Source organism: Tympanuchus pallidicinctus, unplaced genomic scaffold, assembly GCF_026119805.1.
Source record: "Tympanuchus pallidicinctus isolate F22 unplaced genomic scaffold, pur_lepc_1.0 scaffold8, whole genome shotgun sequence".
In the NCBI taxonomy this organism is placed as follows: Eukaryota; Metazoa; Chordata; class Aves; order Galliformes; family Phasianidae; genus Tympanuchus; species Tympanuchus pallidicinctus.
Genome location: NW_026294802.1, coordinates 28,110,619 through 28,362,998, shown reverse-complemented (window position 1 = coordinate 28,362,998; position 252,380 = coordinate 28,110,619). Strand labels below are relative to the sequence as shown.

At 40.5% G+C, this 252,380-nt stretch overlaps 3 protein-coding genes across 4 annotated transcripts; 1 reads left to right on the top strand and 2 right to left on the bottom strand.

The window, feature by feature from the left end:
* The first annotated feature begins 6,112 nt into the window (after nucleotides 1–6,112).
* KCNMB4 (potassium calcium-activated channel subfamily M regulatory beta subunit 4) lies at nucleotides 6,113–17,672 on the top strand. The gene is made up of 3 exons (XM_052668929.1): nucleotides 6,113–6,523; nucleotides 11,909–12,036; nucleotides 17,099–17,672. The coding sequence occupies exons 1-3, from the start codon at nucleotides 6,185–6,187 to the stop codon at nucleotides 17,265–17,267; spliced, it is 636 nt and encodes a 211-aa protein (XP_052524889.1). The 5' UTR covers nucleotides 6,113–6,184; the 3' UTR covers nucleotides 17,268–17,672.
* A 9,794-nt stretch (nucleotides 17,673–27,466) lies between these two features.
* PTPRB (protein tyrosine phosphatase receptor type B) lies at nucleotides 27,467–93,513 on the bottom strand. Of its 2 annotated transcripts, XM_052668993.1 has the most exons (34): nucleotides 93,396–93,513; nucleotides 91,783–92,175; nucleotides 83,898–84,136; nucleotides 78,832–79,108; nucleotides 68,464–68,742; nucleotides 67,656–67,913; nucleotides 66,292–66,555; nucleotides 63,642–63,911; nucleotides 61,880–62,140; nucleotides 59,596–59,862; nucleotides 58,074–58,337; nucleotides 56,874–57,137; nucleotides 55,650–55,913; nucleotides 54,722–54,985; nucleotides 53,701–53,970; nucleotides 52,815–53,078; nucleotides 51,670–51,933; nucleotides 51,133–51,414; nucleotides 49,672–49,950; nucleotides 48,599–48,748; nucleotides 47,325–47,568; nucleotides 46,077–46,183; nucleotides 45,435–45,534; nucleotides 44,270–44,353; nucleotides 44,140–44,157; nucleotides 43,943–44,024; nucleotides 43,415–43,505; nucleotides 42,027–42,103; nucleotides 41,085–41,219; nucleotides 38,637–38,759; nucleotides 38,253–38,416; nucleotides 37,446–37,581; nucleotides 34,767–34,887; nucleotides 27,467–32,059 (listed from the first exon to the last, which is right to left on the bottom strand). In XM_052668993.1, the coding sequence occupies exons 1-34, from the start codon at nucleotides 93,448–93,450 to the stop codon at nucleotides 32,037–32,039; spliced, it is 6,633 nt and encodes a 2,210-aa protein (XP_052524953.1). In that variant the 5' UTR covers nucleotides 93,451–93,513; the 3' UTR covers nucleotides 27,467–32,036. The 2 variants fall into 2 exon arrangements, with proteins under 2 accessions (XP_052524953.1, XP_052524954.1); XM_052668994.1 differs by lacking the exons at nucleotides 83,898–84,136; nucleotides 91,783–92,175; nucleotides 93,396–93,513 and adding an exon at nucleotides 79,220–79,377.
* Nucleotides 93,514–94,179: 666 nt separating this feature from the next.
* Nucleotides 94,180–239,435, bottom strand: PTPRR (protein tyrosine phosphatase receptor type R). Its single transcript, XM_052668998.1, is given in 15 exon segments — nucleotides 94,180–95,400; nucleotides 101,906–102,019; nucleotides 105,140–105,297; nucleotides 106,271–106,381; nucleotides 114,405–114,542; nucleotides 116,625–116,704; nucleotides 123,176–123,260; nucleotides 129,732–129,918; nucleotides 150,752–151,014; nucleotides 155,621–155,731; nucleotides 162,421–162,576; nucleotides 164,974–165,087; nucleotides 226,640–226,944; nucleotides 239,274–239,357; nucleotides 239,360–239,435. Coding segments are annotated over 15 exon segments (2,061 nt in total). The 5' UTR covers nucleotides 239,421–239,435; the 3' UTR covers nucleotides 94,180–95,306.
* Nucleotides 239,436–252,380: the final 12,945 nt, after the last annotated feature.

Sequence of the window (252,380 nt, the reverse complement as noted above, 5' to 3'; positions counted from 1 at the left end):
ACGTGATAAAAAGGTGCTTCATGAACTCATCTCAGAAGGAAACCTTGTGATAAGCGTGGCTTAGAGTCGGTCGTAGCTTAGTCCCACACTTGCCCACTTTAGGTAGGTATGCATTTCATTTGATGATCACTACTGCTTGAACATGCAGACTTGAACAAACATGGGTACGAACTGTTTAAAATACAACTGCTCTGTAGAGTGGAGGAAGAAAAACCTGAGCCGTTGGAATAGTTTCCTTCCTCTCGATGCAACCAGAACTTCACACTGAGTTGCCTCTGGTAATAAAAAAGCATTTCAAAATACCTGAAATTATCAAAGCAGAAAAACAGTGTCCATTAATCCTTCTTATTTATGGTTTATTTTTATTTTTTTAGGTTTTAACCTATTTTTCTATATAGTGCAAAATAACTCCTTGGCATTTATTGAACTAAACTTGGAAATTGACCATTCATGATACTGTCGTTTTTTCTGTATCAGATGTATAGAGGTTTTAGATTCTACACTTTTATGTGTAATTTAAGATGATAGACATAAAAAATATAAGCCTACTAATTAACATCTTTTTATTATTGCAGCATATTTAAATGAGGGATGTTTATAATGTGAATGATGACTAACACAGCTGAAAAAATATGGTGGCTTTTTCTTAGAGTGGACACAAATTGAAATGTTAAAAAGGAGAATTTTCCAAAAGGTTGCTGCTGTGATAAATGTTAGTTTTTTCTTTCTTTTTTAACTACCGGTCTGTCGTGACCATCACGTTTTTGCAGGCTTCCCATCAGATCCTATGAGTTTATTTCTTATGCTGGTGGTTGGTTTTTGTTTTTCTCTACATTGCCAGTCTTGTGGAAATGAATGCCAGGCACGGTAAGGGGAGCAAGATGAACTACACTAGAAGTAATATCTCACTATCTAAATACCTGTGGTAGTTCAAACACAACTGAAAATGTAGGTTTTCCAACAGGTTACCGTGATGATGCTGTCGCATTCAGCTGTGCCATCTCTCAGACATGCAAGGCACGTGAGTCCAGCAAATTTCTCAGCTGCTGGTGAGGAACGGATGATTTGTTCTTCCCAGGGGGAATAACAAGCATCTTCTCCTTCATATTCCATGCAATTAAATATGTATACACGGAAACTTAAAGTCTTTAATTTCACGTTGTGCCCTGGGTGGAAGCAGGAGAGACGGTTTTATATATAAAACAAGGAAGTGCATTGTAGCCCAAAACCACTTTGATTGATCAGAATGCTGCTTTTTTTTCTGAAAGGAAGAAAACCTGAAACCTCATTTATACTTGTAGCAAACTGGTTACTGAATTGGAGATCTTTAAAACCGATAGCGAAGCTCTGAGGCTTTTCTTGCATCTCTTTCATTATTGCTATAAATAAATGAGAAAGTATAGAATACTGCTTAATAAAAAAAAATTTACTTGTGGTGCTTTTCTCCCATAATTACAATGTTGTACAACATGCAAGGTAAGTTCTGAGAAATAAACCAGCATTCTTGGAAACAACCAGAACTGCGCCGATTTTTGGCCTGTGAAACCAGTTGCTCATCTCTCCTCAGTGTATGTTGTTTATAATTATTTATTGAATCATAAAATAGCTCCATTTTATTTGGAAATCCACTCCCCTGGATTTCCAGGGCTGTGAAAGTGGCTTTCACCAACTGGAACCGCTGTAGTATTGCAGTGATCGCCGACCGCTGCTTTATTTTGCAGTTGTCACTCAGCCTGCCCTGCCTTATGGGGCCATCTGAGGTGCAGGGCATCCCAGAGGAAGGAGGTAAGCACGGGCCACCTGCGTGTTTGAAAGTAACCAAAAAAGCACTCAAGGCTTAATCTCTGCTTTAGTATCTTGTGCCACATGTGCTTAAGTACCTTCAGGTGCTAGATTAGTCTAATTGAATCCACAAATAATCCAGGGAATCCTGTAGATGCTCACATGTCTTAAACTATTTTGCACGTGACTGTGGCTCCATTAATTAGTGTTAGCTGGAAGCGTGCTGGCATTCACTGCTGACCACACCATTTCTTGTGTGTGTAGAAGAACACAGGTTTGTATCGTTCTGCTGTGAGCGATGTTTGAAATCCCCTCTGTCCCAAAACAGTATTGTTTGTACCTTCCATTTTACGTTCCATGAAAAAAAGAATCTACTCAAAGTAAGATACAGCACTTGTATATTGTAGTCAGACATGAAATTGTCTTGGGGAATGCTTGCAGTGTGATGGCAGGCTCTTTCCACAACCCGCAGGAGACCAGAACCCATCTTTGGTCTGCCCTGAGCGGTGCTGGAAGGCAGGGCGGTCTGTGTGATGCTCTGCTCAATCCTGTGTGCTGTAGAGGTGGCAGTAGCTCTTGGAGAAGGTATTTGGCTTCTGAATGGCAGTGCTTTAAAGATGTTTGTCGCCTAAAAGGAACACTGAAAAAAAAACACATATTTAAAGTGAATTTCCCATAATTTGATTGAAGGGCTGGATGTTGAGTGGAGCAAAGGAAGAGAACTTGGTTTCTCTGCCACACTCCTAAGAGCTTCCAAGAGCACAGTTGGGATCTGAAGTGTGAGGCAGTCGCACAGTGCTGTAAGTTACGGACTGTAACAGCTGCTTCTGTTAACACAAGATTTCTGAGTATGCTTACTTTTCATGTTGCATGTTTCTCTAAGCTTACTGCTGCCTAGAAGTTACACCAGTAGAATCTCAATTTTGGTGAAGGATGCAGATCAGGCCGAGCAGCTAAGCTGGATTGACAGCTGATGTTTTTGTTTTCATGTAGCTCCAAAATTGAAGTACTGTAGCTGTTTTCATTTCTCCCCATCTCTTTTAGTAAGCGTGTGCTCTCATTTCTGCAAATCTGAGATCTTCTAGTATATTCAAAGGCCAGAGGAAACGCAGCTAGGCAAGTAATTTTGAAACTGTGGTTTGAATTACCTCAGTAATTTACCACTTAAAACCAGTTCACTATTTCAGTTGAAAGTAATGTTAAAACACACTGAATGATGGTTTTGGACAATACTGATTCAAGACAGCACAGAATTAGCAGCATTAATCAGTATTCTTGCATCTTGCTTTCTGAGATGCTTTCTTTTGCAGTTCATGCTGCCATGTTAGTATTAACACAGCAGTACTGTATGTAGGTGTGTGTCACAGCTTCCTGCAGAAAGACTTCTCTCAGCAACCTCTGGTTTAACCAACGTGGCCCTGCACCGCAGTGCAGCACGGCACCAAACGGGCTGATTTTCACTGTTGTCTGCACCATCCTACATTGCCTGTCAGACATTCCTGATCAGGAGCAAGGGGAAGTGTCCTGGAGCTGCTCTTTCTCATGCAGACCTTGGAGAATTTTTTGGAACCCCCTCAGTTTTTCTCTAAAACTGTTTTTGGGCAGAGGATTTCTTTTGTTTTGCTGGTGTATTTTCACTGCCCCAGTTTGTGTTTCTAGCAGCCAGCTGTCACCTTCCGCCCTTTGAAGCCCGGTTTACTTCCTGCTGGGCGTTACAGCACTGGTTTCAAAAAGGCTTTTTTTTATTGTATATGTGCATATATGTGTATATATATGGGTTATTCGAAAAGGCTGTTTGTTATTGCTGAGACACTGCAAGAGCTCCCTCGTGGCCATCACAGGCTTTTGAAGGAAATGCATGAGGCCTCACAAGGCTCCAGTCCGTCCCTTCTCAATACATCATGGCTGTGGAGAGCCAGCCTGTCCTGTCACTTGTGCCATTCAGGCGGGCCGTCTGCTGCAAGGGAGGCCTGCAGAGCTCTTCCCAGTCCCAAACAGCGCCCAGATGGCAGCATCCCTTCTGTACCACAGAACAGGTATGTGATCAGCGAGCGGGCACCACACAGCTGGCGGCTCTCATGTAGGCTGCAGGGCAAGGAAGGGACCCCAGGGGCTGAGTAGGACAGTTGGGTTCCATTGCACAGGTGCTAGCCTCCCAGGCCCAGGCTTTTCTGCCCCAGGCTGTGTTTGCAGTGGCAGCGTGCCTGGCTGTGGCCTCCTGCAGTGACAGCCAGGCCTTGGTAGCCAGCTTCATTTTCCTGCAATCTGGACATCAGCAATCATTTCTCATCCGATTGACCAGAGCAGGTGTGTGGTACGGGCTTAGTGCTAACAAGAATAATTGTGCAGAACTTCAAAAACAACACGTGGTGATCTGGTAAACATTAGCCTCCAATTCCAGGCAAAATACAGCCCCACCATCTGCTTGGATTCCAGCACAGGGTTTGGTGAATGAAGGAAAGCCAGCTCTCAAAGTTGTGGTGTTGCCCACAGAGCTGTTTGCCTGTTTTTGGCTGATAGCACTTTATGTGCAGAGCCTGGGCGAGAACAAACCAACTCACAAAGCCACAGAGCCTGCATGTTATGGGGTGAGCCAGGTTGCCCAGCAAAAGGTGGGGGTAGTGGGGAACCATAGCTGGAGCCCTCCTTCAGGAGCACGGATTCTATAGCAGGTAATGTGTCTACCTGCTAAAAACGTCCCTCCTGTAATAGGAAGGCTGTATGCTGAAAGCTTGGAGTCGGCGCTCTGTTCCAGAGAAACCTGGAGCGCTGGGAGCGGCTGCGGTGGGGCTGCCATCCCGAGGCCCAGCGGCAGCACGCAGTGCAGCTGGGGACAGCGCTGGCATCCATTTGCATTCATGTCACAGCGCCGTGCCTAATGGCCCTCCTGCCAGCCGCAGCTCAATATTCCATTTGGAGAACTTACGGAACAACTTTATTCTTTAAAAGTTTGGCGTCGCCGCTCTGCAGTGGGAAAGTGAAAAACGTGGCCAGAAGAAAGCGTTATTTCCCACATTTATTTTTCCATTTTTCTGTACCTTCTTGTCTGCTGTATCATCAGCAGCAGTTGTCACGCTTTGTTCTGTGATAAAGACTGCGGAATAAAAATGTGAGAGCAGCTTATAGTGCTTTGGCACTGCGGTAGCTGCCACAGCGAGTAATGCTGGGTAACGACCAAATTTATTTGCAAGAGGTGCATTTCCTTGCATCTGAACAGGACACGTCTGAGGGCTACCTTTTAAAGACTGACACCTTCCTGCTCAAAGCAATTCCTGCCTCCAGGCCACCGTCTGGCCGGCCTGTGGTCTGCAGATAACAACCAGTCAGGCTGTTCTGGTGCTGCACTGGGGTCTCAGACACGGCCTTAGAGGAAAAGAAGGGCCTGCCCTGGTCCAGGCATCACACCTTGCGCATTGCATGGCACTAAGCTGCGGCAGCCTCCCTGCAGCAAATCTCCCCGAGGCAGATAATCCCAAGGCAAGCTGTCCCTTCCGTCCCCGGACAGACCTGAATTAGGTCAGCTGGGTTGATATCTTCTCATTTTGTTTAATACATTTTTTTTCCCCCAATTGATACTAATGGGATTTTTTTTTGGTTGGTTGGTTTATTTTATTTTTATATACATATATCTTTATATTTAATTTTTAATTTTTATTTTGCCATTCATTTAAAACCAATTTAATTTATTTTTTATTTTTCCTTTTTCTTTGTTGCCTCTCTTTCGTCTTTCCCCCGTTTCTTTTCTTTTCCTTTCTCTCTTTTTTCTTTTCTTACTTCTCCTTTCTTTTTCTTTCCCTCTTTTCCCTTCTATCCCTCTTTTCTTTTTCTTCTTTCCTTTTTTTCCTCCTCTTTTCTTTCCATTTTTTCCTTTTTTCCCTCTCTTTATTTTTTCCTCTCTTTTTCTTTTATTTATTCCTTCCTTTTCCCCTATTTCTTTATTCCTTCTTTTCTTTTTTTTTCTTCCCTTTTCTCCTCTTTTTTCCCTTTCTTTTCCTTTTTCCTCGTTTCCCCTTTTTTCACTTTCCTCTTTTTTTTTTTTTTTTTTTTTACCCTTTTCTTCTCTTTCTGCTGTTCTTCTTTCTTCCCTCTTTTCCTTCCCCTTGTTTTCTCTTTTATCATATCTTCTTTTCCTCTTCTTCTTTTCTTGCCCTATTCACATACTATTCGATTCCTGCTCTTATTGCTTGTATTCCATTTTTTATTCACGTCTTCCTTTGCCGCCCCCTCACTCTCGACTGCACTTCTATTTCTTACCCGCTACCCGCTTATTTATTTATTTACCCGCCCGCCCCCCGGCCCCGAAGGAGGCGGGGAAGGGGGAGCGGCCGAGAGCGGAGCGGGCGAGGCGCGCCGAGCCGCGGCCGATGGCAGCGGCTGCCCGTCGGCGAAGGGCAGGCGGGCGATGGCGCGGGGCCGGGCGGCTTACGAGTACACGGAGGCGGAGGACAAGAGCATGCGGCTGGGCTTCCTGCTCATCGCCGCCGGGCTGCTCTCGCTGCTGGGGTTGGGCTGCTGCTGGCTGCGCCCGGCGCTGCAGGAGCGGGGCGGCGGCGGCGCCGCCAACTGCACGGTGCTGGCGGTGCGGCAGCTGGGCGAGCGCTTCGCCTGCACCTTCTCGTGCGGGGCCGCCTGCCGGGGCACCGCCCGCTACCCCTGCCTGCAGGTGCTGGTGCGCACCTCCCGCTCCTCCGCGCCCGCGCTGCTGCACGAGGACGAGCGGCAGCTCCGCACCAACCCCAAGGTGAGCGCGGGGCGGCCCCGCTCGGAGCCGCTTGGCGGGTGGGGACGGGGAGACTGCGGGCGCCGAAGTGGAAGTTTCCTCGGTGCCGCTCAACTTCTGCACCAGCCCTGGTGGAAAAGTTGCAGCCTCCGGCCAGCCGGGACAGCGTTGTTCCTTCTTTCGGGGCGGACGCTCGTTTTGCCTTTTAGTGCCGGGCGAGGAGGAGGTGCGGTTAAATGGTTTCCAGAAGACCCCGCGTTTCCCACTCCGCGTCCCAGATGAGCTCGCGATCGGGTCCGCGGAGCCCCGCCGGGCTGGGCTCAGCGCTGGCAGCCGGCGCGCGTCCCGAGGCTGCCGCAGCGGTGCGGCTCCGTCCGTCGGGCTGCGCGGCCGGGCTCCGGGCGTCGCTTTTTGGCCCTCGGTGGCTTTGCGGGCACGTAGCAGGCGTGGGTGAAAAGTCAGCGGAGCGGGAGGCGGGAGGGTAAACCTGACGGGGTTTGGGTTGAGTGGTTGGCACCGCTGGGCCGCGGTGAGGCTGCAGGGCTGGGGCGGTGTGGGAGCTCTGCAAACTTCTCCCTTCCCGAGGTGCTGTTGCCCGTTGACTCCACGATCCCGCCTTCTCCCGCCCTTCTGGAAGCCTGACTGGAACTCGGAACCCTGTTTGGCCTCTCCGGTTTGGGCTGAACCCGGCTGACCAGCCGAGACCGAGCAGGAAGGATGTAGTTTTGATGTGATTGCGTTCATTGGTTGAAACTGAGTTTAACTGAGTGGAAAAGAACGTAGAAAGAAACATTGTCCAACTGTTTTTCCTTACCTATGCAATGCCAATACAAAATGAGAATGAAAGTGCTTTAGGTCCCATTAGGAAAATGTATCCTCTTAAAGGAGATGGAGGATGTGTTCCGTGCTTTGGTTTCATTCTCCTGGATTCAAGCCTGTCTGGCAGAGTGCTTACAGGCTTCTTCTTATTTGTGTCCTAAACTATTGCCCTCTTTGAGAGCTTTCAGAATTTGGTGCTAAAACAGATTGGGCGTAACAACAGGCTGGGAATCTGCTACGTTTCCTGATTAGGGCCCAGTATGGATTTATGAGCAAGCACCTGTGGAGCCCTGTAGCCCTTCCTGCCTGCCCTCCTCCTGTAGCACACCCATACATGTTAATGGAATGAAGCACACAGCATGCTGATCAGCTCCCAGGTAGGAGGGGAAAAAAAGCACCAACAGTTCTCTTTTGGAGGGTCTCGGTGTTCTCCATTCCATTTGGCTGCTTCTCCTCATGGGGTGGCTCTGTTGTTGTTGTTAAAGCAGTAGTGTGACAAATGCATGTTTTTTGTTGTAACACACAACTGTACCAAGCTGGCCACTAGCTGCACCCCCCACAGAAACATCCCCCATCCTTCAGATGAAAAATACTTTCTGTAGTAGAGTGGGCTGGTGTGTAAATGCATCTGTCTGTCTTTGTGAGCCTCAGCTGCAAGAAAAGACTTTTTTTTTTTTTTCCTCCTGCTTCCTGGGATGATCGCATTGCTCTATGGCCCAGGATTCATTTTGGCTCTTAAAAGATTATGTAGCTGGGTCAGAGTTAATCCAGAAATGTATATATGAAGCACTGCACGCGATTACATTTTGCTTTGAGAGATTTGTGGATTTCCTTTTTTTTTTTTTTTTTTTTTGTCTCAGAGGAAGAAATCTCAGCAGAGAGGCGGTAGCCTTTCTTCAGCTGCTTAATAGCAATAATCATCTCTGAGATAAGGCTTTAGGGGGATTAATTGAGAAGTCAGTTTGTCGCTGACATCCTGGCCGTGGAGCGAGACGTCTTCCACGGAGCTCGTGGCAGCACACACAGCAGCGATGGGCTGGGCTGTGGGTTCAGCTAGGCAGTATGATGTAGGATCTGCTGTCCTGCTTTCGGACTTCTCCTTACAGTCAAGCACTGTTCTGGAAGATCATGCTGCTCGGTGCTGCTGAGAGGACGTGGGACAGGTCTAGAGCCCGGGGATGTGATTTTCAGCACTTATGCACCTCTGCTCCTTGCCAGCAAAGACGATCAGAGCAGCCCTTCCTTACTCTCAGGCTGTGAAGACAACCCAGAAATGTGAGGGATTGCTTGCACAAGTTTGGAGAAACTCATCAGGAATCAGAAACTGTTAGTGTAAGAGGTGTGTTGTACTTTTCCAGTGATACTTACCAAGAGCATATTTATACAAGCAAAGCTAAACGGGGACTAGTTATCATCTAACTTTTAAGACAGACAGGTGGAACTGGGAGGACATGATGTCTGCTTCATGCCAGCACAGCAGTTTGGTGATGGGGTTGGAATTCCTCTGGGGATGCTCCAATGAGCTTGAGTCATTGGCCCCCCAGCTGGCTCAAAGAGCTGGGGTAGATGAGTGGTCTGGTGCTGGCACAGCTCCCACTGGGGACACTGGGTGGGAGTAGGGACTTTGCCTGGCACGTGATCTCATCCACTTGCTGTTGTCCTCAACCTGAATCCATTTCACCACAAGCTTCCCAAACTGAGATGCCAGGCTGTCTGCCATCCTCAGCAAACAGGACATGCTGCAATTTGCCGTTTGCCAGGAAGACAGTCCTTGATGAGGCTCTTGGAGTCTGAGGCCAGAGGTTTGCTCCTTCTTTTGCTGTCAGTTTGTCTTTAACTTGCTTCTGCTTTGGGCCCTAGCATCTGTTTTGCTTGAGATTTTCTCAGCCTCTTCATGCAGGCAATGTCTTCTAGGATTGAGACAACTCTCCTCAGGGCTTACCAGGTCTGACTTCTTTTTATAAAAATGTTACTGATTTAGGCAAGAACTGATCTTTGAAAGTATGAAATGCAAGCTGGAAGCTAATCCAGGACTCATGCCTCTGCCTCTCTTCCATTAGGTGCTCCAGCAAAGCATTCAAAACAGCCAGGAGTCTTTTCAGGCATCTGCAGAGACGCTGGTGGGGGAGCATCACACTAGACACAAAGCTTACTAAAACAGTGGTGTGAAGTTGTATTAGCTGCTCTCTGACACTTTTACTGAATTGAATCCTGAGTCATCTATCCAAACAGCAGCTTTGACTGAAGAGTGAATATTATTAGCTTAGTACTGATTTTGAGCTGCGTAATTGAGACTGCATTTAAATTGCATAATAATGTTATTGTTGCTGTGATATAGTGTAGGAGGTGCACCATGTACTGATGGATCCTGTGAAAAGCTCTCCGCATCATTAGGTTTATTCTGAATGTCTAATCTTAAGTGCTGTTCTCCAACTTCTTTGTGACTGGCTTAAGAAAAAACATCAAAGTATTACAGGGTGGGACCCTTCCACTGAAAATGGATGTCACTTCTTGGGCTGCAATTAAGTGCAAGGCATCCTAGCCTGCTTTCAGACACTTGCCATTTAGTTATATTTTGATGGTAGGATTTCACAGTGTGTATTGTGGGGGAGGACTGCGGAATTAACCTTTCAGAAACTGCCTGTTGCCAAAGCTGGAGGTCATCCCAGGTTCACCTACCAGCTCATGGCAGTGGAAGTTGCCAGATTATTCTCCCCTTCTATCCTCATGCTGACAGTGCTTTGGAGGGCGATGCAGCTGATCAAGTAAAGTGCCCAACAAGTGTGCTTGGGAGGCTGAAAAAAGAAAGCTTCACCACCTACGTGGGTTGGAAGGAGCCAAAATGAACACTAGGTTAGTGAGAACTATTGATGGCGCACCGAGGAAGAAAACAAGCTCCAGTGTCTGTGCAGCAGGTGATAAATACAGTTTGGGGTTGGACCTAAGCTGTTGCCCACTGCTCAGGGCCTTTACTGGGTTGAGAAGATGTTTCAGGAGGACCCATAGGATTCACATGATGACAATTCTTCCTCAGGTAGGGGCCGGTCCTTTCTTTGAGATTGTTGTTTCTCAAGAGATTCAACCAATGAAGTCCCAGTGATTTATGACAAGTTTCCATCTGTTTCCTTTGTGTTTTTTTCCCCATGAAGATACAGAGAGAAGAGACGGAAACAGATCTGGTGTGTTTTCAGATCAAGATAAAAAAATGGGAACTACTGTAAAAAAAAACAAAACAAAATAAAACAAACAAACAAACAAACCAAAACAAACAAAAACACAAGCAACAGAAAAGTCCTCTGTGATGAGTCTGCCCTCGGAGACTGCAACAGTTAGCTGCTTGTCCATTCTGATAGACTTCTCTTGGAGATCTCTGCAGTTGTTCTTAAGTATGAAATTCAGGATGGGGATAAAGAATATTTCACCAGGTTGTGGAGCTTGTGACAGATTCACAAGTTATCGGGGGGACGTGGAAGGCCTTTGCAGGATCCAGAGAAAATTTTACCAGCAAAGGTGATCTTACTGCCCATGCCTTATGTTGCCTGGGGATAAGTTCAGCTGTGTTACTCTGGTTGTTTCAACATCTCCTGTAATGATCTCTTGTTTGGTAATGACAGGAGGAATTCTGCCTGGACACTGATATTTCAATACTGCCACTGTTGGATTCAGTTTGTATTTTCTTGTTGAATTCCCTGTGGCTGGAAGGGAAGAGTGGTGTGCCAAAGGCAAACAGTCCTGGGCAGTCTGCTCTAGGCAACCCTGCTTGAGCAGGGAGGTTGGATCAGATGGCCTCCAGAGGGCCCTGCCAACCTCAGCCATCCATCCTGTGATTTGGAAACAATGTATGAGTGTTGGGACTGACCCAGGGCTGAATCTCTGAAAGCCCAGTCTCAAGAGAGCTGTGACTGGGGAGAGACTGCCCTTGATCTCCTGGGGCTTTGAAGCAGATATCCAAAGCCGGGAGCCAGGATCTCGATGGCTGACTTCTCTGTGGTAGAAGCAGACACTAAACTGCCCTGCTTAGGTGAGCCTTTGAACTTTCAGTGCTGCTTTTTGCTCATGTTGTAGTAAGTAGCACTGAAAGTCTTTTGTGCCAAAGAATATCAGCTAGATACCAGATATCTCATCATCTGGAATTTGCTGGAATATTTGATTGTTTCCATGTTCATCACGACAACAAAACAAGCCAAATACCCGTAGGTGTTACATGGCAGGTTGGTTTGGTAACAGAACAAAACATGATACATTCAAGGAACATTTGGATTTTGTGTTGAGGGACATGGTTTAGTGAGTACACAGGTGGATGGTTGGACCGGATGATCTTGGAGGTCTTTTCTGACCTTGGTGATTCTGTGAGAAATCTTTGATATTGTTTCTGAATGTTTCTGAATTCTTTTTCAATACCTGCAGGGTGCAACTAGCAAGTCAAGTGAACTTCAGCTTACTTACTGGTTTTCTTTCTTGGGAGCTTGTACTATTTTTTTCTCTGCCCATTTCAATAGTGTTGGCATTAAGAGAAAAATGTGGAGAAAGTGATGCCTGGTGTTCTCAAGCACAGAAGTAACTCTGTTTTGCTGCGTGTGTTGACAGTGTTCCTACATCCCTCCCTGTGCCAGAGATGATCAGGAGAACTCTGAGAATGTCACGTACAAGCAGAAATACTGGAAAGAGAAAGTGGGTTCACAGCCATTTACATGCTATTTTAACCAGCACTTGAGGTAAGTAATGTACGTTTGCATAGGAGGAAGTGCTTATATATCTGTTTAGCAACTGTTCCCTTCGTTCTTTCTGCACAATATGTATGTACATACAAGTAGTGATGAGGCTTAATGCAAGGAGTTTTGTGCAAGACAGCTCTATTGGTGAAAAGCTACATGGAAATGGAAAAGCATTTTTACCACTTAAGATAAAAATACAAAGCTCTAAGGAAAGTTCCCTTTAAATCATGCAGTACTGTGGCAAAAAGCATCCTTTTTAGTGCCTTGACGGCAAATTGCTGGGTATTTAGTTCTTTACCTCAAGGAGAGAGAAACCCTCTTGTGTTCATGAGGGGCTGGAAGAAAAAGAGAGACCAGTGTTTGTAGTGGATTAATAGGTCAGATACATTCAACAAATATTCACGGAACTTTCAGTTTTCACACATGCTTGGAAAGTAGACAGCTGTAACTCAAAGTATCACCGCTTCTGTTTTATTCTTCCTTTTACTCCTGATGCTGGTGTTGTGCATGAACACAGGGTCACACATCTGGTCTCCTTCCTTCAGTTATCAGGAAAAGGGGGGAAGCACTCTTGCTCGCTTTGTTCTGGTGGTGATGTGAGGGCTGTGATGTGACAGTGCTGTGGGGGCTGGAACTGACTGTACCCACAGTGTGCAGCATACTTGGAGGAATCTGAGAGAACGTCAGTGAAGGGGATGACAGGTTCATATAGATGAGGAAGTGGAAAGAAAATACTTCAGGTCTCCAGGTCAGCCAAGGTTTTGTGGATTAGTTTCCAGTTGCAGAAGGATCTGGCATGGAGAACTGAAGCAAGCTGGCAGACGCTGAGGGGCCTGACTCCTCTGGGCAGTCTGCTGGACACCTCAGGCCTTCAGGTTCCTCCTGCTCTGGCTATGGCTGTTGTCCCCTCCATGCTGAGACTGCAGGCCTAGTTGGCGTGCCCAGGAGAACAGTCTGTTGTCTCCAGACAGCTTTTTGCTTGGGGGAACCATCTGTGCCTCGTAGCAAAATCTGGTTGTTTCTTATGGTAGGGGCTAAACGCTGTCCAGAGCTTGCAGGTTGGGGTGTGTGCTAAGGACTAGTGACTCAGGACCCCCTGTGCAGTGGTATCACACCTGGTCTGGCCCTTGCTTGGGGCAGCTTTGGTCCACAGGATGTGCCAAAAAGCTGCTCGGCCCTGCTGACCAGGAGCTGAGCAGTGGCTTTGGCTTCACCAGGCAGGGGATGCTCAGATCCTCTGCAGGCGACATCGTGAATGGCATTCATCTGAGACAGCGGGTGAGATGCTTTGAAAGTTAGCTGTTAGTGACAGAGGAGAGAAATAGGATCTTTAAGTCTCACTCAAAATAAATGCCTGACATATGCTGGGTGTTTGTCTCTCTGCTGTAGGGAGCTCAGGGCGATATGCCCAGCTGCAGACACCCAGGTGGTGTCCTGGGCTGGGTGAGCTGATTCTTATGTCACATCTGCAGGCGAGGCTGAGGCAAAGTTATCAGAGGCTGTGTGCTGCTTAAGCTCTGCCATTTGTTCTGTGCAGCACTTGGGCAAGGTTTTTTTCCTTATATTTGCTGAGTCCTGTATCGTTAAATGTTATTGCCAAATGTTATGGCAGCCTTGAAGTGCCACTTTTTTTTTGATTGTACAGCAATTTATATGCAGCAGAAGAAAGGCTCGCAGCCAGAGATACTTGAAGATAGTCTAGGCTGAAATGTATACACCATCTATTTTCTTCTGGAGATAGGAATGAGCTTTGAAAATTGCATTTTGCTGACTCTAAGGGCGCTTGCCTAGGTATACTTTTGGAGCTATGATAATTAAAGAGCTTGCCAAGCAGGAAAAATCATACAAACAGAGGTAAAAATATGTTCACTTCAGGAAAGAAATGTGCAGATCTTTTGTCAGCATTTTTTGAACTGTGTGCTGCAGCAAACTGCTCCTTGTCATCTGCCTAAGACGTGTAGAATATAGTGGTAGGACCCTTAGATAGAGTAGTATTTGTAATATCAGTGGCTTTTTGAAAGGGTAGAATAAAATTCTAGAGAAATGAATTGGCATCATCTCCTCTTCATAAAATTTAATTTGGTAATGCTGTCAGAATTGTTACTGCTTGTGGAGTTCACTGTTGGGCATCTCCTGTAGGCTGGCGGGGCACGCTTCAATCAGTTTGAGAAGAAAGACGTGTGGACACGGTGCTAAGGGACGTGGTGTGGTGGTGGGACTTGATAGGTTATATCCATGGTGGGACTCTATGATCTTGATGGTCTTTTCCAACCTAGACGATTCTGTGACTAATTTCTCCAAGTTATAGATCTTATCGATACCAATCACAATGACAAAAAGTAATAAACAAAGATCTCCATCAGCTCAGAGCCCTCGATCTCATGCCATGCAGAGATAGACAAAGGAACATATGTCAGTTTAAATGATATTATTGATCTTCAGCTCTAGGCTCATCCATTATAGCAAGAACATACTGTGATTGCTTTTCTGCAGAGTAGTTTATAGCTCTCAGTGTTGCTTGGTGCTGCACACAAATTCACATCAAATTTGAAGAGCAAATGGTAGTGACTGGTGAGTAGTGACCATCTGTATGGTGGTGAGCGTACACCGTAGGCTGTTTACCTGGGAATAATTCTCTGCAGAAGCCACGGGTGCTGTAACCACAGGGCTGCTCATCCATATAGGGTGGAATACAAATCTTGTTCTGCTTTGGTACAAACATAGTTCTCTTAATTAATTCCCTGCAGTTAGAAGACAGTGTTGCTATTTCCTATCCTTTCTTCTACTGTGTCATTCGTGGAGCTGTGCTCAGGCCAGGAGGCCAGGAAGGCTCTGCCCCTGCCTGTGGCATGCCAAGGCCTTGCAGCAATGTAAAAAGCACTAACGAGTGCTTGTTGTAATGAAGCTGAAGGCATTGAACCTTTGTGGTGCAATGTGAGTGCGTGCAGATTGCATATATTTAAAGATGTAGGCAGACATCTTTGAATACAAAAAATGTACGTAAAGTTTCCTTATCCCACACCCCCACTTCTGTGGCTTCTGCTGTGTCACAGAGATTCCACAGTGTAGTAAATAAATGATAACGGAGGCATTTACATGCCTGTAGATTTTTGGTCCTGCATGACTTTCTGGTAACCTCTGCAAGCAGTTCTCTGCATGATGTGTGGTAATTGCTCCATGGGGTGTGGTGGAGATCTGCTTCACTCAGTGCCCGTTCATCCAGGCAGCCCTGCTCAGGGGCAGAGAGGCTATGACCCTGAGCAAGACGTCCTCCTAAAAATTAATGCTGTTTTGCCTTTTTACAACGAATACAGATTTCTGCCTTCCTTGTCTGGGCAGTAAAAGGGGAAGTAATGCTTTCAGAGTTAAAGTTGAGATGTTTGTAGGTTTTCTTGGTTGTGTTGGTGGTGCTGTGCAGTGTTAGCCACTGTAGGAGCAGTACCACATCTTTGCAGTGTGCATTGTCTGCAGAGATGCTGTGAGCAGTTAACAGGGAATTGTTTCTTACTTTCTATAAAGTATGACCCAAGGACTGCTGCTGCAACTACTGATGATAGTAATATACAAGTAAAACCAGCAATAATACTGAAACTCCACTAATTTCACACCTATTTTCCAAAAGGAAAGAGCTGCATCCTCACCTGCAAATGAGGGTTGGAATCCATCACTGCAGTCACATCAGATATTTTCCTGAATCTCCTCAGATATAATTAAAAGGATATCTTGCTCTCCCCAGCCACATTTTCTTTCTTTAATTTAATCCAATTTTCTAGTTTATTGGTGTGCCTTTTGTTTTTGAACTCTTTGTTTAGTATACACTTTTTTAAAAAAGCACAAACTTAAAATTCAGTGACTCTTGCAAGTTTAGAGCGGAGACAACTCAGTGCTGTTTATTTATGGTCAATTAACACTCTGTTAATCACAGGTGATGAATACACGCATACAATGAACAGAAGGTAAGCAGTACTGTGCCTCCCAGGAAACAATTTTTGTTTGGGTACTGCCATTAGGGTGGCATAGATGGTGAGTCTGTGCACGCTGTGTTATTTTATTCAAATTGCAGTCTCCACATGTGCCTGATGATGTGTTTGGAGGATTTCAGCTGAGCAGACTTCACATCTCTGCTGTTGAATGCACCTGGATTTCTTTTGATCAATTTTTATGTAGCTGAGCGCCAGCTTTTATGTAGCCAAGCTGCTCATGATCACTGTTGGTAGCACAGAGATGCTGGTGTCTGCCAATGTGCAGGCATCTTTAGTTTCTTGGTGCAGCAGGAGGGGGTTCTCTCTGTTTCCCCTGGAAGGAGGTGGTTCCTCAGGGTTGCATTCTGGGTGGGATGGAGTTATTGTGGGAGAGGTGCTGCAGCCACTGCACCAGTGGCTGTTCCTGCCCGTGGCCGTGCTTAGTTCTTGGGGGCAGGAGAGAGAGCTCACTGCTGGTCTGACAAAGCTAGGACCAACGGTGTGTATTTTCCTAACTGGAAAAAGTTTGCTTGCTTCCTTTGCAGATGGTGTTCCAGCAGTCTGCCTGTATCTGGCTGGAGCTGGGAAAGCAGCCAGAAAGCGCAAATGCTATGAGACTGACTTAATGACTCTGTTAAGCTGCAGGGAAAGCAGGCAGAGCTAGGGCTGAGAACCTGCCTGCACGGGCCCACACCGTCTACCAGGCTCGTGGGAAGCAGGTGGGCACTGAGCTGTCAGACACTTGGCCTGGCTCAATTCCCACTGAATTCTCTGGAACACCTCCTCCTTGCTCCCCTCCTCTCTGCTCCCTCTGGGGACAGATATGTCAACCACGCGGCTGTCCTAGCTACCACTGCACAGCTTTGTGGGACAGGTCTTGGCTGGTCCCCATAGGACCTCTTGGGATGTGCTCAGGCCTTTCGCCGCTTCACCTGGAGCACAGCCAGGGCTCACAGCTGGGAGAGGAGCTGTAATCGCACCTGGAATTCCTCATGCAGTGTCCGAGGCCGTTTCAGTTAGAAATATGCACATAAGATGACTTTATTGCTTCCGCACCATTCCATTGGCGCCGGGTGGGTTCACGCTCCTTCCCTTTGCAGGCCAGACGACGTCATGCTGAAGCGCACCCACGACGAGACCGTCCTCTTGCACTGCTTCCTCTGGCCGCTGGTCACCTTCCTGGTGGGCGTCCTCATCGTGGCGCTGACCGCCTGCGCCCGCAGCCTGGCTGCCAGGGCAGAGGCCATCCAGAGGAAGAAGCACTTGTAGCGGGGCTGCGGGGATGGAGGCCGCCAGGGAACCTCGTTCACGTGGGAAGGCTCAGAGCACTGTGAAGCTTGGCACCGCGCGTCCCGGCTGGTGGCAGAGCTGCTCCTGCCAGAGTGTTAATCTTGGGAGCCCGGTACCAGCTAGCTGCTTCCTCTGCTGTGGCAGTAAATAATTACCTGCTACCAAATCTCCACACTGCACCAACACACTGTGCTCTGTCTGCCCTCACCGGCAGCTGCCCGGCTCATAGCGGTGTTGAGAGACAGTTTCTGAAAACACTGACACGGCTCATTTATTCTCTGCAAAGTGATCTTTGCTATTGTTTAATATGGAATATTTAAAATAATTTCCTTTATGATATAGACTGTATTTCCAAAGTAATAAAGTTTGGCTGTTTTGTTTTTACATCTTTGTTTTCTCTTTAAAAACAAACAAAAATGGTTATGACAAAGATACCGCTCTGCTTACTGTTTGTCACTGAGTAGAAAACCTTCGCTTTAAAACTCATACTTTCCCTTCTATCCAGATGAAATCCATCATCACCACCTGCTCAGAGCAAGGAAATGTAAAAACCTCCCAGAAATATTTATCTGAAAAACAATTACTGGAAGAGGCAATGAATCAGGCTGGAAAAGGTACTGGATCTGACCTAATTGCTTCAGCTGTATTCAGTCCCTACAGCTTTTCTTGTCCCCTCTCTGTCATGCCAGGATGCTCCCAGGCTCTTAGGAACTGCAGTGGTGTTTGGTGTGGTTGTACCTAACTGTTCTAAGAGCTTCTCCAACCAGCATGCTGCAAGGGACTGCTGGAGCATCACCTGGGCCCTGCCTGCTGTGGGATGCCTGCTGCTTGGAAAGGACTGTCCCACCTTGCAGAAAGGAGCATGAAATGCACTGCCAGGATGAGCAGAGCTGCTGAGCTCCCTCAGCGCGCTCTCACATTCTCTGTGATCGTGAAACATCACCCACATGCATGTGGTTTCAGGTTTGGTTGCCTATTTTTTTTCCCAAATTCAATAGTTGGTAACTTCTCACAGGTACAGGGAAAGGCTGTGGTTTTCTACCTGACTATATTTCCCTGTTTTCCCAAAGGAGGAGGTGTGTGGTGACACAGATTGTCTCAGACTGCCAAGCCAGTAGCAGGGAGCTCACAAATCCAGATTAACAAAATCCTCTCTGTCTGTGCTCCAGAAGCTTTTGTGCCTGGTTTGCGTGGCCAGTTCTCTGTGTAGAGAGCAAGAAATGAATTGAGCTCATGAATCTCACTCCATCAGATGTCATGTCCCCAAATGGGATGGAAGTGTGGCGGGGCTTCTGGAAGTAAGTAATGTTTACAGGGATGACACTGCAGAGAGTTTAACAATCTCCACAAGTTAAACATCACAACTGACACACCTCTGCTGTGCCGGGATGTGATGTTGAGGAAGAACTGCTGAAATTCACTCTTCTGCTGCAGCAGACTGTGCTTTGTTGGTTCAGACAAGTCCTCCTAATCCCTGTGCTTGGTGGAAGCCGGGGATTTCCTTCCAGAGGATTATTCGCTGATTCCCCTTTGTGTGTTTTCAGCTTTTATGGTGTATTCTCTGAAGTGTCTGCTCAGCCACACATCTGCTCTCCTCAGAGCCATCCACAGAGCTGATTTCTGCATGTATTCAATATTTATGCGTTCTTGCTTTGAGGAGTTTAGTTCCATCATGCTCTCTGTCTCTCAGCATTAGCAAGCCTTGCTTTCCCTTCCACTCAGAGCAATTAAACCGGTTTGTTGGCACAGCATCTTTCTCTGATCACTTCTTAGGAGCCAGAGTCCCTGCAGTGCTGTCGGTCTGTCTGTCTGCTGAGTGCTTTGTCCCATTGGGACTGCACAGCTCTGTCGGCACCCCGGGCCCTGGCACCAGCGCAGCCAGCCCTCGTGGGTTGTCTCTCTGAGTGCTGGTGCGAGAGGTGAAGGGGAAAATTGGCCAGTCCTTAAAACCTTTTACAGGTAAGATGCTATCCAAGGAGGGAGGAATACTGAGGATATGTGTAATGCCTGTTGCTTGGAGTCTTACTGGAAGCTGCTCAGCAGTGCAAATGCAGGAGCTGGCCAGTGACCCAGTGTACCTGCTGACTGTAGACAAAATGGCCAGAACTACTTTTAAGACTGAAGTGACCACATGGAAGAGGATAGTGGCAGAACAAGGGGAAATAGCTTTATACAAAGAGAGGAGAGATTTAGGTTAGATGTTAAGAGGAAATTCTTCACTCAGAGAGTGATGAGGCACTGGCACAGGCTGCCCGGAGAAGCTGTGGTGCCCCATCCCTGGTGGCATTCAAGGCCAGGTTAAGTGAGATCCTGGGCAGCCTGAGCTGGTGTGTGGCAACCAACCCACAGCAGGGGGATTGGAACTGGGTGATCTTTAAAGTCCCCTCCAACCTAAGCCGTTTGATGATTTTGTGATTCCACAAATGTGAAATTTTGCTGCAATATACGTTGGCAAAGCAGTAAATTGCACACAACTCTCACATCTACAGTGCACAATTTCCAAACAGTATGTAGTGCATACAGCAATCCATTTGCAATAACTTTCCCAGAAATGCTATGAGAGTTGCTTGAATCACCTTTATATTGCTTAAAAAAAAAAAAAAAAGTAATCTGCCTGTAATTTAATTTAATGAGCTCATGCCACGTCAAGCATAAATTCACACAGCAGACTTTTTGGCTATATTTGCATGCCAACCACCATTCACCAGAAGTAGTAGGAAAAAACAAATATTAAGCTTTTTGTACAACTGCTTGTTCAGCTGACAGCAGCAGCTGGATTCCGGGCTAAACACACCCAGCACCCCAGGAGCCTAGCATCCAGGTGGCTTGAAAGGAGCCTCATCAGAGATAGCTCAAGAAAAGATGCAAGCAGGCAGCATATTGTTCCAAACCCCTCTGGAGTGCCATTTTTAGACAATTCCCACTCCTTCAGCTCATGATTAAGGGAAATCCAGAGCTGAGATGAGGAGCAGCTTCCAGCCATGCCCTACAGAGCATAGGCAGACGGTGAGGCTGGGTGTCCTTGATACACACCCACCTTCGGGAGGCAGCCTCGGCTCCACACTGCCTCTGGGATGCAGCACTTGATATCTGCTGGGGACCAAATATCAGGCCCATGCCCAGGGTAGTGGCTGCAGCATGAAAGAGAGGCTTGAGGCCATCGAGGAGACTGCTTTCATTTGGGGGTGAAAATGAAATTTTGGAGGGATGTAGGTTTGGCAGCCTTCTACACAATTATGAAAGCTGAACTGTCTTATTTGGCACTATTCCTCTGAAGAGCAGTGATGGAGGCAATTAAAAGCTACTGCAAGGCTGTTTTGAGGCTGGGGGAAAGTTTGGAAGGACTCGATATCCACTGGTCACTGTGTCCAAATGTCAGGTAGCCTAGATCCCAGCAACCTTTTTTTTCTGATACAAATAATCCAACTTCAGGAAATAAATGGCTAGCTTTTGTTGATGGATTTTTGATGCATTCATTTTCAATCGTTATTGAAGACATCGAGTCTTCGAACCTAAAAGCATCCAGATGAATGCATCCCAGGCAGTAAGTGGTTTTGCTTAAAAGCAAATAGCGTTCTGAGAACTTTGCTACTTTTTTACAGTCAAACTGGAGACTAATGGAGACGTACGGGAAGTAATACAGCACAGTGAGCATTTTTAAATAATGCATCCAGATTTCATTTAAGAAATTAATTTGTATCAGAGTGGCAACGAGCTCAGGGAGATTGAATATGGGCTGAGGAGCTGTCAGTACACAACATTACATGGGTTGGTAGGCTGGATGGGTTAGGTTAAACCTGGTGTAGTGGAGGTGTCCCTGCCCATAGCAGGAGGTTGGAACTAGATGATCTTCAAGGTCCCTTCCAACCCAAACCATTCCATGATTCATATTCATATATTCAACTATTTGAAAGGGGAGGCAGCAGCAGGACAAGGGGAAATGGTTTTAAGATGAAGGAGGGAAGATTTAGGTTGGATGTCAGGGGGAAGTTCTCTACTGTGAGAGTGGTGAGGTGCTGGCACAGGCTGCCCAGTGAGGTTGTGGATGCCCCGTCCCTGGAGGTGTTCAAGGCCAGGTTGGATGGGGCCCTGGGCAGCCTGGTCTGGTATTAAATGGGGATTTTGTTGGCCCTGTCTGTGGTGGGGGGGTTGGAGATTCATGATCCTTGAGGTCCCTTCCAACCAGGCCATTCTGTGTGTGAATCTGTGTGTGATTCTACAGGTTGGGCACTGCTCCTTCCTGCCCTTCTGCTGCTGGGGTGCTACATGTGCCCCAGCTTTGCTGTTCTGCTTCCTTCCCAAGCAGCAGCCTTTTTCCAGGCATGCACACACTCACACATACTGTGCAGTAGAGGTTTACTGAACTCATCATTATTTTGTATTCACACACACTGAGCTGTGTCCCTTAGTAATTAGCTTTATAATGATCTACAACCATTTGTACCAACTTGCACCCCTCCTTGTTGTGTTGTTCTCTGTCACTCCTGCCTAACGCTCCTTAATCTGCACTTTCAAGGTTGCTTTTATTGATAGCCAAGATGAAAATGCAAAACACAAAGCAAAATGCCAAGTTGATTAGTATCATATTTATTTTGCAAAGACAGATTGCAGATCACTTTATTTGGTATACATTCTGTGCTCCACTACGTAACCTTGAAGACTGTGTTGCCAAGTCAAGCATTGCTATTAGGATTGCTCATTATGTAGCTCAGTGTTCTGACAATTTGGCCCTCTGATTTAAGTAGTACCTATTGCACCCTATGAAATGTGCAAAAAAAGACCCACACAAGAAGTGCTGCAGCCTTCCTGGCAAGGAATGGTTTGCTTCCCCTTTCAGGAGAGTGCATTTCTGGCAAATGTGCGGTATTAAAACCTGCTCTGTCCTTGGGTGAGAAAGAAGAAGGCTGGCAGCATGGTTATTATTAGTAGCTTCTCTCAAGTAGAGATTTTAATTGGCCTGTAGAAGTCTCCACACATCCCAGGAGGTGAGCAGTTCTTTTACAGGCAGCTGAACCTCTGTGTTCAGGGGTTAGGTGCTGTGTGCATGGCTGTGCCATGAAATAGCAGCCAAGATGGACACAAATCAGCGATCCCAGTTTCCCAACCCCTATCCCAACAGGTGGAAAGATCTGCAGAAATAGGCATGCAGTGCAGTGGGATGCAGTATTTCTTCTGCTCCGCCGCCCCGTGAGGTGCTCCAGCAGAGCTGTGCCCACAGGCACGTGACGGCAGCTGCCTCCCTGCCACCTCCAGCATTGCCCCACGCTGTTCAACTGAACAGTGCCTTCACATGCTGAACTAATTTTCTTTCAACTCCAGGCACTGAGAGACTTGTGTTTCTTCCTGCTCTTCCTTCCCTAAACATCTGTCATTATTTAACTGGATGGCTTAAACTCTTTATGCCCAGTTTATTAGTCTCTCTGAAAATGACCTCCAGCTTGGTGTGGAAATACGCTCAGTGGTGGAAGCACCTGCTCCTCTTGTGATGGTTTTCATTACTAGGATAGAGAGGATAAGAAACTTTCCAGCAGCATTTGGGGACTGGGAGCTGATGACTGTGCCTTTCTCCTAAAAGGAGGAGCAGCCCCATCTAGCACACTCCAGCATTGTCTCTGTTTCATCTAATCTCTGAGCAAAGACATATTCAATGCAGATGCAGCAGCAGATGCCATGGGCACTGCTCCTTCCTTGGCCACGTCAGTGGAAGTTCTGTCCATCTATCTCCTCCCTGTCAGAGGTTGGGAGGCAGTGGTGGGCTCCCATTGCATGGTGCTGTGCCAGCATGGCTGGGCTCCTCACCTCATCAAGTTGTGCAGTGCTTATAGATGTGAAGGCAAGGAGGACAGCAAGAGAATGGGCTTGGAGCAGGGAGCCTGTCTGGGATGTGCTGTCGCAGTAAGGAGGAAAACATCACAGTGAGGAGATGTCTCACAACTGCTTAATGTCACATCTTCACAGATTAATTAATAACTGCTCTTTTTTTTTTTTTTTTAATTATAATTCTCCCTTGCTTTGTGGACTACTGCTAGGTTTGGCTAAACTAGTTGTTTTAAGATCCCATCTTGCCCAAATCTCAGATTTCATTCCATGGATGCTGCCATTGACACTTACCAGGAACATTGGATATGTCACAACAACTGGTGTGGCAAATGATGCTGGCCACAATGCTCATGGAAAAGCTTGGTCTTGACCTTTGCTGTGAGTTTCTTGTTGGATGCTAAAGGGGTCCTCATTTCTTCTGGTTTCAGGTGGTAGCACAAGCAGACTTTGAACTGCAGCTGCTTTAAGGCCCATATACCACTCAAATCTGCCTGCAGATCTGCTGTGAATGTTTAAAACGCACCACTGTTTCCTACAGCATCTTGCATGCCATCTGTTTTCCAAATCACTCTCCTCAGCTGCACAATTTAATTACTTGGGAAAAGTACAAGAGGGGGGTGTGCGGAGATGTATGTAAAGGGAAGCTGTTTGTGAAGGCTCTGCATCAGATTCTCCCATTCACTGTGGGGGTACTTGAAGGTGCAGTGGCACTTCAGAAGCAAGCGGGATCTGATCACACAAACAAAACCCTCTGATTCCCCATTTCCACCGTGGAAATTTGCAGAGAGCAGAGTTCCACCACACTGAGGTCTCATACACAGGGCATAACACAGCTTGAGCCCAAAGCCAGCTGTCCAGATCTGTTCCCTCCTCTCTCCATTCTCTCTTCCTTGAGGGTAGTTCCACCCATCCGCCATACTTGAACCTGTGAGAAAGTCAGTGCTAGATTGCTCATTTTCCAAACCCATCACCCCTGTTCCTCACAGATGCAGTGGATGAGCCAGGGCTGAGCAGCCAGGCACTACCATGTGGGCTGTGGGAACTGGGGAAGGTCTGAAGAGCCAGAAGGACGATGTGTGACAGCCCAAACAGGCCATGGGCCCTGGCTGATCAACCACAGCACACTTGACAGCAGCTCTTCTTTTTTTGCTTTTCTTCCCCTCTATTTTTGCCACTGACATTCTGGGCAATTTAACACAAGATGCCTGCCTGGGAACTCCGGGGGGAGGGGGGGTGCTGTGGGAGCTGCATGTTCACCAGGACGTTGACAGAAAATTTGTCACAATCCAACCGCATCTAATTGGCATGATGTGTAAGAAACAGGCTCCTCAGATATTTTTAGTGCTCCTCAACCTTTCTGGCGCGGATCTGTAGGGCATTAATTAATTCCAGTTGTCTGCCAGTTCAGTTTCTCCAAGCTGGACTGGCAAATAATTTGGCTCCAGGTGTCTTTTAGATCCAGTGATAAGATAACAAGATGCTGGCATTTATTATGCTTGGTGTCTCGAGCACATCTTCACTGATCTGTTGGATACTTTGGACATTATCTGAGTCTTTATTACCTTTTCAAGTACCCATCTTTTCTCCTAGTGGTTTCATTACTGCAGCTTCAGTCAGTGACAAGCAAGAGAAGTGCCCCCAATTAACACACACACCTCTCTGTATCTCTTTGTTATTTGCATCACATTTTTCTCCCTAGCCATGCTGTGTGCAGCATTCAGATCTTCACTTTACTGTCCACGTCTGATTATTTTTATTTTTTTTACAGTGTAGCTCAGTTCATACTACATCTATTCTGATGGCTTTACTATCTGTCATCTGGTCTGTGACTTCCCAGGAAGTGTGGCCTTTCTTAGCCATAATGCCGAGGGTCTCCCCTTTAATTTCAGGTTTCTTTATACTCTGTAGGACAGAAAACAGAACGGAAGGGCCTTCCTTCAGTGTGGGCTGCACTGGAGCCTCACATCTGCTCTAGGCTAAAACCAGACCTTTGTCCCATGTGCCCAACAGGAGCAGGAGCGTGGGATTATAGTGTCAACATTCCCAGCACTCTGCTTCTCTGACAATCAGTGGAGCTGTAAATCTCTTTCTCACCAGCTGTGAATTCAGAGCTTCTTTCTGAAATGCTGAGTGGCTTCTGCAAAGCAGTGAGGGGCTGAAGGCTCTGAGACAGCCCCAGGCCACCTCCATTCAGCAGGGCAATGTAGCTCAACTCCTCCTCCATCCCCAAGCGCAGACAGGATGCAGGGATTGCAGTCGGTTCATTTAAGCTCATGGATGCATACACAGGCACTGCAGACACCTGCTAAGATATGTTCAGTCAATCTAACCACTTTTTTTGTCTTTCATGACTCCTGCCCACTTTTGGATATTTGGGATGGGCAATCCTGGGGAAGCCTGGGATGATCACTCTGGACAGACATCTCTGCTCTAGATATGCCTGTGTGTGATCAGATGTGACACTCCTGCTGTTCGTTGTCTCCACAGCCAGTGAGATCCTACGGGAAGTTCTGCAGCCCTCAGGTGCTGATGGTGACTGCCCTCGTGGGTTGGAGAAGATGGAGGGGACAAGGTTAGGCCACAGCACAGGCAAAGCCCCTCAAGTGTGTGAGCAGCTCCACGCTATCTGGGTGCCTGGCTCCAACTCCCAAGGGACAAAGCTGACAGAAATGCTACAGCTCTACTGGAAGCAGAGACAAGGACTCAATGTAAGCATTGTTGCTCTCCATGCGAAAGAGGGACCTCATGTAAGCCAAATTTGTGCTCTTGATAGCCCTGCAAAGACTTTTTATGGAGGCATTCTATTAGTGACTTCATTGGCTTTTTGTCCTCGCCAGGTTTGCATCCGTGCGGGAAATCACACTCGGTGGGCATTGCTCAGCAAAGCATGCCTTGTTCTGAGGCCTGGTGCAAACCAGAGGAGACAGGCACATGGAAATAAGCAGCTGTGAGAGCTGGGCCATGCTTCAGTGCTGCTGGCAGACACATCCCTCCCGGAAGGCTCACCCTGCTCACTCTGTCTGAGTGCACCCCATTTTTTGAGAGAGCACTGCCTCTCCTTGAGCCATGGGTCAGCATGTGGGCTCCTTGTCCTAGAGGTCTCAAACTGCAGGTCTCGGGACATGACTTAGAGGTTGTGGCCTTGGTGCTGTGGGAAGAGGAGCAAAACGCAACAAAGGGAAGCTGCTGCAGGGCTCCGCTCAAACACCAAAGACAAGCAAGGACACAGCATGGAACTTGGCAGGGATTTTGGCACAAGCATGGAGAAGGCCATGTACAGAAAGGCCTGTCCTCGCCAGCACAGCACTGGTCAACGAGGTGCCCAGCTTTTGGCTGCTGCTCGGGGCTGTGGCTGTCACCCCTTGGCAGCACTCCCCCTGCCCTCAGCTGCTGTGTGTGTGCCCAAACACCCCCAGCTGGGTCCCGGCCTGCCCCACTCGCTCCTGACCCTGATGTGGATAAAAAGCTGATTGCGGCAGTATTATTTCAACAGGATCCATCTATGGTCTTCTAGGTAAACCAGAGGTGCTGGAGACCCTCTGTATTGCAGTTCCCTGCTGCACTTTGTAAAACAACCTGTATTTATTCTTGTCTGCAATGCTGGCCATGTTTCTCCTGTGTGGGGATACAAACTGTACATGATTCCGCTCTCCTGCACCCACACTGGCTTCAGGACCCAAAATGCCTAAGAAGTGAGCTTCTATGTCACAAAGAGAACATCTAACTCCCTCTTGCTTTCAGTGCACAGCTCACAGTACAAAATAAAGCCTAATACATCATTCCTCCTTTTAAATAAACAGATTTATCTTGTCCTGAACACTTCTTATGACAAATAAGGACTAACTGAGACACACAGTGCAGGCAATAAGTATGCTGCTGCCCAGCACCCTGAACCCACAGGAATGCTAATGGGTTTCAAGCACTGTGGCAAGGGAGAAAGAAAGAAATGCATTTGTTATAAAGCGTGGTTCAGATCCTCAGGTGGTAGATGGTGATGTAGCTCCAGTGCAGCCTTAATTGGTACAACGGCTTTGTGAGGTGATGTCTCTCAAATAACAGGCACTCAAGTTTCTGAGATGCACTGTTGGTTCAAATGCACACTGTATAATCCAGACCATATTTGTTTGGGGGTAAGGGCAAAGAACTGAGGATGCAAAGAACTGTATCTTTCTGCATGGGCACTCATCCAGCCAGAGGGCAACAGCAGAACCCCTTTTTCCCAATAGGCTGAGGATCCTGATGAAGTTAATGTTCTCTGAAGACCATCTCACTTGAAATCAAGCTCACTTATGACCTTTTCTGAGCAGCAGGACAAGAAGATCCATAATGCAGAGGCAGTCACACAGAAGACGAGGATGTGATTTTTTAAATGAATGTTTTATTCATGAACTACTTATAAAAATGTGTAAAATACACTCAAATATATTTGATTTGTTGTCTGAAGCTAAAAATATAAAAATATACTTAACAAACGCATAAATTAAATTGACAAGAGTAGCACAATTCTGTGTTCACCCAGTGTTTGTTAGGAACACAAACAGAAGCAATTATATAGCATATGAGAATGGAATATGTGCTGAAGACATTTTTCAGTCACTTTACTCCAGGCACTGGCAAACAATTTATGGCTAACCATATTCAAAACCATGTTCTTTTTTTCTCTGTGAGCCCTGCTAGAGGGCAATATATATTTAGCTACTTGATGTTACTCACAGTATTTCTTTAGCTTTCAAATAAAACAAAACCCAACAAAGTCATGCATTTCAATCTACCAGCATCATGTGCCCGAATTCCACAGCATTTGCTAAATGTAGGCAGCTCCAAGTCCCCAGTATTTCCTACCGGTCTTAAAAAACACCTCATTCTGAACCAGCTGTTGATCTGTGAGGTCATTGCCAGCGGACCCCTTAGCATTGGCCATCCCAACAGGTGGGGAGTTTGACTGTCAGCTTGGGAGTTAGTCAAGGGCACGGGGTGTAACGGGAGCTGCCCATGTGCTGCAGTGAGCTCTCACCTTTCATTCAAAGGCACAACCTCTCGGGGCTGTGGGTCCCACAGCTCACAGAGCCCAAACATGTGTGACAGGGCCATGAGGGGAGTGACTGCTGTTTTAGGCTGTATCTCTGAATGTCAGATGCGTTTCTCCGCTCTGTGACCCTGGGAAGAGATGCTAATGCAGTGATTAGGTGGTTGCTGGTCTCATTCCTTTAGTCCACATATGAACTCCCAGGCTGAGGAGCACGGCTGTGTGCTGATGTACTCCTATCTGCTCAGTATTTAACTTTCTGCTTTCTAAGTCAAAGCACAGATAGCCGTATACAATACACAAAATAAACGTAAAGCTCACACATTCTTTTTTCCGTTCTACAACTGAAATGAAATTCATAGCATATCACGGCATAAAATAATATTTCTGTCAATTTCAGGCACGTATATAAGCTGTATAAATAACTATAGCAGCAGAGAAAAACGTATAAAGTTGCACTTTTATGACATCTTCACAGTATGCCTTTCTCTCACTCACTTTTGTGTTCCATTAGTAACTAAAAATATCATTTATCAACTCCAGCTATGCAAAATCTACTTCTTTACTATGATCGGTAGTGGATCTTGTAATTTTATTGCACAGATTAAAAATATTTATTATATTTTTTTTCATTATTAAATAACTTTCAATACAAAAAATTCGAATCAAACTGAAAGCCCAACCCTACAAGTGCTTCAGAAGTTGCATGTTATTTTTCAGACTCGCATTCCAGTTGACTTTCATCAAAGAAGTACTCAGGTAGCTTTGTGGACAATGAGGAGATTCACAGGACTGGGCTCCGAGTGTGCAAACCTTAGCTTATGGATCAGCAATAACACTAGCCTTGCTTTATAACATTATTATCGGGAAACATCAATAAAGGAGTTCTGAACATCATTCAGATGTTCAAAACAGAAGCATCCTCTTCATCAGAGGATGTCTTTTTCCTTAAGAGCTGTCTTTGTGCAGTACAAAGGCTCCTTCAAGTCCGCTCTTGTTACATTAACAATTTCCCTTTGGTTCTGCTATTTAGCTTACAGGCACAGTAAATATCATTACTTACACGGATAAGTAGGTGTCTCATATTAAAAAATGCTACATATATACTTTTAACTTATTCTCAGTTGTTTAACACTGGTTTCATATGACCAGAATTGGCCAGAAAGCAGAACCAGAGCCATAAGGTGTATGTACATCTCTTGCATGAGATGTAAAGCTGTTCAAGAGCATTGTGCCAGAGTATGTAAGGTAATCTGCCCTCTTACTAAGGGATAAGGAGGAAGAGGCTTGTGAACTGTGTCAATTATTTGCTGAGAGAAAAGACAAAAAGGTTTGCTGTGACATCATCGTTTTGGGTGCAGAATTGCAAACTGTAGGTGTTGCTAACTGAGCAGAGAAACACTAAAATGAAGAGCAGAACAATGCACGCCCTTCTGAAAACAATTAACAGTATACAAACGCAGTAGCATGCAATCAGACTTCTGCCATCCAATCATGTATTATTGAGCCACTTCCATTTCCCTCAGCATAAAAAAATGACACAGTAATATACAGTGAGATAATTTACAGAGTGTATTTGGTATGTCCTCCTAGTGTAATTGCACTGCTGGTGAGTAACACGATCGCCTTTCCTCAGCTACTGCTGCAAAAAGAGAGTACTGATGCAGTGCACGTCACACAAAAGCAATTTTCATGATGCCCTAAGTTCAGCTGTTATTAGTGGAGCCAGCGATCAGTCTAAAGCTGCCATGTTTTTGACCTTGCTTGCTAACATGAAGTGTACATAGCAAAAGAAACAGAGAAGGAGTAGGCCTGCAGTAAATCTGCCCCATTCTTTGTGCTTTTGCCTACACTTCTCTCTATGAAAGGGGCTTCCACTGTGATGTCGTTTCCTTCTTCAGATCCCACTGTGGGCGGTGAACCCTGAGGTTCGTGCGAGGGCCGAGAGGGATGCACAAGAGGAATGAGCCATGTTCTCGGACAGAGCTACCTAGGAGGTTGAATGAGCCCGCAGGTTCTGAGCTTCTGCAGCACCTGAGGGCGTTTGGTCAAGAAAGGATGAGACTCCAGCTGCAGTAAGAAGGAAGAGGCACTGTCAGGCTGGGTCCTTCTCTGCAGGAAGACCAGAGTGACATGGAAATGCACAATCTTGCTGGTTCTGTTTTGGAATGATTTAAGAAAACTCTGTCAGAGAAACCTTGCAGATTCCTTCACCCACTGTCACACAGGTGCTCCTACTGCTGGGAGAGTATGGCTCCAATAAGTCATGGCAAAGTCACAGCAGTCTTGTCAAAAAGCCACTGCAGTTTCTAACTCAGGCACTTAGCTTAGATGTATTGGTGGCTCTCTGGAGGCCCTCAGGAATACTGATTTCTCTGCAAAACAGAAGTGGAATCTAAGCACTTGTCTCCAGCAGCAGGCTACGTTTTTTTTCCAGGTAATGAATGGGTAGATAGATGAAAGGAGAACTAACAAGCACTTCCTTCTTGCGAAGAACCACTGTGTGTTGCCTCTTTTCTATTTAACTGAAGAGGTTTTATAAAGACAAAGAACAGCTGAACAGTGTTCAGATCAGTTCCTTGAAGAAGAAGCCTCTTTCACAGAGGAAAGAAGATGTTCCTAAACTGCCTGGCTGGGCAGGACACCTGGTGGGTGCTCCTGGATTACACTCCTAGCTAATCACAGGATGCTCTGAGTGCATCTGATGATTAGCACAGCGAGCTAATTATCCTGTGAGACTGCATTCCCTGGGTTACAAATGAGCCTTTTTCTATTCCACCTGCCCTTGTAGTAGTGACATGAGCTAACATTAAAGCAGAGGAGTCCTGTGTGGTCATGCTTTCCGTCTGTGAAAGCAAACAGCCCTTGAAGGAGACCTGCACTCAGGCTCAGGCAGCTATGCTGCAAGCACCTTTAGGCTGAAGCCAATTGTGTAAACTGTGGTATATATATCTTTGTAGGTCTTTATCTCAGTAAGTTTGCAATCTCTCTCATTTTTAAGCAGTCACACTGTTTTAATGAATTTGAGAGCCTTCACATCCTTACATATCTCTTAAGATAAGTGTAAAAAGAATTTTCTTGAACAGCTTTCTTGTTATAACTGTACACAAGTACAAATGCACAGACACATGCTGTGCTCTGATTCTGCTCTCTGAAACCAGGGTGAAGAAACCAGAGAGTGACCTGCTCCCCTCCAAGGATGTGTGTGGGGCAAGTCAGCGAGACTTCACGGCAGCACGTGTTGTTTGATATTTTTTTACTATGTCACATTAGACTGAAACAGTTGCTTCTAGTGAGGTGGACCCCATGTTAGGTGGCTGTTATCAAGTTCTGTAAAAGATATGTCATAGTGGTATGAGTGGTGTGGATTTCACCCATTTCACAAGCAGTGAGATTAAAGTGTAGAGTAGCTTTGTAATTCTTATACAGGACTACTGTTCTCTTTCTTAATAGTAGCTTATTTCACCTTACAAATACTGAACTAATTAAAAGAAATTAATGAGGCTCTTCTTGTAGGATTTGTCTGTGTGTTAAATGTCAGTACATAACCTGCCCCAAACGCAGCAGCCCTGTTAACAAATGCAATTTAAAATAGTTTATGTAGAACAGTTTACAAAAACTGTGATAAGAAAAAATAGTATTATCTGAAGCTTAATATTAATATAAACATTATAGAAAAAAATACATATTTACATAATGCCAAAATACAATTATATACATTAATATCTATTACACTTAAATTATATAATATCTTTAAAAAAAAACACCAGACCAATAAATAATACAGTCTCAATAGAAAGGTCTGGTACCTTTCTAGTGCACGAAATACAAATATAAAACAAACAAACAAACAAACCCCTACTTAACACATGTGGTCAAAAAAGCAGGTGTCTGTAACATTCTTAGTGCCTTGAATAAACAGCATCTGAAAGCAAGAAATACTGTGATTAGAAAAAAAAAAGAACACAGGTTGCTTCATGTTCATCTCTGCCTGTTCACTACAGTTCTCTGTAAGGTGGCTGTGGAGCAGGCTGGTGGCTGATGTAACCACTCAAGAACTGATCTCACCTTTACTTCTGCTAGCATTTCCCAGCTTGTTGAAAACTCCCGTTACTTCAGTCTTTAGCTTCTGCCAAGCCTGGTCTGCCTGCTGATAACTGATTTCTATTAATGATCTTGACAAGGGATTGAGTGCAACCTCAGTAAGTTTGCAGATGACACCAAGTTGGGAGGGAGTGTTGATCTGCCTGAGGGGAAAAGGGCACTACAGAGGGACCTGGACAGACTGGATCAATGGGCCAAGGCAAACTGGATGAGTTTCAATATGGCCAAGTGTCGGGTCCTGCACTTTAGTCACAACAACCCCAGGCAACCCTACAGGCTTGGAGGGAAGTGTCTGGAAAGCTGCCTGATGGAAAGGGACCTTGGTGTACTGATGGACAGTTGGCTGAACATGAGCCAGCAGTGTGCCCAAGTGGCCAAGAAGGCCAATGGCATCCTGGCTTGTATCAGGAACGAGTGGTGAGCAGGACTAGGGAAGTCATCCTGCCCCGTTCTCAGCACTGGTGAGACCTCACCTCAAGTACTGTGTTCAGCTTTGGGCACCTCAGTACAGAAAGGACATTGAGGTGCTGGAGCAGGTCCAAAGAAGGGCAACAAGACTTATGAAGGGCTTGGAGAATATGGCCTATGAGGAGAGACTGAAGGAACTGGGGCTGTTCAGCCTGTGGAAAAGGAGGCTGAGGAGAGACTTTATTCCCTCTTCCAGTATCTGAAAGGTGCTTACAGCAAGAGTGGGGTTGGTCTCTTTTCACTGGTGACAGGACAAGGGGAAATGGCCTCAAGGTGTGCCAGGGTAAGTTTAGGTTGGATATCAGGAAACACTTCTTTACAAAAAGAGTGGTTAAGCACTGGAATTGGCTCCCCAGGGAGGTGGTTGAGTCGCCATTCCTGGATGTGTTTAAAAACTGTTTGGATGTGGTGCTCAGGGACAAGATTTAGCAGAGGGTTGTTAGTTAGGGTAGTATGGATAGGTCGTGGTTGGACTTGATGATCTTTAAGGTCTTTTCCAACCTGAGTGATTCTTTGATTCTACAGACTAGATTAAAAAAAACCTGTTTTGATTCCTCATCCTATAACCTTAATTTTTACTGTCCAGCTTCAAAGAGCTACTGTGATCCTGCAGTCTCACCCTGAAAGCTTCTAAAAAGCTGCTAGGGATGAGCTCTACATAGAGACAAAGGCCACCTCTGTTCACATCTCCTGACTGGTCCTCCATCCATGAGAACAGGAGGTGAAGGACTGTGCTAATGCCAGGTCTGCTACTGCTGCCCCAGAAGGCCAAGGCAGGGATAGGAGGCACTGATGCGATGACTCCAGGAAGATGACTTCCTAATAGTAGCTCTGCTCTGTCCCCAGCCTCTCCTTAGCAATAACAATCACTTGAACTTTTCAGCACACCTCAGTTTAGGTCAGCAGGACTGTAATGTCCTGAAAGATCCACCTCTTACTAGGAATATCCAACAACCTGATGTTTAGGATACTCTTCTGGAACACAATAGACTCCTGTTCACTATTAGCTATAATGGGAATCATGGTTGCATCTGTATGACTGGAACATTTCAGGAACATTTATCAACATGGGAACAGGATATGTGATCTGCTGTCTTCAGTACATGCCAGGGTCTGTAGTAATAATCGTTTCCCTAAGGCCACGAAACAAATCTAATCTTGCAGTGTTACTCAGAGCTGTTGTGCACTCCAACTGGTTGTTGAGGACCATGGTGCCTCAAGATGTAGCTAAGATGTGACCACAGCTGCTTCCTCTGTTTTCCACTGGGAAGTAAGACTGAGTTTCTCGACACTATTTTCTCAAACTTAGCAGGGAGCTCAGACACCCAAATGGCTTAAGGGTTTTCAGGCACTGAGCTATATGTGGGTTATACAACATTCAAGTGCTTTTGTGGGTGTAGCTCTAAATTCTTATTTCCAAGGAACTGGATATAGGCTAGGAAAAAGGAGCTGAAAGAAAGGATGGAGAGTTGTGGGAGCAGAAAAAAGCACAGCCTTGGATACCTACATAATTCATTAAGACAAGTAGAAGTTTCTTCAGAACACCTATATAGTCAACAGAAAATGGGGAAAATACAGAACAGAAGCTGAACGCCAAGGATGACAGAGGAGACCAGGAATTCCAAGCAGTCTCAGTATGCTGAAAAACAAGGTAAAACAGGAAGCCAGCATCAGGACAGGGAAAGGATTCAGTTCATCCAACAGCATAGGAATCATAAAGTGCAAAACTCTCTCTGTCTCTCCCCTATGCATGAGGGCAAGTAAGAGCAGCAAGAGAAGTTACAAATACTTCACAGAATCATTTAAGTAGGAAAAGACCTTCCAGATCACCACATCCAACCATCACTACTAATGAAGGAGTTAGAGTTGCAGAAACATGGTTGTTAAGCCCCTTATGAGGCTGATGGTTGAGAGTAACAAGAAAATACAAGTGAAGAAATGAACGTCCAAGAAGAGAACAAATATCAGTGATGAGGGATTGAGAAATCTGCCCCCTGGATTACACTGGCAATGATCTATTAAATTTGAAATATCCCATAATTTGATAATTTTCCACTTACCTCTGTGATACTCAGGATTCACATTTTCATATATTGGAAACAAAGGATTTTCTTGTTCACTGCGAAGTTTTCTGGCTCTTAACACATCTCTCACACATTGATGCAGATACACATATTGACACTGCAAAATATACACATATATTTTTAAGTCACCCTGGGAAAAGTAATTACAGGCTGACTCCCTCAGGCAGAATCAAGAGCAGTGTTATAAATGAAAATATACTTCTAAAATTCACCTCTTTTTTATTGTGGTAATACAGTAGACTTTTGTAATAATCTGTTTTTAAAAACAGTATCATTAAAACATAATTAAACATAAACACGTTTTGATTGATTATATCATGACTGAAAGCTTCATCAACTGCAAGGCATAGTTTGACATAATGCTGTGTTGGATAGCTGCTACTCTGAATGCTTTGTATAATTTATGTGCAACTACTAATACGTAAAGGGAAGCATGTGGAAGAAACAAACAGATTCCTGGATTTTTTTTTTCTCTGAAAAGAAATATTTTCTACAGATGTTATTAAAGTATAAAAATATTTCATAGAACTTTGATGAATGCCTTTTATTTTATTTTATTTATCTCATATAGGTTATAAAGTTGCTTCTGAACACACAATGAATGACGATCATCTTTCTGCAGAATGCCGTTCACTAGAAGGGAGCTGAGATGACATTCACAACCAATGCAGAGATGGTCACCATGATGTTACTGACCATCAAACTACCATTATGAAACAGATTGTTAAACCCCCATGTGTTGTCACTATTTCTCATTTATAAAATGAGTCATTATCGTTTTCTGATTAGTGTAGAATGGTACCCAAAAATTAGCGAAGTATCTTTATATATCACAGAATCACAGAATGGTTTAAGTTGGAAGGGACCTTCAAGATCATCTGGCTCCAACCCCCAGCTATAGGCAGGAGTCATAGTTTTATGCTTTTTTTTTTGTTTTCAGTATTCTGCATCAAAACATCATGCAGTGCACTGGGTATTAAAGTGTTAATGCCCCAGTTCCAGGTACCTATCCCTGTACATTACAGAAGTCACAGGATCTGGTCCTTCAGGGTGGGGCGCTCTCTTACTGCCTGGCAGTGGGTGCTGGAGGCTGCTTTCCTAGCAGTTCCAAGCTCTTCAGGTTTGACTTGGTCTCAGGAACTCTCTCTCTCCTAACTTATTTGATTTATTAGTCTCAATTTCAATCAGACTGTATTATATTATGTTATCTTGCATTCCGATATCATAGTAAAATAAGTTTCCTCCATAGATTGTTGCTGCTGTTTTTTCTCCCTCCCTTCCCATTTTTGTGGGGCCGGGGTGGGGAGGGCAGGGGCGTACTGCCCCCCTTGTCATGGGCAGAGATTGATCTGGTCAACTCCGTGACAGCAGGAACATCTCCCTTTAGAACAGGTTGCTCACAGCCCCATCCAGCCTGGCCTTGAATACTTCCAGGAAGGGGCATCCACAGCCTCACTGGGCAACCTGTCCCAGCGTCTCACCACTCTCACTGTGAAGAATTTCTTCCCAATATCTAGCCTAAATCTAGTCTCTTTCAGCTTTTTTATTTCCTCTCGTCCTGTTGCTATCTGCCCTTCTTGCTCCACCTCAAAGACATGATTTCTCAATAAGCATGCATTTCCTCTCCCCGGATCTTCAATCTATTTTCCATAAGAAATTTAGCTATCTTTCTGCGCATTTTTCTCAGTGCTTTGGCTCTTGGAAAGTGAGCATCCCTCCAATCTGCTCTGCTGACTATGGGGAAATGGATTCACCTCTGAGGATGCCAAGCTTAGACTGAGAAGCTGTCTCCCTTCAAAGTGTTCTGTCATTAAGACAGTTCCAGGAAATTTCTCCTTTACATTCCCAGTGGTGCCTATATGCTTTTGTGACTTCTGTATCTATCAAGAAGCTCAGCCACTGATATTCTTGTTTCCAAATTGCAAGAAAGAGCTCCATTAGTACCAAGCTACAGGCAGACCCATCAAACACATTCCGATTGCTCTATTAACAGTTCAGAAAAAATCTAAAGACTGCTTTCACAGCTCTCCTTCATTAAATCAGCTTCTAAGTGGTTAGCTGCTATTAATGTAAAGTGATTTTCTTGCATTTTTAAAAGCACAGAAAGAAATCCCAAATACTCCTTCTGCACTTGTAGGATATATGTACTTCCAGCACAGTATGTTAGAGTCTGATCAATTTTTCCAACACCATTAATGAAAATGGACAGAGCAGCTCAATAAAAAACACACTTTAAAGCCACAAGGTCACAGCGCCAGGAGTTTTAAAATATATACACCTAATTTTTCCATTCTCCATTCCTTTTCCCCATTACATCTACCTATGTTCACCTTCTCACTCCACACCTAAAGGAGTTCTCTCTGTTCAGAGCTCATTTGCTGGACACTGTAATAACAGAACAGCATGCTGTGAGGTGTCTGCTGCATCACGCTGATGGGGTGATACTGGTACAGTGCCAAGGAACTGTAGGAAGCATTGCCATCACTTGTTGGGGCTTGCACCTGCTGTATGAGCCAATGGAAATAAACCTGAACTAGAGATTCTAAATGTATCTAACAAGTATTTCATAATGGAATAACTGTGAGGTGCTTTAAGATGAGAGATTATTAAATAATGCAGCTGGTGTTGGTGTACTGTAGGCTATCCAAAACTTACCTCTGTTTGAACCATGTGAACCCGGTGAAGCCTTAGATCGTGCACTGCTGCATAAATGTCAACAGTGTCCTTTGAATCCAGTTGCTGCAGAATTCGGTCCAGTGCAATGAACGTGCCAGTCCTGCCAACACCAGCACTGAAAAAGAAAGCAACCCAAAAGGTTTAAATGGAGATGGATCGACACATGCAATACTTCTGTACAGTTAGATTTCCAAAATGAGAACTTCCTGGTCAACTGGCATCTCTGGGACTTTAAAGATCATCTAGTTCTACCTTCCCTGCTTTGGGCAGTGACACCTTCCACAAGACTGGGCTGCCCTAAGCTCCACCCAACCTGGTCTTGAATACTTCCGGGGATGGAGCATTCACAACTTCTCTGGATAACCAGTTTTAGTGTGTCACCACTCTCATAGTGAAGAAATAAGAGGATGAGAGGAAGACAGGAAAGGATGTAGCCAGACTCATCCTTGGGTATACTTCCTGTTCGGAACATGTTCTTGTGATCCAGATGTGTTGGGTCACAACCAGCAGCACACAGACAATTTAAGAATGCATAAAGCATAAGGGCAATTGCAGCTGCTGAAACTTCCAAGTACACTCCAGTGGATCCCAAAAGACACAGTAGTTTCTGGGGCTTCTCCAGGGTAAGATTGTGAATGATTTTATATGCCTTGGGAACGCTGCTCAGAGGTATGTGGGAATGTACACCCATTGATCATCTCTCAGGTTGTGTGACTGAATACTTGGGATCTTCCCAATGGTATGCAGAAAAGCTCTGTGCTGCTGACTTTTTGCTGCTGCACATACCTGCAGTGCACAACAGTTGGTCCCGTGTCTGGGGTCCTGTTGATATAATCCCTTACAGTTCTGACAAACTGGATCAGAGACTGGGTGGTCTCTGGCACTCCGTGATCTGGCCACACAGTGTAATGGAAATGACGAATGAGCTTTGTTGAGTCAAGCTGCTCCTCCTGTTGACGTACAAAGGTGTGGGTCATCAGAACAGCCAAGAGATGAGGACACACATATACACAGCCTCCATGCAATTTCAGAATGCTACAGCTACTACCAGAGATGAACTGGACATTATGCACCTGTGCTACAGCCGAAGAAACCTTCCTCATTTAGCCTTGCAGGTTTTTTTAAGTCAAATAATAATACAAAAAGAAAAAATAAAGAATGGAAACATACACTGCAGATTTTAAACTCTCGTATTGTCCATTCTGGAAGCACCGATTCAGACAGCATTTCAACTATCAGGTCTCCATAGTACAAGGAATCCTGGTCAAGGGGCCAGTAGTGATCACACTTCACCTGCAGGGACATGGAAAAAGATTGATTCATTGTCAATAACAGCTGGAAACAAAGCTTTAATACAGCACTGGCAGGAGCAGATTTCAGACCTTCTGTGCCTAAAGGATGAAGGAAGAACTACGGAATCAAAGAATCATCTAGGTTGGAAAAACCTTGAAAATCTTCAAGTCCAACCATCAACCTGACCTACTAAGTCCCTTAATGCCGTGTCCACGTCTCTTAATTACCTCCAGGGATGGAGACTCCATCACTTCCCTGGCAGCCCATTCCAGTACTTGACCACCGTCTCTATGAAGAAACTTTTAATAATGCTCAATCTAAACCTTCTCTGACACAATTTGAGACCATTTTTCATATCCAATCGCTTGTCACCTAGAAAGGAGACTGGCAGCATCCTCACTGCAGCCACGCTTCAGGTGGCTGTAGACAGCAGTGAGGTCTCCCTTCAGCCTCCAGACTCCAATTCCCTCAGCAGCTCCTCATTAGACTTGTTTTTCAGCCTCTTCACCAGCTTCATTGCTCTTCTCTGCACATGCTCAAGCAATTCAATGTTGCTCTTGTACTGAGGAGCCCAAACCCGAACACAGTACTTGAAATGAGGTCTCACTAGTGTTGTGTATAAGGAAACAATCTCTTCCCAGTCCTGCTGGCCACACAATTTCTGATGCAGACCAGGATGTCATTGGCCACCTTGGCCATTTGGGCACACTGCTGGCTCATGTTCACCAGGCTGTTGAGCAGCATCCCCAGCACTCTTTCTGAGCAACTTTCTAGCTGTTCTCTCCCAAGCCTATACTGCAGCGCAGGGTTGTTATGTCACAAGCTCAAGACCCAGCACTTAGCTATTATGGCTGTTGAATGCCATACAATTGGATTTGGTCCTTTGATCCAGCCTATCTATATCCCTCTGCAAAGCTTTCCTACCCCTAAGCAGATCAACAGTGCTGCATAACCTGGACTTGTCCATAAACTTACTAAGGATGCACTTGATTCCCTCAATCCAGATCACAGATAAAAAATGTTAAACAAAAAACGGCCCCAGTTCTGAGCCCTGGGAATGAACATGAATGAGGCTAAAAGAGAGAGTTCTCATCACCAAATAGGTCAAAGTCTGCCATCTGGAAATCCGAAGCAGTACTTCTTCTAACTGTATTCCTTACTTCACAAAAAATCAAAAACTCTATCACTTCACAATCCCTGTGCCCAAGGCATCCTCCAACAACCACATCATCCACAAGCCCTTTCCTGTATGCGAACAGCAGGTCCAGTGGGGTACTTTCTCCAGCTAGCTCCCTCACCACCTGTGTGATAACCTCCACACACTCCAGGAATCTCATAGACCGCTTCATCTTTGCTGTACTGTATACATATGGGAAATGGAAGATCTCCATGAGTATAAGAAAGAAAGGCAGTACTAACAGCAATTGAAATAAGAGACCAATGTCCCCTCCTGCACGGCCAGATCAACAGACAGGCACTGGGATGGGAAAGAATATGGATGACGCTAAAAGAGAGAGTTCTCATCACCAATGTTTGTGATGGGGGAACAGGAAGTGCTTCACTGATGTCTTTTTCTGAATGCCACAACCTTTTCTGTGACATCTCTTCCCAGAGCTCTGCACAGATGAGAACCAGCACATGCTTCCCTGCCTCCTTCTGAGATGTGACAGTGGGATCCCACTGTGAGCCAGTACGGTGCAGTAAGAGACGGCTTGCTGCCTGGCCTGCATCTGTTTTCTCCATTAAGGAAAAACAACAAGCAAAAAGAAAATATTGCTACATATCCACTGGAAGAACACCACTTCGAGCTGATTTAACCTTTTAACAGATCTAGTCTGTGTCTTACCGAGAAGGTGCAGGACATGGTCACACTTGCAGAGCTGGATTGCTCAGACAGCTAAATATTGTCTACCTATGCTTGCACTCAATCAAGCCTTTAGGTGTGTGAGTGGTCTCTTTGCTTACAACATCAGGGCTTATCAAAGGGATGCCACATATTTTTTTGCAGGTGGTTGTCCTTAAGGGAATCATATTAGTACTAGTAAACAAAGTGCTGGATTAGAGACCAGAAGCACTGATGCTGCATGACCTTGGGATGGTCACTGCATCCTAACTTTACAGACTTGAAATTCGCCTCCTGTCTTTAGATTACAGCTTCCATCTCTTACTGTATATACTTTGAGTGGGGCTTTTGGCATCAGCGTGATGCAAATAATAAGCATAAACATTGAATAAACATTAAAACATTGATAATGACATTATAAAATAAAATTAAAAAGAAAACAATAATTAAGTTGTTATTGATAAAGAAAAGTCACTGCTCACCCGGCCCTTCTCAACACACTGGGTTACCATGACAATATTGTGCACATTTTGTTCCCATGCCATCTTCCAGAATTCATCTTTAGTGCCAGGCAAAGGACCCTGAGTTGCTATGTATTCCCTGCGGAAATTATTGCCCTGCAAGAAAAGAAAACTTCATTAGTTTCCATAAAGGCAGAAAAAAAGATCTTCTAGCAACTGAACAAGCCACAGAGTTACAGTCTGCAGCAATGATGCCCTTGCTGGGACAACAGCTTTGAGAGCTGAGTTACTGCCTTAGACCTCAAAGCAGAAGGCTGGTGGGTGCAGAGAGAAGGAAGAGACTGCAGAAGTGTATATAAATACTATTCCTTTTGTAACAGTCAAAGTTTTGCATTGCTATATTGTGTCCAGCCCAGTATCAAGCAATTTTGGAACGAGTAGGAGTTTTTGTTTCAGTTCTGATGCTTTTAATATATTAGCTGACTTCTAGCTTGAAATTTATATTGTTACAACTACTGCTATCATCAATCAACTCTCTAGTAAATGACATTATTGTAATCTTGGCCAGTTTCACCATCAGACAAGGTGCCAGCACTGTCAGGATGAGCTGCAGCTTCACACTGAGGATGCCACCTGCAGCGATAGCTACAGTTGTTGTGGACAGTGTATAAAATCAGTGACCTTTGAAAATGTGTCCTTGGCCAATTAGACCTGCTATCTTACATAACTATAGGAATCTAAGAAAGTGTCCTTGAGTGCTAGCTGAACCACTCAAAGCTAACTTAATGGCAGCCAGACAGAGCCTTTTAGCACACCTACAAAATAAGTTCTCAGACTTCCAGCTAAGATGAATAAATGAAGGGGGAAGGGAGGCCTTAAGCCTCCAGCTGCATATTCAGTTTTAGATAAAGGGCAAATAACCACTAAGGAAGGACTGTAAAATAACATCTCTGAGTCACTTACTGGTATATAGCTTGCATTAATGTAGTCTGAGCAAGGGTCATCATCCACATTGGAGAGCTTCACTCTTGATGTATCATCTAGGAAGAAAGCGATTACAAGATGCTTACAGCTGGGTCTTGATTTTCAGTCCCTCTCCCATTTAAAGAAGTGCATTTGTGAAAGGACTGGTGAGATTATTACTGGGATTTTATATGGATGGCTAATTTAGAGGAATAACTGTTTATATTTGTACTGCCTCTTTCATCTAGGAGGGCTCTGAATTATTTCAGAGAGTATGAGGAGGACAAGTGAAAAGCAGGCAATGAATATTCAAAAATTCCTCTGCTAACTAGCACAGGATTTGTTAGGGCAATGAAAAAGCCACAAAAGCATCCTTCTTTTACCTGACTGCAGTGTGCTGCTTTGGAGAAAAGCGCCCAGGGAGAAAAGTGCCCAAGGGCACTGTCCTTGAAAGAGCAGTAGTGCTAGAGCAGCCTGCATGGCTTCTAGAATAACCCCATCCAGAATAACCCCATGTTAGCAGGCCAAGTGTCTCCCCTGGAAGCAGTGGCATCTCAACAAGTACAGAGTGCTTAACCCACTGGCTGCCAATTTGTGAGATGATGCCATGCTGTATCTCAGCCAGGTATTGCTTCTTGTACAACCCAGGCCATGTGCAGAAGTAAGAATACGGGTGAATGGCCATGTGATAAGGAAGCTACAGTCAGTAGGAATATGGCATGGCTTTGAGCAGGGGGTCTGGATCAGAGGCGCAGCCCTCAGCCCAGTAGGGCAGTCAGAACACATGAGAAGCTGTGAGGCTGTGCACTAAGGGCACAACATGCCCAGCAGCCAAGCACTATGCTCCTCCTCCTTGCACAGAATCTGTTACCTCCAAAACTGCTGGACAGGAGATTAAAGGGGGCAATTTTCAGTAACAGGTCCTGCCCCAAAAGAACACAACTAACCTCACGTATGTATCCAACAATCCAGAACCACACTAGCTCTAGACTGTGCAGCAGGTTTGCTGATCTCTGAAGAAGAAACAGAGTCAACGTGGCTGTTAGCACTGAAGGGATGATACCCTCTATGTATACAATTTCAGTGTTATTTCTTCTATCCTTGTTATTAGCAGAGACTGAATGCTTGTAAAAGCTTGAGCTTTTTCTCTCTAGACTGAACACTAGTCACTACACCTCTAGTGCAAAACAGAATTACTGGTGTGTGAAGCCATTTGGGGCCAAACATCATATGCCTCCAAGCACCCAGACCTAAGGTGGCAGAGGTATTGCAACTCTGACAGAAATGAGAGAAAGAATTGGCTGCGCTCTCTTTTTTACTAGGCTCACTGGAAAAAGTGACAAGTAGTTGGTGTGATGTAATATTACACAACCAAAACTAAAACTCACAAGGCAATATATTATTATATCGATTTTTTCCTCTGTTCTCTGGCAGCAGTGCTATGTCACATGTCTGGTTTCGACCCACGTCTTTTAAGTCCTGCAAAAAATTAGAAATAAAATGTCAGCTGAAAATAATTAAAGGATGTGATAACACAGGGGGGCAAGGTACTTATCAGCTCCTGGAGGCCATGGATAGGGAAAGACTGGTGGTTTTTTTTTTTGTTTAAAAAAAAAAAAAAAACAAAATTAAATAGCTAATCATAATGGCATAAGGCAAGCACATGGCTGACAGGTGTTTTCCATGATTTGTCACATAGATGTGGCACACAGATGAATGCTCCTGACCTCAGGCATGTAGGTATCAGGTAGAACTGCCAACCAGAAGATGCTGTGCCAAATGAAGAGCTGGTATTACAAGTGGAGTTCAGGTGAAACACTCAAAATTATTTTGGTTTGCGTGAGACAAACAAAAATATGATTCAACCAGCTCATGCCTTCATAAAGTAAGGTCCTTTGTCTAGATTTGGTTCCCACCTCATATTCCTTGGACAGGAGGTAGTTGGAGTCTGCTTGGAGTTTGGCGAAGTGTGCTTCAAAATGACTGATTTTGATCGGACTGAAATATTCAACAGGAGGAAGAAAATCAGACGATGAATCACAGCCATAATTTATTCAGTTATCTTTTTTAAGCTTTTTTAACTGTTTTTTTTTTTTTTTTTTTTTTTCTTTACCTGGAAGTTTTCCGGTTCCTAGAAATAATATTAAAAGAAAAAGAAACATTGTATTAGTGACACAATTGAGCCGCTCATCCAGGAAGCCATGTTAAAGTACTGCTCTCAGAAACAAAACTGATGATGTTACCCTTTTTGCCCCAAGTTCAGATGGACTGCCAGTGGTTTGTCCCTGCGAATGCTCAGCCTTGCCGTAGGTCTCTCATGGCCATTGCTGGAACAAGAAATAAAATATTTTCATTTCTGTTTTACCATTACAGTGCGTTACTGCTAAGAACTGCCGACAGTAGTGAGTGAACAGGCTATGGGGTAAGCCTAGGTTGGATATCAGGAAAAACTTATTTACTGAAAGGGTTGTTAAGCACTGGAATAAGCTGCCCAGGGAGGTGGTTGAGTCGCCATCCCTGGGTGTGTCTAAAATCCGTTTGGATGTGGTGCTCAGGGACAAGATTTAGCAGAGGGCTGTTAGTTAGGGTAGCATGGTTGGGTTGTGATTGGACTCAATGATCTTTAAGGTCTTTTCCAATCTGAGTGATTCTATGTTTGTAAGACTTGGTTCCTCATCTGAAATGGTCGCAGTACAGCGTATCATTAAGGAGGGCATCCTATTTCCTATCAGCAATGTTGTTGCAGTCATGCAAAATAGTTTCAACAGATAAAGCATTTTTCAAAGTTGAGGCAGTATTTTGCTTTTTAAAAATGTATTCAAAATTCACTATTTAAAATTAATCTCTGATGTGAAACATACAACTATAATCAACAGAAAACTGAGAAGTTTGAATTAATGGCATGGACACTGAGGTAGTGTCACACTAAGATTTTTGAACTGAAATAACAAAGTCTAAACAAACAGTTCCAAGAACTTCCCATATACAATGGTTATGAAAATAATTTGAAACATTTCATTTTTTACAAAAGATACTGAGTTTGTATGATAAGCCATTTTTCTCAGAAAAATTCAGACTCCTAACGAAAAGAGATTGCAGAGATCCTTTATGAGACGATTCTTACAAATATCAGTAGATACTTGAAACTCCTATCAAGAAGATATTCACCGCTTGATATTTAAGTCATTCATTCTATAGTTACAGAATGGCCAGGGTTGGAAGGGACCTCAAGGATCATGAATCTCCAACTCCCCTGCCACAAGCAGGGCCACCAACCTTCCCATTTAATACTAGATGGGAAATACTGGTGTGTATAGATACTATTTCTTTAACACTCCAGTGCATTTCTTATATTAAAATAGCTTGACCTGATCTCATAACAGAGGCTGATAAAAGGACTCTACTTACCTAACTTTCTGTCTGCAGACAAATAAAGCAGTAACAGCCACCAACATTACAATTAGAAATAAACCAGCGCTCACACCTTCAATAACTCCAAAGAGGGGCTCTAAAAACAAAACAGTGCATTTATACATATACATTTTGAAGAAAATACATTAAGAATCACCAAAGCCCAGAGAATATGTTACCATTAGCTAGAGGAAATGGTTAAATTAAAGGAATCAAAAGTGTCTAAACAACTGAATTAAGCCTCGGTTTTCTGTCCTAATTTTTTCTAAATGTTATGCAAAACTTTTCATTCCCAACCACAGTAAAAGAAAGCACAGCATCATCATATAGGAATTTGGTTATCTTGTACTTTGAAGCTTTCTTGGCGACAACATCACTGAGAATTCACCCTTTCCTCTGCTGTCAGCAGCTCCACCAAGCAGACCTTTTAATTTTCAAATTCATGGCTTATCCATGGCAAATAATGGCCATGAATAAGCCACAGCTTCTACCTTATTTCAAAGTAGACTTTAGGACACTGCATGACAAAAACAAGTGGCTTTGTTCCACTCCTTCCAAACAGATCTGGATACCAGAGTCTTTTGAGTTGCAATATGTAATCACTTGCTACAATGACTGAAAAGCAAGCCTGAAACTAACCTGCCTCTGTAGTGATTGGTAATGAGAAGAAGGTGTCTGCAAAGAGTGGTTGAGGAAGTTCCTTTGGGTCTTCACTGAAGAGCTGGGTAAAAGCCCGTATGCTGATCCTAAAAAAAACCCAGTACAGTTTACAGTTACTAGTTAAATTTATCAGATGTTCAGAGCCCACTATGGAAAAATAAAAGATGAAGGTAAGAAATGACTTGTCTTTTAGAAATAACTACAAACTTTCCATTGATCACAGGCTGCTCTTAAAACAGGTGCCTTAGATAAGTACCACAGCTGGGTGATGTAAATCCCAACCCAGCTATCACAGATGGAAGAACCCAAAGTCAAGAACGGGGCTCCTGCTGCTGGCACACACAGCCTGACAGCATCTGGAGACAGGGTCACAGGAGCTGCAGTGGTAAGAGGATTCAGAAACACTTCTGAGAGAGGAGAGATGCTTTCCCTTCACATAGGTAGGCTGTGTTATTGGAAAAATGGTAAAATGAAAAAGAACAATCCTCTTTGTTCTCCTGGTAATGTTAGTATTTCCCAAACTGAATTTTAGGGAAATGTGCCTTAATGAGAACAGAGAGGTAGGGGATCCCAGCAATATGTTAATGACAGCACATATCATGCCTCTCAGCTTCTTCACAATCTGGCATGTGCCTTCTGTTCATGTCAGTGTCTGGTAAGCATCTTGCAGATCTCTTGGCAGGGTGTTTGCCTGCAAGAAGGGTGTGACTGAGCTGCACTGGAGCTCACATTTGGTTTCACAGCCTGTTCAACTCCTAAGCCTGGTCTTGGCAGTAGTGCTCTTCTATATCCTTCAGCAAACCCAGCCAGCTCTGAACTGCGCCATGGATTAGAACAACCTGCACAATTTTCTACCTTGTCCCGATGGACTTGTGTGAGTACATAGTGCCAAATCAACTCAGTGCAGCTTCTTGCCTTCTCTTGTTATGTAATCTTCTGACTTAGATGACTTTGTGTTTCTAAAGAGATATTTACTAACTGTAGGAAAGGTCTCAACCAAAAAAAAATAAACAAACATACTCTGCGTTAATTAATGGTATCCCATGCTAATGAAAGTACGGTTTATATCTATGGAATGGGGCATGGATACAGCTTTTATAAATTATGATGTGAAACACAAGGAACATTATACAACCCAGTTATTAATCTTCAGAAGCTCAAGTGTATCAGGCACTCAGCACTATGCCTAATAATGTGACAGAGCATGATTACCAATATAAATCTCACCTATAAGCAGTCCGAGGCTTCAGGGGTCCATCACAGAATTTTTGCTGATCCGGATCACACTTTCCTCCCAGATTTTCCATTTCTCCTCCAAGCTTAATGTCAAAGCTTTTATAATCACTGTCAGGGTTTTCAGCACATCTACTGGCAAAATAATTTGTCTGGTAGATGCGTATGGAGTCATTGTGTTTGTACTCCTGGTAGGAAGGTAATGGGTGCTGCTCATCAGGCTTTGGTCCTTCACTACCTACATCACATGCAGAGAAAGAGAGAAAGTTTACATATCACAGCCATTAACACAATGCAATACTAGAGACTCAGCGCTGATGGACCAAATCCTTATTATCCAGCTTTTGAGCCAAGCAAGTGAAAAAAAATCCCACAAATTGACAACAGTGGTCTACTGTATGCAGAGAAAAAACACACAGGAAATGACAGGAGTTTGCTGAAAGAAAACTTGCAATAGCATGTAGAAGACTTGAGTAGGCAAAAGCCTAGCAATGAGTAGTCCCTTTCTACAAGAGCTTTACAAACTGCTCAGGCATGACAAAGTAGATAGTAGAAATATTTCCTCTGTTGTTCTTTTTTTTTTTTTTTTTTTTTTTTTTTTTTTTTTACCTAAGAGCTGATGGACAGACATCTTAAGAAAGTTTATTAAGAATCATAAAATACCAGTGTACTGATATATGAAGCTGCTTCAAAAACCAGTATTAACTGTCAAGACATCCATTTGCATTGTCACATATAGGTCAATGACAGAAAAGGAGGCTTACATACATACTGCAAGGATGATTTCTGCTCTGTTCTGTGTGTAAAGTCCTGTTCTTCAATAAGCAAACTCCACCTGGATCATGCTACTTTTTCCTTCTCTGTGTGGCTTACTGGAGTTCTCCAAGGGGTTGTCTTAGTTGTTCCCCCTTACAACTAAGCTACTTTTTGAGATCTGGGCACAGCAAGGCAGTTTATTCTATGTTCACTCTCAACAGCATCCATCATCCAACATAAGTCTTCTGCTGTGGAAACTTTCTGATCTTATATGAGAGTATCTCCTAGAGTACAGAACCTAACTACCACTTCTGGCTAGGCTCTGCAGTCACTACTAACCCTCAGAGAGGAAGACTGCTTAAAATCCCAGGCTGGGGAGCCCTTCAGTGAAACTCAGCAACTATATAAGAAATTATTTTGCTGTGTAGTGATGAGGGTGTACATCTGCATGTAAATCATATATGATTTATAGCCTATAGGCTATGGAGAGAATGGTATTAAATGATACTTACCATCAGCCTCTCTGACAACCACGGTAAAGTACTTCACAGCTCCATTAGTATCACTAAACCAGCTGCAGTTAAAAGTAAAGTTGATGGAGGATTTGGTAATCAGCACCTCTTTTTTGTTTACTCGTATGTCTGGAGGTGGCTGAGGGGGACCTGAGAAATGAAACAAAAGAAAAAAAAAAAAAAAAGAAAAGCATTACCTTTGTATTCATTGTGAGCCATACCTAGAAAAGGAAATGCAATTTTGAATAAAGTTCAGATGACTGGACCCAAGTTTCTGATGATATTCTTTTGCAGTTAAGAAAATGTCTTCACCTCCCACAGGGAAACTGCCAAAGGATGAAACCAGCCAATGGTGAGTCGACCATAATAACAGTGGCAGCTCCTCAGTAGGAATTCCTGCAGAAACCCACTTGGAAATGCATTAAAGTCTTGCTAAATCTATGAAATCAGAATTTGCAGCTGCTAAAGATGACACAAGTTTAAACCAGGTATATGGAAGCCAGTTAGCCCACTCACTAAAAGACGTTACCTATTTTAAGCATCTAAATTTCTGTTTCCCTTTCCAAATGAACAGCAATGAGTCAGACACAGCATTGAACTACAAAATACCATTTTGCAAACTGATTCCAGAATTTCTTCAGGAAGCATTCTTTGTATGATAGAAAACTATATCTTAAACAGTGGCATAGCAGAATTAAACTGCAAAGCAAAGTAGCAGGGATTTTAAAGATCTACATTGTGGAACGATTTAAAAATCTGTTCCACTGCAATTTGATTGTGTGCACAGAAAAAAAACCACTTCAAACATACAAGCAGGTGGCTGTACTTCAAAAGGTTTCAGACAGGAAAATGAACCAAAAATTCACATTTTTATGGTACTTAGTTAAGCCTCTTAAATCTATAAAGCCAGGCTGTAATTTTTAGGAAAAGCTGTGTTTCCTTGGGGTAGAGCTAAGAGTTGTAACTAAAAGTTCCATGCACTGGCCATTGTGGAGTTCAATTTCTAACCAACACACGCAGTGGCTTATTGCTGTTCACTGTCCCCTTTCACAGCAATTCTGCATTCCACTTACGGTCAATCATTGTGATGGTGCTGTCTTCAACTACTTCACTTGTCATATCTGCAGAATGCACCTTGATGGACACCAGGTAGCGCTTGTGGGGAACAAGGGTCATTATATTGAGCAGAGTTTTGTCTTTTTCTATCCTTTTAGAAAATTCCACTTCCCGAGTGTCCAGTTTTTTGCACTCAACACTATATCCATCAAAGTCAGAATCAGGAGGAGTCCAGGAACATGCAATGGCAGTAGAAGTCTGGGGCCGACAATGAAGACTTTGAATCTTGTCTGGTTCTATAAAAATGTGGAGAAATTTAAAACCAGTGAGAAAAGGGACAGGCATCAAACACTCACCCTGTGGCCCGAGTAGCATCCCTAGATTCAATATCAACCACATAATCAGAGCAGGAGGCCAGGAGCCAGAATTCCTCTTTCCCACAGATGCGCACTTCCTGATTACTGGGCAAGGCAGGCTAATTCATTTCAGCCATCTGAAATTGGAGCTAGTGACATTGGTTTCAGCAGATTAATGAAGTAATTAAAACTTCAGCAAGTAATTTTGTTTGTTTTCACTATTAAGAGAAACACTGCAAAGCAATGGATTTCTAACACTGTGCTGCAATTTATTTGGAGGTTACACCTGATTATCAGTGTCAGTCAGTTCCGATACCATTATTTTACGACTGATCTGGTTTGCTGGATAGGACGTGGTGTGTCCTTATTGCTAAAGCATACCACAGAAGTATGCTTTGTCCATGTAATACTGGAATATCACAGAACATGACATGTAGCAAAAATGGGATTTCTCCTTCAGATGGTGGGCACCTACCTACATTTAAGCAGTCAAATACAGGTCAAAACTATGTTGTCATTTTTAATTACAATAATGAATGAAGTCTAAAGGGCTATTAGCTTAGTAAACATAGGTGTGACATTTGACCCCATGTGACATGAAAGTTTCCATGGCTGTTATTTTTACAATTCTAGATCACTTCTACAAATGAGTCGACTGCTGAGGCTTCTAAAGACAGCTAGAGTTGATGAAGATCCACAAGCACTGACTGCCAGAAATGCAGAACAACGAAATACTCTGCTTCCAGTTTTAAATCTCGTACAGCAGGGTTCCACTCATCCTCTCCAATTGTTCAGACACTGATGAGTTCAATGTTCTACTGTCCATAGACAGAGAAGTTTGGTTATTCAGCCTTCTTGTATCCCTGAAACTGACTGATTCAGACTCTGTAACCAAACAGCTCTGCTCTGGATGTGACGTTTGCAAATGTATGCCTGTTTTCAATCTTTAAACACTTGACCTTACACACAGCAAGGGATTATTTTAGAGTTCAGCAGAATTCATCGCCAGTCACTCATGAATTTATTAATGGAAATTACTGACTGTGAAAGGAACTAGTAAGATTTAACAGCTTTGCAACTTCTCCAGCTGAGTGTTAAGGTGCAATGGATATAATTACTTACTGGTTCTCACACTTTCAGACTGTGACTGACTGTATGTCTTCCAGCTGTCACCACTGACCGTTCTGACACTGAACTTATAGAGCCTTCCAGGTCGCAGGCCATAGATGATGCGTACTTTTGATTTGCTGCTGCTGTAGGGATTGAATACTGTGAGGGGATCCTTTGGGAGCCACTGCAACTCAAAATCATCATAGTCTGTCCAGTCTGGAGGACCCAGCCATGTGACTGATAGAGAAGTGTTTGCAACATCAGCGAACGACACAGCGTTAGGAGGGCTGGGTGCTACACAAAAATAAAATAAAATAAGAGACTGACTCTTACTAAACTTTTACACAAAACAAAGAAGATGAAACACAGTGAATAACAGTGCTGAACAAAATCACAGGTTTAATACCCTCTCAGATGTTCTTTATCTTTTAGATCTTCAGTGACTCCTGTAACAAATTGTTCCTCAGAAAATGGCTGTTGCATAGTTGTGAAATGATATGAATCCTGTAGAAATGACTAATCAAAAATTTCAGAGCTCTTGGGTCGTACCTGTTCTTCCTTCAGCATTTGCTGTATTGATCAGGTCACCGCTGTGAGTCACCACAACCAGAGTGTACTTTCTGCCAGGAACAAGCCCCTGGAAATGCCACTCTTTCAGGTCTTTCCCCTGCAATGACTCTTTCTGCGTCCCATTTGGGTTGTAAAGATTGAACTCATAAAAGTCAACATCTCCGGCTGCTGGACTCCAGGTGAACCACAGACTGTCTGTCATGTTTCTGTTGGACGCCTTGAGACCAACAACTGGAGCTGGTGCTGAAAAAAGGGGGTGGATATTAATTTACAGAGAACATCCTTGCAGAGGAGAAGCAACAACACAAAACAGACCTTATCCTTAGATACAGATATAATGGTTTCATGTAATGACAGTCACGTAGCAATCTAGACAGGCAGAACAGTTGGCCAAAATCCTAGGAAGCTTCAGAAGTACATCTCAACAGTTTGCTTTCTTATTTAGATCTTCCACTGTCCCCAGAAGGGGTAAAAATGTTCATAACAGATGGTTTTGCAAATGTTGAGCAGCTTTCTCCTAGTCAGTATCTGGAAACATCCAATTCTGAGGCAGCTGAAGAAAGTCTGCTGCTGTTCAGCAGTGGTGCACAGATGTTACCATACAGTGGCTTAGAGGATAAAGAAAGGCTTCAGAGATGTCAGATCTGCTAGAGCTGCTTAGGAAACTGCTTCCCATGCGTGACTGAGAAAATGTGGAGCTGCAGCCAGAACTCACCATGGGAAAGAAGTTTTATTTCACTGATAGACTACTGATAGTCTACTCTATTAATCCTACTTTCTTTGCCTTTTCGCCTTTTCCACTTACAGACCAGCATTTCTTTTTGAGTAGAAGATAGGTGTTCTCCTTTAAAGCTCACACATCACACACTGCGATACCCATCTCCTGACCTCAGTACCTGGTGACTATAGTACAGTGCAGATAACAAACTTCTCTGCCACATTCTTCCTTTTGTAAACACACCACTCAGAATTTTTCTGCTTATCTGTCTAATGCTCTTCATATGTAAGAAAATATTGATACTTCTAACAGTTGCCCTAATCTACATGAGCACCACACTCAGACTACCTCAATGGATGCTCTCGTGAGCACTGCACTGGAGGCAGATTTTCTCACATGTCCTTACCTGTTCTCCCAAAGACAGATGATTCATTAGTGAGGTCTCCGCTGTGGGTAACAATCACCATTCGATACATCCTGCCTTGCCGCAAGTTCTGGAATGAACACTGCTGAAGGTGCTGCTCTCCTGAAATCCTGTCGTGAAGGGACTTGTCTGGGTTGTACAGGAAGATGTCATACGAATCAAGCTCCCCTTGTGAGGTGGTCCAGCTGAAGGACAATTGGTCAGTGGTATTCTCTGTGACCTTCAGATTTGTGACAGCTGCTGGAACTGAAAAGAAGGATAAATGCAAGGATAAGAATCAAGGCGTCTATCCACTAAGCTGAACCTTTAATACTGCTCATGGTTGTAATACATTTTAGTTAAGCCACAAGTAGCCAGTTAATGTCAACAGCAACTTTCAGAAACAAGGGAAGAGCATTTATGAGGTGCCACTCCAATACAATGCAATATTTGGATTCCCCACTCTGTTCTCTGGCCTGTGCTCACACAGAACTGTCCTTTCATTTCTACAAAAAGCTTTTCTAGAATAAAGACTGCAAGGCTTGGCTCAAAGTTTAAAGATGCATATTCACGTCAAAACCTGTGCTAAGAGCCTAGAGACTGTGAATGAGAAATTTTATAACAATCAAGAATTCAGGTCATTCCATAACAGACAGACTGAGGGAGGTACTTCACTGTTTGGTATAGCATTCTTACTGTGAAACTGTGTCCACCTTTTATGCAAACAAATTTCAGACACACATATGAAGCACGTAACAGGAAAAACGGTACATAAGCAGCTGGAGTTGCTCTTACCAAAAGATTTTCAGTATCAAGATACACAGACAATTCATGTATTTAATGTTATCATACCGAGGAAACTATAAATAAACTGAGATATTATAATTACCTGTACGCCCAACAGTTTCTGCTTGTTTACTGAAGAGTCCACCACTGACTGTCAAAACATGTATTTTGTACTTTTTGCCAGGTAACAAATCTTCAAATTTGTGCTGTTTGGCAGTAGCTGGCTCTGATTTGTTGCTCAGGAGGACTCCTTGCTCATTCAAGAGCAGAATGTCATATCTTTCAGCTACACCAGGAGCTTTCTGCCAGGTTACTAACAAGGAATGACTGCTGTAAGCATGATCAGCTAATAACTCCTGGACAGAGGCGGGAACTAGAAGCAACAATTAAATGTGAACATTACCAGATGAAATATGGACCATGCAGTACACAATTCTGACTGATTAATAGAGATTATTTTTAAAAATTTGTATGTTCATTCATGAGAAAAGAGATGGGTGTCTGTGCACGTATTTGCATAAGTAAATAATTCCTAGACATCAGAGTATCATGGATATCTGAGGTGGCACAAAGAGCAAATTATACACTTAAATTATCATGAAAAGAGTGAGATGGAGCATGACCAAAAACTGACTAGCCGAAATGGACAAGAAAGATATTATGGAAAAGAATTGAAAAACAAAGAAGTGGTAAATTGGTTCAAAATAGTGGCACAAAATAGGAAATATGAACTAGCCACTGACGCACAAAAGTTAAGGCCACTGTAAACATTTTGGTATGTAACAGAGAAGGTGGATTTAAAACAAATTGTTCCTCTGCTTTTGTGCCATGACAAGCAGAATTTCGAGGCATCATACTGTCTTAACAATCTTGACCACTGCTGGCACACAGTATTTGCATCTTGCAGATGCATATGCTGAATAGATACAAGCACAAGACTGGGAAGAGATGAAATTTTGTTCTTCCTAACAAGACACATTTTGGGCTGTGAATCTGAATCCCACACACGTTTACCCAGTTAAAGCTACTCATGTAAGAGTTCTCAATGGCATTAATGGAATTACACCCAAGTAGCTTCTGGAAAGATATAAAGTTATTTGCTCCTCGTCTCAAAAGAAACTTACTCGTTCTCCCAGAAGCTGCTAAGCTGTTGTGTAAGGCACCACTGTTCGACTGCACCACCACCCGGTACTGCTCCCCAGCTTCCAAATAATGAAATGTATGCTCAGAGACATCTTTGGAGACACTCCTGGAATCAAGCTGATGGTTTTGCTGAAATATAGTCACTGTGTAGGAATCAACATCTCCACTTCCAGGTGTCCAGCTCACTTTCAGGCTGTCTGTCATACCATTAGGTGAAACGTGTATGTTTCTCACTGCACTTGGAACTGAAAATAAATAAAATAGAACACAAAGACACCTGCTCACAAAGTTCCTGGTTCACTCAAGTTTTTGAGTCCTGTTTTGTTTTTTATGACTACAATAAACACTTCAGAGTACAAAGAGCGTTCATGAGTACAAGTAATTGCACTCACAGGTAAACACAAGTAAAGCTGAAAATATTTGTGTAGGACTGTGATGTCACAGAAAAGCAACTCCATGTGTTTATAGCAATAGTAAAAAAAAATTAAGTAGGTCAAAAAGAAAAGAAAGTGTTTTAACATTCCTTTAAATGGATAAGCTCCCTGTTTTTACAATGATACTTCACAGACCTTCAGGAAAATCAAAGCCCCTTGTGTACATTTAATTAGTTAGCCATTTTGCAGTTAAAATCTCACCTACGCATTGTAGGTAGGTAAACAGAGGTGTAAAACAGCTTAATTGATTTAGCTAGAGATACTAAGCAAACAACTGGCATGCATGAGAATAAAAGAAACCCTAACACTGACATTTCAATACTGATGTACTGGTGTGGTTTTCAGTGAGATCTCCCGTGTTCATGATGTGTTACAGGAGCTCAAATAAGATCATGGTTCAGCCTTGATTCTCTGTGCATCATTTTTCTGCTAGAAAAGTCCCAACACAAGTTCTAAATACCACATTCCTTCTTACTTGTCAGGCCTTCTATGAAAGTAGCACGTTGTGCATCTCCACTGATTGTCAAGACAAGAATTTTGTACAGACGTCCTGGAGTCAGAGCTGTGAACCAACACTCCTCGATGGTGTTCCCAAGGAAAATGGGTGGGAAGATCTTCATATCATTGTAGAGGAGCTGAATCTCATATTTATCAACATCACCCTCAGCCTTCGACCAGGTTACCTGCAGATCTTCTGTGCTTCTGTTACTAAGAGTCAGTTCCTTCACCGACTCCGGCACTGAATAGGTGAAAAGAAAGGAAAACTTCTCAGTACTTCTTAAAACATCATAACAAAAAATAGATAACAGCTCAGAGGCCATATTCCTGAGCTAAAACTTTTCATTCAGTTCCTCAGGAAAAGCAATAGATTGCACTTAATTTAAAGGCTTGTTGTTTGTGGTCTGCACTATCTACAACACTGAAAGGTCCCCTTTCAGAAAAGGGAGCCCACAATCTATCCTCTTTAAAACAAACTCACAAACAAATAATGGAGCTGGCACAGAGTTTGCACTGCCAAAAGAACTTGAGAAGCATCCTTATGTACAGCAAACACGGTGCAAAGAGTTCTCAGCTAGTGGAGATCTAAGGAAAGCTTTGATGCAGCACCACGCTGTGCAGTTCCTGACTCCTGCCAGATGCAGGTCAGTTATTCTTGCCCAGCAGTGCATCTATGTTAATAAACTTGTGTGTCTTAGCATGGCTCATTAGCTTACTTGTATCACTAGGTTAAGACAGTCAGGCTGCACCTAGATACCTACTGGCTCACAACCAGCCACCTTACCACTCATGCCCCACACTATCCAACAATTCCAGATCATGGGGGAACTTGGGAAAAGTAAGGTGTACCTTTTTCCTCTTACATTACCATGACAAGAAAAAATCCATCTTGTACATTCTGACTTAGCTCATGAATACGTCCTAAGCTGATGTGGAAATCTGTACAACTCTGTTTCTCAGTTTTCCACGTTTCAAGATTTAGCTTTCCAAGCTCACAGCACAGATCTTTTTATTTTTTTTCCACTTTTCACATCTCTAACATTGGTTTTCATCTTTAGAATGACACAAATTCAAAGAGTCACATTCAAGATTCTTCCTACGTTAAAACAATGCAAAAATTTTAAGAACAAAAAAAAAATTTTTTATGGTAAATAAAAGAAAATTCTTAAGATCTCAGGATGCTTCTGGGATATTTACTTACTTGTTCTGCCAAAAACCCTCTCACTGGTTTCGTATTTTCCACTTCTTGTGCTGACTGTGACACTGTACTGCCTCCCTGGGACCAGATTGGTGAATACACATTCATTTTCATCCTTTGGGACACTTTTTGTTTGGATGAAATCATTGTTGTTCTTGATGATCACTTCATAACTATCAAAAGATCCAGAGGCATGTAGCCAAGACACCTTCAAATAGTCACTTCTGGCTGAATTGCTGACAGTAAGTCCTTGAACACCCGAAGGAACTGAAAGGAAAAAGAAACAAAATTAAAGATTCAGAAAGCAGTCACTTCTGTAAGTAAAAGGAGTCTCTGTAGTGGATTATATTCGTGGTAATTACCAGACATTTCCAAGGAAGTTGCACAATGCCCACAACACGGATTTAAGCAATACTCTAACCTTCTAAAATCATAACTGGACAGTTTCCAGTCTGGTTCACATCGTATGTCAATGGTCTCCTTTTCCAATTTTCAGTCTTAGCGAACAGCTGTGTCAGTTTTGCTTACAGCAGAGTTCCACACATTGACACTGAATTTGCTTCTCCTCATTTATATGGTTGTCGCTTGGATTTTCACTTATGTTGTGAGAAAGCTAAAATAGCACTTACTGCACTAACTTAGTAGTCTTTGTGATTTTAACACTCCTTACCATGCTTCCTTTATTCTACTGGTTTACAAAGTATAAAGTCCCAGTCTTCATCTTTGAGGAAGTTTTGAAAAGTTTTCCATCATTATGGTCACCCTTCTCTGAAATTTCTCTGAGCATTGCACAGTCAAAAACAACATGGAAATAACATGGATGTTACTCATTTATGTGACACCATACTAACATTTCAGTAGTTAGTTCCTATTCCTTGCTTTCAGCATCTGCATAACTTATCTGGGAGATGTTCTGCAGAACGCATTTCAAGAGTCAGGTAGAAGACTTAAGAGCAAGAAAATGCACTTGAGACATAACATACATGATTTCTGATCTGACACTCAACTTCTATTCACACTAAGATCATTCTGTATGACAAAAAGCAGCAATAGGGACAATAAGATTAAGACAGTCAGTAAAGTTGTAATTTTGTGGTTTGATTCCCCAGCCCCTAATCATACACTGACAGATATTTGTGTATTACTAATAATGGCTACCCAAAGTTGTTGTGGTGACTGGATTTACTTAAAGGCTCTATTTACCTGTTCGTTCCTGGCCGAAGGAATAATTTTCATACTTCCCACTCTTCGTGGTTATCATCACGTTATAAAGTGTCCCGGGAGTAAGGCTGCTGAAAGAGCACTCACTGAGAGACTTGGAAATGGTGAGAGTCTGAATAATATGGTCATCATGAGAGAGTGTTACCAAGTAACTGTCTACATCTCCAGAAGCTGGCAGCCAAGAAACACTGAGGTAGTCACTGCGACCTGAATTATTTACTGTTACTCCAGTCACACTGGAAGGAACTGTGCAACACAAAGGAAAGAAAACAAAACAGAAGAGCTTTAATTAGTCAATTCTTATTGGTGAGGATGCCTGGAACACAACCCTGCAAAATAAGCCACCTGGGAATCTGAGGACTAGCTATGCACTGATTCCCACTCACAAGCAGTCATCTGCTGTTTTGAACACTGAGGGAAGTCTTTGGTGGCACCATCCCAACACTTCCAAAATTCCACAAGATGACATAACTTATGAAAGTGCCATTCATCACTAGCAGCAATAACTACTGATACTTGTTTAGAGTATGAATGTGTTTCATTTACAATGAGTTCTCTGACGCCTAGTGGCCAAAATATGAATGCAATTTGTTTTTCAAGCAAACAAGGTGAGTTGAAAGTCTCCATGCAGCCGGAACTTCCATCAGTTTCAGGTACAGAACTATCAAGAGTTATTACAGAGACAGGCTTACACCATAAGTAACTGCTTTATCTTCAGTGGACTCTGATATACTGAACTGACCCCAGTAGAGAAGCTGGTTGTCAGCTATGGTAGTCAAAATTATTAGATTTCACAGAGTATATATATATATTTTAAAGTCTTTCAATGTTATTCTTCTCCAATGGTTTTTATTTTTCTTTCTACTTGAAGATAGTTATCTTCAAGGAGAACACTGGAACAAACTACAGATGCCTTGACTTTACTACATAAAGGGTGAAATTGCACCCTCCATTCAGTATCCAAAGAACTACTACTACATTTCACAGATTATTAAACATACAGAATCTGATGCAATAATAAAATCCATCCCATGCTGCGTAGCAGGGCCTCATAAACAGTAAGTATCACTGGTGGACATTCTTTAATGTTAGAGGAAAAGAACAGGTCATAAGACTCAGATCCAAATTCATCCCACCACCTTCAGGCAGCTAATTTGCATGCCACAAATCGTCCTGTACTGCTACATAGTCAGTACAACAAGAAAGGCCCTTCCAAGGAGCAATCCACCCACCACAGCTGTACATCGCAAGCATGGCATATTTTTTCTGGGATACAGAATGGTCCTGCTGTAGAGAGTTCCTACTGTAGGCAGAGCAGATAGCTCCACAAAGTAATATAACCTGAATCTGGATCCACAACGTCTGAGTGTACACACAGGCAGCATGTATTGAAACCCATGTATTTCTGAAGCTGCAGTCCAGTGGCTTAGCTGGAAGACCATTCTCTTCAATAAATTTGCTTTCGAAAAATTTAAGAAGACTTGCTGGTGTATTTCTTTTTTACCTGTTCTCCCCTCTGCAATTGTTTGTCTTGAAGATATCCCCCCGCTGACAGTGGTGACAACAACTGAGTAGAGTCCTCCAGGTTTCAGGGGATAGAAGTGGTATTCATTGGTTTCACTGGGAACAGTTTCATTCTTAATGACAACATTCTCATGAATCAGTAGTACTTGATATGAATCTACATCTCCCAGTGCTTTTGTCCAGTTGGTGAACAAGCTGTTGGTTGATCCCTGATTTGCCACAGTCAGACCGGTCACTTGGGCTGGCACTGCAGAGCAAAATGTCATTATGTTACTGAAGAGAAACAAAATAAAACACTCACCTCCAAATAACCCAAATTTAGTCAGAATGAGGAAGTACATTAAAAGAACTTTCCAATTCGTAGCCAGACTCAACAGGACTAAAAATAACCTGTAGACTGCTTCCTGTCTGATGGGATGTCGTCTGAGGGAAACTATGGCACAGAAATGTCTCTCAGGCTTCAGGACAGCTTTTCTTAGTCAGACCTAAATGTCTCAAGATCAGAGATCTGGAAGAGGCAGCATGTTATAAAGGCCATTAAACAAAAGCCATCGATTTAGGAAATCATTTGTTTTTGTGAAGATAATTTCAAATACAGCCTTTCATTCTCCTCTTGCCCTCCTAGTCTTCATCTCTTACTCCTATTAAATGGCAAACCAATTTGATGAATGCCTCAGACAGTCATCTGTACTTCAAAGAACTCTGTGTCAAGATTCTTTCATTTCATGGGGTAATGAGATAGAGGGTTTTGTTTTACTCTTTATGCCAGAAATTTACAAGATTATAGCTTTAAACAAACAAGACTTTTATTTAATATATAACTCAGATCATAAAGGAAAAAAGAAGTACAGAAAGAAATATTTAGCAGAAATTCTCCTCAAAATACTGTTACTTCTGCTTATATGACCAATTATAACTGAAATAAAAAGTCCTTTTGCTTCGGAAAATATGATTGTAAGCTTCTTGTTTCATATCAGCCTTTTTGCATATGAAGTATACTGGATTAGCTATCATCAATAAAAACTAGAAAATCAGGCGCACAGCTGAAAAACAGGCCAATAAACTGGAAACAGAAGCCCCACTTTTTTTCTAACACTGTCACAACAACATAATGAGATCCAACAAAATACAGAAGTGACAGATTTCTCTGCTAAAGATACTTTTATCATTATCTCAGGCTTCACCAAAAGCTGACCAACCTATGTAAGACCTATTATGACACATTTAGAGCATTACTTTGAAAGTCAAGCAGTTTGTCCCACTGAGAAGAAGATTCAGAGGCCTGGAATGCTTGTTGAGAACTGTATTTAAATTCACTGATGTTCCTCCTTTATTGCTTTGAATGTAATCCTGACACATCACCCCTGTGCGATGTGTTTTCAGGCACTGATTTGCATTAGTGAAGTGGTACACTGTAACCTCTATGCTTAAACAGGCTGTTTAAAGGGGCGTTAGGCAGAATGAAGTATAGCCCCAGCTATTCAATCACATACCAGAGAAATTAAACTTTAAGTCAAACTCTTAAGGAATTGGAAGGAGTTGCAACACTTCAGTAAGGACCATATCAAGTTGTAGGCATGATTAGATTCATATACCAGCAGCTTGCTTTCTCTTGGGCTTTGCCAGACCAAAACAATATTTTAAGACTTTGTTATCACTGGAGAATGCATAAGTCAAGCAGAGCAAAGGAACACATATGGTTTAAAACTTCCACACGTGCACAAAATTAGCACCCTGGAGGGGGTGGGAATGGGACTTCACTTGTGTCACAGTCATCATTCTAAGTAACAGATACGGAGTTTGGAATTAGATGAGCGGAGAGAATCAAAATATCTTTCCAAGGTCACATATGCTTTTTGTCTGTCAACCTTGGAATGTTCCCCCTAAATCAACATTTTCCTTCAGGGTATTTTTCCAGATGATGCATGCTTTCAATCAAGGAAGTGACCTTCCTTAAGATATGCAGTGAACATTGTTCTTCTTATATGGAATCTTTTGTTAATGTAGATTGATCTGATATGACATAATATTTCAGAGAACAGTTTTGCCAGAAATTACATATCTATTTTCCCAAAACTTTAAATAAATACTGCAAGATATCCAGGAGTCAGAATGAGAGACTAGAGACGTAGCTCTTCTGCTGAAAAAGCAAACATGAAGAGTTTTGATATTTAGACACTGAATTCATCCAGTTCACTACAAGGCAATCAAAGCAGATGAAAGTTAACAGAAGTAAAGACCAAAATAGATCGGCAGGACAGTACCTGTTCTTCCTTCCACTGAAGTCCAATTACTTAAGATCCCACTGATGGTAGTGATTGTTGCTGTGTATCTTCTTCCAGGTACCAACTCGTTGAAAGTAAATTCTTTAGCTTCTTTTCCAAGCCCTTTTTTTATGACAGTAAGATCTCTGTCTCCCAGTGAAACCACATAGCTGTCCCATTCTGCAACAGGGGTCACCCACATGACACTAAGCGAAGATTCATTAGCATGCTTTACACGCAGCTGGAGAACAGGCTCTGGAGCTGCAGAAGTACATAAATATCAAAAGAACATGCCTTGTAGTAAACATATGTACATATCTGAAGCTGCTGTAAAGAATCAATCTAGAAATGTAACAGTAATAGAATTAATGAAGAGGAGATTCTTTACCTTTCTTAGGAAACCTGTCTTTACAAATACAGTATATGTGCTGTTCTTTCAGCAACGGGCTGTGGCAGCAGATTTCAGCAATGCATTATGGATGCAATTCTAAGGCTTAAAGGTTTAAACTTATGCTAGGATATATATTATAGTGTGAATTCAGTGAAGTCAGTAAGTCTGCTCTGGAACCACGGATGTTAGACCAGGCTATAAAACTTTCGTACCATAAAACACATCTAGGTCAATTTAGCCGTGACAAACAAGGATGTAAATTACAGGGTCAGAGTGACATTGATTCTATGCTAGTTTGTATCTCAGTGAAGTTGGGAGTGACTTCAAACTTACAGTTGTATAGAAGAAGAAATTGACCTTTCTGCAGTGAATTTGTTAAGTGTGCATACGTGCATGCACTCACAAACACAGAATGCTTGTCACCAGTAACACCACAAACTAAAATTTTGTGTAATTCATATCCAAGTAAGCAAGATGGTTGATCAAATTGGTGAGAAGTTAGAGGAAAATTTCAGTTCTGCAGCTTCTACTAGTTTTGCCATTACGCAAAATCACCAAAATGAAATCCTCATGGAGTGATAAGTAAGGGCACAGCAGGAAAGAGGCCATCAGAAAGGATGAGGATGAAGTTCGGTGGTCCCATCTTATCACACATTCTCCTGTGAGGTAAGACTCAGCCTAGACTCCTGCTTGACACTCCTTCTTCTCCAAGTTTTCCTGTTCTCCAAGCTGCACTTTTTTGTGTTCACAGAGCAGAACAATTAACAATTAATTTCTTAAGTTGGAAGCAACCAGATGTGGCTTTGACCAACATGCTCCAAAAAAATCCATTAATGTCACTGCAGTGCATACGGATTTCTTTTGGAAAAGCTGACTTAAACTAACACCATTTTCTTTATGGAGCACAAGAACAAGAATTAGGATATTACAGAATAGCCAGTCTAATGTACACTTTAGCCAGCATTGGTTAACACTGTTGATACTAATTAGTCATCCAGATTTGCAAGGAAACCAGTTTCCCACTGACTGTACTGGTGAACAATTCAAGAAGTTCTGTACTGCTGTATCTGAAGAACTACAGAGGGTGCCTGTAACATACAAAACGTAACTGCAATGTTGTGCATCTAGAATTATGCCTCAGTCTTGACAGAATGGTGATTTTCCAAAAGTTTCATTAATGTATTTATCATGAAAATAACTCCTGAAAGTTTTCACAGAAGTGCTAACATAACTATTTTTGTTGCTTACAATGGAGCTTTTAAAAGTTTATTAATTGTAACATTTATTTTTAGACTCCCAAGCACTACATCTTTCTGATTGTCCACAGTCAGAAGTTTTGTATTTTCATGCCTCCCAGATAAGCACACTGACCTGTTCTCCCCGTGCAGCTAGCCTTGCTCTGCAAATCACCACTCTCCACAATGACCTCAACTTCGTACTGCCTGCCTGGGATGAGGCCCACATCATGGACGAGGTGCTCGGTCACGTTCTTTCCCAAGGTGGTGTTGAGCACCAGGGCAGAGCGGTTCCAGAGGAGCAGATGGTACCGCTCCAAGTCTCCCGCAGGGGGCAGCCAATTCACTCGCAGAGTCCTCAGCCAGCCACCTCCACCGGCTTTCAGGTCAGAAACCTTCTGAGGAACTGAAACACAGAGATGGAGAAAGTCATTTCCAAGTGCGGGATTTCAGGCAAGACATAACTGGACACTGACACGACATGCCTCAGAGCACAGCTACTGTGTACAGCTACTGTGCACAGATCAGTTTAAGCAGCCTGAGGAGTCTTGTAGCAAAAGAAGGTGCTCCTTTTGAAGACATTTATATTCTTCCCCCTGCACAAATCACTCCCATTTTCACTCTTGGTTTCTGACAAAAGAAATTCTCTTCTTAGCATAGGGAAAATCTCCCCTGTGCACCTCTAAGATGCTTCCTGCAGGTTTCAGTTAGCTTCCCAGCAGTTCCCTGGAGTTAATTAAGTTTACTTAGAAATTGTATATCAATTTTTTAAGTTAAGGCCAAATTTCCATCACTACAGACCAAACTGTGGTCTCAACAACAGAAATGCAAAGCCTAACAGTTTCTTCCACAAATGCTTTGTGTGTCCTGGACCAAGGCAAAAAGGTCCTAACCTCAGTTCATTACAGCATTCACTCAGTCTGTTCCTCCACTTGAAGGATCCCGAACTTGCTCAGTCTTCCTGCCCTTCTGCTGTTGATCTCACTGGAATAGGGCTCTGGCAGCCCTGACTACTGAAACTTTTCTAATTTTCATGGAATAATTAAATAGTAACTACACCAACCAGATACTGTTAGACGCAGATCTTTAGCTCAGGATACCTATAACTTACTGTTAAGACACTCCAAGATGACCATTAGAGCCCTGAGACCTCACTAAATATTAATTGTAAACTGCAAGACCAGAATTGTGCTCTCATTTATGCAATGGCTTAGTTAATACTTAATTACTCAGTACCTAGACATGATTGAACGATTTCTAACAACAGCACAAACTACTTACCAGTTTCATTTCCCACAGGCATTGCTGGATATCAAACCTAGATCTCTCACATCCCAGAGAACATGGGACATATGTTTCAATTGCTGAGTGAACGGATAAAAGCAGGCCTGTTACACTGGCCTGTAAGGGCATCATTACACCCTTATGATACAAAGCTTCAGCTCCTGAGACATCCATTTTCCTTGCCCCAACATTCCTCAATAGGTTCCATTGGCAGAGGCACTCTCTCAATACAGCATGACCTATATTATATTCTCTCGTACCCATCTCTCCTTATGAGTTACAGAGGGATCCTAAGAGTCTACACCCCTTCAGTGTCTGTAGACCTAAAAGCCAAGATTTATAAATCTTCAGGCCACAAAATGTCTGCTGAGGTGACTGTTTTCAAAGCCCTTGGTGTCTATGGAAAAGACAGTTCAAGGGAAGGAGCTACACGTGATCAGCACCTTTTGAAAAGGGACCTCTATGTTCCCAGCTTGAAAGTACTGGGTCTAGGTCACAAATTAGGGGATCGCTGGTTTTAGTGATAACCTGAAGCTCTCCCTTCAAAGGGAAGTAAAAGTTAATCCTAATGGTCACTAACGGTAAGCTAGACAAGCAACATCAACATACATAAAACTGGTCCTGCTTTGCACTTTCTGAACTCTAAAAGGGCTTTTCAAGTACCATCCCACCGCATGCGACTGCACTGAGAATGAGGTACAAGCTAGATATGTCAAGGATGATCCTGCCTTTCACAGGGGCTGTTTACTTGCAAATTATAAATATTCTCTAAAACAAATTCTCTCACACACACTGTTCATTGGTTCTGAATTTATTAATAATTTATGTATGTTTTCCTCATCTACTTATATATTTCTTCCATCTAAATTCTACTTGGGTTGCACTGGTGTGGAAATCTTAAGTCTCTGTGGCCAGTAGGGCTGCAGGAGAAGTATGCCAGGGTTTGTCTAATTGAGAACTCATACAAGAGATGCCTGAGAGAAAATTACACTTCTGAAAGAAGACAAATAAAATACAATCCAACTCTACTCGGACTGCCACATGCCTTCCTTAGTCCACACTGCTGTCAGCAAAGAAGGCTAAGACCTAATGTTTTCCCATTTGAGCAAGAGATAGTATTAGAACAAGTAAAATTACCTAAAAATCCAATAACAATTTGACTGTGTGCAGACTTCCCTGTATGTAACTCATTTTACATACTATGCTGAGTTGAACACAAGGCAGGTAATGCTGCAGAACAGTTTTGTAACTGATTGACCCCATTGTAAGATTCCAAAATGCACCATTGTTTCCTGGTCCCAAGGTATGCTGTAGCTGCTTTTGGCTGCCACATTAACTGTTGCCAAGGAGTAAGTAAGGAGTACTCTAGGAACAATACCGAGCTCTTTATCTTATTTCACCTGGAATCCAAATCATTTTTACTCCTGAAATGATTTTCTTCAAGGACAGCACAGGCAAAAATAGCACTGGTTGAAATGTTCTTACTGAAGCAGAAGACTTACATGTCCTGCCAGTTGCCATCCTATCAGTAAACAGTTCACCACTGATTGTGCGGGCAGTAATCTGATAAAGACGTCCTGGAGTTAGTTTGTCAAAGTGAGTCTCTGTGACTGCTGGCTGTAAAGTTTTGACTTCTTTAACTGCTCTAAGATGAGACAGAGTGATGTTATAGAAATCGACGTTTCCTGAAGGTCTTCTCCACTTAACTTTTAAAGTATCGAAGCTGTCATCATTAGTCACTGTCAAATCTAAGACTTCAGCTGGGGCTAAAAAAAAGACAATAAGAAAGAATGAGAATAAAACATTTCAACCAAAGTACTTCTCTGTGGAATTAAAAAAAAAAAAAAAACAACTCTAAATTTTCTTGATTTTGAAGTTCTTAACCTGCTTTGCTTTTTTTTTTCCACTAGCTTTTCAGAAGTGCAGCTATTTCATAGAGCTTTTGAGAAGTGCAGCTATTTCATAGTCCAGAGTAAAAAAGGCCATGGATAATATTTTTAGCCCAAATTACAAACTCTAAGTATCAGAGAATCATAGAATCACAAAGATTGGAAGTCTTTCCAAGATCATCTAGACCAAACACCAATATTTCTCCACTAAACCATGTCCCTTAGAACAATACTCCAGGACCCAGTACTTGGTCTCATTGAACTTCATCCCATTGGCCTCAGCCCAGTGATCCAGCTTATCTAGATCCCTCTGAAAGGCCATCCTACCCCCAGGCAGATTGACACTTCCTCCCAACTTGGTGTCATCTGCAAACTTACTGAGGGTGCATTCAATCCCCTCGTACAGGTCATCAATAAAGGTATTAAACAAGACCGGCCCCAGTACCAACCCCTGGTGAATACCACTCGTGACTGGTCGCCAACTGGATTTAACTCCATTCACTACTATTCCGTGGGCCCAGTCCTCCAGCCAGTTCTTCACCCAGCAAAGAGTGTACCTCTCCTAGCCATGGAGAATCAGGGAGTTAAATCTTTTTCAATGATGTGGAATAACCATGTACTGTCTCGATTCACTAAGAAAGTTGATATAAAAGTTAGATGGACCTTGTAACTTGTAACAGCACTACAGTTAGGCTCAAATTGTTGATAACTTCAAATGCTTGATGGAGCTGACTATGCTAAGCAGAGCAGTTAAGTCAGCTGTAGACACTTTAAAAGCTAATTTAGCAACTAACTTTGCTGTAATGACAACTTAGGAAGCTAAATTAGCTCATGGAGTCTGTAAATTCCTCTACAGCCTTTGAAGAGAAACACCTGTCAAGGGTAACTCAGTCATTTCTTATTCTTAAGTACGTTCTAATATTGCTAGATTAGAATCTTAACTTCTCATTCTGCTGTGAAAAATTCTGAAATCATACCTGTCCTAACTATTTGAAAAGCAGTGCTCTCCAATTCTGCAGCTTGGGTTATCACAGAAAGGTTATACAGATGTCCTGCTGTAAGCCCAGAAAAAGTGTAAAAAGTCAGAGAATTTTCTTGATGACTCTCACGAACAGTGCCATGATTATCAAGTAACACCAGCCTGTACAGATCCACATGCCCAGAGCCAGGAGACCAAGAAGCATGGATACTGTCTGTCTTGACAATAACCTGGATGTTCTTCACAGGGGATGGCACTGTTGGAATAAAAAAAAAACAACACATGCTTAAGGCCTAGTGGCCATCTCCACAATTTCAGCAACTTTGAACAGATTTACTTTTGAAATATGTTGAGCTTCTTTAGGATTAGTGAAAATCTAATCCCAGACTTACGGCCAAACAGGTAACAAAGGCAAATGCTTTGTTACGTTAGTCAGTCATGTTTTCTTCACAGAATTGCAGGGGTTGGAAGGGATCTCAAGAGATCAACAAGTCCAAAATGCCTGCCAAAGCAGGTACTTTACAATAGGTCACACAGGTAGGTGTCCAGACCGGTGTTCTATATCTCCATGGGAGACTCCACAACCTCTCTGGAAAACCTGTTCCAGTGCTCTGTCACCCTTACAGTAAAGTTCTTCTGCATATTGATATGGAACTTCTTATGTTCATGTCCATTTTTAATCTATATCTATGTATATATACATTGCCTGGTAGAAGAATTATATGAATTTGCTAATTTTTAAACATAGAACTGCAAAATACTGTAAGTGGTTTTACTCAGATGAACTAAGAAAAAGGAAGTCATACCAGTAGATCCATTTATGTGCAATTCTGCAGTACTTTTATTTCCAGCAACTGCAGTGAGGACAATATTGTATTTATTCCCAGGAACTAGGCCAGTAAAAGTTTCTTCAGTTTTTGAAAATCTTCCTGGTATGGAGGATTCTTGTAGCTTCTTATTACTGTGATCAAATACTACTATATTATACAAGTCCACCTTTCCTGGAGAAGGATCCCATTGAACCTGTAAACTTGTGAATGTAGTTTTCTCCTTATTAATTTCAAAACGAGGTGGTGGTAAAGGATCTGTAGTTAAAACAAACAAATAAACAAACATAAACCAATAGCAACAAAAAAAAAAAAAAAAAAAAGAAAGGAAAGGAAACATAAACCAGTATTTCTTGCATTCGGATTGTGAGAAGCTTTATGTGGTACTAAAAAAAACGTTCTACAACTCTCCCTTTTCATCATCACCCTGTCAGTGCTCTTCAAAAAGCCTTCCCCATTTCTGAGCATGTTACTGAAATCTGCTTTAAAGAGACTCCTATAGAATTCAGAAATGTTACTCGTGCATATGTGTACATACTCACATACACACACCGCTTACAGAAAAGTGCTTGCAGTTGTGGATGTAAATCACGAGCTTGAAAATCTGATGATTAGCAAAACAGTAACAACTGTAACAAGAAACATCAAAATTAAAAAAAAAAAAACCACAGATAACATTAAATGCCTCAGTATAATACAGCTTTATGGGTACAACGATATCATTGGCTTTCACATCCAAGCTTTCTAGCACTCACACATAAACACTTCATCACTAAATCAGCAAAAACACCACAATTCTTTGTTTTTCATATTACCCTCAACCACTTACAATGGAATAAATATGTTTTTCTGGTGTACTATCATTTATAGAAATGTAAGTAACCCAAACAGTACACTGGACAAACATTTAAGAAAAATGTGATGATAATAGTTTAATAACTTAATAACTATTTCTCAGAAAAACAGTCTGTGTTCATACTGTTTATTAAACAGGTCTGAAGCAAAGCCACCTGGAAAATACACTCTAGAGGGACGGCAAACATTCACCAAAAGACTGGTTGTTTATATTCTCCTGGTATATTTGATCTCCCGCAAATCCAAAGAAATGTACTATATGTAGATGTATTAAGACTTTGACATCTCTATCTCCCAATAAGGTTAAACAATCGCATAATAAAAAAGATTCATTAATACAACTCAATGCAGAAAATAAAGTATTCACAAGCCAGGAAGTAAAAGAATAAAGGCTTCCCAACAACTGAACAATTAAATTTGGCTTACATGGGAGTATGCTCTTTGCTATTCTTGTCTAGCAAACAAGGAGTGCAAAGGACATGCATTTTTTGCTGTGGAAATGATATCAGTGACAGGATTTCAACTATCAGCATCTCCCTCATAAGGAGAGCTTTAAAATTAGGAAGGAGAGAAAGGAGGAAGGCTAACAAGCAGTCCTGTGCAGGTTGCTAAATAAAGGGGATGAGGTGATGTGATGGGGTGGGATCAGAATATCAACAAAATGGTGATTGAGCAGGGCCACCTGCAGCACTTGCAGACTAGCAAGGATATGTCTACTATACACCATTATAGAGACACTTTCCAGGAACGCAACATACTGGGTTAAGCATCCTAAGTGGCTGTACACTAATGTATGCAGAATAGGGAACAGACAAGATGAATAAGAGACACTGGGATCATGGAGTTGTGGCAGGATGGCTCTCATGACTGTAGAGTTGTACTGGAAGGATGCAGGCTCTTTAGGAAGGATGGGCAGAGGAGACAAGGAAGGGATATCAATCTCTACGCCAGCAAACAGCTGGAAAGCATAGAGCTTTTGTTGAGTGATGGATGGGGAGCCAACTGAGAGCTTATGGGTTAGGATTAGGGGGAGGACAGGGACAAACCACATTATAGTGGGGAGATGCTACAGGCCACCAGACCAAGAAGACCAAGTGAATGAGGCTCCCTCTAAATAGATAGAAGCAATCTTATGTTTACAAGTCCTCACGGAGGACCACCCAGGCATCTAATGGCAGGAAAACACTGCAGGGCATAAACAATCCAGGAGGTTCTTGAAATGCATTAATGGTAACTTTCTTCTCCACATGATAGAGGGATCAACAAGGAGAGTTGCTGTGCTAGTCCTCATTCACACTAACAAGGAGGAGCAGGCTGGTGGAGAATGTGAAGGTCAAGAGCAGCCTTGGCTACAGTGACTGTGATACAGCAGAGTTCAAGGTCGTCATAACAACAAGCTCAGAACCCTGGACTTCAAGAGAGAAGACTTTGTCCACTTTGGGGATCCGTTTGGTAGAGCCTCATGGAATACAGCCCTAGAAGAAAGAGAGGCTCAAGAAAGCTGGTTAATATTCAAGGATCAGCTCTTCCAAATTCAAGAATGCATCCCAACAGAGAGAAAGTCAGGCAAAAATGTCAGAAGGTCTGTATGGATGAACAAGGAGCTCACGGACAAACTCAAACACAAAAATGAAGCAAGGCTGGAAGAAACAACAACCTGGGAGGAACACAGAAATACTGTGGGATTTAATGCACCCTCAGCAAATTTGCAGATGACACCAAGCTGAGTGGTGCAGTTGACAAACTAGAAAGGGATGCTATCCAGAGGGACCTGGATAGGCTTGAAAGGTGGGCCCAAGTCCAACAAGGCCAAATGCAAAGGTTCTGCATCTGGGCAACCTCAATCACAGATACAGGCTGGATGGAAAATGGCTTGAGAGCAGCCCTGAGGAGAAGGATCTGGGTGTGCCAATTAATGAAAGATTCAACGTGAGCTGTCAATGTGTGCCTGGAGCCCAGAAGGCCAACTGTATCCTGGGCTGCATCAAGAGAAGCGTGACCAGCAGATTGAAGGAGGTGATTCTACCTCTCTACTCTGCTCTTGTGAGATCCCACCTGGAGTACTGCATCCAGTTTTGGACCTCTCAACAGAAGAAGAACATGAAGTCCACAGAACATGTCCAGAGGAGGGCCACAAAGATGATCAGAGGGCTGGAGCCCTATGAGGACAGGCTGAGAAAGATGCGGCTCTTTAGCCTGGATAAGGTTCTGAGATCTCTTAGTGGCCTTTCCAGTACCTGATGGGACCTACATGAAATCTGGGAAGGGACTTTATATAAGGGCATGTAGCGACAGGACAAGACGGAATGGTTTTAAACTGGAAAAGGGTAGATTTAGACTAGATATCAGGAATAAACTGTTTGTGAGCATGGTGAGACACTGAACAGGCTGCCCAGAGAGCCTGTGGATGGCACCTTCCTGGAAGCACTGACAGCCAGACTGGATGGGGCTGTGAGCAACCTGGTCTAGAAGGAGGTGTCCCTGCCCATAGCAGGGGGGTTGGAATTAGATGATCTTAAACAACCCTTCCAACCCAAACCATTCTATGATTCTATGACTCTCAGATCACCCAGAGAAGGCATTAGGAAAGCTAAAGCCCTAAGAGGATTTAATTTGGCCTGGGATGTTGAAGGCAACAAGGGTTTCTAATGTACATCAGTTACAAAAGGAAGACTAGGGAAAATGTGAGCCCACTATGAAATGAAACCAGAAAGCAGGTTACACAGGACAGCGAGAAGACCAAGGAACTGAATGTGACCTTTGACAATATCCTCCATAAGATCCTTATAAAATAGAAATATGGGCTGGATGAGCAGGTAAGAGAGTCAGATAAATTGGCTCAGCCAAAAAATTGGCTGAGTGTGTAGGCCCAGAGTACACAGTGGCAAAAAGATTAGTTAAAGTCCAGTAATGATCAGAGTATTCCAGGCATCAGTACTGGATAAAACAGCCCTGTTTTACTTCTCTGTTAATGATCTGTATGATGGCACAGAGTGGACTGTTGGTAAACTTGCAGATGATGTAAAACTGGATGGAGTGACTGATTCACTGGAATTTTATGCTGCCAACCTGAGGAGCCTCAACAGGTGGAGGAGGTGGACTCACAAGAATCTCATGAAGTTTAACAAAGAAGTGCAAAGCCTTGCGACTGGGGAGGAACAAACCCAGGCACTGGTACACACTGGGGGCTATCCAGATGGATAGCCTTTGCAGGAAAGGATCCCAGAGTCCTGGTGGACATCAAGTCAAATATGAATCAGCAATGTTCCCCTGCCACTAAGAAGGCTAATGTTATTCTTGGCTACATTAGGAAAAATATGGTAAAAAGAAGTGATCCTTCCACTCTACTCAGCATTTGTGTCCATGCCTTGAGTATGGTGTCCAGTTCTGGGCAATGGAGTAAAAGAGGGACATGGACATAACAGAGAGTCCAAAGCAGGACTACCAAGATGATTAAGGGACTCAAGCATCTTCAGAAGCTACACAGACATAGTTCTGGGTGATCTGCTCTTGGTGGCCCTGTCTGAACATGGTGGTTGGATCTGATGACCTCCAGAGGTGCCTACCAACCTCAACTGTTCTCAGCTATCAGCCTTGATCACAGAATCACAGATCTCTATACCAGCAGATGAAGACCATTTTTTTCCAGTGCAGCTATTCCTGGCCTTTTCCCTAGTCAAGGCAGATGAAAGAGACTACCTCCCATTCTAGGAATACAGTGATAGGAATATCATGGGGATAGGAGCCTTTAAGCTGTTCTTCTCCAGAAGTTTTATTGCTTCTTACAAAACTGTGATGAGAATGTATGATGCAAGGTTTGGATGGTATGCTCTGTCAAACAAAGCGAAAATACAACGCCCCAATTACAATGTCCCCTGGAACCTAGTTCTCTGCTTAAATCCATATTCCTGCTTTGGACTACAAAGACACTGTTGACCTTCAAAAAAAATGAATAAATAAAAAAAACAAATAATCAAATGAATAAAGTAAGTAAAAATAACAATTATCTTCTTTTCTTGAACCCTTTCTTTAAGGCAAAACTACTTTTGCTTAGATCTGGAAAAAAAAAATAAAAATGTAAAAATAATTAAACTCAAGTCAAAATCTGAGCACATAAAAATTCAGGCCAAATAAAACTTCACACAGTCACAGCAATTGAAACTGGAGGTTTTAATAAAAAGTGACAGGAAATCCTAACAATAGGCTAAGAGTACCAGCTCCACCTATAAAATATACTAAGTGACTAAAGACCATTATGTTGGCAAAAGCGAATAGCAGGGACTTGTTGCTTGAAAGCAATTGCTCTAATTGGAAAAGGTCAAATTTGGGGAATCTGAAATAAATTCCAGTGCTATGTATGATCAGATACACAGACGTCTGAAAAAGTTTTAATTTGACCAATAACCAGAAAACAGTCATGATAGTCATGAACAGTCTCTCGTGTCATTAGTGATAGGACCAGGGGGAATGGCTTCAAGCTACGGCAGGGGAGATTCAGGCTGGACATGAGGAAGTATTACTTTTCAGAAAGGGTGGTCAGGCCCTGGAATGGACTGCCCAGGGAGGTGGTGGAGTCACCGACCCTGGGGGTGTTCAAGGAAAGGCTGGATGCTGTGTTGAGGGACATGGTTTAGTGGGAGCTGTTGGGAATAGGTGAACGGTTGGACTGGGTGATCTTTTAGGTCTTTTCCAACCTTGGTGATTCTATGATTCTATGATTCTATATAATTGCCAAGAAGTTCAACTCTCTCTCTGACAAAGTTAGGATAAGGTAGACTGGTCACTAGTCCTGCAGAAGTAATCAACATTGTAAACCACGCTGTTTGTCAAATACTACAAGACACCTCCTACATTTTTAGAAGTACTTATACTATCCTAATCAATCTGTCTTCCAAGGTGCATTGAGAAAAAAAAAAAAAAAAGAAGAGTTGCGTGCCTAGAAGGTGAAGTTCAGAAATTCAGACTTTATCTAATCTATCTGGTCCAGAAAACAAAACACTCAGTGCTCTGTACATCCGCTAGAACAAAGGAACAATGAGATTGGGAAGTGCCTGGGCTGAAAGAGACCTGGATGGAAACAAACACTTAAAAAGCCATTTACATTGTTATACAATTCTCTGCTGGCAACAGTACAACACTGATATATCACAGAAATAAAAAAATTTCTAAGATATTTATGTACCATTTAATACTATACGAATTAATGTCTCTTGGTCTACAAAGACCAGAAGACTTGATGTTGCTTGGATTACATTGCACCTTCATTTTAACTTCCGAGAGGGAGAATCTGCTTTGTGGACACTGCTGCTATAAACATATTTTATAGAAGCAATTGATATAGTTTCATCCTGTCACCATGACGTGACTCCAAATCCATTCTGAAAGCACAAACTCACCCCTGCATTATGCAGGAGAAAAAAACCCCAAAAAACTGAGATAAGTGAGTGCTCAGGACTGAGGATGGGGAATTCTTGACTTCCAGTCTCAGCTCTTCCTACCAAATCACTTGCTTTTTTCTAGGTATCCCTTTTCAGAAAACAGTTAACGTTACCTACTTTACAAGGTTTTTCTGAAGATTAAGCAAAAAGGCTTCATTTCAATGTCTTTAAGTCCAAATGCCCATTTCTTTTGGCTGACATGTAACATCTAATCTTCAGAACAATCTACATTGCTTTTTTTTTTCTTTTTTTTTTTTTTTTGAACTCTACCTTTTGAGACAATGATCACCACCATTATGGTTGATTACAGATTACATGATTACACAGCCTATAGTTGGAGCCATGTCACAGGAGTTGTTCTTACACATGGCTAATAAATCAGATTTATCCCAAATAATTTGAAATTTACAAACACATGGCCAAGCTATGCTTCTGGCTTTTACAGTCGTGTGTCGCAATGGAAATACTCTGCCACTCTGTTTCTTAGATGGTAAAAACTTGTAACCTCTTTTCATTCAAATATTTAGCAATTTGTTTGGACAAAATTCTATTTACCTGTTAGTTCTTTCAGTACAGCTAAGTTGGATTAAGCAGAAGCAAAATATATTATTGTAATAATTTTGTCAAAAAAAAAAAGTTGAAAATCTGATCTCTAAGCCTATTTTAGAAAATGTATTGAAAGCAAGGAAATTCTCCAGTTGTTTTTCATGGCCCTCAAGACCAGCATTTTACTTCTGAATTTCAATTCAGAATCAAAATTCATAAATATAACTGTAAATTAGAATCTCTTCATACACCACTGCTTTCAATTGCAAATTTGCTTAAAAAACCTAGAGCCATTTCCTGAAGATATACCACCAAAATACAAAGTTATGCAGATGCACAGACATTTGCAGAATTGAGGATGTAACATGCATTTTTGTTGAAATCAACAAAGGCACAATACCACCTTTCATCATGCAGTAGCTCTTAGTAACGGAGTTATACAGAGATCAATAAAGAAGGCAAGAATGCACCAACAGGTGAATACATTGTTCCAACATCAGAATGTCAAACATGCCAACTAGTTTCATGGTTTGATAGGTTGTTTTATATAAATATATGTACACTAAACCACATAACAAATGATAAATATTAATCTTACGTAAACTAAACATCTAGACTCATGTCTACTAGCATCTGTAAACTCAGGTTCTCAGTGGAAAATGTAACTGCAGTGCCCTTTCTTCATTTCCTATTCTGTCAAAATAGTGCAATGGCCAACACTGCATGAGTTTGCATGTCTGTATACACCAGGCTTAGACAGCATGTAAGCTATTGGATTTGTCACCATTTTTTGAAAGATCTACTTTAGCTCTCCTTTAGAGGATTATGTACTTGCCACTTTAATTAATCTGTAGATAAAATTTTCATTGAGTAATAGATGCAAAGGACTGCGCCTCAGTGGACTAGTGAGTTTTACTGCATCACTACTCCTAGTTGTTGGATTTCAGATGTATGCACTCAGAATGGAAGCTGCTGCTCTGCTCATAGATTCACTAAGATATTACATGAGAGCTTATATAGTTTTGCTGAGCTACATGCTTATTCTCTCAGAATATCAGACTTGTACATAGCACAGACAAAATACATCTCAACAACCATCTAATTGTAAAATTAATGACGCAAAAGGCTAAGTTTAGTTAAGGAGCTGACCCTCTCCAATCATTTACATAACTGCAACTATGGTATGCATTATTAATCACTTTCACTATAAGCTTGTATCAGAACACATCACAATCAAAATTTGATGAAGTATTTTGGATGTTGTAGATTTAGCTGCTCCAGTAATTTGTATAACAAATGTGATGAAGAAGTGAACTCCCAACAGGAATGAGTACATAAAAACTGTAATAGGATTGGATGTAAGGATGAAGTTAAAGTTTCTGAATTATGTATATACATGAACCTATGAATTTCTCTGTCTTCATTTATTGTATTAAGGTAACACAGGCATTCAAAAGCTAATTTTGCTGAAGTAAACATATGAGATATGATTCCTCTTACTCTGACCATCTAAACTTCAGGTTCCCAATTTAATTTAAGCTCTTTCTGTGATCAGTGAAGAAAGCTGTGCACCTCCAAAGGACAGCTTTCTTAGAAGAACTGCTCAGGAAGGGAACCTCACTGAGTAGCAAGGTCAGACATCGTATTTTTAGATGGCTCATGATAGCTCGGTTCCGCTACCATTCAAGTCAGTGGGAATTTTGTTTACAACATGGTTGAAAATATTGCTTATACTTCCATATCCATCAGACAGTCTCCAGGAACATATACCATAAACCAAAAGTACTGACACCAACTTGGAATGGTACAGGTGAAGAGATGTTCCAGAAAACTGGCTTTAAATGCTGCCCCTAGTGGAAACACACAGAGGAATATAGAACTGGACTTCATTCTGCACTGAAATGCATAGTGTAGACAATACAACATACGGTTGATGAGGGGTGTAACAAACCCTACATATTCTTTAGATCAAGTTCTGGAGCTACATGCATATTTTAAACACTATCAAGCAATGCAAGAGAAGCAACTGAATTGAAAGATGTGAGAAACCATAATTTGACCAGCTGAACTGGAAGGAAACCACAGCTCCTCTATTCTTATTTCATGCTTTTGACAAATCTCTGCTATGCAACCCAAACAGAAACCACGCTTCAACTACTGTCAGCTAATTTGTAGTATTTCAGCTCGAACTGTAATCATTCTTATGACTCTGGCATCAGCTACATGTACTGCTGATACAGTATAGCTACAATCAGCAGTTCCATCAGTTACTTCTTTCATTTCACAGTCTCACAAAATGCATTTACTGATAAGTCGTAAGTGACATATACAAACTACTGCCTAAATGATTATGCATTAACCAAAATGTGATTTAAAGTGCTATCTTCTTCTCTACCTCAAGTATCCCTTCTTAGAGCACTAGTACCTGGCACTAGTGGTGTTTCATACCTGTCACTCTGATAATGGTTGATTTATTCTTTCAATTTTCAAATTACAAGTTACCAATATTTGAAGGATTTGGGATTGCATACAATATGGACCTAAACCACTGTTTGCATAGAAAGTATTTCTTGTTTCTACCAAGAGACACTACTTGTGTTTAGTGTATACCTACCACATCAGCAGACTTGCCACTAGACCTTTTTAAACTTCAGCTGCCAAGGCAAATGAATGGAGGGCATTTACTGTGTTTGTAGAGTTACCGCAGTGAAAATGTCTGACAGTAAATGAGGTGTCTGAACAAGCAACTGTAAAGTGCTTAAGCAACTGCTAAGTGCTTAGCTGCCATAACCTTCAGTGCAAATACTAAACCATCTCTCTGATGCTAAGATTTTAGGAGTAAGTCAGGGAGGCATTTAATGACAGACCTTATTTAAGACATCTCATTTTTGAAGCTTGTGTTAGCACCTGTAAGAGGCTGAACTGGACATCATCATCCTTAAAAAAACACTGATATGCACAGAAAGAGTCCCATTATTCTACCATTGCAGTCGGTTGCTCAGCGTGGCTCTTCGCTTCACACTGGTGCGTTGTTCACATGCACACACAGACACACACACAAAGGGAAATGCTGCTGGAGCATTTTCACAGTCAGTCGTGGATCCAGCACAGCCATGCTCCTCACTCATCAGCCCATCATAACATCTTAGTGGTATTCAGCACAAAGGGACATGCAAGAAAATGCAAGAAGGCCTTACTTTCTGACTTCTACACTCTGATGAGATGGGACAAAAAAGTATGACACGGTATTAGACAGAAAGAAACCGTGAGTTATCCTTGAACTGCATCCAGCAGTCATGACACGGACTGCATTTTAAACACAACTATGCTATCACCGAGGAACTACGAAGCCAACAGGTCTGGATGAGCGCAAAGGATGCCACCAGTCACTGCTTCTGGAAGCACCGCACCGGCAGGCAGCTCGAGGGGCTGAGGAGCGGCAGAACGCGCTCATCGCCGGCCAAGCCTCCCTTCCAGCCCGCCAGGCTAGCTTCTGGCAGCGCCTTACCTGTCCGCAGGGTGACGTTGGCGGCCTCCCCGTCGGCGAGCGGCTCGATGTGAAGGTGATACCAAGTCCCAGCTTCCAAGTCTCGCACTGTGCAGCCGTAGGAACCGTTGCCGGCGCTGGCGGGCCGGCAGCCGGCGGGCCGTCCGTCCTCGGAGCGTCCCGTCAGGTTGAAGCTGCAGGCGCGGGCCGCGGCGCTCCAGCGCAGCCAGGCGCTCTGCGCGGCCACGCGGCGCTCCGTCAGGTTGGCGCTGCAGCCCGCAGCCTCCCCGCGCGCGGCCTGCGGAGAGAGAGCGGGCAGAACGCTGCGACGCCCGCCGGCATCCGCGCCGCCCCAAGGCCGGTCCCGCTGCCGCTCTCGGGGCAAACCCACCTGCGCAGCCCTCCTCACCTCGCTGAGCGCCAGCACCGTGCACAGAGCGATTCCCGCTCCATAGCTGAGCATCGCCGCGCGCTTTTATCCGCGGAACCCCTCGCGGGGAGGGGGGAGGATGAAGAAGGCGAGCGGCCCGCGGACCTTGGGGGCGCCCCCGGCCCCGCTCCCCGCAGGGCTGGCTCCCCGCGGCGGCCGCCCAGCCAGCCCTCCGCCGGGCCGCCCGTTTGCTGCATGCGCTCGGGGCTGCCCCGGGCGCCTCGCCGCCTCCCTGCGGCCGGGGGGGGGGGGGAAGGGGGACGGCGGCGGGGGGTGCGCGGGGGCTGCCCGGCGGCCGAGGAGGAGCGGGGGGCGGAGGAGGCGTGGGAGGTGGCCGCCGCTTCCCACGCTGCCATTCTGACCCGGGCTGACTCCGCTAGAGCCCTTTCCGCGGACTTCCGCAATCAAAAGGCGATTTCCTCGCTGCTCGATGCGGGGGCGGCTTCCCGGGGTCCAAAACAGGCGGCCCGAGGGGTGCGGGTCGTCCTCGGCGGTGGGGCCTGGGACGCCGCCCCCGAATCCTTCCCTTCCCCTGCTCCCCAGCTCTTCTTTCCTCACTTTCCTCTTGGCCCCTTCTGCCACCCTCCCTTCCTTCCTCGCTGTATCCTCCCTCGTCCCCTTCCCCACTCGTACGGGCCCCTCATGCGGCCGGCCGCCATTTCCATTTCACGCCTCCTGCCCTCTTCACCTCACCTGTCCCTCATCTCACGCCCACCTTTCTGCTTGCCTGCCTTGTCTCCTTTAGATCTCAGCCATCCCAAAATGTCTCTTCCAGCTCTCCTATTTATTTATTGATTTACTTATTTATTTCTGTGAGAAAACATCCCTTTTGTGTCTTCTGCACAGGATCTGCATGGCTAATCTCCACTACCTCTGCCTTGGGGACAGCCTCAGGGGCACGCAAGGTGCACCATGTACCTCCACCCTCTCCCTCAATCCGCAGCACTATGGCGAGAATCACAAGGCCAGCAGGGCTCCTGCAGAGCCAACCTGCCACTTTCAGTCCCATATTCAGAGGAGCAGCCCGTGTATCAAGGGCCAAGCTTTTTGTTTTGCTTTGCATCAACGCCTGTCCCTGAAATATTCCCCAGAATAACTCCCAAGCTAAAATTACACACCAGAGAAAGCAAAAAGACTCTGTGTTTAAAGAAAGCACAAAACAAGCTGTGAGAAACTCTGAATTCAGCTATAGCTTCAGCACAGCTCTCCACTTCTGTCATACACACCCATTTCCTTTTATTTAAGTTTTCAGCCTCTTAACATTCATGTCTGTGCAGATGCGGAGGTGAGGTGAGGGAGAAGAATCACTGTTAAAATTGTTTTGGACCATCAGATGCTCAGGTAAATTTGTGGTTGCATAAAGGGGGAAGAATTCAACATTTATGTTTTTCAGATGGAAGTAGCACTTCTCTGCATCTTTCTGTACATGCATACATAGTTTTAACTTGTAAAAGCAGCACCTCGAGCAAGTTCATCACTGTTTCACTTTTGCCCCGAGTTGATATTTAGGGAGAAAAAGCTGCTACCGTTTGAAAATGTCAGTCTGCCTTTCACAACAAGTGCTGCTGTAGCATTTTGGGGGGCATTCACCTGTCAAACACAATGCAGATATCTAAAAAACCTTAGCTTGCACTGGGAAACCAAAGGTCTTAGCACTGGTGGGTGGTTACCTGTGCTTGTGGAAACCTTCATCTGTCCCCATGCAGCACCACGCATGGTCCTAAGGACCTGGCACAGACAGTGTTGAGCTTTATGCTGCAGACCCAAGATGTCCAATAACTTTAGGATCAATAATCTTACTTGATGTTATAAATATATATTGATTATTATGGAATTGATGAGCTCATTGAAGAGCTAAATCTCCCTTGGAATAAGAGTACTTAAGATAAAAGAGAGGACTGTGCTTCTAAGAGCTGTTTCAGTGATAATCTGTTGATGGTGTGTGTATTAGATGGGACTGGGACTAAACTGATATAAGTGTCTTGCAGTCAGTTCCAGGTCAGAGATTTTTGCATTTTTAGATAATTATGGTTCGGTGAGTGAGTGTCATAAACTATTTCAACATTTTTCTGGCACTGAAGAAGAGCAAATTTGAATGTTTATTGAGATGTTTGGAGCACTTCAGACTCCTCTCTGAAAATGAGAATATTCAGAACAACCTGCGTTTTCTTGGAAAATGGAGCTTGCATTGCAGGGTCTTTTTAAAGTATATTCATGACTTGAACTTGCAGGGGAACTCTTAATTCAGATGTACAGATGTAGATGTAAATTAGATAGATGTAATGTAGGAAAAAAAGTTACTGCAAACTTACAAGACCCAGGAAATAAATGTAACTTATCAAAAGTGAAATTTAAAGATTCTTGGAAATGTCTGTCTTTTCCAGCTAACATAAGATAATACATGGAGAAAAGTCACGTTGCTGCTTCTCACCATTGCCCAAAAATTAGAAATTCTTACTTTATTACTCTGATTCTTGCCATAAAATCCTTAATCTGTTCTAGTTACATTAGCAAGAAAGTACAGGTTTATGGGCTTTGGGACTTCTTTCTGTACGTCATACAAAACTGCTTTAGAAGTAATGTCTACCACAGATGTCTATGCCAACACTGAAATAAAGCAGGGGGGATCATTCATTCACTGGTGGTAATATATGTGTATAGAAGAGTCGACATAATTATTTCCAGAGTGCTATTGAATAAATGGGCTTTTAGCAAATCAGTAGTCATGCAGTCTTTAACACTTACTGATCTGTGTGGCAAGCCAAGAAACTAATTAAAAAGAAAAAAAAAAAAAAAAAGAACTGGAAGTGACTTTTGGGAGTGGCCGGATGTGTCTCTAATAGCAGGCTCCAAAATCTCTTTCAGACACTTTCCCAAGGTTTCCTGACTTTTTTTTTTACACCAACCTCTCTCTGTCTCTCTAATCAAGAGGAAATGGGCTTTGCATAGCTTTTGTCGTGGCTTGAAAGTGCAAGCTGCAGTTTTACTTGAAATTCAAGGCTGCTCTAAACTAAAAAAATTGTTTTAGCATTGTCGTCCACCTCCCCTCCCCCCCCAAAATATGTCTGTCCGAAATGGAGTATCTAGGTTCGAGTGGCTAGACATGGCTGGACATTTCAAGGGACACATACTCATGAATTTTTTCCGTGGTTATCTTCAGGAATTGGGTTTGAAGGCTTTGACCTAAGCATCTTGCTCAATGCAAGTCAAGCGAATGAGGAGATAAGCTGGGGTAGGAACCCAGGAGGTGATAGCTTCAATTCAAACAGTGCCTTCCCTATAGCACTGATGGGGCTATTCAGTAGGGGTGCTGGAGGCTAGTCAGGTAATACCTGGTTCCACAGGGCATTTCCATTTGGAAGAGACAAATATTCTGTTCAGGAGGCTTACATATGAGCAGAGAACATGGGGTAATTAGCTCAGCCTGCCTGCACCAACCCCAAATAATGATATTTTGAAAGAACCATCCATCATCCATCTGGACCAGGGTGCGGTACATCCATCATCAGCTCAGTCCCTTGTGGCCAGCACCAGAATAGTATTGACAGGGTCCATAAACCCTGAAGTCAGTAATTTGCATCAACATTGTCCTGGGTGACAATTCTACTTTCTCCCTGTCTGAAGCAGTCTGTAGTGATGTTGTTCAAACCAGACTGTACAGGATTTCCTTAAAATAATCAGGATATGTAGAAGCTCCTGTTGTTCTTACTCTCATCTACAGTAACACTAATGCCGAAAGTAATAGCTGAAACACATTCACTGACCCTAATAAATAGAGTGCAGTGCACTCTCCTGAACAAAAAGCCAGGGGATTTAGGGATTTTCAGCTCTAATCCCTATGTATTGATAGCAAAATGGTGACCAATCATCTCCTGAGTGCTTTAGGTGTGGATGTTTTGCCAGTGATGATGCCAGATTTGCTCTCAATTTGCTCTTGTTTGTGGCTTGCCCAGACAAAAACAGAAGATAGGACATACTGAATGCTCATTTTTAGCTTCTTCTGTGTATGGGGCTGGCACCTGCATTCCCCTCCTCTGCCAGAGTTGTTTGTGTTTGGACTCTGGAACAGCACACAGATGAAGGAGCAGCTGTGTCTTCCCTCTATCAGTCAGCAGATAAGCTGACCAGGGTCAAGGGAAGGGTTTCTCATAATGCAAGTTAGAATACTGAGTTTTTACTTGCTTTAGACTACAAACCATGTATGCAATTTTAGAACTCACATATCCTAAAAGAGCTCATAAAACACACTGTTTCTTAGAACAGAGTTAGAGCAAGACCCCTCACATCATGCAACAAACCCATGGCAGAGGCTAAGTTGCTGGGAACGGATACCCCAGCTCCTGTGTCTCCTGCCACATCCATGAGCATTCCATTGCTACTCACGTATCCTGAACATTTTTCCTGTAGCTTAGACATTTTCCCAAAGCACTGTGTGCACCACGATTGTGCTGTACGGAAGAGGCAGATTTTTTCTGCAGATGTACTTATAGCAAAGGGAACTATCAGCATGAACAAAGAATCCCATCAAAATAAAGAACAAAGCGCAGTCCTGCAGTTAGCTTTTTTTAGTCTGTGAAACATCCACCTGTAATAGCTCTCAGGCTCCACAGAGTGGAGCAGGCTTAATAAAAATCAATCAATAATTTATCCGCCTTACCTCCTCCGTAGTGCTGGAGTATTGCGGAGTAGTTGGGACTGTGGGTTTCTCTGTTACTGCAGATTTCAAGTCAAAGTAGAGGTTTTCAATGAAGCTTTTTGTGAAGTGTTCAGTCACATTTCTGATGGACATCTGTGTGCTGCTACTTGCTGGCAGCTTGTCAGGCCTAGAGGTAGTAGTATTTAAAGGGGAGGGTGTAGTTGTAGTACTCCATACAAAAGTGTCTACATCTTGGAGATCTAAGGTAAATAAAGGAAAGTAATTAAAAGGAGCTCTACATTTTTATAACCACTTCCTTAGATGCCAATAAATATGTCTGTTATAACTTCTAATAGCTTAAATGCACCTGTCAGTTCTGGAGTTTTTGCTTTCAGTGCAAACATTTTGCATCAACATCAAAGTTTGCACAAAATATCCATGAACTTTCATACCATTCATTTTAAATGCAGTTCCTCACTGGTTCCAAAGTGTAGAGAAAGGTTATAATTTGTCATTAACAACACGATGTTTTCACTCATAGCTTTTTCACTTATGTGTTTTGGCAAACTGCATGATTTCAGCTTTATACAGTCAATAAAAAGGCCAATGTGTAAGTACATGGCACAGATTCTCATCTGCCTCTTGGTGTAAATACAAATTATGACTTTGTGCATGGTAATGAAGTTCCTTGTGACCACATGGGACATTCCTCTTGTGATTTTAAATATGTCCCATGTAGACACCATGCTAACCCCTGACTGCTGCCTTTCCAAGGTTCAGTTAACAATGGTATCATTTAACTAAAGCGTCTGCAAATATAACTCTTGGTTTGCTTTTTTAGTCACGTATCCTTCAGAGAATGCCAAAGTTGCAATTAGAGTGCAGGAAAGATTTTACTACACATTTTTCCTCCACATTTTCATGGCTCTTCCTCCCAATTGGTATGTATTTAATATCCTTTCTTTGTGGCTGTGAGGGCAGGGTTCAATCTGTGGTGGCCTCTACATCTGGTAGCATCACGTTTCAGCTAAGTGATTGAAATTACTCACTGGCTCCTTCTCCTCACAAAAAGCTGCCCTGCCATTGCTGGAGTACAGCTAGTGTGTGTTGGCCCAGTGCCCAAGACACTTTGTCTGTCCTTGAACTGGGGTCTACAACATGACAGAACCTTGTTTTGCTGCTGAGCCACTGGGCTGTTTGCCATTCATAATAATTTTAGCTTACAAGCCCTCTTAGGAAAAAAAAAAAAAGACTGAGTTAAATTGCAGCAGAAGCTTCCAAATGTAATTGCTTGGTGTGCAATTATGATGTCTTCACAGGCCAACTTGTGATTACCTCTTTACTTGAAGGATCAATGGGTGAACTTCCATTAAGTCAAATATTATGTTTTCTTGGGGTTCTATTATTTTTTGTATATGTGTAAACATGCATGTTAACACGTTCATTTAGTAAAACTCATGGTACTTTCCTTTGCATCCAGAAATAAAAGTGAGATTATAAACCCTTGCAAGTGACACTTTCATACAAATGTTTCTTGTGCTTGACAGCATTTATCAGGTATGTAGTTCAGGATCCTTTTGTAAAGGTCTGGCTTGCTAGGATGGGAAGATACCTACTTGAAACATTTCCCCTCCTTTTTTTCTGTGTTTCCCTGGAAATAAAAATGATCAACTATCCATTTCATTACAAAAATTGTTGATCAAATATTTTTCAAAATCATGGAAAATAAGACTGCTGATTGCATTTTGCTTTCTTTTACAAAGAAACCCTCAGGTTTGCTTCAAGACTAAATGCCAACCCTCATGCTGCTGGTGCTGCATTTGCAGAATCCCCTGCAGACTGCCTATGGTGCAAAGTCTGCTGTGGTCCTGCATCATGTACCTCCGTGGTCCCCATCCAAAGGTCAGGTAAGAGTCTGGCAAGGGCAGCCCTGTGCTCAAGCTGTTGTCAGCTACTGAAGCAAACCCTTCAGCTGACACAAGTCCCAACTTAGCCTCAAGTCCATGTCACTCTGTTCCGGGGGATCTCCTGTTAGGGGTCTCTGTAAGCCTGCAGTAGGCATCTGGAAATGCCAACACTGATGACTTGGATAGGATTAAGCCTGCTGGCTCTGTGCCTCTCAAATATCTCCAACTTGAGCAGGGAGTAGGCTACTGATAGGAAGATAGCTTTAAAAAAATGACGTCTGGGTGGTCAGCAGCCACTTAGATAAAAAGGCCACTCAATCGGGTTCCTAAATATAGATTTACACACCCAACTTAAAAGCCAACATTAAAAAAAATCTTGGCTTTGTTTACAGACAAATTGCAGCTATTCCAACAGGAAGACATTGACATTCCAGTGCCAGTTGTGTTTTAGGAGAGCTGCTACTCCATAAAAGGTCTACGGTTCTGCCAAGAGCATCTGTGGGACCCAGCACCCTGGGTAAGAAATACTCCTGGTGCAGGAGCTGAGGGGAGAGGCCAACACCACTGCCAGAAAAATGCGTGGTCCTCAGACCTGTGCCACCAGCCTGGGGAAGTACTAGGAAGGGGCACTGGGTCACAGCCCCACCTGGCTCTTTTCTTCAGCTTCAGCCTTCAACCAGAGGCTAACAACCTATGGCAGTAGGCCATACTGACACTTGGGGCATGTATACCAGCACTTTCCATGTATGCAGTGTCCAGCTCTCCCTGCCCTTCAAACATGTCATGGTCCAGTTTAAATTATCTAAGGAAAGCCACTGGAGTCCTAGTATAAGGGCCCTCACGTATCTTCTTCAGTAGCAGACACTTGCAAAAGAGAACTCTTTACTACAAGACTCCAACAAACAGGTTTCTACAAACTTGAATTTCAAATTTGTATCCCTTATAAACCAGAAAAAACCTCACCTCCTATCTGGATATCACCTAAGTACACAGGAATCGCGCCAGTGGGATTTCTCAGAAGTGTTTAATGTTGTTCTAGCAGTTCTCTTTGGAAAACAGTCATAAAACTGTTCATGGGAACAGAACTGCAGAACTGACAGTGACATTGATCAATAGTGGCTGAATGATGTACAGTGTGTGAACATAGCATTGTAATCATCGGTAGCACACCCTGGAGAAATTATGACATTATGACTAAGTGCGTATTTCATCCATGGGGTGTACTGCAAACTGCAGCCATCTGCACAGCAGCAGGCCACTTACAAGCAAAAGAAATCCATCAGTTCTGCATGTATGCTGAGCAAAGCGCTGTGTGAATATTGCTGGTTCCTTGTCAAGTACCAGGAACCCTATAGCAGTGCTTTCAGGCTTGGGCAAGCCAGTGTGGGGCAGCTTGCTGCAGCTGCTTGCATTGGATCAATCTGCCTGCCTCCATAAAGCACAGCTTCGGACCACAGAGGCTACATTGCTAGTGAAACACAAATGATTCAGTTATCTGTTGTATAAGAAAAAATGCTGTGTAAGGCTGCATCTAACTTGCTGACAGCAAGATTTTACACTCAGAGGGGTGGTTTTATAATCTCTGTACATGCAGGAAAATTAATTCTCTTTCTGGTTGCCTACTGAGTACTTGTAAATAAACTTCAAGAAGAAGAACTTAAAAAAAAAAAATGCTTGCAGGAATATGACAGAGTAACAAAATTGCTAAGTTGTCTTTTTTCCCCCATGCTTTTGAAAACTGCAAAATGTTTGCCACTTCAGAAAAAATGTCTTATTTATCTGAAATGCTGTAGAGGTTACAGAGGCTTGCTTTTCATGCCAGAGAGGATGGATATCTCCTGGACTTGCTGGGTTTTGAAATGCTGAAGTAGCTATTTGGAAGCTCTTGCAGCACCAGTGCCAGCGGAAGATCCCAGATAACATTGGTGATAATGCCGTAGCTCTATCCGCCCTGCTTCTGGCCCAGCCCCAGCTCGCCCAGAAGTGTTTTTGTAGGATCCAGGCCCCATTAACTCCATGGAGTTAATGAAGAGAGCTTAGAAGGTTAGCTGCTTAGAAGGTTAGCTGCTGTGTAGACACTTAGGGCCCTGTTCAGTTGCCTAAATGTCGATACTTTGTGTGATCTGAAATGCCCTAGGGCACCTGAGACCGCTGCTTACGGCTCTCATAGGGCCAAAGGAAGACCTAAGTCTTTCTGGGTAGGCAGAAGCAGGTCTGGAGCACTGCAGATGGCATGAAAGCACTTAAAGTGGGGCAGTGGTATTAAGCCCTTTCTGATGTTTGGATATCTAGAAGCTGAAATTCAGTCTGCTCTCTACAAAGAGATCAATAGATAATAAAGAGAGAACTTAATTACGAGAATTACCAATCTAGTTGCTGGAATTGATATTTTTGTTAGCACTTGCAGCTCGGATGAAATAGTAAAGCAGGCCAACCCATCCTCTTGATTGCTCTGGGGAGCTGCTTTTGTCACTACATTTCCTATGAAAGTAGCTTATCTGTTTTTATTCTATATTCATTGAACTAGACATCACTGAGACTTTGAAAAATTACCTAAACAAAAGACTTGGACTGTAGTGTAATTTTTTCTGTTATGTTCAGAAAATGTAAAATACATTTATCTTTGAGCTTCTCTCAGTGTGGTATTAGATTGTGTGCAGGGACTTGTAGTTATGCCCAGGGGTCTGACACTGATAGTTTCCTTTTTCCAGGAGGAGCTGAGCAGAAGTGGTTAGCCAGGTATTGCTTAGAGCAAAGAAGAAGATTCAAGTAATTTTCAGTGTTTCACTTTAGTATTTTCTAATCAAACTCTTTTGCTTAATAAACCCTATAATAGTTCAGGGAGATCAAAACAGGCTTGGCTAAATGTATTTTTAGGAAAAAAGTTTGAGTCCACTCAAAAGTAAAGTGAAAATACTGACTCTTCCTGGTCTATTTTATTGTGGAGAAAAATGTAAAGGGCACACAGAAAAACCCAACCCGTTATCAACCTGTGGATGCATTGCTGCAGTTATTACCAACACTATGGTGGAAAAGTGAAGGCCCAGAGATATTAATATGATTACAAAATTGAGGGAGAGTGGAAACTTTTCCTGCACTTCTGCCACTTTTCTTTGGCGTTCTTCCCCTTTCCCAAGAAGACCAGCAGGATGATGCACTTATCTTTCCTTACCATACTGCTCACCTGGTTCAGAGTATACCCTGAGCATTCACTGCCCTGCTCTCCGACCCATCTCACCACTGATGATGATAGGAGTTTTGGTAGTGGAGGCAGTGCTCATGTATGGACTAGCCAAACTGAAAATGGGATAATGGGAAGGGAGAAGCCAGTGTGACAAGGTGATAAGGAAGCAAAGATACAGAACCAGAAGCTGGGATGGGATCAGAGGCAGGAGGCAACAGTCAGTGACAGAGGGCATGTCAGCATTTTGCTTATGTATAATATTTGATATTTTGTCAATGTCAGATTGTAATCAAAACAGATAAAAAGGTACGGTTTGTCTTTCTTGTCTGTTTTATATCGTTGCAGATCCCACTATGCTTCTTAAATACCTGACATGCAACAGTAAGTAATCAAGCCACGCTCCTCTTCTGAACGAAGTTTAATCCTGGTAACCACAGTTCTAGGGTTTTGCAGCTACATTTACTTCAGGAGATGTCCCTATTGTATATGTTGCAGCAGAAGGGAAATGCAGCACAGAGTACTGCATTACAAAACAGTTCATGTCAACTTCTGTGACTAGACTGCCCTCCAGGCCACACATCAGTCTCTACAGCACTGTGAGTAATGTCAACATGCAGCTTGGACTTTTATCTCCCTGTTTGAAATCATTCTTCAGTTAGTGAATAATTTTCAGTCTAAAGTTTTTTGCAGTTGTTGGGTTTGGAGCATGTTCTTTATCTGAGCTGATATATGGCATTTAATTCAGTAAATTACTCCATTGTGAAAATATCAATGTTTTTCTATGAATACTATGAAAAAAAATTATAATAAAATGTGATATTAGTCAGGAGTAGAAAAATACACAACCATTTCAGCTCCAAAGATTGCTTAGTTTTTACCATCTTATCTAAATATAGATTGAATATATAATTTTAGGCTTATCCCCTGCAGGGTTTGCTGAATTTAGACAGATGTGCTTAGAAGAGTAATTTTAAGAATTCAGCATTGAAATTTTTGACGTTTATATGACCATCAAGATCAGCACTGTGGGAATTAGATTTTTTTTATTGCGGTACTTATTAATATTTTCATTTGAAAAAATGCATCTCTTTGCATTACTTCTACTCTTGAATACTTGGAATTCTTAGTTAGGTATTGTGGATCACAAGGTGTAATTCACTCAGCTTCCATGAACTGTCAAAAAGGAGATAACTAATTCAGTGAATCAGCAGGCCTCTTCACCAGGACAATTGTCTTGCTCAGTACTCATTGGTCTTAAATTGCTCCTCCTCTGATGATGAGTAAGAAAAGGATTCAAGTTTACCTTAAATCTATTAGGCAACACTTTATCCAGCTATCAGCAGAAGTAACACTACCTGGATACCTCATCTTAACTTCTCACAATGTCTTTGAATAAGCTACTCTCACTCTACTCACAGGTACACAGAACTTCATATTATTTTGCCTTCTAAATCTTTAAAATATATGGGAAGGCTGGGACTGCATCTCAGTCAATGTTCCTTTCCTTGATCATGCAAGTTTTCCTTTCAGACTTACACTGAAGTGAGTGGCCCTGCTGCTGTGCCAATGTTGCTGCAAATGCTGATTGGCTGAAAAAAAATTAATGCCTTAGAAGGAATGGGAGGATCAGCTGTCAATCATACCCCAACATTCTCGGGTTAGAAAGAACAAGGAATTTGTTTTAAATGTTCTGAAAACTTGGCCAGATGCAAAAGTATTGAATCATGAAACATTTTAAAAATCATGTAAATACAAGAATAAATGGTGTGTTTCCCACTAAAAGACTTAACTGTGCAGGTTGTCTTCACTTACCACAAAGAGCAACTTCAAAATGTGCAAGTAGAATACCAAAAGGATTGTTATGAATGATTGACAACAGGATATTGAGGAAAACATTACTAAGTAAATTAAAACCTTTCTTTTTTCTTTTTGCTACAGATATGTAATATATGTAATGCAGGTGTATTAACACATCCAGAAGCACATGCACAGGCCCATGCATATCTAAATGCCATGGCAGGAATTTCTAAGATTGTATTCAGGATTTTGAATGCTCTCATAGATGTTCCATCCAAGGGTAGAGTGAATCTGTATAAACATATTAATGTGTAACTATATGGCTCAACTGATCATGCCTTTGGGGTAATCAGAGTAATAAATGTATTTTGATTTTCTGATACTTTCTTGTTCTTGACATATTGAATCTGGATTGTGTGATAAAATGAATGAGGAGAAGGACTTGCACACATCCATATTTTAAAAACTACAAGGAATTATAATCTATGTTTCTGTTTACAAATAAAGAAGGAAATGACACAGGAATAGTGAGCTGAGCTTGTACGTAAGTATTTTGATCCATGGACTGTGAGTAGAGAAGAGGGGGGGACATCCTGATTGGAAAAAAAATCTGATTTTCAGAAAGACAGCACTAATGTCAACTTTCCTTTTATGGTTTTTTAACTCTTTTTTTTTACTATGAAAAAATGTTTTTATGTTTGAATCAACCAGCATAATTCTTAACGTTTGAGTAAGATAGAAGAGACATTTTTGTTACTTAAACTTACCATAGAACTATAGATTCACAGAATGGCTTAAGTTGGAGGAGACCTTAAAGATCATCCTTTCCAGCTCCCCTTCTGTGAGGAGTTATCACCCCACCCACCAGATCATGCTGCCCAGGGCCCCATCCAACCTGGTTTTGAACACCTCCAGGAATAGGGCATCCACAACCCTTCTGGGCAGCCTGTGCCAGTGCTTTACTGAACTCCACCAAACTCACCAACTTCCAAGGTATGTTTTCAAAGGAATAGCTCACCTTGCTTTGAACACAGATTTACATAGACAGGTTTGCCCATCTCGTTGGCTTCAAGCTGCATCCATGTATGAAGATATTTCTTACTCTGCTTGGCCATTACCTTCTGACCTTGCTTGGTAAGAAAGAGTGAGCTGTTGGCTACCTTCAGGAGCCCATCTTCCTCGTGGCAAGTCCACCTAACTGCCTGAGAGCAATTGATGATGATGCTGCGAGAGGACAGTGCGGAGCGTGTGGAGATGCTCAGGCACTGTCCAGATTTCACGTGGAGGAGCCTGTCGTCAGCCATCCATTGCCACTGCTGGTTGGGGCTGCTCATATTGCACCTTTCCATAATGACTCCTCTCCTTTCTGAAAGACACTGCTGTCTCTGGACATGGATGATCAGAAACGCTTCTGGAAGTGGAGAATTCCAGAAAATACAATTGATTATACATGGTCATTTAACAAAAAGTAAATTCTTGATGATTTAAAATACATTAGCAAATAAATCTCCCCGCTTTCTACACATTCAACTTTCCATGTGTTGAACCTATATGAAAGAACCCAAAATGCAAGCACTATTTCACAGTAATGTCAAGATACAAAAGCAAACTGTTGTGGCAAATGTCACCTTGACCTTCATTAGAAATAAAAATGAAGAAAAATCTAAACTGGATATAAAAGAAATACAAGAATTTCTAGCTTAAGATACCCGTTCTAAACACCCCACTTTCCCCTCTTGAAAACATGCACTCATCTACAAGATCTCTGTCTTTTTTTCAGTTTTATGGTCCAATATTTTTGAGATATAATTTTCTGCCTGCAAATTGGCTTAGTAAAACTCGTAGTGTCAGTGAAGAAAACACTAAGAAAAATGCCTCTCAGTACCCATGCCTTTATAGGAATGGAGGCTCCTTATGGATAGGAAGTACGTCTCTTACAGGATTTACTCCAGTATCTCTAGCTGCTAGTTCTGTGACCACCTTAATTTGTATCTGCTCAGCTCTTTGTTCTGCCATACATAAATACCGAAAGCAAACATTTAAATGAAAACAACTGCAACACATTTATCAAAAAGCTCTAAAGTTACCAGGGCAAAAAAAAAGTACACATCATGGAGCACAGATCTGGATATTTCAAGTGCAGCCTCTCTGCCCCATCTTATTTATGTTTTTTTCTGCTCTCAGTTACTCAAACATTTTATTAGTTACGTTTTTAGTTATAACATTTTAATAATCACAGCTAAAACCAATGCGTATTTCGCTACATTGAGGTTTTTCATTCCTCTGTTTTCACACTTCTGGGTAGTTTCCAACTAAGCATCACAGAAAACTCCTGTTTCTGGAAGTTACACAAAGCAGAAAGAAAAATAGGAATTTTCCCCTTCGAAGAGATTGCTCCAAAGCTCATCTCCTGCACTGTCAAGCAAGAGATCTTAAAAACAAGAAGAGGTATATCCAGCACTGAAAGAGAAACCTAAACAGAACTTTCTGCGTTGGCCCTGCCCCCCATTCCCCTTGTATGAGCTCAAGCAAAGAAGTGACACTGTTCCGTAAGTCCCTGGCTGCCTTGGAGGTTTCTGCTCAGTGGTGGAAAGACCGAACGGTGGAGGAGAGATGGGGAGAGACACTTACCTGAAAACATCAAGGCAAGACAGGTAAAAACCAGGACGTGAATTAAAGACTCCATTTTCCCTCTAGCAACTGCCCATGCTTCTCTTAAAAAAAAACCACCTCAGATAAGCGAAGCGAAGGCTAGGAAGGAAACGTGCCTTCACAGGGGGAAAAAGTCAGTGACGAGCACTTCCTTCTATTCAATTGTTTTGGGGAGTTTTACACCACTTTGTCGTTTCATGTGATTCTTCACAATTTACTAGCTGCTTTATTTTGGAAAAATGCAAACACACAAGGCGCTAAAAGAGATGGTTGAACCTCTTTAGGCTAAAAGTCCAAAGAAAAGGGATAGTACTTTTGTGTAATTAATTGCCTGTGAAATGTTATCAGTTCTCAAGTGATCTGGATGGTGCTGAATAAGTATTATCCAGAGAACATGTACACATTTTTGTAATTATTTGTGATCAAGCAAAACCCTGACATTGATATTTCTAGCTCTACAAGTCCTAAAAAGCCAAGCAGAGATGGGGAGGAGAAGGAGGAGTAGAGGAGGCAGGTTTCTCAGGTATGGGCTTTATATGTACATATGTATATATAAATATAAACTCCCTTTTTAGAGATCAGGTGCTGCTGATTATGCCTTCACCAGGTGTTCCACTTTGGTGAATGTCAGTAGGATTTACTCTCCAGTGGTCTGAAGCCATGATGTATATAACCAAACTGTACCATGCTCTGCCTGTTCTGGGAGTACAAGAGTATGTGTCAAATTACTCTAAGCAAAAAAAAAACAACACAGAGACTTCAGTAAATGTTTTATATCAAGTGTAATTTATTAGCAGTATGAAGCAAAATCAACATCACTGCATTAAAAACTCATGATACCCTGTGAACAGACTTCCCAGTGTTGTAAGTCATAATGCCAACGTTGCTTTTCTCTGAAAAACAAATTCTTACTGAGCAGTAAGGAAACAGTCATAGCAGCATTTTCGTTCTTGTATAACCTGCCATGAAACAGTCCATATCACTAAAGGCATCTATCTCTTACTGAAAGAGATAGAGCAGATAAACAACGTAAGCAAAAAATTCCATATTAATAAAAGACAGACAAATATTTAAAATCCTCACCATTTAATATATGCTACAAAGTTTCTTTTAAAACTTTAAAGTAAAATGACTTACACAATTTACAAATACACTGGATTCAGGTCTGTAGCAGAAGCATGTTCTAGGACAGTCAACAGTACAGGGTAAACACATACACACTGAATAACAGACATTGTGCTCTGCAGCTGCTCCGTAAGACCTACAGTAAATACACATTTAATAGTTAATAGTATGAAGAACATATATTTCCATATAAAATATTAACTGCTTTTGAATATTTTCAAAAACAAGACTTAAATCTCATCTTTTTCTTTTTTTAAATCCATTATTGAACACTTGCAATTTTAGCAGCAAGAATATTATGTGGCCAAGAAACAAGCTCACCACATAATCAGTAATAGCACTTTACAGTACAGTTGACAGTCCATTCACAAGACATTTTGCAAACATTAAAGCATTTATACACTTGATAAACATTTCTTCAGGAGAAGTTTCTATGTCCAGTCGACTCCGGCAGTAGCACATACATACATTCCATACGGCAGATACCAGATTACAGAATTAACCCACCTTTAGATATATATGTGAAATCCATGTGTAGTTTCAGTACAGTACCTTCTTTATAAATCATTTTTGGGAAGCTCACAATACATTCATATACAGTAAAGGTCCAGCAATCTTTATACTCTTGCCAAACTGTCCACAATCCTTTCAGAAGTTGGCTTCAAAGCCACTCTTCTCACTGCAGTAATCTCCTTGAAGGAGCTGCTGGTAGGTAATGAAATAAATTACCTCAAGAGACAGACATTTGGTTTTACCTCCTTGCCTTCACTGGACAGCTTCTGCAGAAAGTCGGCTTTCATACAGACTTAGTGCATGGTGCACAAATTCATACTGTTCACTGGTCTGAACCATTCCACCTCTGAAAAGAAAAGGCAGAGGAATTAAATCTTATTTGTTACAAATGCAACAACTTCCAGCCCCTGCCAGCTCCATGGCTAGGTAAGGACTTTTCTCAATTTTTAACCTAGAGTTTGATTCAGCAAGAGGGAGATTTCCTACCCAGAAGTACTTCCTTTATGACGTATGTCATCCAGCACACGTATAGCATGAACTGCTGGTGCTGATAATATAAGAGTAAGAACTAGAGAAGGAATCCGATGTTTTCATTGTTAAAACCTGTTTTGAAATTCAACATTCACATTCACATTCAACATTCACATTCATAGAGAATTTTACTCAGTCACTTGGGCATGGAGGGCCAGATACATAGAATCTGTGCTGCCACTGATGGAGCAAGGGAGTAATCTGAATCTGGCCTTTCATTTTCATCCTTTAGTATAAATGTAACCTTTGCTGACCCTCAGATAGCCTGTACAGAGAACAGCTCTTCCTGTCTTCTTTCTAACGCCTACAATGCATCCTGTCTGAACAGCAGCAACCTAGGAAATTTTACAGCAGTGAGTCATTTCAACACCAGCAATACAAAAGAGTTTAACCTGACCACAAAAAGGACTAATTACAGTCAGACTGTAGTAGATGCCTACACTTAATACATTCAACTGCTAACAATTCCTTTTTTGGGTGGAACCATGAGGATCTAGTCTTGCACATCCAGTGCCAACTGCAGTAGGAAGAGGATGATGTCCTATAGGAGGCAGATGCAATACTCAGCTATACTCAGTTCTGAAATGAAATTGAGCTTCATTCAGAAAGTACCAGGATCGTTCAGATCTCACTTTTCATCAAGCAAAGGCTGTCAGGATATTCAAAGCAATGTGATCATCCTTATTTTACCACAGAAGGGCTGCCTACTTCTGTGACATGAATTAGTAAATGGCCTTAGGGGGAAGGATGACATTAAGACGTGTATTGTATTTGGCATAAGCTAAACCTTCACAAAAGCAACAAAATGCAGAGAGGGATTTAGCTCCAGAATGATGTAGAAGCCAGGCACCTTACAGCAGAAGCTCAGACAATCTCCCATGGGATCACAAGCAGCAGCAACAAAGGGGCTTACTGATATAGATATATACTATACTGATATAGAACCAGGTGAAAAATGGTAACAATGCCTTGGTAAATATTGTCCATTAGTATCAGATAAGTTCGTCTGCTACCATAAGGTAGCAGGTCCTCAGTGCTACTGGATGGTTAAATGATTGTAGCAGCAAAAATGATTAAGTTAATACCTACTTCTGTAGGAAAGTGACCAGCTGTCTCTACTCCTCCAGTGTGCTCAGACAACTGTAAAACCCTTTTTAGTGAGCTGCATGTCTATTATGATATGTTGCTTTTAGGAATTAAATCACAAGTCTCCAAATGGTCCCATCCAGTGCAAAAAAGCAGCAGCTTCTTCACTTTGCCAACAAAGACATCCACAAATCCATAACTCTTGGCTGCCTGCTGCCTGCAGCCACTCTTTCCTCTGTGCTCATCTTCAGCCTGGAGATCCAGCAAGAGTCTAAAGGTGACGGAAGGGCTTTGCTCTGGTCCTCTGTGCTGCTTGGCCTCCTTCCTTCCTCCTCAGCCTATGTCCCCTTCCCAGCCTGCTCTGTCCCTCTGCCAGCGCTTTCAGGAGCGTTTCCCAGCTCCAATCCACTGTGATAAGGGGTGAAGGAAGGGAAAGCGTCCAGGGACCAGCATGTGGCAGGAAGAGAAGGTTAAAACTGCCTTGGCTGCACTAAGCCATTTGTGGAGATGACCCCTGCATCTACCTCTGTTGAAATGAAGTAACACACAAAATCCCCAGGGCATACATAAGCCTATGTGGGGCTGAGCATTTGCTCCATGCTTATAAGCAAAACTGAGCTGCTGTGGTGCTTCCAAATCCTGTGTGGGCATGGCAATGCACATCCTTGCTGGCCAAGTCTTAGAGGTTCAGACAACTTGGTTTTGCCTGTCACCTGTGGAACCATTCCCTTTGTTTCTGTGAAGGGCTCATACTTAACATCAAGAAATGATCACCCTAGAACATCATTTTGTGCAAAATGCTGCATGAAGGAGTGTTATTTTTTCAGGCGGAAATCTGCTCTAAGAGAGACCTTTCCTCTGTCATATTCCCTGTGCCCAGGAGGGAAAGACTCACAGCCACAGCACCTCTGGGTCTGCAGCCCTTGTCCTCAGCAAACCCACACTGCCAGCTCCTCCAAAAGCTGCCTCTGCTTCTCTGGGACTCACTGGGCTGGTGCTTGGAAGAAACAAACCCTGGTGTGCTGAGGACTTGGGCACTGCCATCATGTCTGCCTGGGCAGCCATGACAGAGGGGAGGCTCTTGTTCACTACCCTTGGCCTTGCTGTAAGTGCAGCTGCATGCAGTCTGCTCCAGAATGAATGTGATGCAGAGTTTGGAATTTCTTTTTTTTTAAACCTGAGGTGATTAGTCAAAACACTTAAACAATGAATTGACGCACGCTGGAAACTCTTTTCATCCTGTCTGAGGAGCCAAAGCAAAATTACTGGACGTTATTCCAAGAATGTGCCTTTAAGGTTAAAGAATGTGCAAAGTTTCTCGATATCACAGCACGCCTTGAAGATGCTTCACATCATACATTTCCTGTTTCTGCTGCAAAACATAAAAAAAATGAACTGGGAAAAAGAAAAAAAAAAAAAAAAAGCTGAGCAGAGCGGAGGGTCTGTCTTTCTATGAAGCCACTCAGATCATAGCTGTATCTTTACCCTGGGTCAAGTTTTTGAGTGGATGGCGCACTTCCTCATGTTAGCTCAACACAGGCAGTTGCTGAGAGCTCCTTTCACCCCTCAACAACCTCCTTTGTTATACTGAGCAGCTAAGAACACAAAATCGGGACATTCTGGGAACAGCTGTCACCTCATTCTCTATTGGAACTCTATTTCAAACTACTAAATAACTACCAGCATCATCTGCTCTATACTGAGAGCCCGTCCAGCACAGCTCTATATTCTGCTCTCCTATTGGTAGAAATTGGGCCATGGGCCCACATGTCAGAAAAGTCACACAAGTGGATACCACGAAATGTATTCATTCCATCAGCAGGTCTGTATTTGAGTGGTGTAGCCCCAGACATGAACGAACTTGGTTGAGAACCTAGTGGAGATGAGGTATCAGAGATGAAAAGATTCAATGCGCACATCAGGCAAGTTTCTAGCAGTCACATAGGCAGTTTTCTGTTTAAACACTGTATTCTCTTTTGTGAGGGCAATCTGTACAAAGAATAAATTGCAGCCTGCTGATGCCCAGCATCACAAGGATGAGGGCCTCATCTCTGTTTCTGCTCTGCTGCTTTGCTCATGTGGGCCATGCCAGTAACTGAAGTGTAACACAGTGATGGCCACAGACAGCTCTGGTAGCTGAGTTTAGTGGGAGGTTGAGCTCATTTTGTCAGCTTCAAGCCACTTGCAGTGACCTTATCTTACATCCCACCTGCAGTAATCTCATATCAGGACTCTCAGGAGAAGCTGGTCTCATGGAGCTTTGTGTGTTACAGTGATACTTGGCCACTTGATGAACCTGTGGGCTGGTTGGGCTGGCAGCAGCTACTGTGGTCTGAGGGGCTGCTAAGCTCTGCCTTAGCAAATCTTGCCATAAGCTAACTGCCAGTCCTGCAATATGACCAGCTGGAAAAGGGAAAGGAAAAAGAGCTTTTGGTGTAATAGAGTTTTGCCTGGGAAAATGCCATCACAAATTAAAACACAAAAAACATACTTTTTGTCTCAGGCAGTGCCTGGGAATATGAAAAACTGAGAAATCTTCACCAAGATCTCTGCAGTCAATTTGTATTTTCTGAAACTTGAAGAAATATGGAAATGCACAAATCACTTATAACAAGCTTTGGGTCATTGATACTGCTATGCTGAATGTTGTTTATATTTATATTTGGGTCAGGTTTCTATTCTCTTTCCAAGTTTATCATGGCTAATAATACATATAAGAAAGTTCATTGGCAAGATATACTTAACCAAACTGTGTTGTCAGTAATAACACTGAAAATATGGAATATTATTTCTGTGGTTGAAATAATGACAGAAAAACTGATGTAACAGAGAACAATTTGCTTCCACTTCTCTACACTGTAGTGGAAGAGCAATGAGAGAAAGGCTATCTTATAGTAAAAATACTAAAACAAGGAAGAACACTATAAGCTATAAGAACTCTTATATATATATATATCTAAATATATATATATATATATATATCCATAAGAACACTTAAAATAAGATGAGTAGATAACCAGGATGGAGTTAGAAGTTTGGAGCTGATAATTTAAAACAGAGTAAGCTTTTTTTTTTTCCCCACTCATCTCTTCCATCTTCTCGGTTGCTGTGATTTTTAGGTCAGGAACTCCCCTTGGAGAATTTTACACTCCAAGTGGTTCGTGTTGCCCTGTAAGGATCACATTACAACCTCCACTGTGATGAAGGCGTGTGGGAGGGGAAGGGCAGAGGAGGTGATGCATAAACACAGTCAGCTATACGGATTCTGGTCCTTCTGCAGATTGTGGCTCCAGTTCAGCATTTCAGAATGCTTCAGAACACAAAAATCCTTAACTGTCCCTTTGACCTGAGCTCTTTTTCAGCATTTGCACTCCTTCTGGGTTGTTTCCATTTAAAGAAGAAAAGTATGTCAGAAGCAGGTACAGACTTGGAGACTTAATCAAGGAGACTATATGACCTGGTACCTATGGCAGTCGTGAGACTTTTCTGTTCTTGGTGCAACCCTGTTTATTTACTTTATACAAAATCCTGTTTCCCTAAGCAGAATAAGAAAGAAAAGTACAACCAAGCGAGCTGCTTGCACGGTACACAATACCCACATCCTCCTCTCCAACACAAACCTCTTTGGCCATGGTTTCACAAAACAAAGCTTTCTGCAACAATGCTGGCTTGCAGTGCTCCTTCTCCCAAGCCCCACTCCCATGCTGCGAATTCAATCAGGGACTTGATCTGTCTTCAGAAAATTCTGCAACATATGCCTTGCTGTTTTCTCAAACTGAATAACTTTGCCAGCCTAATTCAAAAGGAGTGCCAGCACAACGAAGGGAGTAGCAGCATCAGATTTGGCATACTCTGCTGTATGAAGAAGCTACACACACTGCGTTAGCCTTGATGTCCCTATCTGTTCGTGCTCAAAGACAATCTCTAGCCTCCAGACTGCCCTGTGTCTCCTGTGACCTAGTGGGGTGCTGCAGACAGCAGAAAGCTTCAGGAAGGAAAGCGAGGAGGGCCAAGAGTCCAGCAACTGCAGTTGCTATCTCAGGAGAATTTTATTCAATAGAGCCTCAACCAGTTTTACCCAGAAACAATATTCCTTAATCAGGATCTAAATATGAAAGTTTGAATGTTCAGCTAATGCTGTCATACCAGTCAGCAAAAGTGATGGCAGCCACTCCAGTCATGTAAAGTAGCATTCATCTGTGAAGTGGTTTTCACAGCCATTACTGAAGAGTAAACGAGGCTCAGCCTGGCTCCTGCTGAGTTTAGGACACAAGCTGATGGGTTATAGTTCCCATGTGAAGAACAGATGGGTTATAGTTCCTTCCCCCATTCTCTGGTATTTAGATGGCATATACCCTTCAATAAGCTCTTTGTCCTTCAGAGAATGCCCTGCACTGGTGGTAACCACTGTTCAGTGTTAGAACAGCTATAGGCTGGCTTTCAGTCAACAACTGCAATGTATAGTAGTCAGTTCACTGGTCACTGAATGCTCATTTCATCACTGAAAGTACTACTGGGATGCACACATCATCATGAAATAGATCAAAAACATATCTGAAAAAAAAGGAAAAATTACCCCTTCCCTCCCCCTCCCCCCTCTCCTTTTCTGACTGGATAGAAAGGCAAGATGCTGTGGATCTCCTGTTAAAAATGACTGGAGCACAAACATCTGTACTAGCTGTGCCCACCCCTTGTCATGGCAGAAGGTAGGTCCACTCTCTAGGTGTCAGTGGTATAACCTCCTCGTACAAGAGAAAACAGCAGCAGGAACTCAAGTCCTGAAAGAGTTTGAATATAAAAGCAAAGAAGTCTATATGCCTAGAAGGAGTAGAAGAGCCTTCACAAAAGCTCGATGTGTTGGACTAGTTCAGCTCATGGTGGGATGCAGAAGAAAATTTCCTTGCAATCAGCAGAAGGAGAAGCAGGTCAGCTGGGTCCGCATATATAGCAGCTATCGGCAATTATTAAATCCTCCTCTGCACGTTAGACATTCAGTAATGTGAACATTTAATTTTGGTGCCCATCAGACTTTCTAAAGACCTTTACTCTTGTTTATCTTTTATCCTTTTGTAACAGGTTTCAGCTACAGCATTGGCCATAAGACACTTTCTGCAAAGATGCAGAAGACATCTGCTGTTTGGGGTTAACCTACAAACGCAGGAGAATTGAACTCATTCAGTGTAATTTTAAATAAATTCATGTCATTTGACTGATGCATGGTTCTATGAACTCACCTGTCCACTCGTAGCTGGCAGACAATGCTCAATGCATCTACAACTCCTTCTTCCTTCAACTGCTGACAACCAATGGCAGTGGCGATAAAACACCCAGTTCTTCCTATACCAGCACTGAAAAGAGAGCAAAATTTAATGAGTGGAGCAAACTGACTGAAAGAATTAATTGGAAAACATTACACAGACAGGGAAAACACTAAAAATATGACGTGTTCAATTACTGTAACCAACAAATTCCTACCAAGGAACCTCATTTTCATAGATAGAAATGAAAGGGTGAGTTCTTCCAGCTGTCAAACTACTGTGGGCAATTCATGAAGTTTACACACTTCCCATTTGCACACAAGTGTATGGTTAGAAAAGCAATCTCCATTATCATCACAAAGTCCAAATATTCTCTAGCATAGTGTAGGCACTGAGAAGGGCAAAAAAACCTAACACTTTAAAGGCGTAAGTTAAAGGGACTGTACACTTGAAGTCCTCAAGGACAGAGGAGTTCTGCTCTTCCTCTGACCACAAGGGTAAAAGGACCAAGAACTATGCTGATGAAGTTAACATTCTCTCCTATGATTCTGCGGGAGAGAAAAGGATTTGATACTACAACTCCAGGTTTTACTGATGCCTGCTTGGAAACAGCCATTACAGCCATTATTTTTACCTCCTTGAGCCCTCAGCACTTCTGAAAATCTCTTCCTTGACTATTGGTTTAAGGAATGTGGAATTCGGTGCAGCTCTTCCCTGCCATTCTGCATGGCAGGGAAATATGAGGAAAAAAATTAAAACATGGATTTGGGTCCAGGTGTCCACGCCTGGCTTTAGAGGAAACAGCCAGTTGGTACCTTGCTTTCTTCATCTCTGCAATAGGTATGAATGCCGCCTGACCCATAAGAGCATTGCAAGTGTTATTTAAATTAAAGCCAGGAAGAATACACTGTCTTAGATGAAAGCTTGATATATATGAGTGCAAAGTGTTAGCAGACCCACACCCATTTGCTACACCTGAAACAAATCACAACCTACTCACCACAGAATGAAAGACAGGAGTGCTTTAGGGACTCAAGAGAGAACACATCCCTCTGGAACTGAGTATTTCCAAGAGGACTCAGCAGTGTTAAATATGTGACGAAAGCTAAGCCTACCATGCAGGGTTAATGAGAGATAAATTTGGCAGTGTAAGAAAAGATCAAGTGAGCTGAAGTTCCTGAGTTGACAGCCAGTCTTCTTGGGCATTGGTATCTATGAGATGTACCAAAAAAGAGAAGGACAGAGTTTATAAAGAGTTTATAAAAAATAAATTTGTAGACATCTGTCTGATGCACAGAGCTACCAAGTTTAAACAATTCAGATGTAAGTGAAATTGAATTGTGGGACAGATTGTTGGTGAATTTGGCTTCACTGACTAAATAGGGTTAAATCAGTTTCTAATTCTATTTCTTCTAATAATTTTAAGAAAAAATCTTCTTTATCTAAAATAATCAAAATATATTTGCTCTCAAAGCCCCTTGTTGCGATTAAACTCAGATTATTTTGATATACTAGATACATATGCAAAGGACAGATTTTAAGGAGCTATTTGCATTGCTTATCACATGCTTTAAATGAACGACATGAATGAGGAAGCTTATATATCTTTCCAGTTAATGCCACTATAGAGACTGTCAAGACTGACTTAAAACTTTTTCCCTTTGGAAATTCTTTTATTTTTGGAGAATCAGAGCTGCTGATTTCAAGGAACAAAACAAATGTTTACTCCTTTTTCATGTGTTTGCGGACTTTGCTAAGATGATTAAAGCCCTCCTCATATCCCAAGTCCTGAATGGACTCATCAGCGAAGTCTGTAAGACAGCACCCTATGCTGAAAGGCTACAAGAAGACACAGAGAAAAAATGATTTTTTTTTCCACTCATGTCATAATTCCAAGTTTTCAGAGATTATTAAAGCTCTTCTGTTTCAGATTAAGGATAATGCTTGAGCATGTCCTGTAATGATCCATTAGAAATAACTGAGAATTGTGCGTTTCTATCTCAGGTCTGAGAAAGTGTGCACAGGCTCTGTAAGGACTGGATGACCTCACTGGCAACTCAGAATAAAATGGAAGAAATGATGTGACGAGAGAATGTGGTATGAGAGGGTTTATCCATTTTATTGCCCATTGCGTAGTGAGTGTAGAGATAGTTGTGTTGTTACTGAACTATTGATTTTAATCAAGGCATAGATCTTCAATCATGAATAAATTCCTGTTCATAATTATAGGCTTTGCTGTCACATGTCTCACACTGGAAAGACACATTGTTCCTCTAAAGACATGACACCCTTAGTAGAAAAATGGGAACCTCATTGTCCATCCACAGATTTGTGCATTGTTCAGGAAAACTACAATTCCTGATGAAAACAGCTGGATACAATTTAGGAAAGTTCCTATTCATCACATTCTGGATTTGCAAAATAATGTTTAAATCTGGCTTCCATTTCTCAACTTCAAAATATAGAGTTGAAAAGAAGTGGCTCAAGATGAAAAGCTCAGGTTTTGATGGACTTGTAGGAATAAATGGTACTATCCCAACTGTAAGAGATGTATGGTGTCTATGAGACAAAGGAAGTAAGGAAACACTGAATTCATTTTATTTTCTGTTTTGCTTCACCTATATTTTCCCACCAATATCTAAGTTTAGCCCTACTTCCTACTACTTATATTAGAACATAGGGCAATGAATCGACACAGAACAATAAAATGGAACGTCCTCAGAATGATTACAAGGACACTGATTGCGAGCTCGTTATAATTTGTGTTAGTAACACTCTTCTCTTGAGAACCATCTGCCTTTGTGAAAATGTTCACAAGTTTTACTACTGGTGTGTTTTGGACTGCAAATTCGTTCCCGATGTCTGTATCTTACATTTCATCCAACCAGTCACATGGCATTGCGTCTGACTTAGCTACATAGTAATGTAACAAGATAAAAAAGAAAGCAAATCATGAACTTGAAACAGAAGCAAAATCATCTTTCCAGCTGGTCTTTCAAACACAGAATTAATTAGCAGAAATGAAGAATGGTTCAGAAAGGATTTGCAAGCAACAAGGGAATTCTATCCAAAACGCACAAAGGACCCGAAAAAGTCAATTAGCATGAGGAAGATCTGGTGAATTTTACTCTTCCCTCAATATGCTCTTTGTTTAGGACTGTTTGATGTCATTTTCCATGTCAGTTCTCGAAGAAAAAGCCTGCAAATTACCTGCAGTGCACGACGATGGGCCCTCGGGCAGGTGCTTCCAGCCTGTCCTCCTCTACATCCAGCATCAGCTGCAGCAGTGGCTGGGCACTGTCAGGTGTTTTGTGGTCAGGCCAGGATGTGTACCAGTAGTGTTTCACACTCCGAGACTGACTCCCTTGCTGGAAATAGCATCAAGGTTTTTTATGCATGCTTGTGGTGAGCAGTTCTTTTTATTTTTTCTCAATGTTATGGTAAGAATGTCAAGAGAGATTTAACAATTTGCTTTTATTAGACTGAGGGGATACAACTGAGGGGAACAGACATGCTTCCAGGGACACAATTGTAAGCAAGGTTTGTGCACATGAAATTTTGGCTGTTTTTCCAGGTATGTAAACCGTGCTGAGCCCATTCTGTATTGTCACCCAGTTTAGACTCTCCAGCAGAGACTGTTGCTACTTCAACAAGCAAAGAAGGTAAATACAAGCTATAGTAACTTGTATGCTTCCAGCCTGGCAATATGGCTTTGATCCACACCTGGCAGTCAGAGCTGAACCAAATCTCCCCAGATCTCCCACGTCAAGCAAATCTCCCGAGGTCATCACTTATTTATTGCAAAGCTCTATCGGGAGGAGCTCGTGATGGAGTCCTATAGCACATAAGCATTATATGGGCAGTAACTTAGCATCATGGGAGCATCTGCCTTATTTTGCACAGTTAATGTTTAGTCAGAGCCATGAAACTATGAAGTTTTCCTTATGCGCTCCTTACATTTTTAGTTTCTTAAATGGGCTATAGAGGCACCCTGCATATAACATGGACAGCTTATCATTTTTTGGCTGATGTTGTGGTTCTTTCATTAACTAAGATCCCTTTACTTCATCTTGGCAACACTAAAAGAGATTCAAAGCAAATTTAATTCAAGAGAGTGAAATCTGGATGTTTTTGAAGCCTTTTTTTTTTTATTGTCAGAATGATACAAAGCAGCAATATGATGTGTTCCACAGCTTTGGTCTCAATTATACCTTGCAGCTGCTTCACAGCTCAGTTACTTCTCTTGTAAAAATGTATGCTCTTTGAAAAAACAGTTTAATTTTATTTAAAATTGAAAACATAAAGCATTAGTAACAAAGCTTCTCAGATGCAGATTTTTACCTTTATTGTGAGCTGACGGACAGTATAGTTCTCACATTCTTGCACACTGTTAACAAGGACTTCAACCTTCCCATAGATTCCTCTTTTTTCTGGCCAATAGAGCACACACTTCTGGAAAGCAAACATTGGTCTCGTCAAGAAACTAGATTCTGGAGCCACGTTAATTTTTACACAGAATTTCTCTGCCTCAAAAGCGCAGATGAATTCAACCAAAGCGTTACTGACAGTGGAAGCATTCCTAAATAAGACATCCTGGGCTTTTTAATTAAGGACTTAGGCCTGATTTTCAGGATCTGAGTTCTCAAATATGAATCTCTATCACTGAATGCTTACAACAGCTGTTTTTATTTTTAAAATCTCACTGAGGTTCAATTGAAGGAACTATTTTATATATTCAAAAATTGAGGATGATTTTTTTTCCCGAAACCTGAAGATTTATTAAGTTTACTCTTTCTAAAAGGGATTTTCTCCTGAGTAAGATGTTTAGAATTTGTCCTGCCCTCACAAGGCTTTTTATCCTGTTTACTCTCCTGAGCCACGATAAAACAAAGCGTGCAGATGTGCCCTAAGTGCTTACTGAATTCAGCCATAAGTGTTTTGCCTAAGATGTCATCACATCACTATTATACACGGAACAGTCTTGCTACAGTTACACAAAATTAGATTGAGAATTCTTAATGACTCGGTAGTGTTGTATTATTTCAGCAGTGTATCTGACAAGAGTCTCCTGAAAAAATGATGAAATAGTATCTTAAGAGTGAACATTATTTTTCCCCTGCAATAGTTTATTTTCAGATCAACTGTAACTTCATATTCATTTCCACTGAAGTATCTCTATGCTTGAAAGCAAGCATCCCTGTCATTTAAATACTTCCCTAAAAATAGATGCTCATTAAGTCACAAGTATAAAGTGTGTGAGAACCACATTTTTTGAAACAATGCTCATTTATTAAATTAAAACATAATGTCTAAAGAAAACATTCTCTTTAATATTCGACACAGATTAAAAACAAAACAAACAAACAAACAAAAAACCCAAAAAAATCCAACAGTGAGAGAACAGACAGTCCTATAAGAACAGGAATCCCCCAAATTGTTTGCATTTCCTCAAAAACACTTGCTGAAGGAACAGTAGCTTACACTGCACAGCAAGATGATACAATCTCTAATGCAATTAATTGTCATAAAACACAGATCCCAGCAAATTCTGCTAAAAATGAGCCAGAAACACATCCGACTGTGTTCAAAGTAAATGCCAGGCTTTACCTCCAGGTGTGATCTTTCAGCTGCTGCTGATCCCACCAGCTGATAGAACTGAATGCAAACATCCCTGCTGTATAAATACTTCTCTAAAAATAGACGCCCATTACCTTTAGAGTGCAAGGTGTGTGACGGCCACGTTTTCTGAGATAAAGCTGGCCAATCTGGCTGGTTTCGTTCAAATCAGAGAGTTTCATTCAAATGGAGAGTTACTCGAACATCTTAAATTCGGTGTCTCCCCAAGGACACCAAGAATGGCAATAAAATACTCAGAAAACTGTATGAAAAAAAAGCATTCACCAGTTCCACAATCACCCCATGTGACACACAGCTATTATCATCCGCGAGATCTGCAATTCATGCCCCTCCCTGGGAGTGTAGTTTTCAGTGCTAATATGGGAAAAAGTCTAAATACACAATTGTACCCTGACAATCAACAATAGTTTGGTCAACCCCTGAGACTTCTTGATAAATGAAAGTATGCAATGCGGGCTACAAAGCCTTCAGGGTGTCCTGAAGTTTTTCTTGACTCTTTCCCAGAACTGTAACTGGCAGCTTGTGCTGGGTGGACAATGAAACGGGACCGTCCATTACAATAACTTTCATTTAACAGCCCATCTGCATTTAATGAGATACAATGGATTATTTTTAACACAGTCTCCATGAAGCTTTTTTTAAAGTTCTTCTTGTTACTGCTTTAACAAACAGCTTGAAAATAGAGTTGGGACCAGATATGTAAGAAGCTATGTGGGGAAATTAACATTTTTGAAGGTTTATTTTAATAAAGGGATAAAGGCGAAGGTGGGAGGGATAAATAGATCAGATAGACAGAAAATAATATAGAAAATCCCGGGAGCATAAGAAAAAAAAATTGCCTCAAGCTATTACTTGAACCTAAAAGGAAATTCCACTGGTCCCAGGTCAGTGTATTTTAGACCTGGCCAAAAGCCAGATGCAGTGGTTAAGAAGGCTGTTCTGTAACCTCATGTCTGTAGTCAGTAAAGGCTCATCGCCCACTGTATACACCTGAAAAATGGAACAATTCACTTGCTGTTATCATGATAGTCCCCACTTTTTTTTTTTTTTGCTGATCCTGTTCCTTCTGTTCTTACAGGCATCTTAGCATTCCTTTAAGCACATTCATCCTTCACAGCACTTTCTAAATAGGTCACAGATTTGTGAGGTTGGGGTTGAATTCTCTACACAGTCAGCAAACACGTAAGAGCTATGAGCAAGATACTTTAGAAGTTGCTTAAGCTAGAAAAAAATATCCTCAACCAACTTGCAAGCCAGCAAGAAGCTGGGACTCTTCTTTCTTCTTGTAGAAAATCTCGTCTTCCAACCATCTCTCAAATTCCCCCTCAGGTCGCAATTGCACTGAGTAGCAATCTGCTGGTACTCTCAGCTAATGATTATTTATTTCTGACCTGGTGCCTGACCCTGGCCCATTCCCTGGCCAGAACAGGAAGTTCATACAATAAACAGCATCTCACATGACTTTTAATTTATTTTGGTCTTTTTTCCTGCCCTCTCTGAAGGGCCGTAGGCTTAGGTTCTCTTCATCCCCTGTTCTGCTTCCTTGCATCCCAGCCCTCCCAGCTGGGCTTTACATATCAGCTCTGGAGGTGGATCTCTGCAACTGAATGGGACCTGGCTCCACCTCGGATCAGGACTGGCACCTGCTGTTTGCCACTGTCAGCCTGTGATCAGGAGCATGGGATTTTGAACTTGTCAGAACGTTCTTCTGTTACAGTCTGGTTCTCCCAGACAGCTCTGCTGAATGGAGAAAAGATTGCTCAGCTGATGGATTATTTACTTGCTTTACTTTCTCTGAATTTGAACTCCATGAACAAAATTGGTTTAACAATTCTCAGACATTTGTGATGGTGCTTTCTTTCAGCTTCAGTTCTTACCTTGCTTATTTTTCCTTATGGCTGTGACAAGAAATTTATACATTAACAGCTTCTATCACCAGACAAACACACAACTAATGAATAATTAGGAGAAAGCTTCAGTTCCACAATCCCTTTTTACTCCTGCCCTCTATTTACTGCCAGTAACTCAAGCACGAGAGATATACTTTAGGATGGATTGCACGATTTGCATTTATATACAAAAATCCTCAATGTTAGGACCTAATCTTCTTAAGTTTTTCCAAAACCTGAGACATCTCAGTGGTGCCGATACTCAAATTATGACTACTCTTTAAAGATGCTTATGTGAACTCTGCAAAAAGTACGGTTTCTGAATTCCAAAATCTATTTTGTTATGCATAGATAAGAATGCCTAGAGGCCAAGGGAAAAATGTTGCAGAAAGAGTGATATGAACTTTAAATAGTGAGTTAACAAGATTGTCCTAGATAATTTCTGACAACAAGATTTCCGTAATCTGAGTAGAATAAACATGCATTGTTTGAAGCATCTCTCAGTACTAGTCCTTTATTTTTGCAGAATGCTGCAAATACCTTTTATTTATGCTTCCCAAAATATGTTTCCTGATTTACAAGTATTGTTGCTAGTATATTTTAAAGTAAACAAGATGCATATTATCTGTGGGATACATAGCATGACTATGGTTATATTGCTCTGTTGTCTTGAATAAACAATCAGTAATATATGAAATTCACATGTCTTGTTGATAAAACTTTGTAAGAACATGTCTTATTAGAAGATTAGAGATGGCAACCTTTTGTGGGTCATTTAGCCCATTCATTAAGAGGTTGAATTGTCCTCTGCAGGTTACTATGCTTTTTCCAGTTCTGGTGCCCCTAGCACAAGAAGGACATGGAGCTGTTGGAGCAGGTCCAGAGGAGGGCCACAAAAATGATCAGAGAGCTGGACCAACTCCCCCATAAGAAGCTGAGAGCATTAGGGCTCTTCAGCCTGGAGAAGAGAAGGCTCTGGGGAGGGCATATAGTGGCCTTCCTGTACCTGAAGGGGGCCTACAGGAAAGCTGCAGAGGAAATTTCTATTAGGGCACATAGTGACAGGATGAGGGGAAATGGCTTTAAGCTGGAAGAGGAGATTTAGACTAGATATCAGGAATAAATTGTTCACTGTGAGGTGGTGAGACACTGGAACATGTTGCCCAGTGAGGCTGTGAATGCTCCCTCCATGGAAACATTTAAGACTAGGCTGGATGGGGCTTTGACCAACCTGGTCTGGACAGAGATGTCTCTGCCTATAGCTGAGGGGTTGGAACTAGAGGATCTTAAAGGTCCCTTCCAACACAAACCATTCTATGATTCAGTGAGGTCACCTAGATTAGTTGAGATACATTTTAATTCATATTAATCCTAAAAATTAGAGCCTAGAATTCCAAGTTTTTAAAATTATTTGTTCAAGTAGAAGTTCTCCTTTACAAGGGCAGGCTTAAAGAGCTGAGGCCTTTTAGCCTGGAGGAAGCTTTGGGAAGACCAGATAGTGATCTTTCAATGTCTGAAGAGATGCTATAAGAAAGAAGGGGACACATCTTTGCAGCATCTGTTGTGATACGACAAGGGGAAATGGTTTCAAACTAAAAGAAGGGAATTTTACAGAATCACAGAATCACAGAATCACAAGGTTGGAAACGACCTGCAAGATCATCTAGTCCAACCACCCTCCCATTCCTCTTAGTACCACAAGCACTAAACCATCTCTCGTAGCTCCTCATCCAGGCGCCTCTTGAACACTACCAGGGACGGCGACTCCACCACCTCCCTGGGCAGCCATTCCAGTGCCTGACCACCCTTTGAGAGAAAAAGTTTCTCCTAATGTCCAACCTACACCTCCTCTGGTATAACTTCTGGCCATTTCCTCGGGCTCCTATTTGCCTGGGAGAAGAGGCCAGACCCTTTTGCACCACAGTCTCCCTTCAGGAAGTTGTAGAATGCAATGAGCCTCCTGAGCCTCCTCTTCTCCAGACTGAACAATCCCAGCTCCCTCAGCCGCTCCTCATAAGACTTGTGCTCCAGACCCCTCACCAGTTTCGTTGCCCTTCTCTGGACATGCTCCAGGGCCTCAAGGTCTTTCTTGTAGTGAGGGGCCCAAAACTGAACACAGTACTCGAGGTGTGGCCTCACCAGTGCTGAGTAGACTGGATATGAGGAAGAAGTTTTTTACAATAAGTGTGGAGAGGCACTGGAACAGGTTGCCCAGAGAGGTGGTGGATGCCCCATCCTTGGAAACATTCAGTGTCAAGCTGGACTGGGCTCTGAGTAACTCAGTCTAGTTGTAGGTGCCCCTGTTCATTGCAGGGGAGTTTGATTAGATGGCTTTTAAGAGTCCCTTTTAATGCAAGCAATTCTATGATTCCTTTGCTATGCACTCTCCTTGGACAGGCAGATTTCCAACCTGTTCAGACACTGCGTTCACTTGAGTAAAAGTTTCACAGATTCTGTTTAAAATGCTACAGACATCGTTTATTATTATTATTCTTGCTTACAAATCAATTTTCATTTTTCGTAAGAGTTCAAAATGAAAAAGAACCCAAACAATAATTTTTTGTTCCATGTTTCCTCACACAGCTAAAATATGTATTATATTTTGCTTAGCACTCTACTTTCAAATTATGTTTTCATCCATTTTACAAAAAATCTTATCACAGTGAGTCCTAACCATTTTTAATCTTAAGAAGGAACTAACTCCATTGGAATCTGTGTTTACAACCATTTTACACGTTTCCCCTTCCTATGGCAAATTCATAACCTTGGTATATTCAACTAGGGCATTAATGTCCCAAATAATTATATTTATGCTAAGGACATAACTTTATCGATGAGCTTACTGTTTTCCATATGTGTTTTGTTTCATTTTAGAGCTCCCTCTCTGTATGTTAGTTAGTACATTTTAGTACATTACAGCTGAAGTGTTGAGTGATACATCAACTGAGGAATGGGTCCTATACCTATGAATCTGATCTGGGGGTTTGTTTGTACAGGGCTATATGTGGAAAAGCACATGGACATACTTTCAAGTATGAAGGCATTTGTATGCGTGAATATTACAAATGCACCTCCCCGAAAATGAGAGGAATGCAGCAGACAGCAGAAAAAAATAATCAAGTGCTATTACATTAATTTTGTTCTTACCCTCTCCATAGGCAGCTAATGCTTTAACAGTTAAATTAATGTGGTTGAGCTTAGCAGTTAGCCAAAATGTTTTCTTTTCAATAGCAGATCAAGGCCTAAGAATGAACGCACTAATGGTGGGAGAGTTCCTAAGGTTTCTAGACAGGGCAGGACAGCTTGTGCAAACACAGCCTCTCTCTATAGCCTGGGAACTACTTGAGATTCCACCCCCCTTTCTATTAGGAGGAAATGACCACTGGCAGGCCACAACAATGCGGATAAACACCAGAGCTGAGGGACTGCGTAACTCAGGTAAACACAGGGCTTCCTGACACGTTGGAAATCACTGAGCATTTCTTTCAAGTCATTCTTCTTACACAGTGTCAGATGTGAGTGTTTAAACAGTCAGCATTTCCTCAGTGAAATACTTATTCTTTTGAGCAGTTACATCGGGGTGAGTTTCCTATATTTTCAGAAGTAATGCTTTTAATGTAGGCTTCTGGGGACTAACATGAAAAGTCTAGTTCAAAACTGCACCTGTTTTGGAAAGAAATCTCTGGATGTTTTCCAGCACCAATCTGTATTTTATATGCACCTTTCTTAAAATCACCTGGATTTAAAGCCACTTCACAGGGAAACATGAAGAAGTGCTTCATGTTTCCCTGTGACAAAGAGTCAAACGGTGGTCAAATGCAGAAGGAAGGAATCGAACAAATCCACCTTTAAACTGAGCAGTGAGTTTGTGTGCCTTGGAAATGCACACACAGTCTTAGTCCCCTGATCTCTGAGACTGGGAACTGTGTCCGAAAAAAATCAATCTCTCTGCCATCACATTCAACTGAATTTAAAGTGCAGGGTGGTGAGTAAGGCAGAGGCAACATGGCCCTTGTGCTTACCTGAAAACATGCTGAAACATGGTAGAAACACCTGCCTGGAGTAGGGAAGCGCTACTTCATCTAGAGCTACTTCATCTATCAGTTTGGACACAAGAAAGAAGGCGAACTCTTTTACACCTGTCTCTCTTCTGCCACAAGCCCTATAAACCACTTCTGTAACTTTCAAACCCTCAAAATAGAGCTTTCTTTTGGTTGCAACTCTCCAAATCACAGGAGAGTGGTATTTATTTCTCGTGTGTGGCAGTAAAATCTGGCACTACCAAGGAAAGTCTGGCAAAAATGTACACAAATACTAGATCAAGCTATTAAAGATATAGTTGAGAATCACTGAAAGTCACTGCTTGTATAACAGGCAGCTAGATAGCCATTAGCCATTCAAATGCAATTGTCACCTGCAATTGGTGTTAAGGTAAAGAGCCATATATTTCCATTCCAGTTAAGTCTCTCCATGGGTACTGGCATTTGGGAGACCAAACCACATTTCTGGGATGATCTAAATATTCTGTAGTATGTGGAATTATTAGAAAACTGTTGTTATAGCAAAGACTAAACTTCAACCATGCCAAGAAACCTCTAATTGTGATACTACCCATTTGTACATCTATTCTTTACATAACAGAAAGTAATCAGCAAGACGCCCAGAGGCAACCAACAAGTTAGCAAGGTGTTTCTTAATAAACTATGAACCCAACAGCACAGATTTCAAAAATGTAATTTCTGCCTTTTTTTTTTTTTTTTTTAATATGACTCTTCTGATGGCTATGCAATTGCAACTGGTGGGTATGAGAACACTGACGTTTTTTACATTGCCCATTAACACGTATTTGAGGGCTGGTTATCTGCTGGTTTTCTTTCAAATCTGCTAAAGTTCATTCTATAGCATGCAGCACTATTGGAAAAATTTCTTGGTTTGGCTAATTGTCATACCTCATTTTTTTCTTTCAGCTTTGTGATCATAACAATGACAGGGCTGTCCTCTTGCCAAACCATCTGCCAGAAGTCATTCACAGTATTAATCATGGGTCCCTGTGTTGCAATGAATGCCTTCTCTTTACCTCCATATCCCTGGTTTAGAAACAGGCACAAAAACATTTACTTAAAATTCATGTTGTCAGTCAAAGTCACAGGTGAAGATTCTAAGCAGAAAGAGGAATCTGGAATTAAAAAAAAAGTAAGTTATTTGAGCTGAAAGCAGTCAGAGCAACAGTAGAGCAGATCAGAAAATTTTCAGTAGAACAGTTTTTCCTCTGGGAACTACTGATTCGATGAACTGAAATGATCCTAAGCATACATCAGACCCTCTCAAATTTCCCTGCTTACTTGGCTTCTTCTAGCTTATTCTGTTCTGTGAGGTATTGGAGGTTTCTATCATCCAATGGTACTTCAGTTCATGATTTATACTGCTGCAGTGTTTGCAAGATAGTTTACAGTCAAGATGCCATATTAAAAAAATGAGAAAAATAAAACTTTCCTCTGAATCTTCATGACAGGAAACAAGATTTTAAATGCAGGACTGTTTGCAGAGGCAAAGACTGTTCACTGCATCTTTGCTAAGGGAAAAGTACCTTTATGAGACCTTACAGGAGGGACAGCATCAGTGCAGGGAGTGCTGAGACACAAAGACAGGCTGGGTAAACAGTGGAGAACCAGAAGGGAGGGAAAGGCAGGAAGAAATAGGAAAAAAAGAGACTGCCTTTTTATTCTTCAGATGAAAAGGAGAACTTGTGAGTTTAGGCAGTGGCAGAATGCCCAACAGCAGTGCAGATTAAGAGCAGCCTGAAGAGAGAGAATGGAGATCTGCTTGAGGTGGTACGGGGCCCTCTAACCACAGCTATTCCTTTTGGGTAGCTTCCTCCCTGCTCACACCCTTCTGCACTGTTATCCACTGTATGGAACAACAGGATAGATCCTCAACTGGTATAAACAGTTCTCCCTCTACTGACCAATTTGACTGAATGTAGTTTGTCAAAGACAGGTGTGTCAGGACCCCAGCCAGACTCGTGATTTCATTTCTTGAGTTGGATTTTTTCTGCAATTGCTCACACTTCTACAAGTGACAGCAGAAGAAATCATGGTATTTTGGCTTTCAGGGTGATGGCACGAAGGACAGGGATATTTCACAGGACTCAAAGCACAGTCTGGCTGATGGATGAGTTGTGCTGTTACCCTTCAGAGACAACTGCACTGCTTATTTACAAGGTGATGTCCTTCATACAAAACACTGAAAGGACAGGATGTAAAATGAAGCAGAGTAAGAGGTGTAGTGGATGTGAAAATGCATATTCATATCCTGCTATTTAATTAAGCAGCATTATTGTTGAGCTCAGAGGCCATAATTTCAGTTGCAGTAATATGTTCAACCCAGCTGAGGATCTCTAATCAAAATATTTGATTTTCCATGTAAGGGACTATAGTCCTAAAACATTACTGAAGTATTTTCTTAGTATTGTCTGCCACATCCACTGTGTCACAAGAAAGCTCTGTGTGTGTGTCACTGAGGTATAGCTATCATTTAGAAATAATAATTTCCAACAGTGTGCTGGTAAAGTGTACACATCATGCAACCATTCAATACAAGGTATAAACAGGTGAATAATGTGCATCTTGGTGCACACATGGATATTTAATACATCTGCTTACAATTATTTTCACAAACTTTTACAATATTTGTTTAATTAACTTGTGATTTCAGGAACGTGAATTGCTAGAGTATGAAAAAGCCATGATCACTGAACTTGTTTGTAGATAACATGACTGCAATGAGCAATCATGGAGCTTATATTGCTGTTGACTCCGATCTTTTCTTTATCGAAATATTGATACGTCCTTCCTGTAAGGCAGTAAGACAACATAAAACAGTAAATACTGAAGTAAACAGGAACAGTAATGCATGTATTTCTTAATATTTTTAAATGTATTTGATAACCTTTTTCTTATTGCAACTATTTTAGCACATTGATGGCTGTGTGGTCTTTGGTACAAACAGCTCGGGAAATTATTTCTGTCACAGCAATGTAGACAAAAAGATTAGGATTTATCAATGAAGGTGGATAGGAATAAAGTGAGAGACACCTTGGCAAAAATGGCTATTCAGGTGGAAAATCAAATATTGTCACAAAAGCACAAGAATAGTGTACATTTACTTACCCTAATGTAGTTAGCATTTATGTAGGTACTCAAGGAGTCAGATGGATTTTTTGGTTTCAAATACACTCTGCTTAGAGGATCTAAGAGCATAAGGAAGATGGAAATTGAAAAGAAAACCCATAATTAGAAGATTTCTATAAAGAATCAGAGACTCGTTGAAGAAAATAACCTATGGTTATTTGGGGTTGTCAAAAGCACTAAAGCATTATGTATACATTTTTTTCCACTACAAAAACTAATCACGGGAAACTAAGGACCAGTGCACGTTGCTGAGCTGTGTAGAAATGTCTCACCTAACTGCAGACATCAAAGCAATGCTATCAGGTCCAGACAATGCTCAAGCATGGTCTAATCCGCCTGTGCTGAGTATCCAGCTGATCTGCCTACACTGTCTTTGAAAATTGCCATTCATCTTTACAGGACCAAATATACCAAGTCCTTCAGATTCAGCACAGATACCTCTGCAGGAAGCTGTACTGTTTCAGTGACTACTTGGATTTAATTTAAGAAGAGACTCCTCTGTGTGGAGTGAAATCAGCCATGTTTTTACATCAATGTAATGTTCACTAAAAAAGCCTGGACTATGCAATCTCTATCCTTCCCTTTGTTCCTGTGTTCTCTTTTGACAGTTTGGGAACATTTGTGTGTAACAGAGTGGAGAAAAAAAATATAGGAACATTTTCCTTTATCATCTTCCTTTCATTGTCTTGGATGACCTAGAATGGAATGAGGTGCAATTCTGGTATCTACAGAGCTAAGAGGTACTAAATTCCACCTGCAAACACATTTTTTGATTGCTCATTTGTGATGAAGTGATTCTCCTTTCAGAATTAAGGGCAGTAAATTCACAATCAGAAAGAGAAAAGGAGGGGAGCGAGATGCCTACATTGCAGTATAGAGGCACACTTTGGCTATCTGGCTTTATTCACATCTTTCCTGAAAGAATACTCTGTTTTTTAAAAAAATGATACGGAAATATTTCTCTACTGAAAAATATTCTTCCAGCTGTTTCTTTAATTATTTAAGTAGAATCATCAGCTTTCTTTTGTTTTGGAAACAGTCTCTGGAAAGCTCATTTGCAATGCAATTTAGACAAATATTCAAAGATTCTTAGATGGATGCTGAACTGGAGGGTGGTGAGAAAACTTCCTGTGCTACAGCAAAACCTGATATTTTCTTGTGTGACTTTTCACCATTTTTATGAAAAGACAAAAGTTTTGCAAATCAAAGGAAGAGAAGGGTGATCCCAAACATACTCATGCCATTTTATCCCTAGAGCTGAAAGGGACTTCTGGGGAAAGGAGTCGAGCCATTTCAGGACCCAGGCCTGAGTTCTGAATGTATATTTCATAAAATGGGCAAATGAATGAATGCCTTTTAATTCAGTCTGTGCATGGAAATCTTGTCCTTTGTGTTAAAAGCACAACATGAAGACTGCTTAGTTTTTTTTTCTCCCTTAACAATATGAAGGCAGGAAATCTCTCATTCCTTTTCAGCACAGAATGATTATTAGCCACTTCCACAAGTGCCTCAGGCTACGTGGCCTTGAAAAAACATTCATTTCCTCTAGTTCACACACTGCCTCCAATTCTGATACGGCTTGACCCCTACCTTAAAAAACCTCTTCCAAGCAGACTCAACATCCAGCTTAACCATACCTTGGGATAGATTCCTCTAGTATTGAGGATCAGCTAAATCAGTTGCAGAATTTATGAAACTCTCCCAATTCCAATCAGATAAGAAAAAGCTGTTTTAGAATAGTGATTTTTTATAAATTAAGTCTTGATCACTTCTGAAATAGAAAATTGCTGTACACTTAGCTCAGAAATGAGGAACACCTGAGCACTGCTCAAGATCCAGAGCCACTGCACAGTCATTGCACACAAATGGAAGCAATTAGCTTACTCCTGAATGACAACTATCTTGGAGGTAATCATCTTTTCCTCAAGGACGGCAAAGCCTGAGAGTCTGAAGCTACAGGAGAAAGACAGACGGTGGGTGCAAGGCTGAATTCATCAACATGTGTAAAACATCTTGAAACGCAGCAAGGCTGTTAAATACTTGGAATTGCCAATAAAAAATGCCACCTACAATAATGACTGTGCCAAAGTTACTGCTGTTTTCTTCCATACGTCCAGGAAGTCTGGGACAGTTTTCTCATTAAGGCACTGGTTAATGCAGAAGAGGCTTCCTTTAACTCCATCTTTAACAAATTAATACTGGTATGAATTTACCAGGCTCGAGGGAGTTAATGATCTGTAGCTTGCCCCCATAAGACTAGCCCATATAGGGATCACATCATAGCATGGCTGGCACTGCCAGACAGCTTCCCCTATGCTGCAAACACTGGAGTTTCATCCACAGCAAGAACATTGCTTCGTCATGAAGACCCCCAGCTTCATGCCATTGCACAAGCTCTATCCTACTTGAGTTCATTTTTTTCGTCTTTCATTTAGACTGCTACTATGTGCTAAATTCTTTAGAGCATGGGTATGTTTGTTTTTGTAGTATTTGCAAGATAAGTCACTTGTTTGCCTTAGATCAGTTCTAGTTACCTCACTGACAGTAGGACTGAAAAAGTGTAAGAAGGGCTGTCCCTATGGCATTTCTCTTTTTTGGGTAGGAAAAGAAGCTGAATATGTTTTGGGGCAGACTGCTGTCCCACTCGCAGCCCAAAACAGTCAGATAGCTTTTAGATATCAAAACATTTTGAAATTCACTTCTGTTTTGCTTGGTTTTGTTTGCAGTCTCTAAATCAAATACGAGTAGCGATATTCTTTGATAAAGATTGCACCACAGGACAGAGAAGAATCCAGACTGTATCCCCAGTCTATGCCAGCTGGGGAGTAAGCTATTAAACTTGCAAGTATCGTAACTACCTCAAACACTTCATATACACAGTACCTGTAAACTACACTGAATTTTTTAATTTTGACTGAATCATGTTCCAGCACTTCCATTACAGTCCAGGATTTCCCAAATCTAACTGATTTATGGTGGTGAGTGCTTCTGCATTTTAAAACTTGCTTCAGCATTAGAAAATAATTTCACTGATGCAAAGGGAATTTTTCTTAATTTCTAAAAATAAGGTATGCCAAATACCCACTTATGCTATTAACTAACATTAATTATTCTATTAATTATTCTATTTTATTCAATTACAACGCTATTGACAAATATAGTAGTTATAATAGTAGTGACTACAACTAGAACACATTCTGTCAAATCACGTGAAAATACAGAAACCCTTTGATGAAAACACGTTAAATTTGCCTAAGAGCAAACTTTTTTTTTAATATTCTGTTATGCAAATATGATTTTTATCTTTTGTCTCTGAGAGCCTGTTGGGAATCCTATGGCCTTCACAAGGGAGCAGGACTGGAGCAAATAAGACACCAGGGAGCTCAAAAATTCTCAACATCAAGAGAATGGTTTCCCAGCATCTGCCTATAAGCTTGTGTAAGAGATTGCCTTGTTCACGTGATTTAGATTTAAGTTTCCCCTTGTCTTTAAATGGAGTGTCACAGCCAGTTTTAACACAAGCAATTCAGGAACAGCATATGTATTTGTGGACCTGCTTTGCATCTTCATGTTACTGTCAATCTGCCCTTCTGCAGTGACTGCTTTCATGCATGCTCTTGCCTTGAGTGTTCTTTTTAAGAAAAAATAAGGAGTGATGCCCAGGTATGTTGGATGTATGTCACACACAGATACCCACTCAAACACTGTTAAGCCACTTGTCCCTCTGTGAGCAAAATCCCACACCTGCTCTGAAGCACCACAGCAATCCTCCTTCTAGTTTGAGGTGGAAAAGTGGAGTAGAAAGGGGAAGAAACACATGTGTTTGAAGCTGACTGCATGCTGTGAGGACATGTGTTAGGGGCTGCAGGAAACAGCTGGTGAAGGTGTGAAATAAGATGGTAAAGAGGGAGCATCAGGGCTGGTTTTCCACTACAGGAACGTAACTGTGATAGAGCCTGGGGTAGGACTAGCAACAAAGGAGGCCAGAATGCTGAGGGGATGGCAGGGGAATGCAGTCAAAGATATGGAGAGGGCTTTCACAGGACTAATGAGTGGCATCTCAGTCAGAGGGATGGATAAAGAAACAGTGACCCCAAGGAGCAGTCCAGCGACTTGTCTTTTCCTCACTGGATGTATTAGCATATTAATATATAGCAAATAACACTCAAAACTTACCGAGAAATCCTAGTGTTTGTATATGAATGTTGGCTATACTACACTGCAAACAAAACATCTTTCATAGAAATGCAATGTTTCCTGCACTTTGGAGTTTTCCACGTATAACTGATTTCAGCAGGCAGTAATTGTACACATGCTGGTGCCTGCCTGGGTAGTATCTACTAACACTAGCCTGCCCCCATGCTCCCTGTGACAGAATTATCTGTGCTGAAGTTATCTCTTAGAAAATGAGAACATCCCAGTGCAGAGGGTGGAGCAGGCAGGATGGGGCATTTTTAGAGATAATCCATCAATTCCAACATCACTTGTTACCACAAGTGACACACCACTGCTGGGAATGGAAAAGCTGACATGGGTGCACTGAGCAGTAGGTTGATATCATCTGAGCAGGAAACCAGAAAGACCACTCTATTTAATGGTGCTGATTGTTTCCAAGCCCTTTTGGACTGGATGTGGGTGTGTGAGTATTTATTATGAGCATGTGCCTCGATCCTCAAAATATCTCCTTTGAACATGCTTGGTGCTAACACACACCAGACCTTTTGATTTCTGTCAACAAGGGTTACGAAGTGCCTGTCAAAGAGTAGCTGGGATGCACATCAGCAGTGAGCTTTAACTGAAAATGTGCCTTCGAGTCAGCTGTGCACCCTGACTGGCTGGAAGTGAGAACATGAAGGCATTCTAACTCTCAAAACTCATAAGCATCAACAAAGGCCCAGCTGTCATAACCCAATTCAGAACACATGCAGCAGTGAAGCAGGTCTTCTCGCACTCATGAGGTGCTCCTGAAGGTGAACCTGATGCTATAGGCACTGTAGAAAGGGAGATATCTTTCTAGAAATGTTGCTCATCAGGCAAAGGCAGGCTTGAGTGATAACCTGGCTCTATTGCAGTCAACAGCAAGCTCCTGTTTTTGTCAAAGGGGTCAGGATTTCAGCCTCTGTGCATACCCTGTTGATGCTGATCCAAACTGTTGGGGCTACTTAGTTTTCTAATTCCTTGGTAATTGATAACTTTCATTCAATTGCTTTCACCTATTTAATTCCCTTAAACATTCCTCTGTTTTACTCAGCTGCATACAGCTATCTGTTGATACAGATGAACTGACCTTGAAGACAGTGGGAATTTTGCTGGTGGCTGAAAGGAAACAAGGACTCAACACAATGCATCTTTTTCCCCAACTGTGTATCAAATCACATTTCTGAGGCTAATCAAGCAGTTGAAGGCCATCATTTCTCATTCGACTGCAAGGTCTTAGGATGGTGTAAGCAAATTACAGTGCATACAGGCTCACTGGGAGAAATCTGGTCATTCAAAGTGTGTGAATTTGCATGACTGACATGTAACATAGTCCAACAAGGACATTATAGAAATTACTAGAAAGCAGTTTCCTAGTGAATAGAACATGCTGTAATTTAAAAAAGTATTCTTCATTCCAAATGCAAAACTGTGTTTATATTTCGTTGCGGGACAGTTCCTAAAAATTCAGGATCACTGAACTTTTCCACTTCAACACTATTAAATGATTAATAAAAGAATTGGAATATCTTGGCATCCCTCCCCAGAATGGTATAAAAATAGTTCAATTTCAGAGAAACCTGTATTTTGAAGGAAAACTATTCCACTGAAAAGTTTTCAATCACCTCTAATTATAACAAACCAATTGTTACTATGACAGAAATAAATAATTTGGGCTGATGAGAATACAGACGCAGTATAGCAAAGCAGTAGCAAGTTTACAGCAACAGTGAAGAAGCACTATGTTCTTATAATGTAAATGTGTTTCCACAAAGCCATGCAGTGCATGGAGAAGAAAAATACTTAAAACAAAACAAAGTGGACTCAGAAAGATGGAAGTCCATTATGAGAAAGGATAGGATGCAATTTCTCTTTTAGTCTGGGCAACTTAATGTAAGACACAATGTCTGCTAGTTTGATCCAGCTAGAGAGAATTCAGTGAGGGGCTGCACTCTGCCCAATGGTGCAGGCTTTGATAGAGGCAACAGCCTCGGTCCTCTCACTCTCCAGATCAGGGGAGCTGCTATGAGGCATGGCATATCCATCTCAACCTGTTTGCCTGAGCTGTCCTCTAGATTAAAATCAGCATACACCTAGGCTGCATTTCAGCATGTGGTTGGGATGCAGCCAAAGTGTGCATCTAATGACTAAGGCATCCAGGCAGAATCCTGCACCGGTCAGTCCCCCAGAACTGGATTTTTGCTTGCTTTCTGCATAGACTAAAAAGACACTTATGAATAGGTGCACAGCAATCGAAGATAAGGACAACTAACTGTTCATGGCAGTATGTTCTCAAAGCAGACTGAATTTCATAGTAGGGCTAACTCACTTACTTGGCAAAATTGTTTTATAGCGGTTTTTAGTTCCATGACTCGGGATGTCAATTTCTTTGGGATCCACAAAATTCATTGGTATTTCCTATAAAAAATAAATTAAATCAGATTGGTGTTTCCAAAGGAACTGTACAGGAAATTATCCCCAGAAGGCCATCTGCTGTTACACAACTGTCTTTTGACATCAAAGTTATTAAGAAAAAAGTGGTTCCCACCTCAAGTCTGTCAACACCCTTCCTTTAATAAACACAGGAGTTGCATACTGAAAGGGTGACTTCCAAGGAACACTTCTGATGAATTATTAAAGTCAAGGTTTTTTAGAAGATTAGGAGATATGCTAGAAAACACAATAGTACTAGAAAAGTGGAGTTGAAAAGTGCAGTATCATAGCAGGAAAGAACAGCATTTTGTATGAATGGACTGAGAGCTTTCAAGATAATTAAATAATATTTTACTATATATATTTAAATTTTGTGCAAAGCCCTTAACAACATCAGTTAAAGATCTTACTTGCTTTTTACAGCAATGATTAGGCCTCTGCATGCAGTAACTCAAAAGCATATAAAAATAAAAATAAAAATCTATTTGCCTTGATTCTCATTTTGAATTTTGAGCCTCTGAACCACATTACCTCCCTTACATCTGAAGTTGTGAAAATAACTGATGTGACAATTTGACTTACAGTTCATACTGAAAAACAATTTGGAAAAAAAAGTAAAATAAAAATACTCCTAATTTACATTGAAGAAAATGCTTCACTTGGTCTAAGGGGGAGGAAGAGTCATTTGATTTTGAGGTCTCAAAATACTGTTAGTGTTCTTATGGTTGAATGAAAAACAAGCAAACAAACTTTGGAAATGACAAAATGAAACAGTTTTTCTTCTCTTCCCTTCCCTCCTCCCATGATTGACATTTACCAGCTAAAACATGAAAGATGTTTCAGTTGATTCAAATCTTCATTTTTTCCCCAATTTATTTTGTTTTTGGCCAGTGCTGTTTAAATTATCTTAGCGTATGAACATGATCTTTGTTAAATTAATACGTAACAGTAATTTCTGGAGATTTCAGAATTCTGTTATTAGCCTGGGAAATTTATCCAAAGAGATAGTGGCATATTACATAATTGCCTCTTGCAGACACATAGGAACTTGAGGAGGCACGAAAGGTACATTCTTACTCTGTACAGTGTGGACTTCTTTTGACTTGCACCACTGGAAAATTTACTCAAATATTTTCCTCCAAAATCAGCCAGTTTCTAAATCCAGAGACCAAGACCTGACCAGGACTTCAGCAAAGATCAAATGCACGGCCACCATTCTTCAGACACATGGCTCCTGTGTGCTTTTGTGAGACAAACAGGGACATGGCTCTGTTTCTTTCTAGATCTCTTCCTTGCTCTTCTACTGAGTTCTCAACAGAATGAGTCTCTGCCTCTTTTTTCAGGCTAGTAAAAACCATGCTGCTAAAATCCTTTTTTTCTTGCAGATTCAGTTCCATTTCCCTGCACTGCCATCCATGCGATGCCTGTGCTAAGGGTAGGATCTTAGTTGTAAAGCTCCACTCCTGCATAAATCTCATCTAACTCCTCCAGGTCAAACCATCTCTTCCCTGTCCTACTTCTGATGCCCCTTCCTTCATACTCACTTCCTTTCCCCTTTTGTACCCATATCTATCCTCTTCCCAGTGGTCACCTCTATGAGGATCTTCTCCTTGGCCCATGGGCTCTGAAGGCTGCCAACTAATATGGGTTGTGAGCACCTTGCACTCACCTAGTGGCTGAGACTCACTGGTCCAGTAAACTCAGTGTTAACATCACTGGTTCTGAAAGATGTTATTGCTGAACTGAACAACAGGAGAGGGCAATACGTTAAGCTTCTGTGTAACAGAATCTATGCTGGTTATCTGAAGAGTCTAGAAAAAAGATGTGAGGAAGGGCCTGCACAAGTGATTATTGTCAGTGGGGCTTTTCCAGTCACCTAGCTGTCTCCTTGTTGATGCCTTTTGAAATTTTAAAATAGTTCATTAGTTGGCTAGTTACTGACAGATGGAGAAATGCTAGCAAGCTCAAAACAGGAATGTATTTCTTTGGCCAACAATGTCAATTAATAATATTAATTACTTACATCCTGTAAACACTCTGTAGCCAGTGGGCTCCTCCCAGTATTAAGTACTTATGAGTCCAAGGGCACAGACAGAAATCTGCCAGTGCACTATGGATCTCAGCCACAGACAGGTCACTTATTGTGAGACTGGCTACGAAATGCAACAGAGGATTCCAGAATAAAATTCAGGAGTCGATGAGGAAACCATCCTGCTAGTGGGGGGATAGATAAACCCGGCTGATGGCAAAACGCATGAATTTTGTGTGAATAAGCACACAAAATCTGTAGGTAACTAGACAATGCACATCAAGCTGTTTTACATAAATGTATGATATTTTAAAATAGAAATTTATAAGCTGAAGGCAGTTGCACTCATGTAACTATAAATTCATATGCACGTAGGCTTTTGTTCTTGGGCTCCTCCACCTATCTAGGTGATAATGTTCTAATAACAGGAATTTTGGTTCATGTTTGCGTTCTCAAATGCTACATCCATTCATGCACATAAACAGATATGACTTGGGTCTCTGAGAGCATTCCAGAAAAATTGGCAAAATTTAGGAAAATGGAGGCAATCCAGTTAAGGATTTGCTATATTCATGCCTCCTTTTTGATGAGAACCAAGTTTTGCAGATTCAACTATCTCACTCTTTCCCATACAAAACTGCCCTTTCTGAAATTCCAGTGTTTCAAGAACTGAAATTTCTCCGTTCCATCACCAAGTTCTGAAGTTCTTGTAAGTAGTAGTAAGCTACTAAGCAGATACTTGCTGGATAATTTATGTTTCTTCTTCATTGCAGATCAGGTATTTGAGTAAAAATATCCAAACTTTCTGCTAACCAAAAAGAAAACAAACGAACAAAAAAACCAACAACCAAAAAAAAAAAAACCAGAACAAGAAAATAGCATTTTTGTCTTAATAAATATTGTGCAAAAGTATTTTGAACATTTGATACTGACAGTTAAAAAGTAGAACTAATACCCCTCTATAATGGTAATTAAAATAATTCTTTAAACCAAGTGTAACTCAAAAGATATCATCTTTCAGTTTTCCATTGAAAACTTCGAACATCATTTCTCAATTTTCAGCATAGTTGGCACTGTTTTCATGGGAAATAGTAATTTTAGTCTCAAAAAGACTTTCTTGTTGTATTTTCTTAGCTACTTAAAACAAGCTGACTGAGCAGAATGAGTGACGGTTATATATTGTGTTCCTTATATGCTTAACATTTCTACTAAAGCTATTATCCGTAGCCAGGAAGACATTAGACAGAAAGTGTACAGCAGCCTCATCTTAAAAGACGTTAAAAAAAAAAATCTAAAACTGGAACAGAAAAATCGTGATCTTCAATACAATTCTCTGGAGATATGGAATGGCCAAAGTTGCATTGTGTCCTACTGAAAGAAGAATAAAATACGAGCATCAGTTGATCCAAAACCAAGCAGGGATGTTGTGTGAGAGGATCTGGGTACATGAGATTCTATGAATAGGCCAGCTTGTTAGGATACAGTTCATAGAGACACGGGAACTTAAAACATGAAAAAATTGTTTCTCCAAACCTTCCAGCCTAAGCCACAGAATGACAGAAAATGGTCAATATAAATGGTGGTAAAAGAATGTTGGATGCTTAGAATTTTTTCCATGTGCAGGCTAACCAGTTGCTAGTAAAACAACTTAGCAATTTATTTTTCCAAAGCAAATGACTTTCACACTAAAGCTCGTCTCTTTAAAAGAGAAAAAAAAAAAAAAAAAAAAAGCTAGACTGTTTCATAGGGATGCAATCATTCATATTGATAACTAGTCTTAGATGAAACTCATCATTTATTTCACCGACTCACATCCTCAGACTTTTAATAAGAATTGAAAGCCTTCTATGTCTTTGTTAGACCTGTGTCAGTTTTGCCTGTTTGTTTGCTAATGAATTATAAAAACTAAAAACTTTAGGCTAAGGTTGAGTTCAGTAGTTGGGTGCGTTAGGTGTAATGGCGATGGAAAGTGCAGCAGTAGTAGCAAAGTCCTAGGCTGCAGCAAGTAAAGGTCTGCTCAATTGCAACAGCCATGGGCAGAGAAATAAAGCAAAGAAGCCACTCACCTTTGGAAGGCCTCAGGTACACAGAGATCTCCAGCAACATACTCTTGCCTCCACTGCCAACCCTTAAATGAGGTCTGGGAAGGGGCAGATCCCGGCTCCACCCACTCCAGTCACTCAGGTGCACTGTCCCTGGTTTAGCCCTGCCTTCCTACCAGGTACTCAGTCACTGCTTCAAGCCATGACTTAGCATTTCCACTACAGTTTGGTTTGGCAGATCTTGCACCCTCTGATAGCAAGCTTTCTGAGAGAACTGTAACAATGGTATGAGCCTTTCTTTGTTTTGAACTGGCCACCCCAGAGTGTTCTTTTAGCAAAAACCACAATGAATATTCATCCTTGTTTGCTTTCTCAATACTGATGGTTTTATAGGCTTCCATTAGAACTGCTTTCCTAGTCAGGAGTCCTTGACTGAGTCTATTTAATATCTCGATACAGAAGCTGCTCTAGCCTGTGATGATATTTGCCATACTTGTTCATGTGCTTTGGGATGGAGTAATCAGAACAGCTTGCATTTGTGACCGTTATAATTTTTCCACCATTGTAAAGATGTTTTCTATTTTATTCTTTACTTCCTTTATCACGAGTCAGCCTTGTATTTCAGAACCCACTGAAGTATGGAGAACGATTTCCCCCTGAATGCATAATGTTTTATTTATCAACCCTGAATTTCATTTACCTTGCCACACTCATTTAATCCTTCTGGAACTTCTTTGAAGTCAGTTTCTGATTTTACTACCATTCATAACAGAATATCATCATCAAACTTTATCACCTTACTATTTAACCCCTTTTCCAGATGGCTTTTGAGCATCTTGGTCAGTTTCAGCTCCAAAGTAGATGTCTCTGAGATTCCGGTGATGACCTTTTACTCTAAGAAGCATCTACATCTCCTACAAATCCTTCCTATGTTGCAAACACTGCATTGTTTCTTCCCCACTGTACTGCATTTGCTCATATATCCATTGGCATCTTTCTCTATCATAATTCTTTGCTGTTTCTCTGACACATACATCAGATTTACAGATCTATAGCTATTTGGATCTCTTCTGGAGCCCTTCTGAAGAAGGACTTGTAACTTTTGTTTTTTTGTCTCCTCGGATACTGGGACCCAAATGCTAAGCTATATCTGCCCTGTTAATACATCAGTAATTGCATACATGAAATCCTCCAGGGCTCCTGGGTGAATACCAGCTTATTCCAGTGATTACCTTTTATTCACTTTATTGATCTGTTCTGTTCCATTAACACTTCAATATCAGACAGACCCTTTTGTGATCTATTTTAATCTACTTCTGCCACACAAGTATGAAATTCCACACATTCTTCTATGGTTGACCACAGATGTAAACGACATAAACACTCTTCTCCTATTGCCTCATCTTCTCCAAGTCTTTTTTTTATTCCTTTGATCTATTGATCCTTGTACTCTCCATTTAATTTTGTGCTTTTGATCTATTTAAAAATAAAGCTATAAGGTTTTCTGTAAATTCAAAACTTTTTTTTTGACCTGCCTTATTCAGCTTTCACATTCAGCCGGCTTCTGTTTACATTCAGTTCTATGTTTACAATGTTTTGTAAACATTATCTCCTTATATCTGATAAACTTTTTAATCTGTCTCTTTTGCAGTACTGGTCTTTTTTCAAGTATTCTTCAAGTAATTCTTCAAGTTAATAACGTGTTTTCCATGAGTCAGTTTTCCTGCTGTGATTTGTTTCATCCTGGTCACTGTCTTTGTTGTACATTCCTTCCTACCTTTTAAAATATACTAAATACACTTATAAGAGTCTTTTCTGGTTGTTTTTTGGTTTTTTTTTTTTTTTTTTTTGGTCTTGAGTATATTAGGCCCATACTATGGAGTATTTGCTAAGGACATGTTAGTCTGACTCAGGAGCTGCTTCTCTTTTTATGGTGTCTGTGTTTGCTCCAAAAATGTCATTTGCAGTAACTAAAAGTTTAGTCTTTGAATTATAAACATTACTAACAGGTGATTACATAGGGATGAACAAATTCTCCAATTATTACTGTGTTTTCTGTCACCACATCCTTATGATCTCTCTGAAACTGTCACAGTGTTACTGCTGGATGTTAGTACCACAGGACTAATGCAACTTTCATCCCACCCATGAACAGAACAGGAATCTGTGTTATCTATGGCTATAGATAACAGTTATCTACGAGTTATTTATTTATTACAGTTGAGTTCAGATTTCTAAACGTAAAACACCACCTTGGAACAACCTAATCCTCCCTTCAGAAATAATTTGCACCTTGATATTAAAATGTTGCCCAATTACTCTTTTTCTACAGTTTCTGTTGTGCCAGTCATCACAAAATCCTCATGTAAAGCTTGTTAAACTCACCATGAATTCTGTTTGAAGTAAGTGAGAACATGCAACTGCATCTCGAAGCTGCTGCCTTGTGAGGACGCGGCCAGCTGACTGCAGGTATTCCATGGCCACTTTTTCTCGTGGAGTTGGCACAGCAACAAAAGGCTCAATACTTCCCAAACTACTCATATCCAAAGTTAGAGAGACATTGGATCCTCGCCTGCATTAGAAAATAATTAAAAGTTATTTTAAAAGTAGAATGTACTGTAAATCCCATGCTCATGCAGCTGTCTCGGACTGAGACAGTCACTGAGATATTTGGATGTATGAAAAGATTGGTTTCACTGGGACACTGGGTGGCCAGAAAATCAAGATTTTACAGCTCATCCTACATCTTGAATCCAACAACTGACTCTTCAAAAACAGTCTGCTATGGAGGAACTTCAGACTGTTCTTAAAAGAGGAAAATGTTTCTGGTATGCTACTTAATCTTTCTGTGTGCCAAATATGCAAGTGGTATGTTAGTAAGAAAGAAATGTTTCACAGAAAGAAAAGGGAATGTATTTGTAGCATGTATGTATAACAAGCTGGAAATAAATTCATGGATGTCAGCTGCATCTTTAAGTGTCTACTCAAATTAAATATAAAACGTGGAGGGGGAAAATGATAAAATCAGAAGAATAAGTGGAAAGGAGGTGCCAACATCATGGACTCTAAGACAGTGTCATGGGTGAGGTAAGTGACAAGTGAGAGGCAAAAACAGCACTGAACCACAGAAGAAGGAATGGTCACAGACTTAGAGCGCTTATTCAGAAAAAATAGGGGAAAATATCTTTGAGCTGTGGAAATACAAATAAAGCATATGACTGCTAACCTTTTTGTGCTTTCTCTAAATCACATGTAAAGAAACGTTTTTCCTAGTTTCAACTCATTAATCAAAAGTTACCTACTCAGTCCTTAACTTGAGGCATACTGATGGTGATAAATCCATGCTCTTTTAACTGTGATGACTAAATGCACATCTTTAGGACTTTATCAGAATTACTGTATTTACTAGTCAGAAATTGGTACTGTGAAGGCTATGAGTTAGCCAGCTATCTCTGAACTGGGCTACAGATACCCTGCTCAGTGCAAACATGTCTCTAACATCAAGCAGCAATGTGAACACAGAGATGTCACAACACAAGTTTTATCCCCTTGACTGTAATGCATATTGGCATATATTATTATAGATACCACACAGGCAGAATCATAATCAGTGAGGCAACTGTTATCACTACTGGGGGAATGCTTTCCCTTAGTGTGCAGCAAAAGTTGTGTTCGCAGTTGCCTGTTACTCTCCTCTTGTTAACCATGGGTGACCTAAAGATACTTGAATGTACACATATTTACATAAATTATTTGTTCTTTTCTGATGTTGTGACTGAACATCATGATGTGTTGCAGTTCTATTTTCAAATCTTTTTTATGTCACCAGAATAAGTATACTCTGAGGGTTTATTGCTTTCTTCTCTGGTTGTAATCATACTAATAGAACACTTTGTTTTGTTCTGACACAGCTTTGATGCCTTCCCTCTTTGTCACACATGTCAACAGATCCCTTAGTAACTTTGTTTTAAATTAAACCATTTCTATCATGTCATTCTGCATGAATAGTAATGATTTCAGCCACCCACCTGACACTTAGCAAAACACAAAACTACAGTTGCCAGGAAAATAGACCACCTGATGGAACTAGTGAATCTCAGATAGTGCCATAGTGTCCATGAGCCTATTTCAGCATAAACGATGAGTGGGTGACAGCAAGAAATGTGCTGTCCAAGCACGCAGATGGTTACAGTGAGTCAGCAACAGAAGCTGTGGTGAGAGAGAGGCAAGACGGAGCAGAAGTGGTTGCAGACAGCTGGCCGCCTCGTGGGTTAGACAGGGACAACTTTTATTGGCAGAGGGAAGATGGAGGGGTAGGATTCTACTAATTCACCTAGGTGGAATGCAGGGCTGAAGGAGCATACTGAGCAGAAATTATGAGCAGCTGTTATATGATGTGTGATTTTACTCTATCACACAGAGGTCCCGTATGGTGGCTGCTCTCTGCAGGCTAGTCCTGGCTCATGTACCTGAGCCACATCCTGAGGGACCATTCCTGTCTGTAGGATAGCCAGTCCTTCAGACATTCGTCAAGGAAAACATCCTGTTAGACTACATTCTCATAAAAACCATCTTGCTTAAGCATCTCTTCTGACCATGACTAGCAATTTATTCCACAGGAAAGGGCTGTCCCTCAAACAGGTGGTTCTGAGGGTTTCTATCACAGAACAGATCTTTTGAAAATGAGCCAGAAAACTACAGAAAAGGTGTGAAATGAATCCAAAATGTTCAGACTATCTTTGGTTGAGAAGCGGGTAGCAATTGAGATCCAGCCATACTTCTGGAAGAGTCTACTGAGATTTCCCAGTATAGAGGAAAAGTATTTTCATTGTTTAACAACAAAGTGCAGTGAAAATGTTAATATTTTCTTTGGCTTTTACATTGTTATAACTGACAGTCTTGGCAAAAAGGCTATTTCCTTTCTAACAACAACAGAAAATATACCTGGTCTAATTATAACTTTGAGTTTATAGCTTTTACCATTTATGGGGATTATTGATGAATACCAGTCTTGAGAGTCAAATAACTTAGTCTGAAAAGAAAATGTAGTTTTAGCTACATATTTAACACATTGAAATCTATATACAGAATAAATACTGAGCAGAGGACAGAAAATAACTACCTAAAGGACTGCAACCTTGTTAGAAATACTATTTGAAGGCATGGGATGGACAATAGCTGTGAAGGTAGTTCTTCCACAAAAATGGGCAACTCAACACTTTCAACAAGAATGCCTAAGTTAATAAAAAGCTTTTAAGAATGTTTACACTAGGTAACTATTGCCAAGACTAATATTAATCATATTGACTATTGAGTTCTAGACCATACTGATGGACAGAGCTGAAAACAGGACATGATGCTGAAAGACCTGGGAGGGCATGAACTCAACATATTCTTTATGTTCTAGAGTAAGATGCTTGTAGTCTCAGATTCTGCTCTGGCCTCTTGGATTCTCTGTGTTCTTCTCATAGTTACACTGGTCACTTTCTGGAAAGAAGAGTAGAAAGCATGTTAAGCAGTGTGCCTTCCTTTTCTTGTGCTATTGGAGAGAACGCACAATAGATCAATGGGATCACTGACACTGCTAGTCAGACAACTAATTTTTCTTGGGTCCCTCTAAACACCGTAACTACATCCTTCCATTGCAAACTACAGTGAAGAAGAAGGCACATGCTTATTTTTTCCCCTTATTTCCTAATATTTTCAATTCTATGTCACAATCCTCTAAAAATAGCTTTATTTTCTGTGCCCTGTGTTAATAGCCCAGGCCAATTAGAGAAAATTGATTTGTTCCTTTGTAAGTAGAGTCCCTTGCTCTAGAACACCTCAAGTTCTGTCTTGGCGGCGATGTGCATCATGTAAGCAATCTGTAAACATTCGTGACAACATCTCATTAGAGTCGGCTTGAGACTAAATCTTCCGACACTTCGTCAGCTGGGACAGCCACATCATTACTGGGTATGTGAATAAGTGCAATCAGGAAACCACTTGTGTCTGTGTATTGTCTAGTACCTCAGAGGGGGGCCTACTACATACCCATGGCCCTCTTTTCAATAGGGCAATAGGAGCAAGCCCACTGATGAGAATCCACTGGAGGATTTTTAATGGTACATTTACTGATGCAGACTTTATTAGGAGTAAGGTAAAAAAAAATAAATGCAATGTTTTGTTTGTTTCAGAACTCTCCAAAGGAAGCTCCACCTGTCCACCGCACGGGGCTGCCAGGTTACTAAAGCCTATTAATCATTAGCAAGGTCATTTCCAGGTTTTCCATGACCCTAAAATTAAGCCATGGTTGGTGATTATGACAATCCAATTACCCGACGCAGTTTTTCCCAGTTGATTATTTAAGCTGGACAACTTCTTTAAATACACCTTTTCATGTTTATTCAGCACTCTCGAAAAACACAACACCCAGATTCCCAGTCCCTAGCGGGCCTGGTGCCTCCCGGTGCTGGGATGAGTGGCAGGGCTGCAGCCCATCAGCAGCCATTGCCCTTCGACCCCGCCATTGCAGGCACAGGAGGTGCTTCCGCCTCGCATGCCCTCCTCGCCCCACCGCTGCGCCCCTGAGGCCGAAGGCAGGCCTATGTCAGCCCGGGGTGGAAGGAAGCCATTAACGAGTAGGAAGAGTAGCGCTGGCTGTGGCTGCTAGGGAGGGAGCTGCTTCATGCCCAGAGATGCTGTGCGCAGGGATGCTCAGCAGAGCTTCTCTCTCTGTTTTATGGCAGGGAAACCGCCACCGTTCCCCCATGAGTTTGATTTCTGTGGTATTCCTCTGGTCTATATGTGGGTCCTGGAGCTCAGATATGGCAGGGGTACCCAGTGAGCATTCAGGTGGGCTGTAATTGCACTGAAGAATCACAGTTAGGCACATGGTTTCCATCCTTACTGCCTTACTGATGCCTTTTTGAGTGCCAGAATTGTCTTGCTTGTCTAGTTTCATGTTTCAGTAGAATAATTCATAGGAAAACAAATTTAAATTCACAAAATTAGGCAATTGAAAAACTATAGGACCCAGCTCTCCTGCTGATCTTCAAAATTTCTAAGAGAAAAGGGTCATGCAGATGAACAGATGGATAAACGAGGCTGTCGTGGGGTAGGGATGTGAAAAGCTCAGCAAATCAGAAAAGTACATAATGTTGTTTTTGTTAGTAATACTGTATTTTGAGATAAAATAAATAAAAAGAGAGTACTGAATAACTCCAATTGACTTCATCAAGAAAAATCAGATCCTGTGTTTAAAAAAAAAAAAAGCATGAGAGGAAATACGTAGAGGTTAAAAAATCTTTGAAAAGGACTGAATATACTGCCGTTTCCTATTAGCCTTGGGCAAACAGTAACATAGACCTTTTAACATAAAACTGAGACATTTCTTTGCAAATCCAGATACACCATGTCCATTATAGTCAGTCGTCAGAAGACCAAGTGATGACTCTCATTTGAAGCAAAATATAATTGGATAAATGTTAAAGTAATATTCGCAGTGCGGTTAAATAATTACATCTAATAAGCATAAGAATAGTTTACGCATTTTCACAAACGTTACTTTCTCTATACTTGATAGTGTGAAATATGCAACACTTTGTACTGGTCACATTAATGGATGCTTAGGGAAAGCAGTGTGAATGAGACTGTGGTTACATTAATTGGTATGGTAATCTCTAGATTTTTCCTGCTCATCATCAGCATATATTTCAAACAAGTCTTCTAAGCATGTGGTAAAACTCCTTTTACTAACAACCTAAACTGTAGAAGAGCAGAATCACTTTTTCTAGGTCTACATTTTTTGTGGAATTGCCAAGCTTGAGAGTTTCAGTTTTCTGTTATGATGCAACACATATTAATGAATATTCTGACAGAAAAGAAAAACAGATTATGATAATATGCAAATTCCACTAACGTAATTATCCTCTAATTTACTCCTGCTTTCACCAAAAGTCGATCAGTATATTCAGCATAAGTTTGAGAAAATAGTGAATAAAAAATCATTGTGCAACTATATGAATGTCATCCAAATAATAAACACTGCACATAGAGCATACAATACACTTTTTAGTTTTACACTGCTAGGTGCTTTACGAAACATTGCTATATCAATTTTATACTTTGTAGGTCTATGATGAAAACTCAAGTTCCCTAATGATCTCTCATTCGCCTGCTAATATTTTGGGGTTCTATTTAGCCTTCACTTGTATAAGTGCTGCAACTGTTAGGAAATGACTCAGACCTGGGCTTCTCAACACTTCTAAACAAATCAAGCCCACATCACACAGAGTGAAGTGCTAAAGACTCAGAAGCTGCAATCAATGAACTAATGAGGGGAAGCAAGAATTAGTGTTAGAAGCAGGACTAAAACCCAAAGTTCCCTAAATCTTCATCATTTCTCAATTCACCTGAAATCATTTTGAAATCATTTGTCACAAGTTTTCTTCTCTAAAGGCAAGTTCTCTTCAACTGATTTTAAGATTCATTATCAATGATGTCAATCATTTACTTAAAAACAACACAAGAATACAAACTAATTTTGATAGAAAGCCTGTATGAATATAAAATGACTGATTTATGTTGCATTAAAGGGTAATATGCATCATGACCAATCAATGCAGCCTGATACCTAAAAGGACCTATTCCATGCAGTTCATATTTGGTTATTTTGCAGCAAATTTACTATGCATAAAAATAAATAATGAACACAGTTCTTCAAACCATTTCCATCTTCTGCACTTCGGTGTGCAGATGGTTAAAACCTGATCATCCTCCCAGTCCTGACATCCCATGCCATTCTTAAAACACTGGAGAGTACCTACAGAGCTCCTCTCCTGCCTATGGACTTCTCTTTTTTTTATGGCTTCCAGCCTCGGTTCCAAATAGAATGGATTTTGCAGTTCTTACACATTAATCTTTTTTTGGCTCTGATTCCCTTTTGCTGGAGAGGAGATACTGGATGGATAAGTAGATACTAGTCTGATGTTTCCACAAGCATGCTTCACTATTCAGTTGATATTACTGATGTTTACAGCACTTCTACATGCATCTGGGATAAATCCTGCAGCCACTTATGTGGCCTCATGTTACCTACCAGAATAACTCACTTATGGTAAAAAGAAGTACACTGGATATAACACTGGGGCTAATACCTATCACCAGAAAGCCATAGCTAGAGGACATTTAAGCTCAGCACTGTAAGAGATGCAACTGGTTGGGATACACTGATCCTAGGCATTTTCTGGTAGGAAGATTTGCCATTTCTGCTCATGTTTACTCTATGACATGGTTCTCTTCATAGTATTCTGGTGTTCTGCTATTCTTTTTTACACTTATTTGCATGTGAACAATTGATGCTTCTTGCCCCGTACTCTGAGGAAGGGGTTTGGAACAGACTGCGTGCATTCTGAAAGAAGAGAATATACAGCTAGTGGGAAAGAAGGCTTCCACCCCACTGCAGTCTCCTAGACTCAAGAAACCTTATGGCAGCACCTGGCAGCATCCTCTAGCCCTCTGTGAGTCCACAGGCACAGATCAGGAGCCTCAGCTATAACGTTTCAATAGCTTCTCTGGAAAACGAAGGCGCTTCACCCTCCAGAGGGTCTGATCCTATTTCCAGAGCCATGAGCAAGAGCAGGCCAACACCTCTAACACTAAATTGCAAGCAATTCTCAGGATCTACTCAGAGCTCAGCATGTCAAAATGAACTACGGAAATGGTTTTGACAAGTACTTCTGGACTAAGTTTTAAGCAATCAGTATCTGGTTAGGACAGGAATGGCTCAATATCCTGTGGAGGAAAACAGCTGACATGAGAGTAGTTTCAACTTTCTCTCTTTTAATCATGCTTTCTAATGTACTGCCAATTCACTCCTGTTCTGCCCTCGATAAGGCTATGCTGCTCTGCTACGGGAACTGACTGTTCAAAAATTCAAAGCTTATACAAGCTCCCATTTTTTTCTGTAGATTATTTCAATGATCAAATTGCATTTTGTCACGCAGACTCCTCTCTCCAATAAAATTTGAATGGTAACACAAAGCTATATTTCAGACTCATTCTCACATAGACAAGCTTTTAGCGCGGGTAAAAACTGAGTTAAATGTTCAAAAACAAAAATAAATGAAGATGCTAATTCGTTGTGCTCATTTAAGTTGTTTGTTCTGAGCACCGAATAAATGTTTTCTGATTTATGCTTTAGATGGTAGAGCTTTAATTGAATGCAGTCATGTTTATTACTACTATTAGCTTCTTGCATTGCAGTTCTATTCTATAACAGTTGTTCTATTTCACACTGGAGGCCTCACTGCACAAGCATACAGGCTTAACCTACCTGTTCTGTCTCCAATTAATACACATGCTAATTTAAACCAAGCTATAATGAATATAAGCAAAAGTGATTGAAAGAACAGGGAAATAGAAAAGTGAATGGAGAGTAAAAACATTCAGTTGATAAGGATGCAAAGATAAAACAAAAGCTCAAGTTAAAGAGTTCAGATAACACACAAGGAAAACCATCAAGAAATGTTAAAAAAAACCCTCACATATTCTGTCTGCTGTATCTTTAATCTTAACAATTAAAAAAAAATAAATTCTATCATTTCCAACTTCGATCTCCTGGGTAGCTGCAGTCCAACTGCTTCTCCCAGCACACACAAGGCTCACTTCTGTGCTAATCACAGAATTGATTAGATAAGAGTGTTTGCCTGCAGTGTGCAAAGAACTACCTATCTGGCCTATCTAAAAGAAGGGATCTGATAAATGAGAATGAAGAGATGCAACACTACAGCAGGTGCTTTGGGGGAGGTAATTTTTTAAGACTGCACACCTTAGCTTAGATGATTTTTGTTTTAATAAAACAGAAGTAATCTCAATAACCATCATGTGTTCTATATTAATTAACCTAATAAGCACAATTTCTACTTCTAATCTGCTGCTCTTTTAAGGAATAAAATATGCAATCCTTAAATCCAAACAAGCAAGAAAATAATCTGTTAATATATTAATGTACTGCAATACACTTTTCAGAAAACTAGATGCTCTGGAAAAAGAGATGGATAGAAATATTCTTCATGTAAATGAGCAAAGAGAGTTCTTTATACAGTATCAGTAAGAAAAAAATATTTTTTTATTGTTACTTGAAAACTAATCAGTACAATGAGTTCTTTCCTGGTGCATTTGCCATTTGGGAAAGACAGGAAGGAACATCTGGGAAAAGAGGCGTTTACTACACCCTGTCAACCTTAAGATAATGAAAAAGCACACTCCTTGTTTATTTGACTTGGTCTTCATTATCTTTAAATTACTGCAAGTGTCACAGAGAAGATTTCTAAGCAGACAAATGAATTGTTAGTGCTCTCTGTAGAAATTACTGAACGACAGCAGTTCCTGACAAATGTAAAAGCTGCAGGCCCACAGTGTTCTTCAACAAAGCTGCGCCATCTATGGACAGTGTCCCTTGCTCCTGAAGGCAGCTGATGCAATCGCTCCATTCAGTGACACGGTGAGCCAAGTATCTCAGGCTGGCTGTACAGACCAGAAATCCTTTAGCTCATACGCTTTGGAAGACACAGTCCCATTTCCAGAATGACTCATGTGCCTAAGCTAATCTGCAAAATTGATAGGATTTAGGATCTCAAAGACAGGAGCCAGAAACGTACATTCAGCTCTCCTGTTTAAGTATGTAAACCTTTCTCTATTCTTGGTATTTTCTTCTTGATTCACTTCACTTTTCTTTATTAGTTTCCAGCTATGCTTTCTATGGGAATGCTTGCTCAAACAGTAATGCACCGATTACCTGGATTCCTTTTGAAAATGGGGTTTAGGATATCCGCTTGGCTTTGCAATTTGAAATGGAGCAATGCTTGAGTGCTTTCAAAAGACAGCTGTAAGTGTCCAATACCAGGGCTTACTTTATCTTGAACTCTAGGAATAAAATACATCTTTTTAAGTTCCACTATCAAGCTGTATAGTCCCATTAAGGCCTAAGCAGCAGTTGAGAAGAAGACAGGTAAGTGGCTTGGAATTTCTTTCTATAGAGCTCAGCAGGTCCTGTAGCTTGCATATGGTGGCCTTGGCCATGCCTACTGCTCACCTATATCAGAGATGTTCCTACAGATGAATGCATAGGCTGAAATATAGAGAAGGGAAACATATTTCTACCTGTGCCCAGTGATATATGCACAGGTCTTAGCAAAGGCTTCTTGGATCTACTCTTCCACATAAACTACCTCAGTGAATTAGTATATGCTGGAAACTTCAGAGTGCAATAATTATAATTGCTTCTTATTCATAGTTCTCTATTAGCTAATAATTCCTGGCCTCAAAAATCCTAACAGTGTTTGATATAAATTCACTTCAATTAATTTGAATAGAGAAGGGAAATGTAAGGAGTCTGATAAAAGCAGTATTACTCTAAACACACATCGAGTAATGAAATAAAGAGAAGGGAGAAGTTATATTTGAAAGAAAATTGAACTGCTCTCCTTGCCCCAGTCTCCACCCCAAATCTGTCACCCTAAATACTCGACAGGCAGGGCTCCATATAGCTAATGATACAGCATGTGTCACATTAACATATATGGCAGGGAGGCATGAAGTCGGGGTACTATGTCAGATCAAAGGTTAACTTGTATCCCGTTTTCAAATAGCCACAAAGAGGAGGTTTAGGGAAAGGACACCAGCAAAGTAAGCAAGAATTACCAATTACTTAATTAACGCTGATACCTTCTGTCAGTATGTCCTCCAGCTCCTAGCTATCTGTAGCTTAGGAACAAACAGAACAAAGCACTGATTGCACAACTTTGTGTGTAGTGGCTTCTCTTCCAAGATTCTCCCTTCAGACAGCAATCTTTGCTCACTTTATGACCCCTGCAATATCCCAGGACCATGAGCTCTGTAGCATGGAGGACTTGACTGAGCAATAGCAAACACTACACATAGTGACCGGAGTAGAGTTTAGGCCATCCACACCGGGGAAAATCCTTGTGACAAAGCAGAAAATATTTATTTCATTCTAATCTTATCAGCAAATTGCAAATGCATTCTCTGTAGCTGAAGGATTACCCTTGGGATTAATTACAAGACCAGCTTTCTGATTTTCACAACGCCTTCTTCTTTCACAAACCTATTATGTAGTGTGCTCTGAAGGCTAAATTCTCTTTGCAGATACCCCTACAAATCCACTGAGGCAAAACAAGCTAATAGGGTATAAAGTGAAACAACACCATGCAAATTGAATTTACTAGCTATCCAGTATTTTGCTGCAGCCTCAATTGTTTTCCTTTATTTGTTGTAAGACCACACTGTTATGGCCACTATCAAACACAGGGAAAGGAACTGAAAGTCTTTAGACTGTACGAACATCCTCCAGTGGAATTTGCTACAACTCAGGAAGGATTTGAGACATCTCAGAAAAGAGAGATAGAGTTTCCCAAGGGACAGAGGGGCAGGCTCTGCTGCCTCCTGCCCTCACTGACTCCAACTCTCATTGGCAGCATGGCTTTGCAGGGAGCTGCCGTTGGCCATCCCGAAGCACTGAGACGGAGTTCCCTAGAGAAATACTGTGCTTAACGACATTTTTCTGTGTGGGAATTATATACAGCACTTCCCCTTCTGATGCCTATCACATATTTGAGCAGTCATTTGAAGTTGCTGTGTTCTGTTTTGCTCCTGTTATCAAGATGCAGTATTAACAAAACAGAGATAATTATAGCTACCATAAATTAATAACAACAATGTCCTCTGTTTGTTAAGCATCAAAAGCACATTCTTTGACAGGGCACAAAAGGGAAGTCCCTTTTCCCAGAAAGAGATATCACTGTCATAGCTTCTTACAGATTCAATTGGCTAGAGGACAGAATGAAGAGTTCAAGAGTTTGGGTATTTTATGAAGATGATACTGGTTTGCATGATTACCTTGGATTAGTCACTTAACCAATTAATGTCTCATTTGCCTTAGCATGAAAACAATAAAAAGAGCTTCTGAAATATGTTGGTCATACAAAGCTAACGTTCAAAGTCAAAGCAAATGGATGCATCAGCTTCGATGTGATGGAACCAAGGCAGACAAACAACTCTACCAAGAACTGGGCTGAAATGTCAATGTCATATGGTATCAGCTATCACTTATAGGAAATGTTTCCTGAGCTAAGCCATTCTCACAGCATACTTCAGGCATCCTCATGTATGCTGTTGTAGTACTGCTTCTGTGTTTCCTGAGGCATGCCTGACTGCCTGTACGCATTTACTACCTTTAGATTTTCAGGTTTTTTTTGTTGTTTTTGTTTTTTAATAGAGAATCATTTAATCTCTATATGTATAAAGACTCTTGCGCAAACAGATCCTGATATGTGACTGAGGAATTCAGGTGCTACACTAATATAAATGCTAAGAGAATTTACCACAAGAGCTGAGGAACAGAAATAGCCTGACCTATAGCAGTGTTATTTGAGGAAAGGTGTGTTTGCAAACAAGTGACATTTCTGCTAGCAAATGATGTTAAGCTTTCTGTACATAGCGATTCTGACTGTGTAGGAGATCTCTGCTGAATTTCCAGGACCGGCTTTTTCCAAAAATAAGCACTGTAATTATTCAACTGCCATCATTTGCAAGTGTTTTTCTGACAAGGCACAGAAATGAAATGAATTATGACTGCAGTCAAATAAGAGAGTCATGGCCTGGAATATTAACTGATGGCTACTATGTAAGCTGGATGCTTAGTAACTATTGTCCAGTATATGGCTTCCTGCGAGTCAGAGACATACTTATTTATTTCATATTTCATTTTTGGAGATGTTTTGATGTTTTACTTTTCTTTCTTCAGCTGGTGTTCTTTGTCTGTTCCTAATGTTTTAAATTAAGGGCAACTGAGGTAAATTCAACTTTAAGCAGTTCTGCAGAACACCTGGACAAGAGGAATTGCATGATCAATGAGAAACACAGTGCAAAACAACATAAAAGGTGAATATTTCTGCCTTAATTTGAGGCATAATCCTTTTTCAGACATTAACGGCAGCATTCAAGGAGACCATTAAAAAAGTCACCAAATGTGAAAAGTAAACCTTAATTGCAAACATAAAAACTTTGTATATCTGGTGTGGATGCTCCTTTCTGCACTGGTTGTTCATTTTCCTGAAATCAGCACCTGTTGGGATCTAGTCAAGGACTCATGAACTGCAATATAGCTCACCCTGTGCAATACAGTAGCCTGACTCTTACAATGCAACTGATGCTCTCCTCACTCTCTTAGTCCTCAGCACTGTATTTCCAAACTTCCCATGCAAAAAAGAGTGGTATATCTGTTGGACACAACCTGCTAGGGGCTGAGCTATTCGGAACAATCAAATCCAGCTAATTTGCATCCTCACTTTTCCAGCTGTCCCACTCTGCCTACACATTAGACTCAGAAGCCCTTACTGTGATGGGTGGCTACCGAAGCAAAGCAGAGCCAAAGAAGTCGATCACTGAAAAGCTGCAGCCTTTGGTTTAGCTGTTTGGCCAAACAGTGCTTAAAAACCCAAGCCTTCTGGTGGACAAGACAAAGGAATTACTCATGCAGCTCAAATTACTGCATGCCCAGGGCAACAATGACCTGTGTGATCCTAGGCCTCCCGAAGCATTTCAGTATTAACATAGACATTTCCCTTCAGTTTCTTGTGCTGTGTGCTACTTTTTAAAAAATCAACTGGACAAATCACTGCAAAGCCACCAAAACTGTCTACCAGATGGCGGCCACTGATTAACTTGTCTTAACTTAAGCCAAAAAGGAAGAAAATGCGATGGGTGGAGCAGTAAAGACAAGCACAATCAACATCCGACCAAAGAGGGTTTCCTGTCACCTTGGGAACAACACTGATTGGCATTGTGGTTTCCTGTGTACAAGCTAAAACCAGTAGCAACTGGAGTAACAAGAATAAACGCAAGATAAGAGACCTGGGAATACAATAAAATTATTATAAAATTCCTGACTAAAGCTCGCGGGATGGAAAAAGCAAAACTAAGTATAGGCATGAGCTGCATTCTGAATGCAGTGTTTCCCTGCATCTGAGAGGACTATGAAGTGACACCAGAATATTTTTTCTGAATAAATGTGGGCTAGTTTGTCTGAATTATTCCCTCCCAGAAATGAATGTTCAGTACTTTGAAGAATTTTTAGCTCTTTGCAAGAGAAAAAATAAAAAGGAATGTGAGACAATTTGGAGTTGACTAGGTGTAGATGGAGCTAGGAGAGGCAATGTACCATCTACCCATGGTAACTCGAAGTAATTTGCAGGAGATGCTAGAGACACGGGGAAATGGACTGTGGGTGTATGTTTGGGGACTGGCACATAAGTTATTTGCATCTACTTATTTAGATCATTAACTCCCAGAGACTATTGCTTCAAAGAGCTCTAACTTCAACCAAAAAACCTTCTAAAGCAGCCAGGAGTCAAACAGTTAAAGTATGGTATTTAAAAGGTCTTTGTTAGGCTGTTGCCTGAGTTCACTTCCCCTTCAGAAACAGGACAATTCACATTCCTGCCCTTTTCCTACACTGCAGATAAGCAAGGAGGTCTACAATGAACTTGGCTGAACAGACATTTGTGTGATTCAGGGGTCCAGTGTCTGCAGAAAGCTTTCAGGGAGACCTTGCACTAACAGAAATGTTACACCACTGCAAGCTGGATGTAAAGCACATAGTTCTGTATCTAGTCATGAATTCATATCTTAAATGAGACCTTTTACCTCCCAACTACTGATCAGAAGATCCTCATACCTGGATCCCGTTTCACATTCCCCACCACTCAGATTAGTTCTCTCAACAGTGCAGTGCAGAACTCCTGCCCTTACCCAGGCACACTGCAGCTTTCAGCTAGCTGATATGGCCTCAGTGGTCCCTGGGGAAGAAGGACAGTGCTGAGCTGTGGGGAGACCCAAGCTGAAAGAAGGGTTACTAGAAAGCACACTGAGGACTGCTCCCATCATGTGAGCTGCAACACCAGATGTACACTTCTTGGTGTGCACATCACATCAACAAAAAACAATTAAGCAGTGCCAGGGAACAGTCCAAGGCACTGTTACTTTATAATCAATACTGTTGAATTTCAAGCCTTACCCTTGGCTTGCTTTTAGCCTTTGCCAACAAGATTGCTCCATAGCAATTAATTCCCTGGCATTGTTTGGGAATGAGCACATGCACCAACTATTCCTGGTAGGCAGTCAGTATCCAGGCCCCTCCCTTTTAGAGGTAAAGGGACTTTGGCAGCATGGTGACAACTAACCTCTTCTATTGGCCTCAGTGCTAGTAAATGCTTCTGGATGTATTGAATTTGTTAGTCCATCTTACACACCTGGACAGAATGTAGTTGAGAGGTCTGCCAAATTATTAGAGAAATGCTTTTCTTAGGTCCTTCTGTAACTTTCCCTTTACTCTCTTGAAATATCATGCACCAACAATAGCACGTAGTTTTCTCACTGCTCTTTAGATTCAGGGCATCTTCTTGCTGCATCCTTTCAGATGGTCATGTGGGCCCAACAGCCTGTACCCAGCACAGGAGATCTGTGCAGAGTATTCAAAGCGCTCCAGTAAGCTGGTGGCAGAGACACAGGGCTGGAGTACAAGCATTCTACCTCCTACCTCAAACTCCCTTTGCTGGTCCCTGGTGCTTTCCAAATTCCTTCTAATAAGGGATCAGTGTAAAATCATTCTCCAGCTTTTACTTTTGTGTTGGCAGATAGCTGTGCTTTGAACAATTGCGCTGACATTTTCCTGAAAACAATCCTAGGATTTAAATTAAGAACACAGAAAGCATATTCAGCTCCACACAATAGGGTAAATTTATCCTCCAAATCTATGCAAACCTAGTATATTTTAGCCAGGAAATTCAATGTCCCTTCCTGTAAATATATTAAGTTCCCATGCTTGTGTCATAAACTACAAAAACTGGCATGTTTACAGTCCTTAGGCTGCAAGGTGCTACCATCTGTGTACTACTTTAAATGATTACTCACAATAGCCAGTTTTATATCAAGATAGCAGATCAGCAATGCCATAATTATATTTGCAGCACCAACAGAGCTCAGTGATTTAAATATCAGAACAGAAACAGAGATAATTGTTGGAATTTTCCCTCATCTATTAGAGTAGAGATTTGGTTGAACACTGACACCCTGAGATGCAGGTGCCTATATAGGAATGAAATGAAGAATACATCAGGTTTTTTACTGTTTCCAACACATCTTACTAAGTTGAATTGTTTTGCATGCAGTGACATTAATATAACTAATCATTTTAACATATTGCTTTTCTAACATCAGGATAATAAATACTACAGTTAGTGCTTGACATCCATGGTATTTATCAGCTGGATGGCAATTGATAGGGAGCAAAAACTGTATATGTGGCTAGAAAAATAGTTCAGTTTGTGTGGCTATGCAGAATAACCACAAAGCATTCTGGAAGTAATGCCTCCATGGAAACTACACCAAAGAGCACAATAACACAATTTGATAGAACAAATTCCCAGCTACAAAAAAAGAACTATTTTTCAACATAGCCAGTGCCATAAGCTTTGTACTTTTGCCAGTGATGAACAAGAGCCTGCATGCCATGCTTGTCACAGCAAAACATGCACCAGTGGAGGTGAACCAAAGTTTCACAATTGCTACAACAGTTTAATTGCTAGGAAAATGTTGCCCATGCAAGCCAACTTTCATTGTGCTCACAGCTTCTCTTCGGTGTCCATAAACATTGTGCAAAAGTCAAAGAATGTAAATAGCTGCAATTTTTTCCACATGGAGGAATTCTTTTCCATACCTTTGCATCATATGCACTCCCATGTCAGATGCCATTGTGTCAGACGGCCCCTATACTGCCATCTGTCACACGGCAACAACATGTAACAGAATGTTGGTGAGAAGGTTCAACCTCTACTGCTGTACCATCAAAATCCGTCCACCTTTGACATTGTGGGCCAATGTAATAAAACAGGAGGAATTACTTTTGGAGCAACCTTCGTACGAGGGGAGAACAACTATCAGTATTAACACAGGCATTTTCCTCCAAGTCCAAATTGTCCACAATTTGTCTGTATAGGTGTCAAATAGTAGATGTTTCTGAGGAAGGATGCCAAGGGAAGATAGAGAACAACCACTGTTCTCATTACCTTTATGCATGGACATGTATGAGTACCCGTTGACAATACATTCCTGATTTAAATCTTACCTTTTGGCAGATAGTTCCATAGACTAGTATGGGCAATCTGAGTACATTATTATTTATTTAAGTTATTTAAAACTTTACTGCTTTTCTGTCATTCTTATATCATAAGGAAGCAGACAGAAGTGACCATTTATTAGCTTTGCAAGACACATCATTTTAACCTATCTTTCATCATACTGACAAGTAGCTATTCTTATGGTATGTCTATTGAGTATTTATTTGAACTGGACAAGAACTGTCAACTCATGGGCATCTTCCAGATGATAAGGGACATCTCACTCACTGCTTACAACCTGTGCCATAGGCTTTTATAGTACTGCTCTGCTTTGTAGGGAGAAACAGCACCATGTACAGATCTCTCATAATCAAGGTTCAAGCCAAGATTTAGCGCTGTTTGTGGGACATCATAATTGGCATTGGTTTAGGTGATTTTTCTTCTGCCCATTCTCTTTCTGATGACTCTTGATTATCTCTAGATGCTGCAAACTAGTCCTGCATGCCTCTAGCATCCAGACACGTGAGCGTGATGAGCTGTCCCTTATAGACAGAATCATTTCCTATTGAATTTGTAACAGATCAAGAAAACGCTGCTGTGATCCTTCCCATTGATTATTTAGATTTACCAGACACAGTATTAGGTCTTTGTAACTAGGAAGGGATACAAATGCTTTGGAATACTTTCCAAAGCACTGTTTGTGGTTTTTTAGCATACACAATAGAGCAGATATTTTCCAGTCTCTTTTCTTCCATGTACTTTTGCATGCTAGATAATAACTAAATTATCTGAACAAAACAGAATGATGTACACTAGTTTGAAATACAGTTGTCCTAGTCAAAAATAATACCAGAACTAAAAAACAGCATCAGTGTCTGAGGAAAATGTAAATACATCTGTAAAAAAAGTGAACACTGTGCTGGTGTGGTAACTTCTTTATATCTCCATCATGCTTGTGTTTTAACAACTCACTGCTTGTACTAGGAACTTTCAAAGCCTGACATGTCAAAAATATCACATCCCACATCACCAAACTCTGATTTTGGCTGGAATCATTCATGTCAACAAGAATTTTGGGCCACCCACCTGAATAAAATAAAGCCTTACTCTGCTGGGGGAAAAAAAAAATATATATATATATATACTTATATATACTTATATATACATATGTATATGTGCAATCAGATCTACAGCCAAAGCTGGACTAAAAAATGCTTGCCAATCCACCACCAGCTATTCAGAATTTACTGAACTTTACCCAGTTTCTGAACCTGGGAGGGGGCAACCCTGGATGTAAGTACAGACTGGGGGATGAGAGGCTGCAGAGCAGTCCCTCAGAAATGGATAGAATCACAGAACCACAGAATGTGCCTTAGGTTGCAAGGAACCGTAAAGACCATCTGGTTCCAATGGTGACAGTGACAGGGCCAGAGGGGATGGCACAGGGGCGCATTAGGGGGTTAAGGTTCTTCACTGCAGAGCAGTGGCACGGAACAGGCTCCCCAGAGCGGTGGGCACGGCCCCAAGCTGCCGGAGTTCAAGGAGTGTTTGAATACCGTTCTCAGACATAGAGGTGGGTTTGAGTTGGACTCAGTGACCTTTGTGGGTCCCTTCCAACTTGGGATATTCTCAGCTCTGCAGGGAACGCAAAGCTGTATGCAGGCAGCGCAGCGCAGCAGCCTCCCTCCCGCTCTAGATGTCGCTCTTCCCCCGGCCAAACCCAGCGCCTCTCCACCGCCCGGCCCGGTGTCTGACTCTGGGCAGCGCTGCGGCCCTGGCAGCCCCAGGACATGGTGATGGGCTGTGAATCTGGTTGAGAACCAGGTCCTAGCCGCTCAATAGCGTCCGAGAGAAAACCTACTGCACTGCTAGGCCCGTGCCGGGTTCTAGACATGCGAAGCTATTGCAAGCCCGAGGAATTAGCTGCTTTTACAGCTGCATTAACCAAGGCACCAGGCACCAGAGTACGTGGCACACAAAAATCAGCCATGGCACCCTACATTTAATAATGCAAACGTTAAATAATATACTGGGAAAACTGTGTTGTATAAATGAGTAAAAGAGCCTTTTCAGAGAGATATGCAGGGGAAAAAAAAAAGTTCAAAGACTTAGCTCCAGTGTTCAGAAGCAAAATGCTTTTTAAGAAGCCGGGCAATCTCCCAAAAACATTTTGATAGGGCATGGACAGTTCTCGATTAACAGTTTGTCTGCATCTGCACCAGCTAATGTGATTCATATTAAAAATGGAAAGGTTCAGAGGGGCAGTTGTTGTGCTTCTTGAATGCATGGTAATAATTCTGCATGTAGAACTTGAGAGACAGGCAGTGTCTGGCCTTTCTGCCCCATCACTCAGACACAGCTGCCAGACTGCTTCTAGCTGGCTGGGCACTGCTCCCAACTCACTCCCGTGTGGCCAACAGTGCACTGATTCTCACTGAAGCGAGACAGTTTTCTCAGGTCTGGATTGTAAGAGTTGTTTTATAACCATGGGTCACACTCCAGAAATCAAAATGGGGACTTAAGATAGTCAGAAACTATGGCTTAGGACCCCTTGTGAAGTCACTTGGTCAAAGGAAATTCAGTGCTGACTTCATCAAAAAGTCCCTATACCCATATACATCTGTCAAGAGCTTGTCATGCTGGAAAAAAACAGCATCAGGGCTGATATCTCTACTGAAGGGGGGCTCCCAAGCTGTGGCTATGATCTGGAGGGGATGCCCAGGCTTGATCCCACAGTAATAGCTGCTTATTTCAGAGGACAATAATACAACCTATTTCCTGTAGTTTTCTCTCTCACATCCCACACTATGCGCTTTATATCTAGGATCTGGAATCCTACATATAAATGAGAGTTGAAATCAGAGCAAGCACCAAAACTGATTTGCTTCCTTCCCCCATTCCTTATTTTGTGATATGACTCCACTTTTTATGACAGATTTGCCTTTCAGCATCTTTTACTTGTGGAAAACTCAGTGTGGTTCATACAGCCATTGATAAAATCTGTCACTGAAATCCCACCGTTCCAAGTGAATCAGAATTACGGCTCAGCTCCGAGAGTCCTCAAAGGGAATGCTCCTGTTGGTCTGCCTTTCCATTCTGATTTTCCTGTCAAATTTGTGTGGTGTCTGTTCTTTCATTTATCTCCTGTGCTGGGGCAGAAGAGTTCAGTCGCACGGCTGCATGCTACATTAGTTATTCAGAGCACTGATGCTTTATGAAAGCGGCCCGCAGCCATGAGGCAAGAAATTATATAGGTTTCTAACAGAGGAGAGACAGATGTCAGTGTGCATTCTCCTGTTGGAAGAATAACTAGTTTCATAAAAGGAAAACTAGCCCAGTATTTTAAAGGTAGAATGAGTTTTGTGCACATTGTCTGGTGCACAAGTATTTCTAAGGAGCTGATCATAAGGGTTGCTTTCATTACTAATCACTTCTTTTTCTTTTTTGTAATGGCTGTAGACCTTAGGCTGTACCCCTATCATGAGAGAAATCTGGATTTGAGAAGAAAAATGATCTTAAGGTGATAACAGAAATACTATACAAGACCAGTAAGCATATTAAGTTGCAATATTTCAACTTTCTAAGTTTCCCATGTATTAGGGATTCCTTAACAACATGAATATCCTTTGCTGACAAAAGACAAGCAGCTGCTCTGCCCTCTGCCAGGATCTCCAGGATGAAAACAGGCAAAATAAAGGTAAAAAGAAAAAAAATGATTTGAGATAATTGTTGGAAAGGGGAAGAAACAAATTAACAAAAGGAGTTATAGTACTACAGTTAATCTCAGCTCAAACTTCTGTATCATTGCACATGTGAAAAGGAAACAAGGGAATACCCATAAGATACTAACACATCAAAATCTCACATCTAAGATGTCTGCAAGATGACACCTCCAGTCCACAGTTAGAGGAGACATAAGCAATCATAGAATCCTAGAATCATAGAATGGCCTGGGTTGAAAAGAACCACAGTGATCATCTGTTTTCAACGTTTCAACCCCCCTCCTATGTGCAGGGTCACCAACCAGCAGACCAGGCTGCCCAGAGCCACATCCAGCCTGGCCTTGAATGCCTCCAGGGATGGGGCATCCACAACCTCCTTGGGCAACCTGTTCCATTGCATCATCACCTTCTGTGTGAAAAACTTCCTCCCAAAATCAAACAACAGAAATAGTATAAAAAAAAAAAACAGAATAAATTCTGAATGTGCTGGGCACCATCCTACCTTTCCTGGAGCCCCACAGATTTCATTCTGAAAGGAGACGGACTGGCACACGGGGGAGGTTTGAGCTCAGGAACACATTGGCCTTGAGGGTCCACTACCACACTGACGACCTTTGGAGCCTGTTCAGGCTGGACCATGCTGTTGGTAGTCTTATATTCAGATCGAGATGTCTGAAGGTGAAGTGGTGAGAGGTGGATCTCTTGCTTCTTTTCCTTCTCTTGTCTCAGCGACAACTGGATCTTCTCCTTTAATCTATACAGAACCTATTGGAACAGAGAGGAGAACCCAATCCTGATTCACTGGTAAACAAGGTAAGGGAGAAACCACAAATACAATAAGATTGCTAAATGTGGCTTTTATTTCTAGAAAGTAAACCACAACTTATGTTGCATGGCATTTCTCACAGCAGGATAAATATTTTCATTACATAAACCACAGAGCGTACACGTGGGCGGCAGAGATTTTAACAGTTCTTGTTGTGAGCCAGTAATTATTTGTAATACCAGCAGTTGTATTATTACATGGACAAATAACAGAGAATGGAAAATAGTCACAAAAATCTGTATGAAGAAGGAAACATGATTAATAAAGTAACTGTAGAAAAATGTATAAGCATTTTAGCAAGAGACAATGACACAGAATAAAACAAATGCTTATAGTTGAGCAGGGTAATTTTACCAAGCCACTTTTATAAGGGTAGGATGCTGCTGCCCCAAAATACTCCCTGTTTCTCAATATCCTTATGGAAACATTACCTATTCTGTAATAAATCTGAACAGACACATAGTTTATGAAGCTGTTTAGGGATTTGTGACTATTCAGAAACATGTTTTACAATTACCAAGACACTGACATCTCACAGTGTATATGTGCAGCAAAAGCTTTTCAGAAACTTGTACTGATCTTCTTCCATTGAGCTCCATGCTGATATTCTCACACAGGGGCTTGGCAAGGGCTGACAGATAGCAAGTGCTCAATTCTGTTATTCTGAATGAGCCTATGTTGCACTGGTGTAACAATCCTCATCTCATGAGGGGAACATCAAAAACGTGGTCTGAGCTACGGCTGTTCCACTTGCAAAATGCTTCTAAGAGCCATGAAACTTCAGACAATTACCAGTGCATCTTTTGTGACAGTTACACTACCATAAGTATTGTGTGTGAAAATGGGTGAAGGGTGCTCACAGCTCTCTGAAGGTGCCTGCACATACCCATATACTTACTACTCTGCTTGCAAAGCCATAAAAACTGAGTCTTAACCAAAGAATTTTTCTGCTGCGTTTTTTGATGTCTGTTTCCCTGCTATCACTGCATGGAGATCTATCACTCCAAAGCTTTTCAGTGAAGAGTAGATATATCTGACAAGTTTGTTTTTTCAAGGATTAGTGTTAGAGGTTTAGCTGGGAACTGACCTAATGTCATTAGCAATACACCCATTAAACAAGACTTAGCTGCGTAAGCCATCTGTTCGTTCTGAAATGTTCAGAATTAAATGGCACAGATAAACTCTCTTCGCCACAGTTTTGCAGAAAAACAGCCCTGCTATGAAGCAGGGACATAGGTATCAGGGATTTGAAATATTTTAACCCTTCACCCCAGTGATTACTTTGGCCTCATTTATTTCTGAAAACCACAAACACAGATAAGGCAGTCACTGTTATGACAGTGCTAACCATACCTTCTTGTCTCTGATGTGCTTAAACATAGTTTCTTTCCCTGGAGATCCCAAGAAATTATGGGGCTGGGTTCCAAAACTGTACTATTATTAGTTCCTAAACTTTTTAATTACAAGATTCTAGGGGGAAAAAAAAGAAAAAAAAGACAGCCAATACTTGCAGAAGTTGAAAAACAGCTGAAGAACTTTTGTGATCCTCAGTAGTGTGATCCAGTCAGTTTTTAAATGAATTCCAGATAAAAGTAAGAAAAAAATGACAATGGCCCAAAAGGCAGCAGTCAATCAAGTCACCAAGCTCTGAAAAGTAAACTTGGTTGTGTTATTTCAAATCACTTTAATCATATCTGTCAATATGGGTGGAAATGGATATGAAGGCCCTAACTAGAAGAACTGATGTTGTACTGATACCTCAGAAGACTCATTATGTAGATAATAAAGAAACATGGAGCAACATGAGGTACCATTTTCCAGGACACGCACAGGGGGTCAACTTTTCATTTTTCATGTATTAGATCTAGGGATCAAACTCAACTTCAGTGGGAAATCAACTCTTTTTTTTCTTTGTCCTCTGACTCAGGGTATGCAGAAGAATGATGGGGTGCTGACACCATGATAATCACTCTTCATTTCTGCTCAGTGTTCTACAAAGGAAAGCTGATGTGATAGCTTGGCCAGTACCTCCAAGCTACCCATTCAAACTGCCAGTAGAACTCCATTTTTCATCTTCAGAGAGAAATGGGAAATCACGAAGAGAGAAGTAGGTCTCCGGGATGAAGTTCTTGGCAACTGTTATATGGAACAGCAATACAAAAACTCATCTGCCTAGAGATATTTAGGGTACCCAGGATAGAATAGCAAAATCTCACCAAAACCAAGGAAATTAAGATGGTTCAGTCTAATTAAAAGTGTTCTCTAACGAGTGCTTATCAACATGCGCATGTGGCTGTGTGCACATCTCTGCATGAGCCAGGCTGATGTGTGTATGAATGCAAGAAGAAAGCCAACCAAAAAAAATCCCCTTCAGCTCTGGGGAAAGGCTGAAATAAAGCATTAGTCATGTTGTATAATGTATTATTACTGCAAGGTATTTGAATACCTTGATTTGAATGCACTGTAAAAGGTTTTATAGATAAGAATAAAAGAATTCAGGCAATCCAGAGCTAGTTTATACACAAAAATGCTGTTTTTGAGTCAGTTTAGACAGTATTGTGGTATGATCAAACTACGTATCTTTAAACTGGTAAAAAAATGCTGGAGTTGGTGGGTTGATATTAGTTAGATGTAGATATCCTGTACTTTAATTGCTTTCAAAAGGCCTGAACCAGTTTATAAATCCTGAAACTTGTGACCTTATACACAAATGAAAAAATGGATATTGAAATGTTGGTCTTTTTTTTGTTATTCAGTACTCTTTTTGAAGGAACTCCAAAATACAATCACGAAGTTGAAAAATATTCCTAATTTAAGTAACAATCTCCCCAGAGCATCAAATAACCGTTCATAATTTATAAGACACTGGAGCCAGTAATAAAAATTTAGACTCCCACATTTGTTGACAAGACAAAATTCATATCTTTAAATATTTTAAATGAAAAAATAACCCTGCTTTCTGATTTTTTTTTGAAATGAAAAGAACCACGTCATTTAGAAAACCACTTTATAACAACTAAAGCATTTCATAAATTGAAAATGATACTTCCAGACTATTCAAAACAGTTATATATAGAGTTCATATTAAAAAGAGAAAAGGAAAAACAAACAAACAAACAGATATGCAGACACACTTGTTCATCAAATCAGGAAAAATTAGTAAGAAAGAGTAATAGCTAACAATTTAATCAACTGCCAAGTATTGCACTGTTTAGTGATAGTTCAGTTATTTCTCTGTGTAAAGCAAAAAAAATTGAGTCCTATTTTACACATAGGAGCACTGTAGCTGTTATTCCTACTTAACATTTTACTGAGTGCGTTTTACAAATGATACACAATGTTCCCAGCAGAAGCAAGCCAGTGTTCCCACTGCTGAGGGGAGCAGGAGCTGAGTGTTGGTCTTCATGTCTAACTAATGTATTCCTTCCTACCCATACTTTAAAGGATGCTTCCAAGTCACTGGCACACACAGCTAAGCTTTCTGCTTTTGGACCTTTTGCATTTTGCATTCTGTTTCTCCGAAGTAAAAATCTGAAGTAAAAGTACTGACTTCCAGAGTTACCTTGCTATCTTGGAGTGAGATGGCATAGAAATGAAATGACTGGGAAGTAGGAGTTGTGAAAAAGAATAATTTTCTTGAGAGACTGTAAGTTTGAATAAGATTTTGTTATAAATTTGAACATTTAAATCTTCAGACAAAATGTTCTTTCCATCCTAAGGTTATGAGTGGGAAATCTGCCTAGATTAAATTAAACATTAAATGTGTTTGCAAGCAAGAGAACTGAAAAGACTCCAACGTACTATGAATTCATAAATGATGAGAATTTTCACAGGATTCAGTAAACTCATATGTTTATGCACCATGGGAGACATGCAGTGTGTGAAATGTAACACAGGAGAAATGCAGAATGCCATGGGAAAGTGGATGGTGGTCAAGCTTTGTTCCTGGTCTGCATGAGCTTTGCACACCTCACATTCAGCACTGTAACCAGAAACACGGCCACTGAACTCACAGTGAAGTGTCTACGTTGTTCAAGAACACTATCATTACTTTGTGTACTTATCTATCACTTCAGTTTAGAACATGTATATTCAATATAGGAGCATAGACATGCACTTCCTCTCTTTCTAACAAATGATTACCAGTAGCTTATGATCCTGGCTATTTTTTTTTTTTTAATTATCCATTAACTGAAACAGTAGGCTAACATAGCTTCAATGATCTGGGACCTTAGTAAGAAGGCTAAGAAGTCATCATTCACATCACTCCAGAGTTACTCTGCAGGCTTAGAGACTGTGATTTACTTCTTCAACTTTCTTCTACATATATTCTGCAGCTGGACTAAAAACATTTCAAGAAATGTATTTCTTCAAACTTTGGCTTCACAGCGTGATGAGAGCTTAGTTTTTAACAGCTCTGAAGAAACATGTCTCATATAAAGAATGTGACCCTATCCTTCACGTTGAGAAAAGTATGAAGCAGTGAACAGCAAAAAAAAAAAAAAAGAAAAAAAAAGAAAAAAAAGGTAAAAAAGTAAAACTTACCATTAAACAAGTTACTAGAATGACAAAGATGCTGAGAAATATGACAACTGCGTAAAATCCTTCTTTGCTCCAGATTTTGTCTGCTTCCCGCTGGCCTTGCAAAACATTTTTCTTTTTTAAGAAGTGAAAAGAAAGAGGAAGAGAGAAAAAAAAAAAATTATGCAGTAGCACAGGCAGTTGAAATAGCACTCATCAGGCACCAAACCCCATCTCCAGCAGCCACAATTCATGTTCCCAAGCCAATGACACTCTGAGCCTCTTCCCCAGCTCAGCACCCTGCCTGTTTGTGGCCCTGGTGCCACGTCAGATGACCTGAGATCTCCTCTGTGACTGCTGCTCCCACACCAGCAAAGCCTTGCTTTGAAGCTTAAGCAAATGAAGCTGGTGCTCTTCCTTGGAAAATACCTGGCTGACCAGGGGAAAGGGCAGCGCTTCGGCGTGGGCTGAGGAAACAACTCATGCTGCCCTTTTCTCCCACTGCTTATCTCCTGCCCCACCGCCCACATGCCAGCCTCTGACCTGTTTGCACTTTACACAGTGGCAGCAGGTGACTCGCTGCTTGCCCAGGAGCCCAGGTGCCCTGCTGCTGCCACCTTTACAACTGACACCTGCATGGATGTTACATGCACAGCAAAACTCCCATTACACTGAAAGTACTTTCAGAATTCTACTAGCAGTAATTCTGAATGTGCTTCCAGTAATCTTGTTATCTCTGGGTTCCTGCTGATCCTACACAAATTTGCAGAACTCCTGGGAAACTCATAGAGGTTATGAAACAATCATAATTGCAAAAGCATGTATTTTCTCACTGTAGAGTGAGGTGAACTGTTAGAGAATCAGAATTTCACTACATTTCTAAATATATATGGTAGCAGAAACAGAGTACATACACTCCAGCCTAACTGCAACATGTTATTTACAAGAAAGTATGCTCCCTTGCAAGAACTGGAACCTTCTGCTGCTTGGATCCTTGACAGAAGATAAGAAGACATTGCTCTCCTCACCACCGTTCATTTTCTTTCCACTTCTTTAACTGCACATTCAGTACAGTACTGAGGGAAGAACACATATCTTAAGTTCTGTTTCCACTTGGCACGTTCAAGATCTCTGTCTTTTCCCTTCACTGAAATTCATAGAATGGCTTGTGTTGGAAGGGACTTTAAAGAGTACCAAGCTCCAATACCCTGCTGTGGGAGAGCTGCCACCCACTGGATTAGGCTGCCCATAGCCCCATTCAACCTGGCCTTGAAATCCGCTAATGGCTTTAATTACAGTTCTTGTTAACGAATGAGCTGCCTTCTCATGCCACCGTTAGCCTTCCTTCCTCCCAGGGACACTGTGCTGGGGCTGAGAGTTGCCCTGTTTCCACACAGGAAAGAATTTGTTCAGGGATGAGTGACTGTTTGCTGGACCTGCACTACTGCAGGAACCCCCCAGGACTTAGGGCAGACTGTTCACTCGTTTGGACATCATCATATCAAGCAGGCTCCCTGTGTCCACAAGTCACCTAAAGTTAGAGAGCCCTGATGCAACCAAACTCATCTAGTAAGGACTGCTGTGGAGGAGGATAGCATGTCCTAGGGGAGAGGGAAGGCAAACAAATACCAGGCTGAATGCTGCACATTCTCCTTTCAGTGCAGATTTTGGCCTCCCTGCTCTAAAAACAAGCAAGACAATGCTAATGCAAGATAATTCACAGATCACACTATCACGAGATGCAAGTGCACAGAGAAGTGTCATATAGCATGGTAAATTCACAGAGAATTGCTTGCTAAAAATAAAAATGCATATGTATAACCAGAACTTGGCTGCTTTCATCATAATAATAAGAGTTTTCCTTGAAAGTCACCTCACTGCATGGACCAGCATGGAAATCCTTTACCTGCTGAAGTACAGAAATAGACCTGTAAAGGCTAAAAGACTTCAATTAACCAAAATTGTTAAAAGTGTTACTGAACTTTTTAGTGTATTTATATTTTATTTAATGTACTTAACTGAAACTAAATGAATTACCTCTATAATGTCTGTCTACTGGTACATGTATTCAGTATATGCTTTTCCCAGATTTGTCTTTTGAAAAGTAAATCTCAAAGAATATCAACAAATGCTGTAAAAGAGTGAAAAACAAGTGTGCTATGGCTTTCACAGGTCCAGCACACCACTTTGAAACAACAAAGCAGTCCCTTCACCCAAGGAAGGAAATCTTTCCCCCTGGTCTAACTGAGCAGCATTCAGGACAGCAGAATCCTTCCTTCAGCTGCTCCCCAGTGACAGAAGAGGCTGTGACCTCTAACAACTGAGTCGTTTCACTTCCATGATAAGAAATTGCTCTCTGAAATGTTAGCACTGCTAAGTCAGAACTTTGCTCTTGGGTCTGAGAGATCTGATAAGAAAGACAGCAGTTGCCACACGCGCTGCAAATTGCTAACACCCAGGAAACCAGCTCACAGGACAACCAAATGCTGAGAGAAAAGCAAAAGAGAAGATAGGAAGAAAAGCTCAAGCTGAGCAGCAAAAAGGCGCAACTAGTAAAGGTGTGAGGAGTACAAGAGCATGGGGCTGGCCAGGGAGCACCTGTGGCACAGGTCCCAGAACAAGCCTGGCCACAGGGAGGGTGGACACCATGTTCATTATCATGCCCATCATCCTTAGTACCTCATTCCATTCTGTAAGCAGTCTCCTTAGTCAGGTGAGTGATTTAGGCAAAATTAGCCTGGTTCATATAAATAGTTTTAATTCAATATCATTTAAGATGGGAAAAAAATCACATTTTGTATTCTAGAGTCCCATGCTATTGTCAACCTCACTGAAAAGTACCTGCACAGGTGACTGCTTTGCTCTAAAGTGGAAAAATGTGTGTTTAAAAAAAAAAAGACTTTTTATGGACTTAAAAACCCCTAACATTATATATCTACTCACCCTTCTGGTCTTGCTACAGAAACCTAGCAGGTTATTTTTACAAACAAGTGAAATGGGCAGCCAGCAAGGGAGACACCAACCTGAAGCAAGCACTGTAAAATCAGGAACTGAAAGATCCTGTCAAGATTTCAGGAGCTGCCAAGAAAGTTAATCCTTCTCTGGAAAAAAAGGTGAATGCTTAACTTGTATCATTTAACCTCAACTACTTCCTTGGGCAGAAACACTAATGAAAACATGGTACATCACAGTTCAGACCTCAGAGGAAAGCTTCCATAGAGCTGGGGATCAAATTTAGGATCATAAAGAGTTCACTGAAGTTCATACTGGGTTGCTTTGATTTTTCTGCTATTCTAACTGTGTTAGCAAAAGAATATTTAGGAAAGACTGCCGAAAAATCACTTCCCCACAGAGAAACTATGCAGGAACACCAGTGACCTAATTGAACTCTTAACATCCCCTATGACAAAGCTTCCTCAAACACTCTAACTATGCTGTGCTAAGCTACTGCCAAGGTCACCTTTCAGTTTCGTGATGATTCTCTCCATTCTGGCATTCAGCCCTTACACGTGTGTGTGATGAAGTGTTGTGATTTCATGGAAAAGCTGTCAGCCTGCAGGGCTCTCCTTTGTGTGCCAGTCAGCTCACTGACATGGCTTCTGTAACGCTTTAAGTGCACGACTGCTTCCTTTGATTTCTTCTCTAGCAGAAGTTAATATCACACACTTCAAAGGCAAACAACAGAAGCTTATGCAAGGCTGCTGTAATTGTACATTTTGGGATTGCATGATTTTGGAATATACTCTTTCACAGAGATTTCTCCTTAGTCTGCAACTCCCAGCTAACAGTTTGTTTATCTCAGATAACACAGTAAAACTTACTTTACTGACCATAACTTCAGATATTCCTTTATCCAAAACTACTTCAAAGTCCTCTTCTATTCTACTAAGCTCTGAAATTCATTAGTGTTTTCTTTTTATTCTCTCACCAGGCATTGGGATTCTCAGAATGTAATGGCATAGACTGCATAGGTGATTGAATTTAGTCCCATCAAGAAGCACCACTTCAACAGCTACTTGTTTAACTCTGTTCACTGCCCTATGACACCACAGATCAGAATACAGCCCTAAATTGCACTTCAGACACAAACTTTTAGACCATAATAAAAGAACAAATGCCGCAACTACAATTGGCCATTGGAAAAGAAAGGACATATGAAAAAAATCTATTGACTTGGATCCCTGAAATGGCAATGACTCGACTCTATTAAACTTTCATGTTCCCACAGGTACACTTTTCCATTCTACAGCAGGCAGCAAAGGACTCCAAGTGGTTCCTACAGCATAAACATACAGGAAATCTGCTCTTCCAACAACTGCATAATAAGAAACTATGATATGAATTTTGAGAAAAGTGATGTAATTGAAAATAAATCCATCAGTGATTAATGCATCAGTAGATGTGAATTAGCTAATTACTACCAGAACAAATGGAAACACAGTTCCAGATACCTACATCCACTGAGAATTTTGCTATTCATGGTATCACCATGAGCTGAGACTTTAGGAAAGAGCTTTAGTTCTCCACCCCAGTTTTCCTATCACATCTTAGTAAAGTTTCTTCTTTCCACCATCACTGGCTCAGTGCAACTAGGAGTTCTAGTGCTAAGCTCGGTTAGAAAGCGACAACCAGGCAAACTCAAGAGAGGTACCTCTGAGATGGGCTGAGTTGCCTGCTGAAGGTATCTTTTCAATTCTGGTTACTGCAGAGAGAGCTGGTAGCCTTTCAAATCTTACGTAGCTGATAATGAAAAAGGCAACTAATATTGGAGAAGAATTCCAGTTTTAACACCTCTGAGCCGCCATCTAGAAAGAGGAGATCATGCTTCCTTTCTGCACAAGTGCACTGCTAATATATATGTAATACTGGTTGGGAAGAATTCAGAAATGTTCACAGAAGATATGATTCATTCACTCATGATTTAGTTAGGGCTGATAGCTGAGTGAAAAATAAACGGTTAGTAGTTGAGCTGAGTAGTTGATAGTTGATTAGTTGCCTTTAAGCTGCTGCTCTCTGTTGAGTCTTACACACGCAAACAGATTATCAAGATTGAAAAGGAATAATAGTGTAAATAACAGCATAAAACTGCAAGATTTTTGCAGGAACAGGGTTTATTATAATCTGTATAATCTGCATGCAACTGAAATATCAAAATGACCTTTTGTTTCTCCAGCAGTATTAGAAAGAGAGAAGGAGGCAGAGTCTGCACAACTTTCATTCTAATCATTCTTTTCTATAAGATAATCTCTGGTTTTCTACACTTTCTTTCAGAGATAAATTGCAAATACCTGAGCAGCCCAGACTACTGTCTAACACAGATGGGATTTTGTTTTAGCACTGTTTTTTCCCCAGTATCTTTTCATAACTCGATGACATTTCTCCATTCATCTATTATTCATGTATGTTCTTCTCCCACATCTACCTGAAGTGTTATTTGTAACTTAAGCACTTGGAACTGATAATTGCATTTATCACAACCGTCACTGTTGTATGTTTCAGTAGTAAAGGATATTGTAACCTAAAGTGAGCCTAGTCTAGGTTGCAAGTGGGCAATAAAAAGACCTGATTTGACTTTTGGACAACATCACTTGGCTGTGTTTATTTCATTAGAACAGCTAAAACCTGTGAATTGTCGCATTTTCATAGTGGCAGATTGCTATAGGTCATGTAAAATTGTACTGAACTGACACTGGTTTTATGTTGTCTTTTTATACTGAAAACATCTTCTAGATTCTTAAACACGGTTAGAACCCCTAAAATGAGCACAATCATTTCCAATCAGCAGAAAAACAGGTGAATATAACAGCTGAGCACCGGCTCAAGTATAGGTTTACATTCAGAAAAACACGAGCTCACAGAATCACAGGGTTTGGAAGGGACCTCAAGAGATCATGAAGTCGAACTCCCCTGATAAAGCAGGTACCCTACAATAGGTTGCAGAGGTAGGCATTCATCCAGGTCTTGAATATCTCCATAGAAGGAGATTCCACAACCGTTCTTGGCAACCTGTTCCAGTGCTCTGTCACCCTTACCATACAGAATTTCTTCTTCATGTTAGTATGGAACTTCCTATTCTCAAGTTTTAGGCCATTACTCCTTGACCTATCACACACACAACACCAAGAAGAGCATCCATTTGTCTCCCACCTCCCTTTAGATATTTATAAACACCCTTTCTTTTCCTTTACCCTTTCTTTTCCCCAGGCTGAATAGCCTTTACTCACAGGGGAGATTTCTGTGGCCCTCCACTGGATTTCTTCTAGGAGATCCCTATCTTTTTTGAATTGGGGAGTCCAGAACTGGATGCAGTAGTCTAAATGTGGCCTCACCAGGGCAGAGTAGAGGGGGACGATAACCTCCTTTGACCTGCTGGCCCCACTCTTTTTAACGCTCCCCAGGATACCGTTGGCCTTCTCGGCCACAAGGGCACAGTGCTGGCTCATAGCCAACCTGTTGTTCAGCAGGACCCCTAAGTCCTTGTCCAGCGAGCTCCACTCTAGCAGGTCATTCCCTAACCTGTAATGATACATGCAGTTATTTCTCCCCAGAGGAATACTCTGCAAATATAACTCTTAGTTGTAGAGAGAAACAGTTCATCAGAACTTTTCCTTTTTCTGGACCTAGATTCTAATGCTTAAAGAGTCTTAAAAAGCTATTTTAAAGTAACTCAGCAGGGCTAGCTGTGTAATTCCTGTACAGCAGTAATGCCATCTTAACTGATGCATTCTCAGCCTCATTCATGAGAACCTCAGCCTAAGAACTACTGTGGCTCTAAGATCTGCCAAATTTGTAACAAACTACAGGTCAGACATGTGATAACCAACCTCAGGGGAGACCTCCGTTATTCCAAACTGTGATAAACTCTGATGCAAAATGTTGATATTAAGTGAACGCAGAACTTCTTCAGATGGGAGTGCATCAGAAATTCCTGGCTTTCTGTTCAAGGGAGACACAAACAGTTCCACGCAGTTCTTCTTGCCCTAGCAAAATAATAATGATAATAATCATTAGTATAATAAAAATAATAAAAAGGAGAATCATAGGAAGGGTCTGAGACTAGATAATCTCTTCTGCCTACAGATTTTAACTGTATCTCCAGAAATGAAAGCACAGAACAGAAAGACTGCAACGTGCTCTGTGAGGAGAGCACACACATTCCCTGGCTCCTTAAACTCCAGTTGACTGTGCAGGAAAATGCAAATTCTATATGTCATCAGATGTGCTTTGTCTTATTTACTGTTGACAAGGCCTTAGAACCACTGAATAAGAGAGGTCAACAAAACATGGGAAGGAGCCATGGATGGGGAAAAGGGCAAAGACTCTGGAAGTATTTTAATTGATGGTTCTGATCCCAACTGAAGGGCAGTACTGTTTTGAGTGCCGGACCTTAAACAGGAATGCTCAGTATAATGCCATGGCATTGTGTTCTAATTCCACGTCCACATGTTGTGAGCAACAATATAACAAACTACAATGTATTTTTAGTAGACTGCAGTGTAACTCCCTAAGAGAGCACAATGAAATGAAAGGATGCTTAAAAAGTAAGCTGAGCACGCCAGCTTCTCCCTTCCATTAATTCCTGCCCTAATTTTGTTGTTGCAGTTCTGGTAGTGCAAATGGTGCTGTGCTAGAGATGTCAGCGATGATGACTGCAGCAGAGCATCAAAAGAAAAGATTGCCAGAGAGTTCATCTGCTTGGCTGTGATCGTCTGAGACCAGTGTTGATGTCCAAAGGATGTGTGAACCCAACTTAAGAGCTTACCTCACTTTAGTCATCTAAATCACCTCCAAAGCCAGTACAGACAGACTGGCTTCTCTCGTGAATGACTGAATCCATCCTAAAATAACCAGGCACTCAATGCTGCTTTAATCACCCTTCTCCACAGTGCCTTTGGAGGAAACCTACATCAGCAGCTCAAACTCGACTGAGTAAGATGAGATGAATTTTGACTTGCCAGAACTCTGAATGAAAAAATCTAGCTCATGGCAGAAGAATAGGAGGCAAGAATAGTGCCTCCTAAGCTGTAATTTTATCACCTGTGAATTTTTACTTTCTGCCTGTGATTTTAAGAGCAATCGTGGCTCTTGTGTTCTTCCTACATCAATAAAAGACAGTAACTCATAGCAGTATTTCACAGATGTTGAGAAGACTAATTAATTAATGTATTCTGAGCTCTGTGCAGGTTCAAAATACTTTTACCTCTTCCCTTAGATCAATCAAGAAGAGAAAGTGAAAAACCTATCAGTCAGCAGGAAAATGAACAGCATTTTTCTTCTGCGTGGTTAGATAATTTCCACAGAGCAGATCAAGAAGGCAACTCAGAGATTGGGTGTGTTGAAACGCCCCTCAAACTGCAACATTCCTTATTCAGTTTTGTTTTTCTCTGAATATCTGTCATTTGAGTTAATACAAGGGACAAAGGAGAATCAGCTCACTTGTCAGGAATGAGTGGCATCCTGGCAAACAGGAAAAGAGCTGTGCTGCATTCCTGTTCATTTTCTCTGCTGTACATCTTGTGTGATCCTTTCTCCCAGATACATTGTTTGAAGAAGCTTTATAGCCTTTTTTGGTGTATACAGTCCTATCAAGCTATCAAAGCAGGCAATGCTTTCTTGCTGCACCTGTCAGCTTTCTTCCCTAATACTTAACTTGCAGGTAGAATAACTTTTTTTCCCAGTGCAATATGAATTGAATGCTAGCAATACACACATGATGTTGGCTTTTCTTTGTCTGCATCATGGCTTAACTCTTAAAAAAATACAGCAGCATTAAGAATGTATGCTCTCAACCATCCACCAAAAAACAGACAGGGAAAATTGTCTGTAAAGCATCTTCGCTGTTGGAGGGAAATTTCTTCTACAAAAATGATATGTTAGCATTAAGTGAGTATAGGCTACTGTATCTAAGCAGCAAGTAATGAATGTTGATATTGTGAGGGAACATTTAATTTACTAATGGACAGTCTGAAGGTAAACTGTGAGGATGCCTTCAGAAGGCAAAAGCATGTGTATTTTTTGAGCAAGATTCAACCTCTGAGAAACAAAAGTGGCTTTTGGTGGATGCGATGTAGAAATGCGCTGGAATGCAAACTAAGGGTTAAGAAAACTGGTTATGAATAAGAAAAAAAGAGATTTATCTGACCTCATTTTGTGTAGACTGTTACTGAGAATGGTTTCCTTCCAAAAGGAAATTTAAGTCATTTCGTAATGGAGATCCATTTTTCTGTAGGATGCTTCTGGGACAAAAGAAAATCTATCAGAAAAGTAAGTGTTTTTCTGTCTTACTTCATTGAAGTTCTCCATGATGTCAGGATAATAAATAAGAGAATCCTAAATCATTGGGTAAATTTTACTGTACACGGCCTTTTGGTACTCACAATGAGTCTGTTGATATGAACTTGCTGAGGTAACAGTCCCAGTGCTGCAGCCACTCCTTGGCGAAATATCCGAAGCAATGTGATATTCAGCTTGTTTATGTCCATTTGCAGTGTCTGAAAAGCAAAACCAGTTCAAATGAGCTCCTTGCTCAACACATTCAGTTCTAAACATATACCTGATCTCTTGGATGCTCACTAATTGTTTTTTTTTTTTTTTTTCCCTAGAATGAAAATCAATGTTATCTACTTGTGGTGCAATATGAAACAAATCTAAAGTAAAATGTAAGCATCTTAAACACTGCTTCTAGCAAAGTACTGCCTTTTCTCAACAACATTCAGAGTAGATTCCAGACGTTTTCAGCTAAATTCCTCAGCCAAGTCACAGTGCTCAAGGTAACACAATTGCTGCATTGGAAATGAAAGGCATTGAGCAGCAATCCACCCCAAAGAATGAGATGTTGGATTTACACAATGAAGATTTGTTTTGAATATTTTTCTTAGGAGTTTCTCCCTGCAGGTAAAGAATCAATCATATCTAGTGAAATTACACACCTTTTATTTTGATTATCAATTTCTGAGATAAAACAAAGCAATCAAACAAAATGAAAGCATTCCACTTGCTTGAATTTCCCAAACTTCATCATCTCAGGCAGAGCAGGCTATAAATCCTTAGCTGAGATGAATCAAGGCAATGAAACATTTTCTGAGTCAGAACTATCATAAAATTTAAATATTTCCTCAGGTTCAAATCCTTCCTGTGAAGTCGATGGAATTTTACCCAGGAAATAATTAAGCTTCAGATCTTTTTCCCAGAAGACCCAGATATCTCTGCATATGACACGTGGTAGCCAACACTCCCATGTGGCACTCTTTGGACCCTTTCTTGGTTTCTGTGTCCTGCTTGTGGACAATACACAGTGGAGATGAGAGGAGAGGAAGTATACTGGATAGTCTCAGTATGTGTAGTGACCTACAGCATTTCTGGCAGGGCACTGGCTCAGGAACTTGTCAGTTTCTGACTGAGCCAGCTGACTTGAGCTGAAAAATATTTTTTATTTTTAACTTTCTACTTAAAGCCATAGGGCAGTTTACTGCTTTGAGGAACCAAGCAAGGATTTTTCCTTCCTAACCAGAGTTAAGGAATCAGAGTTACTCTAATCAGAGAAAACTAAATACCCATAGGTCAGGCACCACATCATGAATGTGGCTATGAACAGAAAGAAATAGCAGTTTTCTCAAAAAAATCCACAATGCATTTTGACTGCTGTTATTTAGGTGATTATAAATTATAATGTAAAACTGGAAATAATTTGCTTTTCTCTTCTACTATCAATTTGATCCTTGCATTGGTATTGTTTTTCATTTTATTCTCTTTTATTTCACTTTTTTACACTAAAGGGGTTGTCAGGTCTTGATACATCAGGTAAGATCTGCTCTCAGCATACTCACGTGCTTTAATTTAACTGGAAGAATTATAGCAGTCCTCACTTTCAATGACCCTTCCTGCCTTTGCATTTTCAAAACAGTCTCCTTGTTTCCTCCTGAATAAGACATCTTGAGCGGCCACAAAACTGCTTGGGCTTTGTCACTGAAACTGAGGAATGTGCTGAGAGTAGAGACAGATCTTCAGCAGGCCTGAGCACTGCTCCTGCTGTGGGGTGCAGTGAAGCTGCGCCCACATAAAAAGCTGACAGCCCAAGAGATTTGGGATAAACGAGAAAGGGAGCTGCTGCTGAGACAGGAGGGCTGTTGTGAGCGTCCTTAGACGTCCACCAGGATGGAATAATGAGGGAGAAACCTCTTGTCTGAGTCAATGACCCTGAGTTACAGGGGTGATGCTACCTGTTGTTACTGAACAAAGCCAGAAAGAGTAAAATCAAATACATTCACTTAAGTATATATAGGTATTAGATCCCATTAACTGAGATGCTGCTACATAGCACATTAAGAGCTCACTGTCAAAGACACAGAAATGAAACATCCAGAAAAATATCCAGCTTCAGACAAATGATAAGATGTTAAAAAAGCTGTAAGAAGGTAATACCTGCCTAATAAATTTAACACGCTAGGATTACAGTCCATCTTATCCAGGGACAATAAAATGTTGTGAAGTTTCATTATCTTCAGGAGAATCCCATTTCCTTCTACCTGGCCTGAATTTGGTACACCATGTCCTATAACAAATAACCATAAAAGACTGCACAGTTTATGTGTCTCTGTATAACTACATACATATTATCCTTAGTGCTTCAAGGAAGACAGAAGAGCATAGCACTCCACTGCTCCAAATTCAGCCTGTTTAGGAAGTTCACCTGGCGATTTTAGGACCCCTTCAAAACACTTCCCAGAACATCTTATTTTCTGAGGTTGGCCACACTGTGACATGGTGGGATGGCTGAAGGTAGCATGGAGAACTAATGTTTGTCCACACACCAAGTATAAGTCATTTGGATGGGCACATGTGAGCACTACCTGGGCAGGCTGCCAGTCAAACATCACAGCTCCACAGCAGCTTGCAGCGTTGGGAAGAAATTTATCCTTAAGCCTCATCTCAAAATGCTCCCTATGCAACAGTAAAGATTGTGAATATTCATAAAAAATAACAAAATGAAAGCAACAAAAAACCAACATCCAAGAAGTAAACTGGTAAGGAAAAAACTTCACATTTTTTTTGTAAGAGCCTTGCCTTGCTATATGTTGAAGGAATTCTCAATTGCTGATGCTGCTGTGAAGCTCAGTTTCTTGGCAATGACAGTGAAAAGTAGGTAAGAAGAACACAGACTGCCCTTTTCCAAATTAGGCAGCACAAGGGAGTGCATCTGTAGCTTTTTAATCAGGAAGAAGCCTAGTAATCCAGAATATACTACTTTGGGAATGGGATTTCTAACTGAATCTGAGAAAACGAGCTTCTAGAAATGCCAGACGGACCCCGTGAGCTCCTTCATTACAGCAAGAAGCATATCAGTGCTCTGTGCTCTTATTCTCTTGTTTGTATTGGAGTCTTAATAACAGAGCAGGAATGGACAGACTGGAGACACAAGTTCAGCATCCTGTGGCCAACTTTGGATGCCAATGGAAAATGAGAGGAACAAGGCAGGAATATACTTTTTTTTCAGGTTACAAGAAAAAGAGGACAGAAAAGAAAAAAGTTCAAGTCTTACCTGTTCCCATCAGTTAAATGTTTCTAAAACATTTTAATAATGTTTTCTTTGAGCACAAATTTAGTGACTAAAATAACTGGAACAAGGTTATTGTGCCATTCTGATGGCATAGCTTGATACCATATTAACCACAGTCCATAAAGACGGGATTAGTGTAGAAAATTGATACTGGATGAATTGCAAAAGCAGCAATGCCTGCACAATAGACAAACAGAGCTAACCTTCATGGAGAGAATCATTCCTAGACTGGGAACCTGCCTGACTACCTACAGATTATAACTGCACAAACGGAATCATTAGATATTCTAGTACTGCCTGCAATAACATGTGATATTAACCGCTGGAAAGTAAAAGCATAGCCGTAAATCAAGTATTAGCACAGCTACACAAGGCATGCCTTACTGTGGTACTCCAGTTGCTCCTTTTGCTTTGGAGAAGCAAGGGCCGTACATCCCAGTCAGACAGCACCAATCATTTACCCCTGCTCCTCTGCAGTGTTTACCACCTCTTACAGCCCACTCCCCAAGGAGCTCACACTTCTGGGTCTGCTGCCTCTGGTGGCAGGAGTGACTTGCAGAGCCCAAAGGCAGGTACACCAGAGCACTCAGGTCCCCCAGCAATTACAGATCTGAATATTGCAACTGTAGCAACAGTTTCTAGGTGTATCTGAGCCAAGAAAAACAGGCAGCTGAAAAGGAAAGAGATTTCTGCTGGTAGTGGAAAAGAGCCCTGGAGGAGGAGATGGGTGGTTGAAGGGGGCCAGGATAAAAATGTTAGGGTTAGGTGGGCTAAGGTCAAGGCTGGGGTTAGAAAGAGAATTTCAGAAAAGACAATACAGCACAGAAAAACCACCAAGGACCATCCACAACCAAGATACTACAGGGACTTTTTGATGTCAACAGAAAAAAGACAGATATCATGAAAGGGACCAAAGTGTAACTCGAATTCTAAAATAATATTTTTGTCAACTATTACAAGAAAAGCTCAGAGACGCTTCCCTTTCTTATCTCTTCCATTTCATCAGTGGTGTTGTTTCTGCAATGAGCTTTTAAAGACATCATTCCTTTCCACATATTGGCTACTTCAGTTTAAAATCCTCCTGACCCCTCCACTACAGGAGTTTTCTCAAACCTTCAGCAAATCTGAAAGCATAGGAATAAACAACAGTCAGGAAGGAAGGAACTGTAGACTAATGCTTTCAGAATACTTTTTATGAGGAAAGCTTAAAAACAAACCAGCAAGTTTTTCAACCTACACCAATCTATGATTTTACATCCTAAGAAATTCTTAAAGTACTGTTGTTTCATGACAGTCATTTGAGTCAAGAGTAGGGAAGAAAAAGCATCCTCTCCAGCAATGACAGTCCTGCTCCAGTGGCTTGTACATGAAGGAGGTGATGAGTGCTGCACAGAGAGGTTGAGGAAGGGCAGGTAATCACGAGGACTTTAAGATAGAGTAATTGTGCCAAGGGAGGTTCAAGTAGAATATTAGGAAAAAATTCTTCTCAGAGAAGGTGGTGAGGCATTGGAACTCCCAGGCTGCACAGGGAAGTGGTGGAGTCACTGTCCCTGGAGGTGGAGTCCCTGCACAGGGAGATGTGGCACTGAGGGACATGGTTTAGTGGTATGATAGTATGGATTGATGGTCAGACTAGATGATCTTAGAGATCTTTTCCAACCTTAGTAATTCAGTGAAATGCTGTGAACTTCTACACAGGCCAGCATCATATAACTAGAGCAAAGCACGGTGCCAACACAAGCCCCAAAGACACCCTGCCTTAAGCCAAACCTGTGGTCAATGTGGCTTTTCCTTCTCTCCCATTTACCACTCTTCCTCTATCACTATTTTCACCAAGAGGAGAAACCTGCTTATGAAATCCGTGTCACATTCTGAGTTATGGCTGTAAAGTAAGATAAAATTGTTGAGAAGCATTTTACCTGCAGTTCGTATAAATTGTCCCAAGAATAAAATCAGTCATTTTTGGTGATTAAAGGACTTTCATGTTTCTTATGTATTAGCAGCTGCCTGCAGTGACCTACTGAAACATTCACACATTATATATTTCTGCTGCAACACAACGCAAATACAAATATTGAGAAATTTAAATACTTTCAAGGTTAAAGAGCAGTCACTGAAATACTGTGGGGGGGAGTCTTCACTATTCTACAAAAGCACAGTGAAAATCACCTGAAATAGTGGAAGAATTGCAGGCATGTGTTTGAGTTTACAAGAACGAGTGCAGAGCATTGATAAATGCCCTACAAATCTCTCTCTTGCTCTGCCAGGTCTCCATCCTGACCTGCAACGCACTATTGGGTAAGTCAAGCAGTTTCTGATGAGGAGACAGCAAGGCTGCAGAATATGCTAATATGTGGAAAAAAAAATAAAAAAAAATCCCAGATTTCAAATGTAGGCTGCAAAAATTTAAGTGTCCTTGTCCAAAAAGCATTTGGGTGATGAGAAAAAGAATTCTAAATTGGTTCCATATAAATGCAAGTAAAAGTGGTAGGAATGGGATACTTAGATTGCTTCAGTCCTGATTACTTCAGGAATTACTGAATTACTTCAGGATGTCTATTTGAATGCTGCCTTTCAAGATGTGACATTGCACAGTTTCACTCACTTTTTTTTTTTTTTTTTTAGGAAAAAAAGACAACCCATAGAAGATTTTATGGAAAATCTTTTCTTAAAATAACCATAATATTTCCCAGATTCATGCATTTCTTATACAGCCTTAACGAACATCTTTGACTCCCATAATATTTCATGAAAGCAGATAAATTTAATTTTTTATTTTATTTTATTTTTTTAATTTTTTTTTGCATGTTATAAGCTCCCTGAAAAAAATTATAGGCAGAAGTAACACTTACTGGAAATACGGAGGCAATCTAATCAGTTAACACAACTATACAGTCTCCTCGCATGCTGATTTTCAAGTACATGGGCATTAAAATATGAACAAATAAAAATGTATATTTATTTCACACACTGTAATTAATCTGTAGAGCTTTTTACCACAGGAATTTACTGAGGCAAAAAACTGAACAAGAGGCACAAAAAGAACAGCATGTTCAGACAGATGTGAAAGTGATCGGTGTGACAGAAAACACAGACACTACAGAATTACAATGCAACTGAAGCCACACCTTTAAAAAACAGAAACCAGAATGAATCCTAATTAAATGAATCATAATTTAGTTGGTGGAGTCATCATCCCGGAAGGTATTCAAGAACTGCGTAGATGTGGCACTAAGGAACATGGTTCAGCGGGTATAGTGGGGATGGGCAGATGGTTGGACTAGATGATCTTAGCTTTCAACCTTAACAATACTATGAAAGGATGAGCCCTTCGGTCTGTTCTCAGCAGGGGCTGATGTGAGGCCAGAGTATTTCAGTGGCACCCATGGCTTCAGCTAGCAAAGTGAATTGGGGTAGGTGGGCAATGTGGCAGAGTTAGTTCATCTCAGCCAGGGCACAGATTTACACTTTCCAAAGGAAGAAGAATCAGTTTCTCTAAAGACATTAATTGATTTGGGGCTGGTTTGACCAATTCTTTAGGAAGCACCAAAGCAAGAGCTAGAAGGTCTCCATCTGTGATGTCTGGCTTCTATCCAGCATTCTCTCACTGGGATTTTACATGCACTGGGCCAGCTATAGAAAGACTCCATGACCTTCACAGATGATTAAAGTGTATGAGAATGAATTCATCCTATTAAGGATGAAGTTTGTTAATGCCTCTCTTCACAAGATACGCTTTGATTTCTAACAGTCCCGTGTCCTGCATTAATCTCTGGGCTTGCAGTCTCCTAGCCAGAAGAAAGGCTCAGCTATTTCAGTGGCAGTTGATGCCATTATGTCATAAGATAATGTGGATGTACCAATCAGATCTGATGTTAAGACATAGAATAGTCTTGTATCTATCTTCTGATAGCAATCTCAGAAGGTAGGTTATTCCATTCTCCTTATTTCTGAGTCATACATGCTATTACTCTAACACAATTTGATATAGTTAGTGGGCTGACAAACTGAGAGATTGGGTTAGGCTGTTGTAACGTGATGGAAAGTGCAGCACTGACAGCAGAGTAGCAAAGTCCTAAACTACAGCAAGAGAGGACTTGCTCAAATGCAACAGCCATAGGCAGAGAAACAAAGAAAATAATCTGCTTACCTTTGAAAGGCCTTAGGTACCCAGGAATCTCTTTGCCTCCTCTGCCAACCCTTAATTGAAGTCTGGGAAGGGCTGGATCCATCCCTTCTGGTCACTCAGGGGCATTGCATGCACCTGAGCTCCCTTGGGTTGGCCCTGCCTTCCCACCAGGTGCTCAATCACTGGGTCAGGCTGTGACAGCATTTCTGCTACAACTGTCCTCAGTGGTTACTGCATTCACTTCTTCTTTACCTTAAACCCTTTCCTGTGACATCATTAATGCACTAATCGTTCATCATATGTTTGGAGGACAGAAAGTATGTATGGTGTCTCATCAGCAGCCAGAGAACTATAGCTTGTATGAGATTCCCATCCATAGCCCTTATAATAATTGTATTCACAGTACAGTATAAACACATGCAAAGCCCAGTAAAGGGAACAGGACATTTTCTAAGTCAGAGAGTTCTAGAATCCCATATCCTAAATGTTCAGTGAAATGTATGCTTGTCATTGCTGAAATGGTGTAAGAGAAGAGAGCGATACAGGTTAGAAGCAGCTTTATCATTGAAAGTATTAGTCCCAGAAGCTCCCTGCCTGTGGAAGCCCTGCAGGAGAGGGGAGCAGAGGGGCAAGAGGCTGCCCTAATGCTGTTGAACCCCACTGGTGATTTTCTAGAGTTTCTTTGCAACAGAGGGAATCTTCTACTTCATCATGTGGTGAAACATAAGTATGTAGTGGTGAAAGAATCCAGTGTTCTCCCATGTGTGATGATTTCTTTAAAAAACTATTCACAAAAACACTGAATCTACTTTGGAGAGTGCTAATCTGTGAGCATTTGCAATTACTAGCAGGAATGAGAGACCAGAACTTCGCTGAGCCTCTAGCCTTAGGAAGTCTTCCTTGGTTTATCTGTGTCAGTTCCATGCCTATAAAATAGGGATGTTAGCACTTGACTATCTCATAGGAATACTACAAAACCAAGTAGATTGATGGTGGGGAACAGATATGTAGGACTGAACTTCTCAACTTCTTTTATATTTCACAGTATCTCACCAAAAAGATAACTCTGGTCTTTGTTTAGCTGTGTGCTACATTTCTTCAAGGACTGGGATTTACTTTATTACAAATTATTTCAGCATTCTTAAAGTAACAGCTGAATTAAATTTCAAAGCCATGACAGTTTTCTTGGCTTTTTCCTTCCTCCATCCATCTCTCCCTGCCCTTCTCCCTTCTATTCCCTGAGACTGTGTTAGACAGTAGAAATGGCCAAGATGGAAAAGCACAAGGCAATACATAAGGAGGTGAAAACATCAGGAGCTGAAAGAGCTCAGCTGAACACTATTTCAGCCTCTTTGTTCTTTGAGGCACATGTATAATGAGCTCCATAAAATTGTCCTGTCTGTCCCTTTTGAATATTACCCCCCAAAAATAATTCTTTCCATTACAAAAGAAATGCATGGTGCTATTATGTCCAGTAAAACTTTTATGCACAGCATGATTGTACCAGTCACATCCAATTTCATCATCCCTAGGTCAGCAGTAATCCTCAAAGCTAAAAGACCCTTCACGCACAGCACTTTTTAATACGTTTGTTTTTTCTGTCCAATCATTAAATGTCTAGGTAGGACCTGCCTAAAGATTGAAATGCCAAAGAACCAGAATTGACTCTTCTTGTTCCTTTTGTAAAACCCTAATTTCAGCTAGTTTTATGTTTCAAATAAATTTTAGTCACTAAAGCTTAAATTTCCATCACAACTTTGTAAAGTGGTTCTCAATAGATCAAGATTCCTTCCAGAAAAACATTAGTCAAAAACAAACAAACAACAAAACAAAACAGGATTGTCCTTGTTTATCTTCAGATTTTTAAATGAGGCTTACAGCGGACTGATTATTTAACCTTGCATTCTAATGAAGAACAAAACTGGAAACCTAAGACAATAAGGCAACTTCCAAATTCTTCAGGAACTGATGCAGCCAAAAGACTCCCACTGACTCACCCTCCTTAGTAACCCTTCTCTTTGCTCTGAAAATTAAAGACAGACTTCAGTACTGCTCACATCCTAGCTTTCTCAGGCCTTTGATTTCAAAGGCATTTGTTATTGATGATTTCAGATGAGCAAAATCTGCTTGAATGCGCACTATGTTACAGAAGAAGGGAATGTTGTAGAAAGAGGCAAGTACTTTATGGTTTTTTTCTTTTTTTTTTTAACATAATTATAGTTCTCTGCTGTTCCTGGGCATAATGAAACTTGGAATATATAAGAAAAAAAATATATTCTGAAGATACTTGACTGTATTTGAGATATTTACACAAAAGACTCTTCTTGTGGGGTTTCTGCATTGTGTGACTGCCTGTGTCTCAACAGAATCTGGACTATTTGTCCACCACCACCACAAAGATTTTCCAAGTATGAAACAATTCTGTTGCCTCAGCTCTTGGGAAATCAGGATTTTGGGGTTTTTTTTGGAAACAAACATCCAGCAGCAAGTCCCTTTTAGTGTGAAGCAACTCAGCAGTGTTTTGGGTCTTTATCTGCTTTCAAGTTTTTGCTGAGGTTTGTATATAGTTATTACCATCACCATAATCACACACAATTGGAATAAAACATACCTAACTGACTGTCCTCTATCTACTACAGCAAGATGTAGGTGCAGACAATACATGGCACGCTTGTCATTTCTGTCATTTCATTCCTTTAACCACGAACTTGAAGTGAAACTAAGTAAAACTCTTGGTCACATGTTTTTTTTCTTGGACAAAACTTGCATTACTTTGTGCTTTATCCTATCGTGGTTTCATGTGCCTAGCTATATGTTTCTACCTCAGTTTTGACAAAACTATTCATGATTGTGTGTGATCCTATAAGCTCAGAGACTAGAAAGCAGATGAAAAGACAAGCCCATGGCTTTGGCAGCTGTCTCAGGGTCTTTGAACTCCTGAAGTTGCTGATACCAAATGTATCTAGAGGCTAAAATGTATGAATTCCCTCTGAGCAGCTGGACAGACAGTACTGAAAAGAGAAGCTATGGATTAAGGGAAAACACTAACTCCAAATCTTCAAAGATCACTAATGCTAACATCAATATCATACTTCTGATGAGAAGTTCCAGGTTTGAGTTCATAGCTTTGGAAACCTCACAGCTATAATATGTCCCAAATGTCCCAATGTAAGCAAGTTTTCTGACTGAAACATTGGGGACGAAGTTCTGGAAAATGATTTTTAGTCTGATTTGGGATACTTTTGCTTAGAGATGATTCCACGTGTGAGATAAAAACGAAGCTGTGATGCTTTGTATAATAGGTCTAAAATGACTGGGAGGCAGAGTCCAATTCATGCATCTTTAACTTCTTTCTATTATAATTAGGGTCAGAAGAGCATCCTATGTAAGTTTTTTCAAAACAGGCAACACAGCTGTAAAACTGAACAACAGAAAATGTTTAGAATGGGAAAAATGCAGTTTTTCCCTTTTATATTGATAACTGATGACCATTAAAAGAGAACATTGAAAATTGTTTACAGGCATTTCTCTCATTCTCCTACATACATAAAAGCATACAAGTTAAATTAAAAACCATTTTTTTGTATCCCCACTACCAGCTGGTTTTTAGAATAAATAGTATCTGTGAGTCACTCTCATATTACAACAACTCCCTTCCTCTCTCAAAAGAATAAGGAATTTAGCATTTTGAAGAGTGCAGATTTCTTATCTGCAGTCATTTCATGGATGTCAGACAGGTCTTCTGTGATTTATTTGTTAAAAAAGCGGTAGACTTTTCTTTAAAGAATTCATGAATATAGTTTAAATATCAAAGTCATCTTGCAAATTAATTGTTTTGTACTTTGCTCACCTTGGCCTTTAATCTCTTCCCTGCCCTCTGCTATTCCAGGAGTTTTGTGAGTAAAAGAATGAATGGAAGCTCCCCAAAGCATTTATGTGATACTAATGATTCTGCTGGTTTAGCTTTTTAGTCCTTTCCACACTTTCATAATTAGAGAACAATGTTACAGCATTTTAAATTCATTTGTCTGATGTGTTTTCTGTTTTATTATTCTTCAAATTTTTGTAGTTTTCTGATTTTGGTCACTGTGTGAATGCTTTAGAACCCTTTATAAAGTCCAGATTTTGGCCTCTGACAATTCTACTTTCATTCAGAAAAGTAGCTGAGCAGCAAAGTAATTCAGAAAGAAGTAGCAGTTGTAAATTTGATGAGTGGGAAATCCTTTTCCTTTTTTGCTTATTACTTTTTAACAACATTCAAGCATGCAAGAAGCAATCTTCCAGCTTTCCCAAAGTGACCACCATCAGTGCCATTTGTGTTTGTGAGAAGAAATACTCAGCTTCTCAGAAGCTGGAGCAGGGCTCAAATCCAAAGAGATTCCTGCATTACACGTCACAGCAAAACAGGCTGAGTCTTGATGGCAGAAGGGTTTGTAAATTTCATTAAAACCTGAGATGTCTATGTTATTTCTGGGAAAGACAGCAACTGATTAGGAGATACAGTGATAAAAGCTAATAAAAGGCTATATGGCTTCTATCTGAGCTAGTATGCAGCTAAAGCAGGGCATCGATTTGTCAGTGGAGGTGTGTACTCAAGTTCAGAAGCTAAGTTCAGTATAGGCAAATCAAAGCAAAAAGCGACAAAGTCTCAAGAAGAGTGAAGGAACATGACTTGAATCTGTATGCTTACATTTTATACCTTTTTTTGACAGCATCATGCAGAGAAAGACAACAGCCTTATTGGAGATTGGTCATTGGTGCCAGTTTTTACTACAAAAGAGCTAATGGCACCAACTAGTTCTCAGATTACTTTCAGAACAGATCTCAGTGATCTGTCGTTTACAAAGACTTCACTCATTTAGCTGTGATACATCAGAAACCTGTTTTGCAAAGGGTCCTAGCCTGCAGACACTTCTGGGAAAATGCACTGGCATTATTCCACTGCAATCTGTGAGAGCCACAGGCTCCTCAGGCACCCCTGCCCCCAGTACTGTGGCTCAGTACTGCTAAGCCTGCCCAGCTTCTGGCCACAGCACAGCAGCAGATTCGTGGGATCCCACTACTGTTGGACCAAATGTGCACTATGCTCTCTAAGATGCATGTTGGAAGAGCTTCATTCCCCACAATACTCTCACTTCCCACTCCTCTGCTATATTTTCTTTTCCTTTTCTGCAGTGCTGACAAATCATTATTTTGGATTGTTTTCATGGCCCTCCTCTCAAGACAGAGAAGCCATACATAGTGCAGCAGTCTGAATATAATATCCATTCACCCACTCCCTTGGCTGCTTTGCATGGCAGGGCCCATACCATACAACTCAGGATGAGGGCGTAGTCCCACTGCTTTATCCATAAGGATCACTCACCAGAGGTGCATGGAAAGGGTTCAGCCCCATTTCTGCCATAACACTGCTATTGTGGCTTTGCATACAACAGCAATCCCAGCTTCTCCAGACCAAGGTGAATCAGCTGCGCAAGTGCAACAGGTCATGCAATCACAGAACCATAGAATTGTTTGAGTTGGAAGGGACCATTGAAGGTCATGTAGTTCAAATCCCCTGCAGTGATTAGGGACATCTGCAGCTACATCAGGTTGCTCAGAGACTGGTCCAGCCTGACCTTGAATGTCTCCAGGGATGGGGCATCCACCACATTTCTGGGAGAGGGGTAGGAGCCATCTCACAGTACTTCTAGACCTCCAGATACCATCTCCACAACTTGAACAAAGGAATGGGCTTTGGTCTGCTTCTTCATGACAGAGAAGCTGTGTTACCTCAGTTAAAAGCATGAGAGTGGACTGCTAACATAGTAGCTGATTGCCATGGTCATGAGGGCTGGCTGGGTTCATCTGTTGTATGTGGACTTATAAATCTCTGCCCTGCCTTTGTTCTGAGTTACAGCTAAACACAAGAAGCTTGCTTTGCCAGCTTTACCATTAGATTTTGTGAATGGAAGTGGAGCTCATTTGACTAGCTGAGAGCAAGCTGAAATAAAAATAATAAATGATGAAATGGAACAACCTCATGCTGGCATGAACAAAGAAACAAAAGATTAACTAAATGGCTGTTACAGTTTCTCATTTCTATGATCTTTTTCCCATTAAGCATAACACTCCCAGAAAACCTCTCAAAAATTAAATGACTGGAGGGAAAGGAGAAAAATAAAGCTAATAATCAAGATGATCATTTTCTAAAGGAATTGGAATGTTTCAAGTAAAGCAAACTTGAAAGAGAACGCAAGAAAGCTAAAATATCTTAAATAATCTTTGCCATCGTAGCAAAGTGTTCTCAAAATGTAATTTTTTTTTCTCCCAGTTGATTTTTTCACAAACTGGTACTGCAACAAATGAAAGAAAAATCAGAAATGTTAAACATGACAACTGAGACACTTTTGCCCTCAATTTTTAATCTATCTCTTCTCATGGGAAGGAAAAATATATGAGGGAGAATTCTTTGTCCAGCTCCATAAATATATGCTTTATATTTGCTGTGTTAGACAAAACCTATTGAGTAAAACCCATCTTATTCTATACGCATCATATTTTCCTCTCATCAACCCCACCTGCCATATTAAACAGACCTATGACTGCCTCTCTATTACCTTCCAGTATTTATTTTTTTTCCAAGAGCTGATCAGACACTGCTGCTAAAGTCACATTCACATGCATGACTTTAAGCATCTAATTTTCATCTCCCAGTTATCAGTCTTTATCAGGCACATTTACAAGCCAGGTTATAAAAGAAGATGGCAGATCCCATTTACACACAGCCCCAGTTCCTCAGGAGCTCCCCAAGAGAACACTGTGGGCAGGTGATGGTTCCTCCAGGAGGAGGAAAGGAATGCTTTTCTTTACCATTACAGATCTTTGCTAACAGCTTATTTGATTTCTTCCCCTACTGTTACATACATCATATTTCCTGGGATAGACAGGCATAACGCAGTCCCGTATAGCATCTCCTCTGCTAATTGCAGAATTGCATTCAGTCTTCCTAAACAATTTCAAACACCCAGTGAGGGTTTGTGTTGTGGGTGGCAGGGAGAGTGAGCATGTAAAGGAGAAAGAACACTTTAATTCTCAGCTTACATTTGTAGTTCCTTCCATGTGGGTACAATGCGAGATTTAACGGTGGGGTCTAAAGAAATGGAAATGCATCACAGCAAAGAGATGGGTCCCAAAACTATGTGCAAGGTGAGGATTTGGACACCAACCCAGAATTCTGGGCCACTTTCCTTGTTTTGGGCTTTTCCTTTATACTGACTGCCAGAAGATGTTAGTGCTCTAACTGTAATAGAGATCAGCATTGCTATGATTTGCATAAATTTCAAAGCTTGGAAACAGAGGACTGCCTGCATACCACTTTTGAAGAGCAGAGAATCTGAATTTTTTAATGTACTTCATCAAGTATGCTCTTCTTATTTGAAGAAATGATGTTGTGTACCATTAAAGACTACCCTGTTTCATTAAGAATCACTTTTGCACTTCATTGACATCATCACATGTTACATAACTTGTACTAAAATACAAGACAAGCATTGAAATTATTTGCATAAACTGAAAAAAAAGATGGAATCTTTGTAACGTCAGCTTGAATGTGGCCTTTTTTTTTCCTAATGCAACTAGAAGTCATATTTATAACTCATCAGTCTTAAACTGATTGTGGATTCTGAGCTGGAATCTTGCAACTGTGAAGTTCTTAAATTTCACTGTTATTTTGTATTCTGCCTCTTTTCCTTTAATTATCTTTTTCCCTTATAATTCACATATAGATTAGACAGACCATAGTGCAACTCACAGATGAAAAAGTGCATTTCTACATACAATAATGCTGAGATGACTTATTGAAAGAAAGAAGAATATAAATCTACGCAAGGAAGTTGATATATTTTTTCATTAAAATATGTTTGTCTCAAAACTGTTGTGAAGCTGCTGGTTGACAGTCTTTATCTAATGATGGAAGATTTCTTTTTAGACAAGAGACTTCTAAGGCTATATACCTAATATATTTGTGCACTTCTGTGTATTCACACATCCTGTACAAAGGAACAACATAAAGTCTAATTCACTGGTAGAGCACATGTCTGTCTACATTTGACTGAAGAATTATTACATCTGCATTTAGAGAGAAGCAGCAGATCTGTTCTTGTTTCAGAGCTGTAATAATGGGAAGGTAGATAATGAGAGTTGGTACCAAGAAGCAGGCTTATAAACTTGAAAAGCGTAAAGGCAACTGGGAATTCAGATTTCAAATTATCAGTTCAGTTTGACTCCTCAGTGGGAATACTACTCATCTGTTTCTCCAACACTCAAATTTCACTACTTAAACTCAGAGAAAGGGATAATTTCACACCATTAGTGATATTTACACTTCTATGATTCCATTAATTTTCTCTTTCTCAATAAGAATTCTCACTTCACAAAACAGCTATAAATCAGTTTCCTAAAGAGCCTGATAATGAATATAAGCTCGGGCTTGAACTACCTATTTAGGTACAGTGCAAAATCAGTTGCAAGCTGACCTGAATTCTGAGAACAGTGACTGTGACAGCATCAGTGCTCCCCCAACCTGAGTCACTTATCTCACATATTCCACAGATCCAGGAAAGATAGTCTGTCCATGACAGCTCCAACTTGTAAATGGTTCTGCTGAGTGTGGCCATGATTTAACAGCCCCGTTAGGAGTGAGAAAGAAATTCTTCGTGATCTACAAATATGTCCTGGCCCTCTAGGAATGCCTGCTGCACTGCTTTCAAATCCAGAGAGTGCTGACATATAGACATTCCCCGCTTATGAAAATCCAAAGTGTTTCCTCATGAAGAAAACTGCAAAGCTTGTGAAAAGACGAGTCCTTTGTTTCATTGCATTTCTCTGAAGGCAGTTAATTTTCATCCCTTCAGAAAACCATGTAAATACTATCATGGAAAAAAAAAAAGAAGAAGAAGAAGAAAAAAGAAAGTTTATGAGAGCTGTTGGCAAAGGCTTAAAGGAAGAAAAAGTATTTATGAATATCGAGAGCCAGTAGATTTAAGTAGGACATTTTAATTTTGTTTAAATATCAGCAGAGATACCAAACTGGAATGGTAAAATTTTCATAATGTCAGAAGAAAGAAAGAAGAATTCTAGAGATTTCTTGAAGGATGAGAAATCAATAGAGGATAGTAGTATGATGTATATATTCGATTCCAAAAGAGATCACATTGGATGTTGATAGAGCAAGTAGAAAAGCAAACCTGTAAATCTGCTGGAACAGATGACCTCTTTGAGGAAACTGCTCCTTGCTCTGTGCCAGTCAACATTCTTACTAGAGGTGTTTTGAGACACATGGTCGTGTAGGAGCTTGGAGACAACTCAGAAACAGAGAACGTGGGATAAAGTAGGTCAGATGCACGGGGTGATTCAGATGTCTGAGCAGCTAAGTTTATCGTATACTTAAAGTCAAGACAACACAATTCTTGGAAAAGAGTATGTAGTTCACCTGCAAATAAATCTATTTTTAAAAGAAGTGACTCAGAAGGTGAGTCAAGGCTTATATTTGACAAACAGATACTCCCAGGAGAAATGGAGGCTATGGGTACATGAGTACAATCCTTGCTCAGCCTCTCAAATGAATAGAAGCTGTATAACCATGTCACAGAAGTTGTGGCGTATGGTTATTGTATCTTGGTAACCAAAGGAGAGAACTGTGTGCAATCTGTCACCTTCTACCTCTTTTCAACTCATTAAAGTCTTGCTGATGTTCATGACTGGCAGCATGACCATGACCACAACCACACACATCCATAGGCAGCTTCTATGGGACATAGTAATTTTGTAACTCTCCTGCTGCTTACAGTTCTGTAAGCACTTACTGACTTTGTTTCTGCTAATGAGCTGAGGCTTTCCAAGTGACATAAAACACCTGAGGGGCAGCCTGCACAGACTGCAATTAACTCCTGGTTCCTGTTTCTGTTATTTAATTAGCAACATCAGTTTTGAACAATACACATACTGATCATGGAAAATGCAGACAATTGCAAATCGTAATCAAACTCCAATTTCTAAATTACATGCTGAGGATAAATTATTTTAAAGTAAAAAATAATGTAAGTAAAACTTTTTATCCTGTGTGTCTACTGAATACGCTTAACATTTCCTCACATTTAATGATAATTTCTACTTCTGTCTAGGTTCAGGGTGTGCATATAACAATCTCATAAACATTCTTCTCTTCTGCATAAACCTCTGTACATGTTTTCCTGCAGAACAACCAATAATACAGTGAGAAAGAAACCATGAGATCACCATTGACTGTTTTTACTACTCTGCTCAGAGGTACATTGAAGAGGGAAAAGTGGCTCAATGGTTATTCAGTGCTTTAATGTCCCTGTTTTACTTTGGATCCCCTTTCACCTGTCTGCAATTAATAGGTGTTGCATAGTTACTGGTCCACAGTTCTAAGGTGTAGTCCACAAATGCATAACCATAAGTACTGAAGTAAATATTTATGCCAGAAAAAGCTCTCCTTTCTTTCCTATAATTATATAAAATATAAGGGATAGAAGCTACATCTAGACTAGACTCACACTGTCTTTCTGGACTAGACCTACACTGCCTTCCATGTCATCAAAATGGGGAAAACTGAGCTTCTGAAGTAAGCTGCTGGTCTTACTTTACAGAGGCAAGAGACTGCAAATCAACAAATGCTCCAGGTTTCTGTTGGGCCCGAAGTAAGATGGAGCTGGAGGAGAAGTGCAGGTACCTTTGGCAGTGGAAGAGGTTTGATTTAGGCAATAGCTCTAGGCTTCTGCTGTACTGGAAATTCTGTGATTGCAAATGAAAGGGATTGTTATTTCTGCCCCGTCCCTGGAGGTGTTCAAAGCCAGGTTGGATGGGGCTCTGGGCAGCCTGGTCTAGTATTAAATAGGGGAGGTTGACAGCCCTGCATACGGCTGGGGGGCTGGAGCTTGATGATCTTTTAGGTCCCTTCCAACCCAGGCCATTCTATTATTCTATATGGAGCACTGCTGTTCACACAGAGAGCAAAGTCCACACTACTTAGCCTGGAGAAGAGAATGTTCAAGGGACAGCTTGGCCATGTGTATAGATACCTGATGGCAGGGAGATGACGGAGTCAAGCTCTTATCCGTGAGACCCAGAGATAGGGCAGGAGACAACAGGCCCATGGTGAAATACAGGAAATTACACTTTCACAAAAACTTTTTTTACTGTGAGGGTGATCAAACACTGACATAGGTTACCCATATTGGCTGTGCTGTCTCCATTCTAGGATGAAATGGAAAAGGTCCTAAGCAACTTTCTTTAGAGCCCACAGCTTTGGGCAGAAGCCTGGAGCAGACAATCAGTAGAGGCTCTCTCCAGCCTCAAGCATGCTGTGGTAAGAAATCAAACACATACAGTCATCCAGAATCAGTGGTTTTGTTGTGTGCATAGTACCTGTACTGCAGACTTACAGCAACTTCTCCGCTAGAGGAAAAACTGGAAAATAATTCTATGTATGGAAGTAACACTGACATTTTCCAAAGGGAAAAAGTAAAATTGGTAAAGCAAGTAACGTTAAAAAAAGTTTATTTGAATAAGAAACTCTGGCTCACTATTTAAGTGCTTGATCCAGATCATTTTTCCAAAGCTACAGGGTTGATGACAATAAAACAATAAGAAACTTACTTTTGTATCTAATATTAAACAGCTGTGTTTATGAGTAAACACATGGCACAGAACTGCCAAGAATAAGGGTGGCATTTTGCAATCATTTTCCAGAGCAGCTGTTGTGATCACTCAAGGAATGAGTGGTCCTATTAACTTCCAAAAAATTATTCATGTATTCAGTGCTATGCTTCAACATTTTGTTGCTGAGCTGCTTATTAGCCCTTACATTTTATAGAACACTAACACTAGGATCATGGACAGTGCATGGTATCCAGCAACAGTCCCCATCACTGCTCACAAATCTGTTATTCATCTAATGCTTTAAGGAGGAACGCTGCTTTTTAATATCACTTCACAGCGTGACATTTTCTAAGACATGTATTCTATTTCACGCTTATTTGTGCATAAATGCGCATGAAATCTTAAAATAGCTCTCATGAAATAAAATTAAAACACTACTTACGCTGTGACAGCGATTATATTTGACAACAGAAGCACACAGCCCTACTGGTTCTGCCCAGATGTCCATCCGTCCCCATTGTGCATCTTGTGCACAGCTACAAGTAGATACAAAGAGAAGGATAAAAACAAGGCACACATATGAAATCTTTCCCCTGCTTCTAATCCTGTGTCAGACCACTTTTGGCTCAGAGGATTTCCTGTTGTCTTCCTGAACAATAATCATCAATAGATCTCCGCTCAAGGTACTTGTATGGTCTTTCTGTGAGCCTGGGAAAACTTCTTGCACCCACAAAAATCTTCGGTAAGGTCTATTGCTCACTAGGTGGAGAGCCACTCTCTTCTCCTGATCAGATCCTAGTGCCTTCTGAGATGGAATCACAGAATCATAGAATGGCCTGGGTTGAAAAGGACCACAGTGATCATCTAGTTTGAACCCCCCTGCTGAGTGCAGGGTCACCAACCACCAGACCAGGCTGCCCAGAGCCACATCCAGCCTGGCCTTGAATGCCTCCAGGGATGGGGCATCCACAACCTTCTTGGGCAGCCTGTTCCAGTGCGTTACCACCCTCTGGGGGAAAAACTTCCTCCTACCTAACCTAAACCTCCCCGTCTCAGTTTAAGACCATTTCCCCTTGTCCTATCACTATCCACCCTCCTAAACAGCCATTCACCCTCCTGTTTTATATGCTCCCTTCAAGTACTGGAAGGCCACAATGAGGTCACCCCGGAACCTTCTCTTCTCCAAGCTAAACAGGCTCAGTTCCCTCAACCTTTCCTCATGGGAGAGGTGCTCCAGCCCTCTGATCATCTTAGTGGCTCTCCTCTGGATCCACTCAAAGAGCTCCACATCCTTCCTGTCCTGGAGCCCCCAGGCTCCGTATAGGTTCTGTGTGATAGGAGGTAACATCACAGCGCAGCCATTCCCACGGTGTGACCACTGAGTGCACAGGGACAGTTGCAGAGCTGCTCTGTGCTGTGACAGCATTACAAAACTCAGATCTCTGCCGGAAAACCTCACAACATGCTCTGACTTCATACCTTCCACATGCTCAGTGGCATTTCAAGTAAGCTTTCCTCATCTGGTTTAAAGAAAACACTTTTACAATTAACTGGCATTGCAATACTTATGTTCGTTTTCATGTGTTCACTTCTAGGATTATTTCTCAACAACAAAATATTTTTCAATTAATTAAATATTGGCATGAACAGTTGCAAAATTCTGACTTTTATCTGAAGAGATACATTTTGCGATGTGTAAAAGGTTTTAAATAGCTTGAAGAAAACACAGAATCAGAATATCCTGAGCTGGAAGAGACACACAGGGATCACTGAGTCCAACTCCTGGCTCCAGACAGGACCACCCAAAACACAAACCCAAGCCCTGTGCCTGAGAGCATTGTCCAAATGTTTCCTGAACTCCAGCAGGTTGGGGCTGTGTCCACTGCCCTGGGAAGCCTGTTCCAGTGCCTGCACCACCCTCTGGTGAAAAACCAAGTGGCTTCAGCCACTCTTTATAAATTTTGCCCTCCAGACCCTTCACTAACTGCATAGCTCCCCTCTGGATACACTCCAGTAGTTTTATGTCCTTCTGATATTCCGTACCTAAAACTGCATACAGTACACGAGGTGAAGCCAAACCAGCAAAGAGCAGAGCAGGACAACCCCTTTCCTCACTTGGCTGATGGGGCAGGACTGGGTGCACCCCAGGGTACAGTTGGCTCTTTTTTTCCTTAAGTTACGTCTTCCTGTTCAGAAAATGATGATAATTAAATAAATTATGTAAGCATGAGTTTGCAGCTACTGAAGTCAATAGCAGCACGTTTAGTAGCTTCAGTAATATAGGTTTTAGTCCAAAACTTTGCTCCGTTCATTAGGAATACATCAGGAGAACATACAGAAGCTGCAGAAAGGCTACCTCCTTAGGTATTGATGTTAAAAACAACTTTTTCACCTTAGAAATTACATAGACATTCACAGAATCATTAAAGATTGAAAAGACCTCTAAGATCAAGTCCAACTGTCAACCCATCACTACCATGTCTACTAAACATGACCCTCAGTGCCACATCTCCACATTTCTTGAACACCTTCAGAATTGGTGACTCCACCACTCCCTAGCAGCCTGTGCCAATGACTCACCAGTCTTTCTGAGAAGAAATCTGTTCTGATATCCAACCTGAACCTCCTAACATGCAACATGAAACCATTCTCTCTCATACTATCACTGTTACAAAGGTTTATTCTGCTCTCCATCCCTATCTTCCAACTCAAGGGGCTGAGTATCATGAGGATAACTGATCTGACTACTGAAGACAAAAGCAAAGAAGACATCAACAACCTCAGCCTTTTCCACATCCTCAGTCCTTCTTCTGTTAATGTATTTGTAAAAACATTTTTAATTATCTCATACAACAGTGGCCAGATTAAGTTCAAAATGGGCTTTCATTTTTCTAATTTTCTCTCTGCAAATCCTAGCAACATCCTTGTACTCTTCCCAAATTTCCTGCCCCTTCTTCTACGGGAGGTTAAACTCTCCTTTTGTTCCCCAAGTCTCAGCAAAGGCTCCTTGTTCACTCACGTCAATCTTCTTTCCCACTGGCTCATCTTATGGCACATGGGAATGGCCTGCTCCTGTGCCTTTTAGATTTCCTTTGTGAGGAATGTTCAGCCTTCCTGAACCACTTTGCCCTACAAGAGAGTTTCCCAAAGGACTCTCCCAGCCAATGTCCTGAAAAGTCCAAAATCCTGCCATCCAGGACTGCTAGACATTGAAGAGATTGGGATAAGCTTCTGAGTCTAAACATGAATAGAAGTTTGCAAAGTTTCTTGCCTTCTCACCTTCCTGTATATTTCTGAAGGAAGGACATGAAAGTGTCACACAAGTACATGGCTTTAGAAAGATTTTCAGTTCATTTTAAATCTCAGTCCTTTTCCTCTATAGTTCAATGAATATGAGATCAAAACTAGATCCAGGATGCAAAGACAATTGTTTAAGGTAGTACTTGTTCTAATTCAATCATTACATCAGGATTAATTCTACTCTGTTTAAGAGGAATTGCTGTTATTGCAAGGTAGGACAGATTTTATTTTTGCCGTCTGGAAACAATACTTTTAGGCATACAACACTTTCAGACAAAGGATAAAGAATATCATAAGATGTGGGTTAGAAACAGGAACTCTACATAATGGCGTATGATAAAAGCTATCTCCCTTTTCTGGTAACTACAGCTTACACTTACTCGCCTCCTCACCAGCTGTTATTCTTTTGTATGTGAAATGCATCCAAATCATTTCACATATGCAAAAAGAAACCAAAATCAAGTCCAGAATGGAACAATTCAAACATATGACAACCTGATACTGAGAAAAGCAATCACTTTAGTCATTCAGCTGATCAAGTCAAGCAGTAAATTGTTAGAATTTGATTTGCAGCCATTGTAGAAACTGGGAAATACCAGAGTTAGATAGAAAACCTTTTGGAGAGGATAACAGAGCTGAAGCATGTGTTACTGCCTATCCTTCCCAACCACTTCCTCCTGCAGCCAATGAAAAGCCACTCTAGGCTGTGCAACACCTGGGCAGCCAAAGCATACATATTTTCTCCCCACTTTTCAGTGCCCTTACTACAGTTTTAGGGGAATAAAGTATGCATGTATCCCCCTCCCTCCACACATTTCAGCAAGTAACTCTCTACACTTCCATATCTCCTTTAAATTACTCCCGTGCCAGATGGGAAATGGAGTAACAGACTCTTTGCTGATACAGCTACAATGATGAGGTCTCTGCACAGCAAAGCTCTCATTCTATTGGTGAGATATCAATATCCTCTGCAAAAAGTATCTAACTTAGAGCAAAGATAGATCACAGAGGTACTTTCATGGAGACATCCAGCAATGGACAAACAAAGAGGACATGTAAACCCAAGCAATTTTCTGCAGTAGAAACACTAGCTTCTGCATGAATGCAGTAATAACTGAACTTCTACTTACCATCACTCTGAAATCTTTTACAAATCAAACAAAAAAAGATAAGGCAAGGCAGGCACATCAGGAACAGCTAAATTTGGACACAAATGCTCGAAATTTGTCTCTTCCATAGAAGTTAATAGAGGCAGAGAAATATTCTGCTAAAAACAAAAGATCATTACAATTTGTGATCTAACAGGAGTATTTTGATCTTAGTGCATTGAAATAAAATTGTTTTCCTAAAAGAATTTGGATGTGTATCACAGAAAAGCAAAATATAAAAAGTGCACAACAAATAGCAGAAGCTGGCATCAATAAAACCTAATGTTAGCTACTTACTTGGCTTGTATCTTAAAAATTATATGTGGGTTCTTCCTGATCTCTATAGTAGAAATTCTGATTTTGTCAGCAACTATTGTAAACAGGGTAATCTGAAATACAGCCACATAAAAGGATGTTTAAAACTGGGGCTCCTCAAAAAAGAAAAGTATTTTAGACAATGCGGCTTTTCTTTTTCCATGTTTATTTGTCTTCAGTGACTAACATTTGAGACAAAATGCCATTGCAGAAAATTCACATGCCTCTATCCAGGCAGAGGGTTACTGAAAAGAGGATCTGCAACAAATTTCATGCACTCTAGCTAGATGAAGAAAGAGCAGATGTAACATTCTTGGTATTTCTAATGGAATAAAAAAATCTCTCAAAATCATGTTTCTGTTTATTTAGAATAACTTGAAAATCAATCATGCAATGATTTGATTGCACAGATTTCTTAGGAAAGGATACGAAATTTTAACATACTACTTAATTATTCATATTGTATACATAATTGCCAATTATTTTAGAGAGAGAAAGATGACAACAACCCCATATTCACAATAACAGTGTCTTAGCAGTATCAGGGCCTTCTCTAAGTTTTGTCAATCATTCTCTACTTAATGAATAAACTTTAAATGACGTGAAATAAAATACAAAATCATGATATGCCTCCCATTCACCATGGCTGAAGTCTACGTAGTACTTCATATAGTATTATACATGGAAGCTTTGCAATAGGAATTTATCAGAGTAACATTGTTTTGATTGTTGTGCAAAATCACTCTTGTGCTTTAAGCTCCAAGAAGATCATTCATAACATCTTTGCAAAAACAGTGTAAAATGTACCTTTCTTATCCCACATAAATAAAAGGAATCATAAAAATAATTGTTTTGATTGTGTACAATAACTCCACTGCTAGTATGTATATTTGTCATGGATTTATTATCACTTAACTCCCACTGATCAGCTGTTTCTGTGCATAAAGTACACAGAATATATACTAACAACTTAATCTCCACAACAAATTTGTTTTTTTTTCCATCAACTGGCTACAGACAGCCAAGCTTTAGAAACTGATGTCAGAGAGCAATTAATCAATAAATTGTCCAATCCGGGGCAATAATTAAGCTAATATTCATCATTCAGAAGCCTCCATTCAGGCAACTGAAAGTAAATTTCAATTTATGTTTTAACAGTGTACCAACTCTCCTAACCTGCACCAGCACCACCTCGAACAGGGTGGTTGTTTCCACTGAAGGTCCATGGCAATGACAGACAGATGACAGCTCTGGAAACAGGCCCCAAATGTTCCACGCATCACTGAAGGACTCAGACAAACTGGCCCAGGGAATTGGTGTGGTGGGGTAGGGGTGGTGGGGTTGTCCAGTTTTGATATTGCCAGTACAAAACACTTTACACTCCTCTCCTTTCTGAAGAGAGATACTGGTACTGGCAGGTGGAAGAGGATGTGTGGCCAAGTCACACAAGGGGCAAAGATGCCCTTCTTGTTCATGAAGGAGAACCACAGGGGAAGGCAGGTTTGCAGTAGGATTGTGAACTATGAATTCGGGAACTGGAACACAGAAACTTGCCCTACTAACTGCTCTCCAGCAGGAGGGTGAAGAACAGGCAGCCACAATAATACACTAATTTCAGCATAGAAGTAATCAATGTCTCCTGGACAAATTTCACCACTCAGTAAATAAATCAAGCAATGACATAAGATGAAACAGAACATCAGAACGTATTCAAGACCTGACCACGCTTAATGGATTTGGATACCCCTTAGCAGCAGCCCCGCAGTGGTGTCTGCAGCTCGTGGCAAAGACTTCATACAACAGGGAGGCAATAGGAAAGTCAAGAAGCTAGTTATGCTTCCCAGAAGTGACATGCAAATACAGCACATAATTGCTATATGGAGAAAATTCAGAAATTACATGTAACAATTAACCACGTGAATCCAAACAGAATCAATTGTTGTGACATTTCTCACCCCAAGTAGGCTTTCAAATATTCATGTTACTTACTGGTGTGTGATACATATGATCACTTTTTTGAGTAGCTTGCTATATGTATCAAATATCTGAATTACAAATGAAATTCTAAAAGGTCCAGGTATTATGTTCACAGGTACCATAATTTTATTTTAACAGTTAATGTCTTGAGCAATTGATTGAATCATAAAATATGAATTGGAAAAGGAGAGGACTTGAAATGTTCATTTTTTAGCAGTTGGACAGATCATCCACTCTTAAATTACAATGTCTGATAGAGGGTGAAGAAAAAAGCACAAGGGAAATTATTGAAGAAGAGGTAAAGGATAGTTTAATGACATCAAATCAAGACACGGAACTCCTGTGATGCCTCCTCACTTTTACAAAGCCATAAGGAATAGGATGAAAGCAATATGTGGCAAAAAGTTTACGCCTTACTGCGTCTCCTGACAAGACAGGAACCTGTGATTCACAGATACAATGGTAAGTACCTTTCATCCAAAAGGATGCTGAAGTATATTATGAAGTGACTTATAAAGTATATATAGTATTAATTATACAAAACCCTGCTATCTGGCACAGAAATTTAGCTATCACTGAGAGAAACAAAACAGATGATGAAGGCAGGAAATATAGAGCATATGCTGTGTTGCTCATGTCCCCAAAGGCCTATTCTGTGTATGTTTTTCAGTGAATCTTCCTCTTTTTCTAACTGTCATGGTGAATAATGACCTGCGATAAAGACAGGCAATTTAGGTTCTGCAAGATGCAGCTCAGCAGGCCGCAGAGCTGCCCTCCTCTCTGAAATGCTAAGTGTAATAAATGGCAAAATGCTTGCCACAGTCCCTATCCTGCCTGTCAGCCTCGGTGCCTGCTGTGCTGATACTATGAGAACAGCTGCCCTTCCTGTTCAGGTGGAAACAAGTGTGTATTCTGGAGCTCAGCACTTCTGCCCTTGTGGAGTGCAGGGCTGCAGGAATTCTCTATGCTTTCATCTGTCTGGCCAACAGCATGAATGAAGGAAAACTAAATTGACATGAGAACTAAAACAGCCGTTTCCTCTCAGCTGACATTTTCCATTTGGCATTTCAGTTTTGGGCACTCCTAGGAAAAAAAGAAAAAAAGAAAGAAAATGAAAATATTTCACTCAGTGTTTCCACCTCCTGTGAAAGAGGAAAGCAGTCAATAGGGAATGAGGCCCACCAGTCTGCCACTTGTTTAGCATGGGGAGCCTGAGCATCACTTGTCAGCCCCCACAACAATGTCAGTTAGCACCCCTGATGCTGTGCCTTGTTCTGAAGTGAAGGAAATCATTTTTCCTGCAGCTATTGCTTCATTTTATATAAAGCATTTAGTCAGTAAAAGGCAGAGGACAGTCTAGTTTGGTGGACAGAACAATTTACAGGAGACATACTTGAATGCTGCAGCCACTGTTCTCGTAAATCTCTGAGTAGCTCACATTTGGTAAAGAAAAAACAAACCAAAAAAAACACGAAGAAAAGAAAATAAAAACATCTAATTCAGAAAAGAACCACAGAATCACAGTATCACAGAATGGCTTGTTGGAAGGGATCGCAAAGATAGTTCCACAGGCAGAATTGCAACCCTCGGGATCAGGCACTAGATCAGGTTGTCCAGAAGATAGTCCAAAAACTAAGCTCAAAATCCCCTGAAGAAAAGGAGAGGTCTCTGTATCCTAGGAAGTATCTAGACCCACAGCTGCTAAGTAAGAGGATTTCTTGTGTCTTCTTCACCCTTCTCACTAGCCCATTTTTTTCAGTCAAAGCAATTCACTGGATTAGACATGAGTAAGAACTATCTCTGGGATGACTTTTTTTCTGACAAATTGATTGCTTACTAAAAATAATTCTGTCAGCTTTACTGATTCTGGCTCATTTTGAAGTGGGGTAAAACAAATCTGTCCAAAGAAATACATTTCCCAACATTTGCATTATCTGTAGCAATGCTGATTCAGCTCAGAATTTGTCCTCTCATTACGAATTTGTCCCATGAGTTGTGAATTCACAGAATCACCACGGTTGGAAAAGAGCATCTTGTAGAGCATTTTGTAGAACCATCAACCCATCACCACCATGCCCATAAATCATGTCACTAAGAGCGACAGTTGGTCAGAAGAAACTGGAATGCACAGATTTTTGTTTCTCCATTGCTCACTTCCTTGGCTAGAGCAGCCTTTCTGAAACCTGCTGGTAGAAGAATGAGTTTCCTTAAACAAACAAGAATAACAGGTGCTTATTTAAGTAGTCTATCACATGAATGGATTTATGGTAATGGGATTGAACTTTCACACACACACAAAAAGAAAGATCTGAATTTCAGCACTGACTTTTGTGATGAACTTTCTACTTCAGTTCAAGAAGTTGGTGCTGCTAACTTGTATTCCCAGCAGGTGAAACCAGACGATCGAAGTCTCTGAATAAAACCTGGAGCTGGAATATTTCAAGTTCTGCACTGTTATTTGGCTTTCATGGTTAATTATTCCAGTTATTATCTCAGCAAGAAATGTTCCTCTATATTTGCATGCTACTCTTATCTTTCATCTTTAATTGCACAGCTCACTTTAATTACTAGCCTGGGAAATTCTGGGGATGTCAAGGAAGAGTCTCTTAAAATAATGACTCTGCTAAGAAATAAGATTTCCTTTGCTGTTTGTGCATTAAAACCACTTCCTGCAATTATTCCACCACTCGTTACTCTGTTTTGGGGTTTTGCAAGGTCAGGAATACACTCCTCGTCCAGGAATAAACCTCAAATCACACAGAGCTGCCTTCCAGAGTTTTGCAAACAGGCTCTGCTGTTTCTCTGGGATTAATATGAACAGCCATATGTGTCTCTGTAGGACAATAGCTGAACATGTCATTGCTAATAGCATAAAATACTACAAAAGGTTTTTCCTTGCCAGTCTACTGAAGCCAACAAGCCCATGGTCTCACATGTCTTTTAGATACCAAAACCCCTCCTGCTACCTAGATCACCTGCAGCATTCCAGATAATCCTCTGTGTCTTGAATTTCTCAGTACAAAAATGGGAACGATTTGTCAAATGAAATGTCAGTGAAAACAGTGGAGATGGTACTGTGATGATTATTTCATCTCTATTCAACAAAAATGAACCTTACAAAAGCTGAGGGAACAGCTGAAGAGTTCTCTGCTTGCTGCTTCCACTGCCATGATGTAGGACCTGGTTTTGCCACTGGCTTGCCACACAGTTTCTAACTGTGAGTTTATATAAAGCATTCTATTCTAATTCTAACTATATTGAATTGGAAAAATGAATTTAAAAAAAACCAAACCTACCACAAACAAAAAGCAGAAAGAAAGAAAATAGATTTCTCCAAGATTAGTTTAGCTGGCTAATATAATTTGGTCTGATTTTTGTGTGGTTAAAGTTGGATCAATTTTGATTCATTGCTGATTTACCCTTCCTGGGGATATAACATTTTAAAGAGTGGACCAACTCAGTGCCCCACCTTGCTTCTCTGCTTCATTTGCACTCCAGTAATAAGCTTTAGGCCAAGGAATGAAGGTGCTTCCTTTTCTTTGTTCTGAACATCTTCAGAATTAAATCTATTAAGTGCTGGTTTCATAAAAGGAATAAAAAAGAGATCAAGCAGAGCTGTAAAAGAACAGGTTAAAAATTTGACAAGTACTGTAAGTTCAAGCATGGCCCTTTAATTGTTGATTACATGCTAACTACTAGACACAAACTACAGATTTTTTTTCTAGCTAAACTCTGCTAAGGTCAAGCATTCAGTTGATGAGAGAGGACAAAGGAGATATGATGCTTCTCCAATAGTAATAAAGAAAAGAGAATGAGCCAAACCAGCCAATACAGGCCAGTTAAATACCTGGAACTAAAGCAGCCTGAATTCAGTTACAATCCTGCCTTTTACCGTGATGGATTCAGGGCAGGCTTGTACCCAGTAAGCAAATGTGACAGTAGGAAAACTGATATTTCTTCACCAGAGAAAAGGCTGAATTTTTTTTTTTTTTTTTTTTCTAATGCTACAGGGTGTCATTAAAGCTTCTGTCTGAGCTCTTCGCTGTGTGTCTCCTCTCTGGTCTATTTCTAGTAACTCTAGACACCATGCCCTTTTCAGATGCAAGCTGCTGCAGCAAGCTGCCAATTCTGTGGCTACTTCTAGGGGAGATATCGTTTTATTGACAGCTGTAATGTTGGGATTTGAGTCAGGGTTGCATAACTAAAGTCTCTTACTTTATAAACTTTGAGAATAAGTCACTGCCTAGCTATGTCCTTCTGGTGGGAGATGTCATGCTAACGTATACTCACAAACCTAATGGGGAGAAATGCGTGCAGGGGTTTGATATATGTAACATATATAGCAGGCGTGTAACTTCTTAGGGGAATGACGTGGGACTGTTTCCAGAGTCTTTTCTCCAATACTCTTAATAGTGATCTAATAAAAACAGTGTATCTGAGAACAAAAGGACCCTTTATAAGACAGTAAGGAGAACCTCTGAATATATTCACAGAATTGCATGCTGCTAGAATGCAGCTTTGACTGAAATCCCACAGACACACACCAGACAGCATGAATTTCTTAAGGAACTGGAAAACAGGAACGATTTTTCATCAAGTTTCAAAACCAGTTTGTAAGCTCTAAGAGTGGAAACGGGCCCTCCATTACGCTGATATGACACTGAACCACACTGAAATGATAAACAGCTACAATTAGCAGCCCGAAAATAGATGTACCTGTTGTGCTGTTGGGATAGATTAGCTGCTAGTGCAATTTCTTTGAAATCAACAGTGCCATACCAGCCACAAATTTCATTCATCATGTTTTATCATCTACATTTCAATTTTGGGAACAATCAGACATATTGTGCGTGGTGGGCATATGGTGTAGCTGCAAACCAGATCTACCCTGAAAATATACTTGGTTATTTCCCTCTTTCCTGTCACAAAACCAGAAATCTGTAACAACAGATACTGTAACTTAACAGTTATGTCTTCTGTTATAGCAACTATGTTGACGTACCCGGGGATATTAATTCAACACACATGACAAAAAATTCTGTTCAGCATTTTTCATGACACTAGATGGTAGCGATAGAGCATGAAAAAATAATTCTCTACAGCGCTAAACAGGAAGATTTTAAACTGTAAAATGGGCATAGGCACTCATCTAGCATCCACTGGAAATAAGAAAGGTGACTTCTTAAAACCTCTTTTTAATAAAAAACAGTCAATTATCCCTGTTACTTAATTATTTAAAAGACTCAGTAGTGAAACCTTTAGATGAGTCCTACGTACATCTTTCACAAACTTTAATATACTGACTCTCCCTAAACATGACCTTTAAATAAGTGCTGCTCATGAGCATTTACTGTTTCCTAGATACCTGGATGTGTTTCAGTTGCACTCTTTGGTTAAGACACAGTAATTTTAATTATTGAGATCATCTTATGAAATACAAAATATAACTAGGCTGTCTCCTAATCCTAACCTCTGATCCTCTTCTAGGTTTATCAAATATTTTAATGACAGCAGGTAGCATCAGTGCTAGGTGTATTCCCTCCCTACAATCTGGCATAATTCTATAATTCCCTGCAAACGGGAGACAAAAGTACCTTTGTGCCAATGAGCTTTTAGATCCTTTCCAGCTATTCTACTCACTGTGTGACAATTCACTTTTCTTAAGATGCCCAGAAAATAAGTTCAGTTATTCATGTCTGAATGGTCCTATCACTGCTATGAATGGGTAACTGTAAAAAGTTTCTTGTCTTAAAAATGTTTTCTCACAGCTCTTGAAAAGTTCTTGGAAAAGCATAAAATCCTTCCTTTATACTGTCTACATGAATCAGGTTTAAAAACTACAGTTATAGTAAAGATCAAATTGCTTATTGAAGGAGAGGCAGTTTAAACTCTAAGAGCTGGAAGCTGTTGTGAAGGGTAATCACAACCTCTGGTTTTCGCTGACATCTCTTTTTGCTTGCCATCATCTCAGCCATGATGTAATTACAGTTGAATGCCTGATGTTTCCTTCTGCGTGGATCACCTTTCCATTGCTGACAGCAGCCCAACCAACATCATATGGACACTGGTTCATTTGGATTCTTTCACTTTTGAAAGCTGTCAGTTCTGGCAGAGACAGAAGGCCACACAAAAGTCAGGAAGGGGTATTCTCCCTGAAAGGAAAGTCTCTTTCTATGCTCTCAGGCACAGTGTGAGCTATGTGCTGAAGCAGAAAGGCTAATGACTTTTTTGTTTCTCCACTTTCCATTCTACCCTGTGCAATCATAGTTGTTGCTATTTAAAATCATATATGTGAGACTAGAATAACTTTCTCCGACAAGTACAGCTCATTTCATTTATTTTAATCTCCACTAATACTTGCACCCTTCTCATTACTACCTACGTTCTTTCCAGGCTGGTGAGAGGATAGAAGATATTGACCTATATCTTGTCATGAATTCAATTCTCACCAGGGGTTTGTTTTGCTGCAAGAGAAAAGGGAATTCATTCACTAATGCAGGAACCATTAGCATGTGCAGTTACATCATCTGCTGAGAGTAAACTTCATTACCACAACCAATACAGAGCCACAAAACCTTAAGGACCATCTGAGCTCCTTTTAAATTTTTGTTTTACTATGAAACATTACCACTGATTTACTTTCGCAGATGTACTCCTTGTTAGTCTGATGACCAGCTTAAATGTTTTATTAGAAGAAGAAAAATCTCAGAAGGTTTTATTTCTTTGAGTACCACATTCATTTGCAGATTTTTTCCATCTTTTTTTCCTGTCTGTGGTAAGCACAGAACTTGTAATGAAGAAGAATGTTCAATATAATCTCGTAAATAAGACATTATGCAATTAACAGCTATTAATGGAAGTGAAGATTCAAGTTCTATTTGATTTTTTTGTTCTTTCTTTTTTTCTCAATGCAGTCATGCTAAATTTAGCAACAAGTGAGAACAGCTACATTCACACTGGGAGGCCAACACAAGTTTTTAAATGTATGCAATACATGTTCTCTTGCTAAAGCAAAAAGGATCTAATAATAATGTTATGAGGCCACTTGGGCTTTTCTTTTTCTCAGCAGGTAATATAATTCTTGCACTTTTCAATAGCTTCATAAAAAATTAAACCATTTTGCAGAAACATATTCCCCAACTCACTGGAGAACTGCGTGGGAGGAAGAAGAGAGAGTGATGAAAAAACACAGAAATTGTTTCAGGATGGTTCTTTATGAGGACCTCGTTGGCTGCCTGTTTTCATATAATTTTAGGATGTACAGGCACCTATGCTGGAGCAATGAAACAATTTATCTCATAGATGCTTACCAAATAGCTACCGAAAGATATACAGATAATATGATGATGGGGTGCATAACTTTTGAATAGCATGACATATAGCATTTGATGGAAAAGACAGGCAGTCCAATAATGACATGATTTGGAAGGATACTGAAACACTTCCTAGTGATTTCCTACAGAATATACAGCAAAAATGGAAAGGGAGTGCACGGTGGTATAATACGTGAGAGGACAGTCTGAAAAAAGATCCAAAATAAAGAATTTGTTTCATTAGAAATATAGTCAAGCAAGCTTTTTCACGGAGTTAGATTAAATGGGGGAGATTATAAGGCTGCATTTCTCTAACAAGGTCTCCTGTGATGTCAGAGAAGGAATGTAGCAGATTTTGCCACAAAAGGTCCTCTGGAAAGAAGATACATGGGACCCAATTAATGACCTTTGGAAAAGAAGAATGTGGATGGACTCTCCATTTATCTACTGATCTCTGTCAGTTGTTAATCAGTCAGGTCTGTGAGCTCTACACAATGAAAGCAATACTTCATTTCTGCCTAGTGAAATCATAGAATCATAGAATCATAAGGTTGGAAATGACCTGCAAGATCATCTAGTCCAACCATCCTCCCATTACCATTTTTACTGTAGTCTTCCCCACAGCTTGATCTTATACCACTCTTTTGAATCACTGCCTCATGACTGCAGTTGTGGGACCGACGTGGTCCAGATAGTCTTAGAAATCCCAGTGATTTGTTACCACTTCTGCCATCTTCCAGTCCTCATTTTCAATCTGAAAGAGAAGTATCTCCCCTTGTCATAAACCAGTGCCAGCCTTCAGTACCTCTGAACTTCTTCCTTATTGGCTTCTTTGCAGTATATGAATACAAAGCATACTGAACATGTAAAATGGAATAAGAGATTTAGTATTGATCATTATGGAAGCAGGAGAGTTGAGCTATATGAATAATTCCAACAGCAAGAAGAAATGCTATTAGAGGGCCACTATTCCCTTTCTCCCTTTCCTATTTTCAATCTAGGAGATGAAATAACAAGATATAGGAAATGAGGCAACATACAAAACATAAAACTAAAAGTAGCATGGAAAGGAAATGATTGAAAAGATCTAGAAAAGAAGTACACTTAGTCACCAACGTATAATGCATAAAGTCATACCACCTGATCTCCAGCAAAGAAACCAAACAAGAAAACTCATGTTTCTGAATGGATAATATTGTTGTTTTTTTTGATTCTATTACTCCTCATTCAACTCTGCCACACAGTTTCTTCCCTACAGTAGTGCCCCAACAGCAGCTCTGACCTTATACTGAAGCTCTCCCATGCCAGCCTTGTCCCAGTCTTGAGAAAACCTACTGAAGGTACAATCTCTTGCACCCTCAAGGATGGTTAACTCCAAATAATAGCCTATTGGTGGAAGAGGAAAGTATCTGCATGCCGTTAATACCATCAGGTTACTCACCAGTGAATTCAGTGAGTAATGAAGCAGGTCACGTAACTGTGAGATTTGCAAAAATGCCTCTCTTAAAGAACAGTTCATCCTTTATCAGAGGGAAGCTACACTGGCAAATTTACAGTAATGAAATTTTTCTGGTGACCTTTTACTCTGTCTCTTTACATTACAAATAAATGCTACATCCTTCTAATTTGGAGCAGTCTAGCCTTCCCAGCCAATATTCTCTTAATTTACTTTAAAGTTTCTGAGATGACACAAGGTGGGTGGATTTTTTTTTGCTCTGAAACGGACTATTTTTTTTTCAAACAATTATTCATCCTGATTCACTGTTTTTTAGCCTTGCCTGTAGCTATTTGTGTGGCTTTATGACAGATAGGAAGGACAGCAATCAGCAATAAGTGAACAAATATTTACAAGCTATGGTTACCAAATAGGAGCTCCTAATCACAGCCAGGAAGACAAATGAACTTTAAACAGATAAAGACATGATAATGGAGATTATATATTAACAGAACTAAATTACTGACCTGACTGCCAAGTTCATTCAGAACGTGCTGGCAATACTCTAAGCATATCTTCCATAAGGATATATGCAAAATTTACACAGAATAGAAACCATCTTACAAAGCAGACATTGATTGTTTTCCAGAAAATCTTTTCATTAGAATTTTTGGTTTTCTGTAAAGTTTCCACAGAGAACAAAAGATGTTTTTGAGTGAGGTCACATTCAAAAGACATTTGACACATCATGGAAGATGGAAACTGCACACCAAAGATATTAGTTTCAGATCTAGACAAGCTAGTGACTTAAAGGTTTGGCTACAAATTTCCTCTAGTTTTGCTCAGAAATCAAACTAAAATCTTGGTGGAATCTCTCTGATAGAGTAAATTACTATAAAGGCTGTTTCTGTAGAACAAATTGCTTCCGTATATTTTTTTTCCCTCAGATTCTGTTTTATGATATAAAGACAGAATGCTTTATTTAGAACTAGTCTCGTGTTTCCTGGCTGCACTATGGTAATAAATATATTTTAAAACTTACTTATACCCCAGTCATCAGCATGTGTATACTATGTACACATAGACAAAAGGAAGTACTGAATGACAAAACAATTAAAAAACAAAAGTCTACAAAATTTCTTCCTTATACCCAATCATTTGCTGTTTTGCAAAACACAAATGCACAGATATAACTTATCAGCCCTATCTCTGGGAGCAGAGCAGTCTTATTGCCTTCAAGAGGGCTAGAAAAAGATCTGCACACTTTTTTGGGGACTCTGGACCAGTTCTGCTGCTGCCGCTGCCAATTCTGTGAAATCAGCACAGTGAGGATAATACAGTTCAATAGCCCTAGTTCAAAAGCCTTCATATTTTCAGATTGTTTTGTTCCGCTCCACATAATTTAATGCACAGGGGATAACAGAAGCCTTGGGGACTATTCCAACTCCTCAGTGCTTGTGTGATACTTACTGTAATGCTAATGGGAGTTATATGTGTGCATCCAGGGAAGAACACATCATGGTTTTTAATATGCTAAACAAAGTGCAGCTAGAAACAAGTTGGATTTTTACTTCAGTACAGATAACGAAATCATGAGTCATGAAAACAGTAACAGGTTTTTAAAAATTACTATTCATTAAGCATAGTGCAGATAAAAGTCTCATAACTGCAGTATTAGACGTTTAATTTGTGATGGGCTTGTTCTGTGAACATTAATTTTATGACATGTATTAGAGACATATGGCATAACAACCATACTTAACCATGATATATATCATAAACTGTATAAAAAATATATACTTTTATACGTATAGATAGATATGAACACAAACATCTATACATACAACTTGGGAGTTCCATGGGACAGAGTAATTAGGCATGCTTTTGTGAGGGAGTCCTTGTGCTACCTGGAGAAAAATGTATTGGGAAATCATAGATATGATCTGTTTTGTAGTACAGTTTCAAAATGGATACCACTTAAGGATACCATACATACAGACATGCATATCCACATGGGTACAAGTGGCAGAACACATAAAATATCAAATAGATTGCTTTGCAGGAGCACCTCTTTTCTTTAGAATGCTGCATCCTGTTTTTCATACATACCAACATTTCTAACTGTTCTATTCCATCTTGAAGTGACCGTGCTGTAAATCAGATTCACTTACGCATGCTCAGTTGGAACTAGAAAGAAACTGCATGCTTTGAAGGCCTCAAATACATTTTGCACAATTGTAAGCTAGAGAAACCCTAAAGTAGAGAATGAGCTGAGTGAAGACTAGCATTGATTCAAACCCTTTTTATCCACTTATGAATCAAGGCTGGGAGTTAAACAAGATAACATGATTTCTTATGTTTCCAAGGGAATTTTTTTCTGCAGAAGATGGTGGGGTTTTTTTTGTAATTGAATCAATTTTTAAGTTCTTTAGTAGTGTTAGAAAATTTTAAAGAGGATCACAAGATCATTATCAAAAATTTATTTCAAAAATAATAATTATGAGTGGGCTTGCTTTTTTCTTCCAGTCACAAATATCTTTCCACTGAAAACCTTTTATTCAAGAGAAATTGACATGAATCATTCATGTGCATCTGCTCTGCAGAGCAATTCCTTAGGTGCATGATCGGCCAGAGCACGCTCCTCAGGGGCAGCGCACCGGTTACTGATCACAACCGTAGTGCCCCATTATGTGCAAAACCTCAGGATTACACTGACCTTCTTTGCCCAGGTATTGCCACTGCAAGAAGGAGAGCTGATAATACAGCAGATGGAACAGGCAGTTCTTGTGAAAGGTGGAAAGCTCCAGGAAGAGATGGGGAACCTAGAACTTCACTGGTTTCTCTATCACAGACTCCGTGAGATTAGCCATAATGTAAACTAAATTTTCTTGTAGCTTTTTTCCTTATTTTTATTTGAGAAAGCATACAGGGTCTAATACCTGAGGCACTGGCACAGGCTGCCCAGAAGATGGATGTCCCATCTCTGAAGGTGTTCAAGGCCAGGTTGGATGGGGCCCTGGGCAACCTGAGTGGATGGGTGGCAACCAGCCCTTGGCAGGGAGTTGGAACCGGGTGGGATTTAAGGTCCTTTCCAATCCAAACCATGCTATAAGTCTATGATTCTAATATTTGAATGTTCAATATATATGACAACATTTTATTCCTAATTTTTCTTCCTAATTGAAGCTTCATCCACATATAGTGCCATTGCATCAAGTAAAGGACAATACAGCAGCGCAAATGAAACCTGGAAAAGCTCCATACCTGTCTGATGTAGCTGATGGAACTGGTGAATGGCAGACTTCACTGTTTGTGTCTGCAGCCTCTGAGAACTGCAGCTTGGTATCTGGCAATTCGGGGCTGTTTCTCATATCACAGCAAAAAGTTCCTCAGCTTTTCCAAATCATGATCATTATCCACAAGAGTAAAGACCTGTCAGCCCAAGAAGAGCTGGATGACAGATTTTGTCTGACAGTTTTTCCATTAAAAAGTAACTTGGACTTTTTTTTCCACAGAAAACAACATTTCAATGTTTTTAATATGAAGTTTACAAGGCAAAAAGAAGGCAAATTTGACTTGATTCCAGTTGGAATTCCTACATTTGTTTAGTTTTGGAAAACAATACTATGCTCCATCTTTTCCCCCTCTCCAATTCTTCATCCCCAACCCAAGTTCTTTGCCATAAACTGGAATAGATGAAATCATTTCCAGCTTTGTAATTTACTTTTGTTTCCTTTCCAGTTTTCATGTTTTTCCCTTTGTGCTTTCTATCTGTTATTTTACTGTTTGGATTTTTTTCTTACTTAACCAAATTGCTTCAAGTTTTGAAGTATCACAGAATGCAAAATGTTGAATAAGAAGCAATACTGAAATAAACACAGGTACACCAAATTCTACTGAATTTCACCACAGCAAAAATGAAATTAAGAAGAAATAATAACATTTGGAGAGCTTTGAAAACTAGGAGAAAGGGAGTTTAAATCTAACAAGCATATAATTTTCTATAAAATATCAAAAATTTAGGACAATAGTGAATGAAAAGTAATTCAGAGGATTTCCCTAATTAAGAATAATAACAATAATAAAGGAAATATATACGGGAGTTTAAATTCTGCCCATTTACCTTAATAATGAATTCCTCTGTGAGAGAATTTTTACAATTTATAATCACTGTTGCTTACAGAATTTTTTTGGTTTAGGATGATTATCTGCAGTATTAACCACCAGCCTCTGCAAAAGACTGAAAGACATAAAACAAGGTGAATGGAGTCTTATCAATTACCTCTTCCTCACAGCCTTCTCTGTTTCAAGAAAACATTTTGGAGATGATTTTTCTGAACTCGAGATGCTAAAGATGAAGAGGTTTCTTGCCTAGTTAGATGGCAAGTAGTAAGCTTTGACCTCCCAGGTCTGCCTTGTTAGCTGTAGCAGCATTCAGTGCCGAACAGCCTGTCACTCCAGAAGCTTCAAACTGAGCACCATGCATTAATCATGAATTGTAAATTTTGACTGGCAGAACTGAAAAATTAATTTGTTAAAAGCAGATGGCAGCCTGTAATTTCATGCCTTGCTTTTGCCTTACCCACAACATCTGCATTCAGCACCTTTCACTCAAAATAAACATATCTGTAGTCTGATTTACAGGTTTACCAGTAGTTCAACTAAACTGTTTTCCTCAAATTGTCACAGAAGGAAATGTAGATTTGTTTCTACAGGAAGCATATCTCTCCATGTCAGATTTCTTATCGTAATATTAGGTTTTTTGTAAGAGAGGGGCTCATAACAAATGATCCATTTTGTAAGGCAAGATCCATCTTACAGAAGGAACTACCCTCGATAACATACTGATGAGCCTTCACTTAACTGTGGTGACAAGGAAGGATTGAATTGTGTGCAGGAGCTTGGTATGTATATTACTTTCAGAGGGAATTGTGATTTTCATTTCATTTTCATTTAGATTTTCAAGTAGGATATCCTGCACGTAGAATTTCTATACCTCAGCTACTCTACAGGATCTAGCATTAAATAAATGAGTTCCCCAGAATTTTAAGGCAAATTTGGTGTGATGCTGCTCAAGCCTAAACACACTGAATTAATTTCTGAAAGTCTGCAGTGAAAAGCAGCCTATGCTTTTAGCTGTGGAATAAGAATTATCTGATTTCAGACAATTCAGAGCTAGAAAACACCTACTATATACTTGGATCAAATTTCTTTCTATTGAACCCAACCATGCCACATAAACGCTATGTAAACTGAAACTTTAAGAACCCAGAAAGATGGGGAATTTAATCAATATCTTTTGTCCATGTGGTGTACCGATTTTCCTTAATGCCAGTGTGAGAAAATTCACTTTGCAAGCACCTTTCAACATATATTTGTATGATGTTCTTCATTTTTAAGGCTTCTTCCTTTCTACGTTATTGCTGTTGTACTTGTGAAACTCACAAACTGATGATGAATGTATATTTGCAGTTATCTCTGTTATCTCAGTTATCTCAGAGATGAAATTGAGGCACAAGCAGGTAGATCAATTAGAAAATAATAGCCAAATACATGCAAAATGTATTCAGTTGTAATAAAATGACCTCTCCTCTTGAGTAGCTTATTGGACTTTATGCACAAGCTCCTGAACAGTTTCATTCCATCTCAAACATTTTCATGTTTAATACATTTCAGAGAATTAAAAATGAATTTTCCTCATAACCATGATTATTGTTAAACCTATGCTATGTAGTATACATACATCATGCAACAAATTTTGTATCTGTCCTAAACAGAGGCCTTACTTTCCTAAGTATTCTATGATTTTTCAACTCAGAGGATATTCAATAGCACTCTCGTGCAGAAGAATCACAAGAAATTTATGGTTTTGTGGTTAGGTGGGTGGTTGGGCTTGATGATCATATGAGTGCCTTCCAAATTAAATGATTCAGTGGTCCCTTCTGTACATTGAATGTCTGCATATTTCACCTTGTGCGTGATGAGGTATTTGAGGAACAGCATAGAGCAATCCAAGGAGCAAGTTAGCTACAATGGCTACTATGGTTACAGTACTCCCAGCACCTGAGCTGGATCATTTACAGCTACCTCTGTCATATGCCCTATGAATGTGTCCTGGCTTTTAATGGGGATAATGCTCAAACCAGCAAGTAGAAACTCAGAAGGAAGATATTTTAGAAGCTGGAAATACGAATGTGTTTGGCTAAAAAGTCTAAGAGAATGCTAACATGAGTGCACCGTAACAGATTTATGGTTGTAGTCAGAAGAAATATGCATTAGGAAGCTGATCTGCTCCAAAGGATGCAGGCTCCTGGGCAGAGATCTGGAGCTTTCAGAATAAAATTCTTCTCCCAGCCTCGTCCCCATAATCTGAATCAAACAGGTCACCTGATGTGGCTGCAGTTATGCAAGTAAACTGCTGTTCTCTCACCTACTATCTCTTCAATATCACTTCTGCATCAGGTTTTTCGCCTCTATTTTTGTAGCAGAAAGTAGCATAGCCAAAAGGAAGAAGCTGAAATTGAGGTATGTAGGAGTTCAGCTTGAATGACTGCTACAAGATTAGACAGATGCATTTTTGTTTTATTTCATGTTATTATGTGATATGGCAAGTCATACAAAGAAAAGCAATTAAAGAACCAGGAACATTTTGTTCATTTCAACTGCTCTGCTGAAGGAAAGGTTTTTTTCCTGGATCTTTGCCTTTTTGAATATATTACATCTATTTCGGACCTCAATCCAAGTGTTATGAGAAGTAACTAATATGTTAAGCCAGGAGTGTTGCCTTTTTCTTTGCATAAACACTCTTCAAGCACTGTTTTGCAAAACTTGCCACAAATCCTCTAAATTCCCAGGATGCTATTTAATAGATTTAATGTTGTTTGTCGCTGATGGAGCAAAGTCAAATGTAAACAGGTTAGCTCAGTGAAAATCAAGCCTAAATGTAAGTACTCAAAAAAGGATATCATGAATGCTATTAGCCCATTTTGGAAAACTGGACAAGACGAGAAGCGAAAGACAGTTCTAATTGTTCAAAGACTGTGGCAGGGAGCTCTCAAGGAAAGTCTGGTCCAACAGCTAACAGAGAGGTGTGTCACAGATATCTCAACAGTTCTTCAAAACAAAAGCATACAGCTGTCCATACTCACTGAAATATCAGAGCTTTGAGATGACATATCCATGGTTACATTCATAAGATGAAAAATGCAGCTTACAAGCAGACAGTGCTCATGTAGACCATTCTACATTCTTCATTCATCCGCTGCGCTGCCATGTTGCACTTGGTGTTGGCTTGTAGCTTTGATTTCCAAATGCACATTGTACTAAGATCTGTCAAGGCAGAAATTGCCACTAAACTTGAGCTACTTCTTTTACCGTCACACAGTACTATTTCCTCTGCAGCTATTTATCCAGAGCACATCCAGTCTGAGGAAATGTCCACAGGATGGGATCTTTGGCTCTCTTCCCTCAGTAAGACATAGGCAAATCGATGCCCCAGTTTTTGTTTTGCCCTGGAGCTACAAACCAGATGAGGATAACTCTTGAGACAAAAACTCCTACAAAGCATGCCTAAAGAGCATGCATGGCAGTTTTCACATGGCTACATGTTGTTATCTACAGAATAGCAGAAAAATATAGAGGTACAGAGATACAATAAGCATGAAAGAAGAGAGTGTTAGAAATAATAAGAAAGACATTATCCAATATCTTTTTTTTCCCATTGTACAGGAATCATAATACTCAGAGTAGCTGAAGAGCTCTACATTTTTTCCAGTTTCATTTTGACCTCACAGTATCGGATAGCCTACTAACTAAAAGTACATTGTTAATAGTTATATAAAGCAATTCCTCTACGGCATATGTATTTAGCTCACTTTAAAAATCCATAGTCAATCTTCCTCTGTAGCTGTACCAGACTCAAACCAAGTGTTACACCCCATGCCGGTAAATGCAGTTCTAGTAAGTCACAGGAGGAGGATTTTAACTCCTCTACAAAGAATTGTATGGAAGAAAATTTTATAAAAAAGTCTATTGCTAACAAAAACTTGTCCTTTTTTATAACATGTACTCTTCAAAGAAGGTTAGCACAATTATTGCTGTATTTTATAACTATCATCATTGTAGAGTTATCAGTGCTTAGACTGTAAATTAAAATGTTGATTATTAGAAACACAAGATGCAATGAGTACTTTGAGGTGACAACAGAAAGGAACAATCTATACATTTCTCTGTGGTAACTGCCTAACTGATATATCTACAAAATTATGTTCCCCTCACTGCAGCATTAGCAACATACTGCTATAACAGAGCTAAGCCTCAGCTTGGTTGTTATACCTTCGCATATTTATTTAATTCCTTCTAGGTTTAAGCATAAAATCTACTTAAAAATTACAAGTACTTACGTAAACAGAATTCATTACTGACTTTACTGTAAGTGGTGTATATTCCTACATTCAAATTAAGAAAGTTGTGTAAGAAATTTTGTTGTCTCTATCTCTTTTGCAGCCAGTGTCTTTCCCCAACACATGCAAGCAGATTAAGAAAGATGGCACTTTATGAGATTAAAGAGCTAGAGATAATCCAGGAAACTGCAAATAAAATAACAAGATTAAGTTATATAGTTAGCTCACTAGATTGAAGTAAATTTAGTTCACTCTGTTGGGCTAAAGTGAATAGAAAATGTTTTATTTCCACTAAGCCTTCTTCCTAAAAGCTTCTTTATGTTAATATCATGGTATATCATGAATTGAAAAAAAGGTATGTACATTTATGACATGTATATGACATTTATGACACACGTATATGACAAAAAGCATTAAAAAACTTAATTAATTTTGCACTGGTTGTGGAATTGAAAATATGGGTAGCATTTCCTACTCAGACTTGGAATAAACTTTCATTTCTTGTTTGCTGGGCTATGGAAATAAACATTTTAAGTTATTTTGTTCTATGTATGCACTTCAGAGGCAACAGTGCTTTGTGGAAACAGAAATTTTTCAAACAAAAACCAAAAGAAAGCACTCAACTCGTCATGCAATATGTCATCTTGAAGTACATACACATGAATATATATAAATACAAGATATATTCTCATGTAATGAGCATAAACTGACCACTGATATCTTATTTTAGGAAATGCAAACCCTTAGCACACCCACCAGGACAAGGATGTCTGCTTTTCTCAAAGTGTTTTTTTTTCCCTCTGATTTGGTTAAGAAATTTGTTCTTTCTAACTCCCTTCCTGCCTCCCTTGGCTCCCACTGATTTCCCCTTACTTAATCAAGCTTACAGTGCTTAGGCACCAGAAGGCAGTAATTAAGACAGGATTCCTACAGACATATCAATCTATGTATGTAGTATGAAACTGATATAATTCCTAGCCAGTCAGGATTGTCACATGCATATAATAAAAGACAGAATCTCAAACACATTGAGAAACAACTGAATCTGTGTAATTTTCTCTATTATAATTATCAGAAGGCACTAAATACCTTGTTTTAATTGGAAAACCTGAGGCACCACTTAATTTTTTATAAAGCAGAAGATAACAGAAATGCCCATGATAAAATATATACCAACCCAAACCAGAAACCTTCAAGGCTCTCCATTTTGTAAAACTTTGGAACTCAGATTAAAAAGTAGCAGATTGGTTACAAAGCCATTGTTTAAACAAAACATTCTAATCAAGTAATATTTACATTGACAGAGTTGCTGTGCTTTTGGAGTCACAAGTACACTTTAAACAATTTCACTTCTGCCCATACTTAGGAATTATCGGGAATAAATAAATATAAGATGCTCTCTTGTTAACATACATTCAGCAGCACAAATCCATAAATGGGGCTGCTCTTGAGAATAAATAAATGGTTCCCATTCAATAAATGATTTGCACATGTGTGCTGTTTAGAGGATACACGGGCTATGGCTCTGTATACCTGTAGGTTGTCTGTTTGGTTTCTTGTAAGAATACCTCAGGAAAACTCCCTGTGACAGCTCCCAAGACACTTTAGAACAGCTAGAATATGTCAGCACTTTGATTGCTTGGGTCTGTTGAGCATCTATCTCAGGTCCAACTACCGCTGTTGGCCCACCAGCACCACAAATGCTTTGTGCTGCTCCCGCAGGGTCCTACCCAAGAAGCCTTGTTTGATTCTGCTGTCATCCAGATTCTTTTCTCATAAAATATCAATGGCAGCTGATAGAGCTGTATGCACACAGCCTTTCCATTTTCTTCCCACTCTCTGTGCATACAATAAATGCTTTGTACCCTAAAGGAGACCATGTCAAGACGAAGGGCTGCTCCCTACCTATGGATGTCTGTACCTAAGCATACTTGCTGTTGGCAGAGCTCAGAAAGGGGTTAAGATGCTGTGAATAGCCAGACAAAGACATTTCGGAGGAGTCAGCAGGGAACAAGGTTATTCTGCCTATGTGGAAGCATCAATAAAGAGCCAGGTGGTGTCCTAGAACTTGTTGTTCTAATGCTTAAGGGAGCCACTGACAGATCTGCTCAACTCCCACTGAGGGTATGGTCAAGTATAAGGCTGCCTACAAATCTGAGTGCAGTAGCCCAAATGCTCAGCCTAGAAAAGATGCTTTACAGTCCTGCTGTAGCTCCTGGATACACATGGAAGGCTGACAGCCAAGCATTCAGCCAGAGCATGATGCACTGCAAGATAAGATGGCTGCTAATAGAAACGATACACATGGTATGAATACAAGTACCATGACTGTACTGTCTGCTTCACTATCTGCCAAGTTAAAAGAAATCTCCACAAAAGCCACATTCCTTTAATTCACTAGTCCTGTCAGTTCTAGAAAGCTGAGATCTTTTGAAGATAGGTAAATCAGAGTATAGTGACAATATTTATGACAAATTATATTTACATATATAAATTTATTTGTTACAAATATAAGAGATCGATGTTTATCACTAGCATGCAAAATATGGCAGACCATTTGCCAAGAGAAGGAAGCCCACAGAAAACTCAGATGGCAAGTAGAAACTTTCCAGTGAATTCCCATACTTTGTTTTCATAACTACAGCTCTCAAATACTGTTAATGTAATTGCCATTTGTTCATGATCTTATTATGCAGTGGTTAACAGAGACTTGGGAAATACATACACTGTGTGTAAATTGCCTTTAATAATAGCAATTAGACAGCTTTATGAATATTGTCCATTACCACCTGTGAGTACAGGGACATCTGGTGGACAATACTATTATTTAATATTTTTTCTAGGTATCTTCAATGCATACATTTTCCCACTCAACTACACAGGGTACAAATTTAATCTGGACAATGGCTTAGAAAATACAATTTTTTTTTTTTTTTTTTAATCTGTATACAAATAAATAAAAGTATTTTTTATTTTTAAGTGGTCTTTTACATGTACACCTTACACTCAGTTAATTTTAAATGAATATCCATTTCAACTGAAATAACTTTTCACCGTTTTTCAGCAGACATTAATTTAGTTTCTTTTAGCCAGACTTCTGTGGTAAATGTGAACCTTTTTAAAGTGAAAGTCTATTTTCTTCTATTATATTTCAATAAAAATAGCAAAGTTTTATCTGGGACCTTGGAATGCTGCTAAAGCAAAAGAACCTGTACCAGAGGAACAAGTTGTCTCATTATTTTTTTTTCCAAGTTAACAGAAGAAAACAGGTTTAGAAATACTCACAATGAACTACAACAGTTATTTGCCATGAAAAAATAAAACAAAACAAACAAACGAACAAAAAATAGACAATATCTGACTAAAAACAGAGTTAAGAGCACCTGCTCTTTTGCCACAAAATATGCTGAGAAGATGCACATAACTGTTGAAAAAAAGGACTATATTTCCACTGTATTGTCAGAGATATGGTAACAGAAAAGGGCACAGGGGAAAAAGGGATATGTGCACAGTGGAAGGAAAGACTATCAGAGGAAGAAAAGAGAAGCATGGAGTAAGAAATATTTAAAAATAAAAAAAGAAATAAGTAATGTAGTTTGAGGCTACAAGTCTAGAGGAGAGGAGCAAAAGATAAACGAGCAGAAAGAAAAGATCTGGGGGAAAGCATACTACTAAAGAATAGGAGAGTTGAAATGCAGAATATGAGAATCAGAAAGTGCAAGAAAGGGCAGAGACAGTTGTGTGCTAAAGAACAAAGTGGAGCTCCAAGGAGAAAAGCAGTTTCACTTTCCGCAGCTGTATGGAGGCATTATTAAGGAAATTGAACATGCTACTTAAAGTACTTTTCCAAGTCTGAATTTATTATGAAAGATTTGGGGTGAGATTGGATATTTGCCCTGGCATACCCTGAAACCCAAACACATGTCAAAAAGAGGAAAAGACAAGGAATGTATGAGATACAATTAAAGTATTTATATAACTCACATATAGCAGAGTCAGAGAGGGGACAGATGAAAGAACAAAATCATCAGGGACTGCTTGAACGGACAGTGGTACAAATGTAGTAAGAAGGCTACATATGGTGGAAGTAAGACCTCCACTACATTCAATACAAAAATGAAAGGATAAAAATGGGGAAGAGAATATTGCATGGTAAACACTGAATGGTTAGCCATTACAGAAAAGGATAAAAAAGGAAGAATGTATAAAAACTTCTGCAATGTTCTTTTCAATCAGTGCATATGTCATACGCCTGATTAAATGGAAAGAAATACAAGCTTTCCATGGAGCATATCAAGCTCATTGGATTCTTCTTCTTCTAAGTTTTAAATCAATTCACCTCAGCAGCAGCATTGGTCCCAGTAAAAAATACAATTGAGGAGAGAATGAACAATAGAGAAACAATTTGGTGCAAGTTCAGCTGCAACTCTTGTCTAGCTGACATTATGCTTTTAATTAAATAATTCTTGGCCATTCATGGAGAATTTTAAACAGGCTTCTTTGGATAATAAATAGTGTTTCCAAAGAGAGTATGCAAAAATGACTACAGTGAAATTTTATTTATTTCTTTCTGTTTATGTAACCCATCTGGTACTGATTCTGAACACCAAATTCTGCCTCTCCATTTTACCAGAGAATGCACACAGACTACATACGGTCTTATCTCTCTGTATAGATGTTATGGTCCTTATTTTCGCTAGGTAGTGTTTTCTTCAGTTTTTTTCTTTAGCAAGGTTGCAGAACTTCCCTGCTAACTAGGTTGCATGAAGAACACAGTGCACCCATATCAGCATAATCTGCATTGAGTCAATACACTTCTGATTTCATAAGGCTCTTCACAAAAGAACGGGTAAGAACAGCTTCTTTCTCTATCTCTTGTCATAGAATCATATCATAGGAGCATAGGATGGCTTGGGTTGAAAAGGACCACAATGACCATCGAGTTTGAACCCCCCCACTATGTGCAGGGTGACCAACCACCAGACCAGGCTGCCCAGAGCCACATCCAGCCTGGCCTTGAATGCCTCCAAGCGATGGGGAATCCACAACCTCCTTGGGCAACCTGTTCCAGTGCGTCACCACCCTCTGGGGGAAAAACTTCCTCCTAATATCTAACCTAAACTTCCCCTGTCTCAGTTTAAAACCATTCCCTCTTGTCCTATCACTATCCACCCTCATCCCTAGAACTCAAAATAGTGTGTCTTCTACTTTGGAGAAATCACTTATTGATGATGCTCTCACAAATAGCCAATCTGATGAAGACCTTAAGGAGATCTATTTACTTGAGAAAAAGCAATAGACTTGTGGCAAGAGCTTTATACTGGCTATGGGATACTTCTGCTCAAGTCCTTGATCTGTATATGCCTCAGAATAAAGAATTAATGCTTTGACCTTCACATGCCCCATGATTAAGTGAACAACTAAACTTCCAGACAAACCTTTTTTCCACCACACCACAAACTCCACTCAGTGCAAATAATTAAATAAAAATTGATCTGGAAAGGAGAGCAAAGTATTTCAGTGTCTTGAAGAGACTTGCCCTTCTGGAATTCTCATATATCAAAGGCAAGACCAATCCTAAGTGCACTGAAAAGACTCCTTCCAGATCCTGTCTCAGGTCCACCCAAAAAGTGAAATGAAGCTAGAAAATTAACTTTATTAATTAATCACTTTAATTAATTTCTTCTTTGTGAATCTTGGCTCTGACCAGGATGTGGCAAATGTAGTGCTTGAACCTGACCTTCCACAGTAGCTGTATGCCTTGATCTCTGGGATCTTGGCCATTTCGTGATGCCGTCACATTTCCTCCTCACTTCCCAATTAAAGTAAATTAATCTTTTTACAACCTCTGAAATCAGTAAAAAGGAATATTACTTTCAGACAACTCTATCTTGTGGTTTTGATCTCAAAGACTTTATTTCAGTGAGTCTTCATCTACCATCCAAACAACTCAACTGCACTATTGCTATCCTCTCCATAACTAATAAGCTATTAGAGAACTGGTTGGCAGCTGATGTGATATCAAAGTATTTTTGTTTTGCACCAGTCTCAAAGCAATTTTGAAAGAATTCAACAATTAGAGACAAGAGAAGGAAAAGAAAGCCAAAGATAGAGCCAGAGTAAGTCAGCTTCTAGGCAGAATAAAACTTAAGAAAGCAAAGATGTAGCCTATATGTTAAGATAGAAGAGCCAAAAAAAAAAAAAACCAAATTACTAAGCACTGGAGCCAAAGATTATAGCAAATGTCTTTCTATTACAAATGAAGAAACTATAATAGCATTGCCAAAAAAGCAAAGATCAATAGTGGTAAAACAACGGGTGGAGGGAGTTCTGACAGCGTTAAGACAACAAAGGAAAGCTAGCAGCCTTTGCCAAACTTTATACAGTGTTATTTGGCATAGTCAGGGATCACTGGAACTGGGAACACAGAAGAAATTAATGAGGCCACAGTGACTGGACAGACCTTTCATACAGCAGATATGTGTTTCTGAAGTATTTAATTTCTTCAGTGATTGATCAAAAGAGCTGAACATACAGAATGCCAAAAGCACTGAATTCTCCATTTAAAGTCTCTTACCTTTAATGAAAAGAATTTATAAGGTTGTGCTCAAAACAGATGAGGACTGGTCAACTGGCAGCCCATGAGTCAAAAAGGGCATGCAAAGAAATTTTGGCTAGCCTCTAGGAAAGCCTACAGCTGCAAGATTTTAAGCCAATTTTTCAGTTCACTGAAAACGAGAGAAAGTAAGTGAATTTGGTATGGGCCAAGAGAAAGTATTGCCAACCCTTAAACACACCTGGCTGACCAGCCAAACAAACCGGTAGCACTGCAGGAGGAGAATGTAAATTGCATGAAAATTAGAGAAAGGGTTCAACTATGTAGGACAGTCAGGAATGTAAGGGTTTGGCCTAGAAATACGCTTCCTGGCTTAGAAATACAGTCAGTACTCAGTTGCCCTTGGGTTTCTGTTTAACAGCACACAAATATTGAGACATCAAAGCAATCCTTATGCAGGAGGATACCATAACTCAGTGCTAACACTGGGACTCCAATGTATTTTTTTGGTTAGAGATGGCCAGCTCTATTCACTGATGCTAGATTTTAGCTGGCAAAATCTGATAGACATGAGCTGTGTCCAGTACATTTACATCGTGATCTTACTACTACTTTATATCACTGTACTGCTGCTTTATGTTATTCTTTTTTCTTTCTTTAACCACAACATCACTTAGACCCTCTCTTTTAATAGTGGAGATTTAATTATAAAAACATCTCCCTCTAACATCTGGACAAGAATAAATATGACCCCTGAAAATAAGCTGCCTATCTACTTTTTGTCAGCATATGTACCACCACAACAAAGGTGTGCTGCTCATGATGAATAATATTATTGTCAGACCAAATCTTTTTTATTTTTAGAACTGCAAATACTGTAAATCTAGATATAATTTTTTTATTAATTTTTGTATAATGTATTGTTTAATTGAAACATCTCCAATCATTTTTGCAAAGACTTGTACATTTTTGGCAAAATAAACTTGTAGATGAAGCCCCATGTTAATTTCAACATAAATGCTGTGGCCACATTTTACAATAGGGTGCTGCAGAATGTTCATTTTGGTCACCTTCTTAATGAGTTAGATTCCAGGAAGGTAACTATAAAAGGTGACAAAAAGAGAGTTTATGTTAATATGTTAAAAAAAAAAAAAAAAAAAAAAAAAAAAAAGTAAAGAGGATAAAGGAAAACGATATTTTCTGCAGCATTCCCTGGTCTCCAATGGCATGAAGGACCATGCATAGGGTGAAATATGGTCTTCTAAATCTGTGCCTGTAAAAGAGGGAAGAAGCTCATTCACTGCTATTGTAACAATCACTGTCTTCCGTGGATATTCTGTGCAGCAGTTTGAAGCATCTTTGGGCTAGACAACATTTTATTCCATAACCACAATGGTGTCCCATCGTATTTGCTGAGCAAGTTAAAGTAGAACATGAATAATTTTCATTGGTCAAAAGACAAAAGTAATTAAAATAAAAAAGACTGAAGTAGCACTGTTCTGCAAGTAATTTTTATGTATCAGGCTCTAAGCTTTCTAAAATTAATTAATGCTTAAATGAAAGTTGTCTGTATTATCTGACTTACAAATTTAGTTGTTCTAATACCCAGCTACCCTGGCTTTCAATTAAGACTCAAAGAGCCAAGAAGTGATGAGAAAGAACATCATAAATGATTTATGGATGTCCTACTTTTGTGTATGGTACATTTATTATTCTACTTAATGTATCCATATGGTTTTCTAATTCATTCATTACTGAAAGCTTCACATGACAGTTATTTCATTAAAGGTTATATTCATTTTCAGTTTCTTAGGAAGCACATTTAAAAATTAAGACTACAATTGAATTTTTGATTTAGTGTATAGAATTCAAAGTATCTATCTATTTAATGACTGTCCCATTACCCATTTCTAGACAGATCAGTTGTTGACTTTTTTCCCCCCCCAGATAAACCATCAATTGCTTTCTTGCTATTTCATGATCTGAATGGTCTTTTAAATTCATAGTTAATGTTATCTTATTATTTCAATTCCAGTCAAGAATCTCTTATTCCAACCACTAAACTACAAGAACTGCTCCAAAAGCAATGCCCCCTACTTTATTATACTGGCCCTTGATATCAGAGGCCGATGTTGGTGGTACAGCAGTAGAGGTCGAACCTTCCCACCAATACTCCATTACATGAATAGGAGGCATTACTTTCAGAGTGACCTATGTATGTATACAGTATGTAAAAAACATGTTCATGTAGCTAATAATCACCTTCCATCCTCCCAGACCAGCCATCCTCTAAGAGAGCACTTCTGCCACAGTTGATCTAGAAATCCTTCATATGTTTTTTGTCTTAGTAGGCTATGGACAAAGGGGACAAAAGGGAGAGGTCTTTAACTACTGTTGCTAGTTTAAACAGTCGAAGAAAAGGAGTATTTTTTTTAATTTTGAGGTTAATTTCTATTGTCTATATATGCTTCCAATTTGGGCTAATTTGGCAGAGCCACAGCATCCTGCTGCACCAGTCTAGAGAATGTCTATTTGGGATATGGGATTTATGGGATCTCTGTTTCAGGCTTATTTTTCAGCATCACCTTAAGACAACAAAGATCATTTTGATAGTGTTAGCTTTATTTTGCCCACAGAATGAAAATACTTTAAAAGAAAAGTATTTAATGTCATTCTTCCTAGCCCCAAACATCTGCATTTTAATACTCATCTATTATAAAACTGCATGGTATAGTACCAGAAATGAAACTGTTATCATTTTTTTAATAAGAAATTGAAATATTGCATTTGTTTATAAGTATTACCCTCCAGAACTTTGATCTTAATTAGACAATACATTATGTGATGCTTGAAGAAAGCATATCAACAGTTTGGCTAAATAATGCAGAAGGATATAATTGTTGCCAGAATATCACATGATTATAAGCAAAGTGGTCTTCATTTATTTGTGTTTTCAAAAAATCCCCAATGTTACTTGTACATTTATTACCAGAAAAAAATATAACCTCTTATTCTGAAGCCATCTATAGGTAAAGGGACAAAAAAAAAAAAACAAAACCCAAATTAGCCTTAATCAATGACATGGTGTAAATCAAGTCAAACTGACCTTTGCATACTGTAAATACAAAAAATCCTGACTATATTACCATTGATTTCTATACTGCAGTTTGTTACACAATGACAATTCCCAAAGAGAATGAGTATCCTCAGCCAGATCTGTACAAAGCAGACATTCCATTTTTATTCTCCAACAACTAATAGAGGCTGAAATCTAAGTCTATTTCAATTCATGTTTAAATAAGCATAGATGTAACAGAAGCTGTCAACCACTTTCCTACACTATTCATCATGATTATATTAGCAGTTGTATTAGATGTATACCCACAACACTTTTCATAACACTTCTCCCATAGATTCAATTCAAAGCACCCCATCCACTCAATGTATTTTCCACCATTTTACTGTGCTGCACAGCCAAATAAGAATTAGCTTCATTACAGAATGTCAGTCATGACTGACCTTCAAAGGCAGGTCAGCAAAACATTACTTAAATGCTTTAGCAACAACAATGACAGACAAAGACTCTGTACCACTTTGCTTACCTCCCTGGGTAATCCCCCTTTCCATGGCAGTTTTGATACTGGAGGGACTGAAAAACCATCACTCAGCTGACAGTTATCTGATGATTTTCAAATTCCAATATCCTCCTAGTCTGTGAACTTCATTTCAGAATTCAATATATTTTTCGTCAAAGAGATGCTGAAGGACAGCAGTATTTCATCTGTGTGTTTTTTTTAGGAGTGTGTTCAAAAGAACATCTTCAGCTCCTAAAACTGTTTCTCTGATTCAGTACATGACCAGGTTTTAATCATATAATATATTCACGTAGTGATGATAAAAAATGCATATATTTTTAGAAAGCTGTTTTTGAAAGGCTTAACATTTAAGAGGTTACACACAAAACCGCATTATGAAGAATCTATTGAGGAACTTTTGAGAAGCTGTCACTTTCCTTAACAACATCAGAAGTGAAGAACCAAAAGGATCACTCCAGAGGCTGAATTGCCAGATCCAACAAAACACTGACTGAGAAGGAAACACATGCTTCATGCTGTCTTTTTATCTGAGTGCCCTTTATCTGCCTTTTGAATGTTACTGGAGGGAAATCTGGCTCTCCACAAAGATAGTTCTCCAAGGGCTCTGACAGAATTTTAAAATAAATAAATAAATAAATGTAAAAAGTGTGCTTCTTCAGCCTAAACACATCAACACAATACACAGATCTACTGCAGTGAGTTGCCAAAATATTTATTCGTTAATGGGTGGATCTCATGATCCCAGCAAAGTCATTTGGTTCATGTCCAAATTTGCATATCAGGTCCCTGTGAATCCAGTGATGGCAGCTGGAATGTTGTGTGCCAGGAAACTCTTCCTTTCCTTAGCCATATTTAGGCAGTAACTCAACATATTTAGGCAGTTAGCTCATCATAAAAGGAAAACAGAACACAGAAGACAGAGCACAGCAATCTCCCAGATTGCTGACATACAAGCCTGTCCAGACTGCTGGGCAGAACGAAGTCAGTATATTTCCAGTCACGAAGGGGTGCATGACCAACTCAGAAGCTGAAAGGCTGCAACACCCAAAGTGCAGCCACTGCATTGTCATAAAGGACCCAACCAATGGGCATGGAAGGAAAATCCACTGCAGTGTAAATCTCCTGGAAGTCAGTACAGCATGGTACAGAAATTGCTCAGAAGAATATTTCAAACATAGAAATAAATGAGACCATGTAATAAGGAGGCAGCAGGGGACTGTTTGCTTTTATTTTTTTTACCTCTATTTCAAGGACTAAATAAAAACACATACAAAAAATTGTATTGGATCAGCCTAAGATCAACACAACTTTGAATTTTCAGTCAGCTTTTTTTTGTTTGATTTCTTTTAAGTCAAAGAAATGTGATCGTGAAACAAGGGCTATCCTGTACCCCTTTGTTCAGGAATGACTCAGGTTCAGTTCTCCCCTTATGCTCTTTAAAGCAAGGCTTTGAGCCAGGCCTTTCAAACCTGAGCATTCAGACTTTTTCTCATATCTAAGTTCCCCCACATTTTTGAGACATTTTGGAAATGCTTAAACAAAGGCGAGGATCTTTGATTTGGCTGCAACTGCTGCTGAATTCAATCCAATTTCATGAAAAATCTGTTTTGCCAAAAAGGATTTTATCAATTCAGAAGTTTTCCTGGAGGAAAAAAATTAGAAAAAAAAAAAAAAACAACAAAAAAAGAAAAACATAGGCAGATCCCTTTTTCCTACACAGGAATCTACTTAATAGTTGAGACTGGCCAATCACAGTAACATGACGCTGAAAGAAATATCGACAGTTGACACCTTATCTTTTTCCTACAGATGAACTATGCAATATTAACTGCTAAGGAAGATATAACATTGAGTTTAAAAACATAAAACATGCCTGCTTCTAAAATCCACTTTTCATTTAAACTGTGCAGCTCACAAAGAAAATGAAATGACTTCAAGAAACATTTTCTCTTCACTGAAAAATGATGGGAAAGGAAAACCTTGTGATCAAAGAGGCTCTGAGTGATTTATGAAAGACATGACTAGCTTTTGTTCAAGTTTAGCATCTCACTGTATGATACAGAAAATAACCCTGAAGTTGCCAGCAGTAAGTTAATCAATTAAAGCACTGAGTTGCTGAATATTCCACTAACATTCCATTAACATTTTGCCAGCTTGATGACAAAAAAAATGCCTTAAGCAAGCTTTAGTGCAAGTTACAACATAATGCAATCTTTCCTGTTTTCCACAAAGATGACAGCAAACACAATACCACGATAATGGTTCAGCATGCAATTATCCCTGCTGAAGTGCACAGAAGGAAGCAGAAAGCAAATGAGGCCAACTAATGCAAACTCTCTAGACTTCCTTGTGCAAACAAAATCCAGAATGACAGAGCTGCAGGCTACTAGGGCTATTTGAAAGGGTTGCTGCAGATATGTTGAGCCTAGTGTAATTACTTAAGAAAAGACTAAGACAACAGCGTCCATTCATCTTTAATTAGAAGGTGGATTTAGTTCAGAAGCCAGATACTGTGAAGATCTGGTCATGGTGTAAAGGGACACAACAACAACTATATAACTAAGGGTACTGACTGACATTACTCACTGTTGTAATGTGTGGCTAATTTTAAGAGGTTGTTAACAATTCAGCACTGTAATTATAATAAGATCTTAAAACTTCACTGGTGATCTGCATAGCATTTGTTTTCTGTTGTTTCAAGTATCAGACAAATATATGACCTGGAAACACAAAGCACCATTTGGTAAGATTTGAAGATCTTACTCTGCAGAGATCTCCTTTGAGAACTTACTCCAGATACACAATCTTTTACTCACGTTTCCTCTGCCTGGCCCAATGCCAATGCCAATCTTGGGCTGGCTATAACAGGCCTCAGGGGCAAAAAGTGACATTTGACTTTCTTGTTATGCTTCATAAACTGCTAGCTTGGCTGCTTGTCCTAGTATTGGTTGACCTGATAGTTTAAGGACTACTTGATCTAGTGACTGATAACAAATTCATTCTTTACTCTTACCCCATTTTGTAGCTTATTATCATTTCAAGAGTGTTTTGACTACTTCTTCATAGGGCCTTCAAAGGAGTGAATTTAGGGTATTTGTACTGAAAGAGAGGAATAGGGCGTATTGCTCCCTGAGTCACAGCACCAAGCTGCCCATGATCTCTTTCTGCACCAGAAGGTGTGCAGACATAATGGCCTTAAGTTGCACCAGGGGAGGTTTAGGTTGAATATTAAGAAAAGATTATTTTCAGAAAGAGTGGTGAGGCAATGGAACAGGCTGCCCAGGGAAGTGGTGGAGTCACTGTCCATGGAGGTGTTCAAGAAAGTGCAGATGTGGCACTGAGGGACATGGTTTAGTTGGTATGGTGATGATGGGTTGATGGTTGGACTACATGATCGTAGCATTTTTTTCCAACCTTAATGATTCTATCATTCTAAAGTAAATTCCTTTTGGAGTTTGACAATCAAAACTGAGAACCTATGTTCACACACAAAGCAGCTCTTCAGTCGCTTACTGAATATGATAATATATGAATTATGATAATATAGTATAGCTAGTATAATTGCATGTAAGTGCAGAGAGAACTATACATACACATAGATATGTCATCTATCCCAGTGAAAATATGAACACTGCCATACTGTGTGTAATAGGAAAATAAAATCAACATTTTTAATGACTTCCTAACTAACTGTTGTTAGTTGGTCACACAGCATAGCATGTCACACAACACATGATGGGAGGCAGACAGTTCGTGAGCAACAGTAACACAACAGTTGCTTTCAGAAACTGTTCCATAGGAAGAACATTCTCAGGCATCGCTTACTCCTCCCTTGTGCCCCAAACTCTCCAAATTAAGATTTACTTATGGTTTGTAGTCTTCTAAAAAACATAAAAATGTACCTACAGGATAAATAGTTTGGGGCTAAACATGACTGGAAGGACTGAATGACCCCATTTTTTTAAATCAAGTTCTCCTACAGTTTTTCTTCTACATTCCAATAAAGCCACTGATAAGAAAAAGGAACATTTTATGATCTGATTCCCTTTGACCAATCTTCAAAGTAGCAAGATTTGCATCAACAGTAAGTTGAAGGAGGATAGAGCAAGACATTCAATTTGTTACTGGAGAAACAAGGATGGGACAGGCAATGTTGAAGCCATAAACTGACCAAAGTACAAATAATTTGAAAAAAATAGATAATTCCAGAAGGAAGAGATGTGAAGAATAATGAAATAAAATATAGAAACAAACAAGGTAGCTGAGTTCCTGGTCTTTAATGACAGACCTGATGCATCAGGAAACAGGGAACAGATGGAGGAATAAACATATACATGTAAAGCAGTGTCAGTAAGGAAGCAAGAGCTTGGGTGTCCACAGTATGACTACCAGGTGTGGTTTCTGACCAATACCAACTTCCTATTCATGCAGAAATTGGTTAGAATAGTGCTAGACAGATTAACAGGCTACCAGTAGGCTATACTTACATTCATGTGCTTTATTCTTCTTCTGAATCCCATCTCAGCACCTGAAACACTTTCATGTTTTCAGTTTGTTTGAAGGTTCAAACACTGAGGATAAAATAGATCTAATTGTATGGCAAAGCTGCAGCTATGAGAAATTCAGCTTTACACGGAAAGACATGGAAATGGAAAGAGAAGCACTGCATCTGAGAAACTATATCAAGTATTAGCACAACACACCTGTGTGTCTGAGAGAGACTTTGGACAGACTAAACTACACCAGATTACAAGTGATTTCAGGACTAGCCTTTTTTTTTTTTTTTTTTTTTTTTTTTTTAATGTTTACTGTATATACACATAGGTCACTGTGAAAGTAATGCCTCCCATTCATTTCCAATGTAATGGAAGGTGGGAAGGTTCAGCCTCTACTGCTATACCATTGACCTATGTCTATGCCATCATGTAGGACAGTGTAATACAGTATGAGGCATTACTTTTGGAGCATTCCTCATTTTAATGTATATTTAGTCTTTTTTTAAAAAAAAGTTTGCTGAAAGCAGCAACGTTTTTAATAATAAGTGTTTATATACATATTTCTGATCTCTGTGTACTGCCTTGACCTTTGTGGTGCTCGTATTCAGTACTGGAAAGACTTGAAAAAAACATAAACCCTTTTGGAGAATTTGTTCATTTCACTACCAACTCTCTAACGTGCACCAAACAAAACCCACAAAAATATAAAATCTTAAGTTTTACCAAGCAGTAATGTCTTATATTAATCACATGATTTTTAGATGAGTGGTCTCATGTATTCCTGAAAGACAGCTAAACAGAACATGTGGCTACACACAAAGACATTGATAAAATGGCCAAAATGCTTCCAAGAGATCTCAGTTGTCCTCACTTTCTCAACAGAACTTGGGCACCAAAGGGAAAAAAAAAAAAAAAAAAAAGAGGAAAATAATAAGAATGTGGTATTGGGTATTGTGACAGAAAGCTCCCAGCTATAGAACACTTATTCCCATAAAATAAATCCCTCTTCCTCCTTCCAGCAAACAAGCGCTACAATTTTCCCAGGTTCAGCAATATTAGTTCTTAAAATGCTTTCTTAACTGGTACAATCACAAAACATCAATTTTCCACACAACACGGCAGAATTGTTGGCTGCACAGCACTCTTCTGTGCATTGGCAACATTTTGCTTGTCAGATGGCCTGCTCCTTAGCACAAAACATAACCTTGTAATTGTTGTGCATTAGTCATCCATTCACTCTACCTTTCCAGCTCCATCATGGTGAAAATGGACCTCAAGTCACTGAAATTAGATTGAATTTCTTTTCTTCCCCTTTGCAGAGCTGCAACAGCACTGATTTATTTGAAAAAATAATTCCCCTTGCAGGCTTTCATACTAAATCACAGTGTGCACTAGTCATGTAACTGGATTACAGGAAGCATTAACACCAGCAATTGCCCTTTCAAGTTGAGCAACCAACAACATTGCTACAGGCTGGAACAAGAACAGGTCAGCCAGGGCAAAGCAACAAATGTTGCCACTTGCCCTACATAATAAAAACAAAAAGCAGCAACAAGCAGCAAGTGCTCATTCAAAACATGCATGCATTCGAAACAAAACAGACTCCCTTAGCAACAGAAATAAGATCACAATCTATTTAACGTGAAATTTGTGAGGGAGAAGCCAAACGTCCAAGCGCAGAGACCTGGAAAAGCAGGGCTGTGCTTGGATGATGGCAACCACCCTGCTGTGGGACAGCTGCCCTTCGGAAGAAGACACCTTCAACATTTTTTATTGTGCAATTACTGAGCTACCCAGGTTGCTCTGTGCTTTAAAACATATGCTCCCAAAAACCTTTTTCTTACAGGATGGCATTTAAATTCGACTAAAAACACAGCCCTTGAACACACCTAGAGATAGTTCAAGATCCCAGCAATGAACAGCTTTCATGTTACAATCAGAGCATGTTGTTATTCCTCTTAAAGCACATATGGTTGTCAGACAGAACAGAATGCTTCAAAGCAGGAGCTCCATCCTAGAAATAAAGTAGCAATGCTTGAGATTGAGGTTGCTTAATGAGAACTTAATGTAGATTTAATAGAACTTTTTTCTTTTAAATGTGACTGCCAATTGAGAATCTGCCTTATTTCGGTTTCGATGCAGGCACAGAGCCAGTCATCTAGAACCAGAGCAGCCCCAGAATATTTTGTAAGATTTTTGCATTTAAAGTTGAGGACTGTGAGTCTCCAAAAACATGCAAAGCTCTGCTAAAATAACCATTCATGTAACAGTGACATTTAATGAAAAAAAAAACAAACATGAAACAAGAGGTAATGTATATTCTGAATTCTTTGTCCCTGTTGGGTTTTGTCTTCACAGGAGGTGAAACAATGCTTGCTGTAGGAAAAGAGGGCAGGGCGCTTCACTTTGGAGCTGGCATTGCTGGCTGTGACAAGGTTTTTTGGCATGTCCTCCAGATCAGTATCATACAGCTTTGGTGTGAGCAGCTGACATGACCCCATTGAAGCAAGTCTGTCAGTGCCTCATTTTGCTCTGAAATGTACTGCAGTAGCATACTTCAATACAGCTGAGCCTATTCCTGATTATGATAGCCACTTACCTCAAATTAGGGGATCTTGTTCATGGGGGATGCAAATAAGCCCAAAACATGACTTTCTGAGGCCAGATCGAGCTGTGAAATAAACATTCAAAGTAGAGCCAAGCTCTCATCATTGTTGCTCAGTGCCAAGACAAGAGGCAATGGTCATAAGTAGTACAGTAGATTCCTTCTAAACAACAGACAGCACTTCTGTGCTGTGCAGTGACAGAGAGCTGGCACAGGCTGCCCAGAGGCTGGAGAGTCTCCTCCCTGGTGATGATCACAAGCCACCAGGATGTGGCCCAGGGCACCCTGCTCTAGTGGCCCTGTTGGGCAGGGGTTGAGCAGATGAGCCAAGAGGGCCCTGCCAACCTAAGCCACTCTGTGATACTGTGAAAATAAACAGCATTTTTTACTATTAGCTAGCACTTACTGCACTCCAATAATCTCAGCATGTTATACAGAAAGCTACTCTTTGTGTTCATGAAGGCAGATCTCCAGAAGTACCAACAACAAATGGAACTGTGTCAATTCTGAAACACTTCCTGTGCTAATATCTCCCAGCACTGCACAGCCTGTCTTCCTTCCTTGTTTGCAAAGGCCATTCTTTTTTAATCTAGCATCTTTTGAGAAGAGCAATTCACAGAATTAGGAAAATAGCTGCTGACTGTAATTAGTCACATTGTTTCAATTTAATCTTCATTAGTTAACTGTAATGAGTGAGTGAGCCATTATGAATAGTAGTTGTTCCCTTAGAAGAAGGATAAGCCCAAGCCTGATGCTCTTCAGTGCAATCAGACAGGGCTAGCCATGCACCAGGATGAGGCAGAGCAGTGCCAGTGCAGAATGTATGCAGAATGTGCTACCTCTCCACAGAGGACAGTTCCACTGATACTGTCCTGCTCCTGGCATGAAGAATGAAGATGCAGCCAAGTGGCATCAGTGGATGGTTCCACTGGCATGACCTCCAATACAGGAAGGGCTGCTGCCATCACCTTTCTAAAAATGGGCAAGATCACACAGGTAACTGAACAAGAAGGGTCCCAGACCATACCCCCCCAGAAGGAACATACGTGCCTTATACCAACAAAAACAGTCTTAATTTTTGCAATAAATAGACTTCCTCTCAAACAACTTGTAAGCATAATGGTGGGTATGCTAGAAAAACAGAAGTGAACGAAACCTTTTTTTCAGCCTTTTAGAATCTCCCTGCCTCTGTAGAACTCTTACCAAGAGCATTTTCTTATGACCTACGCAGAATAAATTTGAAAACCACGCAGTGAAAGCAGGGAAAATACCAATCAAGAGGATTAAAGGAATCTGAGGGAAAGGTAAGTTCAGATAGACTATATTCTACATTGGTTCATCAGATTTCTTATTGATCACATTGAGGTCATACAAATGCAAGTTCTACTAAAGTAAAGAATATCAAGATGTATGGTAATTAGTTATATGTAGATGATCACCCAGGATGAAGAATATGGACTTTGGATGCACAGCTTTAAAATCAGTGCCTGTATCTGTCTATAAGCGCATTTATTCACGAAACATTTCCAGAAACCTAAAAAAGGCACTTACCACAACAATCACATTCGTCGCAGGAATGGGAAGATTTTCCACTTCCAAGTCTTGACCTGTCATAGCTAACAGATTGAGGGATGGGTCGTAGGCAGGTCTGGGGAACGTTGACTTAACAACTATTGCAGGGTGCAGCTTGTTTATTTTGGTATAGGAAGAAGAATGGAAATGTTGTTTGGAATTCTTCTGACTATCTGTATCCAGACTTTTTTCCAGACTCTGCACATGGTGATAAATGAACACAGGTTTCCCACTCTTTCGCTGATGAATTGTCAAGAAGTGGTCACTGTCTCCAGAAAAGCATCCTGAGAAAAGAAAAGAATAAGTTCAGAAGGTCTCTCTTGGGTATTCTGTAGGTGATTCAGGAAATCTGATGAGATCTTTGGGTTCTACGAGATTTGGAAAGATAATTTAAGGAATACAAGAATTTCCTTGTATGCAATTTCTACAGCAGTACACTAATAACACCACAGAGTCTACTAAGTATGTTAAATGTATTACATTCTTAAATTTATTCTCAAATGTTATTTTTTCTTCTGGTCAAGGCTCCATCTCACAAACAATATGCAGGAGAACATCTGCTGAGTCAAGTCCAACCCCTGTGCTGTTTAAGACTTCAGTATCGAAACACGTGCTGTCCACTTTCTAATACATTTAATCATCTAGTAATAACAAATGTTGGAATTGCTGCAATCATCTTTTGTACACGCGGATTGAGGAAAAAAAATGTGCAAAACTAGATACAAAAACCAGACTTTAACACGTAAGAAAGTGAGAAGAAAAGTACAGCTAAGATACCTGGCTCCAGAAACATAATTTTGCATTACCTGGTCAGCTGCCATTAACTGTAGAAATTCCTAAACTCCATGAGCATCTCAGCTATAGCTGACTTTGCAGTCTCCACGGCAGAAGATATTTACCACCTCATCACTAGGCAACAGCATACAGAGCATATATTCATCTTCGTTACTTCTGCATTTATGTAATGGAAGGAGGCTGTCACTCACCAAACCTTCCATGCTGCTGCCATCAGATATTCCTGTAACTACACTAGGAAGCTGCTACAAAACACATAAATGCTCACCACCCTGACCCTTGAGGCTGTGCTACTTATCAGAACAAAACAAAGATTCAGCAGGCAAAAGGAAGACCAAGGGAATAACCATGGGTCTTTGCACACTTAGCTGAAACATGAAAGGAGAGCGCTAGGAATCTTATGCCACCGGTGTGTCATTTCTTCATTTTGTACTAAGTAGGGGAAACTACTTGAAGAGTACTTGAAGCAGAGACCTGTGCTCCTCTTACCACAGATGCTGGTCAGACTAGGGGATTTTACTGTCCCTTGTGCCAACTCTTGCCATGACACATCCTATAGCCAAGCATTGCCCGGCCAGCCAACAGAGCTCCTGGCTCTCTGCATGGGATATAGAGGTACGTGTACGTAGTCACATCTTGCATAAACACATTATTCCTTCAGATTACATGCTTTAAATTTAAATTAAATTGGGCATTAATAAAACAAAAAGCTTTCTTTTGATAGTTGAAGTACTTCCTAATGATTCCGTTTTCTAAAACGAATCAGAACTAAAATGTTATTTTATTTTTTACTTTTTGTGGGTGAAGCCTGGTGAATCTTCAGTTCCCTTACAAAGAACACAACAGCTAAAGGAGCCCAGATGAGCTGCTAGTCTGGAAGACAAGCTGTCCCTCTGAGCAGAAAAATAGTCAAGGATTGGCTTCTTTAGAGCCAGAAAGTAACTAAAGCTGAATTAGTCACCTCCTGGATGAGAGCTTTAAGAAACACACTGCATTGCAAAAGGAACTTTCTGTTCTAAGAGAAGTGATCCCTGTTCTGCTCATCTTGGAATTTCCTACTTAGAAGATGTTGGAGTTAGCAGGAATGTTGAACTGATGCTCTGATATTTACTTAATATAAATAAATAAATAAACATCACTTTAATTCCCTTAATGAGCTGTGAAGAACAGCTCCAAACCAACTTTGTGTTTCAATTCAGGTTGAACAAGAAATCATTTTGTTCTATTTAGACTGATTTTTGCCTCTGATTTTTTTTGCTTCTGTAAGCAAATCAAAATAATCAGCCATTTTCACAGCTCTACCCGGTGGCCTTAGGAGATTTCAGTGTAGGTAATTACATTCTGTTGACCTAATTTCCTCACAAAATTTGAGTTAGGAAAATCAAGGACAATTTCTTATCTGGGCTATAGTATTGCTATGCGCCATTGGGAACTGCATTCTCTGCCAAAGTGTGTCCATGTCAGTAGGCAGTGCAGCAATTCATAACATACATGAGCAGAAAATCAATAGAAGAAGACAGAGCACAGAATCACGCATTCTGCAGTGCACTTCCCAAAGTAAGGAAAATGCTAAACCCAAGGCCATTCTTTTAAATAGTAAATACAAACACTGGAAATTTCTAGATGACCACTGAGGTCACATATGTACAGCTGTTGTCAAGTTGTATTGGGAAGATGACTGAGAGCAGAAAAAAAAAGAAAGAAATTGCAAAGTACGGTCTTAAAGAAAGCTGAATTTCAGAGCTTGTTAAGCTTTCTGGGTTCTCATTCAGCTTCTTAAAGCTTGGCTTCACTGATAAAATTCTGAGGGCTTGTCTTAGCTCAGCAATTAAGAGTTGTATGAAAAGCAAAGTGAAAACGAGGGAATATCAGCACTTCTCATAGTCACCTCTTTACTAGATTTTTTTATTCATGTCTTTATCACAGGCAATCAATATTCCAAAACTAAACAAACGTAACATACAGCAATGAAACTACAAACACATTTTGTGTCTGTGGCTCCTCTTGCTTTCTTTCATTACTACTTCTTTGTTGCTGAGGGAATCAAAATCCGTTTCTCCAGGAATTCTTCACTTCACATACCTTCCACACTTCCCTTTTATTTCATTTATTTTTATTGAAAGGAGCAGAAAATACAATTGTTGACAAAAATCCTTTTCTGAATAATATTAAGATAAATCTCAAGCATGATACTGATGGAATTCAGAAAAAAACTGAATAATTGTCTTATTTTTGATATGTTAGTTGTTTAAGGAGTCCTCCAAGCAGCTCACCTGCTCACAGATCTCAGTGCTTTTTATAGGAGTATCACGATTTCTCCCAAAATTCCAACAGATTCTCTTCCGTTTCAATGTTAGAATCATGGCAGCACCACAGATCACTGCAGCAGATTCAATACATAACCCATTGCAGCAGTTTTTCAAGATGGACTGCAAAAATATATTTAATAGTGGCTTATCCTGCAGAAATGAGAAATGAACTAGTCTAATTACACAACACACTCTCTGCACTCACACAAATCTATTTTTACCAACTGACAGCACAAGTTCAAACATGTTCCAAGAAAATTACTGGGCTGAATTTGATTTTCTGAGAAGGCAACATAGCCCTAATAATTTAAGTAGGTTACATGCATTCATTACATGCATAGTGCCCAGTGTGAAAAGTTCACTGATCTCCGTAGACTGTGGATGACGCCCTAAACAAGATCAGACTTTTCTCACAGACCGCTATCCGTGCCTCAAGTGACCTTGGCAGGAGGCCACTATTGATCCTCTGGCAAAACCTCTGGCTTCTTCTTAATCTGATGAATATTCTTTCTTGACACCCCTAAATTTCAGTTCTGAGAACAAACATTGTGCACTGAGTGCAATGAGGCACTCAGAGACATCAGCCATGAGAAACACCAGTGTTCCCGCTACACATCTGCAAATTTTGCTAGTCTCCATACCTGAAGAAGAAGATAGGGATTCTCTTCTTCCCATATCTAGTTCTGTATCCACATATCAAAAACGAGTTCATCTTTGTTGCCCCCAAGGAAAACATCAGAAACCATGAAGAACTAAAGTAGCACAATATGATAGCAAAAAGTGATTTTGGTGTCTTTTTAAGCTTCAGCTATACCAATGTAAACAGGGATTCAGAAAATGAGACTTAAGATAAAGCTCAAAAAACAGAATTCCTATAAAAGTCTCTTCCATAAGCTTAGCAAATTTGATTGTAAAGTGTATTTTTATATTCCAGTCACATTACCCTGTCTGAACTCTATTTCAGAGAATTATTCTTCATGGAGGATTTGTATCAAGTACTTATATCACCCTCTAACTAGAATAATTTTATTCCTTCTCCTAAAAATCCTCCCCTTCTTCCAGTCTTGTCCTGGAAGAGGGGGGAGAAGCACAAAAATTAACTCATGAAAATAGGTGGGCAAATCAAAAGAATACTAGATATATAGTTCATGCAGCCATACCTGTCATACATTACAAATGTGTATTATGTAGGCAGAAATGAAAGCCATGTAATAAATAAATAAAAATAGTAAATTTAATCTGAAAAATGTAGTGGGTGCTTTCAACTATTCTAGTTAGACTGTGCATAACAGAGAAATCCCAGGACTGACGTAACTCCCTGAATGGCCTCAAAGAACTGACATTTTATTTGAAACCAATCTGCCAGAAAATTGTTACAGACTCCCATTCCCAAACACCTTTACTTTCTCTAAAATGGACAGATAAAAAAAAATTGAAGATAGTCAAGACCCGTTAAGAGGGCAGTAACACAGTAGCAAGGTTTTCTTCTTTTAAAACATAAAAATATCACAGCTCTACAGATATTTATCTCTTGAGTCCAAAACCAGAATTTTATTCAATCAGGAAAAGAGAGTCCCAGTGGGACATAAAATTTATTGTTTTCCTGATAGGGCTAAGATAATGGTGTTTAAAGTCCTCATGTCTGTCTGGAAAAACAATTTGTGGTCATTACTGTAAGTCTTATTATTTGCTTTAATCTGAACAACTTAGATTCGTAATAAAGTAGATTCTCCAACATTCTCTAATTTTTTTATGTTATATAATGAGATGTATATAATATATTTACCGTCTGTAGTAGTGCAAACTCACCAATAGCACTTCTGTGCTCTACAAAATCATTAAGTGAAATACTCAAATGAATATAGACACACAGCGCATCAACCTTAGAACTCACACTTAAAACTGTAACTAGTATCATGTAATATTGAAATCTCTTCATAATTCTGGATATCTTGGATATTCCAAAGCTGAAATTTTCTTTTTAAAAAGCTGTAAATTGGAGGGAAGAAAAAGGCAGAAAATGTATAGTTATTTCGCACAGAAAACTGTGCTGAAAATTGATTGATTGGTTTCAAAGATAAATTTAATTCAAATGCAGTTAAATTAAACAGTACTTAATGCTATTGCCAAATAACTTCTCATTTTCAGTAAAAAGACTTACTGATCTTAGATAATTGAATTCTGTACTTTGACCTCCACATTCTCTTTTTGTTTTCCCTCTCTCTTAGCTCACTGTTCTGAAAGATGTACTTTGTCCCACGCAACCTTCCTTCACACCCTACAGACTTGCCTCAGGCTTTGGACAAGCTCCTAATTTAATCACCTTTTGCACAATAGTTCATCTCTTCTGAAACAGCTGACCAGAACTGCTACAAGATGCAGGCCAATGTACTTTTGCAGATCATTGATCAATCCTCTTCAATAACGCCAATGCTCCTACAGCTGGGAGATTTCACTGCCTGCCTCTTCTTAGTCCATGAGATGGAGTTCTCTCTATATGTGACAGCCAAATAGATACTGGCTTAGAGGAAGGGAAAAATATGCATATTCTTCTTATGTGATTAATTGCTGAATAACATGCTTTTATGATAAGCCTTTTATGAGCATGGATCTAACTGTTAGGGTTCCAGATAACAAACATGCTAAGGAAAATGCTAACTACAAGTAATTCTAGACATAGGATAAATACTACCACAGCTTTAAAGAATTTCTTTTTTTTTTTTTTTTTTTTTTTTTCTGGGCTATGAAAGTTTTCCCTAATTGTGCCGGCAAAGGAGTATCATTTTGGCTGTGACTTCAGAAGAAAGAGAAGTGTATTTCTTCATGCCTGTCTCATCTATCTTTCTGGTTAAAAAAAAAAAATAAAAAAAATTAGCATATCAAGAGGAGTCAACATATCTGATGGGAAATAAAAATGTTTTAAATGATGCTGAAGCACAAAGGAAAACAAAAGCTGTCTGGAAGCAATATGCCTTGTATTTGTACTGTCTAGTTAACAGTACGTCTTACTGTCAGTGAAGTAGTACATCAATCAAATCTAAATTTCATTAGGATAGGCTATACAGCATTAGCCAAAAGCAAACTACTCTTCAACTGTAGCAAAGTTGGCCAAGAACGAGATTCTATGATATGACTTCACCATTACTCAGACAAACCGAACATACTTTCAAAAGCTTTTGCATGAGGACAAACAGGCAAACCTGAAAAAGAGAAAGTATGAGTTTGCTTTCTGGTTTGGTAGTACATATTGGAAGTTTGGGAACTCACCCATGAAAATACCTTCCTATGTATCGTAGCCCTTGTATGAGATGGACTTGTATACTGTAAAACTGTATCAATGGTTCAGAGAAAAATAGCAAAACACAAATCCTGATCAGATCCTTCCTATGTGCCTCAACTTTTTTTTTAAAGACAAACCATTAAAGCAACACCAATGAAGCTATCCCCCACACAAGGCAGTCTGTTAGACTTAATAATCCTTCCATCAGGCATGCTTCTGCTTGGCTTCTCACAGCCTCTTTCAGCTAAAAGCTTCTCAGCACCTTTACATTCAAAGTCTCATTTATGGGCAAAGAGGAAGCACACTTCCTGCATGCAAATAATGTCAAGAGCTCATTGAGAGCAAAAAATATAAAGGTCTAGTTCAAGAAGCATCAGATCCAAATAGATTGCATGCTTATACACAGAAAAAAGTCATATAATAGCAATAATAGAATAAAATATGCACACATATTTCCTAGCTCTTATCAATTTTCCTCATGTTATGCTCACCCCTCTATGGTTTCTCTGGGTCCTAAGGTTGGTGGTTTCATATTGGCATTGGCAAATGGGGTGATGACTGGGACAGCTGTCGCTATCAGCACCTGAGTCCTTTGCCAGGAGGAACAATCTTCATGCTAATGGTTTCTTCCTCCTCTCTTGTTCCTTCCTCTTAGGATCGTATATGTTTGTATATATTTGTTCACTAACATTGCACTCACAACCCTCTTCTTCACTTGGCCTGTAGTAACATGGAGGTTGAATCTACAAAAGGGGAGTTGCATTTTAATTTATGATTTGGTGTCATGTTAGATCGTATTTCTTTGTTCTCTTTCTCAATCCCTAAAAACAACTATGTTTAGCTCCTAGTCTGCCCTTTTAACTATGACGGAGTTGTTGACAGCATGGGGTTCTCTATCGCCAAGCCTGTGCTCAAGCACTTACCATCCTCACTCCACAGGCTGCTGTCCTTATACCAGGCTCACATCTCTCTACAATACCTGTTATGTTAGAGTCGTAAATATCTCATTCTACACAGAACAGCTGCTTGTTACTGCTATCTATATATGCTTATAATTGTATCACAGAAACACAAACAAGAGGAAAGCAGATAAAGAGACTTGGTCAATTAGAGAAATTAGTGTTACAGATAATCTAGGTCAAAAAAAGTTCAGGCAGAGCAGGTCTGACAAGCCTCAATCATGAAGCCTTGCAAATTCAGTACAAAGCTTTTATCTTTGCTGCTAGCATGGCAATACCATATTACAGAGTGGCCAGGTTATAGTCTTTTATAGGTAGGGTTCTGTGCTTTCTTAGCAAGATCCAAAAATCAGAAGATCTGGCCTTTTGCATGGAAAGAATAGTACCTATTGCACATCCAAAATTTTGTGCTGAGCAAACACAGAACAGGACAATTGTAAAAACTGAAATGATGTTTTGATTTGCCCTTGAGCAAAATATTCAGAACTTTTGATCAAAACAAAAAGTTCAGACAAAATCAACATGATGAGATCTCTATGCATGTACAGGTGTGCACATGCACGTGCACACAGATACATACATTTTCTTTTCTCTACATGTGTGAGAGAGAGAAAGAGAGAAAGAATTGCAAGGAGTTCTTTTCTAACAAGCAGTCCGCTGAAAATAGAAACAACTGCAAATTCTTTTTTTTTTTTTCTTTTTTTTTTTTTTTCTTCTGAATTTGTCCTTTCCATTAGGAGAAGGGAAAAAAAAAGAAAAAAAAAAGAAAAAAAAAAAAAAAAAAAAAGGACTCTGACCCAAAATATCCATAGCTATAGTGTGTTAGAATTAAGCACGAGTCAGATCTTTTTCAAAAAGGCACTTTACATCTCGCTTTATGGACTTGTTGCCTGATATGTCAATATTGAAACTGGATACTACAGACAGTTGCTTTCAGTAGGTCTACTCATGTGAATTAAGAAATGAGCCATTGGTCCCAAAGGCACTTAAGTATTCTGCCATACTCATATGCTCTGGCATTGATGTACTATATAGTGTCACGTTAGACTCCTTCTTTCCAGAATGTTTGAGAAGGTGCTGCAACAATTTGCTTTTTTTGTCATTACTGGCATTTTCTAAGTGTAGGTGGTGAATGAATTTTATTCTGCATAATGTGAACATAAATATATAGTATATCCAATGAAAATCAGTAGCTAGCATGAAGGGAAGTCAAACTCGGTTTTAAGGTTTTGGCATGTTGTTTGTTGGTTTTTTTTTTAATTATTATTTTTGCAGTCATTTTGCTCTAGATCACACCAAGGATTTCTGAGCAGATTTTATTAAGCTTCCCCATGAGCCCGATTCATGGCTTTTGAGCAAAGTTCAGACTTCTCTCTCTGGAGAAGCTGGAACCAGCCTTATCTATCAGAGATGTTGCAGTCTTCTCATAATACAATAAATGAAATTATGGTGAGACTCCAAGATCACAAACCTCAATAATTTCCTAATGGATGTACTGAACATAACCCTCTCATCGATGGCGCCTTTCAAAATTATGAATAGCAAGAATTTCCACACATAGAATACATGTCTAAAATCTCCTCTCCAACTATCTCTTCAAAAATTTGAATCAATATACTGAATTATAAAACTGCTTTTCCCCAGCTGAACTTTTAAAAAGACAGATGACTACCCTCTGATTATCTATGAGTCTACTAATAAAAGGCACAAATGTCTATTCTAGTAAAAACACCCACTCGTGCCCAGCAGTATGTTTTCTACCAAAGGCAATTATAAGTACCAGCCACGTTTAGATTATGTTAGTGTAATGAAGCAGAATTCAAATACATTTTCAAAATCAATAGCTTCTTCACATTCACTCAGCTGGTATTTAGAAGCTCGCACTACTCACGCACTAGTATGACACTAACAAAAGGGGTCTGATTGTGAATGCATTTTGTGCACATCTCATCTCAACTCTATTCCCTAGATTTTTAGAAAATAACATGCCTCCTCCCAGTCTCCCTCCCCCCCTCTCCCCCAGTTCTACAACTAGTGAATTCTTCCCAGAGTGTTAGCTTGTGGTCAAAAAAATTTCAGTTTTGATACAAGCAATCCTCATCTTAATAAAGCATTGCCCCAAGAAGATAAAATATCACCGTTTCACAGTTTTTACTTGATTCAAGCTGATAGGCTTCAAGAAGGAATCTACTGAGATACTGAGACCAGGACCTATGTGTTTCCTCCCTGCAAAGGCTGGTAAAGGAGCACTGGTCCGTACTTAAGGATGTCAATGCATCTCTTCACTGATGAAGAGAACAACAAAACAAGTCCTTATATTCTCCTGTAAGGCCTTTGCTCATTAGACCATGTCTTAGATGACCTGATCAAATCTCCTGCTGTTGAGTTTTCGCTTTTCCAGCAGCAGACTTTGATCCTCTCAATACAAATACTTTAAGAATGCTCTGTTAAGATCTTAGCATAAGGGAGATGGTGGGTTCATATTGTTATGGTGAAACAAGAAAGTCTTTTTCATGTCTAGATTATTTTCCTGGGTTATTTACTATGACTGAATTTTTAATCCATCATGTTTTAGCTCTTTTCATGAAATTTGCTAAAAAAGAAAGTGAAATGTAATAGTTAATGAGCTGACTAATCTCAGTGATGCAAAAAGCCTGAATTGCAAACTAGCCTAATGTATCACTTTGTGTTTTTGCTACCAACTGCCATTCTTTTACAAGGAAACAATGCTCTCTAGTAATCTTGGGAAACATTCATTTTTCAGTGCAAGAACATGCATTAGATCATAGCTGCTAAAAAAATTATAACCTGTCTTGCGCTCTCTCAGGTGATGCATAATACAAATCAAAGATTCATGCTGACCTGTAATCAGTTACTACAAATGTATGTCTTCCTCCAACATCAAGCTCTATACATGTCGATTACTTCACATGCTGCATTTAGCAGAAAGGTCTAATTCTGCTTCCAGATATGCATACAAGTGTCTATAATTTCAGAAAGAGATATACCAGTATGCCAACAGCACAATTGGATTTAATTTACTGCTTACACAGCTGCCATATTTTACTGGAATTGGTACTTAAATCAACTTAGTAACATGCCACCTTTTTAAGGACATGTATATTCTCAGACTTTTTTTTTTTTTTTTTTTTTTTTAGGTACACATGTAGCTACTGTGACACAACTGTAACGGAATTCTCTTTCCAAGGCAAACCAGATTTGCAATATGACATGCACTGACTTAAAAGGCACTACTTAAACATTTTAGAGAGTGAATTCTTTTTGCAGTAGTATCAGATCAGGTAAATGTGGACTTACGTTTTCTTTAAAGTCTATTATCACTGATTGACATTAAGGGAGATTTTGTTCATGTCTGCTGGCAGTTTCCCTGCCATCGCCTTACACACGAGCATGCCTCCTGTATAGTCAGCTTCAGAACAAAACGAAACATGGAAAGTCAAACAGCTGTCATCTCACTACCAAAAACTGGCATTTGGGATATAATCTGTGATCCAGCACAAGTAGCAAGTGGAATGCATTTTATGATATCACGTGAACCAAAGCTGCAAAAGCTTTGTCAATAATTTATAAGTTTAGGCTACTCATAAAAGATGTCTATTATGGTACTCCATGAAAGACCAAATTTTCTACTTGCGTCAGATGAAACAGAGAAATCTGAGCAGTTTAAGCTATTTTAGCTGTGCTATTTTATTGTTGTGACATCTTCAATGACTTTCAACAGGAACAAGTTGCACTCAGCCCTGCCTAGAGGAAGCACAGCTCCTGCACTCAATGGGAGCCATGCTCAGCATGCGAAGGCTGAATGCACCTCCTATCTGTTTTTTCTGCTGGCTTCTCTGAAACACTTATTCTCCAAGACTGCCTGGGGAACAAAGTAACACTACATTTGAACTTTGTAGGCTATTTTTCCTCTATTTTTCTCATTATTGGAGACATTTTTATAATAAAGGTCAAGCTCTGTAAGCATTCTCAGTGACTTAATAAAGCAAGTTAAACTTAGTAAGGAACACAAATGGCTTTCTGGCAGGATATTAGCAGGATAGAAAAATGAAGCACATCTAAACTAAAGTGAAGTCCACTATTAGTAGAGGATGAACTGAGATTAGAAAGCATATTCTGTCAAACAGAGGCTATACACTAATTTTGTACACATGAGCACTTTAATACATGTTGTAAAAGAACAATCTAATAGCAGCTTAAGGCTGTTATTAAAATGGATTGCAGGATGTGCCCTGCCTTTCAGTCAATAATCTCTCTCACACATGAATATAAGGCATAACAGCATGAGCCTCCTAACCAGAAAGGAAAAAGGATCCTGAGGTTTTATGAAGTACAGCCTGGTATTCCAGGGCAATCAAACATCAACAACCACTGCACGGCACTTCTCCAGCCCACAGCAAACAAAAGGATGCGGTGCCCACTCACAGCTGCACCCAGACACACAGCTATTTTCATACACACATGGACTGTGAGTGGGATCTGTGTACGTGCACTGCTTCCACGCTCAAAGGAACATGAAGCCCAGTTATTACTTTAAATGATTATGCTATAAGATGATGCAAATGACTCACGTCTTAAAAATCTCTCCTAAAAACATCACTTGTGGGAGCCAAAGGGTGCATAGCATCTGGGGGTGCATTTAATTATTTCTCTTAATTAAACTTCAGTGAAGTTAAACGTGGGGGTGCAACAGCCATTTTCTACCTGAGAAACAGCAATGCTGCCACAGAGAAGGAAACACTTCTACTTTCCTAGCAGAGAACTTACTTAATTGTACCCTTACCGCAGATTCTGTTTCCATCCTGGAGATACTGAGGCGTAGTTCTGCGCAGAGGAGAGGCTCGGGATTCAGAGCAGCCCGGAGCGGAGCGGCACAACTTCGCGCACGTAGCGGGCACCGACCCGAAGCGAGGCACCGCGGGCAGCAGGGTTATCACCTCCGCCGCCCCGAAGCGACGGCCGCCTCAGCAGAAATTGCCCTTCCCCATAACCCTGCTTCCGCGAGCCAAGGCGAATCGCAACGCCCCCCGCCCCCGAAGAAGAGGAAAGCGGAGAAAAGGAGATAAAAGGAGAGCAACGCATCCGACTCCTCGCGCGTGCTCGCAGTCCCCGCTCCGCCGCTGCCGGGGCCGGGAGAGCGCTGACCGCGGTGCTGAAAGGCGCTCGCCAGCCCGCCCGCCGCCAGCCGTAGCCCCGCCACAACAGGTGCGCGGCCGCCCCACGCGCGGCCCGTGGCCGCCCCCGCTCACCTGAGGCGCGGAGCTGGAGCAGGAGGCACAGCGCGCGGAGGCACGCGGCCGCTCGCCGCATGGTGCGAGCCCAGCCGAGTCGAGCCGAGCCGAGCAGAAGCGAGCACCGCCGCGCCACCGCGTCCCGCTCCCCCCGTCAGTGAGCATGCCTGCGCGTGCGCAGCGCCGCGCGGACGGGAGGGCGGTGGGGCGGGCTCTGCCCCCGCCGCGGGGTGAGGCGAGGGGCGAACCCTGAGGGGCCGGCGGCAGAGCGTCCGGAGGCGGGGGAGGAGAAGCGCGGACGGCAGAAAGCAGGCAAGCGGGCAGGAAGGCAGGCAGGTGGCTTCCCCCTCAGGCTCCAGCCGCAGCCCGGGCTCGCTGATGCAGCGAAGCAGCTGTGTTGCGTCTTCCAAATATTAAAGGGCGTATGTATGAGGTTCGACCCAAAGGGTTCGGCGCGTCTGCCTCTATATCGGCGACGTGCTTTTGTGCTTGCAGAGGAAGCTGTCTTCTCTTTCGGTTTGTTGTCAGACACGCCGTGTTGCAAATAAACGGTTAGCAGAAACTATGTTGGGAATCATGGCCGAAATGGGAGTAAAGTAGCGTTGGCTTTGGGGCTGCTGAGCCGCCACTGGAGTGGGCTGATGCAACACCTACCCAGCAGGCACCCACAAACCTGGTAACAGGAATAACAGAGCCCCAAATACAGAAGCCAGGCATGACAGAGCCCTCTAATACGATCATTTGCTAAAGTTGCATTTAATTGAACAGGAGTCACTAGAGGCCAGCCTTGACAGCAAGAAACTTGTGTCGCCTGGCAAGTAGCTGGAATGAAGTAGGAAATAACAGAGATTAACAGAGTTTGCTTATAATTGATGAACCTATGTGTCGACATTTCCTTAATGTCATGATGCAAAGGGCTGCATAGGAGCAGGTTTCTAGACGTGGTTGCATGTGTGACTGTATGTATGCAAACGAGCTTCCTCTGCCAGCCCCCGCATGGCTGCTGGCATGCTGATAGGCTGCTGGATCGCTCGCTTGACAGCAACTGAAGTGAAAAAATGCTTGGGTTGGAAAACAGCACTATCTTGAACTCTGCCTGAAATGGGGGAATTGAAAGGATTGAGGGGATATTTGAGCACAGTGGCATTTGAGCCATGTCATCTCAGTGATATCTTTGTAGGTATTGTGCCTCAGATGCCCTGCTAGCTCACAAGACCTCTGTTGCTTTTCAGGTGGTAATTCGCTGTGGGCATATATTCTACTTGCAGCACAGGTTAATTCTGCCCATTCTGAATAGGTGAAATGAGAACTAAAAGAAGTGAAAAATAGAAGTCTATCTGTGCAATGCAGCCTACACAGCTGCGGTTCCTGTGTGCCCAGGCCTCAGAGTTGTACATTTGGGAGGAATAAGTAGGCAGCTACACTTGCTGCTACCCTGGGTAAATTCTACCATGAAAGTTACCAGGTAGCCACTTCCCAGGGAAAGACAAAATAAAAAATTATTTACAATCCTTTGATGTTTAGTTATTTTCCACAAGTCATCACCCTTGTGTGTTCTAGGCAACCATTTAGGGTCAAATATGTCAACAAGATAACTCAACTGAAGCTAATGGTATTGATCCTTCCCTGTGTGGTTACAAATGAGGCAGCTGTGGTTTTATATGAGTGAGCACTGCAGCAACATCTACTCACCTCACTTGTAGAGCCCAAAGACACTAAGACAAGATGATTCACCAAGAGAACTGTTTTTCACTGGGGAAATGCCTTAAAATACTGTTTTGAGCCCACATCTAAGAAAAACATTCAGGCTTCCAACTCACACTTAAAGTGAATGCAATGGAAAGCTAAGACTCAAACTCATTTGCTGAATTTTATAGTAGTGCATCATTTTTAAAAGGCACTGTCATCAATGCAAAATGGAAGCATGACTGTGGAGTGGGAAGCTGTTACACAGAAAGTGAGGTAACATGTTGCATCAGCTTGAATACTCTAGCTTCAGGGCTGGTTTTTTTTGGTTTGTTTGTTTGTTTTCCCCAAATATAGAAAATAGCAGAGAGCGGACATCACTAATCTATACCTTACTATGAGAGATTATATTAAGCTCAGAGAGGCACAAAGTGTTCAGCTGAGAGGTACCTTTCCCAGTGTTTATAAGTGAGGTAAATGATATATTACTAATTCTTTTCAATTTCATAGAATCACAAAATCATAAATTATCTTGAGTTGGAAGGGACTCAAAAGGATCTTCAAGTCCAATTCCTGACTCCATGCAGGACCAACCAAAATTCAAACTCTATGTCTGAGAATGTTTTCCAGACTCTTCTTGAACTCCAGCAAGATCGGTGCCATGACCACTGCCCTGGGGAGCCTGTTCCAGAGCCCCACTACCCTCTCAGCGAAGAACCATTTCCTGATATCCAACCTGAACCTCACATCACAGGTTTATGCTGTTTCCTTGGGTTCTGTTGATGGTCACCACAAAGCAGAGATCAGTGCCTGCTAAGAAGTCATATTCAGTGTTGGTTATAACTAGGAGAGTCTAGTCCAAATGTTAGAGCTCTTTTTGTTTTTCTCAATTGTCTTACTGGTCAGACCACCTTCCTTGGCTGAAAATCATTTTGCGCTAGACTTCCATTGACTGTAACAGAAAGCTAGAACAATGCAACCCAAGTTCAGAAGACAAAGCACATACATGAGATTTATCTATTCCTCATCCATCTTGACAAAGAGTTCCAACTCTTTGAAAGGGTAGATAATAGCAGGACAAGGGAAATGGTTTTAAGTTGAAGGAGGGAAGATTTAGATTGGATGTCATGGGGAAAGTTCTTTATTACGAGAGTGGTAAGGTGCTGGCAGAGGTTGCCCTGAGAGATGCCCCATCCCTGGGGGTGTTCAAGGCCAGGTTGGATGGGGCCCTGGGCAGCCTGTTCTAGTACTAGATATGGAGCTTGGTGGCCCTGCCTGCAGCAGGGGGTTTGGAGCTTCATGATCCTTGAGGTCCATTCCAACCAAGCAATTCTATGATTCTATGATTCTAAAAGAATCTTTAGTTTAAGAAGGCAGTGATACATTCTTTATCAAGCAGAAAATGTGTCTGAAGAAGAGGGAGCCACATTTTTGTCTGAGATAAATAATACAGATGCTTATATCTGTTCTCCCTTGACAAGCTTCAGCTGAAAACAAGAACTGCGTAGTAATAAATGAAAGCGGGTTGGAGGAGGAGGAGGGGTGAAGAGGAGGTTATATGCACAGATCAAAGGATTCTTCAGAGAGATGAATGCAAATCAGGAAAAATAACTACTTTTCAATGTGTGCACGTGTGTATACTGCAATCTCAGCAGAAGAGAGCTCATGACTTGTAAAGTTAGACTAGCACTAAATCATATTGCTAAGATGGGCAGAGTGATTATAATACAGTGCAGAAACATAAATGCTGCAGGAAAAGTGTCAGGGAATAACTTGTGTCCTGAGAGAGCGCCTGTGGGCAACATAATTTTGCCAATGCAAATGCAGAGTATCCCAAATGAGTATTGTCATTTTAGGACCACTGCACTTCTAAAGTGGTCTTAAGCTCTGCCATGTACTTTTGGTACAATATCTAGTATACACATAGAAACTGAGGCTGACTTATCTGCAAGACAACAAAAACTTTGATAGTGTAAAAGAGAGAGAGGATTCAATGGTATTTTATTCTCTCAGCCAACTCGTTTGTCACTGTGTGTGTCAATGGAAAACATCAAGACTGTGTCTTAATTTTTTACTTTTTTAAAGAAATTGTTTATTTACCTATAGCTTAAATGGAAAAAAAAAAAAATCACTCCTTTTTCTAGGGGTAATTCAGAAATAATCAAATGAGTTATGGACTGTTTGTTTAAGCTACAATGCAAACAACTATTAATCCCAAACTTAAATACTGAATGAGATCTGTAAGGAGCTGGTGGCTGAGGACAAGGCAAGAGTACTTGCAAATGCATTTAGGCATGCTGTTTACTTCCCTTCTGGCAGTATTTTTCATTCATGCATTTTGATTGCTAGCAAATTCACATTGTTTTCTTTTCATATGAAGTTACATTGCTCTGGGTCACTTGCTTTGCAGCACAGAGAAGGCGAATGTAGCTGGCCATTTGGATGCCTGTTGTGGTTCTTTCTGTATTTTCCATGTGAAAAAGGAATGAATGCAATGGAGAGCTGCTTGTTCCTACTATGTTTATGAAAGCTTGTCTTGTATTTCATGGTAAAATACTTTTAAATGGATTTGAAATAATAAGGATGGCTATTTATCTTGCTCATAGCAAGGTCTTTCAGAACTGTTTTCATCTGAAGCCTGATTGTGCAAATGTACTGGAAAAGTCAGTGTTGCTTTCTGCTGTACTGCTTTAGCCATTCTGTTGTTTTGCCTGAAAGTGGGACATGTATGCACAGGTCAAAATATTCCAAATATAGATGTGGGATTCACTTCACCTGACTTAACAGATTTGCAAGGTAGGTAGATATTTTCCTTTGAGCTAGTCATGATGAGCTCCACTTGTCATCAAGAGAGACAAATAGGAAGTCCTAGTGCATATTTAATCTGATCTATTTTAGATGCTTACCTTGGGATGAATCATGCCCTGCAAGTCCAATTTTCCTCCATTGAATATAATGAGAGATAATTAGCTTGCAAATAGATACCAATGTTTGCTCAGGTGATTCTTGCACAGTCTTGCAAAGTTGTTCATTCTGGGCATTTTTCTGGGTTTCTCACTAGAGATATTTATGATAAGCAACGCTCCACAAGGACATTACCAACAATTCCATGTTAGCAAATGTTTTTGCCTCTCTGTCCAAGTCTTCATACAAGTATCTGGAACAGCAAATGACATCTCTGATTTTTGTACAGTCTGGGTACTATTTCACCGCTTCCTTTTTCTTCCAAGCTCTTCTCTCTTTTATGATATTCATACAGAGGACAGTAAAGATATCTTCCTCCAAAGTTCTATCACCAGCATCATTATTCTTAATATCAGATACTTTGAACTGTGACACAGGCAGCAACAATAAACAAAAAGAGTTTTCAGATTTTTCTTAAATGTCTTTAGTGAAGGCTAGGAATGTATCTCTTGAACTATGCTCATTTATATATTCAATCATTTTAATATACTATGATACATTTTTTAATGAAATACTGGTTAAAAAAAAAGCAACAAGCAACAACCACAGTTATGTGTTCATACTAAAATGCATTTGAGTATAGAGTAATGGTTACGTGTGGTTATTCATAACTGCACAGAACATCCCTTAATGAACCACCTGTGCTCAAAATTTAAAGTAAATTGTGCTGTACACTTTAAACTGACCTCTAAACACAAAAGTAGTTGAGTTTGCATGGAGATATCAGCAACAATTAGATCTGTCTCAAGTGAGATAACCCAAAAGTGACAATGGTAGTTCAGATTCAGGTAAGAGTAGGCAATTTGGATGTTTGTGTACTTGTAGTATTAACTTCATACAGTTTACTCTGATTTTACATTTCAGGAAGAGTATGGCTCCTTGAAATAGAAATTAAAGAGAATTCAGTTAGAATTTTGTTACTTGAATACACAATTCTATGTGAAGTCAACTTTCTTATCCTAACTCAACTGTTGAGAGGTTCAGTTTTCATTAATGATTTTGCCCATCTGAGTTCACTTTTGTTGAAACCTTGTTATGGCGATATAGAGGGATTGACTGAAATTTGGAAGAAGGTTTGAAACAGAGGACTGTTTGGTGTTGGCAGCATGTTACAAGTTGGTCTTTGGAATTCAGATATCTTCTACCATTATAAACAAACATTGATTACGAGGATGGAACTTCACTGCAGTTCATTGGATGGAACTTCATTGCAGCTAAAATGGTGTAATATTAGAAGCTTCTATGACACTCCTAAATTAAATAGTTAGGAGATTATTATACTTTATAAAGGTTGCATTTCGGCCCTAAATTGTTATCCTATTTGCGCCAATTATGTATGCACGCCACTACAGCTGTTGTTTTCCCACTGAAAATCAATGTATATGCAGATCGAAGGAAGTAACTATTCGCCCTAAACTAGCACTTGTCTGCATCTGGAATATTATGCCCAGTTTGGAGTTCACCAGGACAAGACGTTGGAATACTGAAACGAGTTCAGCAAAGGGCCACTGAGGTGACAGTAGACTGAAGCTCCCAGCATGGAAGGAAACATTGATGAAGCTGTATTTATTCAGTGTAAGGAAGAGAAGATTAAAGGAGGATCTCACTGCTATCTACATCTACATAGTGGAAGCATATAGGGAAGATGGAGCCAGGCTCTTCCTAGACTCACACAGTGATAGAGCAAGAGGCAGAAGACACGAGCTGCATGTCCATAAAATCTGACTAGACATCAGGCAAAGAAATAAAAATCACTTTGATGGTAGTCAGACACTAGAAACTGCTTGACCAGGAAGGCTGTGGCATCTATGGATTCAGAACTCAGCTGGGCGAGACCCTGCATAACTCCATCTGACTTCAGAATTTATTTTAATTTCCAGTTTTGTTCTGCTTGAAGCAGAGAATCCAAGCAGATGATCCCTTCCAGCAAGATATTCTGTGATTCTTAGTAGTGCAACACCATAGAAATGGATTTCTGTGGCAAAAATGGCTGGTGCTGGTGACATCATATTAACACAATATTAATTTAGGAGTTTTTACTGCAGATTCTGTGCTAAATAGCAGCTGAACTTTTAGTTACAATATACATCCTTCTGATGTGCCTTTTCCATCTTGTTTTCTTCTCAAAAGAATCAGTTAATGTGTCCTGGAATTGATCTATAATTGTTTTCTTTACAAAAGACACCTGAACCATCCACAGTAGAGCTCAGTTTCACTGACTGTCGCCGTCTTCTAAGGATAATTCATTAGAGCTTCCCCCCTTTCCTTTCCTTTCCTTTCCTTTCCTTTCCTTTCCTTTCCTTTCCTTTCCTTTCCTTTCCTTTCCTTTCCTTTCCTTTCCTTTCCTTTCCTTTCCTTTCCTTTCCTTTCCTTTCCTTTCCTTTCCTTTCCTTTCCTTTCCTTTCCTTTCCTTTCCTTTCCTTTCCTTTCCTTTCCTTTCCTTTCCTTTCCTTTCCTTTCCTTTCCTTTCCTTTCCTTTCCTTTCCTTTCCTTTCCTTTCCTTTCCTTTCCTTTCCTTTCCTTTCCTTTCCTTTCCTTTCCTTTCCTTTCCTTTCCTTTCCTTTCCTTTCCTTTCCTTTTCCTTTCCTTTCCTTTCCTTTCCTTTCCTTTCCTTTCCTTTCCTTTCCTTTCCTTTCCTTTCCTTTCCTTTCCTTTCCTTTCCTTTCCTTTCCTTTCCTTTCCTTTCCTTTCCTTTCCTTTCCTTTCCTTTCCTTTCCTTTCCTTTCCTTTCCTTTCCTTTCCTTTCCTTTCCTTTCCTTTCCTTTCCTTTCCTTTCCTTTCCTTTCCTTTCCTTTCCTTTCCTTTCCTTTCCTTTCCTTTCCTTTCCTTTCCTTTCCTTTCCTTTCCTTTCCTTTCCTTTCCTTTCCTTTCCTTTCCTATCCTTTCCTTTCCTTTCCTTTCCTTTCCTTTCCTTTTCCTTCTTCCTTTCCTTTCCTTTCCTTTCCTTTCCTTTCCTTTCCTTTCCTTTCCTTTCCTTTCCTTTCCTTTCCTTTCCTTTCCTTTCCTTTCCTTTCCTTTCCTTTCCTTTCCTTTCTTTCCTTTCCTTTCCTTTCCTTTCCTTTCCTTTCCTTTCCTTTCCTTTCCTTTCCTTTCCTTTCCTTTCCTTTCCTTTCCTTTCCTTTCCTTTCCTTTCCTTTCCTTTCCTTTCCTTTCCTTTCCTTTCCTTTCCTTCCTTTCCTTTCCTTTCCTTTCCTTTCCTTTCCTTTCCTTTCCTTTCCTTTCCTTTCCTTTCCTTTCCTTTCCTTTCCTTTCCTTTCCTTTCCTTTCCTTTCCTTTCCTTTCCTTTCCTTTCCTTTCCTTTCCTTTCCTTTTCGTGTTATTTAGTTTTACAGTTACAGCTGATTTAAGATGCATAAAGGCATCATCAGTTCACTCAGTAATGCCCACGAAATAGGCAACTACTTATGGTAGGTGACCTCTTATTCATGAGGGAAGATATCAGTCCCACAGGAACTAACGTTTTATTTCAATACAAAACAGTGCCATTTTATGCACCTCATCAAATAGACATTATTTGTGAAGAATTAAATGTCCTCAGAGGTGGCACTGGTACCTTATCACCTCAAGGCATCTCAAGTTAGAATCTCTGTTAGGATCTGAAGAGTGTGATCTTAACCCTGAGGAACTTGCGGTACAATCCCAAATCTTTAAAGAAGAAATATTTAGAAATGTTAGAAATATTACTTCATGAGAGTTTTGTTGTCTTCTTTTACAAACATAAACTAGAAAACAACAGTCTACAACATATTCAATTTAAATAATGTATATAATACTGTGCAAATATGCATGTAAAATATAAAGTTTGCATTATGTTTAAAATGAAATTTACTTTTAAAGAGGGTGATTAAGGAATTAACCAAAAAGATGGAAAGTCCAGCATATGCATCTTAAATTTTTTTACAGATAAGCATTAGGCAATGTTTAGTCACCAGGCCTGAGAGTACTGTAATTAATTACGAGAACTGCATGGCATTGAAATAGCAAGACCAGACTCTCAGCTACACTCTTTTATTGTCTAGAGTTAAAAGTATTATTTTGATTCACAACTGAAACACCATTTATTCTTTAGGAGAGAGCCAGAGAAACTTAAATAAAAAAATTTAAAAATCCATCAATTTTAAAGTCTGTAATTAAGGTTTCCTTGCATCCTCTAATAGAAGTTGTTCCCCATTTTCAGTTGTTTCTAAACCATATGGAAACATTACATATCTCGGAGAGTTTCCTTGATTTTATTGCAATAAATCTGACTATACCTGCTTGTGGTGGTGCAGCCTGCTGGGTCACTCTAGAGTCTCAGCCTGCTTCATATTCTTGCCTTGCTTACACGTGCAGTGAGTTGGGACAATCAGGCACTCTCTGACTGCACCGGGAACACCTGATGCCTGGATTGTAGCCAGTCTGAAAGGAACCAGAATGGCACAACCTGGGAAGTACTAAAATTGTATGGTTGGTGGAAAGCTCCAGAATTACCTTGCCTGAACTGTAGCCATAATGGAAAAAATACTGACTAAAGTCACTTATATTGCAGCCCCACAAATAGTGATCCTAAGCAAAGAGCACCTTGAGAACTCCAGGATCACAGTGAATTGTGACCTAGAATCTCCCCCTTGAGCTGGAAAACCTCTTAGGGCAGACTCTTCAAATGCTGATGGAAGAAAAGAGTGAGGAATTCATTTGGAAAGGGAAAAGTCCTTAAGGCAAAAAAGTAATTTAGAAAAATCTCTATACACTGCAGTAAGTCTCATGTGAACCTTGCCATTCTCAAACCTTAGTAACTAAATCATGGTTTAAATTCTAGCAAACTCCATTGTATCACTTTTTAAAGATGATTAATAATGAAGAGCTACTAAATACCACACAATCTAATCTTATGATTTACCATAAAGATATAAATAAACTCAAATTGCTGTTAAATCAAAATGAATGTAAAAATCTATTTGCAGCAAATTAGCACAGTCAGCAGGATGGCAAGTAGTGTCACCGACTACTTATAAAAAAGCACAGTATTAATCTGAACCCCATCTTCTCAGGAAAATGGGGCCATGATCCTTGGTGTGACTGGGAATCTGTAGAGAAGAAATGGGAAGCTGTAGAGAAACAACTAGATGCTCCAGAGAAAGAACTGGATGCTGCGAGATTTTCGACTCATGATGAAAAAGACAAAGGTGTAATTTGTAAAATGATAGGAACTGGTTTATGAGTTGCATATCAAGAAGATATGCAATTAGAGAGGAGCAAGACCTAAAAACAGAAATAGAAGGTAAGAAAATAATAAAGTCATTACTGTCTTTTAAATTTGAACAGCTACAGGAACAGTTACAAAACAAAAGGGAGGAACTGCAAGGTCTGAAGTAAGAATGAGTGGTGCCTGGAAAGCATTGGTCCTGTTCAAGAGAAATCAAATCAGTTAATGATAACCCCTGGACAATTATTACTTAGATATAGATATAGATGTAGATGTAGATACATATATATAAAGTAAAAAATTATATATATGAATATATGAACTTATTATATTAACTGATATATATTACTTATGTAGAGATATATATTCAAAAGTTCCAATTAGTTCTTAAGGACAACTGGCATCTCTGTGTGAAATCTGGTAAGCAAAGGCTTAACATTATTGGTGTGAATGGAGTGAGTCTTATGTGCCAAACTGCCAACCCCAGTTTATGGCTCCTGGCAAGAAGCACATGTTATGTTGACTATCTGCTAGCTATTATAAATCATCATGAAAAATATTTCTGGTTTCAGTGTTTTACACAGCTAATCTTGGTGCCTGGTTCTTTGGTTCAAACATTGATCCCTGGCCCTGGTAAAAACAGGGAGGCTACAGTGCATATATTTTGCACAGCTCTTGTGCACTCTAATTCAGAACCATTAATGTACTACAATATTCAATTTCTGTTGCAGCATGAGGTGGAATTTTAAAAACCGTAGTGAACTTGGAAAAAATCCCTACAAATTATCTCTTTTGCCCACAGCCATTCATACTGTACATGCTGAATTTTAAACAGCCTCACTCCCTCAAAATGTGAAATTAAACCAACATAAAATAACACTCTAATTAGAAGAACTTCCCTGAAAAGAGTGAGGAAAAAAGCAACAGCAGCAGCAGCACATGTAACTGCATAGAATCATAGAATGGCCTGGGTTGAAAAGGACCACAATCATCATCTGGTCTCAACCCCCCTGCAATGTGCAGTGTCAGCAACCACCAGACCAGGCTGCCCAGAGCCACATCCAGCCTGGCTTTGGATGCATCCAGGGATGGGGCATCCGCAACCTCCTTGGGCAAAATGTTCCATTGTATCACCACCCTCTGTGTGAAAAACTTCCTCCTCTTAATATCTAACCTAAATCTCCCTGTCTTAGTTCAAGACAGCTTAGTTTTCTCACTGAAACAAGTCTTTATTTTCTTAGGCAGCTTCCACCAGACGACAAACATCACGTTGTTGTTCCCAGCCTTACCAATGACACTTTTCTTACTCTGTGGTTAAACAACTCTAGAGTGGCCATGAACCCATGCTCATATTGAGCATAGTGACAGAATGGGATAGAAGTCTAAAACAAACTATTTTTGACAAGAGGTAGCCATTAGAAAGATATTATAATCTATAGCTCTGCCAGACTTTCCATCAAAGCTAAAAGCCATTCTGATGGCAGGATATTGCTATTGTTGTTATCACAAAAAATTGTTCTATCTTCATCAAAGCTGTAAGTATGTACAATACATGTACTTGAGGGTTTCTGGAAGTGGTGGCTGCTGGTTGTTTTCAGCTGGAGGCTAGATTCTCTCGAAATACAATCTGCCCTGTGAATACTGCAGTTCTGGTTGTTGGCTGGATGTCTGTATTTCATTGCAAAGGTGAGCAGACTTTTGTAACTGCTCTTAGCAGCAAGGAGTCACAAGCAGCAGAATGGAAGGAGAGAACTTTTTTCTATACCTCTCTTTGCACCAGAGCACTGGAAGGGAAAAGCTCCAATGGAAACACCAAAATAGATGTAAGTGGAGAGGCAGGTATTAGCAATGTGATATGTTGGTGCAGTTTGGCTGCAAAAGGATAAACAGTACAGTGATTGAGGGGGGAAAACACAAGTAGAGAGACAAACGGTGTTGAGGGAAACAGGAGGAGGTGGCAATAGAAGCTTGAGGGTCTCTGGAAATCAAAGTAAGCCCTATAGTTTGGATAAGAATGCCAGATTCTATGTGGGTTGAAAAAAACATGTTTCAATTTGCTGAGCAGCAAGTAATTTCATCCAAACAAAAAAATAAACAGAGCTCCCCTCTGCATTTAATAGAGGCCAACATTTAGCAATTGTTTTCTTAATGTCATTTAATGGAGTCCAGTCCTGCTTTTCTAGTTTCATGGACTGCCCTACCAACTCCTAGGGGACACAGTGATTGAAGAAAGAAAATAATTATACTTATTAACCATGACCTTTTAAGCGAATAAAAAAGAAAAGAAAAATTAAAAGCAGCACAAACAAAAGTAATGGCTATTCCATTTTTATTTTACTCATTTATCCTTTCTTTGCGTGTGTGTGTGTGTGTGTGTGTGTGTGTGAAGCTTTAAGAAAGGCTATATCACTGAGTGTAGTCTACCCATTTGGAGTCCAGAATATTTACTTCTTCCAAGTAGCAGCATAGGTAATGAAAGTAGCTTGTTAAGAGGATCATCTATTCCATCTGAGGACTGATAAGACCTACATAACGTATGACATATAACCTAGCCTTAGAATTATAGGTGATCAATGGATAGAAATTTCAAGTCTGTGAATATCTGGAAAGTCATTTCATAAAAATGAATAATCTGGGGAGCTGTCAAAAATAATAATCATATAAATGTGTATCTGTTGTCTTATAAAATAAGTTTCTACTGTTCTATTTTCCCCACAGTATTTTAATTGAAATAGTAAATCAATATTCTGGTAGGATCTTTAAAGTAGATATATCAATCAAATGTCTTGGCAGTGCTTTACCATTTTGTCTTTGGCAATGCAGTCTTGTCATCACGTAACAGAAACATTCATGAAAAGAAAATCACTATTCCCAAGTGGTGTGTTGTAGTTTCTTTGCTTTGCCAGTCTATTCCATGTATCCAGTTATTATTTACTTGTAGAAGTCCGTGGACCAGCTATTAAAATTACAGTAAACTTGAGAATAGGAACAAACAGTTTCTTCTGCTACTTGTTTTTAAACTCATTTTTTTGTAACTTCAGAAATGGGTGAACCTGTATATTTCTCCAACCAAGAAGTGTGGGCTCTTACTGTATACAGACTCACTACCTGTGTCCACTCTTGACCTATTTCCATCATGTGACAGTAGAACAAAGCTGTGTCTACCTTTTCTACTAATGCATCACTCTTTTCTTCATTTGTTTCTGAAGGAGCTAGACTTTTCTTCTTTTAAAGACTAGAGTTTTTCTAACACTCAACTGTTTGATGTATGATTTATTTTCTTCAAATAA

What these genes read in the sequence shown, in the direction of transcription:
- KCNMB4 (XM_052668929.1), top strand. Translation starts at nt 6,185, where the DNA reads ATGGCGCGGGGCCGGGCGGCTTACGAGTACACGGAGGCGGAGGACAAG. An exon ending in AGCTCCGCACCAACCCCAAG is followed by an intron (nt 6,524 to 11,908) that starts GTGAGCGCGGGG and finishes GTGTGTTGACAG; the next exon opens with TGTTCCTACATCCCTCCCTG. An exon ending in TATTTTAACCAGCACTTGAG is followed by an intron (nt 12,037 to 17,098) that starts GTAAGTAATGTA and finishes TTCCCTTTGCAG; the next exon opens with GCCAGACGACGTCATGCTGA.
- PTPRB (XM_052668993.1), bottom strand. Translation starts at nt 93,450, where the DNA reads ATGGAGTCTTTAATTCACGTCCTGGTTTTTACCTGTCTTGCCTTGATG. An exon ending in AGAAACTGTTGGGCGTACAG is followed by an intron (nt 53,079 to 53,700) that starts GTAATTATAATA and finishes CCTTCTTTTCAG; the next exon opens with TTCCAGCAGCTGTCACAAAT. An exon ending in TTAATGCAAGCTATATACCA is followed by an intron (nt 41,220 to 42,026) that starts GTAAGTGACTCA and finishes CTTTTCTTGCAG; the next exon opens with GGCAATAATTTCCGCAGGGA.